The following is a 243,274-nucleotide window of genomic DNA, read 5'->3' on the forward strand; positions in this document are numbered from 1 at the left end:
ACATTTTTTTAGTGTAGCCAATGGTGTTCACTTAATGTTATGTATAGGTTCATTGACAAATAATGTTTTCTCACCAAGGATAATGATTTGGTACTACATATTGTAAATGTGTTTTGCTTTTGTTGTAGAAACTTAGGAACTAGACAGGGACTAGAATGGGAAAATAGACAGTAGTCAATAATGGGGTATGTGGTCATGGTCTTAGGCACCGATGTCAAAACAGCTGGTTAAAGGCTTAAGGTAAGAACTTGGATGGTCCAAAACAGGACCTAAAAACTGGTGCTATGTCTGCAGATATAAAATTGATTTTCTCTGACTTTCGATTAGGTGCTGAGAGCTCATATCACGTTAAATAAATATTTGTGAGATTTACTTTTTAAGTAATTTATTATGTGTGGTGGGATCTACAAAGATGAATAAACCCAAACACTGCCTCTGTAAAGCATAGATCATCATTGAGATATATGCAGGGAAATATGTATATTGGTACAAGTAAGAAAGTAATGTGTCATAAGTGAAAGGTAGGTAAAAATGTCATGGGAATTTAGAAGATTATTACTTCCAGCTGGAAGGGATAGAAATGTGATTTAAAAAAGCAAAACTCCCCTCAATTGTTCTAAACCCAACAAAAGCTATATCTAACAAGGGGTCATTTAGGCACAAACAAGCTCTATGTTCCAATTCAATCAGAGGATACTTGGGTACAAATTGGAACTGCGTCATGAATAGCACTGTAAACCAACATTTTGTTTCTTTTCAGTTTAAGGTAAAAGATCAGTTTGTACTATTTAGTGGAAGTTACAATTTGTAACTAAATGTACTGATGAAATAAGCCAATCAAAATTTGGTTCTAATTTAGTTATCTCATATGATTAGCCTTAGAGACGAATGAGCTATTTGTACAAGAACATCCAAAATATGATGAAAGCTATAAACCAAAGATTAAGCCTTACTAACCATCATGCCAAAGAACTGTTCATCAGGCATCACTATTTGTCTATACTCATCTGTATGTAATGCAAGTTGCCCCAAAGACTTCAAGCCACTTTTCTGAGTAACTTGGCAGGTAGTCTATTGGGGAAAAGAAGTATAACTTTAATCGTAAATGGGCTTACCACTCTCACAGAAAGCATGTTTTTATTTTGAATGGGGATCAGAATAACAGATTTTTCTCTACTTGACAAAGCTAAACAACAAAGGAAGTCATTTTCACATATTCTGTATTGTTTGTGACCTATGGATTCTCTAACAGATTGTTCTTACATATCTGTAATCTCTGTGACTCTTTGAGATTTCAAAACTAAAATGTAGACTACTTGAAGTCTCTATTGTTTAGATTGCCTGTACTTAAACTTTAGTGATAAAAAGAATCATCGTTTTTTACAGATTCCCTTTCCCCATTTCCAGATATTCTGATTCAGTGAGTCAGCATTTAGCACAAGCATCTCCAAGTCGTTTGGATGCAGGTCGTTCATAGCCTGCACTTGAGAAACCCGGGTACAATATAGATTTATGAACTTTGATGTATGGCTCCTTTAATCAAAGGTCTAGTTAAGTATTTTCTTCCTGCAGTTTCTAGAACACATCCTGTTCCCATTTTTCCTCTTTCTTAAAAATGCCATTCATTTGTGGGCCAAATCTAGGCCATGCTGTGAAAGAGAAAAATATCCTCCCTGTGAAGTTCTGTCTAAATGCTCAAAGCTGTGGTCTCCCAACCAGGTGTGTGCACCACTAGAGTTGTACAAGGTAATCCACTGAGTTGTGGGAAAAACATTATAAGTTCTACTTGTATTTGCTTTTATCTCAAAAAGTGAAATGTTGCCAATTGTAAAGGATTGGACAACGGTATAGTGCACTGCTTCTAAATAGATAAAATGTGGAGGCATGCACACTCAAACACGTTTTGCAGTAGGAATGAGTAAGGAAGAGACTGGGAACCAAGTGCTCTAATTGATAAAGCTCCCATTTTCCTAAATCTTTCAGAGTCTATTATTGCCTTATATCATTGTACTTAGATTTAATATACTTATATCATCTTTTCTGAGTTATAATGTAAACTGGAGTACAGGAACTGTTTATTCTCCCCACATCCAGCACTTAGCTCAGTGTTTCCAATTAGTGGGTATTAAATAACTATTTGGAAATGAACTGACTTGTCTTGTGCCTTTCAGTCTATTAATTCTCTAATTTCAACGTGACTGACAGTACCGCTGATGGCCTTTCTCACCGTATTGCTTTCACATGTGCTGTCATCCAGAACGACTCTTCACTCACATTCCTTTCTGATGAACTTATGCATCTTCTCTATGGCTCAGCTCCCATGCTATGTCTTCTATGAAACTTACCGACTTCCCCAGCCTCAGTGAGCTCCACTAGTTTTCCTGACTCCCCTGAGTAACTCATGCATAGCTCTGTTATGATAATTGATAGGCAGTGTGCAAGCTTGAACTCTCCTGGATTCTGAGTTTAAAGGGAAAGATTTATGTCTTATATCCATAACATAAGAGACACTCAATGCATGTTCTTGAATGATTGGTTGAATAATGAAAAAAATATTAATTTAAAAGCTGCCTTTATCCTTTGTCTATGGAGGTAAAAAAAATCATAGAAATGTTTATAAGTCTAAGAGTAAATAGCATCATCTGATCACCTTGAAGAGATTTTTCACATCTTTCACTTCAATGTGAATAAAGAATTGCTGTACTAGAGCTAAAAAAAAATTTAGGCAATGTTTTAGTTCAGTTTTCTTTCAAAGGTAGCAATTTATAAACAATTACAAATGAGAAATGACTAGAGAGTGCACAAGCACCTCAGAGTGTGGATGCGTTTATACAGTGGCTTCAGGAAATAAATGGATCAAGGTAACAGTAAATGAAAGAATACAAAATAATATTCATCAGAGTGTATCTTTTTGGAATGGATATTTTAAATGAATTTCTCTCTAGGTTTTCATTATTTATTTAAATGAACATTTGACGTAGTGTTTGGAAATTTCCTTTCCTTTTACTTATCTATTGATTTTAGAGAGGAAGGGAAACGTTGGTTTGTTGTCCCATTTATTGATGCATTCATTGGTTGATTCTTTGTATTTACTCTTACCAAGGATCAAACCCACAACCTTGGCATACCAGGATGACACTATAACCAACTGAGCTACCCAACCAGGGCTGGAAATTGTCTATAGTTGTGTTATTCCAATATATGTTTAAACCTTACATTTCCTGGCACCTGAGAATGACTCTATCACATTAAGGGTGCATTTCCAGAATGATTCCAACTGAGAAGTTTTGTAATGTTCTCTGGTTGCTATTCAGGTTTGTTGCCAAAAACCCTAAAGAAATTTTCAAGGGTGTTTTGGGCCCACGAAGTGATTAGCAGGCCTTTTTTTAAAAAATGCTTTTATTTATTTTATTTTATTTACTTATTTTTTGAGAAAGAGAGGGAGAGATAGAAACATCCATTGGCTGCTTCTGCACACCCCCTAATGGGGATTGAGCCCACAACCTGGGCATGTTCCCTGACTGGGAATGGAACCAGAGACCTCTCTGGGTGCATGGGACGATGCTCAACTAACTGAGCCACAGTGGCCAGGGCAATAGGCCTCATTTTTATCCTGAAAAAGGGACAAAATGTTCCCCTCTTTAAAGTAAATGGATGTTTACACTTATCATTGGGAAAAATTATTTTTTACAATTAATTTATTATTAATTTATAGCAAATCCAATGATTGAGGTAAGTAATGGGGCTATAAAAAGTAACTGCTATTCAAAACTATTTGTTTGTTGTGGAATTGGCATTGACTAAGAAATTGCTATCTCATTCCCAAGGCCAAGTGTCCATTTGCTATGGCACAGAATAAGGAAAAGTATGCTTAGGCCAATGATCTTATTCAGGAACATTTGGAAGGGCCAAAAGTACATGGAGATACAACTTAGGTCACCTCAACGGCTTTGATGTCTTGCATGGTGTTTTGAACTTTAGGCATCTAAATCTAAATCTCGCTTCAGTAATGTCAAGCCCGTCCTCATTTCACATCTGAAATTAAAATGACCATGAAATGCAGGAGGAGAAACAGGAAGTCACAACCGTTTTCCTCGATTTCAGAAACTGGAAATTCAAAAGTTCATAAAACAGAAGGTTCTTAACTGCCCCCAAACTGCTTGTTGTGTGGGGACACAGTAAATGAAGAAGTAAACACAGGTAAACATAATCATTTCACACCTGAAAAGTTCCATAAAGAAAATACGCAAGAAAGTAACTGTTGGGCGTGGGAGTAGGGGAAGCTGGGTCCTACTTTGATATGTTGGTCCATATATACTGATCTGGGAGAATATTCAAGCAACTTGAAGAGCCAGCCCTAAGAGTTGCCAGATGGAGAGAATCCCAATACCAGAGCTCTGTGGGAGAAAGGAGCTAGAGTAGATGGGACAGAGTGAGCAAGAGGTCAGGTGCATAGGGAGAATAGGCCAGCTAATGTGGGGGCATTAAGTGTAATGCATATTACTGCCAATAATATATAACCTGAATTTAATCGTGAGGAAAAAACACATAAACCCAAAGTCTGCAAAACAATTGATGTGTAATATTTAAAAGTGTCCATGTCATAAAAAACAACGAAAGGCTGAGGAATAGTTTCAGAGTGAAGAGACCAAACCAGACCAAACAAAACCAAACAACCGTGCCCCCCCCTCCTCCCCCCAGCCCTAGCCACTTTGGCTCAGTGGATAAAGTGTCGTCCTGAGAACTGAAGGGTCCCAGATTCAGTTCCAGTCAAGGGCACATGCCTGGATTGCTGGCTTGGTCCAACATGCAGGAGGCAGCCAATCAATAATCCCCTTTCATCATTGATGTTTCTATCTCTCTCTTCCTCTCCCTTCCTCTCTGAAATCAATAAAAATATGTTTTTTTAAAAAACAACCCCCCAAAAAAACAACAACAAAAATAACACCCCAAAACAAAACAAAAACAAACAAACAGCCACACACACTCAAATGTAACATGCAATACTGAGATTGAATACTGGATTGAAGAGGGTGTGGTTGCTTTAAAGAGAATTATTAGGAAACTGTTAAATTTTAACATAGAGATGTATCATGTTAATGGGCTAGAAGACTCGATATTGTTAAGATGCTAGTTCTTTCAAAATTGGGCTACAGATTCCAAACAAACCCACTAAGAATTCCAGAAGACTATTTTGTAAAGATTGACAATCTGAATCTAAAATTCATATGCAAATGTAAAGAACCAAGAATAGAAAAAAGAAAACTGAAAAAGAAGAACAAATTTGGACACCTTGCACTACCTCTTTTAAGATCTACTATAAAGTAATAGTAATCTACACAGTTTACTATTAACATAAAAACAGATATAAATAAAGGGGACAGAATAGAGAACCCAGAAATAGATGGCACATATATGGGTGGTTGATACCTGATAAAGGTGCAAAGGAAATTCAATGAGAAAGAATCGTCTTTTCAACAAATGGTGGTGTAATAATTGGACATCCACATGCCCCTCTCAATATACAAAAATATATATACAAAAATCAGGCCAAAGTGAATCATAGAAGTAGATGAAAATCCTAAAATTATAAAACTTTCTGAAGAAAACAGGTAAAAAGTATTGTGACCTTGGGTTAAGCAAAAATTTCTTCCATTCATTACTAGGAGCACTAAACATTAAAAAAAATGATAGCTGGATTCTATCAAAATTAAAGCCTTCAGTTCTTCAAAATGCTTTTGAGAGGCTGAAAAGAGAGACTAGATAAACTATTTAGAAGACATATATGTTATAGAAATTGTGTTCAGTTTATATAAAATCCTCAAAACTCAATAATAAGAAAAAAAAACAATTTTTAAGAAATGATAAAAATATTTGACCAGACATATCACCAAAGAAGACATAGGGCTGCCAAAATAAGCATACGAAAAGACACTCAACACCATTAGTCATTAGGGCAGTACAAATTGCAAACATAGTTATATACCTGTTAGAATGGATAAAATTCAAAAGATACCATACCAAGCTTTGGCATGGATATGGAAGAATTCACTGTTGGTAGAAAAATAAAATGGTATGACTTACTGTAAAAGTTCTTCAGTTTCTTAAGATAAACATACACCCTCTATATGACCCAGCCATTCCCCTTATATTACCCACAAAAGAAAGAAAGAAAGAAAGAAAGAAAGAAGAAAGAAAGAAAGAAAGAAAGAAAGAAAGAAAGAAAGAAAGAAAGAAAGAAAAGATAAAAGAAAGAAAAAAGGGAAGCATTTGTTGATACAGAGTTATACACAGATGTTCAAGGCAGTCCCATTCATGATAGCCCAAACTCTGGAAAGAACTCAAATGTCCATGTATAGGTGAATGAATGAGCAAATTGTGGTTTTATCCATACAAAAGGAAGCTACTTAGTTATGAAAAAGAATGAACTGTTGACATATGCAGTGACATTTGAATCACAAAGTAATTATGTTGGGGGAAAGATCCCAGACATAAAAATATACATGCTGCAGGATGTCATTTATATAAAATTAGTGGCCTGGTGCATGGACTCGTGCATCCACAGCCGTAGGTGGAATCCTGCGCCCCACGAGGAATCGGGCTCCCTCTCTGGTTCCAGGGTGCTTCACTTGAGAACCGAAGCTGCCAAGTCACCCCAGCTCAGCTCCTGCATTGAGCATCTGCCCCCTGGTGGTCAGTGCAAGTCATATATACTGGCTGGTCAGACGGTTGGACTGTCACTTAGCCTTTTTTATACATAGACTAGAGGCCCGGTGCACGAAATTCGTGCACAGAGGGGGGTTGTCCCTCAGCCCAGACTGTACCCTCTCCAATCTCGGACCCCTCAAAGGATGTCCGACTGCCCGTTTAGGCCCGATCCCTGGGATCGGGCCTAAACGGGCAGTCGGACATCCCTCTCATAATCCAGGACTGCTGGCTCCCAACTGCTTGCCTGCCTGCCTTCCTGATTGCCCCTAACTGCTTCCGCCTGCCAGCCTGATCACCCCCTAATCACTCCCATGCCAGCCTGTTTGCCCCCAACTTCCCTCCTCTGCTGGCCTGGTCACCCCTAACTGCCCTCTCCTACAGGGTTGATCACCTCCAACTGCCCTTCCTTGCAGGCCTGATCCCTCTCAACTGCCCTCCCTTGCAAGCCTGGTCCCTCTCAACTGCCCTCCCTTGCAGGCAGGGTGCCTCCCAACTGTCCTCCCTTGCAGGCCAGGTGCCTCCCAACTGCCCTCTCCTGCTGGCCATCTTGTGGTGGCCATCTTGTGTCCACATGGGGGCAGGATCTTTGGCCACATGGGGGCAGCTATATTGTGTGTTGCAGTGATGATCAATCTGCATAGTTCTCTTTTATTAGATAGGATAGAGGCCTGGTACAGGGGTGGGGGCCAGCTGGTTTGCCCTGAAGGGTGTCCCTGATCAGGGTGGGGTTCCCTTGGGGCATGGGGCGGCCTGAGCGAGGGGCCTGTGGTGGTTTGCAGGTGGGCCACGCCCCCTGGGATGCAAGCAGAGACCCTGGTATCTGGAATTTATTTTCCTTCTACAACTGAAACTTTGTAGCCTGGAGCAGAGCCAAGCCTGGGGCTCCCTCCAAGGCCCGAATCCATTTGTGTTGGGGTTATAATTGAAACTTTGTTGCCTTAAGCGGGTGGGCCCGGCCAGGGTGTGCGGAAAGCTTTGCTACCCCTGTTGCTGGCGGCAACCCTGGCCTGCTTTCTCAAGCTCCATTCTGCTGCCATGTTTGAATTTGTTTACCTTCTATAATTGAAACTTTGTAGCTTGAGTGGAGGCTTAGGCCTGCAACGGCTGGCAGAAAGCTTGGCTTCCTCTGTTACCTAGGGAACGTTGCTCTCTGTGGCTGTAGCCATCTTGGTTTGGGTTAATTTGCATACTTGCTCTGATTGGTTGGTGGGTGTGGCTTGTGGGCATGGCTTCTGGGTGTGTCGGAGGTATGGTCAATTTGCATATTTGTCTATTATTAGATTAGATTCTAAAAACTGCAAACTAATGCAAATAAATCAGTGGTTGCTTGGGGTTAGGGGTAAAACTCGGAATGGGATGAGCTATAAAAGGATGATGGGAGGTTTGGGGGTCAGGAATATGTTCAAGTTCTTCTTGGAGATGATTTCACAGTTTCACACACATGTCAAAAGTTTAAAACTGTACTTATTTTTTGTACAAAATTGTACAAAAATGTAAAATTCTACATTTAAATATGCACAGTTGATTACATGTCAATTATATCTCAAATTATGTGTGTGCCTGTAAGAGTAAATTAAAGACTGTGTTTTGAAAAGCAAAAATGACTATTGAAAAGCTTATTTTGTAATTGCATTTCTTTTACTTTTCTTAAAAAATTACTAGGCAATTGAAAAGAGCTATTTTCTCAAAAGAAAATTCCCAAGAGAGCTGGGCTTCCCACTTGCTCCTGGGCAGGTGTTTTTATCTTCTAAGAGAGCTGGGTGTAGTCATACACCTCCAGTTTCTTCACAATAAATTGTATTGAGGCTAATTTCTCAGATACTCCCACCTATTGCTTAAAAGCTTTATTGCTTCTTCATTTCTGATTCTTGCTAAAATTTTATTGCTTCCTACAACTCTGATCAGAACCAAGTACAGTACATGAAGTCATGTGAGGTGTCAGCCACCATTTCATAAAAGTCCTCACTTCATTGCTAGTGGTTAAAAGCGATTTAAAAGCTATTTATAGTTAAAAGCTATTTAACTATAGCTTTTTAAATGGATGGATCACCTTTAATCATTCATTATGTAGAAAGAAGGGAAGTTAAATTTCTATAGCTTATCAAAATGAAAAATGTCATATAAAATGTATTTAGCAAATTGCCAACCATCATGTAGCCAACAGGTTTTTCTTTTATCATTGTTATCTCTTTACCATTATGTCCCAATGAATGTCCTTCTGTCTGCATATCAATAAGCATCACCATACTAGCTGTCTGTTTCAAGAGAACTATCAAAGGTAAAACAACAACAACAAAAACAAAACAAACAAAACTAGTTAGTGATGAAGCTGGATTGCAGACTCTCTGCCTGATTCCTAAGTCTGTGATCATTCTAGTGCCAGCTTCTCATAGTAGGTGCAATTGAATAGAGTTGAAGTGTGTATTATGGAGAGGGGATGATTGTACTCCAATACGTTTTTGCATGATAACATGACCTTGCACGTGGTTTGCTTAACAAAGAGCAATGCAGCTTAGTTTCTCTGCAGTTCCCTGAATAATTTCCCACTGCATTTACTATGCATCTACAGACTGCCAAAAAGCCAGATGCTCTTTCTTTGATCTATATTTGTTCTGTAGTTGCATGGTGCATGCTATTAATTGGTCGGTTGGGACTCATAATATTTATTCCTTCATGATCCAAGCAATACTAATTCTATTGGGGGCAGAGAGTAGTGGTTGATTATGTATTTTAGCCTGAAGATCTTATTCTATGAAACATCAGCCTGTGCTTACATTTGCCCTTTGAAAACATTAGAAGTAAATATCCTTGTTTCTTCTCATTTGCATTGCATTCTACATCCCACTCCCACCCCAGAGAAACCAGAAAAATTTTTTCTTATATTTTACATAACAATAGCTTTGTGAGTGGTAAATATATGTGCTTATATGTATACAGTTTGTGCTTGCTATAAAATATTTATTAGTTGAAACAGGTATATTAATTTTTATTTTACTTTTTTTTAAATCCTCACCCAAGGATATTTTTTCCATTAATTTTTTATTTTAGAGAGAGTGGGAGGGAAGGAAAGAGGGAGAGAGGGAGGGAGGAAGATAGATATATATATAGAGAATAAATCAATGTGAAGAGACACATTGACAAGTTGTCTCCCATAAATTCCCCAACTGGGGCCTGAGATTGAACCTGCAACCCAGGTGTGTACCCTTGACTGGGAATTGAACTTGTGCATGGGCTGACACTCTAATCATTGAGCCACACCAGGCAGGGTTAAACAGGAATATTAATTTTTAGACATAATTTTTGAAAAATATTTTTGGGAAAGACCCAACATGCCACCAGTGCCTCCTGTCTACCTTAGGATTTTTGCATACTATGAGCACGATCTGGATTATTTGAAACCAGCTGTCCTTCCTTTAATGTTCCTCGCTAGACCTGATAGGGTTAAAATTAATTGCTATCGTGAGAAAGTTGCTGATTTCTAGTGGTCTTAATGTTGTTGGTGGATATTAGGTTCTTCCACAGGATCCCAGGAAAAGCATTTCCCAGACCCAAGGAGATTGTGGGATGGCGAGATGATTTATTTGTGCAAAATCAAAGCAGTTTCCCTCCTGGGTTCCCAGGTGTGATCTCCATCTGTGCCACCACGGAAAAAGTCCATTGTGTCTTCAGCAAGGCCAAAACAAAGGCCAGCTCACTACGGTATCAGAAGCAGTGACAAAAGATGATACTTCATCCACTTACCCTTGTAAGATGGCAAGGCCCAAGGTCTTCAAGGGGGAAATGCTACCACAGTTAGCTAGATATTAATAGGAAGAGAGCAAGGGAACTCAGACATTGTTAAGCATGGTCAGCTGGGAAGCATGAGCCTTCACCCTACTCTCCATTCCCCAGATCATAGGGGAAGGGATAGAACAATGAAGCGGGAGGTAAGCACATGCTCAATAGAAGTCAAAATGGCACAGGGGCAGGTGCTTGACCATAGAGGCCTGCGAGTCTAACTTGGGAAAAGGGGTGGACCTATCAAAAGCCCGACTCTCTCTCTCTCCCTTCCCCAGTAATGCACTTGCCTGTTTATTCACACATTGTCTCTCACCCAGTAGCATTCAACCATGTGGGTTGCAGCAGACTGTGTGGGCTCCAAAGGACTAAGCTTTAATGTGAAATAGAAACTGAACTCTGGCCTTTGTTTTGGCCTTGCAGAAGACACAGTGGGACTTCTGCTATGAAGGAAAGGAACAAGATAGGATATTGGGAACCCAGGAGTGGAGCTCCTTTGATTTTTCATCACAAATAAATCATCTTGCCATACCATAATCCCTCCTTTGTGTGTGTGGTAAATACCCTGCCCGCCCCCCGCCCCGCCCCAATCCTGTGGAAGAGCCTGATTTCCGCCAACAACATTAACACCTTCTTATTTTGAATCCATCTGTTCTACTTATTGAAAACAGAACTGGGTGCAGTGATAAAAAAAAAAAAAGCAACAAGCAGAGAGCATCAGGGTTGAATGTCAGTGGTATGTTTCATTAGCTCCTCTGGGCTTCTAATGGAATATAGATTAGTTTGTCCTGTGAAGGATGGTTACAGCCTAAGTCGGTGGTGATGTTCTCCTTGCAGAATACATTATAAAACTCTCCTGCCATTGCTGATGCATCATCATTTTCTAGTAAGGCAACCGTAAGTGACACAGTAAATGTTTTCATGGAAGAGGCTCGTGGAATGAAACTGATAGAACAACACAAGGGAAGATACGAGACAAGTTTATAAATCTGCTCCTTTATAAAATGTACTTCAACACATTATATGTTCACCTAATTTCAAAAATACGTTTGAGTTGTAGGACACAAGGTTATCATTCCCAGTTTTTGGTTGGGAAATTTCAGACAATATAACCAAGTCATTTAGCCAACACTTTATATGGGTTTATGACAGAAACACAGACCTCCCAGCCCCATGTGCTGTCAGTTACTAGTTGGACTTGGTACATTTCTCTCCTGCCAGAAAAGACCGTGCCCTTCACTGTGGTTTCTGGAACTTGGCTGCCCTGGAAAAAATATATCATCAATGTTTTGAATGATCACCATTACCAAAAATTAAGTAGACCCTAAAATAATGCTGATATACCAAAATGAAAAAATAAGAAAATAGAAAAATTATCTTTATAAAGAAAAATATCCATGAGTGAGACTCAAGCAGTACCACTTCTGATTCTGACATTGATTTTTCTTGCCAACTACAGGGTTCTCTGAATATTTACAAATTAAAGGACTATGAAGGAGGAACTAGAGTCTACCAATGTCTTCCTTACTAGTAAATAATTTTTACACTAAAAGTTTTATGTCTTTATCAAGGTCCCACTGGTAAAAGGGGAAAAAAATATATATATACACTGTTCGAGTCATTCAGATCAGAAATAGTCTTTTAGATTAACCTGCCTGACCCATAATGCCTATTCTAGACACTCAAAAAATATATTGATTAAAGTTGGTTTGAATTTTTAATATATAGAAATTGGTGTGTTCTGGCAAAGTCACATTGCCCAGTGGAAATACTGAAAGAAGACCTGACACCTATAGCAAGAGACTTTTTTTTTTCTCTAAATTCCTCATTTCTTGAATTTTGAAATTACAAAGGAATTATTCCAGTCTTTTCATCCTTCTCTAAGAGAAAATATCTTAATCATTATAGAATTATGGTTCAACAAATCTCTCAAATTCAGATAACTGACTTATTTGCATTCTGAAATTTAGATGAACTTTTTCTATAGTGATTTATTTGTAACCTGACCCAGTTTCCTGGGCTAAAGTAGAACAGAGTTGGTTGGATTCCCTAGAGTGAAGTGGTTTGAATTCAGGAGCTAGAGTCAGACAGACTTGGATGCAACCCTCATGTCTGCCACACACTGGCTTGTGCCTCTGGACAGTTATGTAATCACTCTGGGCTCATTTCCTAATCACTACAACTTGTATTATGATAGGAAGTTGCCCAAATTTATTTTTCCTTAACGTCATCTGGTAGAATGACTGAAAGTATCTAGCCAATGGTATACTCACTATAAATGTTAGCTGTTATTATTACCATTACTCATTCGTGTTGGAAGAATGGGTAAGGTTTCTAAGCCAGATCTCCAAAGATGGAAGGAATCATCTAAATGTAAAAGGTCATCACATGTGTTGACTGACATAGCTGTTACTGGTTGGATGGAGGTGCAGGTGGGATCAAGATAACCACTGGAAGGGATTTGGGAATAAACTGGTCAAAGAGTTGAGTGTGTGAACCGGTGGGTTATTAGGAACTGGTGCCAGGAAATGACTCTGGTTCATGTAGGTCACAGAGATGATGGAAACAGAGGCTTGAGAGCAAGCAGGCACATGGGCAGCCTGGGCAGAAGCTCCAAAATCACTCCCAGAACCCACCTGGTGATGTCACCAGACACAGCTTGGGGGGTCCTCTGTCATTACCCATCCTTCAACATGCCTGGTGCTGCTGCTCCAAGAAGGCATGAATTCTCACTCTGCCCACTTCTTTGCCTCACAGTCTCCAAATTCAGAGCTTTGAATAGGTGGGTCTGATCAGGAAAAGGGTGCAGTAGAGCACACATACCTTTCCACTTCCTAAGTGGGAGTCTGTTCCACCCATCATGACCTAGGGTAGAAGATCCCCACATACAGAAAAGTTAAGGAGATGCTGACTGGCTAGAAGGCTTTGTGTCCTATAAAAGGATAGGCTGGATGTCAAGTGTATTGTCTGAACCAAAGGTACCTGTGTTAGTATGGTCCATGCTTAGAATGTAGGTCGATGGTTAAACTGGCTGAGTCATCTAGTGCCTGAGGCCCCTTACTGGTCATTTTGCACTGGAAGGCATCTGGCCTGTCCCCATGGCAGTCCCTCAGCTATCTCCTTGGGCTCTTGGAATGCTTATGGAAAAAGCTGGTGGTTGACCTGTTCGGGAATTAAAGTAGTTTCCCTGATCTTGATGGTTTTGACAATTCTCCCCAGGCCTAATTGGGAGAAGGTAGCATAGGGTTTTGATTTTAAAAAAAGAGGACACCCCTTAAGGTAGGTCTTACCACCTCCAGCCATAGACCAGACTCTTGAGTTCTCATGTTTGGGGGCAGGGAGGTAGAAGTCTTTGAATCTCTTCCTTAAAAACAAATCAGTTTACTCAATTTTAGTCTAAATTGAGAACATAAATATAATTCTACCAATTGCTTTAAAATATAAGCATATGGTTTTATCTAAAAGTAATATAGTGTTATAAAGGGAAATTTGGGGGGGAAATAGGGAAAATGGAAAAGTTCATTATCATACCATTCTTACAAAATCACTTTAGTCCTTTTAGCCCATATTCTGTCATGGATCCTCTGCTGACCATTCAGCCCATAGGGGCAGTGTATTATCTTCTTCATTACTGCCTAATACAAACACACACTCAGGAACCGCTCTCTCCCAAACCTCATTTCTAGACAAAAGATGCCCTATTTTGCAGATAGGGAAATTGACAGCTTCAGGGGCTATGTCTAAATTTCCAGTGGGAGTAGACCCCAGGTCTCCATAATATCCTAATGGGCTATTCCTTTAATACTTCTCTCTCTCTCTCTCTCTCTCTCTCTCTCTCTCTCTCTCTCTCTCTCTCTCTCTCTCTCCATAATTTCCTTCCAGATATTTTTTTGTCAGTTGAATTAAAGACTTGTTAAAAAAACAACACTTTTTTCTTAGAAATTGTCAAAGAGTAAGCCACAGTCCCACGTAGTAATAATTACAATAGGTGCTGACCTTGTTAAGCACCCTGTGTGTGCCAGACACTTTATATGCACTGTAATCCTAATAAAATATTGTTGTTAATCCTGTTTTATAGACTAGGTGACTGAGACTCTTTGATGTAAGGGACTTGCTCAGGGTCACACAGTGACCTTGGTTTAGAGCTGGGATTGGAAGTGAAGTGCACATGGAGGCAAAATCCATGCTCTTTCTCCATGTAGCCTGGCCTGGAAACTCCGAAGACAGTGAGGTTTAGGGTGGATTCCGTGTTTAAAATGGAGTGATTATAAATAGGACTATTTAACTCAAGACCAAGGGGTTATTTCCCTGAAGCATTTGGCTTAATTGAATCTAAGGAGCTGTAACATGCTGGCTTCTTTGTCTATCTGTGAGCCATGATGGAAAAAATAATTTGTATGACATGTGTGCTCCTGAAGCTATGGCTCCAAATAGCCAATGAATGACTGAGTGACGTGTAGCTTGAAGGAAAGTGGAAACAGAAAGCAACGTAGCCTCACGGGAATGATGTCATGTCTCCCGACCCCCCACATTCTATCAAACATCTCGGGACAGTTGTCTCATAGAAGGTGAGACTTAAAGAGCTCAGCCCTGAATGCATCCAGGCATTTCTCAACCATATATTACGAAGATCCCTTTAGACCTGAGTATTTTGAGTTATTCTCCCCACCAAGTCATTAAACTGTGTGACACCTCTTATCCCGCACTTACTCCCACCCTCACATGTGGCTTTGTTCATAGGAACTTGCGGCACTGTCCTGTGTTTAGGAAGGAGTGCCAGGTGTGGGGTGTAAATTTACAGGAGTGGGAGACAGGCATGGAGGAACTCTTTCAGGGATGAACTGCTCCATGAAAGAAGGAGGAACTTCTTTCATGGAGAAGTCAAAGAGCTACTGGATAAAAGGCTTTATTTCAGCTTGTCATTGGTGCTAGTTAATAAAGAAACTGTCCCTAGAAAAGGAAATTGTGAACTTTGTGGTACTTGGTACTCTTCCAGAGTTTTAACACTGAACAGATATCCACGAAGTAAGTATGTGAGTCATGCCAAGAGCTTGCACAAATGCATTTGTCACGTGTCCAGAATCATGGCAGTACTAATTCTTCACACGTCCTTCATGGTACCATGCTCTAATTGGCAGTGGCATCCCTCTCTGTGTGTGCTGATCTCACTGCGTCATGCCTTTGGAGTAGAGGTTGTTTTTTTAGGGTGGTCTGAGGATAAGAGGAATGGAACTAGAGTTTAGCCACAAGACTAGACCTCAGTGAACCCCAAGGTCTCAAGGCTGGAGAATTCAACAGCTGCATTTTCTGCCAGGCAGCCAGGTAATGATAGGGTTGCAGGTAACAGTTTATAAGCATTAGTTGTCACTATGCAATCTTAGGAACTTTCCTATCTGGGTACATTCAATAACTCCCAAGAACTGGAGATGATAATCACGAGCTCTCTCTCTCTCTCTCTCTCTCTCTCTCTCTCTCTCTCTCTCTCTCTCTCTATTCCATTCCTTTTTTCAACTAAATTTGATTTCTGGGTATAACAGAAAAAGACTCCATAAGATGACCCACTCAGAAGAAAACAACTGTAAAGCTTAGACATAATACAAAAAAGCAACATCCTGAAGGTGCTGGACAATGAGCAGAAGCAGAGAGAAAGGTGGGGAGTGCACACTTGCTTGAAGGAAGGATGTGAAGAATTCTACAAGTGCATTCCTGTCTCCAAGCTTTTAGCCTGGGCTCAGTGAAATTCAAACTAATCGCCATGGTGACTGGGGATCGTGTAAAAAACCCACGGAATACCAGAAATGAGAAACTGGGAAAACTGGAATGCTGAAAAGAGTGAGGAAATTATACAAGGCAAAGAGACAGAGAAGCCATCCCCAAACCCTGTCTACCCACATCTCTAGCCCCCGAAGAACACATGCAGAGACAGACTCCACACCACTCAGCAAAAGCAAAAGATCTGGATTGAAACCAGGGCTGCTGCCCATCAAACGAGTTGGCAATTCAAAACCATCTACGAATTTTACCTTTTCCATAAGATATCAGTTCTCACGATGTCTTATACACTGAGGCAGGACATTGCAACATCACTAAGGATTACACTGCTTTCTCAGTTTTCACTTTCCTTCAAGTTACATTTCACTCATGGATTCCTTGGCCATTGGAGCCATGACTTTAAACACATGTGTGTCATAAAATTTCTTTACCCCCCCCTCATGCCACACAGGTAATCAAAAAAGCAAGTATGCAATCTCTCCTCTTTCTTTTCTCTTGAGAGGGTGTTCCATTTTCTTGGTCCTTTTGGATTATATCCTGGACGTGGTGAATTATGGAGATTCTAGATTCTATTATTTTTCTCCAATAAATATTGTTTCTGCAAACAATATAATTCACAATATCAACAGATTTATAAGTTGTACTAGGCAGTGCCCTGGAGATATAACAGAGAATAAGACAGAAAAGGTCTTGAGCCTCAAGGAGAGAAATAGAGGTGCAGACAATGAACAAGTAAACAGAGAGGGAAACCATTACCCACGTGATTAGTGTAATGAAGGGGGGACTATGATAATACACTAGACCAGGGGTGGGTAAACCTTATGTAAAGGTTCAGTTAGTAAATATTTTAGGCTTTGCAACTACTCAACTTGGCCATGGTAGCCCAATACAGATACAGATAATACATAAATGAACAAGCATGCCTGTGTTGCAACAAAACTTTATATAAAAAAGCAGATGGTGGGCTCATGGGTCAAAATTTTCCAATCCAGGTGCTAGGAAATAAAGCACACTTTATTCTGAATACTTCAGATAAAAAAAGTGGTCAGAGAAGACCTCTGTGAGGAGAAATGTTTTAGCCGAGACTTTAGGAAATGCCAGTGTTTTCTGGGAAGAGACGTAGTAAACACAAGAGTTCTAAGGAACGGGGAAGGCTCGGGCTGTTCCCGGAACTGTCGAAGGCCAGTGTGGCTGCAGTGTGGTCAGCAAGGGGCACATTAAGGTTGGAGAGCAGACAGGAAGATCATGCCAGGCCCATGGGTCAGCCTGAGGGATTTAGATTTTATTTCAAGTGCCAGGGAGAATCACTGAAGGGTTTTAAAAATGGACACGATGTGACCTGACATATAATTTAAAGGTCACACAGTCTCTTGTGTGGAGAACAGCTTGGAAGGTGACAAGAGGGGCAGCGAGGATCCCCGCCTGCAGGCACTTCTGTGAATCCTGCTAGAGACCCTTAAACTTGTACTTGGTATTTACACAGTACTGTCATTTGCCTTCTGAGGTCTTATTCCCATGAAGAAGTAACTTTTATTCTCCACAATTAAAATATAGGAACCAAATGAACTTGGCCAAGGTTATGGAGCTGGGATGTAAACTCAGGAAGACTAAAGTTCAAGTCTGTCTTAACCACTGCCCCATAGCCCCTTGACCTTAAGTTGCCCTTCCCACCACTGCCTACAGCGTTGTGGTTGAGTGGCTTCCAGAACTCTTTGGCCCAGGTCAGCATGAGTCAGCAGTAGGCCATACCCCGTCGGGCTGTTGGCATTCCTCACAGCCAAAGCCTGTGTGTCTGACGCCTGGATGCAGAGGAGCCACCTTGTCGCCTCGGAGAGCGTGTGCCAGAGCACGTTCACAGCTGGCACCTGGCTGCATGCGGTCGAGCGCAGTGTGCAGCAGGAAGATAATGCCGTTACTCAGGAGAAACTGTGTTGAAAATATCAAAAATGCTTTGCATGTCAGTTTCTCTTTGTTCTTAATGACTGATTGCACCAGCTTGGCATATTCTTTAAGATTTAGTGTTCTTTTTTGTTGTCGTTGTGTGTTGTTTTGCTTTGTTTTTTACCAATCAGCAAGAAGTTGTTTTGAGATTATTAGTATTTCACACTTAATTCATTGCATTTAAGGAATATGAGTATTTAGAGATGGACGGTATCTGCAAAATCACTGGTAGTTTCCACATTGTGCTCCGAGGAGGCTGAAGAGTCAAGGGAAGAACGATGGAGACTCAGGAGGAGCAGGTCTCCTTCAACTCAAGCACTTTCCTTCTTTGATGTATCGAACTTTTTGGAGAAGATAAACAAGGAGATTCCACTGGTAAAAACATATCCTTACTAAGTAAGGTAACTAAGTCAAATGCCTTGATTTTTACAGAAAAGTAAGTTCAGACCCAGAGAGATGAAATGATTTGCTAAGAACCCATAAAGAGTCAGTGACAGGACAAGGATTAGAACTCAAAAGTCCCGAAAGTACCTTGAGAATCAATGTGGAAAATGTTAGATCAAATGTTGGGTCAATGACTTGTTTCTAACTATTATTTTCTAGCTATTATTCAGGCAAACCACTTATCTTTCTTAAGTCTCCTCACCTATAAAAGAATTGTCATTGTCATTCGCTTTTCTTCTTTTCACTCAGAAATGTGAATTTCAATGAGGTGAAGAGGGTGGGAGGAAATTTTAAAAGACAAGCTTGGGACAATCTTGTCTTGTTGCATGTTACGTCACTAGGCATACTCTCCATCAGAGTGTGTGTCTGTTTTGTTCAACAGCACAATCCAGAGTCTGAATAAGAACCTTGCACACGGTAGGAGCTTCATAAGCACTTTTTTTTGTATGTAGATTTACCACCCTGGAAAGTATTGAATAACCTACCTTGTTCCAATGGTATGTTCAACTATTATTAATGATATACTGCCATCTGCTGGCAATATGAATAATTACAATTGCATCCATGAAAAGGAAATCTGGACTTTTTTCTTCTTTGTTTTTATATAGCTTTAACAGTGTATAGAGAAAATATCGTGGGAACACTTTATGTGTTTCATAATAAAATCAAAAATATAATCTCTATGGACCAGAAGCCTTTTCATTTTCTTTACAAAATAAAACATGTACCCTTATCTATACTGAGAAACATAAACAAACCTTGGAAAAGAAACTCACCTGGAGGGAAACAAACAAACAAAAAAAACCCAACGAACTATGGTGAGGGGCGCCCCCCTGTGGACTTTGAGAGCCTTGACTGGGATGAAGTAACGAAGGTTGGGCTCTGAAAATGAAGTGAAGACTCTTTCTTAGAGAATTTAAAATTAATCGTGAGTTTTCTGAATCCTTAGAAAAATCCCAAGTGTCATTTTCTATCAGGCCTGGCCCTTTGGAAATAAAATCTTTATCAGCATGTCAGAGTCCTTCCATCAAGCAGAGACAAGAATCAAAATTTGTTTCTTACTAGGTTGCTATCAAAGTGTATGGTCTGATAAAATTCCTGGATATTTCACTCTTCAACTATGTGATTTCTCCGGTCCCCAAATTTGTCCTATGAAATATGGCTTGTTTTAGAGCAGTGGTTCTCAACCTTTCTAATGCCACGAACCTTTAATACAGTTCCTCATCTTGTGGTGACCCCCAACCATAAAATTATTTTCGTTGCTACTTCATAACTGTAATTTTGCTACTGTTATGAATCGTAATGTAAATATCTGTGTTTTCCGATGGTCTTAGGCTCTACAGCAGCAGTTCTCAACCTGTGGGTCGCGACCCACAGGTTGAGAACCGCTAGCAGGGTCGCCTAAGACCATCGGAAAACACAGATATTTACATTACAATTCATTAACAGTAGCAAAATTACAGTTATGAAGTAGCAACGAAAGTAATTTTATGGTTGGGGGTCGCCACAACATGAGGAACTGTATTAAAGGGTTGAGGCATTAGAAAGGTTGAGAACCACTGTTTTAGAGGAACTCTAAGGTCATTATAGCCTTGAAAATCATTAAATCTGATTACCATTTCAGCGTTCCTGTTCACAAACAGTTCCCCCATCTCTCCCCTCTCTAGGATGCAGTCCCAGTGAATGTGAGACCTTACGTGACAAATGGAACTTTGCAAATATAATTAAATGAAGGATCTTCAGATGGGGGGGTTATCCTGGATTATTTAGGTTGGCCCTATGTAATTACAAGGATTCTTATAAGAGGGAGAAGGAAGACCAAAGTCAGAGAAGGCAGTGGGACAGCAGAAACAGATTGGAGTGATACAGCCACCAGCCAAGGATGTCTGTGCCCTTGAGAAGCCGGAAGAGACCAAGAATGGATTCTCCCCTGGAGACTGCAGAAGGAACCAGCCTTGCTGATACCTTGATATTAGCCCTGCAAGACTCGTTTCAAACTAATGACTTCTATCACTTTAAGAAAACAAATTTGTGTCGTTTCAAGTTACTAAATTTGTGGCAATTCATTACAGCAACAATAAAAAATACTGTACACCTTTAATCAATAAGAATTTTTTGCGTAATGATCATGTTAAGACTTCACAAAATGAATAGTTCCCTAATAAGATCAAATTTCATATTCAAATTTTCTTGATTTTGTAGCTCTAATCACCGTGTATTGTCATCTGTTTAACACACCTGCTTTCCCCACTAGACAGGCTTGTTAAGGGGAGGGATTGATTCTATTCTGCAATGTGCTCCCTAGAACACACAGGTTCTAGCATAGAGTAGATGCTTGATAACATCAAGTTAACTTGAAAAGAATCACATCAAAATAGCTTTGATGTAGAATTTATGAAAATGCCACATCACTGTTAGGATTATATATACCAAGTCAGAAAGACATCACATCATAATGACAAAGTCACTGTATGCCATAGTTTAAAATTTAATTGTTATAACAGTTTTGTGAAGTAGGTTGTATTATCATATAGTTGGCCAACTGAAATTTGGAGGTTAGTAACATGATAAATGCCTCCCAACAGGTGATGAGCAGAGAGAAGAGTCAAACCCTAGAAATGGCTACTGTGAACCCCTTACATTGCACATGAACAGCAGCTGCTCAGAGAGCTGACGTGTGCGGCAACCAACAGGGTGGGGAGAAACGACTGCTGAGGCAAAACCCCACGTATTATAACTCAGGTGGCAGAGTTGTAGGTGGCCGGAGTAACAGCCTAGTATCCGAAGTCAGGTGAATTAGAATGTGATGATTAAGAGTTAATGTAAAATGTCATCTAATTCCTGAGATTGAGTAAGAATGAATGTCATCCCACACACAAAATATCAGCTGCAGGGAAAGAAAAATGAAACCCTTCAAAGTTTATGGGATGATATGGTTCCTGGATGGGACTAGGTATTTCACTATTGGACTCACTGGGGGAAGAGAAATGATGCCTCTAGAGACCTCCAGGCCCCTACTCCGGATCCTGTGAACGCTACCTCGTGTGGCAAAATGCAGAGGGGATTCAGTTAAGAATATTCAGATGGGGAGATTATTCTGGATTAATTTTGTGGCCCCAAACATAATCACATGTCCTTATAAGAGGGAGGCAGAGGGAGTTTTGCACAGAGAGGGACACAGTGTGACCAAAGCAGAGATGTGGCTTTAGAGATGAAAGAAGGGCTCACGAGGCAAGAAATGCGAGGAGCACAGCTCCAGATGCTGGGAAAGGCAGGCAAACAGCCTCTCCTCGAGAGCCTCAGGAGGGCATAGCCCGCCCACACCTTGGCGTTAGCCCAGTGAGGCTCACTGGGGACTTCTGGCCTCCAGAGTCCGAAGGGAATAAGCTTGTATTGCTAAGCCACCAGGATCCAGCAGCCCCAAGAAGCAGCACCCTCAGAGAGTGAGGTGATCTCTAATTGCATGCACACTTCAGTGTGCAGCTGTGAGTATGTGCAACACAAAGTTCATTCCTGTACTATTACTGATTAATTTTTGTATTATTTTCCCTATGAACAGCTGTAAGCCTTCTTTTGCTCCACCCTGTAAAGTATAGATGCATCTCAAATCAGTTTTTCCATTGATTTTTTTTTCTTTTCTTTTTTTTTAACTTAAAAAAGTCTTTATTATTTGAGAGCAGTTTTAAGTACAACCAAGTTGAGAGGATGGTAAAGAGATTTCTCATATACTTCCTGTGCCAACACATACAATTGGGATGAACCTATATTGGCACACCATAATTTTCCATTGATTTTCATTGTGAAATCGCAGTTGCTGCTTTACAGAACCCCAAGGAGAGGTGTCTCGGCTGCTTCTCCTGCAACTATCACATTGTTTTATTTTTTTAAATACATAGAAAGAAGCTCACAAATCAAAGCTGCAGCTTGATGAGTCTTGAAAAGGTGAATGTTCCATGTTATCACTGTCCATCAAGAAATAGAGCCTCCCCACCCCCAGAAAGCCCCACTGTGCTCTTCATAGTCATCACCTTCTCCCTAAACTTACCTGTGTCTTGACTTTCCCTGTTTTTAAACCTTATGCAAATGAAATCGACAGGATGTATTCTATGCTTTCTAGTTTCTTTCACTCGACACTGCGTTTTTGAGCGTTGTAGCTGTAGTTTCTTCATTATGAGTTTATTTCACAGTTTATTTATCTAGTGCATTGTTTAGGGACTTTGTTTCCAGTTCGGGGTTATGATCCACAGTGCTGTTATAAACATTCTTGTGCATATTTTTGGCACACCCATATCTGCATTTCTGTTACTTACATATGGAACAATGGGTTGGCTGGGCATAGGGTATGTGTTTGTTCAGCGTTGGGATTACTACCAAACAGATTTCCAAATGGGTATATCCATCTGTAGTCCCACCAAGAATGTATGAGATCTAGGTTCTTTTGATATTGACAGTTTGTTCATTGTAGCCATTATGAAGTATGTGGTATGTATCTCAGTGGGATTTTAATTTTCATTTTGTGATGCTTCCATTAAAGTCTTTTGGCCACCTCTCTGTTAGGTAATTGAATTTTTTTTTTAATGTAGGAATTTAAAACATATTCTGGATGTGAGTTTTTGCAGGATATATGTATTTCAGTTTTTTATTGTGTACATTTTCAATCCCTTAAGTGGTGTTTTTGATGAACAGTTTTTAATTTAAAACAAAATGACAAAAATTAACAATATTTTTGGGTGGTCTGTTGAAGAAATATATACCTTACTCAAGGTCACAAGGATTGTTTTGCATATTATTGTATAGAAGCTCTATTGCTGTACCTTATATATTCATATTTACTGGTCACCTAAATTTGAATTATTTTGTGTGTTCAGTAGGAGTCAAATTCTATTTTTTTCCATATGAGTTTTCAGTTGACTATTTCAGTTTTGTCATAAATAAGACACCATAATAAACGTGTGGGTCTATTTATGGACTCTCTATTTTATATCTGTATTTGTCAAATATCCATGTCAATATCATATTATCTTAATTACTGTAGTTTTATAATAAATCTTGATACACGGCAATGTAAGTCTTCCAACATAGATCTTTAAGGTTGTCTTAATTATACTGGTCCTTTATTTTCCATAAAACTTTAGTATTGTCAATTTCTATACATAAATGAAAGTCCTCTGGGATTTGAAATAGGATTGAATATATATATATATATATATATCAATTAAAGGAGAACTGATATTTTTATATGACTGACTTTTAAAAATCTATGGACATGATATGTGTCTTCATTTTATTTAGGTCATTTTCAAGTTTTCTTAATAATGCTTTATATTTTTCTTAATAATGCTTGCACATTTTTCCTCTACATTTATAATTTTCATACTAATTTCATACTAATGCAAATGGCACTTTTTTGTAGTTTTATTTTCATATAACTTATTGCTTATATATAAAAACACAGAGTACTTACATATATAGAAATACATAAGATATATGGAAATACATTTGATTGTATTGGACATTTTATTTAGTAATCTTATCAATTTTGTTAATTCTAATAACTAATTTATGACTCTGATTTTTTTATGTCCAGAATTATATTCTCTATACATTACACATTATTTTGCCTTTTTACAATTTCTATTTTTTTCTTGGTTATTGTCCTGCTAATAGAGGTGTCTTCTTTTCTTGTTCCCAAATGCAGGGAACACTTTTAATATTTCAATATTACGTAGCCCCGCTGTTGACCCTGCATCATTTCCTTTTATCCTTCCAAAAAAAATTTCCTCATACATATTATAATTAGAGAAGCTTTTTACTATTTGTGATTTAGCCAGAGCTTAAGTTTAGAAGTAATCAGGTTGTGGTATGTGTGAGGTTTGGTGCACGCTGCATGGTATGCTCAATGAAAACTGGTTGAATGAATTTTAGAATAGATGGCTTTACAAACTCAGAGGTAAAAACAAAGAAAAAAGGGAATGTAACATAGTTCTTTGGAAAAGATGGTAAAATAGTAACACTAACTTTCATCAGTTCTTAGCACTTGTTATGCTGTATAATATATATGCTTGTGAGAGGAACTAATAGGAATAGGGGTGAGTTTACAAACTAATAATTTATGTGCAGGAGAAGTAGAATATATTTTCCAGTAATCTAGTTGATAAATATTTTGAGACGTGGTCAGGATAGCCTAGGATAACATATCTCACTGAAGTGTGAAAATGCCACTGATAGATATGGTAAGATTGGAACGTGTTTTATAGACTAGCAATGGTGGAATGGAAACCCTCAAAGGGTTGGAGAATGTTAGCCCAGCTAGAAACCCGTATTCTGACAGAAACACATCATAAACTTTGGAGACACTGTGCACTTAGAGCTTTTCCCACAGACAAGCTGAGAACATGTGCAGAATGTCACAGAGATTATGCTTACACGGCTCTCGATAGCTTGGGCTTTGAAGGCACGGTATGTCACTGGCATCTCAGACAGTAGTTTTCACCAGGAGTGACAACCCCTAAGGATACCTCACCTTTCTGCTTTTGGTTTCATCCAGGCAAGACAGTAAGTGCATCTAATAGCTTTCTGAGAGGGTTGCAACACATGTAAGAGATCACTGGCTGGCTGGGCCGGAAGAGGAAAGCATTCCTAAAGCTGAAGGAGTCACCAGTATGAAATTCAGCATATTCCGAAGTACACCAGTATCTCCAAAAAAGGAGACAGGAGGTTTGCTAGGGCCACAGACTCACTAGGTAGAAGTCTCCCCCACCGAGTTTAAGGTCAAATTCCTGTGTGATAAGTTAGTAACCTCATGTAGACACCAGAGATGCCTTCTTCAGTAATCACAGTTACCACAGTCAGGGTCGCACAGCTGGGGCCATGAATGGGGCCCAGGATTCTCTAACTCAGAGAATTTGACTTAATGAACAGCCAGGTATACTAATCAAAACCAGAATGCTTTATCATTTACAAAACACTGTCACATATTTTATCTCCATTGATCCTCACAAGCAAGCGAATGAGTTAATATCATGAGAATCATCCCCACTTTAGAAATGAGAAAATGGAGGCTTGGCAAGATTAAGCTGTTTCCCAGGAAGTGACAGTAGGGAATGCAAAATTTCTCAATAGCAAATCCTTTGTTGTTTCTACAACATCATGGTCTCCTCTTCTGATGAAAGGAAATCACACTTAGGAAACAGAAAGACCATCAATATTACTAACATTTTTATTTGAAATTAATGACATTTTTATATCATTTTCTTGGACGTTTCCTGGTGAGTACCATGTATGTAGCTCAATTGAAGGAGAAGATGGTATAAAGAAGAAATAGGGTCCAGAGAAGTTCGGAGTTGGTGATAGGGCCATAAGACCTCCTGCCATTCCCATTATGTTAGCCTTTCTAGAGCCATTTTCCAAGGACATGAGCTAGCATTACCCCTTTGAAACTACAGGAAGTCCTAAAATATTTGCCTTCTGAAAATATTCTGATCTTACATGGGGCCAAGAATAGGAACTGATATGTGAGTGGTTAACATGACTTCATCCTGCAAAATGCATGTCCCACATAGTCCCTCTGTATTAACAGAATAGTGATGATTATGCTTATGTGTCAACATGGCTGGGCCACAGATAACTGGTAAAGGCTATTACGGGTGTTTCTGTATATCTGTGAATGTGCTTCCTGGAGGAGATTAATATTGAAATCGATGGACTTTGAGTAAAGCAGATTATCTTCCATAATGGGGATTGGGTCTCATCCAATCAGTCAGTGGCCTTAATAGAACAGACTGACCCCACCCCCACCCTCACCCCAGCAGAAAGAATTCTGCCTGCAGACTGCTTTTGGACTCAAACTGCACTGCTTCCCTGGGCCCCAGCCCTGCTGGCCAATCCCATCAGACTTTGGACTTGCCAATCTCTCACACTTGCATTTGGCCAATTCCTTGAAATATATACCCAAATCCTGTTGGTTTTGTTTCTCTGGAGAATCCCGAATAATCAATAATGTTAGATATAGTATACTGGTATAACATATGTGTACACACACACACACACACACACACACACACACACACACACACACATAGACACATATACATCTATGTATACTCAATGCAGCCATTCAAATGAATGAGCTTTATTGGCCCCCTAAAAAAAATTAAAAGTAGGCTGTCAAATAAGTGACCAGATCATCCTTTTAGTAAGATGCTAACCACACCCTGGTTGTCTCCTGGTTTGAGGTTCAGGTCTTTGTTGAACCCTAGAGTTGCTTTCCTCTTTGTGAAGGAACCATAGGAACTCACTCAGCTCGCCTCCCTGTTCCTCTAGGACCATGGTCGGCAAACTGCGGCTCGAGAGCCACATGCGGCTCTTTGGCTCCTTGAGTGTGGCTCTTCCACAAAATACCACGGCCTGGGTGAGTCTATTTTGAAGAAGTGGCAATAGAAGAAGTTTAAAAAATTTGGCTCTCAAAAGAAATTTCAATCGTTGTACTGTTGATATTTGGCTCTGTTGACTGAGTTTGCCGACCACTGCTCTTAGGAGACCGTTTTCTTTGGCTTGAACAATATGGAGCAATTTTTAAGAGAAAGAATGTTTGATAAAACTTAACAGCTCATTTTCATGAATTTTAGGAAATAACACTATTATCATGCAGGAAACATTAGATTCTGGATTCCTGCCCACCCCACGCTGGACGTAACAGAAGTTTGTGCTAACAGGGATCTAGAAGGGAGGGATTAGGGAACAGTGACTTGCCTGCTGCCTGTTGTGACTACGAAGAAAGCATTGCTTTGCACATCACAATTCATTAGAGAGTTCTCAGGGGCCGGGGTCACTCACACTGGTCATATTGGTGGACATAAAAAAGGGCACGGAAAACAAGGACAGGGTATGAAATACCTGCTTCCTCACTGTGACTCTGGACTTCTCACGGCCACTTTCATCTCCCATACATGCTGAGTGAGATATGGGGGGAAATTAGCTGAAGGATTAGGGAGAGAGTGCTTAAACTTCAAGGGCTTTTACTGAGTAAATACTGACAATGCTAAATAACAGAAGGAATGTTTAGAAAATGATCCTTTGAAGGAAAATGTTTCCAGTGACTTGGGAATTATTTGGAAGAAGGAAAGCCACAACTATGTTAGCAATCCCTGACAGCTTTTGTGGATAAAGGTGGGGGAGGAAGCCAACACTTTGTAACTACAAACTGATTTTTCTGTAACGGTGGCAAAGTCTAGCAAAACATTTTCTAATGCTTATGTTTGGAGTCCTTGCTTGAAATTTTTCCTGAAAAGGAAATGTTCTTTTGACAATTCTGAGTACTTTATTCAGAAAACAGTCCATGTTTATGTGTATACACATTGACATACATAGTTATCTACCAAAAATGTTGAAGAAATAAGTTTTTTTTTATTAGCTTCAAGTTAAAATGTTAACTGGAAGTGCGCTGATCAAGGCAGTGATAATTTCTTTTTTAAATTGTAACTGGAAGTGCGCTGATCAAGGCAGTGATAATTTCTTTTTTAAATTGTTATGTATTGATTGATTTTTAGAGAGGGATATCAATAGAGAGAAACAGTGATTTGTTGTTCCACTTATTTATGCATCCATTGGTTGGTTCTTGTATGTGCTCTGACCAGGGATTGAACCCACATCCTTGGAGTATTGGGACAATGCTCTAACCAATTGAGCTACCCAGCCAGGGCATAGTAGTAATAATTTCTATTTGCAGAAATATATGTTACCTTTTTTTTTTAAATATGAAGGTACTAATCTAGTAGTTGCATTGACTTGCAAGTCCTTCAAGCATCCCCCTGCTCGGCCCACATTATTTGCATGGCCACAGATGGTTTCCCACTGGCATGTCTGTCAACTCATGTTTAATAAAACGTGGGAGACTCTAGGGGCCCTTGAAAGTGAATTGCATGAAATAGTATCTCTTTAAAGTGCTTCTTGGATCCTTGGCAATGAGTTCCAAGCTAAGAACTACCCTCCATCACTTATGTGGACATGGCTTTCTCTAATGGGAATGCAAACCTGGCTTAGGCAGCCGGCGGCAGAGGTAGAGATGCTCCTCTGTGCTCGGAGGCACGCCCATGTGTGTTTGTTAACAGAACCTATCGGTTTTGCCTTTCTCACTCACCCAGCAAGAGGTTCTGTATGGCACATCTGAGGACAACTCTTGGCAACTGTCTAATCTGTTTTGCTTGCTGTCTTCGGATTTTCCGCCCATCTGTGTCCTCCTTTCCCCCGACGGACTGTGCACAGTGGTGTAACACAGCTGGGGAGGAGAAATGAGGTTGTTGTACCCATGTTGGGGGGATCATTAATTTCACAGATTTACTAACAGAAAACTGGAATTTCATCTCTGATATTCACAATGAGAGCTGCCTTACGGCTGGGCCATCTTCTCTTTTGTATTTGTGAGACAATTTTCCTACTAATTTTATTTGCAAAGGAGTTAATAACTGCCCTGAGAATATCTAAGTATGTGTGTAGAAAACGCAATAATTTTGCAAATAAAATGACATAAAACACATGTATTCTCTTGAAAATTTCAGGTTGAACAAGATCGAATGTCTTATAGCACATTTAGTTTTTAGGTCTTTGGATTCTGGGTTTAAATGAGAACTATAGCATTTTTATATTTAAGGAAGGAAAGGGAACTGTAAAATTCTAGGGCTGAAAATATTTTAGCACCTCCTCCTCAGCCTCCTTTATTTGCCAGGTAAATGAACTGAGGCCCACAGGAGGCAGGTGACCCACTGAAGCCCCCAGCAGAGGCCACTAGTAGCAGAGGAAATATTTCCCAGGAATTAAACCAGTGGCCTTCCTTCTACATGAAGCAGTTCCTTCAGTGTGGGGAAGCCTGGGACTTGGTTGGAAGGTCTGTAAGGAGAAATCTCTGAAAGGCCGGGGGCCTCTGGAGGGACCTTGCTGAAGGCGGCAGCCCCTACCTTGACTTTTCCAAACAAGTCCAAACCCTGGCGGGGGGTGGTTTGCTAAAATCTCTGTTTAGTCTTTTAGAATCAGCCTTGTAGAAGCATATACTTTCTCAAGGATAGTTACCCTGCTGATTGTATCTAATAGTTAATTTTAGTGGGACAATAAAAGCCTAAGAAGGCAGGCAAACAGGACTGCTTTTTACTTCTAAAGTAAAAGAGTCCCTTGGCCCTCTCTTTCACAGAAACGTGTGTCCGAGCAATCTGTTCATCTGTTGCTCAGGGTCTGCCGGTCAGCCCTGGCACTTCAGAATGAAGATATAATTGGTTTTAGCAAAATTGGATCAGTTCACCTTTTTTAAACATTAAACAACAGTAGTCCTATGTAACTTCTTTATCTGGTTCTTCTTATCCTTGCTAGTTTAGAGTATCAGTTTACCAGCCTAACTGAAGGGATAGCATAGTTTTCTCATTTACAGAAACTGCAAGATGGATAGTTATGGAATCAGGCTAATGAACTGGCTGGGATTTTATAACTTAAGCAGAACAAAAACATATTTACCAGAATTCATACAAAGCAAGTGTAACAAGTACTGGATTATTGTTAGCCAAATTACTACTGTTCTCTAACAACCTAATAGGCCTTCAAGGAAACAGACATTTGTCGAATAGGGATGAAAATAAATAATTTTCAGCTGCTGGATTTAGCATGGCTTCTAGAACATGTCTTGATTTGACACAGTAAAAGTAGAGAGAGGGAAATATGGGTCATTAAGAGTCACAGCTAATCTCTAAACCCCTTTTTATTATTAAAATCTCTCCTCTGTAAATCTCTGGCTGAAGGTACTGCTCACTGGTGTCCTGGGCTCAGAAGCACAGACAGTGCCTGGGAGCAACCCAGCTGGGTGACTCAGTATCTCTCTGGTTACACAGCCTGCAAGGCAGCTTAGCCATCCTGGAGTTTTGTGACTATGGAGGGATGGCCATGGAATATGCCTCTTGGATCTTTCTAAAGAGAACTTGCTGTGGCTAGTGGAATCAGCTAAGGGCTTTGGAGATCTGTTGCTGGCTCAGAGCTGAGGAGCCTCTCCCTCAGGCATCCCAGCTAATAGCTGAGCACAATGGGAAGAGCAGGGCCTGCCCGTGTCTACCCAACCCAGCCCTTCTCAATGAGAGGCCTTTGTGCGGAGCTCCCGATGGCACTGGCAAGTCTTTCTCAGACTTATACTCAGAGGCTCTTCCTACCAGATCCTCCTCCTTCCTACCCAATCCTCCTCCTTCTGACTCTCCTTTTACAAGTGTGACACCTACATGCTCACCTAGCCTCCTCCTCCGCCCTCTCTCCTTTATCTTTCACAAGTGTTATTCCCAATAAATTGTGTGAGTCTCTAAATCCATTCTGCTTCCTGGGCGACCCAACCTGACACAATGAGCTAACACTCTTTAATAAATCACACTTTAAAAAATAATCCAATTGTTCTAACTGAACATACTTTAAGATCCTGTTTGAATGAGCAATTTTCCCCTCCCCCACCTTCCACAGCTTCTGTTGCTGGGTGAGTCTGTGCAGCCACATCATACCATGTGTTCTTGGACAAGGTGTAGACACTTGAGTAAAGCTGAGTCAATCAGGGGCTTTTTCTTGAGAATTTAACCAAAGATGTTGAAACCAGAGTTATATGGTATTGAGAACTGGAGCTGCAAGGTCATGTTGAACTGGCACCATGGTAACTTCATGTAAAACGAAGCCACAAGGAAACCGAAAATAAAGGCATTGGAGAGGAAGCGAGTCGGCTGCAGATGTGAAGAAACAACAAAGAGGAAACACCACAGCATCACCACTTTGGAATACAGTCCGATGGTTCCTTACAAATCTAAACCTACTCTTACAATACAATCCAGCCTTCATGTTCCTTGGTATTTACCCAAGGAGTTGAAAATTTACATCCACCAAAAACCTACACACAGATGTACTAGTATATGGTGGCATTATTCATAATGTCCCAAACAGAAGTCCTTCAGGAGGTGAATGGGTAAGTAAACTGTGGTGCATCCAGACAATGGGATAGTATTCAGCATTAAAAAGAAATGAGCTATCGAGCCATGAAAAGACATGGAAGAAACAAGAGCATATTGTAAAATGAAAGAAGCCAATCTGAAAAGGCTATATACTACATGATTCCAACTATATGACATTGTGGAAAAGGTCAAAATATGGAGACAGTCATAAATCAATGGTTGCTGGGGGCTGGGTGGAGAGAAGGATAAGTAGGCGAGCACAGAGGCATTTTAGGGCAGTGAAATCTCTGTATGAGACTATGATTATACTTTTGTCCAAACCTATAGAATTTACCACAATCAAAGTGAAACCTAAACTATGGACTTTGGAGATGAGGCTGTTTCAGTGTAGGTTCATGGAAGTAATCAATGTACCACGGTGGTGGGGGATGCTGATAATGGGGGAGACTGTGAATGTGTGGGAGCAGGGAATGGGGTATATGGAAAATCTCTTCTTCTCAATTTTGCTGTGAACATAAAACTGCTCTAAAAAATAAAGTGTTAGTAAAACAAACAACTATAGCATTGCAGACAAAATAAGTGCTTGATGTCTAGGACCACCATTCCCTGGTCCCAGATTCCCCAAAGTCTGGCTGCACATGTGGCTGCCAGGCTCCTTGAGGACACTCTGTGCTCTTATCTTAAATTCCCTAATATTGCAGCCAGTCTGAGCCATGAAACAGTTCCCAAGACAATTGCTCAAGAACAGGTTTATGTACTTACTCATCTCAGGCTTGAGCTGAATTTAGTTCCTTTTCCAATACCAATAAAAAGAATCAGAGTTAATATCAAACTGATGTCTTTTTGCTCTTATCCCATTTGCCTGAGTCACATAAAGTGACAAATAGCACTTGGGTTAAAGCGCCTTGAATAGCATAATCTAATCTAATAATAGACAAATATGCAAATTGACCGCACCTTCGCTACACCTAAGCCACACCCACCAGCCAAGCCACGCCCACCAACCAATCAGGAGGAGAAGGCGGGGCGGGGGACAAGGGCGGGGCGGAGGTGGGGCCGGGGCTGGGGCCGAAGGGAAACGCGGGCAGGCTGGATGGCGGCCCACATAGCACCAAAGATGGCGGCCCACATAGCTCCAGGGTGGGACGCTAGCGTCGTCACCATGGTGACGACGCTAGCGTCCCACTCACAGGCCACCGAGGGAGGAAGAGCTGCAGACAGATCGCTGGGCTGCTGGGCTGGGGGCACGCTCAGAGCCTCCGCCTGTGCAGCTTGGAACATGCCCCCGGCCCAGCAGACAGAAGCCCAGCTGACAGAAAGCAGGCAGTGGGCCGGGGGTGAGCTCTGAGCTGCCGCAGTGTGACTTGGGACACGCCAGACAGACGCTGGGTCGGGGGCTGCTCAGAGCTGGCGCTGAGCGGCTTGGGACACACCCACCGGCCCAGTAGACAGAAGCCCAGCTACAGAACTGGGCCGTTGGGCCAGGGGCTGCTCAGAGCCAGGGCTGCTTGGCGGCCCACCTAGCACCAGGGTGGGACGCTAGCGTCATCACCATGGTGACGACGCTAGCATCCCACTCACAGGCCACAGAGGGAGGAAGAGCTGCAGACAGAACGCTGGGCTGCTGGGCTGGGGGCATGCTCAGAGCCGCCACCTGCACAGCTTGGAACACTCCCTGGCCCAGCAGACAGAAGCCCAGCTGACAGAAAGTGGGCGGTGGGCCGGGGTTGAGTTCTGAGCCACCGCAGCACGACTTGGGACACGCCAAGCGGACAGACGCTGGGCCGGGGGCTACGCTGGGCCGGGGGCTGCTCAGAGCCGGGGCTGCTCAGAGCCACCGCTGCGTGGCTTGGGACACGCCCCCGGCCCAGCAGATAGAAGCCCAGCTGACAGAAAGCGGGCGGTGGGCTGGGGGTGAGCTCTGAGCCACCGCAGCGCAACTTGGGACACGCCAAGCGGACAGACGCTGGGCCGGGGAGCGATGCTGCGCAGCTTGGGACACGCCTCTGGCCCAGCAGACAGAAGCGCAGCTGACAGAAAGCAGGGCCGCTGGGCTGGGGGGGGCGCAGCTTGGGGCATGCCCCCAGCCCAGTGGACGGAAGCCCTGCAGACACAATGAAGGGGGTCCTCTGTGCATGAGCTGCAGAAGAAACACCTTTTCTGAAGGCTCATTGGCTAAGCTCCCTGTAAGCTGCCTCTCACAGTGTTCTTGGTAACTTGAGTAATAAGAACCTAAGAAGGTGTTCTAAGGTTTTTCCACCACACTCCTGGAGGAAAAACAAAGGTCCGCTGCTGGAGGACTAAGAAATGTCATAACCTGCCCTAGCCAGTTTGGCTCAGTGAATAGAGGCTTGGTCTGCCCACCACAGGGTCCAGGTTTGATTCTGATCAAGGGCATGTACCTAGGTTGCAGGCTCCTCCCTAGCCAGGGCCCAGGTCAGGGCTCATGCAGGAGGCAACCAATCAAAGTGTCCCTCTCACATTGATGTTTCTCTCTGTCTTTCCCTCTCTCTTCCAAGCTCTGTAAAAATCAATGGAAACATATCCTCAGGTGAGGATAAAAAAGAAAGAAAGAAAAGAAATGTCATATCCTATGAAAGACACATCTTAAAAGTGCCTAAAGAAAGCTGTCATTTTTTCAAGGTGAAGGGACTGGAGTCCGTGTTGGTGAAAACGGCTGTGACAGTGGCAGCAGCAGCGGGGTGATGGGGCTGGTGCCTTCCCCTGATCAACCCAGTCACCTCCCGCAGGGGAAGGCCAGACTGAGGCTTAGGCCCGCTCCCCATCAGTAGGACATCTCCTGAGGGCTCCCAGTCTGTCAGAGGGGGCAGGCTTGGCTGAAGGACTCCTCCCCCGCCCCCCCCGCCAGTGCACGAATTTTGTGCACTGGGCCTCTAGTCCTATATAATAAAAGGCTAATATGCAAATCAACCAAACGGCAGAATGACCAGTTGCTATGATGTGCACTGACCACCAGGGGGCAGACGCTCAATGCAGGAGCTGGTGGTCAGTGCGCTCCCACAGGGGAACACTGCTCAGCCAGAAGCCCTGAGCCGGGCTCACAGCTAGCAAGCGCAGCAGTGAGGGCACAGGGCAGGCTGAGGAACCCCCCAGTGCACGAATTTTGTGCACCAGCCTCTAGTGTTAATATGTTTTCCCCCACTTTCTGCTCTGTATTTCTAGTGCACGCTCTTGCAAACCTACCAAATCCAAGATACTTTGAGATCTAATTTTCCAAAATGTAAAATGTAAATGAACCAGGAAAACTACATACAAACTTCAATTTAATTTCATAAGCATTACCAAACACCTCTTATGTGCCTGGCAATATGCTATTGCCAATGCAAATGATGAGCATAAACATAATCCAGTGCCCGGGATAGGACCTTAATATTAACATCATTCAGTAGAAAAGCCACACACATATGAAATTAAAAAAAAAAACAGTAACAATATAAATTGTCAAGTTTAAGTGCTCTAGATAGACATTGTAGGTACTTAATACAGTAGGTCCTCAGGTTACGTGGGAGATCCGTTCCTATGGTGCAATGTAACGTGATTTTCGCCGTAAGTCGGAACCCACCTACATAAGCACCTATGTCACGCACATGAAGCACATACACAACAGTAATGAAGTGAAACAGTAAAAAAAAAAAAAAATTAAAGGAAAGATAATTCCTGACCTTTACTTGTGGTAAATAAATAATAAAAAACATAAAGTACATATGTACAATAGTCGAAATGACGGAACTTTTTTTTATAATAAATGGGAGATGGCAATATAACCACAAAACGACATACATCGAGTCTGACTTAACCTGAGGACTGTCTGTATATTGCTGTTAAGTGTTATGGGAGACAATGCATTAGCTCTAATTTGGGAGTAATGATCACATTTCAGATCTCTACAGATAAACCAATTATTCCTTGAGTTAAGGTAGTTCAAATGTATCAGATATGTCAGTTCTTCTGGCCAGTGAAATCCTTGTAGGAAGGTTCTGTGTTTGTTTTGCAACCCCCCATAGCCTAGCACAGGGTTTTAATCACTCAATACACTTGAATGATTGAGTTTTAGGACAATGAAACAGCAAAGTACTATAGCACTCTAGAGGTCATTCTTTGGCTCCTGGAGTATGCAAACTCTTTATTTTATTTTGCTATTTTCTCACACAGTGTAACTACACACTATAAGGATCAATACTGCACTATATTTAATGTGAATATCAAATACTTTGTTCTCACTGACATCTTGAATTTATATAAATTATTTCAGTTAATTCAGCATAAAAATAAGACAACCAGAATATGTAATTTTAAGAATTCAAAAGAGGTCAAAATATGTCTGAAATTACTCATCATCCAATTATTCACAAGTGTTTAAAATAAGTCCCTGATCCATAGGTGGTTTTGAGACTTCAGAATATTAAGCTTTTGATTATGACCTTGAAATAAAGTGGTTTCTAAAAACACACTAAATAAAAATATTTTAATGAGATGCTTTGGGGAATATACCTGTGAAAGCTACACAAAGGGCAAAAACCATTTATTAATTTGTTTAGTTTAGCTAAGTATTTGCACCCCCTGTAAGGTTGTTTCAAATCTTTTTAATTTCGCTCATTTCCCCATCCTGATACCACTTCCCTTATAATACCCAGCAGGTGAAGTGAGCCTCTAATTATTTTAACTTAAAGATCAGGAAACAAGTTTTCCTCACTATCTGTGCCTTTGTCCCTCTTTGTCTCATCTAATAATCTGCTTTTTAGCCTCAGAAGGAAGCTATGTCCCCTCTCTTTGCTGGGACCAACTCTCTGTGTGTGCTCTCTTCATCCTCACCTTCTTACTTTCATGGCCCTGCTCCATATACTACTCTGTCCTGCTGCCTTCCTTTTATATTCACCTTCAAATATTGTATTTTGTTCACTGAACAAACAGAAAATGAAACTCCATAAGACACCTTTCCTTCATGTTTATTCTTCTTTGAACAACTAGCCCACCACTTCTCCCTGCTGGCACCATTTTTCTTATATATCTTGACATAAGCAGCTTCTTCCTTCCTCCTTCTTCCCTCTTTCTTCCTCTTCCTACCATCCCCCTCCCCTCCTTTCTTCCCTATCCCCCTCCTCCTTCCCCTCCCTCCCTCCCTCCCTCCCTCTCCCTTCCTTCCTTCCTTCCTTCCTTCCTTCCTTCCTTCCTTCCTTCCTTCCTTCCTTCCTTCCTTCCTTCCTCCTTTCCTCCCTCCCTCCTCCCTCCCTCCCTAAAGGTTTGCTTTGTTTCTCGAACCCCTGGGCATCTGGAAGCAACAGGCACTCACCACTCAGTATGGAGAGCTAGCCCCTACCAAAAGGTAGGCTTGCTTCCACTGCTTTGAAAGCCTTCTGATAGGCACTGTCCTCACTCCCCTGAGACCTGTGATCCCCGGACACCGTTCCTCAAGTTGCCTTGCCGTTCCATCAACTTTCCCAAAGGCTTCCTCACTCTTCTCCCCGAGTCCAGTTACTCTGCCTTCTAACAACCCATCCACAGACACCTTCCAGCTAGGACTCCCTGCCTAGAGTCTATTTGCCTCCCTGTGCCCGCTGACAGGTTAACCTCACCCAGCTAGACACTCAGCTCACACTGTGGCCTGGTTTTGGCTTCTTCACAGTTCCACAACCTCCTCCCGCACCCCCCACAATCAAGCAAACCTCAACTCTGTTCCACTCACTGCCCTGGATATCCCAACCTCCGTGCCTGGAATGATGTTCCTTACTCCCAGCAGAGACCTAACAGCACCAATCAAGACTTCAGAGACCAAATCTTCACTAATGTTTTGCTAGTTCTGAGCTTTTCTCTGAAGTTCTAGAAGCTTTTAACAAAATCTGATGACATTGATCCTGTCCTTGAATTGCCTTCCTTCACAAGCCTGCATGTCTTCTGAAGGGGGCCACTAGGTTCTGACACAGAAGAGTGAACACAAAGTCCGATGAACTTAGGTTTGATTCCTCCTCGAACATTCTCTGTGGTCGCAGGTAGGTTACTTACCGCCTTTAATCACCACTTTTACCAAATGGAAGACTGGAATAACAGCTGCCCACAGTAAAATTGTGGTGAAAATTACAAGAGATAGAAAAGAAGTAGAGGGCACCCAAACGTGTTTATAGATTTTTGTTCTATCAGGTCCAAATTACTTATTTTAAATTATTGCCAGTGGTAATAAAACATGCCATTTCCCCCACCCCATTTTTTGACAGGCCATAGAATATAAATGCAGACATTTCAATATTTCACATTTATTCTTATTTTTCTCTAGGGAAGCAGAAAAGGAAAACTGTTACTTTATAAGTAAGTATTCTTCCTTGAAATGGAGAGGGAGGGAGAGTGAAGGGAGAAACAGAGGGAAAAAAGTGAGAGAGAAAGGAAAGTTGGAGGAGAGGAGGGAAGGATATTCAACTCTTTTATATGAGAAAAGTGGAATGTTACTCAACTGAAAATACCAATGTGCTTCCAAAACTCAAAAAAGCCCAATTTTTTTCAGATTTCAAAATACACTAAACACGGGTCAGCCTGCAAGTCAAATAAGTAGTTCCCACCTGCTCCAAGCTTTCTGAAGTAACCTGCTCACAGATGAATCTTAAGCAACTACTTGCCTGTTTTCTTAACACGGCTTGGCTAGGAGTTGTGAACTTTGGCTCAGAAGACCTAGTTTAGCAGTGACCAGCGAATGCACCTCACAGCTTAAGCCAAATTGGGCCTTGGCTCTCTGCAGGAAAGTTAGCTAAATAATCACCGCAAAAGGAAGTGCAGGTGTTCTGTTCTAATCATGCAAATGAAGCTGGAGTTGGCGAACTCCTGTCATTTTCTAAGCCTCCCACAATGAAAATAGCACCTATAAATGGTGAGAAAACATCCTAGGACCTAACTTCTACATAATATTACTGACTCAGTTCCCTTTTGGGGATGCTGAAGACTTCCTCAAAAAAGAGACCTACGATTATTTTTAATCTTCCACAGAGCTTGGCGTCACATCAGTCATCTTAAAATCTAAGAACTTCAAAATGCATTCATCCTGAGTAAACTAGATTTTGGTAACATATTCATTCTCAGTGATTTGGCCAAGTAGTCCATGTGACTAGCATAATTAGAGGCTGGTTGTTTTCCAGTTGTCAAATAATCTTTCCCTACTTAAGAGTTAGAAATAAAAACATTCCCTCATAAAGGAATTGAATAATCTGGGACACAAACAACGTAAGTATTTATTTGAAAAACATTTCCATATAAGTACAATGGCAAATCAGCTACAGTAGCTTCTCACTACTAATTCCAATTTGCACTCACAGTCACTTTTAATGCATCATAAGTAAAGATACTGCTACAGAAATCTATTTCACAAGGTACTTAGAAAAATATATATACAGTCTCTCCAACAGAAAGTTAATTAAAATAACAAAGCCAGGCAATATAAAGCTAAGATACAAAACAAGCTGACATTTATAAACATCAATAAATAAACATGTACAAAAGAGTCTATGACAACAGTGAACAAAGAAAAGCATTACAGTGCAAGTAATGGTGACAAGAAGGCAAAATATCTCAGGATGCTAGACTGATTCAATACAATGGAGTTTTTTGTTTGTCTTTTTAAAGGTTAAAGAAGAAAAAAATCCCAGAAAGTCTGAATCGATATTAGTCTCAAAGCTAAGCTGAAACTAAATTTTGGCTCCACAGAATTCCATTCCTGTAGTTGAATTCCTGTAATTCTGTTCTGAGGGGGTTAAATGAAGGGGAGAACTGAATCCTTAGACCTGAGGGTAGAATTAATTTGGCTCACCCTTTAAATCCACTTGCAAATGTTTCTATTCAGCTGTTTCTTCCATTTTTCCTTACCTGGTTACTGGACATTTCTAAAGTGGAGCTGACATTGTTGTCAAATACGAATAAAAAGGTTTCCCAGATCTGGATAAATATGAGTAGAAATCGAAGTCATTTTTGTAGCTACCTCTTAATCACTGTTAACTCAATACGCACGCTGGGTAGAAATCTCACAGTAGGAAGCTAATTAAATTCTATCATGAATCTCTAAGGCTTGGGGACAGTATATGAAGATTCAGTGACTATTTAAGATTAATTTTTATCTACATATAATTCCTGCCAGAATAAGCAGCCTGTTAATATATGCCTACAGGGAAAGATCTGGCTCTACTGTAATGGATCTTCGTGATTTGAAGATTTACTACCCTTCCCTACTATGTACACCCCTCCCCTGTGAAAGCTAAGCTGGGCAGTGCTCACGTGACCTGGGACAGTGTTCCACCCTGCTGCAAAATGGAAGAGTAATAAAATCCACCCCACACTGTCTTATCCTCCATTCAGTCTGGCAAATAGCTTCATGACTGAGGATCAGCTAAAGGTGAGAGGCCCCTTGGTGGCTGCACAGCCTGGATGCTAATTCTCAGGCTGAGAGCTATCTGCTTTCTGCACAGAGGGAAAGGCCCCCAGGTGCTTAGTTCTGCCTGCTGCCTTTAAACAGATTGGCTCCAGAATGGCTCAACTTCCCAACACATAGCCACCTCCCAGAATCTGATACTTCCCAGATAACCCAGAGCAGATGTAAGGGTACAGCACGTACTGAGACCGATCTGTAAGAAACTGGATACAAATCCATCATTTAAGAACAAATAAAATGTGGTCTCCTAAACATTCACTAGCAAGCATGTTACTCAGAACAGTTTGAAAGTTAAGTAAGTTGCTTAATATTATGCATGGCTTGTAGGCAGAAACCTAATCCATAAATAACACCATCTATCTTACCAGACCTCCTCTGGCTCCTATAATCAGAGGACTTATGTACAAATAGTTTTTCGACTCGCAATTGTAGACCCACATGTTTATATATTATTTTGATTATGATAAGTCACCCATTTGTCTCAGTTTATATTCCTTGGAACAAAACTCTTAAAAGGGAAAGTAAGAGGCTTTTCATTTGTGCAATTGCAAATGTCTTAAAGTCTGCGGAGCAAGGGTAGGACCCGAGAGTCTCAATGATTATATTTCCTAAAAGGGAGAAACTATGGCACATAGCATGCCTAATGGAAATTCTCATTCCTTGCATGAGCCTGTGGGCTCAATATTCAGTAGAGGAGCAAGGCAGAGGTATAAAAGACTCATTCTTCAATAACTACTGGGAGGTTCACATTAATGAACCATCAATGTTAAACTTGATTCAAATGTATGGGGTTAAGTGATAATTAATGATGATCCTTAAGCTTTGTGTCTTGAATAGGATAAGTAAAATAGTATAAATTTGCATGGCCTCATATTAACTAGGTCAAAATTTGGTGAATTCTTTCTTTCTTAAGCATGTTATGTTCCTGACGGTTAAACAATTGGTATGAAAAGAAAAAATTCCTATCTGTTCTTCAGGTCAAACATTCTTTTGTATCTATGGTCAAAATTTCACAAAAAAAGAGGAAATATGCTACTGCATTCACAGAAACTAGCATTGAAATAGGATTTGCAGGCATCCACAAAAGTTAGAAATATCATTATGCTTTGATTGTTGAAAAAGATTTCAATGAAGCAAATGGCCAAACCCAAACCTAACTATTGGGTGGGGCGTGAATGAGCTCTAAACTAGGATTTGTCCCTAGCTCAGCCTCTCCCTTCTCCTCTAATTTTAATGTCTCCCCTTGAGTTCTGATTAGTCGAATTCAATTTTATATTTTAAAAATTCCTTTTTTCTGTGGTTACTGAATACTGTTGCTCTCAGTGCTGAAGTTTTAGTGATGATGGAAACTTCCCCATGGAAGAAATACACTGAAAAGAGAAATTTTGAATTTCATAAAAGCCTTTTTAACAAAATACATTCCTCATAGATATGCAGTTACCTAGGTAACGGCACGTTTACATCTGCTAGTCACAGTGTTCACTGCTTGCAGATCACGTTACTCTTTCTTATATTAAAGACATTAAAACTTTGTGCTGTGGCTGAAGGTGTCTGACATGATAATGTTTTTATAGAAGTTATCAGAATGAGGATTGCAATAACCCTTGACCTTATCAATGACCTGATGGACAGGGATGATTGATGTTTGTTCTACATCAGCATGGGTCAGTTTTGATGAGGACTTGTCCATGGAAGCATTGTCTGTAAGAAATGATACAAGAAATTAGGCAAGAAGAGCTGGTGAAATGCCTAAGGGCCACCACACTAGACACTGTATTTTGCACATTAAAAAACATACAGAAAGAAAATAAAACACTGGTTCTCAGGTTAGGTAACAGGCAGCACTGAAAATTCACATTTTTCACCTTCAAAGTGCATTCCTATGGATAAGTCAATGTCAATTTGCCTTCTAGTAATATGTGTTGGAGTTTGTTTTAAGAAACGTTCCTGTAGTGGTATTTTTCAAAGAGCTGATAATCAGAAAATTGCTGCAAAGGAAAAAATGTGGCAAGGCTCAAAAGAAAAAATGACAGATTATATAACAAATGGATAAAAAGATGCTGAAACATTTATGGAAGAAATGTCATGATGGCTAATATATGTTTTCAAAAAATACAGAGAGGGAAAGTGGGTAGGTGAAGGAGATTCATTATTCTATCCTCTCTACTTTTTATATATATGACACTTCTCATAATAAAAAATTTAATTCTCAAACGAAGATGTGTATATTGATTTTTAGAGAGAGAGGGAGAGAGAGACATTGATGTGAGAAAGAACACCAATTGGTTGCTTTCCATACATGCCACACAAGGACTGAACCCATAACCTGGGTATCTTCCCTGACCAGAGTCAAAACAGCAACCTTTCAATATACATGGTGACATCTTCAACCAACTGAGCCACACCAGCCAGGGCAAAATTTTTTATAAATTATAATTTAAAGGAACTTTGAGAATAAAAGTCAATGGAAATAAATATAAAAAGGATATTTTGAACACATTTTCTAATGGTTGCTTTGTAAAGTGATTAGAAAATAGAAAAAATAATGTTTTATTAATTATATTTAAATTAAAGAAATTAAAATTGTCTATCAGAAACATTTAAAGTATATGTTTTTATTAATTGTGCTAATCTCAGAATTATGTTATTGCTGACAATATGAGAGCAATGGATAGAAATAAAGGACTGCTAAATACATTTTTGTTCTAAATCTCCCAATACCATATATTTAAATATTATGTCCTAGACACAAAAGCTTCTAAAATTGGCTCAGATAGTGTTCTGAAACTTAATTAAGCCCTATTATCTACAAATACATATGGCTATCTTCATGAATATCTTATATTTATCTTCCTTGCTCCTTCTCCAAACACACTTTGGAGAAAAATTCTACCCTAAAATCAACCACAGAGATTTCACACTGAGGAAGGAGCAAATATGACCGTCTACAACATACTAGTTCCCTATAGTTGTATCTTCTTTAGTCACTGTGGAAGAGGCAAATCCTCTACCATGAAAAACCACTTCTAGAAATCATGGCTTCAAAATTGAAATGCTCACTTCCTGACATTTTTTGTTTGTTTGTTTTGAGTAAGTTAGACCCAGTATGTGAGAAAATATTACAAATCCTTCAATAATTGGCAAAAGCCATCAGAGTTATATCTATTGTCTTTGGAAATAACTCAAATTGTTTAACTGCTGAAATTGGAAATGGTGTGTTCATCCCACACTAAAGGAAGCAAAATGGATGGTTTATGGGAAGAACGGGCAGATAGAAGCATGATTATGACCCAGGATTGGTGAGAAAAAGGCTCAGGGCATTCATTGTATAAAGGCCCTCCCACTTTTAACTCTGGGCAAGCTGATTGGTTCTGTGTTTTCCTTCAGTTCATACATTCACTAGCCATTGGTTTTCTGTTGGGGATTTTTCTATTGAATTAAATTTCAATAATGAACAATTTTTTTGCTTGATGTTTTCAGAAAACAAAGAATCTTTAAGGGTATATTCTGCTTTGTTGATAGCTTGAATCTAGGGTCATGTAGCTTTTAGAGATTTTGACCAGCTCCATTCCCAATATGTGACCCAATTTTCTGGGTCTTCACATTCTAATAAAAGAAATTCTGAACAAGGTCTGTTATATCAAACAGGGTTGGGCAAAAGTAAGTTTACAGTTGTGAATACACAAAACAGAATTTATTCTTGCTACTATTTATTAACCATTGTGTTATTTACCATTTGAACACCTATAAACCTTCTTCTGTCCCACCCTGTATACGCAGTTACCACTCCTCTGGTTAGATTATTACATATGGGCAATATGGATTTTGATTATAGTTGCAAGTTTGAAAACCAGGGGCTAGGGAAATGAACTACTGTTTGACTTGTGCTGAAGTTTTAAGCAGATAAGAATCCTCAAAAAGCAGGATAGGAATTGATAAATTCTATTTTATGTCTTCTATGAATGTACCATGACAACTCCATTAATTCATCAGAGCAATGAAAAAGTAAAGAATTCCACTTTACACCATTCTAACACAAACCTCTTAAGCACTGCTTTTATTTTGTTGCTATTGTACTTGGTATGAAATTTACTAACTCCAGAGCATGGTACATTTCCTAGAAGGCTTGCAGACAACCCCATGCAGACAAGAACCAGCACAGCAAACAACCACTTGAAATTTCAGAAATTCCAGCTCAGGGCAGGAATATCATTGTGCTAGCTGGGAAATATTGTAAAGAACAAGCAATTTTGCTGGTGCAGCAAGAGTCTTAGTTTAATTCATGCAAATATTCTCTTATTACCTTGCAAAAAAAATCATGCATTCAAAAAATAATAAAGGTTTACCTGAATGGTCCACTTTTGTTGAAGGAATGCTCTTAGAAGACATTATCTACACCATAAACATATGAATTTCTAGATCAATTCCAAGAAATAAACCAACTAGATATCCATGATGATATGCAGTGACTCCTTGCATACTCCAAGTGACCCACGTACACCAGCCGTCCCACTGAGAACTGGCTAGGTAGCAGAAGGCCATTTGTATGTCAGTTGATGGGAGATCAGAATGTGTTATATCATAGAAGTATGTCATATAGCTGACTATATCCTGATGCCAGTAGACAAAAACCCATTTAATGCCAAGAGTTTTATTATGGCAAGCAGAAAAATATTAATACATTATTTAAAAAAACATACACAATGTTTTAAAACAATAAAGTTTTTCTTTGGTACCTATCTCCATTTCTGCATTTCCTTTCATCTCGTAGTGAGTTTTCCCAAGATCCTTAATATTTTCAAGTATTTCATTTATGCTTTCAAAATGTCCTCTGTTCCAAATTATCTACCTTGTTATCTTCTCTCCCATTTTTATAGTGGCAGTTCTTGAGGCTAGCAATTCTCAGCAGTGTTAGGGGTAAGATAATCCAGTCTAATTCCTATTCATTCATAACTGGCTTATCATGTATAAACTATTTGTATTTTTGAGGGGGATGCAAAATGAGTATATAATTTTGAGGTTGAGAATATTAAGTAAAACATTCATTCATTATAAATAAAAGATAATTTGTACCAGAAAACTACCAATTAGGTAGAATAATCTATCTTAGACTATCTCAGATCACCCCTGTTATTAATTTTATTACATAGCAGGGGAGCAAAGACCTCTTATTTTTAGGCAAAGCTGTGTAAAGAACTCAAAGCCTGCACCTTATTCTGGAAGGAAGTTTATAGCTTTTCTTAAACATCCTTACTCTAAGAATCTCCTAAACTGTTCCAAGTTCTCAGGTCTTTTTTTAATGAATTTTGGAATTAACAAACTCTCTATACACTCAAACATGTTTCTACGGTGCTATCTTGAATCCCAGGCAGCGGCTATTCCACTGCTGAGGCACCGACAGAGGTGCAAGCAGGGGCAGGTGGAAGGATTCAAATATACATAATGGTTATTTGAAATTCAAGTGTTTGCAATGTGAACATTTACACATCACACAACACACTCCCTATTTGCAAAAAAGCCGAAGATGAATCTTCTCTGTGCCATTCACCTCTGTTTATGTTCAACAGCTAAACAAATTCAAAATTAAGGTTATTTGCATTATCCTTTTGGACACATCTTTAATTAGGAAAGTGCTGGGTGCTAAATATCAATAGCTATTTGAGGTTTAATTAGTATTTAAAAGTAGCAATTCTGCTATTTTCCTTTGAAATTATTAAAAGATTATACATCCCACTGGTCACTGGCTATCAATATTGCAAAATCATCTTTATTCCATGTTGTCTCCAGGACTGTACATTTCATGCTTAGTGTTAGAATAAGTGATCATTGTAAATATTATGAATATACAGGAGATTAACAAAGATATGGTATTTCTCACCATCTTATATTCCTTCCCAAATATGATGTCCTCTATTCTTTCATAATTGTATTTTGTTTAATCAGTGATTCAAACAGTAATTGCCAATCACATTTTCAATGTTTAAAGATATAAATCCTAAAGGTAACATATATTCTGGATGGTGTTTCTTTCTGTTCCCATGCAAGCTTGCCAAGTAACTCTCATACTACGTTGAAATAATCTCAACTCAATTTTTATATACTATTTTAAAATAAAACAAGTAACTTGTTAAACAAGATACTATAATTTTTAAAAAGAAAACTAAGTTTGCATTGGAGGCAATCACAATAATATTCAGAGCCAATGACACTATGGCTATATAGATTCAATTTAGGTTATAAAATCTAAAAAAAAGACAAAACCTCTACAAAGGTGCTGGATAAGGTCTTCAAGTCAATGTTTGTCTGCATTGCCCAAGTTGTCCGTGAAAACGTGATGAGAACTGTATCAGAGAGCACCTTTGCATGGCAGGACTCACCTGTGTGACTATTCCTTTTGAAGTAGGTGGTAGAGCTGCATTTCGATTTGGATGTAAGGTAGGTTGAGTTGGAACCAATGGAGCTTGAGGACAATGATTTTCCTAGGTTATCAGAACTTTTCTTGATGGTATTGGTAGCTGTCTTACTCCAGTCTGAAAGAAATGACATCTCTCCATGAATTGGCTGTAGGGGAATATGGCCTGAAGACTCATCACTACACTATTTAAGTAACACTTAGAGCATTAGATGTAATAAACAAAAACTGAAGAAGTAGATACGTTTTTCACTTTGACCCTGTGTAAAATATTGTTTGAAATCCTACTTTAATATCCTAAGGGTGAGACGTAACCACTGATGGTAATAAAAAAAAAGGTAATACTTTTTATTAGGTATTTCATTTTACAGTATTGTAAAAAATCTCTTGGCCTAATCATGTAAAATTATAACCTCAAAAATGTGGACAGGTGACAGTGGCATAGTGGAACTTCTGGACATTAGACTTACTAAATTAGACAAGCAGCCCTGAGCAGCCCACTTAACCTGTGTGGATTTCATGCTTCTCCTTTGCCAAATAGAAGAGTCATGCCCAGAGGACTCAGATCTCTTGAATTCCTAATATACTAAGACTCCAAACAAGCATCGTCACATACCCACCTTTATAACTTGCTACCACTGGAACTAGGTTTCTCTGGCAATGGAACACTTCCCACTATTGCTCTTAGACGTGAAAATCAGTTATCAGCTTGCCCCTTACCTGAGTTGTCTGCTAACCGAAATCTACCACAGCAGAGATGCCGCCTCCACTGTTTCTGAACGTTCTCCTTCATAGCACAGTGGAAAATAAATATAAATAAGCCTGTGACAAAAGAAAGTATTAGCATTTAAGCCCATGGACACATTTTAAAGATAAATCTTATGAAGCACATGGATTCATTCTAATTTAAACTTTTTATACATATGAGTCGCTAAGAGGAAAAGATACTTGATTGCAGTATGTGGTAGACGTTTTAAACCTTTCGTAAAGAACATAGAGGCTCAGATAAAACCAGAATTGTTACTTGTATCTGATTTTGTCTTTGCCTGTTCTGTTCAGCATTCCTTATAACCTAAAGTGTAAAGCAATATTCAAGCCCCTTACATTTGTTTTAAGATTATGTGAAAATATTTCACAAAATTTAGGAAAGATTGTGAAAAACAGAAAACATCCTCTCATCACCTATTTCCATTTCTGTATTCAAAGCTATTTTATGTATGCATATTATTGTAAGTTTGGGCCATAGAAAAATGGCATTTTTGCAGGTCAAAAATGGCCACAAATCAGTAAATTTATGTGGCTTCACCTGCTTTAGTTTCTCAACATTTTTTTTTAAATATATTTTATTGATTTTTTACAGAGAGGAAGAGAGAGGGATAGAGAGTCAGAAACATCGATGATAGAGAAACATCGATCAGCTGCCTCTTGCACAACCCCCACTGGGGATGTGCCCGCAACCAAGGCACATGCCCTTGACCGGAATCGAACCTGGGACCTTTGAGTCCGCAGGCCGACGCTCCATCCACTGAGCCAAACCAGTCAGGGCAGTTTCTCAACATTTTAATGCAGAAATATTTCTGTATTGTGAAATGGTCCTCTTATTTATGGTCACTCCTTGTACCTATCAAAAGCTAACTGCATCATTTGTGCTTTGAAAGCCAATACCTTTTAACTTTTTAAGGAATTTGCTTCTGCTTTTTAACCTCTCTTTATTGTTTCACCAATTTCTTCCTCTATACTTGGTTATTCCCATTACTTACAAGAATATTCTAGTAACCCTCTTTTAAAAACAAACAGTAATTTCTCCTTTAACCCCAACTTCAACTTCTCCATTCCCTTTCCCAATACAATTTCTTGAAATGGTTAACTTTTGCTGTTTCTCATGTCTTCTCTTCTTAACCCACATCCACTAGGCCACTACAGCTGCTCTTGGGGAGGTCACACTAACTAAATGACTGCTTTTCAAAGCCTTCCACACCTACAGCCCCCAATTCCCTCAGGGGTTTGCTGACACAGAAAATCCCTTTAATAACTAAACATGCTTTGTATCCCCGAAAGTGTGAATCACCAAAATAAATAATTTGAATTGGTTAACAGATCCTTTTAAGTTTTTAAGAGGTGGTGGCAGATTCAGAGTAAAGAGCACAGCAGTGTGGAGCCTGTGGTAGGGTCAGCACAGGTCACAGATGAAGGAGGCTGTGTGGCGGAGAGGAGGGGGCCCTCTCCATCTCAGGTGCACTCTGTGTTTGTTGGCTGGGGCAGAATTTGCAGGACTTGTTCCTGGAAGTATTTTTGTCACACAGCTGAAAATACAGGTAAGCATGTGTTCTTAAACACTGTTTAACAAAATCACATATTAGAGCTGGAAGGAGATTATAAACACCAGTTGAGGGCATTCTTTCCTAGGCATTAATCCAGGCATTGCTCAGTGTAGGGCCCTGCACTGAGCAAATGATTTCTTTCAGTTGAGGGAAGAAGGTGAACTTTGCTAGAAGTTGCTTCCTTTAACACTCAGTAGTTTTTATAAATGTCGTACATCCTGGAGGAAACCAGTTCTCAGACTTGTTCTTTTGGCCTTGTGGAGATACTAAAAAGTGACTTATTTGGGGACCTCATGCTGACTATATTCACAGAGGAGGAGGTTAAATGTAAGATAAAACGAACTTCATGAAACCACCTTTTAGATTGTGCACTGCTGTCTTAAATCATAATGAATTATATAGCAATTAGATGACATTCCTATTTTTAAGCAACCACATTTGCCTGGAAATACATAGGCATCCAAGAACTTTAAGAGACACTGGTACATAAATTAGATTTAAATCTGATACATCACCTCTAAAATTATGTGACAGAGGAGAGGTCACTTAAATTCATCTCCATCTCCCACTCTGAATTGTGATGCGGTGAGACACAATTCGATAATAGGCATAAGAAATTAGAATTCTTAGAAATGAATATATTCTTAAATTCCAAGGTAGTATGAAAATTCTTTTGTCATGAGACACACTTCCGTTTTAAATCAGAACAGAATTCTCATAATAGGTTGTTTTACCATTTGTGATAACCAGCCCCTTTCACCTGAATTTAGGTTAGTCTGGCAATAAATATAGCCAAATTCTTTCAGGACAAAACATCCTTGTAAAGCTCCACGGTGGGAAATGTAGTAGGTATCCATCCGGAAGAGTACACGTATGCAAATTCTAACTCTTCAGACAGGAAGAGTGGAAATTATAACCAGAGAGCCAAGGCCCTTGGAGGCCAAAGTGAGAAAACAGATGGTTATCCCTCTTCAATTTTGAGGGTTTTTCCTTACAGATGTGGGTGCAGAAGTAGAACTAAAATCATTAAGAGTTGTATGTTGACATCCAAGGGACTATGTCTGATTTCTCACTCCCATCTCCGCTCCCTTTCTGTCAAATATTTTCCCTTTGAGAATCTTCATATCAACCACATGGCACCTCAGAGGCTCTTCATAACACCTGGAAAAATGTGCTTGTCTAGCTTTCTTAGCTGTGACTGGGGACCAGAATACTCAGCCTTTGCTCTTCATCGGCTGTCTTACAGCTATCTAACTGATCAGGGAGAGGGAACATTGCCCATAAAAGTTTGGAAGCTAAAATGGCTCAAAGATTGAATTCAGAGTTAAAGCCCTTATTTCATCTTGACAGGCTAGCACTAGTTTCATGAAACCTTTGTATCTCACAAAACAGAGTTCATGATGGTCCTTTATTGGTGAATGGTAGCCTGAAAAACCACCAGTCTGATGACTCTAAGCCAAAGTTCCTTAGAAATAGTTTCTTAAGCTTGGTAACTGCCTGGATTATTTATTTTACCTATAGGAACCCAGACTTCCTGCTAGAACAAGAAGAAAAACAAAAACTTAAATCTACTTTAAATACCTTTTTTAAAAGAATAGTTATTGATTTTTTTAGAGAGAGGAAGGGAGAAGAAACTTCACTGTGAAAGCACAACCTCGATGGGCTGTCTCCTGCATGCCCCCTATGGGGGATAGAACCCACAATCCAGTCATATGCCTTGATCTAAATGGAACCAGCAACCTCTTGGTGAGGGTGAATGGGATGATACCCAACCAACTTAGCCACACTTGCCAGGTTTAAACCTACTTTAATTGAACAGATTCCTGACCAGTCCTTACCTGCTTATCCCACCCTCACCCCTGCCTTCTCTTCCTTTACCTCCATCTTCCATTAGTCACTCAGAAGTATCTGCTCACTTTAAAAAAATTAGAGCAATATGTGAATTAAAGATGTCTTAATTCTTGGTAAATTTTACAATTTCCTCATTTAAAATAAATATTTTCAATTGTGATGGAGGAAGGGTGTTCAAAGTATGTGAGAAGGTGGGCCTGCCTATGGATCCTGCCTAGGGAGGAAACGTGAGGAACCCACTTCCTCAAAGCCTCCGAGAGAAGCAGACCACAGGCCAAGGCTGGGTCAGCAAATATGGCAACGGGACACCTGAGAGTGCTCTCAACTTGGAGTCACAAACATTCTGGAAAATCTCAAGTAGTGGATTTGCTTTTTTATACTTCCTCCTTTCACCTACCTTAGGACACATTCCAGTATCATATTTGGGGAGAGAAAAAGCTTACTTGTAAGTATTGGCATTATATTCACTGTAGATTGTATGGGCTTGTGTTTCACCTTTGTCTTTATAAGAGCTACTTAACTATTTATTTAGGGGGGAAAATAGCATCTTAGCCTCAATATTTTGGCTGGGAATCTGGCTCCCACATAGAACTCACTCCCTTTGGTTGATTCTGGCAAAGACATGTGGCTTTCTGGGGCAGATGTAAGATGAGTGGCCAACGGGATGTTCTCAGATCTTTAGCCTGATTATCAAAAGTTTTTTTAAAAAAAACTGTTTCCCTTGGATATGAAAAAGAATGCTACACAGCAAAATTTTGGGGCAACACAGATTGTCATTCTTTTACTGCTCTAAAAGGTCACTTTTAAGAAATCTGGTGAAGAATAACAAAACAAAACCTAGAATCCTCATCTCCTAATGAGTTCTTGACCAACTAAAGGCCATTGACACTTTCAGCAAGATTGCCATCAATAAATTCTGACAAATGGCCTAAACTGACTTCTTCTTACCCTGGATAAGAAAGAACCAGAAACACGGTGAAGGGGAAGATTGCAGATACAGGTAATGTCAGGGATGTGGGATAGAATCAGAATGGGTAATAATGATGAGTGATACGTGGTTCTGGAGATTTGAAGGGAAAATCAGTCAAGAATTCATCAAAGCAGGCATTTGGGCAAAAGAGGCCCCATGCTCTACATAACTGACTTTTGACAGAAAAGGTCTAGATAACCTCTGAGCTTCCCAGCAAGCTTGAGTCCAAATCTCTGAACAGCTCATTTGTTCTGTTGTCTCACAGACATAGCCAGCTGGCTGCTGGGCTGGGGATCATTCAGGTTTAGGAACCTCCTGAATCCTCCTTTCATACTACCAAGGTGCCCCTTAGAAAAATGACTTCTCTGTGGCACAAAATTCCATGCCAGAAGATGAGTAATTTGTTTCCTTGCTGTGTGTAATGTCTCAGCCAACACAATGTCATTTCGGATGTTTGGGTATAAAGGTGGTCCATTGCCTTTGGAGCCAATTCACTATGTGCGTTGTATGTGTGGTTATGGTGCAGCTTAACTCTCAGGAGGCTTCTAGCCATGGGTTGGAAAATTTGATTTAATATTCTTAGTTTACCAAAAGTATTAAAATAATAAATATATTTTCCTTAATGATTTTGCTGAATAAGGAAGAGATTAAATTCACATTTATTCATTAAACATATATTTACTAACAGGTTTTTTTTTTTTTAGTGGAGGCAAATACTCACTTCCTAGAAACTTTCCAATAAAAAATTATAAGGGTAGTACTTCATTTTAATTTCCTGTTTATTCTCTGGCCCCTAATAATGTACCTTTTTATTTCCACATAAGCTACATTGTAAATATTACACTATCAGATTCAAACTGATCTTGGGAAAGTCACTGACTCTCATGAGCCTATTTCTCATTCTGTAAAATGGAGAATATACCCTCTACCTTCCAGATTACTGCAAGAATTACATCAGATGACAGATGTTATGGGAAAGTGCTTTGTAAACAACAATGCACTGAACAAATATGTCATTTCTGTTGCTCTGGTATCTTAATGTTATCAAATTAATTAACAGCAAACATTATATCTGAGCAGGCTGATAATGCCCTTCTGTGTTGGCCATCAGTTTCCACTGATAGAACCACATGTTGCATTGTTTTATGTTGTCACATACATGTACAGAATATGGGCTGATGACACCTGAGACTATTAATCAATGTTGTTTCTCATGCCTGGAAAAGAAAAGTTGAAGACTGAGCTCTTAGTATGGGGCTAGATTGTAGATCCTGATGAGCTTGTTAGAAGAGGTAAAGTTCCCTATACATTGAAGAAGCCTAATCAAATTGAAAGTGTCACATACTTTTGTACAGTTAACGGAAAGATGTACAGTCTGAGATATGTTCATCCCTTGCATAAGGAGCAGCTATGTGCATGTGCTGCACCTTAGAGCAATAATTCAATCCTACAAGTGCACTGACATTGCCAAGGGACAGAGATGCCATCAGGATTCTGGCCAAGAGCTCCTCAGCAACCAGAGAGTTGCCTTTTATTTCTTTAGGATGAATTATGTATTTGTTGAAATGAAGGCTAAGTTTCTCAGGCATGTGAGTTATGATATACTTTTATCAAACATCTGTTCTCTTTTGGAGAGCAATTTGTATGCCATACAATTTTTCTCAAGTTGTATTCTTTAGAAAAAAATTAAAGTTTGATAGTTTTATCCTGGGAAAGCAGAAAGGATAGCTAAAGCAGATAGGTATGGAATTCCATCATGTTTAGGGAAGATATATTTATCTTTTCATCATAGAGAAAAAATTAGATGAAACTATTAATATATAACAAGTGAACTAGGCAAAATAAAAAAAAAGAATACACTGTGAAAAATTTGAAAATAATAATGAACTTGGTTTTAGCCTTGATTCAATTCATGATTTCATTTGCTTAATCAAGTAGGTAAATTTTTAGTTTTAGCCACACAGATTATAATAATTTTCTGATATCTATTTCACATGATTTTGCCATTAAATTACAGTTTAAATTATAAGTATACATAAAAATAAAAAATATATAAAATAATAAAAATAGAAAACATTAAAAGCAAAAATAAAACATATAAAAGAAAAATAAAGCATTTATAAAACTGTTATAGGCTATACAGATTTATGTGAGTACCCAAATAATTACACATGTACATATGTATTTGTATACAAACACATACATACATTAAAAATATATACATTTATTTCTAAAAATTTTAGCATATTTTAACCAAATAAAATATATACACTTATTTTTAATAATTTAAATGCTTTAATCAAGTATTTAAAGACATACACAAAAGTTAGAAGAAATCTGCTAGCAAAAGTCACTCCTGTGATATACACACCATGACATCACTGTAGACTCAGCTCAAAGACCTGTCCCTTCTGCAGGTGCCACGTCTATAGTACTACAGCCATTCATTATCAATTGATAACTTGGGGCATTCATGATGAAAACCCTGCTGATTTTCAGATGCTCAACTATGAGCTAAGTCTGAGAAAATTAAAGTATGTTTGGCATACTTTTAGTTTTCAGAATATTGTATTACATTTTCAGTCTTTGGCCATTGCCAGGTCTCATAATAATAGGCTTCAATGAAATAAGATTCCATTAATAAAAAGACCTTTTACCCAAATCATTAGAAACATAAGAGTGTACTCTAATGAACAAACCAATGATGAGTGTTTTGTAGTAGCATACTTCCTAAATTTCTCTTGACTCCTTCTCACATATCTCCAGCTCCCCCATTCCCACCACAATCTAAAATACTGTACTGTGTTATTTTACCCGGACCATTGCAATAGCTTCCTATCTACTCTCCCTATAGACGCTACTGGGCTACTCTAATCCATTCTTTACATTATATCCAGATTCCTTTACAAGATGCACATCTGACCATGTCATTTCACAGGCCTAAAACATTTCAAAGACTTTGCATTGCTCTCATAAAGAAAACACAGGGCCGTCTGATCTAGACCCGGACTCCCTTTTGTGCCACACTGCTCTCACTCTCCTGCTCTTTCTCGGTTTCAGGTTATATGAGCTTCTATTAATTCCTTGAGCAGATGTTATAATTACCGACTACAGCAGATCCTTGAATAATGTCATTTCATTATAATGTTGATGAGATGCCATAGGAACTTAACTCTAGTTTATATCAATTAGCTTATGGTAAAATTGGTTTCCTTATACATCGTTTTGCTTACAGTCATACAACCTATTAACCACATTAAGTGAGGACTTATTATACAACATTTTTTTTTGCACATGAAGTGCCTTCTACCTGAAATATTCTCTTCCCCACTTCTGCTCCCAACTTTCACCTAGTTAATTCCTATTGATCCTTCAAAGTTCAGCTTAGAATTCATGTCTTTTGTCAATTGCTCTTAACACCACCAAGTACTTTTATATGGTGACATAATTGGTTAATGTCAATCTCTTTTACTAGCATATAAGCTCCATGAGGCAAAGGGATCACATAAAGTTTTCCTTGTTGTTGTTGTTGCTTTTTTTTCTGGAATAAAGAATATCAGAAAGAAAAGAAATAGACATAATGCAGTTCTAATACTACCTGAGCTCATTTTTCATTCACTGAATTGTTTCTTTAAATTGTCTAAATTCCATGTTTCTTTTAATAAAGCATATACTTTTAACAACAAACCTCTCTTGAAAGATTCAGAAAATGGCTCAAATCAAAACCATTAAGTGCCTTCCCATGGTGTCTTGAGTAGTGTTTGTACAGGCTTGGCCAGTAAGCAACTGTTGGTAGGCTCGTGCTATGTATCCCTGCCTTTTAATTTTAATTTCCTTTTTAGGAGGTGTTTTAATATCATTAGATGTGAAAAATCTGTTCTGAATTTATATAATTTAAATTTAGTCTTAAAAGTCAGTGATTTATGAAGGATATAACTTGACGATGGTTTATAATATTCTTCCCTCCTGACAGGAGACCTATGCTGGGAAAAAGAAAACATCCCATTTCTCATGAATGGAGACAAAGCTGAACAGACAAGTATGGCTCTTGGAGGTTACAGAAACCGCCAGGAAATTCTACAAGCAAAAACTAGGTTGGGCTGGCAGATTAATGTGCTTTTCATGTACAATCCTGAAACATAAAACCATTGAATCTCTAATGGTAATGGACATTTTTGTCAATATTTATCTAGGCACATTTATGTTGTATATTACAGAACAGATAGAATACAGGAAAAATCACTTTACAAAGCTAGATCCCAATGAAGATGTATGCATAGGCTACCTCTTCAGTTTCCACCTTTTAGAGGTGCACTTGAGGCTTATTATTCTATTTACTGAAGATAATGAGCCCACATATTTCCTCTGTTATGGGAGAGTGACCCTGAATAAAATTTGTTGAACTAATAAATGTGGATTTATGCCAGAGGAGCCTCAAGTTGGATTTAGGCCATACCCAAAGACCCTCCCTTTCTTTATCCAGCAATCCATCTATTCTTTTAATAAAAAAATAGTTCAGCACCAACTATGGGATTTTTTTTTTTTTTTTTTTTTTTTTGGCAGGAGCTCATGAGCTAATGGGAAACCTAAGAGGAAAAGCAAAGCAGATCTGTACAATACAAAGCAGTAAACACTCTCCTGCAGGAAAATACAAACTTCTCTTAGCACACACCTGTAGGGAATACCTGCCTAGGCATCTCATTTGGTGAGTAGCACAAACTTGATTTCCACCACTTTTCACCCCTGCACAGATTTGTCTAGCTTGCTCTAGTCAGCTCTTCTTCCCCCACACACCTACAAGGACATACCAGTAATTTCAGGTAGGCTAGTCGTACTGCCCTGCTCAAAAAGATTCCAAACATTGTCACCTCATTCCTTTTGGATTTGGGACCTCATGGTACTTCAGAACATTAGGAAGTTTTTTTTAAAATAGAGTATATCCAATGTCTTGAAGAATGACATTTAATTAAAAAATATATTCCCTTAAACTTAAAGTTAAATTCATCATATGTACACTAGGGTTTGTATTATGGAATTAGGAATATGACAGGGAGCTCCGTGAAGGAAGCCTTGAATTTTTGTACAAAGCAGGCCATTGGCAAGTGTTTGTTCAACTGGAGCTGTCATATATCATGAAAAAAAATGAGCATTTCTTAACTAAAGTATTGCTATTTATTTTGAAAAACAAGCAGTCAAGGAATCAAGGTGAATTGCTCTGTCCCTGCATAGAGTCTAAAAATTCTGCAGGTCAAGAACAGCTCACCATATGGGAAGAGGTTCGTGAGGAGCAGCACCAACACTCAGCAAAATTGTAAGGGGTGAAAGTGATCTATCCGCGCACTCCTTTACACTTGGCACCTCCTGCCCATGTTCAGCCATGTGACAACACATGTTTACTGAGCACCTACTATCTGCCAGGTACTGTCCTGGGTCCTTGGGATACATCTCTGAAAATAAACAAACAAACTGACATTCTACTTCAATTTTCCATTCAATACCTTTTTCATGAATACCTACCCCATGCCCAAAACTATGCAGTTGGAATAGCAGAAACTTAGTATGGCGTCTGTCCAACAATGAAGCTGTTTGCAAATATGACAAAATTAGCAAGTGGAAATTGTTCAGGTACCATTTATCTTACCTTGTAATGAATTGAAGATGGAGAAGAGGTACGTGAAAGGGATATATAAGGGTTTCCAAGCTAAGAAGGCAAAACCCCACGTCATGCCCAGCAGAAATGTCAGGCTGACCACACTGCGCAGGTTCCGTAAGACCTCTTCCCGCAGGGTCCGGTTGCTCCTTTTGCCGTTCCTCCCGCAGATCTGCACCATTACCACGATGAACATGGCGACATTCAGTAAAAACATGATTCCAAAATACCCAGCACAGGTCACGTAAAATACCACCGGATCCTGAATCCAACAGCTTAAAGGAGGAGAAGAAGCAAGCAAGAAAGAAAGGAATTGATTACCATGCCTGTTGACCCAAGACGTCTCCTGGCTTGGTTCTGGCTTCTGTGGGTTTCACAGCTAGGCCTTTCTCACACACCTTTGGAGAGTAACTTCATTTCTTGGACCTCCATTTCCTTCTTGATGTGTTCATAGTTTTCTTTGTTTGTTTTGGATAACGATCACTTTAATGTCTAGTTATTTAAGTCAAGACTTGAGAAGAAAACCAGGTGGCTACTTGAATTCTGACTTGGCGTGAGGACACTCTTTGTTGGTTTACCCAACACCATGTCTAACCCCTTTTCTTATATGTGTCTGCACTCCAGAGAGTGGGAACTTTAAGTACTTATATTTTCAATCTCTTTTGTATTTAAGGGTTGGTCCTGTGGACGTTGTTCTACAAAACGATATGGAAGCAAAATCTGGAGAGCTATCTAGATAAACTCAACTGGCAAGGCCCTTATTCATTCTTTCTGCTTCAAACCTGAGAGCAAGCTATGGAGCAGCAGCAATCACCGTATACCCATGAGAGAAAGGCCAAGAGAGCTGCAGAGGTTCTGACCCTGACATTTCAGCCATAAATTAATGCCAGTTTATTGCTCATTTCTATGGGTGTCTTTTTTTTTTTTTTTTTTGTCATGCGAGAAGAGTAAATTCCTACTTAAGACACACATAATTGTGGATCCCATACTGCAAAAGAATTCCTATTAATATAGTTGGTCTAGTTGAGGCAAGACCTTATTGTAAAACTGTGACATTCTTATAGTGACACTTCTCATGTACAATTAAAAAGCTTACATTGGTTACAATATCCTTATGAAATGAGGAAAGATGTACTTGATATTCAAAATTATATATAGATTTGAAGACAGATAAAAGCAATTTAGAAACTGTACTATGTATAAATGTTCTATGAGTAAATTTAACAAGTACTAAAATTTGCAGATGCCTCAGGTCCTAAAAATAATACTATGGAAGATCTTAGGTACCTCAAAAGTTGGATATATTATTTAAGGCATTTAAATTTATCTTAAAATTCTAGTATAAATAGTCACCATTCTGGGTTATGTCTTCCACAGTGGAACATGACTGCCACAAAGGCAAAAACTATCTTGAACATCTCTAAATCCCAGAATCTAACATGATTCCTGGCATATAGTAAAAGCTCAGTAAATGACAGTTGCTGTTGGAATAGCAATTTATTAAATGTACTTTAAAGTTATATAAAAGGTGACTAACATATTTTTAAGGTTACCTTATTTAGAACTTATGTACTGACTTTTACTTTTAACATACCTTTTTAAAAAATGTTTTTATTGATTCTTTAGAGAGAGGGAAGGGAGAGGGATAGAGAGATGGAAACATCAATGAGGGAGAAACATTGATCGGCCGCCTCCTGAATGCCCCCTACTGGGGATCCAGCCCACAACTCTGGCATTTGCACTGACCAGGAATGGAACCAGGGACTTCTTGGTTCATGGGTCAAAGCTGAATCACAGAGCCACACCAGCCGGGCACTTTTAATATATCTTATTATAAAGATTCCCCAAAATGATACTGCTTATCCCTGAAGCTAATATTTCTTTACATATGGCAGTTCCCATAGAATCCTGAAATTCCTGACCTAAAAACTTTTATTTTATTCTTGTTATTGCGGGGGTCTTTTGGGTGCTACTATGGAAATATAAACTAAGGAAAGACCACAAGAAAATGGGACAGGATTGGATATTAATTGGATATAAAAGTGTTTACCATTCATGAAATGTGCATGGTAATGTGGCAGCACAGTCAGGAGTAAGCTCCTTTATTCATTCAGTTATTCATTCAATCACATGAGTACCTACTATGTGCTGCATAAAATACATGCTGTCCCCCCAAAATGTATACACACTTTAACAGCTAATAGCTGTTAAATGAAATAAAATGTATTTCAATAAACACTGCCTTTATAATTATTCAAAGTGTGTGTAGACATTTTTCTGGAACATCCTCTATGAGAGAAGTAACCACTGAAAGTGAGCAACAGAACCACCTTAGCCTCAATGATATCACAGTCTGAGGAAAATTATCCAAGAACATGCTGACGTGTCCATTCTCTCCATTTCCATGGAATACTCATATTAGCATTGACTCATTAGCATTATTGTCTGACACTAATATTTAACTCACTTCAAGATGTATGTGGGTTTAAGGAGGTGGGAGTATTAGGAAATCTCAAATAGAAAGGGTCTTCTGAGCCTAGAAAATAGTATCTGAGACTTCTGCATTCCCCAGGAGCTCTAAGAGTTCAGGGCATTCAACTGAGTACCTCATGGTGTAGTAGAGATCCTGGTAAAGGCATGTCGATGCATTCAACCTTCAAATATGAGGCTCACTGTTGGCATGGAAACTTACACTAAACTTTAGGAAACAAAGGACATACACTCATTGCAGATACATTCCCGACAAGTTTTTATTACTTACAATTCATCACCTTGTTCTCTTCCATAACTCTTTTTCCCATAAACTCCACTTTGGTTTCTGCTTGCTAGAACAACTGACACAATAAAGGCAGGTAAACCTGTTATAAAGAGACCATGCCGTGAGCAACTTTTCTAAAGCATCTGGAACTGCTTTTTAAGACTGATAATAGCAAGGAAAAATAAAACACTTCATATCACAGAATCCAATTTCTTAGGGCTGGCAGCTTGGTTAAAATAACATAAATCCAACTCAATTGTCAACGATCAAAACCTACTCTTTAATGACAGATATGTAAATATCTGTTTATTTACTGGTACCCACTGGAGAGCCAGAAGCTGATTTATACTGAATCTAGGACCAGCAAACGTGGTTTCATTAATGATGCCTATTAGACCAACTGTTAGTTCAGGCAGCACAGGAATTACAGCTCATTTTTTCCCTTTTCTATATATAAAAAACGTCTTTACAAAAAATGGGGGAGAAATACTGAGACCATAAAGTCTTTATAGTCTTCCTTTTTCTCTCAAGAGAGTCAATAAGTAAAGCAATTCCATGTATATTTCTTTGAGAAAAGTTACACTGTCCCAATTCCCTTAAAGATGCCTCTTAAAATTGTGAACATCTTGGAAATGGCTCATATTTCTACATTGCAATCTGAAAAAGAGATTTGTGAGAAAGCTCTAAAATGACTGGTTTGATATAAAACCCAGATAAAGAAAGGAGCCCATTTAGAAGGTCCCAAAGAGGCTAATACAACCATCCATGTCTGGCTGGGGAATCACTAGACATTCAAGGAAAGAATTCTGTCAGTATTCTGATTGCACACACAAAACCAACATTCTCTCTCTGGTTTCTGAGACATGGGCATGTGTTTAGGGATGAGTGTAGCTGGGAGTCTGAGCCGGCCTTTATAGTTTGAAACATAATGGAAATGCACCACCGTCTGCCAGCTGCCTCTTCAGACTTGGGTGGGCTGGCTCTGGGCACAGGAAATACGTTTGTGGTGACTCAGGGGCTAGAGGTTTTGCCTTTACTCCTGAATTTAGTGAGGTCTGTTGAACAGTTTTTACAAATGCTATTCTGAGGAAGCCCCTTCCTTAAGGTATCAAATCCACATCCTTTGCTAATTTGAAGTTTCTTTGAGCAACGCTATTCTTTCAAAACAGCATTTCCTGTGAGAACGTGGCAATTCCCAGGACACTGAAAACAAAGCCAAACATGTTGAGGATGCTCACCCCAGCCAATGATGCAGAATTTCAGGATGTATCGGCGAATGTAAGTGTTAAATACTTTCACCAGAGCGATGTACATGTGGATGGCTTCCAGCCCCATCCAGGTGAAGGTTGCGAGCAGGAAGAAGTGCAGCAGCGCCGCGATGGCGGTGCAGAGACCCTCCACGTGAAAGGAGGTGAGCCAGCTGTCCAGGAGGAAGCTGAGGTTCAGCAGCAGCAGCGCTGTGCTCAGGTTCATCAAGATCTTGGAGGGATAATCCCTTCGCAATTTTCTAAAACGGAAAAAAAGGAAGATATGGGAGAACGAATATTGTAAATAAAAATTTTAAGTACAGGCAATACATTTATATCTCACAGAGCAATGCAATGGGTTAGCTGCACCATCTCTAGGACATGGTTCCATGAGGGGAGGGCTAATGATATTTGCACGCATTTGGAAACTTAGAAAGATTTTTATTAACTTTATTTCAAAATGGTCTCTAATTGTTTAAAAAATTGCCAACTGGTTTCAACCGCTTGGTATTTTTTAATCGAGAAAAATTATAGTCATAAAAATGATATTTTTTGTTAAAAATAATTTCCTTAAAATTTTTTTTAAGTTTCTTGATTTTTAATGTGAAGATGAGTTTTAAAACAAAATTTTCTGTTGTAGGTCTAATTTTATAATATTTGTGAAGCAAATGTTTTCATCTTGTACCATGCAATAAACACTGAATACAATGTTTATTTATTTATATGTTAATCATCTCTAACAGGCTTAAATGCATTTTATCAATAGAGATACACTGATTATAAATTAAGACTCTATAGCTGGACTATTCGTGCTGTATGACATATCTTAGAAGAAACCTGAACATTAAAACTGAACTACCCCCCACAGATTTGCAAAGTGCATAAAAGTTTTTAAAAGCTGAGGCAATTTCTTATTCACATTTTAGAATAGTTAGCACTGGGTTTGGCAGATAAAAAATACTTACTCAAAAGCAACATATGTCAGGAGAGTTGCTGCTGAAAAAATAGCAGATATTCCACATCCAATATAGGTGATGAAGGTGAGAATTCTAGTGTTTCTTGCATCTATCTGTGAGGCAGTTCCTTGAAGGTCCTATACCAAACATGCAAAGCAGCTGTAAGAATCTTTCTTTTCTAAGGGTGCTTTTGTTTTATTAAGAAGTCCCTTGCCAGGACTTAGAATCTCAGCTCAACCTTAGGAGTTAAAAACAACAGTGTAAATCAGTAATGAAATTTCCATTTATTATACTCTTGTGGATCACTCCATGAAACAAAATATAGCATTATTGAGGGAGTTACAGATGGTTTATCTATTACCTTGTTACCCAAGCTCTTTTCACAGTAGTATATCTTGAAGAGCAAAACCACTGGGTTCCCCAATAGAAATGGAGAGGAGGTCCTTGCTTTGCACAATAGTTATCAAGCCCATTCTTAACATTTGCAGGGTTGGGGGCACAAGTTCAAATGGAAGCCCTTGTGGCCCTCATGGCCAAGCCCTTGGGTGAGTCCTTTGCCCGGTAGGGAGGAGCTCAGCCAGCGGACGGCCAGAGGCTGATGCTGCACTGTGGTTGTCAGGCTCTGAAAGTGGTACTGAGGCTCCTAACTGTGTTATCCCAAAGCTCGGTAGGTATGGGGTGGGGTGGTCTTTATCTTTTTTCATAAATGAGAATCCATTAAGACATTTGGGGTCATAATTTTTATCTTTATAGACCTGAAAAATAATACATAATTACAAGCTCATAATAAGATTTAAACAATTTTGAAGAAACTACTGATTATTCAAAGTAATGGGAAGCCAAACTTTGTTATATATAAATCATCTATGAATAGTGAAAATGCACCATGTAAAATGTTAGGGGTTGCATGTCGAGTGGAAAGAAGTAAACACTTTCTAGCATACTAATAAGAAGTGTTCACTTCACTGTGTTGAGGCAGACTTGCAAAGTCTGGGCTTGGTAGAAAAACTGTTCTTGTCTTGCTTAACTGGGGAATTGGGATAGGGATAAATCTTGAGACCAACCACTCAATCCCAGTTGGAGGAGAAAGAAACCATTATGCAGATATTCTAAAACAGAGCTTTCTTAAAGAAGGGACATCCTCCAAAAAGAATATCTGATTTAAACTTTTAGGTTTAAATTATGAAAAAATATTTGTGTTGTAAGTTTTTCATTCTATTTTCTATTACTTTTCACCAAAAGGTCAATAAAACCTGCTACTCACACAAAGGCCTCCAGTAAGTGGTGTTTGTTGTATGTACATGTGTGTGAAATGAAGACACAGACCTAGTTCCAGGTTTGGCTGATGCAGTGAGGAGCAGGGTCAGCACCTCTGTGACACCAAGAAAGGCACAAAGTGATAGAACTCAGCAGGTGCATGGGCTCAGGGTTAGTGGTGGTGTGTGTGGGGGGGTCTTCCTCTATCCTCTCTAGGAATCCCTCAAAACACTGGAGGAAGGGGAATCCTGTGTCACATGGGATGGTATTCGAGTCAGTGCTACTTGACTCACAGATAGGTGACCTCAACCTATATTTCAGTGACTCCAAGGTCTCATTAGGTCAGCAAAATGGTCTTGAGCAGGGGTCCTCAAACTATGGCCCGCGGACCACATGCGGCCCGCCGAGGACATTTATGTGGCCCGCTGGGTGTTTTTGCCGCCGCTGCCTGTCCTGCTTAGCAGCCGACTTAGCAGTGTGCATAGGAATTTGTTCATAGTTTTTTTTTTAAACTATAGTCCGACCCTCCAACGGTCTGAGGGACAGTGAACTGGCCCCCTGTTTAAAAAGTTTGAGGACCCCTGGTCTTGAGGAACCTCCAAGTGACTTGCCATTACTGCTTGAAAAACCTATGGCTCCTAGCTAAGCCAGGCAGTTGACCTGCAAACCACAACTAAAGCCACAATTTAAAGTGTGAAGTAAGTAAAATAATGCTATTTACTGATGATACCAATTTACACTCCATTCTCATACTATTTTGTATTTTTAGAGAACGAAAAGTACACAAATATTTATTCCTCTGAACTAGCCAACAATTCCTCTGATTGTTAAAAATATAAAAATCAGTCTTACTACAAAGAAATAGAGCAGAGCCATTAAAGTCTTCATACATTTGTGTATTAGAAGATATAATTATGGGGTCAGAGGTACATTATTTAAACTTCTCATATGGCAAATGTGTTATGGAGCAATGTAGACTGGGGATTTCTTGTATGAGTGAGTAAATAGTTTGTAAATCAAGAAAGACTCTGAAAAAAGTCTTGGTGGTCTGGAAAGCTGAAAGGATGTGGGCACATCGCCAGAAAGGATAAATTCTGGAAAATTTTTCTTCCAGCAGTTTCTAAACTCACAAAAACAGCCAAGGTGGAAAGTGGAAGTACAGCACTAAAAATATGCATAGAGCCATCTGCATATAAAGCTCATTATTTAATCAGTCTACAATAGAAAAAGTCACACATATTACAAACTCATAATAAAATTTAAACAATTTTGAAGAAACTATTGATTATTCAAAGTAATGCGAAGCTAAACTTTGTTACATATAAATCATCTCTGAACAGTGAATTGTGCTACTGTTATCTATTATCTAATATTAGACTTACAACACAATCATGCTCAAACACACACACACACACACACACACACACACACACACACACCTACCTGCACACAAACACAGCTGAAGTAGTTAAATCAATTAAGCTAAAGCTTATATACCTGAATGAGAAATAACACATTTTGTGTATAAGGAGTAATAATGAGTAGTGTTTTCTGAAAGAATGTTCTCATTTTTGGAGAAAAGAGAATGTGGAAGAAAACAGAATTTTTTTAATCACTTAGTGAAAACACACTACAGTTTAATTGTTCATTTTCATGCTCTGGTGGTAAAGGAAAAAAATATATTTTGAGAAAGTTAAGAAGTTATATTCTGTGATGGTCACCCTTTCAAATGACTTGTTCTTATCCTTCAGAGCTTTTATGTACTGGGTTGTCAGGAAAATTACAACTCGCAGGATTACCATAGGACAATCGCCATTTACATTGGCCAAGTGGATACATGAGCCAAATACTATATCACAGGGTCCTCACAGCTTCCTCCCAGTCCCAAAGGAAGTGGGCATAAGATTTAAGGGAGGGGATAAATGTAATCTGATGTCTGTGATTCCAATGCATAGAGCTTTATTGCCTCAGCACACATTTCCCCCATTTTCATTAAACAACAAATGTGCTCTGATCCCTTTATGGAAACTACACAGAAACAATGGCTCTGCTAGGATCTGAAGGGCACACTACAAGAAAAGGGTCCGCTGCCCTAGCTGGTTGGGCTCAGTGTATAGAGCGTCGGCCTGTGGACTGAAGTGTCCCAGGTTTGATTCCGGCCAAGGGCACATGCCCAGGTTGCAGGCTTGGTCCCCAGTGGGGGGCATGCAGGAGGCGGCTGGTCAATGATTATCTCTCATCATTGATGTTTCTATCTCTCTCTCCCTCTCCCTTCCTCTCTGAAATCAATAAAAATATATCCACACTAATAAAAGAGAAATATGAAAATTGACCGGACCTCTGCGATGCACACCAGCCCATCAGGAGTGAGTATGCAAATTAACCCAACAAAGATGGAAGGTTAATCTGCATATGCAGGCACGGAGCAGCCAGGGGCGGGGTGGCCACTTATGCGCATGCTGGCACCAAGCGGCCTGTGGCCTGGAGACAGGCATCCTCGGGAGCCAGGCTGCTCTGAGCCTGTAGGCCTGCGCATGGGCCCGGAGTGGCTGGGGTCCCGGAACAACCCCCCGGCCACTCCGGGCCTATGAGAGCTGGCACAGAGCAGCCGGGGGAGGGTGGGAACATCCCCGGGACCCAGGCGCTCCTAGCTGGCACACATGCAAGTGTGCCAGCCAGTATATATATATATATATATATATATATATTTTTTTTTTTTTTTAAAAGAAAAGTGTCCACAAAAACTCGAGTATATCAGTATATAAGTAAAGGTATAAGTCTGTGGATGAATTCAAAAGTCTCATGGTGATATACTTGTTTCTAGCATCACTTATCAACACTGTTAATGCTATGGAAAAAAAGTAGGTTCCTTTTCTGCAATTACTTTTCTATTTAAAAAAATATTTTTATTGAGTTCAGAGAGAAAGGGATAGGGATAGAGAAATAGTAACATCAATGATGAGAGAGAATTGTTGATTGGCTGCACCCCACACTGGGGATCGAGCCCCACAACCTGGGCATGTGTCCTGACCAGGAATCAAAACTTGATCTCCTGGTTCATAGGTCGATGCTCAACCACTGAGCCATGCTGGCTGGGCACTTTTGTATATTTTTAATATATGATCTCTGTTACTTAGAATCTTCATTAAGAATCAGGATTCAGGGTATAGATGAAAATTATCAGGAAATAATTCCCCAAACACATTAGCTCAAAAGGCTGACACACACAAAAAAGTATGCCTTCCAAAATTATATTATTTCAAAATGAGTTTCAAAATCCTCCCCTACCATCAGAACTCCAAAGTGTGTGAGGTGGTTACACAGGCAGACCGTCTCGCTCGCATCTGAATCTGTGTGAGCGACGCATCCCGACGTGTTCCAAAATCCAGACCCTTCTGCAGGGGGAAGTCAACAAACAATGAAAACAACGGCAGGTCAGTTCCTCCTCTATAATGGATGGGATGTTCTTTAGAGAAAATGCCTCCATATCTCCTGCCTCACAGTTTATCTGTAACAGGCATACTATTTAAAGCTGAATACTTTTCTTAAAAAAAATGTTATTTTATTGTTTAAAGTATTACGAATAGTAATACATATGTCTCCTTTTTTTCCCATTGACCTTCCCCAGCCTCCCCTACTCCCTGGCACATGCCCTCACCACTGCCCCCGCCCCCTGCAAATTGTGTCCATTGGTTATGCTTATATGCATGCATATGCATACAAGTCCTTCTGTTGATCTCTTACCCCACCCCCTCCACCTCCAACCCTCCCCAGCCTTTAGATTCCTGGAATCACTGAGTGTTAGTGCTTGGTGGGCAGCTAGAGATGATCTCGCCAGTGGTTTTCAACTGTGTTCCACTGAAGTGCTTCAGGGGCTCTGCCAAAGTTTGATTCAAGTTTAATGTCTAGTATATTATAAGACAGACTTTCCTAAAAGGGAATATTCCTTTTCAAACATGTTATATACTGATGAAATCTCTAGAAATCAACTTTTTCCCCCCTCGGGTCAGTCTATGTTTTCGTGAAGAGATGAGAACAGGAACGCTTTTCTTGGAACATGCTATCATGGACACAGCAGTGGTGCATAGTGGCAACTTCTGATAAATGCCTTTAATACATCTGTCCTGACTTTTATACTATGCTGTGGAATGTCAGCAGTTCATACATTTGAAGAATGTTTTAAGAATGCAAGGTAATATCATTTTAAATTATGTACTAGTAAATCAGGAACTTTTCATAACTGTGCAACTAAAAATCAAACAAACAAAAAAACTTTCTGCCCTATCTGGTTTGGCTCCATGGATAGAGCGTCGGCCTGCAGACTGAAAGGTCCCAGGTTCGATTCCAGTCAAGGGCATGTACCTTGGATGCGGGCACATCCCCAGTAGGGGGTGTGCAAGAGGCAGCTGATCGATGTTTCTCTCCCATCGATGTTTCTAGCTCTCTATCCCTCACCCTTCCTCTCTGTAAAAAAATCAATAAAATATATATTTTTAAAAAACCAAAAAAACAAAACTTTTCAGCTGTGATAGAGTATCGAGAAAAGAGGTCTGGACATCTGCAGGCTACATCTCTGCCAAAAAGCAGGATAATCCCAATGGGAACCCCAAGGGAAGGGGACCCTTAAGGGGGTAGAAGTGGGAGGTTTCATCACTGGTCCTTCCCTTCAAAGAGATCTCCACACCTCACACTCTGAATTTTGCCTTTGTCTCCTGATTGTCAAACGTCATTCTAGTGGCAGTTCACTTATTCCAAGTGGTATACAGCTATTATAGCCATTCCTCTCTTTCAGCCCTTCCGTGGGCTTTCTCCCATAATCTGAGGTCCGCAAGCTGGATTTCTAATTATATGCCTTATGCACATCGCAAAGCCTCCTCAGAAGTGTCCTAGAAAAGGGAGATCAAGTGCACATCGATGTTCATCTAAAATGGCAATACAAATGTTACTCTATTTTATAAATAACTGAAATTAAAGCGGTTGTTTGAATTTTTAAAGAGCCAAGCCTTTTTATTTCCTCTTGCAATGCATAAAAAGTTTTATAAATTATAATTTAGTTCCCAAGCTACCCAAACTAAAATTTGCAGCTCAGTTGACATCACACTTATATTGTGACTCACTCTGGTTTGGGGTGGAATGAAAGGATACGGGGGTGTCTAACAATGTTTAAAAGTCAGTTGTTATTAAGACAGCCAATATATTTGAAAACTTACCATTTTTGTTCAGATCCCAGAAGGCACAGATGGGATTAGGCACTGCCTATATTAACATAAGAATAAAAATGTGATGTTGTGTTTAAAATAAATGGAAAAATCCTATGGTTTGGATACGGGAAAAGAGTAAAATGCTAAGGTTTTCACAAAGAAATGGGTCAGCATTAGTCATACCAACAGGACCTACGAATGACAGGCAATCCAGGGGTAACCTCCTCTCACACAGACTTCAGGTGGAAATAAACTATAACCACATGAGGAATTGTGTTACTCATTTACCTAAAGGTTACTATATATGCCCCATCATAAAATGCTGTGCACTTAGCAAAACTCTTTACACTGTAATTTTACTTCCTCTTTAAACTTCTCCTTTATGTCTAGTATTTCCCCAAAGAATTGAAAGTAGGGACTGAAATAGGTATTTGCACACCCATGTTCACAGCAACATTATTCACAATAGCCAAAGGTAGAAGAAATCAAAGTGTTCATGGATGGAAAAATGCATAAACAAAATGAGGGAGATATGTATGTGTGTATGTATGTATGTATGTACATATGTATATCTGCAATGGAATATTATTCAGACTTAAAGAGGGAGGAAATTCTGACACATGGGTGAAACTTGAAAACATTATGTTAGGTGAAATAAGCCAGTCACAAAAGGACACATACTGTATGATTCCACTTACACGAGGAATCTAGAGCAGCTGCATTCAGAGACAGAGAGAAGAATGGTGGTTCCTGGGGCTGGGAGGAGCAAGGGGAGTTATTCTATGGGTGCAGTTTCAGTGAGACTATGAAACAGTTTTGGAGATGCACGTGGTGATGGTTTCAGAACAATGTGAATGTACTCAATGTCACCAAAGTGTGCCTTTAAAAGTAGTAAATTTTGTTTTGTATGTTTTACCACAATAAAAAAAAATTGTTATGGAGAAAGGAGCTGGGAGCTGAAACAAAGGAGGCCAGAAGGTAAAACAAGGAGGTCGGAGGGTTTCGTGACAAAGCAGAGCTAGTGAGTAGATGACTTAACTTCCAAGCCTCAGTCCTTATCAGCCAGCTCACTTCCGCCCGCCTTCCTGCCTGCCTAATAAATGGTGGAATCGTGACTGGGACCCTCCATAAAAAGGGGGAATAACCCGTACCTGGACCACCTGGGACAACACGAACCCCCATGTAACTTTATCATATAAACAGATGATAGCCAGGGTAATAAAGCAATTAAGAAAGCATTTGCCAAGATTGTAGACAACTGTTAACCTCTGAAAACTTAAGTCAACCCTGCTCCCACTCTGTGCTCCCTCTAGCAGTGATCTTGACCTTAAAAAACAACCAAATGCCAGGTGGGAAGGGGGGCTGGAGGGCTGGGTGGAAAAGATGGGAGGGATTAAGAAGTACAAATTAGTAGTTACAGAATAGTCATGGGGACATAAAGTACAGTACAGGAAACACAGTCAATAATACTGTAATAACTAGGTATGGTGCCAGGCACGTTCTAAATTTATCAGGGTTATCACTTCATAAGTTATATAAATGTCTAATCACTGGGTTGTACACCTGAAACTAATATAATATTGTATGCCAACTGTAATTGAAAAATAAAAACTATATTAAAAAAAACAAAACCTTTAATGGCAGGATGGTACCACTGCATCTGCATCTAATTTATCTCAAGTTATATACGTCATTTCTTAGCAAGAGGTGGCCTTTTCTTCATTCCCATGCTCCTTCCGATTATTGAGTCCTGGATAAGGCGGATGTCCCCTGGTTGCCACCATTTACTGTGATATTAGATCTCTACGTGATGATCCATTCCGCCCTTTCAGGAAAATCGTTCCCTTCCAAAAAAGTGTCAGTTACTTGTTTTCATGAAAAAGAAACAGCCCCATGTTTCCCTGAAATAGTCTGCTTCGACTCTGTCACTATTTGCAGTGTTTTCTTACCTGGTTTCGTATATGTTTGATTTTAATTCGAACTGGATCCCTCAGGTTCTGGATGGTAATGTTTCCAATACTGCATGCCATCACATAACTCACTAAGGTGCCTTTCTTGGTCTCTACATCCTTTTAAAGAAAAAAAAATGTGTATTAGTCAAAAGTACACACTTTTATTCCGCTGTTCCAAAATAAGCAAGCTGTCAGCACTTTTTACCCTTAAGATCTTGAATTATAGAACATCCTGTTTATACGTTCGAATCGCTGCCTTTCCTGAAAGGGCTTTGCTATTTCCCTTATTATAATGAATACATTTGAGAGAACATTCTGAGCCAGAGCAGCAGGCGATGTTCATAAAACTTCATCTTGATGGCTGTGACAGACGCCAGCCAGTTACCATCTGAAACAATGCACTGCCATAAATAATATAAACTCATAAAAAGCTGTGAAACAATTAGGTCACTTCCCTGCCCTAGAAAACAGATGAAGTCGTTTTCCTTTAGAGAAGCATTAAGAAAATATGTTGTGGAAAATAAAAACCAATTCATCTTGCACACCCAGGCTGAAAGCCGGACGGTGTGATTTGCCCTAAATGTAATGGGATGAAGCTCCATTCAGACTGTCCACCTTCTCTGACTCTATACTTGCTGTAGCTTCCACTTCGGAGACAAGATTGCCAGGAACCCAATTAGTGAATCTGTGCACAAAACGACTGGGACCACAGACTCTCCAGTGAGATCCCTCAACTTTCTTCTCCCCCTTGTGTTTCTTGTCAAACCTCCTGAGATTCCCTATTGCAGTTTATACACTCAGTTGTTTTGGAATAATTACAGGGTTTCCTCTAAGCCAAGTGAATCTCAGCATCTAGAATATAGCTTTTTATTACTTTTGTGTGGTCATTCTCAATATGTCGGCTATTGTTTGGGGATACGCAGCCTTTCCTTTAAAAAAAACAAACCTCGAATTTTGTTCAGTATGTGAAGAGGGAAGCATAGAACCCTTAAGTTTGCTTTACTCTGCTATGCATTCACTTTAAAACACGCACATATATTTCCCAAAGAAAACATTGACAGGCAAACGCCAAAGGAGAAGGAAAAGATGGTGTGGAGAGGATACGTCTCAAAATGAAATAATGACAGATTCTTACACCTCTAACAGGTGTCCTAAACCTTTCTTGCTGGGCTCAACCTGCCCTCTAATCGACACCCGCCCTGGCCGAACCACCATTCACATTTTGTGATACCTACTGCATTTTGTTTTGTTTTAAAGGTGACATTACTGTAAGCCTCAAATAATTTTCACAAATGCAGTATTTTTGCATTCATAGCTATTAAATCCTTCTGAGTAATGACGGGTAATTACATTTTTAATCTACTCAAAAATTTTATATAGCTTGTTCCTAACACATTTACTGATAAATTTTTAAAGTTTGGTGATGAATTACTGTAAATGATTCCATGGTATTCCTTTTACTCACCGGTGGCCTACTTTGCCGTTGCGCCACACATGACGTGCAGGGCAGACCTGTTAGAAACCAGTCAACTCTCCTTGAGACTGGCCACTTTCTCTTACATAGGTCTCTCTGTTCGATAGACACTGGTATCTTCAACATAATAGATAACGTTTATTTTTTTTAAGAGGGCTGAGTAAAATTGCCCTAGATGGGGTTGTACTTTCAAAGGTAATCGCAGGTCACCAGTGTTTGCTGGCAGTGGACTTCCTAGTATCTAGAAATGATGCCAATAAAAATGATAATATGTGCTTAGCACAATGCCACCCCAATCTGGGAATGTGTGAAGGCCAAAGGTCATTTGAAATACTAATGGGAAAACTGATTAAAGCCAAGAATGCTGCTCACTATGTAAACAGTGCTTCCTGTTGAATTAAAACAAAACAAAACAAAACCTTTCCTTTGGCACATGATTTCTTTAACGCTGAAGATCTAAACTGCTGGAGAGTTTTTAAATAAAATATTTAATAAAAGAAATGGTAAATAGTACCTTCTCCATAAATTCCATTTATACTTGTATCATGCAAGTCTTAATCTAATATCTGATTTATTAAAAATATTTAAATGGACACATCTGTTCATAAGCATGCAATTATCTGTTATCAAATACCGAAACCTTAACATGTTTCATTTTTCAAAATATAGTAGGTTAATTTTTCTACGTCATAATACAGTTCCAAGGAAGCTAAACTTTTATTTTCCTTTAGAGCAAAGGAGCGCAATTTGCAATGGAAAAAAATAACAATTTAATGAACACTTACCTGAAAAAGTCCAGTTTTATTGAAGAAAGTAAACTGTGCTCTTTTAACTATTGCAGAATATTCTTCACTTAAGTTCTCAAGTAAGTTTAGAGGCAAAATTACAGAAGCCAATGGATCCATATGTCTGCTCTCAAAATCCATCTGTCACACACAGACATAAATTGGTAGAGTAATCACAATAAAATCGCAATGATAACTTACTCCACATGCCGAGGAAGGCAAAACGACTGCAAGTATCACCTTGGCTAGGCCCAGGGCTGCCCTGTCGCTGCCCTCCTGGTGAATCCCCTATGGACAAAGGCATGCATCTCATTGGGCTTCCCATATGTAGCATTTTAACTAAGGCAACTGAGAAATTTAAAAATCAGTTAACATTCCAAATATGAGTTAGATTTACATTAATATATATTTTGTAAAATATATTTTATAGATTTTAGAGAGAGAGGAAAGGAAAGAGAGAGGTGAGGGGGAGTGGAGGGGGAAGGAAGAGGGGGATGGGGACAGAGAAACATAGATCAGTTGCCTCATGTATGTGACCTGACCAGTATCAATCCCACATCCCAGGGATGTGCCCTACTGGGAAACTAACGGTTGACCTTTTGGTGCAGAGGATGATGCACAACCTACTGAGGCACTCCAGCCAGGGTGACACTTAATAAATTTTGAGCTTTCTCAAAACATGCAGTGAAAAATAACTACCAAAAAAAAAAAAAAGTGAGTTGATGTGTTTGATTGCTGAGAATGAGTATCGCCACATAGAGAAGCAGCTGAAATTTTATGAACACTTGGATGCCATTGTTCCTGAGCCCACAGATCTGGCCAAAGAGTGTTTTCTTGCAAATGGACTTGGAAAGAGACTGAGGCTGACCGAGTTTTCACTCTTAAAATGTCAAATAGGGTTACCCTAAAGAGCCCTGAGTCTAAAGCAAGATAAAATTCTTCCTCACATCCAGATTTGTAAATATTTTTATCTTGGCTTTTCTCCACAGTTAAGAAGTATTCCATGTCACCGTGTGTCTTCCCATATTAAGGGCACTGTTTCAATAATTTTATTTGCCCACGTGTCTAACACTGTCTAGCAGACAGTAGAAACTTAAACATTATTTGCCAAAGTATCACTTGAGCAGGTCGAATAGGGCTTCATTACTCTGGCCCAAGCTTTCCTGTCCAGCCTCACTATCACCTGCCTTCCCAACCTTCCTTCCCCATCACTGGTTCTCAAAGCACGATCCTCAGACCAACGGTATCAGCCATACATGGAAACATATTAAAACTGCAAATTTTTGAGATCCACCTTGCGCCAATTAAATTAGAATCCCTGGGAATGGGATCCCACCCTCAGTTTTGACAAGTTCTCCAGGTTTCTAATTATAACCCTCACCTGGGAAAGCCACTGGCAAAGAGAATACACTATGCTCCTTCCCACTTTTGGGCCCTTAATAAAGTTCTTTCTTCTAGATGAACTTATTCTCAATCCCCACTCACAAAAGGGTGGACCCCACTCGTACTTTCATACTTAGTTCTGCTATCACCTCAAGGTAAACTGCCTACCTCTATCATCTAGGTTCTGAAACTATATTTCCTCTATGTGGCCACAAACCTTAGTTGGCATTTCAACTTGCCTGCCATCCCTCAGATTAACATCTTCTTGAAGAGCAACTTGTAGGTGATCATAAAGTTGCTATCTATCTAATTAAAGTTAAAGAAACTACTAGCTCATACCTGAAAATATGATTCATTATTTCTTGGAAGACTGATGCTAAAATTTAAAACTTCATTAGTCTCTGGAGATAGGGATGATATTCCAAGAGCCAAATTCCGAGTTGCAATATTCACATGTGATGTGCTATTTAGGTCTATCTTGAAAGCCAATTCATCAATGGTTTTTAAAGCTCTAAAGAAATGACAAATAATACCACCATTAAGTGACATGTTTTAGGTACCTGCACACACATGATTTGCTGCAAGACAAAATACAAACCAAAATATAATTGTGTATTTATGGCTGATCTTACAAAATTACCCAAACCATAAAATAGCACTTAATACACAGAAGCAGTGATAAATATATCCTCAAGAGAAAAATATAGGCTTTAAGGAAAATCAACAATTAAATCACCCTAAACAAAGTCTGATTTTTACCTATTTTAGTATTTCTTTTCTCATGTAAAGAATATATGTCCTACTCATAACTGAGTAAGAATCAAAGAAAATAATGCGCAAAAGTATTTTTTGAACTATAAGAAACTGTAAAAAATAGTTTGTAATTATTATGTAGCTAAGGTAAGTTATCTACATAATAATTCACTTTAACAAATATATAATATTGATAAAGAAATTTCATTGAAAGGAAGGAAATAGGTAAAATTAAGTATCTTAATAGCAATATCTTAAGTAAAATAACTAGAAACAAATGAAATTATATAAAAATAGGTACATTTTCTCCCTTTGACTTTTTCATTTCAGAAGTACAATAACATGTCTGTGGTAATTCTATACCACAGTTCATAGGAGAGTGACTTACACTGACCAAGTTATGCCTTAAAGCTGTGAGCTGAGTGTTTCCTAAGTGTCTCCTTTACAAACAAACAAAAAAATAAATAAATAAATAAATAAATAAATAAATAAATAAAATGGGGGTGTTATAAATGAATATTTGTGATAATTTATTAATCTATTGAAGTAAACCCAGTTAACATTTTTCAGATGAAAATGAAATACTGATTATGCTTTTCTGGGATTATTTAATATCTTGCCAGGTGACAATCCTAATCTTTTTGTAAATTATATATCTAGAAAAAAATAAGAAACTTTGAAGTTCATTTTGTGAATGATCTTGGGAAATATCAATGGATCTTCTACAGATTTAAATGATGAGATCTGGGCAAAAAGCATTCAGATATGTGAGAAATTATATAACAACACATGCATCCAATAAATTTACTCTCCAGAAAAAACTTACTCAGAAGATGACTCAATCAAGTTACTGTCTGAACTGGTTAAGATATTAGAAAATATATTCATTATAGTTGAGCCGAGAGTTATATCAATATTTTCTTCTTTATTCACAATTTTTTTGACCTGCTCTACAATTCTGGTAATATTGGCTGAGTTTAAGGTCTGCCCATCACCAGTTAAATTTAAAATCTGATTGGCAACTTCATTTGCTTCCCCTAAAAAAAGACAGAAAAAACAACATATCAAGTTTCGCCTATTTTTTTAAATCATTTCCAGGATAAAATTAAGTGTGATATTTAACTTCATAGTTTAAGCAGCATATCAAATTGTCTGTGTATACCCTCTTCTAACAATCTTCACAAAGCAATAATATTTCTTCACACACAGACTAACTTCTTTCTTTAGTAATACACAAATTGTGCCCTTAAGCAAATATTGGCAAGACCAATCCTACCTAATAATAGACAAATGTGCAAATTGACCGTACCTTCACTATGCCCACGATTGGCCAGGAGGCGCAGGGGTGGGGGGGGCGGGACTCAGGGTGGCCGGAGTGGCTGATTCAGCCGGCGGGATGCTGAGCTCGCGACGTGGCGGCTCGAGCTCAGCATCTGCGCCATGGCTATGCTGCGGCACAGAAGGGGCCTCTGGGGCAGTGAGCTCACGTCCTGCCGTGGACCATCAAAAGCAGGGGAGCTGGGTGCCTGTCCACTCAGGCACCAGGCCTTTCAGAAGCCTCCTTCTGAAAGGCCTGGTGCTCCAGCGATCAAAAGCAAAAGCGTGGGAGCTGGGTGCCTGTCCGCTCAGGCACCAGGCCTTTCAGAAGCCTCCAGCACGGCGGAGGATTCTGAAAGGCCTGGTGCACCAGTGGACAGGCACCCAGCTCCCCCGTGATCAAAAGCGAAAGCGTGTAGGGGACCCTACACGTGCATGATTCAATCATGCACTGGGCCTCTACTATTTACATATAGTTCTAATAGAAATGGACCCAGAATAACTGAATAAGTGATTATTTGCTATTTAAAATAATACAAAACTATAAAACATTGACATAAATATCAATGTGTATATTATTTTTAAGTTTTCTCTAAAAATTTAAACTGCTTTTAGAATGAATACAATGAGAAATCAGAATGAGGAAAAAAACAGTATTTTTTACCTTAAGTTAGTGAAATTTATCATTTGCTTAGCTTTTAATATTACAATAGTATCACGTGGCAGAAGAGCATGTCTGAAGAGGATGAAAACCATGAAGTATGAGGTCATTTCCATTTGTCTTTGAGAACCGAAGAAGATTATTCACTTACTTGAACAATTGGAGATATCAGGATCCAACCAGTAGATTAAAGATGTGTTGGAATGGTCACGATGACTATGAAACAAAAAAAAAGTATTTCAAATATTTGGCATAAATGATATAACTGACAAAATTAGGTAATGAAAAGTTTTAGAATTTGCTTTGATATCTGTTTCATTTGAAAATAGAAGTGTGATATATTGAAATTAAACTCCTATTAAAAATTCTTATTGGAAAAAACATCAAGTGCATGAATGATGGAAACAAAACACCAGCAAGGGCTTGTAGGCTAATCTCGGTGCCTCAGGTTACTAAGGCTAAAGCCATATTTGCTAACATAGGTCAAGTACCGCTTTAAGAACTTTCCAGGTAAAATCTGACATTATTTCACATAACTCTGTAAAGCAGAGTACAGTCCACATTTTATAGATGAGAACATAGACTAAAATAAGTCAAGGGATTTCCAAGGTCTCAACCAGGAAGAGGCAGAGCCATGCTTCACATGCAGGTCAATGTCTACAGACCCCTTGTCCTCCTACCATGTGTAAAACACAGTAGTAGGAGCAAACTTTCTGTTTCCGAAGCCCCCACCAAGAAAACCCTAATTTGCGGTGCAGTTGAGGGTAAAGAACTGGATTTGACTTGTAGTTGACCTGTGGTTTCTGTTAAACATTCAGGGAAAATCTCTACCCTGACAGCCCCCATTAGCAAATTGCCCTGACCCAGATCCTACCTTCATTCCCTCTTTGGCTGCCTCTTCCCCCTCCAACAATAGCTATCCCAGGTAATTAAAAAAGTCTTGGAATTTCACATGCATGGCCAAAGGCTGTCAGCTAGCTTGGTTCATCCATATATAAGGTGCTTTGCTCTAGAGATACCCTCTGGCTTCCAAATTTCTGCATCTTTCTTTGGAGAAGGCTAAATTCAACCGTTTCCTGTAGTGCTGTAAAAACGCTTTTATCGGTAGCCTGCCTCATCCTTACCTCTCATGGAGGTTATCATTTAGGCACACATAGAGATTCCTGCCCTTCTTTCTAAACAATAAACAATGCCTGGGAACTGTGGTGCAACATGTGGAACCCTGCGAAGATAGATGATGTGGAGTTTGCTGGCAAGAGTCAATAAAGACATTACCAGGTCCGTGAAGCATAAAAGCCCGGCTTCCCTGGACAAAACTGCCTATATTCAGAAGGTGGGATGACTGGCCAGTGAAAGCCTTTGGGATTCTCCTCCGCAGGACATGTGCCTATGTGAAAATAAGAACCAACATGAGAAACATTAATCTATTCTTTGAAGTTAGAGGTGCAAGATGACAGCAAGACAGCAATGCTGCTAATTAGGTATTTATTTCATGTACTACCAAATTACTAGATTTTTGTGTTCTGAATTTGTAACAATCTGAAATTAGAAATTTGGAAAAATAACCATTTACTCCATTTCAGATGCAAAAATTATTACAGCTTACACAACCATCAAATAAAAACATATACTTAAGAGAATATATCACTCTAAAGGAAATCATTAGCAGGTAAAATGAGTACAATAAAGGTTTGTTTAAAAAACACTATATAAAATGAAAACGGTCCTGAAAACTTCAAAATGTAAATTCTCCTCTGATTTTTTTTCAAAGGGGAAAGCCTATAAAATAATGTCATCGAGTTGTGGGGATATTTTCCGAAAAAGTCTCCAGCTGCTCGGAAAGCATCTTCTGCCTATTAGTTTGCTGGGAGAATGGCAAGAAGACACCTGTGAGCCACCACCACACATCTTACACACACGCCTCCATCCTCAAATCATCCCACCTGTTGTTTGAAAACTCTCTCAGTAAGTGCCACCCTATAAATGATTCAGATTTTACAACATAAAAATATCAAAAGAGTCCGACTGGTGTTACTCAGTGGTTGAGCATCGACCTGTGAACCAGAAGGTCATGGTTTGCTTCCCAGTCAGGGCACATGCCTGGGTTGCAGGCTCAATGCCCAGTGGAGGGCGTGTAGGAGGCAGCTGATCAATGATTCTCTCTCATCACTGATGTTTCTATCTCTCCCTTTCCCTTCCTCTCTGAAATCAATAACAATGCATTTTTTAAAACACCAAAAGAAAACCAATATATCAATAACAATGACAACAACAAAATCTTGTATTTCAGTACTGAAAGAACGTAGAGAGTTATATCATACTGCTGGGAACCAGTACTGCAGTCACCGATTGAATATTTAAAATGACTTTCCCACCTATGTTGTGAGCCTTAAAATTGCCAAGGGTTAGCCCTATTTTTTTTCAATTAGTAGAAACTTTTCTTCACAGATCCACTTGCAGAGAACAATAAAGTATAGGATCTAAATTAGGTGGTATAAATTACATGTCAAGGTATCCAGAGAGAGTTATTCTGGGGTTCCTCGGTCTTTGAAGACAGAGTAAGGACTGTCCTCACAGGGATCCTTCATCATATATAAACTACCATTAATCAGCTACTTCTTTGTGGAGATACCTATGTGTGAAAGGGCAGCATCTGTATCCACCCTACCCCCAAGAAGCCCTGTTTGTAAATAAGCAAGCATTTTCCCAAAGAGGCTCAGAATCTGTTGATGATGATGACAATGACGATTTGTGTTCTTCCATTTCTGTGAGCTCTCTGTAACTGTGTAAGCTGACGCAATAGAGATGGGAGGTTCATGGTAGAAGGGAAGATGCTTGTTCTTTATTCCACTGTGTCTGGCGTTAGTCATAACCATGGTCCCAAAGACTGAGGAATACTAGCTTCCCCCACTTCAACCTCCTGCGTGCGTATAAGGCCAAGTGTCAACGTTTTTTTTTTATCTCTACTCACGTACCTAATCATAATATAGTTGTAATCATAGAATAACATTAGAACAATAAGCCCTGGCTGGGTGGCTCAATTGGTTAGAGCCTCCTTCTGATATGCCAACATTGCGGGTTCAACCTCAGGTCAGGGTACATACAATGAATGCAACCAATGAATGCATAAGTAAGTGGAACAACAAATCTCCCTCCCTCCCTCCCTCCCTCTCTTTCACTTCTAACTTTACTTTCTACTGTCCACATTTTTGATCATTTGCTTTTCTATAATATTCCCATCAAGCCTCATTTGTTTGTTTATTTAAGTATTTAAGTGCTGGGGAGTTTGCTGGGTGATGGGGGGAGGTGGGAAGATAAAGAAAATAAGGTGTGTACTCAAGCCAGAAGAAATTCCTGTTTAAAGAAAATATATGTAAGTGCAGTTAAATACTATGGTCTTCTAATGTCTCCAGTACTCTAGGTATCTGTACAGCATAGAGTGGTGGCTCAAAAAGGTAACATCTATTTATACATGGATGATGACAGAAAAGGCTTTATAGAAGAGGTGACTCTGGGTTCTCCTTAAAACTAGGTAGGTGATGAGTAGGTGGATAGTGAGAGTAGAGAAGAGCAGCATGAGCAAAGACAAAGGAAGGAGGCACAGCATGCTGGGGAAGTGCAAGCAGTACCACATGTGAGGTTGGAGCTTAGGATGTGAATGTTGTCTAGATAAGAATTGAATCTAAGTCCTGGATAACTCCCAGATTTCTGGCCTATTCCTGCAAAGTAGTGTCATTAACGAAGACATAAAACATAAGAGAAGGAAATGTTTTATGATAAGAAATTACCTTTTCTAAGATTTACCTCATTCGTGTTCCCATATGCATATATACTAGTAGACACTCTCTTTCTTCCTAAAGTTGAAGCCAAATCTGGTCAAGACTCTCCTGGCATTGTGCTCATACCCTTAGTATTTTTATAATGCATCCCTAAAAGGGAGTATAAACTCTCCCCTGCCTCGTTCATTCCTTTAGATTCATAGGTATCGAGTTGATTGCTTTTACGCTAACCATGTCACTCATTTGTTACAATATCACCACTATGATAAGTTTCATCATCAGAAAAAAATAGCTTTAAATAAGGAAACAACACACATAGAAAGAATATTTGTTGTTTCAATTAAACTTGAATATATAGTCACGCAAAATACATATAATAAAAAAATTAAAGGCACTTACCCATTTGCCTCACACTCACTGTATACAGCCTCAAGCCCTCATCCAGGGAATCATTATTTTTTAAGAGCTTCTGCTGAATGACTTTCCCTTCTAAATTGAGATTGTTGGTAGCATTGTAAACCAGAAGGGCCCAAATCGCCAACCTAGGGAAACATTGTAGATAGAACTGTTGTTGGATTGGCTGTTTTTATGTAGAAAAATAGAACATCTGGATATGGCAATAAGAGGGATGACCATAAAGTGCTGACACTAAAAAGATATTCCAAGGCACACATAGACTTCTATTGCTGTACAAATGATAATGTCAACAATATCTCAATGTAAATTGATTTTGTAGGATATTATTTTATAATTCTATCATATCACATCACTCCATTTTTTTAATCATTTGAACTGATTTTTTAAATGTAACTTTATTGTTGAAAGTATTACAGATATACCCCTTTTATTCCCTATTGACCCCCCTACACACAGCACCTGCCACACCATCCCATGCCTTCACTTCACTATTGTCTATGTCCATGGATCATGTATATATGCATATTTCTTTGGTTATTCTCTGATTTTTTAAAAAATATTTTTTAATAACCCATTTCTTTTGCAAAACACTTTTAGTAATACTGGAGGCCCGGTGCATGAAATTCATGCACGGGGGTGTGTGTCCCTCAGGCCAGCCTGCACCCTCTCCAATCTGGGATCCCTTGAGGGATGTCCGACTGCCCGTTTAGGCCTGGGCAGTTGGACATCTCTCTCACAATCCAGGACTGCTGGCTCCCAATCGCTCACCTGCCTGCCTGCCTGATCACTCCCTAACCACTCCCCTGCCAGCCTGTTGGATGTCTAATTGCTCCCCTGCTGGCCCAATTGCCCCTAACTGCCCTCCCCTGCCGGCCTGGTCACCCCTAACTGCCCTTCCCTGCTAGCCTGGTTGCCCCCAACTGCCCTCCCCTGCAGGCCTGGTCCCCCCCAAATGCCCGCCCCTTCAGACCTGATCACCCCCAACTGCCCTCCCCTGCTGGCCATCTTGTGGTGGCCATCTTTTGTCCACATGGGGACGGCCATCTTTGACCACATGGGGCACCCATCTTGTGTGTCTGAGTGATAGTCAATTTGCATATTACCTCTTTATTATATAGGATTTTATAGCACACATGCAAGAAAGGGACATATGGTTAATTCTAGTTTCTTTATAGCTGAAAATAAAGTTTGTTAGAAAAATTGAATTTCAACAATCTGACTACATTGATCATTTAACTTTTGAAATTACTCATGTGTTATAATTTCTCAAGAATTGTGATAACTGATTTTCCATCTCAATGAAATATTTGCAAGTACTTGGTGAAAAGTTATGAAGTATTCAAAATATAGTCAGTGATTGACCAGTATATTAGGAAGTTTATGGACTTTGAATGTTTTAAAAAATATATACTTCTATGGGAAATAGAGATGTATCCTAAAAGTCCTATCCAAACTTTTGGCTCTATAATTTGAAGTAATACAATTTTTGGCTGAACTATAATCACAGCCATAGTCAATAGCAGAAATAAAAACTATTAATTTAACAGTGAGGGAAAGTTAAATGAAATTATTTTGTCAGGTAGAAGAGAAATATTTTCCTTTATATGTGAAAACTCTGGGTTTACAAAGAACTTGCATCTTCATATTCTGAGGAGAAATGAATAATATGGCATAAGTCATTATATTATCAATATCAGTGACTGTCCACATGCCAAAGTCATTGATTTCAAAATAACTATAAAGCACTCAATGGAGCAGCATTGTAGATTGTATTTATGAAATTTGGGATGTACCAATAAAAATGAAAAAGTCAGAGTATTAATATATTTGTGGTGCTAAAAAGAAAGAGTAAGTGAAATATTTGCTATTGAAGGTTAGGGGAAATTAAAGAAGAGTTCTATTTCCCCCATAAATGCCTGTACTAATCTCAAGGACAAAATGCTCTACTGTGTTCATAATACACTTTGAAGGGCTATTTATCTCCAAAATGATGTACTACTTAATGTTCATGTATAAGACATATTTCAAGATGATTCAAACATAGATTTGAGTGAACTGGCATAATAGTTTTTAACATGGCTTATAAAAAAAGTAAACACTGATTAAATTATCATTGAAAAATAAGTTTTGCCACTCCAGTTACTGAGAACTTCCAGTTGGGATTGTGACCTTCTACTTTCCTTGAATATTGAGAACATAATTAGCACAATGTATTGTGGATGATGTTGAATACCCAATTCAGCAATTCAATAATGAGCACACATTGTTACAGGTCTTATCTGGATTGTTTTCCTCTCTCATCCTGAAAACTAAAACTATTTTGTAGCTCTACAAAGTCAGGTTCTATCTGTTGTTAGTATCAATCATTCTTTATTTGAATAAACCAGTCTCTATGGTTTTGGTTTCCTGTCTGTCTAGGAGATGGAGTGTGATGGCGTTATCTGAAGCTTTAGTCTGTGTTAAGTGTTACAATAAAATTGAAAGGAAAGTTTGGGAAAAAAGAGTATGTGTAAAACTAGTAGACTATGGTTTTTAGAAAAACTATGAGGGACTATAAAGGTTTATTAAGAGCATTAGAAAATAGAAAAAAAGAGAGGGCAGGAAAAGCTATGAGAATAAATTTTCAAACGTCAAAAGTTCATACCAAAGAAAAACTAAATGTGTGGATTTTCCTATATATACTGTTATAATTCACTCTCCCTATAATTTTCTGTGAAGTTTCCCAGTGGTTTGACAGACAGGAAACCAAGACTCCATGATTTTAAATTTCTTTCAAGCAAGAGTTTCTGAGGTGTTGCCATATACTATTGTTGGCTGATTGTAGTACTGTCAAATAGTGGAAGAATTACAGTAAATGAACTAAAAAGGGCAAGGCTGACCCCCTAACAGAGTCTACTACCCAAAACTAGGGTAGCCCCAAGTGCTAGACAATATCCAGCAAGGGATCCTGATCACTGCTCGATTCACTATTGAAGGCTCAATATGATCTAGCAATAAGGATTAGAGGAGAAATTAATTGGCTAAATAGAGGAGAAACACCCATCAAGAATATAGTATTAAAACACATTACCCTATGCCTCAGATCATAAAGGAAAATGAATTGTGACAAAATAAAAACTTTCCCTAATCAGATGGCTCGATCCAGTTTGTTGAATATATAGAGAAATGATAAGCTTCAAATATAACTTAAATTTTTTTATTTTATTTTAGTGTTGAACAGAAAAAGAACAAGAAAACTTGCTGGTTAACTCTTGTTTGAAATTTTATTTTTATCTTCTTATAATAATAATATGTGACCTGAAAAGAAAGTGTATTCCATCATTATGGTTGTAAATCCATAATTTAAATTCAGTCAATTGAAACAGAGCAAGACTTATGTAAACTTTTGCTCTTCTAGTAATTTCTTTTTAACTCTATGGAGATGCAAAATAGTACATAAACATAACTAAATTTATTCCATTTAGGAGGTTAGGTATGTCATTCTGAATATCTGGCTTTTTTATATGCCAACTGATTATATACGGTGCCATATCCATTAAATTATCTGCCTGTTTAAGTCATGATCTTGATATAAGTTTAAAATGCAGACTTCAGAAAATTAACTGATGGTTTCAAATGCAGGACATATTTTAGCCCATATTGCCCATGTTATTATATGACTCTATCATACATAAATACCTTGTTTTAAAAAAGTTAAAACAATTTTAATTTTTGTTTAAGGTCTATTTGAAATGAGAGGTAAATAGTTATTGTAAAAAAACTGGAAATACTAAAACTAATAATTCATCCATTTAAAATGTCCTACTTCTGAATTATTTTTCATCAGATGTATACTTGTATCCATTCTGCTATATTACAGTTTCAGCTCTAAGAAAGATACCAGTATGCATTAATGATAAAGAAATAATCTAAATGTGCTATGTGATTAAAATGTTTCTCTCTTATCTCATTGTTTTAATTTCTCTACCAGAGTGTTAAAATGAAGGGCAAGAGGCAGGGTGTTATACTTTCTGTAAGACTTTCTCAGTGTTACCTTTGATCAGTCCCAATGCTTCTCTTGACTTTAATCTTGTCCTCTCCTGAGGTCAGGTGTAAACTATAAATAAAAACACATAGGTTCATTATCATCCGATCTGCCATTACTATCAACAACAAAATTTGAGGAGTTGAAAGAAAGAGGCAGAATATACATTCTAAGGCAGCATTTCCAAATGTGTGTTCTGAGTAGTTCTAGTTTTTTCATATGCACGAGACAAAAACTAGCTGCATGTTCAAATAAGCTAGGCAACTATGTTCCCATGCTCTCTTTTCAAGATTCACTAAAACATCTGAGATAGACAGAGCTGCTTCAGTTTATTTAGTAATAATGTACTTCCTGAACTCATTTGACCAACTGATCTCTTTCTCTGTGTTATTATCCCTCTTGGGTACATAGAATATATGCTTAGGGTTCGCAAAATACATTTTAGAAAGCTATTTTCAGTATGAAACTGTGAAAACAAGGTGCAGAGGAGCATATGTGGGTGCTATTTGCTTGAGCTTTAGTGAAGTATTTAAATAGAAGAGTGAGAGATAATTTTGAAAAGTTAGGTTGCAATCAGACTGTAGATGCCTTATAAAAAAAAATGGTCTCCAAACTAGGGTGCATGCAACCCAGGGGATGCTCTAGATGACCTCCTGGGGTTCTGAGAAGAAACTAATATTTAATTATAATCTTTTCAATTGTGGTACATTATAACATATAATATATTCATTAAATAATACATACACACACACACACACACACACACACACACACACACATATCTGTATATAAAAGCCTACTATGCAAAGTGTCCCCTCGGGAGTTCGCTATGACATGCACTGACCACCAGGGTGGCGTGGAATGAAGAAAGGCCCTGGCCAGCAGCTGGCAGCCTGGGAAGGAAGGTCCTGGCCAGCAGCCAAAAGGCCCTGATTGGTTCTGATCGCCAGCCAGACCTAGGGACCCTACCTGTGCAATGAATTTTGTGCACCAAACTTCTAGTATATACATAATTTCTTTAAAATCACAAATACATTTTGAAAGTACAGGCTAAATTTAAAAATAAAATGATTAGGATCCAAAATCAATATTTTTTTAAAATTACTGCTGCAACACTGAAGCTTTTGTGTAAAGAAACAACATAACATAGAATTTTTGTAGAAAGATTATCAATATGGCACATGTGTGTATGTGTGTGCTAGTGTGTGTGGGTATAATTAGAGAAAGATGGAGTAGTATAAAATTAGATACTACTTTTTATTTCTCAAATAATTTATCCTGTCATTTACCTGATATTAACCACGTAAACAGTATAGTTCCAATTTTGGAAGGTTGAATTAAGCTGAAAAATACAATGGAAAAGGGTGAGTTTTGGTAATACTTAAAAAAAAAATCTGAATCAAGTTTCTTCCCTCCCAAAAGATAAGTTGTTTTTGGAATAAGACCCTGGGAAAATCCCAGAGAGCAAAAGGAGTGAAAGAAAGGTAAAGATAACAGTTACTACATCATTTTATGCCAAGAACTTTACAAATGTTATTTCTTTTGACCCAAAACAACAAATGAGATAGGTATTATCTGCCCCTGCTGCCTTCTAAATGAAGAAACTGAGCTTAACAGAGAGCTAACAGAGATGGAATAGCTTGCCCAAGGTTACCCAACTAAGAATGAGTAGATTCCAGATTGGAACTCGTGTCTGTCTGGAAACACTATGCTTTCCCCTCTAGCTCACATTATAATGGGCTGCCGAGTTAGTCCTAACACTAAGAACTTAGCTGTAAGAGGGAAGATAGAAACAATAAACACTTCCATAGTCTTCATTCAATAAACACCGAGAGGCAATAACATGTTTTCCTAGTAATTATAATCTCATAAAAATATTAGCACTAAGAAAAATTGTAACTCAACAGTATACACCTTTAAATAAACAAGAAGTATATTCAACATATTGGGAGCTATATTAATTACTATTTGGTTATTTAACAGTCTTTTTTAGGCCTCAGCACCAGACTTTTTAATGAAGCAATGATTCTTCTCATTATAAATAACCAATTTTCATTATGCATTGTCCAATACAATAAAAAAACAGGATTTCCTTACGTATGTGAAATTCTCTTATTTGTATATCACTCCCAAAGGGTTTCTTTTTTAGGTCACTTCTCATATAAACATTTAGCACTACTTGCAAGCATTCTAAAATTAAATGTAAATTTTAGAAAATTCTGGCAAAAAAAAAGTTAACTTTTTATATTGTAATAGTAATAATATGAATCAGGGACACCACTCATATTTTCTCTGTTATCAAGTATCTGCTTTGGTATCATGCATCTTAAGCTGATAGTGTCCAGCAAAGCTTAGTTTTAGATGAAAATGATCCTATGTTGAAAAGCATGCATGAAATAAATATAAATGTAAAATGATACCTCTCTAAAGCAGACTCTCCAGTGAAGACTAATTTTTGAGATTCATAACATTAGATGTGGTTTATTTGGGAATGAAAATAAAGAGTTTTATCTTTTGAAAACACTCTGACTTTAAAAAAACAAAAAAAAAAACAAAAAGAACAATGCTAGAAAGAAAATGGGATGCAATAATATTCTCTTTCTGTAAAGATTGCTCTCCGTTTAGAAATGAAATATCTTCTAGTGTTTAAATTAATCACTACAGTTAATGTGCATTCCAAAAAGTCAACAGTAGTGTTTTCTTTGACTTGTTAGAGAATTTCACTGTTACCCCCAATTTTATAGAGTTGTTAATTACATACTATTATTTCCTGTGATCAACTTGTTTTAAAGGGTATAACCTTTAAAAATAAGACTATGTTTTCCTATCATTCAAATATGTTATATGTATATAATATATTGTCACCACTATGTCTCAAAGAATGGTTTAATTCTCTTTTGACACCAAGGACAAATTTATTAGGCACCTATCAAAAACCATTTTTCTTACTTCAGATTGTATATCCAAGTGACTTTATTCACAACAACTGTTTAACTGTAATAGCATTATATATAAAAAGTAGTTCAAAGTCCCATAGTTTACCATAGATAGGAAAAAATAAAAATAAATAATGGAAATCTGTGAAAGAAAATTTTTGAGACTGTTATAAGGAAGAAAAAATAAAATAAATGCATGTGTTGTATTTGTAAGAAAAAAGAAAAGCATATTAAAGTTTTTAAATTGAAAACTACCAAAATTTTCATCAATATAATACAGGTTAAATAAATTATACTGTAAATATGCATCAACTGATGCCTTAAATAAATGACAGCCACGTAATGGAACCCTATGCAGTGTTTGAAAAAATAAAAAGATAAAAGGAGGTCTCCGTGTACTGTTATAAATCTGGTAATAACAAAAATAAGTACAGTGTAGAATGGTGTGTAAAATATGTTACTTTTAGTGTAAAAAGGATAAAATAATCTTACTTTCTTTAATATGCACAAATTCTGAAAAAAACCAAGAAAAAAACAGTGATTCCCAGGTTCATCTCCATGTAAGCTTCAAGGATGGGTAGAAAGACTTTCATGATACAGTAAGTCCTCACTTAAAGTAGGACAATAGCTTCTGTGACTTTAAGCAAAATTATGTATAATGAAACTCATTTTACCATAGGCTAACTGATGTAAATAAGAATTAAGTATCTTGACATGTCATCAATGTTATAACAAAATGACATGAATGAAATGGCATATTCGAGGGCCTACTGCATATCTTTTTATACTTTTGTTTTTGATTTTAAAAATTCTCAAAAAATAATAAAATAAGAAATATACTTTTAAAAACAGTGCTGAAAATGCATGCCTATAATAACAAATAAAGATACCTACCAACACACATTTCCATTTGTGTGGTATTTTCTTATTTGGACATGAATAGTCTATTAGGCTCAGTTTCTTGTCCTTTTGTTCAAATGCACTTCTCTTTCTATGCATATGCACAATACCTCACGTACTTAACAATTTATACATTTATAATGAACAACACCTATGTACCAGTATCATCTGTGGACTGGGTTAGCCAAACAGCAGGGTCTTTTCCAGATTTCCAGAGGTTAATAGGATAAAAACAAAAAAGAAATTTTACAAGTTCACTTACCCATTCTGCCACCTTGTTCTGTACTTTTACCTCAGGGTGATGAAGGATGTTTTGAATCACTATGGAAATTCTATAGATAATTCCATCTGTCCATTAGAAATAGGATTTAACCCATTAATTATATTTTATAGCCATATAATTTTAAGGTAAATTTCCAATCATATAATTTCATACAATTTAAAAGAAACACCTACACAGGTACAGAAAAATTGAGATTTTTTTTTACTTTATGTTCATTGACCTTTGCAACTTCTTGGAGTTACTGATTATACAAATAGATAATTCATTCATTGCTCCTAAATCATCACCTGCACATTTCTTCCTATTTTTAAATTCTATAGATTTCTGGTATTTATGGTCTGTAAAGTAGTGACTTTTCATGTACACTTTGGTCTCTTGTAATAAGAACTTACCCTTTTCTTATACATTATAAAGAGTATGGCATGTGAAAACCAATGGGATGATGGGCAGGCAGTAACTTGAAAAAGAACAGGCTTACAAATATTTACTACCTCAGCCCCTTATTCTCCCTTTCCTTTCTTTCTGCCCCCTCCCCCCCAACAAAGCTTTACTTCTACTAAGTTATTGGGTTGGATTTCACTAGATTTTTTTTTTCATCAAAATTTCATGAATGTAGTCATTTGTACTAAAGTAGAGGGAAAAAATAATAATTGCAGAAAGAATTTCAATTGTACTACCTTGTTTTAAAAATAAAACAATGTCAGAGAAAGTTCTGCTTTTTTTTTCTTTTGGAGGCAATCTTTAAAGTAGTTTGACACACACACACACACACACACACACACACACACACCAAGATCTCCAGCCAGGACTTGCTAAATCTCTCTACATGCTTGTTACAGGGCACCTTACTAAAATATAGTAGATTACTGAGAGAAAAAAAAAATTTGCATCTCCTCTATAGCCAATCATCTTTCTTCATGTTTATGTTTTGGTATGTCTTGAGTAAAATATACATAGAAAATGTAGAAATGTATAATTAAAACAATGATGAGAAATGAATTTAATAAATATTTTTGGGGAGGCAGTACCAAAAAATTACAAAAATATTCCTCCCAAATCTACCAAAATGTGAATTTCTGTCCAATTACTAAAGGAATGTTTTTCCAATATATGGGTCAGAATCTCATGCAAAAAAAAAAAAAAATCACCACTCTAGATGTCATATAAATATATGAAATTGATACAGGTTCAAGTGAGATTAATTTATAAAGATTATGTTATTTTAGCTTCTAAAACTCTTCAAGTATTTGAATGATCTTGAATTTGTATTCTCTTAAAAATATTCTGAATGGAAACATTGAGAAATATATTTAAAATAAATAATAATTCGGTCAAAAATGCCCTTTATCCTCTAGATCTCATTATAGCAAAACATAGACATTCCGAGTGATTGAGAGGAAATTCAAATTGCAGAGGTCCAGGATTCTGTATTTAGTTCAGAGATCTAAGGATCTTCTGTGAATGTTCCCTGATGCCAGTAGAGTAACTGAAAAGCTGCCACTAGATGGAGATCTAAAGCATGTGTTTGTTCAACAGTAGTTAGCAGTCTTTCCCACTTGGTAAAATATTACAAAATACTAAAAATCAGTGTTTCATATCACTGACATTTCTGAAATTTTATGGAATCATCCAAATATTTAACATACTTTTCTTTAAATTTTAAATATTTTCTACTTCACTTTTTTTCAATTCATAGTTTTTATACATGAGAAAGACATCTGAGGCAACCTAAATCAATTTATATAGTACTCTCCTTAACGTTATATTGCTTAAAGCAAATAAAATATGTGAATATGCCAAAAAACCCAGCATCTTGGTTAGATTCTCTTGTGCTGTGGATCATTATCAAGTAGTCTCTCCTCAGAAGCCTCAGAGTGTGATATTTTTATAGTTAGCTGAAAACTACTCAGCACAGGCTACTTGTTATATTTATTTTAAAAATTTGAATAATGTAGTCAATAATTAATCCTGAGAAATGTCCACGAGTGAACTGTCTAAACAAAATAAAATGTCCACTGAGGGGTTGGTGAAAGGGGTTTTGAGTTGCAGCAAAGTAATTGTTAAGCACTGTCAGTGCAGAAAATGCACAGTGAAGGCAGTGATGCAGGCTTTTCCATGTCATCCTCACAGTCTTCCCTAAAAACGCTACAACTCCCACAGTGACTCAATAGAAAAGCTATTCACAAACCTTCATTTGTTCCAGAGACATCAAAAGATGAATGTTTTTTCCTAATAATGGCACCCAGGCCAGAAAAATTCATGAGAGACATTTCTTTGGGGGAAAAAGTGTGTAAGAATATATCCATTTTCCAATTAGATAACACTTCTAGCCATGCAGAATATCAAAGTACAAATTATTATTTGCCATTACACATGATATTAAAAAATCTTATTCCTGTCTGGAGGTCTTTCTCCAATTTAATTTTTCCTTTTTGTCTTCTTAACACACTTTTTGGAGTTTCTTGGAAGATACAGAAATGACATACTTTACTCGATAGTCAAGGTTGTGAAATACAGATTTGAAAAGTAGATTTTTTGAAAAATCCTCACTGAGGATATTTTTTAAAAAATTTATTTTAGAGAGAGAAGAAAGGGGAGAGCGGGAAAAAGAGAGAGAGAGAGAGAGAGAGAGAGAGAGAGAGAGAGAGAGAGAGAGAGAGAGGAGAGAGAGAGAGAGAGAAATGCAAGAGATGAACATCCATCAGTTACCTCCCACAGGCACCCCAACTGGGGATCGAATACATGCAACCTAGGTATGTGATCTGACCAGGAATAAAACCCACCAGGGCTGAAAAGTAGATTTTAAAATATATATTTGAAAAGATAGATGTTCATTTATAAAGCAAATGTTATCTTAGATTCAAGATTATTTCTTTGAACTAGTGATGAGACAATTATGATAGGACAGTGGTGTTTGTAATATGACTTGGAGCCCTGCTCATCCTACACACACAATTTCTTTAAGTACAGCTAGATTGATTGTTGGATCCATACAAATATCATGAGAGGAAATTTTTGATTTGACTACTTAAGTGCATGTGAGAAACTAGAAGCAGTGTTACAATATCACTTGTAAGCTAGGTTTTAAGAATAATAATAAAGACTAACAAAGTTATTTCCTTACTTGGGTTGCCGACCTCTCAAAAGTTTAACACTTTTTTTTAACCCCCCATAGTAGTATTGGAGTTGTGCTGCAAGCATAGAAAATATAATTTTGAATGGAAACAAAAATTAAAGAGCTTTTTTGGGAATGTAAGAGAAAAGGCTAAAAGTTATATGTGAAAATAACTAGGTTATCCAGTAGTTCATGAAATATCTGTGAAAAGTAGCTTAAAAGATAAAATTTTCTTAGTATATAATCTGAGGTATCATATCAAAGTCCTATTGAAAATAACAAAACAAAAAAAATCTTGACACAGAAAAACAGGAACATTTCACAAAAGCTGGAAAAGCACATTTAATTGATATATTGAAGAAATATGTCTGATTGTTAACCAATTTCAACCTCTCTCCACTCTCTGCTGATGAACACAGTAAAACTGATAGTCCAGAGTTTAAGAAAGCAGATAAGGTAGAAAACAGATTTGACAGTTTGCTCATCTTTCTTACAGTGAACAAAATAAATTCTCTAATACAGGGTGGGGCAAAAGTAGGTTTACAGTTTTGAGTACACGAATCACAGAGTTTATTCTTGTATTATTATTTATTAATTACTGTATTGTTTTCCATACGAACAACTTTAAACTACTTTTGCTCCACACTTATATCAGATCATAGGCCTGAGAATGTTTACTATGTCAGATTCCCAAGGAATAAAAAAAGTGCATTGGAAATGGTTGGCAGTATGTGAATGATCTTAGATAGTCCAGGACATGACATCAAATCCCACTTATTCACAAGGTGAACAAGTAATTCTCTTTTCAATTATTTCAAATTTGACTGCATCAAAGAAAAAAACCTTATTTAGATTATCATCTATCTCTAACACTTTGTTCCTCTCCCTTTTAAACAAGACAATAAAGGTTTTGGGGGCTGAGATATGAGAAAGCAATAGGATATAGGGAGAATCCAATGACATGGTTTTCATTATATTTATTTTCACTTCTGTTTTAAAACAAGTGGTTATGCTTTAATTCTACAACAGTGATATCAATTTTTCCATCCAAATAAAAATGTTTAAGCAAAAAAGTGAGTCAATTTAGAAAAACAAACAAACCCACACCTATGAAATGGATAATAGAGATGGTTCAAGGATGTGATTAAAAGATGGTATAAAAATTTGAGTACACAATTTTGAAAATATTTCTACTACGTGATAACCTATGAATATTTTTAAATATTTTAAAATTCTAGGATTATATTTTTATCAAGAATCATCTGAATTAGAATTTTTTTCTTAAATGTGGTCACCAAACCATTTCAATTGATTCTAACATCTGCTTGCTTTGTTGAGACTCCCATAAAGGCTATGACGCAGAGAGAGATGGAGTAAACAAGGCTCTCTTCAAGAATGTCAGAAATGACACAACTGGGTGAATACAGCACTACTCCACCAAGTCAAGGACTCTGAAACATCATATAAACGTTCTTGGGCAGTAGAGGATGTGCCAGTCCTGGAGGGAGAATGCCACAGAGGCTCTTTGTATGTTCATACAAAGAACGAAGTACTTCGTTAGAATTATAATATTCCCATCTACTGGCTGGCGTCCATGTGAAATATGCACTGGAAACTTCAGCTGCTCTTGCTTTCTTGGGGGTTGCTGGAATTTTTGCTCCATCATAAATCTCCTTGGTGTAACTACCCGAATAACCATAAACACTTCCCTGAATCGATGTCTTTATAACCCTTTACATTTCATGTAAAATATTCCATACTTCCAATTTAAATGTCCCTACAGAGGAAGTTGATGTAACCCCAAAGCCAAAAGAAAAAATTAACTATGTGTGTTTCTTTTCTCTGGGTTTCGGTCCCTGGTGATACATTAACAGATGTCTTGGCCTCACAACTTAAATTATTGGAGTTGAGAAAATCTCTTTGTTTCTAATACCTCATGTTTGAGAATATTACTGTATTTGAGGCAATGGTATAGTCACCTGATTGGAATTTCTTTTTTTTTTTTTTCCAGAGGAACTGAAATCATTTACTCTGAATTACCAAAAGGCTATTTATATGATCCATATAAGAAACTGACTGATTTATGATTTAGTTGATAGACAATCACATTCTAATCATCATCAACAAATAAAAACAGAGAGCAAATTATTACCATGTAAAGTGGTTTACATGTCACAAATATTTAAGCATAAAGTTAGCTTTAGTGAAAAGTTAAATTACCAAAATTAGATTTTTAAAATTATAAAATCCTTTAGAAAGTAGTTTCCTGAAGAGAGTAATCTAACAAAAGACCATGAAATTTTTTTCTGCGATCTCTAGCATAATATAAATTCATTCCTTTTCATCAAATACATTTCTCATAAAATTTCCTTTGAAATTCAGAAGTTTTAGCTAAAAGTACAGATGAGTGGTACTGGAAGTGAACTCATTCCACTGGTCACTAGAATGAGGAACTCAAGAGAATCAACTGATTTTATTTATTTTACTAGTCTTGCAAATGTACCAGTTGATTCCAATAACAGAAACTTTGTTGAAACATTAGATATTTCTACCCTTAGGATACAATTTTTATTACATCAGACATATTACAAATATAAAAGGTAGTTTCTTACCATTCCTTTGTTTATCAATTCTGTTAGTAACAGGCATGTTAGTGGTGACAGTAGGTGGTGTAGTACTAGGAGAGCTTACAGTAGCTGCTAACAAAGATGAGAAAAATGTAATTTTGCAAGGAGCACATGGCAGTTAATATGGATGAGCAACATATAATTAATTCATGACACTACATGGAGAAGGAACGGAAACTATTTCTTGCCATTAACTATAACAGGCTCTGAGGTTGTAATGCATAAAATAAAGCAATGCTTTCTATGGCACAGTAAGAATCAGTTCACATGGCCTTTAGTAAGAGTTGGATCTGGCACATTGCAAGAGTCTGGATCTGGCACAAAGGAAATGGAGACAGGGCATTTAGATTCTAAATCTATGTCTGCCATTAACAGGCTGATGACCACACTGTGAATAAGTAAACCTTTACAGAACTCAGTTTCCTAAGTTTGTAAAAGCAAAAGGTTAGAGGACCCATCAGCTTGACAATGATCCAAACTAAGTCAGTCTTCCTGATTCTCTAAGAACAGAGAAATGAAATCTCAGAGAAAAACATATTTGTCCTTGAGAAGATGAAATAAAACAAAATGAAAGAAAAAAACTGTATAGACTGAATCAATCATTTACAGATCCCAATAACTTGACTGAACAGTGATGGACAAAATAGATTTCATAAGGACAAGCCTAAGGGGGAAACATTTTCAAAGCATTGTGTCATAGATATGCTTTTGATATTACTAAAACTCTCAAAGATGAAATCCTTATGTAATGCTTTGAAAATATTTTTCTATGGAATTCTGAAGGAGCTATACAGGGTGGGGCAAAAGTAGGTTTACAGCTGTAAATACATGAAACATAGAGTTAATAAAGCTACTGTAATAATCATTACCTTCATGTCTTTTTCCTTTCACACAATGGTAAACCTACTTTTGCCCTACCCTGTATAAGTAGTAGAAACACTATACATATAATTTTCCTTTAGTTTATCCTAGGAGTGCATTTGTATTAATGTACATTCATATGGACAATAAACATTTATGTGTCTCATTTTTTAAAATTATCTAAATTTAAGTAATTACCTTCTAAGGGATCTTTGGAAAATACCAAATTTCTTGTTTCAAAATATGCTTTCTTAACTAAAAAATTTTCCATTTCCAAGTGATCCTATCTAATAAAGAGGAAATATGCAAATTGACCATCATGCCGTCAAAAAGATGGTGGCGCCCATAGCCACAAGATGGCGGCACCCAGTCCCCTCAGCCCCTCCGGAGACCCACAGTCCTTTCAGCCCAGTTGGGGGGGTGGCAGGCACATGGTGCGGCCGGACCCATCCTCAGCCCCCCAGCTACCCAGGCTTGCCCAAGGTGCAGGCAAGCTTCAGATGGCAGCTGCTCAGCCGCCCAGGGCCACCTGAGGCTCAGGTAACCAGGGCCGGCTGAGGCTTGCGCTGCTGGTAGTGGCAGCAGCAGAGGTGAGATGGGGGCGTTGCCTTCCCCTGATTGCCAGGTCACCTCCCACCCCTGAGGGCTCCCAGACTGTGAGAGGAGGCAGGCCGGGCTGAGGGACGCTCCCCCCCTTCCAGTGCATGAATTTTCATGCACCGGAACTCTAGTATGTAATATTTAAGAATAGGGATTCTTTCTGAATTCTTTTTAAAAAAATGATGAACAGTCAATTATATTTATCTTAATGCAAAATGCATCAATAAACAGGAAAATGTTTTGTTTTTTTGTCATTTAGGACACAGGGGGGTGGATAGCTGGGCATCTAGTCCTGTGACCCAAGGAATCAGTACTATAGGTATCTCAGATTAAAAGAAAAAATAAATAATTTTTAAAAACCTTTAGATCTGGAACTAGGCAAAATTATTTTTTTCTGTGTCATATAATTACTTTTAAACTACACTGAGTTTATGGAAACCATTTAATACTTTTATTTTCATAAGGTACTCATTGATAGTAATATTAGGAATAATGTCTCAGAAAGGACACAAGATAATAATGAATTAAAACCCACTTCCACACTGGACCCACAGAAGACACCTTTAATTTCTATTCATTTAAGTCTCACTTCTAACCCAGGTCACTTTCATCCTATGTTCCTCCTAATAAGAGATCCAGCTTTTACAAAAGGCATGATCATGATTCTTAATGTGGTATATAGAACAAAGGAGCATTTAATAGAATAAATGAATGAAAATGGGTAATGGAAATTAGAAACAGCAATAATAAAATTAAAGCAAAATATATTATTTTAAAACATTCAGGACTTTAATTATGTATTATTTAGCATGCAACTGTTTAGTCCATAATGTATAATTAGAATGCTGGCATAATATAGTCACTATGCATTATAATAATTAATAAAATTATATTACTATTAGCTTAGTATAACTAATTTTATTTCAATATTTAAGTTACATTGCACCTCGTAAATTGCCTCACAGCCTTGTCTTAGGTGTAACTGAATATTCAACTTAATTTTTCCTCTTATTTTTTAGACATGAATATTTTTTCAAAACATTGTATGACTGTATTTATACTGGACCTTTGCAATATTCTTGAGGAGACATAGAGGGGAAAAATGAAATCAACCCTTGGTTAATAGCATATAATCATTCACATTTAAAAAAACTCAGTGCTTTATGGAAATGTGGTCATCCAGTGTGTGAATGCATTCTTCCTCCACACTGTACGTACTGTGCACCCACGCAACTAAAACACATCCAGAAATTCTTCTGTTTTGCTGGTTTCTGACTTCCCGAGAGAAAATTAAGATACAAATCAAAACAATAAAAACAACATTATCCAAAATAGCAAGAAGAAAACAGAGAGACTCCGGAGGATAACGCTGGCTCCCTACCTTGGCAGAGGGTCCCCAAATCGGCACAGTTGGCTAGTTCTGCTGCTGGGAGCGGGATCAGGTAGGAACCTTTGATCAACACAGAGGGTTATACAAGTTTGACTTGTATACAAGATTTAATATTATCCAGAAAAAAAAAATTCATGAGTCATGTGTTTGGTATAACAGGAGCAGCCCTAAAAGTGTCCTCTAATAATACTCCAACATTAAGAGAGTCTCTTAAAGTCTCTGTGTCTTAATTTCTGCAAATGTAAAACCAGGTTATTGAAATATCCCTCAAAATCTTTAACTCAGTTTATTGGCCATCCACACATGAAAGGAAAATTCTGTGTAAAAAAACCAGGGCCTTTTCACATAATAAATTATACCGCTCTGGTGGAAATCTGTACAGATGTAATAATATAAACATCAAAGATAAGTTTCAAAAGTAAACTTGGCTATTAATACTCATAATATGCACATTTTGTTGCTCGCCACTAACATATGATATTGGCAATTCCAGAAATACACTTCAGTGATTTCAAGGTGGTCTCTGTCTTTCTTTTTCAAGCTTTTACTGAGTCATCCTCAGTAAGAAACACGTTTTAGCTGATTTTCTGGTAGGTGTAGTGGGTTTTCTCTGTTGCATTAAATCTCCCTCTGACAATTAACAGACTTTTATAAACCAGCGGAGGTGAGGGAAGCTGGGTTAATCTTTTCATAAAGCATATTGCACTATGAAGACAGAGGATAAATACAAACACACACACACATAAATGCATATATTCAATTTTAAAAGGACATTTCTATACTAGTGATTCCATTCAAATGTTTAAACATTTTCCAGACTTTCCTGTGGGAATAGTACCTGTAGGTAGAGCAGGCACAAAAAGATGAGCTAACAAAAGATGTCTAGGTAAATGGTGTTCATGAACAGAAAGCATCCCTAGTTTAATAGCATCTTTATTCTTGATTGCCTCAGGCACCTGGCCCAAGGAAGGAAATCATGTTACCTCAGAAAGGCCCAACCCTACAGGCAAGTCTGGAATGTCAACTGGTACAAAGCTCTCATTACAGACCTTTACATGTTCATTCAATAAAAATTTACTGACTGTTTATAGTGTATGAGGCTCAGAGGCTAGAGTAATACTTTGAGATAATGTCCCTACTCTCAGAGAGGCATACATGGGAAATGGCTTCATAGTTCTCTGAATGATGTAAGTGTTTAGTAGCCCAAAGCAGGACGTGACCAGCAGTTTGGTGGGAAGGGTGCAATCCATTACAAAGAGCTGCAAAGAAGATGAGGAGTCACTATACTGACCACAAGATAAGAGACTAGAATTACCGAAACATATACCAAGAAGGCTGTGAAAAGATCTGGGTACCCAACTGACAAGGCATCACTGAGTATCTGTAGAAAATTGGTAGGAATGGTCAGATATATTGGCAATGGATTAAGGGCCTTGTAGAATGTAGGCACCACGAGTGTCTTTCCAAGGATGGTTTATCCCATCCACATCTCAGGTGGGTGCTCAAGCTTTGCTGAACAAATTGCTGAATGCATGATGAACTCTTTTTTAAAGGAAACAGGGGAAAAGTGAAAGGGAACTAGGTGAGAAATTTCTATTTATGTTTGAAAACACCTTTGAGGCTCCATAACCAATTAAAAGAGGGGAGGTACAAGAAGCATGAATAACACTACTGATTCAAGTTGGTATCATGACAAAATGACAATGGACAGAAAGAGATAGATACAAGGCACTTGAAAGTAGAATGTCTAGGATTCAGAGACTTTTTGGAAGAGGGATAAAAGAGATAAAGACATTTTCTTCTGGTTTCTAGCTTGAGGAGTTGGTACATAATAATCTCATAAAAGGAGGTAGGAAATACTGGAAGAAGAACAACCTTAGGTGAGGTGGGCTAACCAGTAAATCCAGTAATGAAAACTGAGGTGCCTGTGAGACGCCTGGGTACACGGCAGGTGCATGTGGGTTTGGAAGAGGTCTAGCCAGGCAATCTCAACAGAAGCTATAGCCGGGTCTAGGACCCCTGGAGCTAGAGTGAAGATTTGAGAAGAATGTAACCATAGATATTCCTATGTTTAAGGATCAGGTTTGAGGAGGTAAAAATAGCTTCTGTAGAAGGTGGTTTTTCAGAATTAAAGTGAAGCAAGTTTCATGGAGGGTGTGGCGATACCAAGGGCACAAGAAAGGTCAAGAATGATAAAGACTGAGAAGACCTTTAACTCTGCCCTGGAATTTTGGTAGCAGTTCGACAGAAATTACCGTAGTTTCAGGAGCGTGGGAACGAAGAACTCTAGACTGCCAATGTTTGATTGAGGGGAGAATGCAAAAAGAGGAAGCTTGGCTATGAAAGGAAGCAGAGATAGGAGGGAGAGGTTTTAAAGACTGAAAGCTTGGACAAGTGTACCATGGGAAAAGAGCATTTGAGGAGACAGAAGTTGAGGTCAGCCTCAGGCAGAACTGAGGTAGAATACGATCTTGAAAGTTTTCTGCCCATTATTCTTAACTTATGCCCCCTTCTTGCCAGACCTCATTTCTCCTTTAGGCACTTATATGTTAGTAAGGAACTTCTAAAAACTAAAAACTCAAAATGACTGAGGAAATCTCAGCCACTGTAACAGAATAGAGAGGAGGCCCTTGGATGGAGTTCCTGCGCTTCTCAAATTACACACAATGTTGGCAGTCAAAGGCTCCCTGGCCACTCCTGGCCCTGATACAGTATCTCTGCAGGACAAAGGGAGATAAGGGGACATTGTTGTGGGAAAGAAGTTTTATGGCTAACTGCATTTCCACTGCAGCAAAGAGCTTAGAGGTGGGGATAGGAAAGAAAACCCAAAGAGTTATGATTTACAGTAAGACATTTGACAATTTTATTTAACATTTTATCAGTATCATTGTATAGGAACAAGTATACATTCCAATATGTGACCACCTCTTCGTGGGAAATTGTAACATTGACTTCTTAATATTTAAGTTGTCAGTTGTTTCTTAAAGTCTAGCAAATGGGCATTGCTTTATAAATACTCAATAAACATGACCTTATGGAGACTCAATATAGGAATGATGTTAAGTTTGACAATTTTGGGGGGATAGTATAAATACAAGTGATGCGTATTATTAGAGAGAAATTATATTGATAAATATTGCATTACAAAAACACCCATTTATATAAATATATGAAATATAGAAAGTAGATGCAAAAAAAATTTTTTTTATTTCTAATTAGTTCCATGATCAGCACATTTGCATAAAAAGTCACTATTGCTATTGGTTTTCCTAGGCCAGCAGATTTACAAACCAGGATATCGTTAAGCAAGAGAGACAATTCTCCATCCTGGATGATGATAATATCTTTTTCATCAAGGAATTGTTTTCAGAATGTAACCTATGTATGTTCACTGATTTTTATAGATACCACAAAGGTGTTTAGAGGTATTTACTTAATATTAACTGCAAAATTGAGTCAAATTTCTTCAAAAAAATGTAATCACTGAAAATGGGCAGTTGATGAGAAGCTAAAAATCTTTCTTTTCTATCTGTTGTTCTTGCGAAATTATACTACTGAAAGGAATCATTATTTATTTATAGGAGTTGTGGTAAAAAAGATTGATGTGTAGTCAACAACTCATCTCATAACCTATTTAATCACAATCCAAATAATAGTAGACAGCAATGAACCCTTAGCATGAGTTACAACAGGGGAAAATAATTCCTTTTCAATTCTTTCTTTGCAACTGTACTAAGCTAAATTTTACAATTTTTCCATTAATAAATATATTTCAAATGAAATTATCTCCAAGAATCATTTATGCTCATAAAGACTTTAAACATCTCCAAATAATAAAGTCCTTTGTAAAGATAAAGTGATTTTATCCTCATTATGTGAATACAATGTATGTATATATTATCCTATATAATAAAGAGCTAATATGCTAATTAGACCAGATGGTGGAAAGACCTTCTGGAATGACCAGTGGGAGGGGGGTGAAGCCAGCAATCCTCAGAGGCGGGACAGGGCACGACCACTCAACCTCCCACAGACCCTCCCCAGCCGGCCCAGCCCCTGATTTCCCCCAACCCTCCCCACCACCAGTGGATGGGGGTTGGGACCAGCCCTAAGGAGCAGTGAGCCCAGCTGGCGAGCACAGTGGCAGTGGTGGGAGCCTCTCCTGCCTCTGCAGCAGGCGGGCAGTAAGGGGCAAGAGGTTTTGGACTGGGAGAGCCCAGACTGTGAGAGGGATGTCTGAGTGCGCGCACTGACCACCATGGGGCAGACACTCAATGCAAGAGCTGTCCCCTGGTGGTCAGTGCACTCCCACCGGGGGGGGGGGGGGGGGGGAGCACTGCTCAGCCAGAAGCCGGGCTCACGGCTGGCAAGCAAAGTGGCAGTGGCGGGAGCCTCTCCTGAGTCTGCAGCAGTGCTAAGGGATCCCAGACTGCGAGAGGAATGTCTGCAGGAAATGGGCCTAAATGGGAAGGTGGACAACCCCCGAGGGGTCCTGGACTGTGAGAGGGCGCAGGCCAAGCTGAGGGACCACCCCCCTCCCCAGTGTACAAATTTCATGCACTGGGCCTCTAGTGTATATATAAAAATGCTAGTCAAAAATTTGTTAGGGATGGTAGGAAGAAGTCTATAGTGAATCAGTTTTAGGGCATGTAGAACAGAACTGTAATAATTGAAAATGAAAGGGTAGGGATCCAAGAGTTGATGATGCCTTAGTAATCAAGGGCTAAATTTTACAATGAAAACAAAAGTTGGTACAAATCCAAACATTTCTAGAAAAGAATAACAACAAAGTTGGGTACTTATGAATTGTATCTTATCTCTATAACCACAGTGGCTAATAAATGGAAGTGCTTGTTAATGCTAGTTAAATAAATGTAATTTGTTTGAACTTAGGCTATTCATTGACTTATACTGTATGACACCTCAGGAAAGAGCAGTCAGCGGTAAAATAAATAAAACTGGTAGAGAAGGCACTGTCTGTTCTTTGTAAAAAGTGGTGGACACTAGCCAGTATCTAAACTTGAATCATAACACAGGCAAATACTTGCACCTATAATTAAAGAGCCAGCCAAGAAAACTGTCTATCTATGGAGGTCATAAAACTGAATATATTTAATGAATATTGTTCTAAGAAAAAGAATGATGTTATAAAATAAAAAGAAGTGCTGCTAAATAAAGCATTTCTTTTGGAAAAAGGCTGACAAGATTAGCCATGCTTTTAAGAAACTCTGATGAAAATTTCTTAATTAAGGTATATTCCCCAACTATGCTTAGAATAGTTTAGGAAAACAACAACAAAGAAAGTCCAATTCTGAAACTGTTGAAACACTTTTTTACTTTATTAAGGCTAGAATAATTCATATTTGAAACAAATGACAGGATATTTAAATATAGTTAGGTCTGTTCTACTATCTTATTTTTATATGAAAACTTTACTTAGCAATACACCTTTAGAAAAAAATCTGTTCATTGTCCATCACAAGTTGATTCTGAAATAAAAGTTCATATTTAACAGACATCGTCAGGCCAATGGAATGTTAGGTATGAAATTCTATTTTCCCATTGGTTACTGTACTGATCATTAGTTTGGGGAAATTATTAATACCATAAACATCAAGCCACTACATTCTGGGAGAAAGGAAAGGTTAAAATGTTAATAGAGCATACTTTTTTCCAATTCTTGAAGTTTTGCTGAACTAATAAACTTAGATATCATCTGTGTTACAGGTATTTCCTGTCAGTTAATAAGTGACTTGGTTCTTCAACTCCCAAAGCTGATGATTAAACGGCAGGAAACTCCCTCTCCCTCTCCTGTTATGATTCCTGAAACTCAGTCCAAGAAATCTGAATCTATGAAATGTGGGAGTTTAGTGTCATCTTGGAATGTCAAGAAGACCACTATAAAAACTAAAGTAATTCACATCACTGATTAGGTAAACTAGTGCCACTCCTTTGAATGAAATCATTCTGAAAATTTATAGATGACTATGATACCTGAGCATGAATCTGATGTATTCTGGTAGTCTTAAGACTTGGGAAAGGAGTTTTAACTACGCTGTTAAAAACAAAACAACAAAACAAAACAACTCATGGGCATGGCTGTGTTTCAATAAAACTTTAAGAAAACAGATGACCTGCCATAGCCCCACCTACTTTGTCAATCTCTGGTCTACAGGATTTCTTAGAGAAATTTAGGAATTCTTGTACACTGTATCCCTCACTCACATTTTATTATATTAAGGCACTCAAGAAGCATTGCAGAAAAGTAACCTTATTAATTAAATAACAAACAAACAAACAAAAAAACCCACAAGTACATGTTAACACCCTGGAAAGCTAGCATTTTTCCGCAGAAGGCACTCTGGCCAGAAGAGACAGCTCCTGGATCTTCTAGTTCTCACCTGGGACAGGATAAGCTCACCTGCTCTAGCACTACGTCCTGTTTTCTAGTCCTACTTATTCTGAAGCACAGTCTTATTTATACTAGTTAAGAATGCATTGCTCTAAAACCAATTCCTGAATTGGCCACATTATTGAAGTGACCTTGGTTAAATTCCTTAACCTCTTTGGGTCTCAGATTTCTCTTCTGCAAAATGAGGTTAATAATAAAACCCACATCATGAGATCTATGTTGTAGAAAATGAGTTAATATGTGTACTAGTAAAGAGCTTAAAACAGTACCTAGAAAATAATATATGTATTCGATTTAAGTATAAATTAAGTGTTAGCAATTACTAATATACCTCGCCAATTCTTATCTTTTTTGTTTTGTTTTGGTTGCCAGAGTCCTCAAATTCTGCCCCACAAAAAGACAAAACGCTAAATGGTCTCCATTATGACTTTTAGTAATGACCCAGGACAGGGTGAAAATGGGCCCCTCAACTAAGGATGCAGGAAGTGGCCCACTGCCCGCCCCTCCTGTCCACCATCCCACACCAAACACACACGCTTGACCTTCTCAATTTCCTCACTGAGTAAAAGACTTCTTGGGGATCCCTGAAGGTGCTCTGCAGCTAATCAGACCGAGAGCAGCTGGGGAACACCTTTAGCTCTTACAAAGTCCCACAGTCTCCTTCTGGAACAGGGTCGTGGTTTACCCTCTTTCCAACAACCCACAAGGAAATAACTGGCAAATGACATCACTTACTAGCCTCCCAACATCTGCAGCAGCACCATGACCACACAGAGAGGTGGGTTACCCACAAAGATGGGTAGGTGACAGGAGCTCCCCAGGCCAGCAGGGCAAACACAGGTCAAGGAAACTGGGGAGGTGGCCTCAGGTCTTCACAATGGGGCCTACTTTCTTAAAAATATTGGGAACAAATTTCTGAAAGAATCCCTTCCAAGGTCACATACAAATTACTTTTGAATATTAGGCCACTTCTTGTCTCCTTTAATAAGAATTATTTCTGCGACTACAAATTATATGTATTTATCAATACCTTAGCTTTAGTTATATAACATTCAATATGATAATGAAACTTTCACATTTTGTATTTTATTAGTCCTGTAGTAAAATAGGGACTTCCAAAATTAACTTAGGTACCCAGAGAATATTTGATAGAAGTCTATTCTATATAATAAAAGCATAATATGCAAATTGACAGAATGGCAGTACGACCAGTCGGCGGGGGGAGGGGGGGGCGGCGCCAGGCCAGCCAAGGCGTGTGACAGTGGGCAGGGCACAGCAGCAACCAGTGGCAGCAGAGGGGCAATCAGGGGGGTGAGGCCGGCCAATTGCCAGCTGGCACTATCCCCTGATCGGCCCACCTGGTTGCCACGGGTGGGACGATGGGGGATGGGGACAGCTGTTCGCCACAGGAGATGTCCCCTGATTGGTATGCTGTTCACCTCTTACAGAGGGGGCGGGCCTTAGCTGTCATTTGGACATCCCCTCAGGGCTCCCAGACTGTGAGAGGGTGCAGGCCGGGCTGAGGGACCCACCTGAGTACACAAAATTTTGTGCAGCAGGCCTCTAGTTTTAATATAATTATGTTACACAGAATTATTTTCTCTAAGCATTTTGCATTTAGCTACATCTAATATTATCACATTTAAAGTCTCTCAAAAAGCAATCATAGATAAGAGTATTTGAAACAAATGACAGAGTTCATTTTCAAATAAATAGAATAAAAGTTCAAATAAAACAATGATAATTTCTGATTATCAAAGATTTTCCTTAAATGGACAGTTGTGATATTTAAAACTGAGTAAATACCATGCTTTTAGGTGGTGGTGGTTTATTTAAATAACATAATAAAAATCAGCATTTTGCTATATCATCTATGTAATTAAAAACAATAACTTATTAGTTTCTTTTGTTTCAGGTCTGGAGTTAATATTTCTATTTGATACATGATAATTATAATTATTGTTTGTTAGTGATAAACTGTGTAATATTTTATGACATAAAGAAAACTTAAAAATGGTAGAATCAAAGACTTTGATTGAAAAAATATGGCTTATAATCAAATGTTTACAATGAATAGCTGAGCAGATAACATTTTAAAAATTAAAAGAGTAATTAATGCTAACTATATATATATATATATATATACACACAAATATATATACATACATGTACTTATTCCACATAAATATATGCATAGTGTAATTATATATGTGTACATATATAATTTCATATACATATATGTATATGTAATTTTTTGTTGCCAAACATATTCATAGAGGAATGCTTTAAAAAAAGAGTTAATAGGCCACCGACTTACCACAGCTTAGGTTGCTTTCAGCTTTCAGAGCTAGGGTTGGGATATTCCAAAAGTCGTTTTGCCAGTCGACCACATTCCCTTTCACATTACAGCTGAGGTTGAAGAGGATTTTGGAACTCATGGTAAAATTCCAAAGTCGAAAGTTATAAATGTCCGCTTTTAGAGAGGCAATTCCATTTTGATTGGAGCCCAACAACAATTTCCCATTCCCAGAAATAACTTTATTAATGCTAGCATTGCATGGAACTATTTGGTGCCTTCTTTTGAAATTGACACCAATATAACCCAAAGAATTATTCCAAACAATGCAGAGCAGCTCAAAGCTTTCTGTGAAAATGTCTTCTTTATCCTTTATAGGTAACACGCTGTTCAGTAAACATTTTGAGCCAGCTATAGCTAGAAAGTAGCCACTCTTGTCCTTTCCAAAACTGAGTAATTGTGTGAAGGATGCATTTGAGTAGGAGAAAGCCATCCATTCACTGTCTTCCTTGCCAATTCTGGCTGCTTCAAAACAGAGTGTGAAAGCGCTGAGCTCCGGAATAGAGACACTTTTTGCAACAGATACCTGGTACACATCTAGTATCTGGGGTAAAATGACCTTTTGATTCCTTAAGGACACAGCGACTAGGACAAAACATAAAAACAGATAAAAGATGTTAACTTCAGATACGGACTAATGTCTGATACACCCAACCTCTCCACTTACTGACTTTTTTGCCTACTGCACTCCTCTTTCGCTGTTCATCTACCCTCTATCACTAACCCATTACCTTATACCAATATTAGTAATAGCAATAAAAAATCCCACTCATTTAAACTCTAATTATGGTTGGATATCACACTTAAATCTGTTATTAACCAGCCACGCTAATAACAAATATTTTTCTTTATCCCTGAACTGAAAGAAAAAAAATAATTAAAAAACTACTGGTTTCAGGAAAGCTCTATTCATATGTAAGACTTTAAAAAAATATGCTACTTTCAAATAATGTCTAAATATAATAACTAATAGTTCTATTTTTCATTAACAATTGCCTTTCTCCTCTTCAGACACCCCATATCCTACTCATGTCCCCCATCACGAGGGTATTTCAGGAATGAAGGCAAAGACACTGCCATTGAGGAGCAGGAGTCTAGTAACACAACAAACAAAACTGCAATTTTAAGTACTATTTCCTTTACATTTGAGCTAGTTTGTGAGGAATAGTAAGGGGCAGTGGTTCAAAGGGCAGACGATGGCGCTCCCTGTCCCCGCTCTTCCACTGTGCTGTGTGACTTTGGACAAGTGGTTCACATTGTTCTGCCCTAGTCTTTTTATCTGCAAAATGAAGGACCACAGCACCTGTTACACAGGTGTTAAATAAGTTAATGCCCTTGTGACATAGAAAATATATAGCTAGTACTGATTACTACTATAGATTACTTTTATTATATGCATAATAAATTCAAAATAACATAAATTAGCCTATTCTTTCTGTGACATATGTGAAATGATTAAATAATACAATATATTTAGCCCTATGCTAATATAATAGACACTGTGAAACATCATCAACTGATTTGAGAGAGAAGCAGCCCTCCTCAAAAATATTGCTTAATACTGGTTTCAAATGAACACTACTTTGAATATACTTTAATATACACAAAGAACAGGTTGATGGTAAGAAGCATCATTTTATATAAATATTTTAGTTAAAAATCCATGATGGAATTTAATAGAATTGTAGATTTTAGTCTACTTTTTAAATATGAAACAGTTCACAGGTCTATTTACCCAATGGGATCTTATGCAATATAAACCCAGTATTCTACATATGTTGTTAAAATCAAAAGGCTAGAAGCAAGCATGTCCATCAATATCTTATTAGTGGTTATGGCTGAGGGGGGTATATCAATAGGTAATTGTAATTTGCTCCTTTCTATTTCCAAATTTCCTATAATACTTTATCATTTTAAAAACATGATTTGAAGAATTAAAGCATGTATTTCAATTAACCATTACAAACAGTAAATAACCTTGCCACCAAAAACACAATTGATAATGATGACTCATTTTAATTGTAGTGCCTTTCTTTTTTGTTTCTTTCCTTGATACATGACATCTACTTAAGAAGCTCAAGAGAAAAAATAATATAACTACATCTCACAGTTTTGAAGCTTGCATTTTCCTTAAGCAAAGACGGGTTTTAGAAAGAACAGAATTATTTAAATGTTAAGACATGCCAAAATCCAGGAAATGTATTTGATAAAAATATATTTTCTTTCCTTCAATTGCCATTTTTCAAGAGGCTTTCCTCAGTTTATGTTGTTTATTAGCATAAGTAATAAATAGCTCTTTTAAAAATTTTAATTTCGATGCTAATTTTTATATTTATCCCTTAGCATAGTTCCTTAAAAGGCAACATCTTAAAAGCCTAAAAGAAGATGATTCCTAAATAGGAATGTTTTAAACATTCAGTAGAGAGATGTTAAAATTACAGATTTTAATTATTAGCTGTGGAAAATCTACTGCCTTCCAAGCAGCCTTTATATGTTCTGCATGTAAACAATATAAAGGAATTCAGCTCTACTGCAAGCAGATCTTTTTGGATCTGCTAGCTATCTATTGCTAATGAGAATACTCAGTGAATATTAACAACTTCTTGCCCTTACATTCTAATCCTAATCATTCACATTCACATAAAAGAGCGTACGTCTGGCTCCTGGTCCTGTGTTTATTGTAGAACATGTTAAATGAAAGCAGAAGGTTGGCCCTGTCTTTGGTTTACATACCTCTGATGTAGCTGGCATTGAAACCTTTCTTCTGGATGCTAAAGTCACTTGAAAAGGACACAAGCATCTCATTTGCACTTGAGTTGAATGATAGGCCTTTGGCAGTTGCTCCACAAAATTTCTTCTGGCTCTCTCCATTATCAAGGGATAATGAGTCATAAATGCAATTGGGCGCTTCTTCAATGTCGAAGTCATTAAACGTTATCTGAATGATATAGCCAGCAGGGGCTCGGAGGGTCCACATGCAATACTGGGCGTTAGGGTAGTCGTTAGGGTAGCATGGAGAAGCAAAGGTCCCGGACGGGCTGGAGAGCACAAGCCTGCAGTTGGCACATCCGCACACTGTTGGCCAGACAAAAAAGAGACAAGAGAGAAGGGCTAGGATCAGAGGCCGTACAATAATCCAAGAAAACCACATGCTGGGGACAAACAGTAAACATTTTAAAATACCAAAACATAATCATGAATATTAAAAGGAAAATAAAAGCATCCCAGGGGAAAAGGAGCAACAAAAATAAACCAATAAAGCAACAAAAAGTGAAAAGAAAAATACATATTCTAGAGCAATTATTCTTAAACGGGTGTGTGTGTGGGGGGGGCGGGGGGGGCATGTACTCTGAGAATCTGATGAAAGCTATGGGAAATGTTTCTAGTAAAATGCACAGGGGCCGCTACCTTTGGCCTACATTTTTAGGAGTACATGAGAACTCAGGAGGCAACAACAGACTTCACAAAGCTTCACTGAGCATTGGTAAGAATCTCTGATTCTAGAGGGTAACTGAACTGGGTTTGAAGAGGTTACAGAACCATACAGGTAAAACTCAATATTACAAACCGTGGATATAAAGGAAGAGAAACACTTAGGAAGTACACGTTTAAAAAGAAAGCAACCAGAAGTGGAATTGCTGGGTCATAAGGTAGCTCTACTTTTAATTTTTTGAGGAACCTCCATACTATTTCCCATAGTGGCTGTACCAATTTGCATTTCAACCAAAAGGCAGCTAGGGACTCTGGTTCCCATCAACAGACGGTTGCATAAAGAAGATGCAGTGCACACATGCAGTGGAATATTACTCAGTCATAACAAAGAACATAATCTTTCTTAAAAAACATATTTTATTGATTTTTTACAGAGAGGAAGGGAGAGGAATAGAGAGTTAGAAACATCGATGAGAGAGAAACATCAATCAGCGGCACACCCCCGACTGGGGATGTACCCCCAACCAAGGTACATGCCCTTGACCAGAATCAAACCTGGGACCCTTCAGTCCAGAGGCTGACGCTCTATCCACTGAGCCAAACTGGTTAGAGCAAGAACATAATCTATCCATTTGCAACAACATGAATGTACTTAAAGGGTATTATGCTAAGTGAAATAAGTTAGAGAAATGTAAATACCACATGATTTCACTTATATGTGGAACATAAAGAGAAAAATAAACAATACAGAAGCAGACTCACTGATACAGAGAATGAACTGAGGGTTGCCAGATGGGAGGAGAGAGGGGGCTCAGTGTAAAGGGTGAAGGGATTAAGAAGTACAAATCGGTAGTTACATGGATGTAAAATACAGCATAGGGAACATCCTACCTAATAAAATAGTAATATGTAAATTGACCGCACCTTCGCTATGACCAAGCCACGCCCACCAGCCAATCAGGGTGAGTATGCAAATTACCCAACAAAGATGACAGTTAATTTGCATACGCGGAGGGAGGGAGGAGTGAAGACTGAAGACAACTTAGAAGGAAGAGGGAGGAAAAGCGGAAAGCAAGGTGGCTGCCAGAGGGAAAGCCCAGGCGGGGCGGAGCGGGGCGGAGCGGGTGGAGCGGGGTGGGCGGCAGTGGCACGCGGGTGCAGGCGCGGCAGCTGCAATGGCGGCAGCAGCGGCAGCGCACGCGGCCACAGCAGCCGCTTGCAGGCTTCTTCCTGCAAATGGGCAACTAGTAGTTAATAATATTGTAATAACTATGTATGGTACCAGGTGAGCACTGGAATTACTGGGGGTATCACTTCCTAAATTGTATGTCTACCCACTATGCTGTACATCTAAAACTAATATAAGATAATACTGAATGTCAACTGTTATTGAAAGAGAGAGAGAGAGAGAGAGAGAGAGAGAGAGAGAGAGAGAGAACACCAATACAAAAAATAAACAGGTTATCTTCTTAGACTGTATTTATTCTAAAATTCAAATAAATAGCATCACTTGTATGTGTGAAATATTTATAGTTTTGAAAATAGTTTCATTTACCACAGTTTGTAATTATATACTTGTGTGATTATCTTATTTATGCATTCACTCAGTAAATATTTATTGAGTGCCTACTACATACCAGGCACTATTGTAAATAGTATATACCAATGAACAGGAAAGATGAAGTCTCTGAAGGATTATTACATACTAGAGGCCCGGTGCACGAAATTTAGGCCTAGTGGGATCAGGCCTAAACGGGCAGTCAGACATCCCTCTCACAATCCAGGACTGCTGGCTCCCAACCACTTGCCTGACTGCCTGATTGCCCCTAACCACTTCTGCCTGCCGGCCTGATCACCCCTACCAGCCTGATCGCCCCAAACCACTTCCCTATCAGCCTGATCGCCCCCAACTGCCCTCCCCTACTGGCCCGGTAACCCCCAACTCCCAGCCAGGTCGCCCCTAACTGCCCTCCCCTGCTGGCCCAGTCGCCCCCCAACTGCCCTCCCCTGTAGGCCTGGTCGCCACCAACTGCCCTCCTCTGCTGGCCCAGTCACCCCTAACTGCCCTCCTCTGCAGGCCTGATTGCCCCCAACTACCCTCCCTTGCAGGCCTGGTCCCTTCCAACTGCCCTCCCCTGCTGGACTGATTGCCCACAACTGCCCTCCCCTGCCGGCCATCTTGTGTCCACATGGGGGCGGCCATCTTGTGTATTGGGGTGAAGGTCAATTTGCATATTACCTCTTTATTATATAGGATCATATCCGTTTTGGATCCAAAGACAAACTAATACTATAATGACAAATGGTAGTAAGAGGTAAATGTAAAGCAATCAATTATTTCTCAATTATGATTTATCCAGGCTCTGGCTACCAGGTAGAACCAGAAACCAAGGTCTACTGTTGTCCCAATGCCTTTGCAATTAATATTTATACTAATTTTAAATATTTGCATAAATGTAGGCCATAATTCCATTTATCTAACATTCTGGATAAAGTAATTGCCATAAAACTGACACAGAAATGTTCAAACAATAAAGTACTTTCCACTATGGTAATGGAAATCACTCTAAATCACGACCCTCCCTTTTTCACAGAACTGAGTAGAATGAAGATGCAATAGCTTTTCTGGAAAATGGTAATCAGAACAAATATTATTCTCTATATGGTGAAATATTCAGGGAGGTATATGTTATGCTGCTCGAATTACCTTTGCTTTTCTCTTTTCCCTGTGGCCACCTTGTGTCATGCACTGTTTTTGTATCATGCACTGCCTTGCCAACTCTGCTCCCTATTTATTCTTGCTAACTTACCCTCTCTTAGTTCTGCCTCCCTAAATCTCCAACATCTTGTACAGGCCCAAAGACAGCCAGGAAAAATCCATTTATGATCATCAAGTGATCTCCAAATGCCTTCTCTCATCCATCCCTGGACCACAGAGCTCCTCTCCCTTGTAGCACTATTCAGAGCAGTGTGAGAGTATTTGCCTACTGTCTGTCTTCTCCTGCTAGTCTCTAAATTCAACAATCAGAAAGTATGTACTGCCAAAACTGGTTTGGCTCAGTGGACAGAGTGTCAGCTTGCAGACTGGGGGGTCCCAGGTTTGATTCTGGTCAAGGGCATGTACCTTGGTTGTGGGCACATCCCCCGTAGGGGGTGTGCAGGAAGCAGCTGATAGATGTTTCTCTCTCATCGATGTTTCTAACTCTCTATCCCTCTCCCTTCCTCTTTCTGTAAAAAAATCAATAAAATATATTTTAAAAAAAGAAAGTATGTACTGTCATATTCACCATCTTACTCCTTATAGCATCCCTGACACATGGAAGACCTTTGATGAAACTGATGAAACTTATGAAAAAATAGTTTAAATGAATGAGAAAATGCTTAAATTAAAAATGACTTAGTATATGAACCGAATTCAAACAAAGTCTAAGTCTAAAAAAACGATAAAGGATGTGTGAGCTCTGGAATATCTCTTTAGATGGGGCTCAGGGTCCAATTATTTCACTCCTAGCACAGGACCCAGATGACTGGACCTTTCTGATAAGGCTAGCTTCCTGTTACTGTACCTTAGGCTCAGGAGAAAGAAATAATTTAACACTAATCTATCCAATAATATGCACTGAAGATTAAAAAGAAAAACAGCCCAGCCAGCATGGCTCAGTGGTTGAGTGTCAACCTATGACCCAGGAGATCTCGGTTCAATTCCCAGTCAGGGCACATGCCTAGGTTGCAGGCTTCCCAGTGGGAGGTGTTCAGGAGGCAGCAGTTCAATGGTTCTCTTTCATCATTGATGTCTCTCTCTCTCTCTCTCTCTCTCTCTCTCTCTCTCCCTTCCTTTCTGGAATCAATAAAAATGTATTAAAAAAAAAAAGAAAGGAAAATAAGTTACTCTCTTTGTGTCATCTCAGCATGTGTGCAGGCAGTAGTATAATTTATTCAAAAAGAGATGCCATTTCATGTATTACTTTAAGACCCAAGTAATATTCATGATATCCTTTATCACATTATATGGTTCTTGCCAAATTCTTCCCTAAGAATTGCAGGAAAGATACAGGAAAATTCAATTTGACTGAAAACACTGACTATGTAATTTTGAGCAAGTTCATATTTCTGTGCCTCAGTTTCACCAACTTTATACAGGTGGTAGTAACAGTACCTGTCTCCTAGGGTTATTGGGAGGGCTAGAAGTGTTAGTATTGTGAAGTTCTGGGAGCTGTACAGGTATAGTTTGCACTACTTCAGTGTTGGCTATTATTCATCATTACTATAACACACAATATGTGCATCGATAACTTCAGAGAAGAAAATAGCACCCCACTTCAGTAGCATCTCTCTTTCTCTGAGGCACGCATTGGAATAGAAAAGAGAAAGAAGAGACACTACACTCATAATGTTCATTTAAAAAACAACTGTTAGCCCTAACCGGTTTGGCTCAGTGGATAGAGCATCAGCCTGCTGACTGAAGGGTCCCAGGTTTGATTCTGGTCAAGGGCATGTACCTTGGTTGCAGGCACATCCCCAGTAGAGGGTGTGCAGGAGGCAGCTGATTGATGTTTCTCTCCCGTCGATATTTCTAACTCTCTATCCCTCTCCTTTTCTCTCTGTAAAAAATCAATAAAATATTTTTAAACATAAGAAAATAAAAACAGCAGTTAAAGCATTCTTTCCCGTGGTTCTCATTTCCAGTAGCTAGACAGAATGTAGAGATAGCGCTACTAAAGAGTGATTATCTTAATTGGGTTAAATGTCAATTAAAGTAAACACAATATTGTCATGTTCATTATATTTACAGATCAATTCACTTTAAGGGGCTCTCACTTATATTACCTCATTTGATATCATAATAACCCTGAGAAATTGTTCCACCTCCATCTTCAAATGAAACAAGTAAAGCTAATATAGATTACATAATTTGCCCAAAGTTACATATCGAATTCATAGCAAGACCAAGAGTCAAACCAGCTCTTCTGAAACTAAGTCTATTGTCTTTCTAGGGGGGGAATAAAAGGTGCCACTTTAAAAAAACACACAAAAGACATAGTAAAGTGGTAAGCCCCAGTACCCTTTTAAGAGACAATGTTTTTCAATGGGCAATTTCATAAACATAGTACAATCACCCCCAACTTAATATGTTTTAAGAGGCTAATTTTGAAATATTTTTAGTAAAGAATGTTAGACAATCTAAAACATAGTGCTTGGGATTTTCCCATTTGGAGAAATCAAATGTCACTACTAATTGATTCCTATACTATGAGGTAATTAAGAAATTAATTTGTTCTCTCTTAAAGGCAGGGCTACTACATCTCTTAAAAGATGGCTACTGAAGTACCCATTGAATGAAGCTGTGGGTAACCAGAGTTAATATATTTTCTAAAAACTACCCAACTCAAGTCCTGCTTCATACGGCTCAGTTGGTTGGGCTTGTCCTGTGCACCAAAAGGTTGCTGGTTCAATTCCAGGTCAGGGCACGTGATCCAATTGTAGGCTCTATCCCTAGTGGGGGGTGTGCAGGAGGCAACCCATTGATGTTTCACTGTTACATCCATGCTTCTCTCTCTCTCTCTCTCTCTCTCTCTCTCTCTCTCTCTCTCTCTCTCCCCCTCTCTCTCGCTCTCTTTCCCTCTCTCTGTCTCTCCCTTCTTCTCTAAAAATCAATAAAAAAATATTTTTATACACTACCCAACTCAAAACATCTGGTTCCAGATGTTCTAAAAAACAGATATAGTAACATGTTCACACCTATAATTTATAAAAGCAAAGTTTTCAGGTAATTTAAACAAAACAAATTCCACCATCAGTGCTTGCCTATGCTTGTGAATGTTTGGCAATAATCTACTCATACACACTTTTACAAAATTTTAGTTTTCAAAGGAACTCAAATCTAAAATGGAAAATCTCCCAGTCATGCCAAAGCCTATCTTAATTTATAAACATTTAAAACACCGATTCAATAACCATTATCTTATGGGTTTTTTTTAATCTCAAGAGATTTAAATTTCTACTCCACTATTGATCCAAGTACTTCTCTGTAAATAAAATATGATGTACTTTAAAATTTTACAAAAACAGGAGTTTCAGAACCCAGGAGCTAAATCTAGAGATCAATTTTAGCTACTTTCAACACAGATCTGTAGATGGAATAATTGTTTTTCCCATACTGTGTTAAATGCTGAACAAGATGAATGCATTCAACTTAAATTTTGTTCTTTGGTTGAATTTCTGTGAAATTTTCACTAATGAATTTGTTGGACAAACTAGCCAATGAAAATCATTTTCAGAACATTTAGCTTAAGTTGCAGGCTCAAGCTGGCATCTATTTAAAGTCCTTTTTTGAATGATCTATGTGACTATATTTAATTCTAATGAATGAAAAGTCTGTTAGTTGCTTTAAATGGTTTAAAATATTTAGCAGCCTTGATGGTTTCTGAAGATTAAACCTAATGGCCAGCAGTTGATAATTCTAGGGCCAATTCTAATACCTAAATCATTACAAAACCAGGACAGCCACACACCAACTCTCCAGATCAAGTAAAATGCTGCCAGATATAACTTCATTAAAGTGTAAAATAAAACTTTAGATACTGGAATGTATTAAATGACTGATAACATACAGTACTGAACAACTTCATCAAAGTAAATTTAAACTTAAGTGATTTCTGGCCTCTATGCAGATTATTTCAGGATGGCAAGGAATCTGGAGGCAATTTGGCTGTGAATTTGCAATTCACAACAAATCTGTGATTCTGCTAATGTGATAGACTTGGCAAGTATCCCACCCTCCCTTACCTCTCTTCCTCAAGCTCTGCACTCAAAAGTAGCATCTCCATGTTGGGAGGGTCGCTCCTAGACCAGGGCTACATCGGTCATTCCAATCTCCTGCTACGACTTTCAGCAGCCAAGCAAGGATATCAGTTTATTCCCAAAACTCTGGTTTCCCCAGAGTTAACCAGAAAATTGCTTGATTTCCCTCTGTAATGTTTCCAGCTCAAAATATTCTTTGGAAGCACCATGAATATGAGGCTACCACTTACTTCAATCACTTCAATAAAGGTTGATATAGCTAGAAAATTAACAAGAAGCTGAATTACAGTTTCCTTGATGAGGCACCTTTAAGATTGACACTTTTTTGAATCTTCAAAGAAATTCACATGCACCACACCCTCAAACACTTTTCTATCTTCATAAGATTGTTAATGTTTAAACTTTGAGTCCTGTCTTTCCATAATCAGCTTAGCATGAGAACATTCCATACGTAAGGGCAAAGGTAATACTTTTGGAAGATCCAAGCAAGTGAACTGTTGTAAATCCATCTAGAGTCAGCTTGTTACATTGATATATATCCTTTGCAAGGGGATTAAAAACACAAGCACATGTGCGTGCATATGCACCCACACCCACACACATTTTCATGGGAAACTTCCTTCTTAAGCAGTAAGTAGTTGAGTCTTTCTCCAGTATTTATAGAAAAGCAAATCTAAAGGTGATGCATAATTTAAAACTACCTCATCTGCCTGGTCTATCACTTACTCTACCTTCTGGTTAATATATTCAAGTCTCTTATCCCCTTCCATATTCCTATACCGTAACCACCCCTACCCCCTCAAAAAAACAACACTCTGTGTTAATCCAGCCATGGATCTTCTTGCTGTTTCACGCATAGGCTTTTGAGCACTACTGAAAAGAATTCACAAAATATTGGACGTTATTTATACTAAAGAATTCACAAAGTATTGGATATTACTATACTTAAAAGGCTTCCAATTTTATCTCACTCACCCTGGGCACATTCAATGCTTCTGAACACTCCGTGATTCTTTACTCTCTACCCCATAGTTCCTACCTTCTCCTTTTTCTCCTCCGGCCCTCTTTGAGAATCCCCACTACTCCACTTGTCCTTAAATTCTTGCTATTCCAAGTCTGGCCCTTAGACCAACAGCATCAGCAGCAGCATCACCTGTTAGGAGCATGGTCAGTATGCAAAAATCACCCAGACCTACTATTTAAAATCTGTATTTTAACAAGATTCTCTGGTGATTCGTAAGCACATTAAAATTTGAAAAGTGCTCCTTTAAATAACAACATATAACAGAAGCTATTCACAGTCTCCATGCATACACCTTTTCCCAAGAAGATGTGCTCTTCCCACATCTCCTGCAGTCATATTTCTACCACGACCTCTGGCTACCCAGTCAGATTCTTTGAGAATTTGTTGCTCTTGTGTGTGTGTTTAATCCTCACCCGAGGATATTTTTCCATTGATTTTTAGAGAGAGTGGGAGAGAGAAGGAAAGACAGAGAGAAATATTGATGTGAGAGAAACACATCCATTGGTTGCCTCCTGCATGCACCCTGACCAGGGCCCAGGCCGGGAAGGAGCCTGCAACAGAGGTACATGGCCTTTACCGGAATCGAACCCGAGACCCTTAGGTCTGCAGGCTGATGCTCTATCCACTGAGCCAAACTAACTAGGGTTCTCTTTGAGAATTTGAAGTCGGAAACACTAGATAATTTATTCAGATAATTTATTCAGAGAATGGTGAACAATGGGATGGTGAAATTATATAAATTCAGAGGTGACAGATGCCTTGGCTACCTGCAGAGGACATGGATGGGCAGACAACAAAAGGGGAAAGAGCAAGAGAAAAATGTACAGGACAGAGAGATGAGAAGAAACAGACTTTGGGAAACACAGACTTTAACTGTAGACATTTCACGTCTAGTCATCAATAGGGGGAGCTGTTCTTTGTAGCTTGTCTTTGGAATCTATGACAAGAACTCTTATACATACCATGCCACTTCTTGACTTGATCCAGCTTTAGTGGGTTTCTGTTCCTTACAACCAGGTATGCTTCAAGCTCATAATTTTGGGGGCTCTACTCTCTCTTTAGTTCTCTCTCTACATTCATTCTCTCTGGGCGATTTCACACAAACACAGGCCTTCATTATGTCCAAATACTGATGACATTCATGTTCTACTGAGCACCACACCCACACTTGTGAGTGTCAACTTGACATCTCCACTTGGATATCCCATAGGTCCCTCAATTCAAATACCAGTCCTCAAGTAATTTGTTTTTATACACTTCACAGTTGTTAGCAGTATGAGAATCATCCAAGCTAGAACTCTGAATAGCCTTTCTCTCTTCCTTCTCCGACACCATTTCAAATAGTTGTCTCAAGGGTTATGATACTTACATTATTCATGGTTATGTAATTTATTTCCTTATCTCATTCCCATGGCCACTTAGTTTAAGGTTCTCATCTTTTCTCTCTTGAACAAAAAGCTCAGTAACTAGTCTCCCTGTCAGTAGTCTTGTTACTTCCAACCCATCCTCCACATCACTACAAGAAACATCTATGAAAATGAAAATCTACAGGTATGTTTTCTGTAACTCAAAATCTGCTTTGAGATCCAACAAGACAAGCTCCTTTGAATAACACATACAGTACTCCCTATTTGCCTCTTCATACTTTCTAACTCATCTCTTACCATCCCCCACACCCATTCACTCAGTAACTACTTATTAAGCATCTTTGTGCCTGACACTGTAATGGGTGTTGGGAATATAGTCATGGACTAGATATAATCTCTGACTTGAAGGAATGTATAGGTTAGTCCAAATACAGATACATAAGTAGTGATAATACAATGTGAAAATGGCTGGATAGAATAGATAGATGAGTGTGATAATACAGGTTTAGATTCCATAGAAATGATACATTTCTAACAAATGAGAAAAAAACTGGGAACTAAGCATGCAGCATAAAAGTGAGCCAATAAAAAGGGAAGGCAGAGGAGAAAAATATAAGTGTTCTGGGCAGGTGAGAGAGATCACGGATTGTTTAAACAACTTAAGAGTTCAGTTTAGCTGAAGCATAGTGTGCAAAGTGGGGAAAAATAAGAGATAAAAATGAGGTCCTTGCAGGATTTTGCAAACTATGCTAAAGAAAATGAAAACATAATAAGAGCAACAGTGAAAGTAAAAAGGTTTTAGTTATGGAAAAGCAAAATAATCAAATTTGTGTTTAGCACAAATATTTTTATAAATCTCACCCTTTTATACATAAACAACACAAAACTACCAGTGAACAAAGGCCCTTGTAGGAATCACTTCGGCCTAACTGAAAGGACTTCAAAGATGACAAGAAGAAAGACAAAAGACAGCAAGGCACCAGGATAGCTTGTTTGTGGAAAGCAAATAGCTGTCACAGGGGTGGGAAGATTAATCTACAAGGACTCACTGAAGCAAAGCCTAACTGTTGATGGTAAAACATAAAAGCAGCAAAGTGACCAACCTAGAGTTGATCGAAGATCTATCTTACTTTGATCGTACATGTTTTATTACCTTAAAAAATAAACTCGAGGAAACCATAAAAAACACTCACCTAGTGTTCATGCCACTTGAGGATCTCACAGAAAATCTTTCTATATGGATCATCTAGGCAACATTGTAGAATAAAACTTGTTTTTGTTGGCATTAACCAGGAAAATATTGTTAAATATTACCAATGTAAGAGAAGAATGTCTTAGCCTAGTAAAAGCTAATTATAGTTCTAATACCCATGAAGGTAATGATGTAATTACTGGCTAAATTGTGCATTACTAACTTTTTGAGAACATGTGCTATCCATATAAAGTACTAGGCTGTACTTGGCTTATGGTAAGATGCTCAAAAAATATTAATTTTTAAGTGAAAAATCGAAGATATCTATAATACTATCAACAATAAAAATATATTTAAAAATATTGGTTTTTAGTGTTGTGATTATGAATGTTATTTAAAAGCAGAGCATGTTAGTCATATTTCAGTTTGTTCATTCACTCATTCATTCATTCACTCATTCAATTTTCTGGGCCCCTACTTCCATTCACTTTCAGTTTTCTTTTAGTTGTCTTTACCTATAGTTACCAGAGGGTGAGGAGGGGAGGTATGAGTAAAACAAATTTGAAAAGTCAGTCAAGGTTATTGCTTCCAATTTATTCCATGTTATGTGGTACAGGTGAAGAACCTGAAATTAATAGCTAGAACAAGTTTTGGTTTTAAAAAGTTTCCCTCTCAGTAGGTTGGGGATATAGTGGAAAGATGGCAGAAGCAGGATAAGTGTGCATCTTAGCTCAAATTTTCCAAATAAGCCTTTAATTTGAGGGTAATAAAAACCCACTCAGGTTTGTACACAGAAATGGAAGCAGTTTAAATAGTCAAGGTTTGGAGTACAGAAAATTATAGATGCAACTGGCATAATTTTGTCCCTTTAAGGAATGCTTTTTTTATGTTAACATCTTAGTAATAAGAAAGGACTGATGTAAAATTGCCATAATACAGGTTTTAAAAAATAAAAATATTTTCTCAGTAAAACTTTCCATAATATACATAAACAGCTTATTAAAATATGTTGTCCAGTTGCCTTAAGTTAATTCATTGCTAGAATTACTTTACTTTTCAAAATATTTACATAATGTTAAAATCATAAAATGTTAAAATATGTACATGTTTGCACATAGATCTTGAGTATAATATATTACTGTATGAAAGAGAGAGATTGTCTTAAGTTTTTTCAGCAAACTCAAATTGAACTTTAAAAAGATTTCTTCTATACTAACTCCTTTCTATCTAAGTCACATAATCCAGCTTGTAAAGAATATATTTGTTATTATTGCAAAAAGAGTCATTGTGGCAAGGACAGTGTGCTTATAAAGCTGAACCAGACACCCACTCAAGATCTTTTCCAGATCTAAAAGTATGCCTTTCTGGTGTTTCCTTTAAATTTTTAATATAAGCCATATAAACATATAAAATACATTGTTCACAACATGAAGAGAGGGAGTGAAATAAAAATAATAACAGAAATTCTGAGTTGCATTTAGTGAGTAATTACTTTGTGCCAGATGAGAGCAGAGTCAATTGCCTTCCTCTTGGAAGAGCCGTGTTTTTGTGACTATCTGGCTGCATTACAAGTGGATCCCAGTGGGTTCTGGTCTTGGCTCTTCCATCAACCAACCATATGTCTCTGAGCTTGTCCCAAGGCATTGAGGTCTTGGTTTCCGCATCTAAAAGAAAAGTCTGTTTTGGTTCTAAAACCCTAGTGTGGGTGATAGATTCAGGTCCTTACACACAGGAGCTTCAATTGTTCCCTTTTCTAGGAAGAAGCTTCCAGGAGAGTCATAAAGATATCTGACGCTTCCCGAAGGAAAAGAGTGTGCCGATGTATGGCTCGCAAGATCACGAGACAAGAGGGTCTTTCTGAGTAGTCATGAATCTCAGCCTGTTTGTGTTCATTTGTCCACTTTGGGGCCACCAGTCAGCCAATCCAGATTGCATGAAATTAGAGCTAATGGTCAGCAAACATCCTGGCTTCTGGGATATATTCCGACTCCTCAAGAAAATTTCCACATCTTGCTAACAGTCTTGATTGTGCTATTTTGAATACTGCTGGCTTAGAATTATAGAACAGGCTGTGACAGATTGTGAAGATTTAGTGTGTGGTTACATCAGGAAAAAAAAATCGCCTCCTTTCCACCTAATGGAGCTGCTTTAGTGTTCTTGATGCCTACCAGCTTACTTTACAAAAAAAAAAAAAAAAAAAAAGTTGGCTTTTATAAAGTTAACACACCTATTGAGAAGCAAGGTTGAATTCTGGCTTGGCTCAACGTGGCCAAATGTTTATCTAATTTCAAATTGCACTGGGTTGGGGAGTGAGGTGATGTAGGTGCTAACCCTGTAGGGCCCCTGGCAGGCTGTGTACATCCGGGCAGCTCAATCGGCATCTCCACATTTAACCTGCTTCACCTCTGCCCCAGGATCCTCCACATCAATCACAAGTCTGCAGCAAAAACACATTTTAAAAAGTTCACAAAGTTCACCAAACTTTATAATTATAAGTTTCCGGGATAGTATAAAAATTGCCTGGCTTACTGTCTTCTTTCAGCCAGTTCTATTTTTAAAGTTCACAAAAATGGGAGAGTGACTTGTTATAGGTGGGTGCAGAAGGTCACACCTGCAGGAAATCCTGCAAGAAGGCCAAGCCCCCGAAAGGAGGTGGGCTGGGTGGTCTACGGAACAAACGGTGCAGCTTGTGTCCGGCTGAAAGTGCAGACCTGGGAACAGAAGTTTGTCAGTGTCCCAGAGGTCTGGGCTGGGTCAAGCCTCACTGTCGCTGGAGGCTGCCTCCATCTGCTTCCTCACTGTTGGGAGCTGAATGATCATTAGAAATTTCTATAAACTAGTTTCTATGCTCTGGGAGAAAGGGAAATGTTATTTTAACATACAGATTCCTTTCATGATCCCGGTGAGAACATAAAGTAGGAAAGTTTTGTAGGGTACTACCTAAGAAGTTATTTTGAAATAATAATAGGTGTTAATCTATTCTGGCCCAATACAAGCTATATAACGCATAGTTTAGTCACCCCAATCTTCATCAAAATAACACTAATGAATAGGCATACTGAAATCACACAAGGAGACCCATCTTACAGGAAAACTGAAAGAGAACTTTCAAACAATGGCAATATGAATACAGAGCTTTAGACATACACACATCATTTTCCCAGGGAAGGGTTTATGATGAGAAGACTACATAATATTTTGGCATCAAATCTCAACTAAGAAAAGATGAGAAACTTTAAGTTTTGGGGTTCTTTGAAAGCTACTTGCTAAGATAATTTGAATTGAAACTCTACTCAGGGAAATCAAAATGATTTTCTTCTCCCTCCACTATAACCAGCCGCCTTTCAGTTTTTAGGATGAGAAAGACCTTAGGCATTGTTCTGAAGGACCCAGCCCATGCTGCAAGGACTGCTGCTAGCCTCCCTATGCAAAATAGGCAAAAAGGTTAGTCAAATTGTAATAGAAGTTAGTATTGGCTTATAAAATGATGTTAATAGTTAATGTATGTGTATAATTTTGCCTGAAAGGAATAGGGTTTTTTTTTAAGTCACCAAAATATTTTTTTCTCTAATACATCATCTTATGAATATTAGTTCATGATGTTTTACAAATTTCTATGAAACAAAGTCATGATTCAAATGCAGGCAATGCAGATGACATTCCTTGCTCTCTGTCTTACAACAAACATACTAAGAAATATATTTATGACAAAAAAACAACAACACAGAAATATATGTATAACACTGAACTTAAAACACAGTCCAAAGCTCTTGGCCAAAACATAAAAGAGAATGTTCTAAGTGACTGTGAGACTTGATGTATAGCTGACAAAGTGAGGATCGTGTCTGGTCATTACCAACTCGGACACAGCGAAGGCCCCCTGCCACAAAAGTCGAGAAAAGCAGAACCTTAAAGGAGACCCTCTCTTGTTATTTCTGTTTACTACACTTAAACGTTGGTTTACAGGAGAGCTGAAAATTAAACACCTATAGTTCACAGCAGCTCTTTTGTACACAAATCTAAGTTTCCATTTGAACTGGCTTCGGAGCTGCTCCAATGCCAACATCTTTACAGCTGCTCTCAGCATGTAAACCCCCCATACACTTGACTGGAAATAGCACATTGCCTGGCTGGAACTTTCTGCACAGCACTTCAGTGAAAGACACTACTGTCCTCTCAAGCACATTATTCAACAATTAGATTGGGGCTGCTGGAGCAGGAGACAAAGGCCGCACTATACCCTCTCTCGTTCTATCAATTTGCTTCATGACATCATTTTTAGGTACAGCCTTTCAATTCACAGTTTGATTTTTTATTTTTTTTTACATGACTTCAAGTGATGTAGAAGCCATGCACAATGATGCGCATCTACCTCCGGGGGTACACTCTTTTCAGAAATATGAAAAAAGGGCTTTCCTTGGAAAATCTCATATGTTAGTGTATCAAAACCAGTAATAAAGGCAAATTTTAAAGTTAGTGAAATTTTAATGAAAAAAGCATATCAAATTATTCTCCAACATGGTATAAATCCAAGTAATACTAATGTGCTGATCTTTTCGCTGCCTTTAGTGAATTAAATTTTTTTTTAAAAAAAAAAAAACGAAAAGATGACGCCAATGTTCGGTTGATTTGACCCAGGATTTTAGGGGAAGGCTGGAAGGAAACATTCCACACTAAGAATCTTTGATATGAGTTGTGATTAAATCACTGTTAGATATAATTGCAATAGCATGATGGCAGATCAAACTATCTCATTCTCCTCTCGGCCTCCTTTGATAACTGACGATAAGAAACTCAGAAGAGTAAAATAAAACACATTTTAGATATAGCTTGGGTGGGAGCCCTTTGCTGTCTGCTTCCTCTTTGATTCTTTGGGTTATATCCAATAAAAATGGAAGTAGAGAGGAAAAAAATACAGATATCTCTAAGATGACCCACTTATCTTGAGTTCATATTTTGACATTGTGTAATGTCAGTACACAAAGTTACAGACTTCCTTCTTCCCACATAGAAAAAGGTTTGGGTGGTGTTTTGTTCCTTTTTTTCTTTATTTTGGTGGTGTTGGGGGTGGAGACCTGAAAATCTTGGGTACACCCTCTGAAATTTAAGACTATTTTCCTTGGCACTCTTCACCTAATTTTATTTCCTTGCTTTCCTTGCCAGATACTTTTTCTCAATTAAAACCAAAAACTCATATGATGGGCCAGGCTAAAAAAAAAGTAAAGAATAAAAAAAGGGTGGAGTTCCACATGTATGTACATAACATGTGTGCCTTCTGGATGCATATGATGTATATGCAGGCAATGTCCCTGAGGTTAGGCAGCATTGGAAAATTGATTCACTTCTAAATGTCCAGTGTCCAGTGTTACACATGGCAAAGATTTACCACTCAAATACCCAGAAGCCCAGGAAAAAGGACAAACATATATACACATGCATGAACTTCAAAATATATATAACATTGACATATAATTTTACATATATTTTAAATATATATATATATATATAGATATATATATATTTCAAGATAATCTTTTTAAGTAATCAGGATTTTTACATGGTAGAAGAACATCAAGTGGTTTGTTTCTTCCTAGTCATGATAAAAGTTGAACTGAATTCCATTCTAAGCTGAGATTACTAGGTGTACTGGTTAATAATGCGGATATTTTTCAATAAATGGAGCTACACATATGTTGATACATATGCGATTTGATACGTATGCTATTTTGTTGTACTGACAACAAGCTTCAAAACTTCATATGTCAAATTAGCTGAAGGTGTTAACATCATAGGTATTTTTATACTTGAAAATGTCAAAATTTGTGCCAAAAAACATTTGCGGGAAGTTATAATTCATTACTTTATTGTGAAGAAAAGTGCTGCTGAATACTTTAGGAAGCTTATGGTGAACATGCTCCATCTCAAGATACTTATGAACACTGGTTTAAACGCTTTAAAAGTGATTATTTCGATGTGAAAGACAAAGAATGTCCAGGTCAACTGAAAAAGTTTGAAGACCAACAATTACAAGCATTATTGGATGGAGATGCATGTCAAACTCAAAAACAACTTGCAGAAAGATTAAACGTTGCTCAGCAAACAATTTCCAATCATTTACAAGCAATGGGAATAATTTTAAAGGAAGGAAAATGGGTGCCACATCAACTGAACAAAAGACAAATGGAAAACCGAAAAGTCATCAGTAAAATGTTGCTTCAATGGCACGAAAGAAAGTCTTTTTTGCATCGAATTGTGACTGGCAAAATAAAGTGGATTTATTTTGAGAATCCCAAATGCACAAAATCATGGGTTGATCCAGGTCAACCATCAACATTGACTGCAAGGCCAAATTGCTTTGGAAAGAAGACAATGCTCTGCGTTTGGTGGGATCAGGAAGGTGTGGTGTATTATGAGCTTCTAAAACCAGGTGAAACCATTAATACTGATTGCTACTGACAACAAATATTCAATTTGAACCATGCTTTGATAGTAAAACGACCAGAATATTCCAGAAGACACGGCAAAGTAATTTTACTTCTGATGACGCACCATCACACACTTCAAAACCAGTTAAAGAAACATTAAAAGATCTTGCCTGGGAAGTATTAACCCACCCACTGTATTCACCAAACCTTGCTCCTTCATATTACCACCTCTTCCAATTGATGGCACACGTACTTTCTGAGCAGCACTTCAAAACATACGAAGAAGTGGAAAATTGGGTCTCTGAATGGTTTGCCTCAAAACAGGAAAAGTTCTAGGGGACGGTATCCACAAATAACCTGAAAGATGGGGAAATGTGTAGCTAGCGATAGACATTACTTTGAATAAAGCACTTTTGATGTTTCTCTTGAAATTACCGTGTTTTCTTTTATTATAAAATCCACATTATTAACTGGTACACCTAATTTGTTTGATTTCATATAATATGTTAGCGTCACTCTAATCAATCTCTATTCACTCAGCACATACTATGTATAAGGCATGCATTATAAGTACTAAAGAGAAAATGATTTAGTTTCAGGAAAACAAGAAGCCACAGCAGAGGTGCCATAAACTTCCTGACATAGAAGGGTCCTTATACTTAAGGCCAGTCTTTGACTTTATGCATTGTTTCATCTTGAAGCACCTGGATCTCTGTCATAAATAACATTAAATAGGATATTACTGCTTATAGAAACTTTCTAGTTCACCCACTTCATGCCCCTCATCTTTACAGATGTTGGAGCTAAGGCCCAGGGATACCAACTAATATGCCTGAGATACCAAATGATGTGTCCCAGAGAACACCGTGAATTAAAATAAAAATGAGAATCATTTGTGTTTCCCAACTATGGTAAATGCAAATATTCTCAATGTGCATGCTTATACTAAATTTAAGCATAGCAAATAAATTTTAGAGAGTCTAAGGTGTCTCAAGTCATATATAATTAAATTAAATTCTTATAACAACCTCACAAAAATATAGTGCTACTACTACTTTATTGATGAGAAAACTAAGATTTCCATATATAATTTTAATGCATTACTTTGCTTGTGTAATCTAGTCTATATACTTCTGATAGTCAGGGATTACATATAACTTGGTTTATTCAACAATTACAAGCTAAATCTATTTCTAATGGTGGTAGTAGTACATATAGATGGTCACAGTATTAATTATGACAATTAATTTAATCTTCACATTTTCTCTGGAATCAAAATATTTTAAGGAATCTTAGAGTTTATATAGTCCACTCCACCATCTTTCTTATTGTAAGAAGAAGCAACATGAAAAAATCATGAGCTTTAGAGGCAGGGATACTTGCCATTTGTGTGTGATCTTGGGCAAGTATTCAATTTATTTAAACCTATGTTCCTTCTTAGAAAAGGAATGACATCACCTCCTTTTTTTGTGTGGTTACTACATGGAGTAAGGTAACACTCTATGAAGTGCCTTATACAATGCTGACAAGAGTATAGTCATTTGATTACTGGTGGTCTAATTTGGGTCAGTCATCAATTCAAACAAAGACTGCAGCCATGAAACCAAGAGAAGGCTGAGACTCGAAAGGAGAGCAATGGAAGAACTAGGAAAGATCACCAAGAGCAAAATTGTTATTACAGACCAAGGATAAGATGATCTACACTCTAGTATTCCAAATTACTATGTATGGATATGAAAGTTATATAGAGAAGAAGACTGATAAGAAAAAATTGATTCATTTGAAATATGGTGTTAGAGGAGAGCTGCGTGGATAGCCTGGACCACCAGAAAGATGATCAAGTGGGCCCTAGACAAATATAGCCTGAAACATCACTGGAGGCCAAAATAATAAAACTGATGTTGTCCTACGATGGGCACATTATGAGAAGGCAGGGTTCTTTGTAAAACACTATAATGCTGGAAAAAAGAGAAGGCTGCAGTAAAAGAGGAAGACCAAGTATGAGATGGGTTGACTCCATAAAAGAAGCCATAGGCATGAGTCTATAGGAGCTGAGCAGGGCTGCTGAGACAGGACACGGTGGACCTCACTGGCCAGATGCCCTTCGGCACTGTACTCATTCTCTCAGCTGAGGTTAGGCACTGACAGCTCACAGCTGAGTCTCCCTCAGGAGACGGCTGTAAAGCTGATTTGGAGACACCTCACTCAAAGTCATGCTCCCTTCCTGGGGTAGCCCCCATTTAGTGGCTGACCAAAATAGGGGTATAGTTCCCAACTCTCTCCCTAACCTAGAACTCTGAAAAGCATCCCAGCTCCACAGCTGACTGTGGTATCTGCTAAGGTGATTACAGCGACTGTCGAAGTCCAACTTCTCCCTCTACTCTATTCTTCCTTCACTTTCCCACAGGTGTTGACTAAGGATAACTCCCTGATAAACCTCCTACATGCTAATCTCAGTCTTAGAATTTGAGTCACAGGAACTCTACCTGCAACATATGGTCATTTCATTGTATTATACTTGATGAAACAATAGGCATTGGAGATGTTCAGTAAAGAATACTCCATTCAAACTGAAGTGATAGAGTAGAAAAAACTTACGTCACAAGCTAGGTATGTTGAGTCACTATTTAATATCTCAGCTTTAAGTTCCCTATTTTAGTTCTCTCTTTAGGCCAAGAAAAAAATTACCTGTATTGAAAAAGATCAATAATTTTATTTCATCAACTCACAATCAATTCACAGACACAAGATGACTATTTTAAAGATTACGATGTTTTTCTTAACAAATGTGGAATGCAGAACTTTCCAGACTAATCTAACCAAGTGGAAATTAATTAAATAATTCATTGTAGAGTACTAATCAAAGTATATTTTTGATAAGTAAAATTACCTATATTACTAATAAGACTGAAAGTAAATTTTAGGTAACTAGTTATTTTGTGTCTATGAACTCTAAATATCTCACAAGAAAACTTCAGGATTAAGTATTTTTTTGCTCAGGTCTTATGAATTTATTGAAGCATAGAAAGAAAGACAGTTACTAAAGTGTATTTTGTATTCACACTCAAGTAGCAGATGCTTTCAAATGATGTTAGGAATAAACAGAGGAGGGGTACTTTTAAATAAGGAATTAGAAATACTATCCTATTTTTACCAAGTCAAAGATACACATTGTTCCTGCTGGAAAAAATAACCTATCTCATGCCTATATCTAAATTTGCCTCTTCCATTTGATCTTATAACATTTGATGTAGAGTCTAATTATAAAAAGGCTTGGCTGATGAAAGCTGAAGTTTCATAATCCCTTTGATGTATCCTCTAGAGGGTTTAACAAACACCATTTTAAAAATATACTGTACTAGAACATAAACCTATCAGTCATCTTTGTTTTTTATTGAATTTCTGGTAAGCGGGTGGTGTGATGGTTCTCAAAACCTTAATTCCACCACTCCATTACCATGTAGCTAATGGGCTCAGAAAAATCCAACCACAAAAACATAATCACAGTAGTTCTCTGTAAAGAGGTACCTGAAACCTTGTTGATTACGACACTTAAAATGTTCCCTGTGAAGGTCAAATTCAAAACATATTTATGAAAAATAAACCTTTATGTTTAGATTTTAAACCTGTTGGCCAGAAAAAACATGGTAGTTTGGTCCAGAATATAAAAACAAAAAACTAACATAAGATTCCAGGAGAATATTTAGCTACTTTATTTAAATACAAACTCTTGTCAGTACTTGGGACTTAGGAGGAATGTTTCCTGGGAATTTAGAAATCAGTTTGTTCCATAAAGTGTTAAATTTTAACTATTTTGCCTTGATACCAACAGACATAGTCATCTTAGAAAAAGACACTATTTCTGAGTGAGACTTGACTGTTACTCAGAAATACATTGAATATAATAAAATAAAAATCTAAGAGCTCAATGGTAGTACCTATCTAAGGACTGTACTGGGGGAAAAAATTCTAGAAAATACCCCAGTGTCCTCCTGCCACCAATAAGATCAAGCAACTCATGAAACCGATACACAAAGCTCATTTGGATTGATAGGGTTAAAACTGGATTCATCCCAATCTTCTAATTCATGCTCAGATCATTGTTTAGTTTCCTGAGTAAGTGGACCATCTACTCTTCTAGTTCCTCTGATATATATTACTCACTATATATCAACAAACTGGCTCATTAAAAGTGGGTTTCTTAAGTAAAGCGATATTGCCATAACAATGATGGAAACAGGGGTAATATTTAAAATATTTAATAATCCATAACAATTAAGACCTGGACCCTGACCAATCAGAGTAGATGCTGGCCATTAAAAAGAGCTAAATGTGAGTTCTAACTGTGAGATTTCTGTACTTCCCTTTACCTGGAAGTAAACTTTCAATTCCTTATTTAACACTTTTCTTCCCTCTTATACCGTGAAGTCTATGAGCACGGGGACTGTCTTATTTACCACTGTATCTCCAAAACCTAGTATAATTCCTGGCCTTGGCCCTGAGAATGAATGAATGAGCGAGGGAATGAACAAGTGAATAAACAAACTAAAAATATTAGCTTGGATAAATCTATCTTTAAAAGATGGCTACATTTTTACAGTGGGTTCAAATCAAACTTCTGAGCCTTCAAGGTGGAGGGTTACACCAATTCACAAAGGCAAGGAGTAGCCTTCATTGAGGTCTCATGGGAAACAGTTTTAGCAGCCTTCGTACAGGCAGCCCGCTATCCTGACCCAGCCCTGGAGACACCACGATACTTTCCCCACAGAACCTACAAGGAGGTTAGCAATATTAGGAAACAACTTTACATTCTTCGTCATCTCAACATAAATCTAAGACAAACAACAAACTAATTTAATGGATTAAGATAATAAGCCAATTTTGCCACAATTTTTAGTCTGACTAGTAGTTACAAGTTTGATTTTTTAAACAGTCACTTGAATCATGTAATAACATAACTTCCCTTTTCGATTCATTATACTTTAGCCTCAAACTATTAGCCATGTTGCCACTGGGAAAATGCATTTCTAGTTGATGGAATTATTTGATCATAAATTCACATGAAACATGAAATACATCATCTTAGAGGGTTATAGTCAGATCATGCTGGGGGTGGATATTATTTGTGATATTCTCTTTCCTTCCCTTTTTCATGTCAAAAACACCCACTAAAAATCCATGTATTTAACTGACATGTAAACCAGAAAGACTATTTTTGAATTTGGACACAGTTGATCATGATGTGAAAAAGATTTCTCACCATAAGAGCAGAGGTTTAATATCGTGTTTAATTTTATATTTACAAACAAAACTTTTGCTCAGATTTTCCTTATGTATATGATGTTTATAGTGATCAGCCAACAAGTATAAGCAAACAGCCTTCACTGTGGCTGCCAACGATGCTAAGGTATTTTTTCAAGTTATGTACATTTCCCCCTAGTCTAGCTCTTAATTGAAAACTAAAGCAAAATTAGGGACAATTTCATTTTTCCAACAAAAACTGTAGCACATATTTTTTCCTCCTTTGCTATTCTGTAGAAAAATTTTCAGTCATGAAAAGCTTTTAAAATGAAAAATGAATATTTCTCAAATCTCTTCTGACTTCATAACTGATAATATTTTACAATCCAATTACCGAATGCCCCATAATTCTAACATTTATTTGAGCTGGTTTGACTCTTAGTTCTCCTATGCTCTGGACTCATGTACCAGGAATGACTGAAATTGGAATAGAATCAGTTCATTTCCTAGTATCCCCATCATCTAAAGGGAGTTTCAAATATCCTGTAGTCATCAATCTATTTTATTACAAGACAACTTGATAATTATAATTCTAGACTCATACTGAATATATTAGATTTGTTAAAAGTACCATGTGTGCCTGTGTGTGAAGCTCCTCTATGCATCCTTTCCATTAAATCTTACCTACCAGTTATTGCCTAACATAGAATGTAAACAAAAGCTTTTTTAAAAAACATAGTTTTAAAGCACTCAGCTACTTTAACAAAAGGTTTTAGAGGAGGCAATACCTCCTAATATATCTCAGAGTATCAAATGTTTAAAGAAAACATCAGTTAACTAGTTAATTGTAAAAGTTATTAGACTGTTGAGCCTCAGAAATGTCCTTCCTGTGAGAACTTTTTAAATATCCTTCTTCACTATTTTCTTTAAAATATATTTGTAAATGCCAAGTTAATTTTGAACACATCTAAAAGATAACGGTCATACCTTTTAAGATTAGATTTTTTTAATGTACTGTAGACATGACCTAGGATAGCTGTGTGTTGTGCTAAAGCTCATGTAAAATATTCAGAATGTATTAACAAAGCATTTCAAATACCCTTTTACTATAAAGTTATATTATAAAGAAAAACTTGTTAGATAGTTTCTTTTCAAGTGTGTTTTTCTTTTAGAAATTTGAGTTAATGTAATCTTTTTCTTATCACTAATACTTTGGAAACAAAACAATCAGTGACACCATCTAGAGAAGTCTCCCCCCACACACACACATTTCACAGAGTAATAAATCCAGAATAATAAATCATGTGTTAGCATGTAAGCTAGATCTTTCTGACTTCTCTCTGAACTTCAGTCTTCCAATGAAAAGAAAAATCCAGTGGGAACTGTAGCTATTGTTCAACAGAGGTATCTTTCATACATTTCAGTTAGCATTTAGATAAACTTTAGAAACAGGAATTCAGTGTCATAAATTTCAAGTAGTAATGAAGTTTACCAAATACAACACTGTGCTTAGGACTAGGGATTCAATTCATGCGAACACACATTGAGAACTTCCGGTTTTTGAATTTTGTTTCCTTTTGCCAGATAATTCACATAAAATGTCTTGAAGTTTTGTACTATATTAAAATGAAAACATAAGTGAACTGTAAACTTTCATGTCTTTGGATTTGGTCTCTAAAAGTTACAAATGATTAATTATCATGCTTGAAAACTAAATGTATTTCACAAATTGGTTGACTCTTGCCCTCTTCTTCAATGGTACTTAAAATATTAAAACTATATTGTTCAAACATAAAAATTCATAATTTAAAATCTATAATTTCACAATCTCAGATAAAACTTTAACTTGTATATAATAAAAATATGTACCTCTAAAAACATTACCTTTGTCTCTTTCATAGAAAAATTTCACTAGTGAGATTATGAGGGGGAAAAAAACAATTGAAAATAAACAGTAAATAAATATCATTAGTCAAAGATGCTGATACCCCTCATTTGTATTAAAAGTAACAAATATAATTTGTTTTTATGAAAGTTATTAAAAGTAGAATTTAGATTTGCTTAAAGATATTTCACTATCTCTGCCATTAAAATTTTAAAAGTATGTTATTTTTTTAGTTCCAAGTGTACTCTTTACTCCAAATAACCAGGTTTTAGTTAAGTTCATGAATATGGTATTTATTTAGGTATTATTAAAATTGTTAAATAACAATATAGTAAATATATTTTATATAATTGTCAAAAACATATCTCACTTTGTAAAAAATATAAGAAACAAATATCACAAACAGATATTTAAATTTTTACCTAGTTTAATATAATAAATCCACTCATGTGTATATAGGAGTCATGTTGTGGTGCATATAAAAGTAACAATACATGAGTAAATCAGAGGTCACAATTTCACCTTTAATCTCAGCAGAAATTTTACTTATCTAAATATATTTTTAAATCAATAAAATTGGATCTTATCTATTATTTTTCTTCTTCTATATAGCTAAGTGTGCATTTACTGTAGAGAGATGATAATTTGTGCCAGATGTGTATGAATAAACCTAATTTCATTCATTTTTCTACTGTTTAATTAGTTTTAAGTAATTTTAATAATTTTTAAAAATTACTTATAAGATTAGTAAACTTTAAAAAAACTCAAGAGGATGATGGAAAAAACACTATCAGTTTTGTAGCTTACTAATTTTGATCCTACTTTAAAAAAAAACAATCAAAATGTCTAGTTAATTATGAATTTTCTATATGTTTTATTTACTAGTAGATGATAAAACTTCAATAAGAATGCTCAAGAAATTAGAAGTTTCATAATAAATATTTTCAAGTTAATGAGAGGGATCATTTCTCCTAAAATTCCTTTTAAAAAAATATAATGTGCGTCATGGAACAATAAATTCATGCTATTTTCCCCTGATTATCAAGGATATTTATAATTTCTCATTTTGAGTAGTAATGATCACCACACTACAACATAAATATGGACTGAAAAAGCATTGTGGAATGGATCTCCTCTGGAATTTGATTTTTGGAATAAATCCCTGAGATAAACTTAGTTTCCTAATGTTTTTCCTTCAACAATTTTCTCTGGCCTCTGGAGAATTTTTTCCACTCAGTTTTACATTACCACTTGCTACATCTCTCCAAAACTCCCACTGCCCTGCTTGCCTTCCCCTCTATTTGATCCTCTCTTTGCACACAGTTTCTTAGAGCAGCAGGCTCTTTTAATTACTTGAGTCACCAAACACTGGAACTAGGAGCATCTTAAGAGATGAACTTCAGTCAAAATTGTTTTCTAGATTGACCCTAAATGGCAAGCCTTCTAAGCACTGGGTCTGACAAAGGAGTCCACTTTTGACATTCACAGAACAGTTTTGGAGGCATTTCAATTAGTCAAGTTCCAGTGATCAAGTTTTGTGTTTTGTTTTGTTTTAATTTGGTATTCATTTGTAAAATACTCATACAATTATAGACTTCTAAGTGGAGTAGAATTAGAAAACATATAGTCTACTGTTTCATTTTATAATTTAGAAGGAGGAGGAGGAAAAAGGCGGGAGAGGAGTGAGAGCAGGACAAGGAGGAGGAGAGAAGGAGGAGAGTACAACCTATTCAAGGTCACATAGCGGTATAACTATGATTAGAATCTTGCTTTCAAATGAGTTTTCCATTCATATTTCCAAGCAAACAATAAACCAAGGTCTTGCTTTTCCATTTAAAAATGTTAAGTTCTTATATTACAATATGTTAGGCAGCCCACTGAGATAAATACTACTGATAACCCTACTGAATAGTTAATAAAACTAAGGCTTAAAGAGAATTAAGTAACTGCTGAATCACAAAGCTTGGAAGTGGCAGAATCAGGATTCAAACTAAAGGATTTGGCTCCAGTCACCCTAGGAGCAGTCCTATTAATTACCTTCAAATAGAGAAGTCAGTCCTAGGTTGTCATTTTCTTTCTTAAAGACCTTTCATTCTAAAATCTCTCTGACTCTCTGATAACATTCCTTTTAATTTTATTTAAGACATCTTTTCATAATGACTTCCTAAACCAATTCCTACTGATCCATTTTATGCAACTATTATTTCCTGTAAATATTAAAAATGTTACAACCTAAGTTACCCTGCAATTCTTCCAAGTCCAAGATGACCAGAAAAAATAATGTAAAGGGATAGGACTCTACTCATCTAAACCCCTTAATTTCAAACGAGAGTATCCTTAGAGACCTATGGTAACAAAAAGATACAGTGTATGTTTAGACTTCAAATAAATGTTCTTAGCCTTTAAAGGCTGGACACTTTTAACTCAGAAACTTCACTGATTAAGATTTAAAGATTTCTCTGATTCTACTTGGATTCAGTGAGGCAACAAGGATGTTTCTCTCTCTAGAAAAGTTTACAATTCTAAGGGCCTAAGAAATGGAAATATCTTTATCTCTTTACTTTACTCTTAACTCAGAGTAAGGATATATTCTTCTGAATATTTTTCTTAGCACATCCAATTTTTGTTTTACATGATGTACATAAGAGCACTTATGACTATACTAGTGGCCCTGTGCACGGATTTGTGCACATTGAAAGGAAATTAATTAGAAGAAATATTTTAATATCACTATTCACCCTTTCTCTATAGTAGAAGTGTCAACCAAATTCACGATCAACAATGACAGTCCAAACACACTCATGCAATAGGCGCCAGGGAGAGTTTATATGTATGGCACATGCACGAATCAACTTAGCCTTTTATATATATATATATAATAAACTTGCTTAATTAGACCTGCTTTCTGATGTAGCTAAATTTTTTCCAGCCCAATGAAGCACCCCAACTTCTCTTTCAGGTAATTGTCAGCAACACAGCAGTAAATATCAACACCAAGCAAGTTATTATTGTAGACAACACAGGGAGAACAAAGGGTAAAGTATTTAACTGCATCCGTGTTTGACTATATTCTGCACAGTGAGAAAACCTGAAGTCATTTTCAAGGTCCACCATTTCTTACTTCTTTTCAGTTGGGTCAAGTTTCCAAACTTTCTAAATCTCTTTTTTCCAGCTGATGAAAAGAAAATAGGATTCTACCGAGTCTCCTATCTACCTACTCCAGGCCTTCTGTGAGGATCAAATGAGATGAGGCACGGGAAAACGCTTTAAAGACATTTGGTTAAAGTGTAAAATGTTTGCACCTGGGTATAAAGCAAGTCATGTTCCTGGGCTAAAAAACTCCAAGGAAGCTAGTCTCTAGTGAAGGAAGCCAGGCATTGCTACGTGACATCATTACCTGGAGCCCACAGCAACCGTTTCTGGGCTGGGATGGGCTGTATTTTGTGCCATGGGGTCTCGGCAGCATTGGCTGCGATTTGGTGGGCTGTCGCTCCAGGGTGGTGGCGGGGCCTGTGTCCCAGTTGGGGGGAGCGGAGTGTTGCTATGTTGGTGCCAGGTCCACGGTGCCGTTTCTTTATAAATGGCCTGTGCACATCAGAGCAGCTCCTGCGTTGAGCGTCCCAGCAACCAGTTGGAATGTTGGAGGGACACTTAGCATATTAGTCTTTTATATATATAGATATTCTGTAACCATGTACTTCTAAATTCTTACAAGTGACCTTCCTATCATAAAGCCTATAGTGAGCTGGACACATACACACACTGTGAATTGAATAAATACAGGGTTATTTATGAATAGGGAGACTTGTACATAGTAGATAATCAATAAATACTTGGTATGTATAAATAGCCATAGACAGACATTTATTCTTAGGAATACACCTGCCTTACACATTGTCTTCCTTGAAAAATAACATGCAGCAATAGTTAGTACATCAGCATAACAGCACTTGTTGATCTGACACCCACTTCTAATGTTCCTCTTTCCACAGCTGTGCAGTTGCACACAGGAAAGGCAGCCTGGCCATACCGTGCATATAAACTACCTTAATGCAACACTTATTATTAACAAGACAAAATAAGAGGTTAACTTTATTAAACAAGAGGCTTAGCACCACCTAATTTTGCATCTAAATTTGTCTGCAGATAAAAAGTCAGAATTTCTGATGCCAACCACACCTGCAAAACACATGCATAAATAATAATGCAACAAGATGGGAATGCTTAGCTTACTGCATTAGGTTGAAGAGTATTACTCTGGAATAAAAGGGGGGGAAATCACCTGGTTTCTAAAGTTTCAGTGATGTAAGCCAATCCAGAAACAATTATTTGGCATTAAATACAGAGAGTTGTAATGAGAAGATGAAAGAGGTAATTTCATAGTGGTTTTTATTCTTCTAGTGAGGTACATAATTATCCCTAAGGTCAAAACATTCAAGGAGCATGGATAGTCTTAAGGAAGGCCTGCTTACCATTGCTGAGTAGCCCTTGATATCACAAAAGGATTCGGTTTTAAAACTTAAGACAGCATCAGTAACAACAAGGAATGACAAATCTGGGCTAGCAAAGCAGAAATAGAGAAAAGGAAAGGGCCAAAGTTTGTATCAGAACTCATTCTTGGCACTGGAGAGGAAAAGGAGGGGTTCTCATTTTAGTGTGGTTTCTAGAAAGCTCTGAATCAGCTCTGATATAATCATGCTCCATGGTTCCTGAATCAAATCCCTAGTTTCAGTGCCTCATAATAATTTCTACTGTCGGCTGGTCTGCAGCTTCTCTGGAGGCATTCGCACTGTTGTCACACCTTCAATGCCAGTGGGTAGCTTCCAATATAAAAGAAAGTCTCTACCTGGCTGGTCCAAGTTCTAAATAGTCTATTAGCCTCCTGTAAGTGATCATGAAAGCTTATGCACAGCTAGTATCAGATTCTCAACAGCGTTCCTGTCTCAAAAGTGTGAAGAACACTATTAACGAATATAAATATTTAAATTAATATCTGAGATTCACACAATAGCTGGTTAAAACAGTTACAGATTAATAACTGTCCTGGATGTGAAGATTTCAGATTATAGAGATAAAATTCTTACATCAGTTTAGGAGTTAATACGTTAGTCTTATCCAATGGGGGTGTGGATGTGTTTGTGTCTGCTGGGGGAAAATTTGACAAATTTTTGGAACAATTACTTAGCCATTGAGAGAATGGGTTGCTTTATATTTGGGTTGCTTCCAAGTTTGTAAGTCTGTGCATGTGGTTGTGTGAGTGGATGGTTGGATGAAAGGATGGATGATAGATGTTGCTATTTGAATTAGAAAAAAACACAAAATGATTTAATTACATGTCAGATGAAATTAAAAATTTTACTTAACTTCTTTTAGATTATTTATAGGATCATATATATAAATCTAATAATGTTAACTATATTATACCTATTTATAAAATGGTAATTACCTTAGAAATATTTTTGCTGAGGACACTGAATTAAAATAATATCAAAGAAAATTAATTTGGATATTTCAAAGTTTTACGGCTAAGATGACTTTGATGACATATCAATGTCAAGTTATTAGCCATTATTTAAACACCAAGTATTTGTTTTAAATTTTTAAACTTATGGAATATAATAAATTTACTTAGAACCTACATTAAGAATTATTGAGCTACACCCAAAGAAAACTGTACATTCTCAACACAGTTTCAGAAACAACTTTAATATATTAAAATCAAAGATTTATTTCCATAACTTCAATATAGTATCCAAGACACAAGGCATTCAAAATTTATTGTCAGAATATTTGTTCATCTTCAACATAAGACATATACATGGTTGGGCAAAAGTAAGTTCACAGCTGTGAGTATGGGAAACAGTATTTATTCTTGTATTACTATTTATTAGTTACTAGAGGCCCCGTGCACAAAATTCGTGCATGGAGGGGGGTTGTCCCTCAGCCCAACCTGTACCCTCTCCAATATGGGACCCCTTGAGGGATGTCCAACTGCCTGTTTAGGCGGGATCGGGCCTAAACGGGCAGTCGGACATCCCTCTGTGGGATCTGGCCTAAACGGACAGTCAGACATCCCTCTCACAATCCAGGACTGCTGGCTCCCAACTGCTTGCCTGCCTGCCTTCCTGATTGCCCCTAACCACTTCTGCCTGCCAGCCTGATCACCCCCTAACCACTCTGCTGCCAGCCTGTTTGCCCCCAACTTCCCTCCTCTGCCAGCCTGGTCACCCCTAACTGCCCTCTCCTGCTGGGTTGATCACCTCTAACTGCCCTCCCTTGCAGGCATGGTCCTTCTCAACTGCCCTCCCTTGCAGGCTGGGTGCCTCCCAACTGCCCTCTCCTGCTGGCCATCTTGTGGTGGCCATCTTGTGTTCACATGGGGGCAGGATCTTTACCACATAGGGGCAGTTATATTGTGTGTTGCAGTGATGATCAATCTGCATATTACTCTTTTATTAGATAGGATAGAGGCCTGGTAGAGGGGTGGGGGCCAGCTGGTTTGCCCTGAAGGGTGTCCCTGATCAGGGTGGGATTCCCTTGGGGCGTGGGGCAGCCTGAGCGAGGGGCCTGTGGTGGTTTGCAGGCCAGCCACGCCCCCTGGCAACCCAAGCGGAGGCCCAGCCCTGGTATCTGGAATTTATTTTCCTTCTACAATTGAAACTTTGTAGCCTGGAGCGGAGCCAAGCCTGGGGCTCCCTCTGAGGCCGGCAGCCATTTCTGTTGGGGTTATAATTGAAACTTTGTTGCCTTAAGCGGGTGGGCCCGGCCAGGGTGTGCGGAAAGCTTTGCTTCCCCAGTTGCTGGCAGCAACCCTGGCCTGCTCTCTCAAGCTCCATCCTGCCGCCATTTGTTTGAATTTGTTTACTTTCTATAATTGAAACTTTGTAGCTTGAGTGGAGGCTTAGGCCTGGCAAGGGCAGGCAGAAAGCTTGGCTTCCTCTGTTACCTAGGAAACCTTGCTCTCTGTGGCTGTAGCCATCTTGGTTTGGGTTAATTTGCATACTCGCTCTGATTGGATGGTGGGCGTGGCTTTGTGGGCGTGGCTTGTGGATGTGTCGGAGGTATGGTCAATTTGCATATTTGTCTATTATTTGGTAGGACTAGAGGCCTGGCACATGAAATTCGTGCGTGGGTATGGTCCCTAGGCCTGGCCTGTGATCAGGGCCATGTTCCCCAGCTGCCGGCAGCCACTGCCACCCACCCCCAGTTCCCCATTCGCCATCGAGGAATCGGAGCCTGTCGGCCAGGGTGAGGGACCAAGAGGTGCACCTCATAGCAACTGGTAGAGCGCCCGTTCCGTTGATTTGCATATTACTCTTTTATATATATTGATTGTATTAGTTTCCATATGAACTATAAACCTACTTTGCCCCACCCTGTATTTGAATTATGTCATACATGTAAATAAATGATTAGATATTAACTATTAACTAGTAATATTGATTTCAGCTATATCCACAGGGGCCCCTGTGGAGATACTCTAGAATGCCACCTCCCTCAGGTAGGAAGCTAACTCCATATATGAGGGTGGATTCAGGCTGAGCATGCCTAGTGATGCCTTCTACAAATTCCCAATCATTTATATTCCTCCAGGAATAGTCAACCTGGAGCTCCCTTTATAGGGAGAAACCATCAAAAGAATGGATATGTTTCTCTCTAAAATGCAATGTTGCCATTTTTCTGGTTTGTTTTGGTTTATTGCTTGAGTCATATTGCAGCATTCACTAAAACAGTCCATGTAAGATTAAAACAGTAACACAATCTATTTTAATTAAACTGTTAAAAGACAAAGTACAAAATTCTTCTTAAATTCTGATGCCATTTGAATACTTCTGGTAGGTAGAAATTTTGTTCACCCCAAGAGTGCTGGGCTCTTTTTGGTAACATGTAGTCCCAAAATCACAAAGAATACCAGATCAGGTAAAAGTCTCAAAGGTACATAATATTATAATAAAATACAAGCATATTATCTTAAAGAATGCTAAGTGGGAAGACATTTTGAATATAAAAACTGGATAGAATGCTGTCTCAAATTTACTCAAAAAGAGAAAAAACACGCCCCTAAGAGGTACCCTGTAGTGACAGGGACACTGGGCTGGTAGACACTACCCTCCAGCTGGTCCCTCACTCGTACATCTGGAAGGTGAAATTTTGGGGTGGTCTCCAATCCTAGGAAATGCAGTGTGACACAGGGATTGAGAATCTGAGATTAGAAAATAGACTGACCCAGAGCCATTTCTCAGCTCAATTCTTACTTCTACCTGAGGTCGGGCAGTTCAAAACCTCTCACAAACTCAGTTTGCTCATCTGCATAATGACAATAATATCATCCCTCTAAGGTGGTTGTCATAAAATAAGATAATATAGACACATATGTGTATTTATATTCATAGAATTAGTATATTTTATTACAGTAGCATATACTATAATTGATACAATGTAACAGGTGAGCTATTTGAACCAAGGATTGCCCAGCCAGTATAGCTTAGTGGTTGAGTGTGAACCTAGGAACCAGGAGGTCACGGTTCGGTTTGATTCCCGGTCAGGACATATACCCAGATTACAGGCTTGGTCCCCAGTGTGGGGCGTGCAAGGGGATTCCCTCTCATCATTGATATCTCTCTCTCTCTCTCTCTCTCTCTCTCTCCCCTCCCTTCTTCTCTGAAATCAATAAAAATATATTCTATTTTTTTTTTTTTAAAAAAAAAAGGGACTGAAGTTTCAACTAAAGCAGTTATTTATATTTACCACATCAGATAGGAAACCAAACCAAAAAAAAAAAGCAAACCTTTAAGTACTCCCCAATGACAGTCTTATCTGTATTGATATGGAAATCAGTTGAGAGGAGAGACTGGCCCTTTCCAAAGTACTATTTAGACCAAAGTCAGTCTTACACTGAGGCTCTCACATGCAGGACAGCATTTCAGACATGACTGGAAATCCCACACACGTATGCTCCAACTGTCCACTTCCCCCCAAGGGGAAAAAACAAAAAGGCAGGAGCAACATCATCCTCCAATGGAACTTGGCCCAAAATTACAAATTAAGTTTGACTTGAGAGAAATCCGAGCTAAAGTCTGGGAAAAGAGAAAACTGCTCACGTGGGCATAGAGGGCCATTGCTATAACCTACCAGGTTGGGGTGGGGGGTAAGAGGATGGGAGGGTTGGGGGGACACCATGAAAAGCAGCTTGAAGTAACAAACCAAACTTTCACTAATTCATAATTTGGCTGCTTTTCATTCTTTAACATTTACAAAATTATATGGTTAACCCAGTTCCCAAGCTTTCATGAAGGGTGGTTAGAATCCTTCAGACTCAGGTTTATCCTTACTTTCCCCTCCTCCCCCGCCCCTGTTACATTCTCTCAGAGGGCCCCTAACCACATTTTCTTGAAATTCTCTTCTTTCTCGGGTTCCAAAAAAATTACTCTAGGTTTTTCTCCTTGTTCATGAAGTATTCTTTTAGTTTTTTATTCTTTAAGATCAGATGATTTTCCTTCTCATTGTCTATATTTTGCTAGTCCCCAAAGTCCAGGTCAGAGGTCACTCATCTTTTCCCCTGATAGTTTCTCCCTTTGGAGTTTCATCAAATTTGATCATTTCAGTTCCATCCTCTATGTAAATAACTCCTAAATCTGTGTCTCAATTCCTGACCTCTGCCCCATGTACCAATTGTGCAACTGTGGCCATCCGTTGGACAAGACAGCCTGTCTTCACACCGATATCCTGTAAAACTATTCTCCCCATGGGTCCCCCTTTTCAATGAAAGGCCACTCTGTCCTCCCAGGAGCTGAACTCTAGCCTACTTCTGTTCTAGCCTGAAATTTGTCTCAACTAGATGGCCTATCCCTCCCTTCCAATTCTTCTCCTTTCTAAACCTTCTTTCCTACCACTACCAAAATTAGTATCTATGAAACAAAACTCATCATGTTCACCTCTATTAAAAAGAAGAAAAAAAAAACTTCAATAGAAATCAGGTGCCCATGAAAGGTCAAACATCTGAGCCTGAAATACCTGATACTATTTCTGACTGTTTTTTACTTAATACTGCCCTCAAGCATGTCAAACTCCTGGCCAGAAAGTGTTGGCCTGGAGCTCCTTATCCATGTTTTATGCTTATTCTGTGCAAGCTCTTTCCTCTGTCAGAATAATACTCAATGCAACTGGTAGGCCCTTTCCTCAGTGTGTCTGTCCATGGTAAATCTCCTTTATTCATTCTGTGGAGGTTTATCATATTTCCCATGGGCTTTATCCAACATGACTTTCAAAAGATTCTCATACTAGTATTCTGGTTATTTTCCTCTAGCATACATTATTTTGCACTTCATTTGATTACTTATTTTTAAAGGATCATCACAGCTAATCTCATTTCATAAGCCCAAATCTCTCCCAGTGTATATTACAGGATATTTGTGAAAAACAGTAAAACTCTGAGTATGAAAAAGAAATAAGGTGTAACCAAAACAGTCATAGAATAACAGAATCTTGGCAAGGGAACCTTTGGGTTCTTCTGATGCAAACTGCAACCCAATGCTGGTACCCCCGAGGCAACCCTGCCTGACAATGTTCTGGCTGCTGCCTCCTCTCCAGTGAAAGGAAGCTCATTCCTGTGGGGAATAGGACATTCCATTGTTGGCAGTTCTTATTGATAGAAAGTTCTTCCTTGCTCTTGGCCAAGACACACTTCCTGGTCACTTTTCCTCATTACTCCCAGCTCTAGTGCTACAAACACTTGGGTTTCTGTTATTTCTGGAGACTTAGGTAATAGGACTCCCACAATCTGTGAATGTTTGCAAATGTACCGTATTATTTTAAGGGGCACAGAATGGCACAGACAAGCTGGATCCCCTAGCTGCTAATCATTATACTAAATGTCTACTATATCTGGTAATACTGACTAGTTTTCTTTCCTTTTTTATCACTTTCTTCCTTTGGCCAAATTCACTGCTTTGATTCCCTGTTTCTTATAGGAAATGTTCTTTCTAACTTCCTCATTGGTTTAGTTCTTCCATTTTTCTGTCTAGGAAGTTTGTATTTCCTCTAATGACCATATTTTATTTCTAGAATTTCAAGTTGGAGTGTCATTATTTGGGGTCATCGTAGAAACGGCCTGAAACAACCACAGAACAGACTGCCATACCCAATTCATTGGGAGTTATCGAAAAACCTACTTTCCTCCCCTAGTCAACAATCTGATATCATTAATTGGTGATAACTGATACCAGCTCTTCTTCAGCAAACACCACTAACTTGCGTATATCCTATTCATTGAAAAACTTCACTGTAGAATAACATAGGTATTTTTAACCCCATCCTCAAAGAATCAGAACATTAAGTACTATTTCTAAGTTCCAGAACCTGAGTTTTAAAGGTGATGAAGGTTAATTAATCATTCCAGTTGGTTTGACTCTAACACCCACTCTTGAGTACACCACACACTAATATGAGGAAGAATTCACTGAGAGTCAAGGTCTGACATATTGTATGATTCTCATGACATGTGCAAACAATTAGGAAATAGTAAAAATAGTTCAGAAAGGATACAACCCGGAAAAAACATTAAATATGTTTAATGATGAATTAAATGAGTCAACATACACAGCTCCTTTTCTAACCATCTGAGCCTCCCATTCTGTCCAAAAATTGTTTCCTGGGTGGAATTGATCCCTGAGACACTGATTAATTGACAAAATCAAGCAGGAAAATCATTGAATGTTATCTCAAATCATGTATCGTATTATCTTTGCTGTAAAATTCGAAGTAAATGACAGGATCATTCTTTTTCACTATTATCAACATTTGGATAATGGAAGCTGTAACCATCTCCTCTCCAGCTTTTGAAACAGGTCAAACACTTCTGAGTCAGTAAGGTGCCAGGCTATTTTTATGCCAGGAGACTTCTGAAAGCAGCTAGGCTAGGATGATAACTAGACAGCACACTGGTGCTGCCATATGCTCAACTTTCCAGGCATCTGGGCAGAAGCCCTTTTCTAAGAGGTTCAAAATCTCCTAGTGGCCTATTCCCTCATGATCCTTCATCTCATATTATGGTTCTTTACTTGTTTCTCTGTTGTGGGTGAGAAAGGGACTCAAGGGGTTTCTCACTAATTTACATAGAGTGATTTACCGAGGAGGTAGATCTTGATAAAACCCCAAAGATAAATAAAACAGATGTATGTTATAGTCTATCTTTATCTCTCTTGCAAAAGCTATCATTTCTTGGCTTGGTAAATAATAATGTTTTCTGTCCACACAATCTCTAAGCCTCCCTGCAAGATTTATAAGGAAAGGAAATCATTTCCTAGAGAAACTGCCTTGGAATGAGGTGGCTCATTATCTAAGCCAGCAGACTGTCAACTCTGCTTAACTCAGACTTCCTTCACAAATGAGGCAAAAAAACATCCTGGTTAAAAACATTCTAGTTTAGTAAAGAACAGAGAAAGGTCACCAAGCCAATATTTACACAATTTACTTTTATTAAAAAAAAAAAACAACTTTCCATTTCTATGAATGTCACTTAATACAGATGTTTAAAAAGCTTTATGAATCGAATTAGAAGAAATTTTCATTAATATTCCAGGACATGCTACCTAACCATCACTATGCTAGCAAGAACAACCTCTCTGCTGCAATAGTTCTGTATCCAAATCTTCTGCAAGGAAGGTTGGGAACCTACTAGGTATCATGGATATTTAGCCATCTTAAAGCAATCAATAAGGGGTAACCTACACATTTTTATATTAAACTCTGTTACATCTATTTTAAGAATAATTCTGTGCCATACCTGGGTTTTTATATGCTTTCTTTTGTTCTGAATGCCAAAAATATGTATTTTAGATTCTAAAAATCTAAAGATCTTTCATTTTCCCATCATAAAGCACTTATTAACACAAGATATTGATACAGTCCTGAATTGTAAAAATGCCGTTACCTTTTTTGAGATAACTATATTTCTTCACATCTCTTTGGCTCAGTGGTTGAGCGTCAAGCTGTGAACCAGGAGGACACAGTTTGATTCTAGTCAGGGGCACATGCCTGGGTTGTGGACTGGATCCCCAGTGTGGGGTATGCAGGAGGCAGCCAAGCAATGATTCCCTCTCATCATTGATGTTTCTATCTCTCCTCTCTCCCTTCCTCTCCAAAATCAATAAAAATATATATATTTTTAAAAGATGACCTAACATACTAGACACACAAAAAAGAAACCTAACATTGAAAACATGCCAAATTCCACAAGCTGTGAATTAAGTTGATTAGTTAATGGGGAGGTGCGGGGGGGGGGGGGAGTAATGACACATATTTTCCTACTTAGTCATAAGTACACTAAAAAAGAGAGCAACTTCAAAAAAAATAGAGCAGAGGTCAATAGTTTTCACCAACTATTTAATCTGTTCCATTAACCCTACTAATAGTGATCAATAAATATTGCTTTAAAATTTTTTTTAATATACCAACTTACATCTGTAGTCTGTGAATACCAGTGCATCTCAGGATTATTTTTATCAAAGAAACTAAAACAAGGTCACGTTAAGGGCATTTCTAACAAGTTTTCTTTTAGTACCCTTTTCAGAGGGTCATGTCATTGTTGGGTCCCCACTGCATGTTCGTCATACAGCTTGATGGTTCTACCATCAAACACAGAACAGAAGAATCCCTTTTCATGTCTGACCCTGCAAGATGAGATCACAGAAAACCTCACACAAAGCCCATGGGCTGCAGGACATGTTTCAGTGGCCCCAAAAAGACACAGCCCTTTTCACTGAGGCTTTGCTTTGAACTACACACACTTAAAGAAACCATAGGATTCAAGGGGGGGGGGGGGGCGGCGAGGGAAGAAAAACAAGAGGCAGTGTATCTTCTCAGAACTAGAGGCACAGGGAAACACACAAAAATCCAGGACAACTGGAAAACACTAGTTCAATAGTTATTTCTTTCATTCTCTTTCTGCTCGAATCTCTAGAATATCCACGTCATTCAGAAGCATTTCTGCCCTTAACTCCAAAGGCAGCTGTGCCTCCCCAGACCCCACCAGAGACTTCCAGGTAAAGGCAGGTTTTGTTTCTGAGCTCCCACAAACAAAACTATTGACAAAACCCAGCTATAGAAATGAAGCTTAAAAACCCATTTTCAAAACAATTCTGAACTGTTTTACATGGGCAGGAATTCTATGCTCTAAAAGTACTGTGCTGCAGTTCCTCTGATGTATAATACATTGAAGATTGATTTCTCAAGATAGCAAGAGCATGTTTTTATGCTCTAGTAATGAAAATGGAAAGGGTAAGTTGTAAATTCCTCCTCCTCAAAACCCCAAATTCATGACCATTAGGGAAAAAGGCATACAAACTATTTCCAACTTTCTGCCCACTGAAGGCATTCAATAGTACAAGGTTATAGTAAATCAGATCTGTCTTGTACTGGGTGTATTTTCTTTCTTTTCCTGAGGGGAAGGCAAGGTGTCAAACATCATCTGTTCCTTGATTCTGAACAGAGTACAGAAAACTCCAAGTCCCTGAAGGGATCTGGTGACTCTAGGGGTTAGGGAAGCCCTTTTCTTGATTAATGAATGGCATTACCATATTTACTCCCACATCTTTCCGGGTTGCATTAAGCCCCTTCTGGCTTGAGAATACCAGGAAGAAAAAGAATGTTTCACCATTTAATTCCTAACCTCTTCCCTGCCCTGTTTTTCTGCTTTTAAAAACCTTGCAGTGGCAAATAAAAAAATTTCTTCCAACAGAACATGCTTTTTTTTTTTTTTTTTTTTTTACCTCCTGGCCAGAGTCTATTAAAGACAAAAATAAAGGAGCAAAAAGATGCTGGCTATGGGCCGCAGTGAAGAGTGAAGTTCAAGAGTAGCACTCACATATCTAACCTCTACACAGCAGCCTTTCTTCTTCCAACTCCCCTGCCCTCTTCTTGTTATAGGTGGCAGATCCTTGGCAGATGCATGATTATGGCCAACTTATGGGAAGAACAAGAAATCTTAAGGAGTAAACTTGGAATGCTTTAGCCACCTAAGTGTTGAAGCCCCAGTGTTTAATGAAAAGAAACCTTCGGTGTAAGAACGCCTTTCCATCACTCACAGGTCCTTTCATTCACCCTGTCATTGAAAGAAGGAGGGAATGCTGAAAGTTGTAGATTACATTCACTTTGTTACAAGTTTCTTTTAGTAAGGATCATGAAAATCTCATGGATTAACAAAAGTAAATACGAAAGGTTGCAGCAGAGGCTGATGCCCAGAAGCCGGATGCTTACGTAATTCTTTATTTCCCTTTCAAAAGTTAAAATATTAGAGGAAAAAAGTGAGTAATATTACCTTCAAATGATTTTTTGGCATAAACATTTTCCTTATACCTATTTTTAGTTATTAATAAATTGTTTAAGATGAAACCAAAACAACTTTTAGAAAGAATAAGAACAGCTAATGATACATGCAAATAATTGTGCTACCCCTGGAAAGTCTTCTAAATTGTTCTTTTCTTCAAAACCTCATTTTTAAGATCTGTGGTTGAAACAAAATATTACTTTCAAAATAATATTTACTTGGTGAATGATTCTTCACTGTGCAAATTACTTGGCTGGATAATAATAACATTATAGCTAACATTTATTTCATTGGTGCTTCCCAATGGGTCACATGGTGCTAAATACATTGCATGGACCCTCTTATTTAATTGTCACAACAACCCTAGGAAGTAGGAAGCATTATGACCTCATTTCACAGGGAAGTACCTTCTCCTGGGGCCACCTCACCTGTAAGCAATAGTTCCTGTATTTCCACTCATAGTTTGTCTTCAGAGCCCATGTGCTGAACTACTATACTTTCTAACCTCAAATAGACAATGTAGGGGATGCAGACAAAATTTTAAAAGTATTATAAATGTTGGATAAGATCCTTAGATATCTCAGGAGATAAAAATTAAACTTAACCTGAATTCCAACTGCAGTGAATAGAATTTAACACAGTGGTTCTCAAAATTTAGCTTATATCAAAATCAATAGAGGTCTTATTAAAATACAAACTATTGTTCCCCATCCCCAGAGTTTTTGAGTCAGTAGAGTTATGATGTGCCCAAGAATTTGCATTTCTACCAAGTTCCCAGGCAACACTGAAACTATTGGTCCCAGGATCAGAGCAAACTTTGAGAATCACGCATACAAACCATCACTCCGATGATACTTAATACTAAAACAGTGGGAAAATTTTTGTTGAGTACTAAAATAAATCAGGCATAAAATACATACCCTGACTCCTGGTTATAGTTAATTGGAGAAGAGTAAGCATGTGAACATGTGTGAACCTTCAGAGTCTTTGCTTGCTCATTATTTGTAAGCCCTTAGGCGATTTTCCTCTAACAAAATGAAAAGAACTTGGACTAAGAGCCAGAACTACTTTTTGGTTCTTACTCTACATAGTTGCACTGAACTATTCTTAAAATCAGTTTCCTCTTCTGGTATACAGGAATAATAATTCCCTTGCTTTTTTCTTGGAACACTGTAAGACTCTGATGAAATAATTGAATAAAAATACTTTATACACCAAGGAACAATACACATAATGAAGTAGCATTACTGTAATTCTGATTAAATTTGATTTCATCTCAAAATCTAGGACTTTTGTTTTCTTTAGAGATAATTAAATTTTATACCAGTTTATGACTGTTGATCATTATAATGAGTCATGATTAGAGCATATTTTAACTCAAAAATTTTCTAAAGAATTAGGCAATGAAAGAGAATACAGTGGGAAAATAGAGAAAGAGTTTATCCTTTATAAAAATAACTGACTTCTGAACAATAAAATGAACAGAGATTGGTTACCCATTCCTCTTGAGGAGAAAGAACAGAAACAGAGGGAATGGTGATGGGTAAGAAGTCTTTACCACCAGGCTCATGTCAGAGTTCTGGTATTAAGCAATCACCAAGAAAATGTAATATATATATTTCCTACAAATATCTAATAGTTTACTTTTAAACTCAGTTGAGTCACAGTGTTCAGCCACAGACGTTTATTCTATGCCTCTACTGATAATATGTTTCTTACTAGCACTGATTTTCATACAGTGTTCAGAAACAACACTTCCTGATATAAAAGGTGGATTTGAACTTTAAATTTGAATTAGGGAATTTTTCAGTTTATACAAAAAGTTGCTGTTAGGGTACTTCCAGTTCCTCCTAGTCCTTAAAAGATTTATTTTTTAAAAAGCACACTAAATTCCCCTTTTTTTCTTCTTGACTATCACTATTTTAAGTGAAGCTGTAGTTCATTTGCCTCATCCTTTATTTTGAGGCTTTAAAAATTAAAATATTCAAAAAATAATATCCCATTGATGATTGCATTACATCTGAAAACAACTTAATTAGTAAAGGATAAATACTGGAACAAAGTATTAGAACAAGATGGGATGCTAGTCTTTCATAACCAGACCAAGATGAGAAATTATACTTTCACAATACTCATGATTTGGTACTGAATCATTACATAACATACTAAGAGTTTTCTGTATGCTATCAGTTTCTGAAAGAATGACCTGTCAAGTTATCTAAAAAGGATTCTTGAAGTGAAATGATTTTTCATTTAAAAAATGCACGCAAATACAAATTCCATAAGTCTACAAAAGAGGTTCACAGCCAAGTAACCGTGGACGCCCCACCACACACACACTCCCTTAACCCTCACACAACCTGACTGTATGGGCCTTTCTACAGATGCTTCTGCAATCACTTCAGCCATGAGGTCTCTGTCTCCACCTAATAACTGAGTTTCAATAACAGATGATCTCAGCCTCATAGAATGAGCTTGTCCCTGCATCATTCATTTAAAAGAACTGTGAAGAGTCAAGGGGTACAGAAGAACAAAACATCTCTGTTTTGGATAACGAGTTAGCATTCAGAGTGACACTCTTCTTGAAACACAATTCAAGACAAAAAGAAGAAAAGAAAAGAAGCTGAGAGTATGAAAAATCATCATACTGCATATAAGAAACAATTTGGCCTAATAAGATATGCCAATTATCTATCTAAATGTCTAGTTAATTTTTCATTCCCATTTATTTTTGTGTGGGAGTTCTGAAAATTCACAAATTTTGTAGCAATGCAGGGAAATGATATCACAAGTGAGAATCACTTATTAACAGTAACTTTCTTATTAGGAGGGAGTGTGCAGAGAAACAAAAATCATAGCTAGAAATTTGTCTTGATGCATTCTGATTTAAATCAGCCTGAATTACTGTCCCCAGAAGTAACTTGTTTAAAAACAAATAGAATTACTTTAAAGACACATTTTGAAAGAAAACTAATATTCTTAACTCTTTCTCCTATTTTAATACTTGCATGTCACCTCTCAGTCATCTACTTGCATGCATATTTTGCAAATATAGCATAAATAATATTTAATATTGATATTTTATTGTTCTAAATCCTATATGTATTTCTACATTGCAATTATAGTCATTTTGAAGTGATTCATAAAGTCACTTTGTATTAATAGAAGTTTAGGTGGTTCTTTGTGTGTGTGTGTGTGTGTGTGTGTGTGTGTGTGTGTGTGTGTTTGTATTTTTCCTACAGATAATATTAAATGAGCATCTTCATGTGTGAAGCTTTTATTTCTATTAAATTATTCTGTTTGGTAAATCTCCTAGTAATTAATCAGAAGGTACAATATCATCTCTGACATCAATCCAGTATGGATTATTTTTAAAAATCAAACATCTAGCCCTGGCTTGTATGGCTCAGTTGGTTAGAGCATCATCCTATACACCAAAAGGTTGCAGGTTCCATTGCTTGTCAGGGCACATACCCAGGTAGTAGGTTCAATCCCCAGTTGGGATGTGTTCAGAAGCAGGCCAATGGATGTTTCTCTCTCCCTCTCCCTTCCACTCTCTCTAAAATCAATAAAAACATCTCCTCAGGTGAGGATTAGGAGGGAAAATAATCTACATTTAATTTCAGCATAATAAATCCAATTATAAGAAAGATAAATCCTTTGTAAAATCTATAAATCAAATGAGAAGCATATTAGATATATTGATAAACGTTTAAAGCAATGATTATATGTTTCTAAATAATTCATAATAAGGATATATCCATTTGATTTACAAGAATATGCCAAAAATATAATAAGTTTTGAAATATTTGGCCTTAAGAAGTCAAAAATACCAAGTCCAGACTATATTAACTCCTTATATTGCAAAAACTAAGTTTCCAGTTGGTTATTTCGATTTTAGAATTCTTTTTCCCATGGAAATAACATTATAAAATTCAGTTAAAATTCCAGGCCAATTCATAACAGAGCTAAAACAAAATTAAGAGCAGCTCAGAGTGCCAAATCCACTTAATACCCTAGAGCTTCAATCCAAGATTCTTCTAAACTCTGCCCCTCGGGGGAGATGTAAAGAATAAGAAGGTAGAGCTGCTAGAAGCATAGTCCCTCTCCTCTTCTCCTTATGGAAGAGGGGAGGGAGGCAGTTTACAGTGGAGGATGTGCTGGGAGCATCCACCTACCACAGGGATACTTCAGTCATGCAAAAACAGGAAAAGGTCAACTTCATGACACTACCCTTTAAGCCATGTTGTTCTGTTAAGTCCAGTGTTCCTATGTTCCCAACTTCTTTTTAGGTAGTATGTAATTTTGTGCATATATCAACAGAGTCCAAATGAATGAAATGCAGAATGAACCATCAGGGTTTGCAGCACTCTGAATAATTCAAGTAAGTCTGCTTCATTATGATAAACAAAAAGCATGGATGTACCTTCTCTATTCTGTCACACCATAGCTTTTATGCCTTTCACATCAAAACTGAAGAATGGATGGGTAACCCTAATCTCAGATGTTTCTCTTAAAATAATGTGCTTTAGTTCATTTCTATTGCAGTATCTACACTCTCTCAGTTTTGGACAGAATACAAAAATAAAGAAGACATGCTCCCTACCTTTCATACATAATACAGAAGACAATACAAACATTAACAATCATAAAATACAATTATGGCAACAAAATACTGAATAAGTACAAATTTTTATAGAATCCTAAATAAGAGATGAAGAAAAACTAAAGACTTAGAAAATACTTTCTGACTCCATTTCTACCTATAAAATGCTATCCAACAGGTGGTTATGTGAGTATATACATGCATTAAAGTTAAGGAAAAAAACTACCCATCTTACAACCCACATTTGAAATGCTTCCCACATGAAGAGGCATAGATCTTGAGATGGAGAGCACATTAGTAGGTAGCAAAAAAAGAGAAAAGAGATTTCAGTTGAGGAAATGGTGTAAAGAAAGATTTAGAGGCAGGGAAGCACATCAAATATCAGAAAAAAAATGTTTCCAATTTGTTTATTTTTTTAGATCCTATGTAAGAAAACTTAGATATAGCTTAGAAAATATTGGTTGAGGAGACACAGGGAAAGACCTTGACTGTCAATCCATGTAGGCAGCACTTAAATCAGTAACTGAAAGCTCTTCAAGGTTCCAGAGCAAATGACACTTTAAGAAATATTTATCTGAAAGTGGTTGATTAGTAGATTACAAAGAAAGACAGGAGACAACAGCATCAGGTTACAAAGGTTGAGACAAGAAGCAATAAGGGTCTGCGTTAGAATCAAGAGCATTCAAAAAAACAAAACAAACCAAAAAAAAACCAGCCCTAACCGGTTTGGCTCAGTGGATAGAGCCTCGGCCTGTGGACTGAAAGGTCCCAGGTTCGATTCCGGTCAAGGGCATGTACATTGGTTGCGGGCACATCCCCAGTAGGAGGTGTGCAGGAGGCAGCTGATAGATGTTTCTCTCTCATCGATGTTTCTAACTCTCTATCCCCCTCCCTTCTTCTCTGTTAAAAATCAATAAAATATATTTAAAAAAAACAAAAACAAAAAAACAGAAAGATGCAAGAGATGCTCCAAGATTTAGCAATGGATTAGATCTCAGAGAAGTGTTGCTAAAGAAGAGCCAAAGATACCTCTGGAATGTTTATTCTGAAAGGAAGAAATTAATAATATCAGCGACACACTGAAACCAGAAAAAAGAGCTTAAACTGATACACAGAGGTTCCTGAGAAGCTCCCCTAATCAACCTGCACTTAATTGATTCCCCAGTTGACCTATTCACATGAGCCTCTCCTTAAAACATACTGAATGATACAACAAGCCAAATATTCTAAACTAATAGTCCTGTGAACAGATGCTCCCACGAGTTGAGTTGTTCTTATTAGATTGTTTGTTCCCAGACGATATTTTGCTAGTTGTACTTCTTATTCCATTACAAACGTGATTGCATATTACATAAACCAATAAAATAATGAACATAAAAGAATATATGGGCTTAGGAAACCTTGGTTGAATGGTTAGGAAACTTTTTATAAAGGTAAGGAAAAAATAGCTGATTGATGGTAAAAGTCCGAAAAATAGGATTCTATGTTCATATCACTTCATAATCAATCTCCTTCCATGTAAAAAAAAAAATCAAAACTAAAAATCACTGATGACACATTCTGGGCATAATTGATGCAAGAGAGACAACACTGAGCTCCAATGAGCAGATCTATCCTCAAAGAAAAGAACGTAACTCTATGTCAAAAGGTTGGTATATAAATGTAAGCCTACTTCAAGTTCAAATAAAATGGTCGAGTCTCTTGGCTCCAGCCTGGAGAAAGTAACAATTATTGTATCATTGCACTGGCAGCATAAACAAAAATATGAGTGGATAAAATATATGAAGCAACTGTTTTCTGCTCCTTGAGAGAACAGAAACACATGAGGTGACCCCATTTCGGTCTGATGGAACTTTCTAAGCCATTGCGCAGGTAACTGGAACCCAACAGAAGTAGGGGCTTCACAAGGTAGAACATCCGTAAATGTTCCCCATTCCATGACCAGATAGGCTTTTGGCTTCAAAGTGTCTCTATAGTATGTGGAGACTTTTGAGAAAATAGAATGCTGCCCTATTCAGTGGCTAGAGCCAATGATACCATAACTAGTAGCAGAGGTCCTGCAGCAGAACATCTGCTAAATCAGCCTGTCCAAAACTCAGAAATCAGGTCAGACTTTAAGGTAAAAGTTGGATCCCACCCTTCTGTAATATTTATTAAAGTCTGAACTTATACCATTTTTTTTACTAAATTTACTGAATTATACATACTACTTCCTCAAACTATCCATCCAATAAGAATACCTTCTCACTCCCACGAGATGTTTTTGTATAATTTGTGCATCATCTGGGACCTTAATATTAACAGCTGATGATTATGGCTCCCATTACTCTGCTCCCATCAATGGCCACATTCTCATTATAACCTTGTTAGGCAAACAGTGACCTTTAGCCAGGGATGCAGTCAGAGCAGGTGCTTCTTCAGAAATGAGACTGTCTTGACGGATGCTTTCAACCCACCATTTATCCAAGTAAACCTCTCAAGTCCGTGACCAGGGCAGAACAAATAACCCCTCAGAAACCACTCACCAGGTGCTGAGTCTACTCTTAGGTCAGAATTTTCAAGTGTTTGATTGAAATGTACTTTTTGGTTCATGCTTTATATTTGCTGCGCATCAAATTTACCAAAAAGATTTGTGGCGTTTTTCACAGATAGAATGTGTTTGTGAAAAGAGCACAAATCGCTTTATAATAAATGATAAACAGCTCTGTGAAGATAAAACACAATGAACAGATCGAAAATGCTTACAGCAAATCGAGTAAGTTTTCCTGGACCACTCTTTTTTATCTTTCAATTTTATTAATGGTAACAAGCCAAAAATATCAATAAGTCTCCAAAAAGATCTTAATTAAAAAGCAAAATCCAATATATGTATGAAAAACATGACTAATAGGAAAAAATGATACAATGATCATTGCATGCATTTTTATTAAATGGAGGAAATGAGCTCTCAAGGAAACAAAGCTGCCAGGCAAAGGTTTAATAACTTGAACTTTTGAATGTGTGTAGAGGCTAAAGAAGGGTGAAATGGAAGCTTACACTTAAGCTAGGAGAAACATATCATTTGCAGATATCTCTTCTACACCCCCTCCCCCACACATAAAAGAATATTCTTAAGTATTGAAAATATTTCAATAAGCATAACTAAACCATTTAGAGTAAAACAAAATATTCTTTTCCTGCTGGCCAAAACAAAAGAAAAACCTAGAAAATACAACAAAGAAGGTGTTTTAAAAGCTCTTATTTAATACTTTATATCGCTGGTAAAGTCCTGATTGTTCCGGGGACATTGTAATTTCATTTACTGTATTCTAGAACTAATAACAAATACTTTTCCAATTAGCGGATACTTTTTGGAGGTATAATTGGCATACAATAAAATGTACATATTTTAAGTGTGCTGTTCAATGGGTTTTGACAGACATATACTCCTATGTAACTATATCCCAACCAAATTTTGGAACATTTCCATCAATCCTGTGTATCTCACTGCGCCTCCTTCCATTCAGTTGCTCCCTGAAGGCGACAACTGTTCTGATCCCTATCAATATAGCTTAGTTTTGCCTATTCTAGAATTCCATCTGAATAAAATCACCGACTATGCACTCTCTCTCTTTTCTTTGTTCAACATGTCTGAGAGATCCCCATTCACATTGCTACATGTATCAGAAGTTTCCTCCTTTTATTGTTGTTGCAGAGTAGTGGTCTATTTTATCACTATACCGACGTCTGTTTATCCAGTCGTCTGCTGACAAACATTTGGATTTTCCCAAGTTTGGGACTATTATGAGTAATATTATGGAATTTTTATAGAAGTCTTTTTGTGGACAATTGTTTTCATTTCCTCCTAATAAATAACCACTGATATAATTATTAAATCATGAACTTTTAAGAAATATCTACTTTTAAGAAACTACTGAACTATTTTCCAAGGTGGTTGTATAATTTTTCACTTGTTCCAGCAATGTCTGAAAGTTCCAGTTGTTCAAATCTTCACCAAAAGTAGTATTTTTCAGCCTTTTTAATTCTAGACAACGTAACAGAGATGAAGTGGTAATTTTCTGTTTTCAGGGTGAGATTACCACTATTGAAACCAGTTTTCTTATGCAAAAAATCTTTACTAGAATTAAGAATTGGGAATTTTGTAAACATATATAACCAATGTGCATTGTATGTTTATATTATATTTGCACACATACACACATATATATGTAACCAAGGAGTATTATAATCATATCCTTATATAGAACTGCAAAAAATGAGTATGCATTAATCTTACATTACTATGAAATCAATGAATATTTATTGTTGGAAAAAATATGCTAAAAAAGAGGGATATCTGAATCTTATGAACACAGAGATTGCTATCTCACTGTATTTCTTTCTATTCTGTTGTGTGTTTTTTAAACTCAAACGTTTAAAAAAACCATACAGCTCATAGTGTGATGTCCTGCTCTTTTCAATTACATTTTAATCTTTATCCCATTTCACTAAACATTTGAAAAAAATAAAGTTAGGAAAACATGTACCATTTCACTTTGTAAACATACCATTATCAAATCTCCTGCTGTTGTAGATTTAGGTTGTCTTTAATATTTAAATATTGTAACCATTTCTGCAATGAAATTCCTTTGTGCTGCTACCCACAGGCTCCTCCTGGCCAAAGAACTTTAAAAAGCTTGATAGATATTACAAAATTTATTAGCTTTTGAAAATCTACTACTCTAATATATGTTAAATTTACAGAAAGAGAATTCAGCATAACAAACCAAATTCATAGGATCCTTTCTCAACTTATGAAGAATTTCCAGGCGTGCCACATTCATCTACTGAATTAATGAGAACTGAAGTTAATGTTTGATCAAATGACATTGGGGATATGCAGTCAGAAAAACAGAAATCATCTCTCCAGTCTGACCACTTCTAACCATCCTCGGCCCTACTTTGCCAGAAATAGAATCTAAAAGATCCTGCAGACGGTTCAAACCAGGTGTGTTAACGGTCTCCTCCTACTGGAGCCCACAAGGAACAAAGCCCCAGCACCCACTGAGTAGGTATTTCTGACTGTACCAGTAAAAGAATATCTTTGTGAAATTTTACTTCAGAGTCAGCATTAAACTCATGTTACTGATGGATCAAGTTACTCAGAGTCAAGTTAGCAGCGGCATTGATATCGAACCAACTTTTTCATCATTAGTTCAGATGGATCAAAAAATTCCTTGATGCCCTGGTATGTGCAGTTCAAGTTTAAATAAAATCCAACATAGATTTTAATTATTTTAAATATTTTTCAAACGCCACATTTTCCTCTCAAACAATACAGGATCCATTTGTATTTTTAATCTGAAATAGCCCATAACATATTTGCTGATTTCATTTTTAACTAGGGTTACTAAAATTTAAAATACTTTGAAGTAACTATGGTCTTACTTTTGAAAAAAATAGAAAGTTCTTTCATAGCAGGGGAAACAAAATTCCACATGATCAATTTTATTAGATTTCAAATCTAACCATATGAATAACAAAATCGATTTAGTGTATATATTCTGCCCTAAGAGCTAAAAGACATCTATTTTAACAAAGCATGTTAAACTGTATGTTCTGATCCAAACAATTATAATTTGTGCTTACAGCACTAAATTTTTATCTTATATATCTCTGCTTCCCACAAATGGGAGTTTTAAATGTGAATCTGCAAAAATTCACCAGTGCAAGGCGATTTCAAACATAATTATAACAGATATAAAGTACAGTAAAGCCAGGCACACACATGAACAGACAATAAAGATAAATCTTTCAGTTTCACTTCAACCATTTTGAATTATATATCCTAACAACTGTCATATAGAAGTTTTTAAGATATGATAGGAATATTGAAAAGTCTTCCATAGGATAGAAATGGGAAACAGATCCCACCAAGGCAAACCAGGATGCAAATCTGATTTAAATGAGGAATAAAAAGCAAAGAAGTGATAGAAGCTGCTAAGAAGTCAGAGACAGCCAAAAAGTCATTTTGAAGAATATGAAAACCTTGCTGCAAAAAGGGATAGTCTAAAAGTGGACTTAAAAAAGTAAACAGACTAAATTCTAAATCATTAGTCATCTTATTTTGTGACCCAATTTTATCCTAAAACTGTCTATGAAGAACATGTTTTCTTGTCCCCTTAATAACAAATATTATTGCAGCAAATATGTTCCATCTATTAAATTTTTAAAATAAAAACCTTTGGAGAAGCACAGACCACTCAAGAGATCTTTAGAAAACCATAACATAATTGTTTATACACACAAGATGATACACCTAATGCATCCCCAAAATAGAATAATCTATTTTTTTAAGCATGGTGAAGTAATAAATTCAAATGTAGACTACTCTTTCAAGACATTCAGAAATGAAGGGAAAGACAAATGAAATTTTTCCTAGAAGAGGAAAAGCAATTAATAGGGGGGTGGAAATTTTTGGTTAGTTTTGAAAAGAAATGTCTGTTTGTTCTGAACATGTTTGTAGACTTAGCTGGAGAAGGTATAAACCAAGATAAAAAGTTTAAGATACTGGTGATAATGGGGATAAATGTGGGGAAGATCTCCCAAGAGAAAAGGGGGAGGATAGCTGAAAAAAAATTCACAAGGTAATCACGTTTTTATATTTTCAACAAAATACTTATTTTTTTAACTGTACATATTAATAGTGATGAGATTAGTTTGGCACTTAGAAAAACTGTGTTTCCATGAGAAGCTCAGCCCCTGGAATGGAGTAAAAATAAATATACTATTCTGGTTATTTACTCATTTAGAGTGACCACTTTCTTCTTTTGGCACAAATAGTTATTGTAAAATTTTATGAAGTGTCCTCTCAAATAGCTGGTCTTTCACAAAGATAGAAGGATTGACTCACTGGTTTTGAAAACATTAAAAACCAGTTTAGACATTACCTCCTCCATGAAAACTTTTCTGAGAGCTCTTATTACCCCTTGATAAACTTTGCAATTCTATCTGACCATGTATCACCTTGCTTCCTATTTGTCTCATTTTTGTCTCCTGGACACTAAGATCCATGACTTCGCTCTGTATAGGCAGGACTTTGAAAAGAGGCTGATATACATGAAAAAAAACCTGATACACACACAATAATGCTCAAATATTATTACGATATTAATGACGTAGCCTTAGCTTTTAAATGTGTCTAAGAGTAGCAATAACAACTGTATGTTCTCTATGTAAGTCCTTTAGGTACTATAATGCTCTCACAAATGTTTAAGTTGCTTTAATAATATTGGGGGGGAGGCTTTGATTAAGAATACCTAACCCTCAGATCTGCTGGACTTATCCTCCTAAAGAATCCCAAAGTCACAGAAGGAAAGCTGGGAAAGCAAGTTGATTTAGACACTGATCATTTACTGAAAACCTCTTCTGTGTCAGCACAATCCTAGATAGCATCGTATTTGTAAATAGACACCACTTTGAATATAAGAAATGGTTGAATACTATAATGTTATATGTCAAGTATATCTGAATTTTTAAAAAGAAATGGATGCACATTTAGAGATAACTTTATTCTGAAACTAGAGGCCTGGTGCACGGATTCGTGCACCGATGGGGTCCCTCAGCCTGGCCTGCACCCTCTTGCAACCCGGGAACCCTCGGGGGATGTTGGAGAGCTGGTTTCAGCCCAATCCCCCCACAGGCCAGGCCAAGAGACCCCACTGGTGCACGAATCAATGCCATATTTCTGTGCATATATTTAAGGAAAATAATAAGTAAAGGAAGGAACTGTGCATGGGTTTTAAAATCAGTGATTATTATTGTGTTTAAAATCAGTGATTAATATTCTCATTCAGAGTATGCTCTTTTTTTCTCATTTTTACTTTAACAATATTCTTGAAATCTTTGAGCAGGTAAAGAACCTTCTAAAAAGATCCTTCTGTTTGGGGATTTGCAAAAATTGTGAGCATTAGCTCATTCTTGTAGCTTTGCCCAGATCAATAATAGTGATTAGTGTAATTTTTTTTTAATAAAGAGAAAAAAATCTGAATTTTAAGTGCGTTGGCACAATCCATTCCCTGGGCTCTAGTGCAAACACTTTATCTGAACTAGGAACACCAAGCTTGGAGCAGAATATATTAGTAGGAGGCCTCTTTTCTGACTCATAACAGTTGATTTATTAAATAAAATTTTGTAATTTTTTAAAAAGTGTATCATTTCTACACCACAAGTTTAGGATGAAGCTGATTTAGAAATGGCTGTACCCCATTATTTTTTTTTAAGATTTTTAATTGGTATTTAGAGAGAGAAAAAGAGAGAATGGGAGAGAGTGAGAACTATCTCTGTGAGAGCAGCACATTCAATCAGCTGCCTCCTGCACGCTGCCGGGGATGGAGCCTACAACCCATGGGTGCACGGGATGATGCCCAACCAACTGAGCCACACCAGCCAGGTGTGTACCCCAAGATATTTTGACATACAATGTATCATAATTCAAACTATTTTTATGAAAAAGAAGCTTATCTAAAAGTATTAATTGGCTATAAATATTTAATGACTTTTTTTTTTACCATAAAAATATAGTGGCAACGTAATCCATAAAAATATGGTGGCAATGTAGTCCCTGTTGGACTACTTTATTCCTTTTCTAAAAATGTTTTGTTTTCAGAAAATGGTTAAAAAGGTTAATCTGAACTGATGATAGCCACCATCCATATGGTGACAAATGACCTTATATTCTTTTCAGGTGTGTCATCATCTTAGTTCAGTAGAGGGAAAAGGATGGTTTTAATATTGTGGCTTCATGCTCATTGTGAGATTAATATATTTTCTCACCTAACCTCCATACTTTCCTCCCCTGCTGCCCCACCCTGTAAAATATACTTATTCATTAAAACTGAAATAAATTAGCTTTTCCTTCTTTGGGGGGTTCTTTTCCACATTCTTTACTTACTGAATACTATGCTTTTGCAATCTTAGTAAGAATGGTGCCAAAGAGCACATGTTCTACTTGCTGAAAAGAAAAGGAAAATTCCTTAAAGAATTATTTGGAATTGGCAGAAAATTTTGTACCTTCCACAGTCTAGAATCCTCAGGTTTATCTTTTCTAAGAAAGTTACCTGCCTAATCTCTAATTCAGCATAAAAGTTACCTGCTAAAAGTGAAAGGAAATGCACAAAGAAGAAACTTTTAAGGTAAAACTTTTGAGGTAAAATATACACACTATAGCATTCTGTGTATATACAAAACAGACTCTGTAACGCACACACTCACTCTCTGGTTTAACTGTAGGCTGAGGAAGCCTTCAAGAATTTTAGTACAAATTCCTCTTCATTATTAAGATTCCTTTTCTATGTCCTGATTCCAGTGATGAGGAGGAATTTGAAGGACAGCTGGTTTTATTTTGGGGCAACCAATTACTAAGAGAGTCATCTGGAACGTGAAGCACTGACTCAATCGCCCTCTCTCTGCTCTCTGAGGTACTCAGAATAAGTCTGTTACTTCCAAATGACCACTGTTCAAATATCTATAGCTTATTCCTACTGACTTCGCTACTCCGACGTAAATATGCCATTTCTCTCATTTTTTTATTAGGCAGTATTTACTCTGAAAAATCAATATTTTTACGCGAAAGCAACAAGGTGTGGCTGACACAAAGGACATGCGTCCACAGCTGCGGTCCACCCACCCCCAGTGGCTTCACGTAACACAGTGTAGACTGAGAAGCCCTGGAACATTCCTCAGATTGCTCGAGGCCTGTATCACCATGCAGATCCACCTGCCCAGATCAGCTGTTATGAACTCTACCGCTTGACAATCACGCTGGAGATATGTGTGACCTGACCGGTGGAGAGCAGGCCTCTTGGCTGACACCCTCTCTTCCCAACCCCTCCTGGGTATCAGCTTCACCTGTAACCCCCACCATACTGCTTAGTCATTTGAAATTGTCACTGTGGTGTTGTCATCCCTAACCCACTTTTATGTAATTGAGTTGATGACCCTAGTGTAAGATTTCATTTTTATCTACATCAAATTCAGGTCATCTCAAAGGTATATGAATAAAATTATCAGTGAAGATCCCCCAAAGAACCTTTTGTATACAGCTTTCTAGGATTTCTTTATTCAATCGCATTGGCTCATCTAATCTGATGTGCAGAATGGGACAACAGCCTTCAGCTGACAGATTCAGACAAGATAATTTGGAGCACTTGGACCCTGACTGAAAAAAAATTATTATTATTACAATTTTCTGTTAGTCAATCATTATTCTGGCTCTTTTCTCACTTGATAAGAATAGTTTGTATAAGTATATCTTATTTTAACCTTTCAGATACATTTGTTTAGTAATTTTGAGCACACAGTAAGTCTAAAATGGCTAAAACACTTGCAGATTTATGAAAGTACTAGAGACCTGGTGCACAAAATTCGTGCATGGGGGGGGGGGGTTGGGGGGAGTGTACCTCAGCCCAGCCTGCACCCTTTCCAATCTTGGACCCCTCAAGGGATGTCCAACTGCCCGTTTAAACCCGATCCCGGTGGGATCGGGCCTCAACGGGCAGTCAGACATCCCTCTCACAATCCAGGACTGCTGGCTCCCAACTGCTCACCTGCCTGCCTTCCTGATTGCCCCTAACCGCTTCTGCCTGCCAGCCTGATCACCTCCTAACCACTCCCATGCCAGCCTTATTGATGTCTTACTGCTCCCCTGTTAGCCCGTTTGCCCCTAACTCCCCTCCACTGCAGGCCTGGTCACCCCTAACTGCCCTCCCCTGCAGGGTTGATCATCCCCAACTGCCCTCCCTTGCAGGCCTGGTCCCTCCCTACTGCCCTCCCCTGCTGGCCATCTTGTGGTGGCCATCTTGTGTACACATGGGTGCAGGATCTTTGACCACATGGGGGCAGCCATCTTGTGTGTTGGAGTGATGGTCAATCTGCATATTATTCTTTTATTAGATAGGATAATTTTTCTATGTATGCATTTGAAAGCCTTTCAGTCAAATATAAACATATGTACAAAATTATGTCTGACACTTAAGTGCCAATTGTAATGTAATCGATACTACAGAATAACTGCTCATTCTACAAGAGAAAAATGAAGACACAAACAAAAAGAAATACAAGGTTCCTCTTGCCCAATCACTCACCTTCCAGAACTGTGCTGTGCTCTGGGCTAGAAAGCTCAAAGTTCAAGCCACATTGTACTTCCAGAAACATTTCCCCGTTTAGTTATGTATCATAGATATCAGAACAACACTAGGCTTTGAAATAATCTGCTGATATCATCACTTTTCATGAGAGGAGGGAGGGTCCTCCCCGCAGTGCTCATGACTGAGGTTATCTGTGTGGAAACAGGCCCCTGGTTGCCTAGGAATTTGTTGGCTCTTGGCTGGTTGTTTCCCACTCTACTTGAAGTCATAACCTCTGTCTGCTTGAGATATCATCATTCATCTTCAGAGTCATGAAGTGTCATGCTACATAAAAAGAAGTTATTATTTGAAACACCTTTCAGACATTCTTATCAAATGAAGAAAGCCAGAGTAACATTTCGGTGACTAACAGAAAAGTATAATATTCATACACTTTCACAGTCTCTCTGGCCATTCTTTTTAATGTAGCTTCTTTTTTTCAACCAAAGAACTGGATAAAATTTTTTGGGTTTTCCAAAGTATTAAAGTAATACATGCTCATTGTAACAAGGCAAATAATTCAGTTGTATAAAGTTCCACTGCCTTCCTCTTTCTCACTCCAACCTTGAGATAACCCATCTTATGCCCCTGAGATTTTATTTTAACCCATGAGATAACCCACTTTAAAGCCTATTGTGTATCATTCCATGTTTAATTAATATGTTTACACAGTCTTATTCATACATATATTTGCATAACATATCCCAGTTTTGTAATACAACCTATTACAAATCTGGGATAATCTCATGTTGTTCTGCAATTTGTTTTTTAACATTATCATAAACATTTTTGCAGCCAATATACACAATTTGACTGCACTGTTTTGAATGGCTGCACAATATGTCACGCTATTAATGTAAAAAAAAATTATATAACCATTTCCTTGTTGACGAACAATTAGAGTATTTACCAACAGCTTGCTATTACAATGTTACAGTTAAATTACTGGCACATATTTGTCTACAAATGTATTATGTTTTTTAGATGTCTACATGTGGGAGTGATGTCAAAGAGAGTACACATTCTTACTTTTTAAAAAAAAATTCTGCCGCCAAAACCGGTTTGGCTCAGTGGATAGAGCGTCGGCCTGCGGATTCAAGGGTCCCAGGTTCGATTCCGGTCAAGGGCATGTACCTTAGTTGCGAGCACATCCCCAGTAGGGGGTGTGCAAGAGGCAGCTGATCGATGTTTCTAACTCTCTATCCCTCTCTCTTCCTCTCTGTAAAAAATCAATAAAATATATTTAAAAAAAAAAAAAAGAAGAATAAAAAAAATTCTGCCAATTACTTTCCCAAAAGACAGAACCAACAGTGTTAGTGTGTGCCCTTTTCCCAGCAACTTTGATACTATATGTTATCAACCTTTCTAAACATTGTCAAGCTAGGGGGTAAAAAACAATCAGGTTTTGTAATTTGCACTTTCACAAGATCAGCTGAAATATTCATCTGTTATTTTATTGTAGCTCGTATTAAAAGTTATATTCATCACCTGTCAAGAGACACCACATTCTTTTTCTACATTTCTTTTTAAAACCCCAAAGGACATAACCCTTATATACTATTTGCTTTGTAAATGCCCTGTGAAAATAAAAATCTTAAATTACCTACCAGGAGAGTTAACGCCGCAATTCTGTTATATGGATTCAACTATGGATATTATCCGAATTACGCAACAAGATTCTAATTTTTAATCATCTGAACTAAATGTCAATCTTAACCATCAAAAAGGTTTTGCCAACCCTCCAACCTGGCTGTCAAAGTCAAATTAACAACACATTAACAACCAAGAAGGCAAACAAAATCTGCAGACTGTCACAAAGCTTAGTATGGTAGTGATAATGGAGCTCCTTTGAATTGAGGGACAGGAAGGTTTATCTGAGGTGATAGTAATATAGACCTAGGTATCAAAAAGAACCAAGTGTGTGCAGATAAGGAAGAAGAGGGTCCAGAAGGCATGGTCAAGGAATAGAAAGGCCAATGGGTCTAGAAAATAGTGAGGGCAGCCAAAACCGGTTTGGCTCAGTGGATAGAGCATCGGTCTGCGGACTGGGGTGTCCCGGGTTCGATTCCGGTCAAGGGCATGTGCATTGGTTGCGGGCACATCCCCGGTGGGGGGTGTGCAGGAGGCAGCTGGTCGATGTTTCTCTCTCATCGATGTTTCTAGCTCTCTGTCCCTCTCCTTTCCTCTCTGTAAAAAATCAATAAAATACATATATTAAAAAAAAAAAAAAAAAAAAAAAAAAAAAATAATGAGGGCAGGATCGTAGACTGGACTGTGATGATTGAGAGTGGAGCAGATAAGAGATAGAAATCAGGAATCTTGTTTGCACATGTGAAGTTTGAAGACTATTATATATTCAAGTGCACATGAGGTTAAGCAACCCAAGAGGTGACTCCAAGGTCCAGGAAGAGGCCAGGGTTAAAGATACGGGTTTAGCAGACATTGACGTCAAGATGCCATTTAAAGCTACTAGACTCAATAAACTCGCCTAAGGGTCATCCAGAGAAATGAAAAAAGTCAAAGGGTGGATATATAGAGAAATACCATCACAGTTAAGCACTACATGTTCTTGAAAATATAGTGGTGTTACACTATGATTTAAAGATAGGGCTTTGAAAATTAGATCTACCTAAAGCTTTAATATGCAATATTTTAACTATACTGAATTATGAGTAAACACATTAACTGTCACAAAGTATTATTACCTGGTGCATATAAAGTGTTGGCTACTTAAAGAAATTGTTAAAGGAGGTTTACTGTGTGAAACAGTAACTTAAAAACATATTTAAGTACTTTGATTCCTATGACATTGAGAATGAATGCCTCTTTAAATTTTGTACCCTTGGTGCTTTCTTTTCCCTCTCTCCTATTTCCAGCATAGTTGATTCCTTGGAATTAGTCTAAAATACGTTTTATTTCATTTATTCAAGTGACTCAAATAATGAATGTGCATATATCAATTAAAAAGTTGACATCTAAAATAAATATCCCAATATAAAGTTTAAAGACGGCTTGGAAATGTACAAATGCCATGACCTAACAAAAATGAAACTAATTCGGCCCTCCGCTTCTCCTAGTCTACTGTTGAAATGTCCTATCGAGTTTTGATTGTAGCTATTAAGACTGGAAACCATAAAAATCTTAGAAGAATCCATAGACAGCAAAATAGGAGACATTTGTCGTAGCAATATCTTTACCGATACAGCTCCTCGGGCAATGGAAACTAAGGAGAAAATAAATAAATGGGACTACATCAAAATAAAAAGCTTCTGCACAGCAAAAGAAACCATCAACAAAACAAAAAGAAAGCCCACTGCATGGGAGAACATATTTGCCAATGTTATCTCCCATAAGGGTTTAATCTCCAAAATTTACAGGGAACTCATATAACTTAACAAAAGGAAGATAAACAATCCAATCAAAGAATGGGCAAAGGACCTAAATAGATACTTTTCGAAAGAGGACATACAGAAGGCCAAGAGACATATGAAAACATGCTCAAAGTCACTAGTCATCTGAGAGATGCAAATCAAAACGACAATGCAATACCATCTCACACCTGTCAGAATGGCTCTCATCAACAAATCAACAAACGACAAGTGCTGGCGAGGATGCAGAGAATAGGGAACCCTCTTGCACTGCTGGTGGGAATGCAGACTGTGGAGAACAGTATGGCATTTCCTCAAAAAATTAAAAATGGAACTGCCATTTGGCCCAGTAATACCACTTCTAGGAATATATATATATATATAAATAAAAAAAAAAAACAGAAACACCAATCAGAAAGGATATATGCACCCCTATGTTCATAGCAGCACAATTTACAATAGCTAAGATTTGGAAACAGCCTAAGTGCCCATCAGCAGATGAGTGGATTAGAAAACTGTGGTACATCTACACAATGGAATACTAATCTGCTGTAAAAAAAGAAGGAATTCTTACCATTTACAACAGCATGGATAGACCTGGATAGATCTTATTATGCTAAGCGAAATAAGCCAGTCAGAAAAAGATAAATATAACATGGCCTCATTCGTTTGTGGAATATAAAGAACATCATAAACTAATGAACAAAAATAGATACAGAGACAAAGAAGCATTGAACAGACTGTCAAACTTCAGCGGGAAGGCAGGGGAAGGTTGGGGGGGGAGGCGGGTAAGAGATCAACCAAAGGACCTGAATGCATGCATATAAGCATAACCAATGGACACAGACACTGCGGGGGTGGGGGGGGGGGAGAGGTTTGAGGGCATGTGCCAGGGGGTGGGGAGGCCAGGGGGAGGGCAATGGGAGGAAAATGAGACATATGTACTACTATTATACTTTAAACAATAAAAAAAATAAATGAAACTAAACAGACTACAACTAATTTTAAGCTCATAATTTTATATCATGGAATTGGTTCTTGGAGTATCACTTTTGAAAGTTAAAAAATTGCTCAACACTGTGTACATCAGAAAAGTCCAATATACATGTAATTTTCAGATTCCTTTACAAGTTCGTTTCCGCTTTCTGGCAATAAACATAATAGAAAGAACGACTTTGTAATGAAATTGAAACAAAAAAAGCAAAAAAAAAATCACTCAAAGATAAGTTTTGTTTTGAAACCATTAAACAAGTGCCAGGTATTTTCCAAGCAAGCAGCTGAGACTCTTAAAATACCTGATGACTATAAAACAGTACTTATATATTCAATGCAAGTTAAATTTCTTGATCTATAAGTAAGCAATTTTAACAGATAATCTATTTATGTGCTTTACTAGATGTATTATTTATAATAACATACAGATATATTATAATTATAGAATGTATAAAAATCTTGGTTAAATCCAAGCAATAAGTATATAAACTTCATTAATAATGATTTTATTCAAAAGAAAAATATAAACTGAATAAAGCAGTAAAATATGAATAAAATAAAATGAATTAAGAGAAGTGTAGTTTGCTCAGTAACAAAACCAGATAATGAAGAAGCAGTTTACTTTTAAAAACATCATTCACATTCCTCGAGTTCTGACTGGCTCATTTATATAATTAGATGTTTATGGAAAATTTAGCTTTCAACAACAGCTAAAAGAATCTTGCTTCAAATTTCAGAAAAAAAAAGGTAATTGGAAAAATTAGATATTTTAATTCCAAAAATACTGCAAATAACCTTTTAATATAATTTTAACTCAACTAAATAAACTTCCTGGTCTAAAAACTTAATTTCAAATCCCTGTCTCATCCATGGCAATAAAATCAGGACAAATAAAAATAGCAAAGTCTATACTTTCTATAAATAAGTATCTAAAAACTTGAAAAGAGAAAAACTAAGTACTGTATATTTATTCAATAGTAGAAGAACAGCTAGTACATTTTTAATGTCAGACATGTAGCTATCTCATCTCTCAACATGAGCTAGATAAATAAATAAAGCTAAAAGAAATGCAATGATAATTAAAGAAATATACTCATTAAAAAATAAAACAATGATCAAAGTCATATTATCCACACAAAATTCAGAGAGGAATGAGAGAGAATGGGCAAAAAAAAAGCCTTAAGGATAGAAACGGGGTGGGGGGGGAATGACAACAAATAAAGTTGAGGTTACTTAAACAGAGAGTACTCTGAAACTGAAGACAATTCTTAAATCGGGGGCTTCAAAAAGAAAAAGTCTTACTTACCTGAGTGAGGAACACAGACCATAGATAAAGCAAGTAAGAACAAAAGGGAACTTGGCTTCCACTTCCAGTGACAGCTCCACATTCGACCTGAGCGAAACATCCTGCGATGGAAGAAAGCAACAGTCAGGACACTCAGAATTCAATGAAACATTAGGATAATCACAGCAAAAGTAGTAAAAGTATAGGTTTCCCGCAGGAATCACCAAAGAGAAACCTTTTCCAGTCTTGCTTCTAAATAACGGTGATGAACTAATCACCTCCTTTATGCTAATTAGGCAAAAGAAAAAGAAAACCCATTTATTTTACTGGCTACCTGGTGACACCTTCTTTTTTTAGAGAGTATATAATAGGTGATCTCTGCATGAACATGGGGAAATATTCATATAATTAAAAAATAACATTAAAAAATAAAGCAATTTCAGATTCGGAGTTTAGCATCACATGACCATCTAGGTGGCAAGAGGACAATTATATCAACATTCCCCTATAATCTTCCAGAAGTTCAGACTTTAAGAAAATATTTTCATGGTATAACGTCTGCTCCCTCACAAATGGAAACAATGAAAATTAAATTAAATTGCCCCTTAAAAAAAAGCATTGAATCATTACCATCCAAAATGATTAATGTCTTTATCTAGTTATCAATGTATTACAGAAACTAGTAAATGACATTACAGGGAGGGGTGGTGCTTTGAAAACTCTCAAATAATTCTCTGTCTAATGGTCTTGTCTTTAAACTCAAAATTATATTTAATAATGATTTAGACAAGAACAACCATATTATCTTTGCTCAAAATAGTGGTTTGATAGTTTTCATTGATTCAACCCCATCAAAAGAGGCAAATCAGTGAAGGAGCAGCAAGTTTAAAAGTCAGTCATCAAAGGGGACCCTAATGGACTAGTGACAAGAGAGTCACAAAGCAGGAGGATACATAAGTAGTAATAAGAAATCTCCAAATCTTAATTCCCCAAAAAGAGTTAGTTACTTTGGTTGTAAGTGGTAATTGAGAGTCATTTTACTTCTAAAAAGAGGGGCAACTAATAAGATACCTAGGGTCACAGTACAGTTGAGCCTTGAACAACCCAGGAGGGTAGGGGTGCTGCTGACTGTGTAGTCAAAAATACATGCATAACTTATGACTCCCAAAAATCTTAACCACAGTTGTCTCTTAGTAAACTCAAGGGATTCGTTCTAGGACCCTGGAATGATACCAAAATCCACAGATGCTCAAGTTCCTTATATAAACTCGTGTGGAACAATGCATCCAGTCGACCTTATGCACCCTCAGATTCCCAACCTCAGATGAAAAATACTATTTTCTATCTAAGTTGGTTGAATCCTCAGATACCAGAGATACGAAGGACCGATTGTATATATTTATTTTAAAATTGGCATATAAGTGGACCCAAGCAGTTCCAACCCATATTGTTCAAAGGTCAACTGTGATACTTTCTTTACCTGAAGGTGGCTCATCTGTAGAAAATATATATAATACTAAACAGGATACCAGAAAAGTGGAAAGAGAAATAAATACTCAAGCAAAAACAGACATCAAATGATTCTTGCACTTGTCTCAAGCACGCATTTTCAATCTGTATTTTTCAGTTAGAGACCATCTAAGTATCAAAAAGAATATACCCTAGACTCAGATGGACCTGGGTTTGCTACTTATAAACTATGTAGCCCTTGGGAAATTTACCTGACCACCTTGTATCTCCTCTTTTTCATCAGCAAGTTAGGAATAGCAATGGAATTTAATCCATAGAGTTGTTGGATGATTAAGTCAGACCATGTCTTTTAAGGACAGTGACTGACGATCAGTAAGCAGTCAATAAGTATTAGTTATTATTAATACCATCAGCCCAGGCATACTAATATAAATGTGGTTATTCTGTCAATGGTGAAATCAAAAGAAAATACTAAAAATAAGAATGGACAACGGGATTAATACCATAAGCCAACACCAATGAACTGACTTCATGGCCACCTCTGGGATCAGAAATAAAATAAATGATTCATTGGGCCTTGAATACAAAAATTTTAAGTAGTGTCTCATATTCATGCCATGATTTTATATTCACCAAACTAGAATTACCAGCATCATACAGCTCCTAATGGAAATTCTAAACTAAGGAAAAGTTAAGGTCTAAAGATTTTTTTTTGTATGAAAGGTATGTTTTCAAATACATCCACCCAAAATAATTGAAATTAAGAGCAGTGCTACTGCTTATGAGAAGCAAACTAGTAGAGAAAGTCATCATCATAATAATGGATGTGATGGATGTGAACTGTGGACTATCACAGAGTTACATTTCGGAGCTTCTATTTATTGTGTGGTTTGCAAGGCAAAACTCTGAGCCTATTTTGTCTTCCAATTATCCACCAAAAAGAACTAACGTTAGCACGACTTGGCACTTAGTAAGGACTTTAAAAAGGGTAAATGATAAACTTCTGTCACATGGAAAATTCACTCATTTGGATGAATGTGTCCATTTCCCATTGATGCTGGATGAATGAGGTATTTCCCATTCATGCTGAAGATGAATGAATGTGCTTCTAAGACAAAAGCACAATTCTATATCCAAAGAAGTTTAGATCTGAGAGGACCAAAGATGAAGTATAACCTCCTCATTTGAAACTGAAGCCCAGAGCAGACCACTCAAACTTGGCTTGTCAGCCGTACAGATATTAATAGAAGGGAGAATGCCCAAGTGAATACCCGGGAGAACACCCAGCTTCTTAATCTCTGTCACTTGTGACAATTCCCTATCAATATGTGACGTATGGCCCCTTTTCAGTTCAAATGCTCTCTGAACAGGAGTCAGTGAATTACGTGTATTAGCTTGGCAACACTCAAGCTTGTTTATTTCACGTGCTCACACAACTTTCTTCAACTATAAAAGGTTGTGACATTTATGGATTCCATATCCAAACCTGAAGTTGTTTTACAAAAGCTGCCTGCAGCCCTGTCAGACAACCCAGGGCTTGATGCATTCCAGTTCTGAAGACTCCACCACGCTGCACAGAAAACCAACGCAGGACAGGGCAAGTACTTGTAACCAAACATAAACCATATGACACGCCAACTTTCGTCCACTTTACTGTTTACTGAAGAACAGAAACAAATAAATTAAGAATAGAACAGAGGAAGGAAAGCACTGTGAGTCTTCTCAGGGGATCATTTAGCAAAGACACATCCCTGAGATTTAAACAATTTTCTCACAAGAATGGAAAATCCCAAACAGGGTTACTAGGGTTCTAAGTAAAAACTACAAAAAAACATAGTACCATCTGTGTCACTTGGGTTGTGACCTCCAAGTTCTATTGAAGAAAGCAAGGATATTTTTCAGTAGAAGAGAGTCACAGACTTTATAATCTGAAAAGAATCTAAAAATTACACAATAAAACCTATCATTTCACAGGTGAAAGAACAATATAATGATAAACCACTTGACCAAGAAAAAAATCGGTGGTTACAGAGCCAAAAGACCTCTCCTGCCCCCATGTCACCTGACTTCCAACTCACCTGTCATTTTGAAAACCAAACTACCTCGATTGCAAACTCGCTTCTCCTTTTCTATCAGTAAAGGCTACTAAATACAAAATGCTTGAGTCCTATCTCAGGAAGCTTGAAAACTTAACTCTTTCATACGAATTGTTTTAAAGGTGGGTATAACCCTTTGTGGACATGATTTAATCCAAATTCATCACTGAAATAATCTAAAAAAACAACCATCCTTCATCTATTTGCTCCTACTGGCTCCTTTAAACATCACAGTTTAAAGAGAAATTAGTGAATATATATTGAAATTAGTGGAGAAATTGATATGCTACTAGGTCTATTAATATCAGCAATAATTAGAATTAACTTCATTCTCCATGTCCCAAATGAATCTCCATGGCAAACCCTTTCATAAAGGGGTATGAGGAGTAGCATAGAGCATGCCTTAACTTTTCCAGAGTGAAAACAATGGAAATTTGGTTTATTCAAGTCTGCTTCTAATTGTATTTCTTCTTCTGGTTAAAGATCATGTTCCTGAGTCTAAGCAATGAATGAAAAGAAAGGTGCTATTCTATTACTCAAGATTTTTTATTAGTTGGGATCATCATGCTTCAAAAAGGGGGGGAGGATTTATTCTTCAAATCTGTACAAATCTTGACTCTTACTTGAGCTGTAACATGCATAACTGGCTTGTATCATAGGTGAAATTAAAAGGCACCCTTGAGAAATACACACACACACACACACACACACACACACACACACATGAGTACATGCAGTTGTGATATTATGCTAGAGCAAAATGTTACCACTGGGAAAAACTGGGTAAAGGATCTATAGGTATTATTTCTTATAGCTGCATGTGAATCTACAAATATAAAATTTTCAATTAAGAAGTAACCCTAAATCCCTGATGTATGTAACTTACTCTCAGATGTTTTGGAAAGAAAATTATGTGTGTATGTATGTGTGTGTATGTATGTGTGTGTGTGTTTGTGTGTAGAAGGTGGAGGGAAGAAGAGTGAAAGGAAAATGATAAAATAAATGATGTGAATATTTATAATAAGTGATTCTGTGTAAAAAGCATACAGGTGTTCTCTGTACTATTCTTGCAACTTTTCTGTAGATTTTAAATTATTTCTAAATACAGTTAAATACACACCTATGCATTTACACTGAAGTGTATCAATGTTTATCTTATGACACATTCATCGCTATTGAGTAAATCATTGCCAGTTTGATAGAATAAGTGTCTCATTTGAATTTCCTTTATTTGGATTGGCATGTTGAAGTTATTTGTATAGTGTTCTGTTACAATATAAATGGTTTTCTTACTGATTTGTAATTTTTTTTTTTACCAATTCTATACTAAACATATTAAACCTTTGTCATGCTTGCTACAAATACAGTAAACTTGAAGAAAAACGGAATACTTCCATCCTGAGTAATGCCTATAAAGTAAAGTAGGCTAATACTCAGGTGGCCACACTTAAGTTTTATTGGCATTTTTAGTTACAATTGAAATGTCCCTTAAATGCCATCTCCTCAGTATGCATCCAATGTAGATAATGTAATAGTCATCCAATTGGAAATGAACATGGAAAGATACATTTTTTGCCCAAGCATGCCACACACATTGAACAAAGTCTTTTTCTATTTAGTCTAAAATCTAAATTGTATTTAGAAACTTTTAATCAACCCATCATAAATATAAACTCTGGACGAAATGGGCAGTTAAAAAATGGTCAGGTTTAAGGAAGCATTTGTAAGTTTATTTTTAATATATAAACTGATTCTCTTTCAAATCATTATTTCCAGAAATCAGAGTGACGTGTCCAGTTAGGCAGTAAAACTACAAGCTTCTAATATTTCCCATAAGCCAAGAGACAATAGCCTCATTCACCATTCACATTGGAAAAGCACAATGTCATGTAATTTATATAAGCCATAAATGGAACAGTAGCTTCATGCAGCTTGAGACCAATTAATGCAAGTCTTGTTAAACCTACTAAATTCCTTAGGGTATGAGAAACATGCAGTTCCTACAACTCCAAAATATATTTATAAAAGTCCACAATTTCAGGATTTTAGTGTAATGACATATAAATACTCTTTCTCCACAAGTAGTAGGCAGAAAATATAATTAGTTTGTATACTTGAATCTATTAAAATTTAAAAGGGAATATAGTTTGTTTCTCATTTTAACTTTTTTCAAGAAGACAGTAGAATTATTTACATTGGAAAGGGTGGTGTTATTGCCATATGTTTTAACATACTAATATCTAAAAAGAATCAGAGCATCTTAAACCATTCCATGTGAATTATAGACAGCAAAATGGAAAAAAGAAACAGTTATCTGTCAAGAAATGGAAAAACTTTCAGCCAAAACAGCTCAATAAAGAACTCAATCAACATACTAAATTCTATATTTTACGTGATTAAATATTCATGCTTTCACTCTATAATGACATAAGATTTTTTAATCATGTGCAAATTCAAATGGACTACATAACTTCATTTCATAATCAGGACATTTGTCCATTACCTGTTGATCATTTTCACATCTTTTTATTTCAAAATATTGGTACTCATATTTTATTTTTATGTATAACAAGCTTTTCTCCCCCCATAAGATGTACATAACCTAGGAAAGCTAAAAGTAAGCTAGACAAATATCTGCTGTTAAAAAACCTACTATACTTTCAGGAAAAACTGAGGTTTGGAACAAACTCACATTTATTAAAAGTGTGTCACCTTTGTATGAGAACAACTCTTATATGAGACTGTTGGCTGTACCCCAAAATAAATTCAGTGTATACCTTAACGATTCCACTGGCATAAATGAAACCTTAAAGCTCACAGGTGAAGAATGACTTCACATGCAATTTTAATAAAAATAAGTAGTTTCCTTCTAACTGTACTGGCCACTACCAGGAACAGAGCTACAGACTACTAGGCTTGCGGGCATAGCTCTTGCTCCTATTTTAAAAATGTGTACTAGGGGGACTGGGAGGTGAAGGTGCAAAGAAGGGAAAGACTGGGCCTGAGGGGTGTGCTTTTTTGCAGGTAGTAAATGAAAGAGGACATTTAAATGGAAATAAACGAGGATCCAGTAGTCGGGGGAGGCAAGGTGACTATCAATGTCTAGAAACTCTTGTATCTTAGTCCGTGGGAGGGAGAAAAAAAAAGTCTATCAGGGTGTCTGCCCAAGGTTAAATAAAACACCAGGGGTAAAATTACATATTACAAGAAAAAGTAACTTCTGAGTTGGCCACAAAAATAAGCCTGGCTCTTCTGAGAACAACCTTCCTTTTTTTTCCCCTCTCTGGAAGGCCAGGCGGTGCGCGGTGGCCCTTCTGCACGGTGGCTCTGAGGCAGCTCACCACTTAGATGATAATTCCATAGAAACAAACCCTATTATTATAACCTTCTCTTTGCCCTATACCCTCCCCCACACTTCTAAGTCTATACAAGCCCCCCCCCACCACCACCACCACCAGATCCCATCACATAAATGACACATTCCTTAATGACTTTTTAAATCTACAAAGTACAACCAAGAACCTTTTCTGCCCGCTTTTTAAAAACCATTTGAATAACCCAAAGATCCAAGAATAACTCCTCCAGTCCAGGGTGACAATGTGTAAAGTCAACATTTTCTCAGCAGACCAGTACCTTCCAAGCCCCAGGTGTTGATCCAGGAGAGCGCTTTCTTGGCAGAGCAAGGCCCCTGGACGCCCGGAGCCCGGCCTGTTATTCCTTGTTCAGTTTGAATCGAAAACACGCTTTCCCCATTCTTGAAGCCCTGCCCTTTTTTATTATGCTTCACGCCGCCCAAATATGAGGTTTACCTCTCCCTGAAAAAAAAAAAAAAAAAAAGCCACACACACACACACACACACACACACATGTCACAGCTCCGTCTGGCCACACCAGCTCCTTCCTCCAGGGCCTGGGGGCAAACTGAAGACAAACCGGTTTATTTGGTCAATACAGGGGCAGTCCTGACCGAGTCATTTAGCGGAGGGGGGCGGGGTGGGGTGGGGGGTGCCCAGGTAAAGGTATGACGGCATCTGAGACGATGGGTGAGACTTACATGTTGGCATTACTGCGCTGATGTCCCCAAGGGCCGCGCGGTCATCCTCCGGGTCTCCCCCCGGCTCTGCTGCTCCCCAAAGGAGACCCCCGGCGCCGGGGCGCAGCGCGGCGGGCGGACCCTCGCTCACGCTCCTTCGGGAGGGACCATGGGGTGTCCCGCAGCCTCCTCGCCGCGCTCGGGGGCGGCGCCAGGTGGGAGGCAGCGCCGCGGAGTTCAAGTGCGGCTCGCGGCGTCCAGGGGGCGGGCGGAGCGGCAGGTTCCTCTTTGCAGAGAAGTTGAAGGAAAGTTCGGGCGAGGAGGTGGGGGCCGCGGGTGCTGCGCGTCCGGGGCCGGGCCGGGCCGGGTAGGCGGGAGGGAGTGCGTGGGTGGAGGGTCCGACTCGGCCGTCCTCGCCCCCGCGGCGAGGGCAGCACGTGGTCACCCTTGGCGGCTCGCGTTCCCCCCCCCCCTCCTGCGGGCTCGGGGCCGGGCACTCCGCCCGCGCTTCCGGGCGCCCGGGCTGGGCCGCGCCGGGGTCTCAGGTGCGGCTGCCCCGGCGGCGCGCGGCGTCTGGCGGCCCCAGGCTGGGCGCTGGGAGGCCGGGCCGTCCCGCAGGGCAGCTGCCCCACCCAGGATCTCCCGAAAGCGAGACGCCGCGCTCCTGGGCCGGAGAGGCGCTGCCCAGATGGGCGGTGGGGAGAGCGCTGCGGGGGCCGAGTCGGGGTGGGAGAGTGGCTCCGGGCCAGGCTCGGCAGCCTGGCGCGGGAGGGGACGGACCGGTGGTCACCAGAAAGCAGGGAGCCCTGAATCCAGGAGACCCTCCTGGCAAGAAATGAGAAGCTCGGAGCGCAGGCGGCAATGTGGGCATCTCCTCCCTGCCTCTGGGGTGCTGCGCCCAGCCCACGCAAGTCAGCCCTGGGGACCTCTCCGCCAAGCCCCAGGCCACGGCCCAGCTTCTCTTTTACTTTTTTGACCCTTCCTTTTCTGCTCTTTCCTTCCTTTTTCTCCCCTCCCCTCCCCTTCTCTCCCCTCCTCTCCCCACCTCTCCTCACCTCTCTCCTCTCCTCTCCTCTCTCCTCTGGCCTTTCCTCTCTCTCCCCTCTCTTTCAGAAGTGGAGAGTCCATCTGCCTTCAGAGCACACTCAGCCACACTAGACCATCATCACATCTCTTGGTCTCTGCGGGAATAGGGGGATAGAGGGGTTGAGTACCCCAACACACCCCTCTCCACCCAAGAATGAAGACCAGCTTTAAGTGGCTTAGCAGGCAGCATTTCAGTATACCTATGCCCACCACCACTGCACACACCACAGAAATTTGTTGACGCCTGTATGTAGTTGCACAAACAGAGGTTTCATACTTTTAGCTTAGAATTTTGTCTTCTGTTTAAATGCATCTAAATACCCCTGGGGACTGGTAAAGCTTTACATCTTTGCCATTGCCCTTGATTTGAATTATTCAAATCCCTTCTAGAAAGAACTGGTGCGGTGCGGGGAGGCGGAGTGGGGTCGGGGGTTGCTGTCATGTGGAAACACCCTCAAGGGTCTGAGAGTGGGAAAGGCAAACTTGGCAGGACTAGTGACAAACTGCCTGGTCCACAATGTGGCCTGGAACCCTGCTGCCTGAGTGCACACACACTGCTGTTTTACTGGGGGTTGGGGATAAGGCTGAATAAGTCATGCTTTCTTTCAAAATCTGGAAGGGGAAGAAGAAGGAGGAGAAGGGATATTAATAAGGGGCTGGGAAGATGTTTAGATAACATTTTTTCCAGCACCATTGATTTGCAAATGCAAATCTACTCATTGGGGAAAGTCCACTGCCTGGACTTTAGTGTTCCCCTAAAGGGCTCTGCTTGGTAAAGGGATCTGGACCTTCCTGGAGATGAGAAGAGAGAAAAAGGATTCACACTTGTCACACTTGGAAAGACATTCCCTTCCCCTTGTGTACTGGGAGAGTTAATCCACAAAATACTAGAGACATAACTATGAACCAGAAATGTATATGTGTTCAGAGCCAGAGCAGCCCAGCTTGAACAGTGAACATGCACACAGGCACACACATACATGCACAGGCCACACACAAAAGTGCCCAAAATTACGTAACGTTGATAGGCTAGGAATAGAGAACTGTTGGGTGGAACAAAAGAGGTAAAGCGGCACTTGAGCACAGCTATGTGCAGAAAGGAAGCTGGCGCACTGCCACCACATCCAAAGGCTTGAAAATCCAGGGTGTGTTCTTCTTGTGACTTTTATCAGTATTTATTTTGATAAATAAACAGTATGATTAATAGAGACATTGAATTGTAGCACTTAAGGGAAACTGAAGGTCCTCTCATATTACAGATAGGGAAATGAGACTCAGAGATGTGAGATCTGCACAAACCACCTACAAACTTGCACTTCACACCAGTGTCTATTACACCAGATTGTCTCAAGGAAACTTAAGTTCCACGCATAGACTTTTTTTTTTTTAAGCAAAAACATTTATTATTTCACAGTTCTTAGGTTTAGGGATCTGAGCACAGCTTAGTGCACTGTCTCTCACAAGACTGTGAAGAAGGTGTTAGCTAATGCTGAGGTCTTATCTGAAAGCTTGACTGGGGAGTCATCTGCTTCCAAGTTCATTCATGTAGTTGTTCCACACAGAATTTTAAGGTTAGAAGAAACCAGGGCACATAAGGACAAGCAAAGAAATATAAATACTGTAGTACTCGGGGTTTGCCAAAGAAATAGAGCCAACAGGATGTGTATATGTATGTAGAGAGAAACCTTTGAGGAATCAGTTCACATGATTGCGGAGGTACAAATCCAAAATCTGCAGAGGAGGCCAGCAGGCTGGAGACAGGGAAGAGTTGAAGTCCAAGTCCAAAGGCAGTCTGCTGGCAGAATTCCTTCTTTGCTTGCAGGCAGTCAGTCTTTGCTCTATTTAGGCCTTCAATTGATTGAATGAGGCTCAGCCACATAATGGGAAGCAATCTGCTTCATTCAAAGTCCACAAATTTAAATGATAATCTCGTTCAGAAACACTTTTATGGGGACATCCAAAATAATGTTTGATCAGATATCTGAACACTGGCCCAGCCAAGTAGACACATAAAATTAGCCATCACCATAACCGAAACAAATATATGTCTATCTAAAAGATAAATAATATACTTACCTGTGCTATTTTATGCTAAAAGTTAATGAATTTATGTACTGATATTTCTATACAATTCCATGAATCATAGCTAAAATGGTCCAAAGGGTCATTGCTGTCATTGGTCAGTACATTAGTAATCTCTATGTATTTTGATACTTTCATTTTTTTCTTTGACTTAGTTAGGGAAGTGGAACATGTAAAGAAAACTACATGGTCCTTTAATGCAACATCCTGTGTTCAAAAATTAACCAGCACTGTGAACTCTGGCATTTTACTATGTCAACTATGTAGTCTAATTTATAAAAATACTTACAAGGTTCAACTCCTAGGCCCATCAGGCAGATTCAGTGAGCTAATGGTACAGAGCACCCAGCATGTTTCCTGGAACTTGGCAATATTGTTTGCCTTCTCCTGCCCCGCATATCATTCTAAAACTGAAAGAGCCAGGACCACATTCCTCTGCATACAGGAATCCCCTGACAACATTCCGGACAAAGTGAATATTGAACATCATCTGTTTGAATCCTTAACATTGATGAACACTCAACTATGAGAAACTTCCTTTCTGTTTATTGAATCAGACATTCATGTCCTCAACTTCCATTCAGAACAAGGACATTCTATCTTCCACAAAAAGCCTTTCAAATATCTGAAGACAGCAATCATCTCTCTTCTCAGCCTTTCCTTTTTCAGTTTTCACAGCCCTAGTTATTTTAACTCTTCAGTGCCTGGCTCCTCCCCACACATGTGATTCACCCTTCCTTATGCACACATGACCCATTACCAGCCCTCTTGTCAACATCCTCAAAGTGGATTCCACACCTCGGTAACAATGGGATCCTTACCTTTCCTAAACTGGATATTACTCTTGTGTAAATAAAAGTTAATATTGACCTTTCAAATAGCCACATAAAATATTTACAGTAGGAATAGAAGTAGCTTTTGTTACATTGATCTTCTACTACGTGCCAAGGAGTGTATAAATTTTATTCTGCAAATCAAGTTGTTCAAGACATACATCTTAATTTGTAAATAATTCAACCCAATCTCTGTTTCAACCTCTCATTCTGTCTTAACCAATTCCTATACTCTCACCAGGCTTGTTGCTTTCTTCAGCAGGAGGGTAGAAGAAGTGTGGTTCTTGCCCTAAACGTAAGCAGCTACCAAGCCATCTGGTCTCTAGTCATAGGTCCACACAGGAGTTATCAGTCTTGTTGTAAGTCTCCTCCTGGTTCACGGCTCTCTCTTGACTTCCAAATGGGCCAACACTGTCTATCAGCCTAGTGCCAAGCAACCCTTCTCTTCCCAGGACCTTGACTCCTCTCTGGATTCCTGTTTGAGAGGCAGGATGCAGAAAACCATTCAGCTCTTGCTCTCTATATGCCCCAGCCCACCCTCTGCCTTCCTCCCCATCTATCTTGATAAAGGAGATACAGTTTCTTTTTCTCTGCTGTGTCTCAACATTTTATCTATACCCCAACTCCCCTTAGTTCTTTTAGTGCTAAGGTTAGAAAAAAACAAATCCAAACATTCTGAAGCCTTTTGCTTTTTTTCCTCTGTCCCATCATTTCCAGAAGCTGTGAGTATACACCAGCTAGAAGCTTGAATAGGGAGGAGAAGGGGAACTAAATAGAGGAGAAAAGGAATATCTAAAGAACAAAATAAACTGATGAACAAAATAGATCCAGAGATATAGAAGCATGGAACAGACTAACAAATCTCAGAGGGAAGGTGGGGGTGGGGTGGGGAGATTAACCAAAGAAATTGTATGCATATACTCATAATCCATGGATACAGACAATAGTGTGGTGAAGGCCAGATGGGGGAGGGGCGAGGGGGATGGGGAGTCAATGTGGGAAAAGGGGGACATCTGTAATATTTTCAACAATAAAGACAAACTTTTTAAAAAATTAATATCACAAAACTACCATGCTTCCCTAAATTCAGTTTGCTTGCTATTGATTAATATTCACATTTAAAGAGAGGAAATTGCAGTTCAAAATGTTAAGCAACTTACTCGACGTCATGCAACAAGTAAGAGGAAGCTGAGCCCACACCAAAGTCTGAGTGACTTCTGATATTGTGCTTTGCCCACAGGTGTTCTTCTCACTGTTGGCCCCAAGTCTTTTCCCATGAGCTGTCACCAAGTTAGACAGCCATCCTGCCCATCCTGAATTCATGGTCAGGGAGCCCATTTTCTTCTGATGCATTCAGTACAGTATATAACTTTGTAGAATTTGAAAATGGATACCTTCGTTAATCTTGTTGACAATGTTTTTCAAGAGTTTGTCACATGCAAATTTAATTATTCTGTTTCCTATATTTGGAATATATATATGATAAGATATTGACCCAAACAAAATCCCTGTGGAAATTCATGTGGGGCTGCTTCCCAGCGATGCTGACCTTCAGATAATCACTATGGGAAGCGCACCCTTTGAACCAGTTGTTAGTCTATGTTGCCTGACTTTCATCAAGTACACTTTCTCCAGCTGGAGCCCCCGAATGGTCACAGAAGAAAATATATCAGGAAACTCACATAGCTTTTATATTCTCCTGATCTACTAATCCAGACATCCTAGTTATCAATCCTGAGCCTGAGTTTGATGATAGAACTTCTTCTTGGTGAGCTCTTACTGGTTCTTAGTAATATCTCATTCTTTTCTTTTTGTTTTTCGTTTAGCTTTATGGTTGAAAGTATTACAGATGTCCCCTTTTTTCCCCATTGACCCCCCCCTCTACTCCGCCTCCCGCCCCAGGCCCTTACTGCATTATTGTCTGTGTCCATGGGGTATGCATATAACTTCTTTTGTTAATCTCTTCCAGTGCCCCCTTCCCTCTTCCCTCTGAGATCGGTCAGTATGTTCCATGAATTAATGTCTCTGGATCTATTTTGTTCATCAGTTTGTTTTGTTCATTAGACTCTACATATGAGTGAGATTATGTGATACTTGTCTTTCTTTGACTGGCTTATTTCACTTAGCATAATACTCTCCAGGTCCTTCCATGCTGTCTCACAGGGTAAGAGAGCCTTCTTTTTACAGCTGCATAGTATTCCATTGTGTAAATGTACCACTTCTCGATGAGTGGATAAAAACAGCACTTGGGCTGTTTTCAGATCTTAGCTCAAAAGCCATCTTTTGCATAACTCATTCATTACATTATCTGGGAGAAACATTAAGATCATTAGATTTTGATTCCCACAAATCCTCCTTTTGTAAAAAAAAAAATCAAAACGAATTATGTATTGTTTTAAAGCTGACATAACATACATGTGAGCCTGATTCTTATAGTTTGGTGATAAACAGACTGTTATGAATTTTGTGTACTGAAAGCTCTTTAGTCTTCCACAAATAATAAAAATATTAATATTTTTATTAATGAATGAATAGGGAAATTAATATATATAAAGCAGTTTAGTGCTATATATATAAAAATATATAACAATTTTTAAGGTAGTTACATATAATATCTCTTTTAATCTTCATAACAACCCTACAGATACAAGAGACTTGGCCTACAAGAAGTTGGGAATAGATGATTTTTTTCTTATTGCAACATCTGTATTCTTGACCAACCAATGAAGATCCAGCTATAATTGCCTGAAACATTGATGTAAAGGTTCCAGTGTACAGTCTGGTCAGAAGAAATGCAAGGAAAAAATACATGTACATAGGAAATACCAGCATACAGGTTTTTCTGGTATTGCATTATGCTGTTTTCAAAAGGACTCCAAAAATGGCTTTTGCTAACTGGGTGGATGTCAATTAATGTTTATGAGAGTATAATGTATATATATATGTGTGTGTGTGTGTGTGTGTGTGTGTGTGTGTGTGTGTATTGCTTTTGTAAACCTTTGAGTTTCAAAAACTGGAAAACACTCCTGAATTATGTAAAAAAATCAAATATAGACAAAAATGCAATAATGGGAGCTACATTCATTTAAGTAATTAATTTACCTATTCATTCATCCATTAAAACTATTTATCACTTATTGTTCTAAACACTGTCATTATAACAATGGGCAACAATAAACGAAGTCCCTACTTGCATCAAGCTTGAATTCCACTTGGAGTGGAAGGAGAGATAGGTAGTAAAGTAATAAAAATTGGATATGGCTCCAGCAGGTTTGGCTCAGTGGAGAGAGACAGCCTGTGGAATGAAGGGTTCCAGGTTCAATTCTGGTCAGGGACACATGCCTGGGTTGCGAGCTTGATCCCCAGTGTGGGACGTGAAGGAGGCTGCCAACCAATGAGTCTCTCTGTTCATTGATGTGTCTATCTCTCTCTCCCTCTCTCTTTCTCTCTGAAATCAATAAAAATATTTAAAAAAAATAAAATAAAAAGCGGAGCATAAAGAATATTTATCAGGCTGCACAAAGCCAGTGATAATGATGGTTTGAACTAGGGTGATAGAAATGGAAGTGGTGAGAAGTTATTGGTCTTGGGATATTTTCAAGGTGACTTTCTAATAACTGGATATGGGATATGAGAAAAAGCAGACACAAGAAGTACTCTGGGATTTTCATCTATGGAATGGGGTAAATGGAGTTACTAATAACTGAATTGGAGAACAGTGAGGGAGAAGCAGGTTTGGAAGGGAAAATCAAGAGTTCAGTTTTAGACATGGTAAATCTGAGATGTCTATTAGGAAATCTAACACATGCAACTACCACACTTGCCTGAAATACATTAGGGGCTCAATAAAATGAATTAAGCAAGCAAACATTAACCTAGTCTTCAAGATGTAACTGAACTTCTAATTCTTTTATGAAAGTTTATTCTGTAAACAATTGCTAAGTAAGTTTAGTTACATCTTGAAGAATAAATTCGCAGCAAGAGTGAGAATTTGAAGCCTTGGAACTATTTAGCAACAATGTAGGAAAATATTAGAAATATTTGAGAGCACACAAGCAAATGCTCTGGCTGCAATTACAGATCGAGAGGTGACAAGGAGTAAAAGGCTAATTGATGGTAGATTGTGGAAGGCTTGTAGGGTCAGGGTAAGGCGTTTGACTTATTTTTAACTGCCTTCTGTTTTTGTTCATCTTGTTGGCAAGGGAGTCACATGATGAAAGCAATGTTTGTAGAGAACTAGTCAGGATGGAACATAGTAGAGAAGATTTATGCAAACAGAAGACCGCAATAGCCCTGGGTGAGAAAATAAGTACTGTGGGAACAATAAAAATGGAAAGGAAATAACAGGTTCAGAAGACTCATAAGTCAAAGAGACATGATTCTCCTCTAGTCCAAACCTACATATGACAGATATCTAAGCTCTTTGATGCTTGACATCATGCAGGCAAGGTAAGATTGGCTGGATTCTTATTAATTTATACAATTAACTTTACATGACCCTTGGCTAATTTTACATGCGTTTGCTGTGGGTGTCATTAGGGCTGTTTACCATGGTGGTGGCTCTCCTCAGCACATGGTAGATGTGCTCTTTCCTTTCCTTTGGATGTTAGGCAACATAATGATACTTGCTTTGGGAAATGGGATGTGAGTATAAATGTGTGTCCCTTTGGGACAGAAGTTTTTAAAGAGTGCAATTCATCCCTGTCTCTTCCTCCTGACAAAACAACTGAATCCTACATAATAAAAGGCTAATATGCAAATCGACCCAAAGGCGGAACAATTGGTCGCTATGACATGCACTGACCACCAGGGGCAGATGCTCAATGCAGGAGCTGCCCCCTGGTGGTCAGTGCACTCCCATAGGAGGAGCGCTGCTCAGCCAGAAGCCTGGCTCATGGCTGGTGAGCGCAGTGGCGGTGGTGGCAGGAGCCTCTTCTGACTCCATGGCAGTGCTAAGGATGTCCGACTGACGGTTCCCAGACTGCGAGAGGGCACAGGCCAGGCTGAGGGATGCCCCCCCCCCCCCAGTGCACAAATTTCGTGCACTGGGCCTCTAGTATTATCAGAAGATGGAGATTCCACAAGCCTGGGTTCCAGAGTGAGGGTGATGTGGAGCAGCCACACTACCTTCCCTGCAGGATTGAGTGGGAGGGACAAATAAGCTTTGCTCTTATATGTCACCAAACTTTGAGGTTATTTGCTACTAGGGTATAATCTAGCTGTTTCTGGCTGATACAAACACTGTTATCTAAAGAATTGATAAAGCAATATATATAGTCAAATGCTAGAGATACTTAAATAATTAAAAGGGACCAATTTTATATGGGAAATCTTATTTTTCCACTTGCGAAGTATTTAACAAGAGATACATCACTTGAAGTATAATGATATTCATAAGTCTGGCCAAAGAAGAAATAAGCATAAACAGGAAGTAATTAGTTTTTATGTGCTTGCTTTTCTGAGTTGACTCTATACAAGTTTTCTGTGATCTGCTTTTAAAAAAGCAACGTAGTTTTCCAGGATTTTGGTACAAAGTGGAAGGTGTGTGTGTGTGTGTGTGTGTGTGTGTGTGTGTGTGTGTGTTGTGTGTGTGAAAATAAAAAATATTAAATTCCTCATGAGAGAAGGACAAAAAAGGACTAGAAGTAAACACTTTGTGAAACAAATACTAACATCCTTTTTTATTGGTCAAGACTTAATATCTGAAATGTTGTTCTACAATTAAAGAAAAAGCTAATTAATTAAAAAGAATGAACATACTCCTTAACACAAAGGACATCGTGCAATTTTATTTACAACTATGCAGCCAAAAAAATTATGGAGGTAAACAAACAAACAACTTTCCATTCTAGATATACAACTGACCATTGGACAACATGGGCTTGAACTGCGCAGGCCCACTTATAGGCAGCTTTTTTTTCAATAAATATACCATGAGCCCTCCATTTCTCTGCATCTCACATCAAATAGTCTCTTCAATCTGTGTTTGGGAATCTGCATGCAGAGGGCTGACTGTATGCATTGTTCTATGCCATTTTATATAAGGGACATGAACATCTATAGATTTTGGTATTTGCAAAGATCGTGGAACCAATCTCCCATGGGTACTGAGGAATGATTATAGTTAGCTTTTTGGGGAGTTAGGTGCAGATTTTTAACTGAGCTGTGAGGGATATGGTCAATGCTCATAACTCCCACATTGTTCAAGGGTCAACTGTATTGTGATGAACAAAGACTCTCTCCTTGGCTAAACTCTATACAGGCTCCTCTGAGCCAGGCTAAGCCCCATCCTCACATCAGCAAGATCCCAGCTTTAGCAAGAATCCTGCTAAGTCAGTTTAGCCAGAATCCCTACCCTTGATAGATGAACACTTTTCTTATCCCCACCCCCACCCCCAGGGGATATCTCACCATCCTGGCATACCTTCAGCAAGAATCCTGTCAAGTTGGTTTAATCAGAAATCCCTCTTTAACTTCTTAGTGATTTGACATGTACCTCTCCCCTGCCAACCCTGACTATTGCTTATAAATGCCCACATTTTCTTGCTGCAATAGGAATTGAGCCCAGATCTATACTGAGGTCTCTTTCTCCCAATTGTACTAATCCTAATTAAAATCTCCTTTTACCACTTTACCACCCAGCTCTGTTTTTGTTTTGTTTTTGATAGAACATATTTCAATTATTTTCTTTAAAAAGAAAGGCAATGGAAACTCATAGAGGTATAATCTAAGCAGCTCCTACTTTTAAAAAGATGTGAAAATAATTCTGGGAACAAGATGTTCCAATCTAGACGAGGTACCTGTAGAAAGCACATTAGAGACGGTGATATTAGAATGAGAACCAATTGACAAAAAGGAGCCAGCTATGCTAAAATTGGGGGATGGGTGTTCACAGCAGAGGGGTATAGCTACTACAAAAATCTAAGGAAGGAACACATTTAACGTGTTTAAAGGAGAAAAATAAAGGTGAAGATGGTGAGGTGGAGAAAATAGGACAGAGATATAAGCATGAGCCAAATAGTATAGTCGTGTAACTCAGGGTACAGAGTGGGAATTTTCTTTAAGTACTATGGTATGCTATTAAGGGGTTTGACAATTGGGTGCTGGTTTGAGAAGAAATTAAAGAGGACAATAATAGAAGCTTAGTAACCACGTTAAATGAGTATTGCTGTAATCTGTAGTGAGAGGTAATGGCAGTTTAGATTGGAATGTTGGTAGTAAATATAGGTAGAGAAATAGGGAGCTTTAAAACAAATTTTGGAGGTAGAGGTCCCGTGATTTATCATAGTTTAAATACAAGAAGCTAAGGATGAAGAGGGACACCTGGGGTTTAGGCTTGAACAGATTTATAGATGGTAGTGGGTGAAGGTTAACTCTGTAGTAGTTTTGGAGGAAAGAGGACAGGTTAAGTTTGAGATGCCTGTAGACATCTAGTAGAGATATCAAATAGGCATTGACATATATATATATATATATATATATATATATATATATATAGAGGCCCGGTGCACGAAATTCGTGCACGGAGGGGGTTGTCCCTCAGCCCAGCCTGTACCCTCTCCAATATGGGACCCCTTGAGGGATGTCCGACTGCCCGTTTAGGGCAGTCGGACATCCCTCTCAAATCCAGGACTGCTGGCTCCCACTGCTTGCCTGCCTGCCTTCCTGATTGCCCCTAACCGCTTCTGCCTGCCAGTCTGATCACCCCCTAACCACTCTGCTGCCAGCCTGTTTGCCCCCAACTTCCCTCCTCTGCCGGCCTAGTCACCTCTAACTGTCCTCTCCTGCAGGGTTGATCACCTCCAACTGCCCTCCCTTGCAGGCCTGGTCCCTAACTGCCCTCCCTTGCAGGCCGGGTGCCTCCCAACTGCCCTCTCCTGCTGGCCATCTTGTGGTGGCCATCTTGTGTCCACATGGGGGCAGGATCTTTGACTACATGGGGTCAGCTGTATTGGGTGTTGCAGTGATGATCAATCTGCATAGTACTTTTTTATTAGATAGGATAGAGGCTTGGTACAGGGGTGGAGGCCAGCTGGTTTGCCCTGAAGGCGTCCTGGATCAGGTGGGGTTTCCCTTGGGGTGTGGGGCTGCCTGAGCGAGGAGCCTGTGGTGGTTTGCAGGCCGGCCACACCCCCTGGCGACCCAAGCAGAAGCGGCAGATTTGATAGTCATTAACAAACCAGTGCCATGCTCATAGAATGAGTCAGAGTACTATCTAGGGAGACATACAGAGATGAAAAGGGACCAGTGACCATGTGAGGCACACCACAGTTTAAAGAGGAAGAGGGGTCAACAAAGAAGGCAAAGAGGGAGTCACTAGTAAGTTAGAACAAAGGCAGGAAAATGTGTTGTCAAAGAAACCAAAAGAAGAACATGTTCCAAGAAGGAAGAAGGGCTCAGGTACATGAACATTGTTGATTTAAGATGAGAAGCTTGAATGTGGCGATATAGAACTCCCCAGTCACTCACAGGAGTAGTATCAGAGAAGTGGTAACACCAGAAACCAAAATGGAAGAACCTGAGAGAAGAATAGAAGGTGAGCCATTGACACTATTTAATTTTTCAAGAAATTTAGCTCTGAAGTGGAGCAGAACAATGGAACACGATGTTCTTGAAAAGGAATATAGCAGAGATGTTTTCTCCTCTAAATAGAGATGCAAAAGTGTCTTTGTAGGTTATATAAATGATTCAAGAAAGAATAAACTGATGACAGTAAGGGTGGAGGGTAATTGCAGGAGTGATATCCTTGAGAAGCAGGAGGGAAGGGTGGAGAAATCCAGAATACATATGGAGGATTTGGCCTTTAATAGGTCCTACCACACTATTCAAGAATTGAACTGGCAAGATAGCTATTATATTGATGGATCACCAACACCAATCATCCCAGGATGATTAATATCTTCACAAAAATTCTTCACTGATGACGCATTAGAACTTTCATTCAGGTTAGACTTTCTCGGGTTCTTTTTATGTTGAGCACCAAACAGGAACTCCACCAAGTGTTCACTTACTTTGCTATGAATATCAAATACACTAATTGCCTAAATAATTATTTTTCTCCTAAAGTTTTTAGTAATTCTAGATTGGGCTTCAAGGAACGAGGAGGTGGAGGAAGTGGCCTAAACCATAATGCAGACTTTCTGATATTCTATTGTTTCCATCACCCTGCCCTCCTCTGGCCTTGGAGGCTGGTATCCAGAGTTGGAATCATAAAGTATATGGCCTTTTCATCTTGCCTTCTTTCACTTAGTAATATGCATTGAAGTTCATCCATATTTTTTCGTGATTTGGTAGGTCCTTTCTTTTTAGCATTGAGTAATGAATGGTGCTGAAACAATTGGACATCCATATTTAAAAAAAGAATCTAGACACAGATGTTACATCCTTCTCAAAAATTAACTCAAAATGGATTATAAATCTAAATGTAAAGTAAGACATTAAACTCCTAGAAGATAACAGAGGAGAACCTAGGTGACCTTGAGTATGGTGATGCAAAAGGAATATAGCAGAGATGTTTTCTCCTCTAAATAGAGATGCAAAAGTGTCTTTGTAGGTTATATAAATGATTCAAGAAAGAATAAACTGATGACAGTAAGGGTGGAGGGTAATTGCAGGATGCACCACCATTTATTTACTCATTCACCTACTGAAAGGCATCCTGGTTGCTTCCAGGTTTTGGCAAATTATAAGTAAAATGACTATAAACATCTGTGTGCAGGTTTTGGGTAGACATACATTTTCAACTTCTTTTGGAAAATACAAAAGAACACAATTACTGAATTGTAGAGTAAGAGTTTCTTTGTAAGAAACCAGCCAACTGTCTTCCAAAGTGGCTGTGCCATTTTGCACTCGCACCAGCAATGAGGGAGAGTTCCTGTTGTTCTACATCCTTGCCAGCATTTTGGTGTTACCAGTGTTCCATGTTTTGGTCATTCTAGTAGGTGTGTAGTGGTATCTCATCATCTTGATTTGCATTTCCCTAATGACATATGATATGAAGCGCCTCTTCATGTGCTTATTTGCCATCTGTATATCTTCTTTGGTGAGGTGACTTTGGCCGATTTTTAAATTTGGTTGTTTTCTTATTGCTGAGTTTTAAGATTTCTTGGCATATTTTGCATAACAGTCCTTTATCGATGTATCTTTGGAAAATATTTTCTTGCAGTCTGTGGCTTTTCTCCTCATTAGCTTGGTATTATCTTTTGTAGAGTAAAATTTTTAATTTTAGTAAACTCCATCTTATCAATTAGCTATTCCAAGGATTATGCCTTTGGTGTTGTTTCTAAAATGTCATCACCATACTCAAGGTCACCTAGGTTCTCCTCTGTTATCTTCTAGGAGTTTAATGTCTTACTTTACACTTAGATTTATAATCCATTTTGAGTTGATTTTTGAGAAGGATGTAACATCTGTGTCTAGATTCTTTTTTTTTAATATGATGTCCAATTGTTTCAGCACCATTCATTGAAAAGAGTATCCTTTCCATTGTATTGCTTTTGCTACTTTATTAAAGTTCAGTTAATATATTTATGTAAATTTATTTTGGGGCCCTCTATACTGTTCCAATGATTTTTTTCATATATATATATTTATATATATATATATATATATATTTCAGAGAGGAAGGGAAAAGGAGAAAGATAGAAACATCAATGGTAAGAGAGAATCATTGACTGGCTGCCTTCTGCATGCCCCCTACTGGGGATCAAGCCTGAAACCCAAGCATGTGCCCTTGACCGGAATTGAACCCGAGACCTTTCACTCTGCAAGCTAATGCTCTATCTACTAAGGCAGGGGTCGGCAATCTGCAGCTCGCGAGCCACATGCGGCTCTTTGGCCCCTTGAGTGTGGCTCTTCCACAAAATACCACGTGATTGAGTCTTGGTGGCCCATGTGCAGAAGTCGGTTTTTGGCCTGGCCGAGTCTATTTTGAAGAAGTGGCTTTAGAACACTCAAGGGGCCAAAGAGCCACATGTGGCTCCTGAGCCGCGGTTTGCCGACCACTGCACTAAGGCAAACCAGCTACAGCCCAATGATCTTTTGTCTCTTCTTTTACTAATACCACACTGTCTTCATTACACATCCTCTGGGTAGGAGCTTTAAAGTCTTGAAATTGAATAGTGTCAAACCTCTGACATCTTCAATGGTGTGTTGACTAGATTGGGACTTCTGCCTCTCCATATATAATTTTAGAATGGGTTTGTCAATATCCACAAAATAACTTGCTGGGATTTTAATTGGGACTTACATATATTTATTTAAAGTTTAATTCTCAAAGTTTGGAGGATGTCCTTCTGAAATTACACACAAGGTTAAAAAGTGACCAGTGAACGCAAGGATTTTGAATTGGAGTGAAAGTGGATGATCAGAAATAGGGCAGGCATGATGAAAGTCATGCTCATTTCCCATATAGGTCTTCATGCTATTCTAGTTCTAGCTCTGGTAACAGGTCAGGGAATGGTGGATGTGGATAATAATTCCACAACTTATTTTATATCATTGAAATTTTGTTACCTCTCTCCTCCCCCCCCCCCTCTCTCTTTCTCTCTCTCTCAAAACCAAAATAATTGTACAACCAGGGGAGAAATAGAACAAATTCAACTCTCCTCTTTTACCCCCTTTCCAAGTCTTCATTAACCAGCATTACATATTTAAGCAAAACCAAAAAGAAATTACTGAAATTATTACAATGCTACCTAGTAAATGAGAGAAAGAGAGCAGTATACTTCTGCAGATTTAGCAGTAAGCAAAATCTTGTTTCCAACAAAAACTTTTGCTTTGTAGACTAGTTTGATATGCCACAGAATGAATAATTATGTTGAAAAAGTGTCAATAAAATTAAAGGAGACAAGAAGGAGGTGCCTGTCATAAAGCCAGAATTTAAAACTTCTTTTGAAGCTGTAAAATATCATTAATCTTTGAGTGAAGTGAAAACAATCCTCCCTCTATTCTCACATAGACAGCTGCTAATAGTTAGGTAGTTTCAGGAAAAAAAATATTTTGACATGGAAAATGCTAGTGCATTTGGGCATGGGCAACTATGTCTAGAATCCAAATGGATTCAACCAATGAAATATTTTAAAAAGTGAATTTCATTAAAAATATTTTAATGACTATATTCAGCAGTACCTATAATGTTTTTTCTTACTCATTTATCTACTATATTAATAAATTTGTAATCCATTTCTCCTTATCCCATTTAAAAATTTTGGCTGCTATCAAAGAAATTATCATTCATATCATAAGGTTTTTTCTTCTTTTACTTTATTAGCATCCTCATATGTTAAATTTAATATAGATACTTTTTAAATGCCAAATACCACTATGATCTATGGAGTTGCACTGTTAGCTTATATATTTCTATTTTTATACATGGGCATTGATTTAAGTGGAAATTTGCCAAAATTAATGAGTCATGTCCGTGAGCACATGCTCATTTTTATGATTTCCCCAAGTGAACCTAAATCATGGATCTTGCTTTCCCAGTTCAGCTAGACTCAACAAACTTTTACTCTTATAATTAAGGCATAGGTCATTGCTCTGGGTAGGAACTGATTCCAATGGCGCTCAAGAGAACTATTAATCTATTCCTGTTGGACATTGTTTGTTCTTCAGTCTTTTTCATCATTTTAACACAGATGAACACATTACAGACTCTTGTTCTAAGATGGCTAGATTTGCTCTTCAAACATACTTGAAGTGGCACTGTTTCTTAAAGAATTTACCTATTTCAGTGAATCATTATAAATGTAAGTAATACAAAATTATTTGCTGTAAGTCTTTGTTTTTAACTCTCAGAGAAAGACTAATGAAGACATTTGGGAATTTCTCACCAAATCAACATTTGCCAAGTGCCTAATGTATTCAGAACTCAATGAGAAATAGAAAGTGGAATAATAATTCCAGACTAGAAGATTAGTTTTTAGGTATGTACTCATGTTTATAGCTAATTTTCAAATGAACTATTCACATTTTGATCAGTTATAAAGTTTCTTTCTTAACTTAACTGAATGTGGTAATAAACATAAAACATCTACTAATAATGCAGCCTGTTACAGAGTATATATTCAATAAATTACAGTATTACTATTAACAAAAGCGTTGTTTTATTTTTTGTAGTACTCATTTGTCATCAAAACAGTTTCTAGTGTCTGTCGTTAAAATAATTGGCCTTCATAAATTTCTTCAGTTTTTGTTTCTTTTTCTTTGCTTAAATCCTTCACCTTTTTCACCCAGTCCCCCAAACTCTTCCCCTCTAATAACTGTCAGCCTGTTCTCTGTATCTGTGTGTCTGTTTCTGTTTTGTTTGTTCATTTTTATTTTGTTCTTTAGATTGACATATAAGTGAAATCATAGGGTACTTGTTTTTCTCTGATTGGCTTATTTGACTTATCAAAATTTGTTCAATGAATGTTAAGCAGTGTTTAAAGTGAAACTTATAGCATTTGGTGCTTACCTAGAAAAGAAGAAAGATCTCAAATCAATGCTACAAGCTTTCAACTTAATAAACTAAAAAAAAACAAAAAAAAAACTTACAGAGTGGAAATCAATGAAACAACAAGGAGTAAAGCAGCAGAGCAAATAAGTACAACAAGAAGATGGCTTTTTAAAAAGTTCAATAAAATTGATAAAAGAAAACATGCAAATTATCCATACTAGAAATAACAAAATGAGAGAGTTCTACAGATATTGAAAGGATATCATGAAAACCTTTATGCTAGTAAATTTAATACTTGTATTAAATCGAAAAGTTCCTTAAAAGAACCCATAAAATTATGACTCAAGAAGAAACAAAATCTAAATTGAATTTATAATTAAAGTGCTTTCTACAAAGAAAATTCCAGGCCGTGGCTTGATCAGTAAATCCTATCAAACTTTAAAGAAAAAAATGTCAATTCTATCATAAAATAGAAGAAAAGGGATCATTTTCTGATTCATTTTATGAGGCCATTATTTCTCTGATACAAAAATTTGAAAGAAAAACATTACAAGGCCAAACACTTTATTTCTTTTATTAATTTTTAAAAATTTTATTGATTTTAGAGAGAGAGGGAGATAGAAAGAGAGAAACACTGGTTTGCTGTTCCATTTATTTATGTATCTATTGGTTGATTCTTATATGTGCCCTAATGGGATGAACCCACAACCTTAGAGTATGGGGCAATGCTCTAACCAACTGAGCTACTCCACCAGGGCACAAGGCCAAAAACTATAGACAAATATTCCTCATAAGCTCAGTTGCAAAAATTCTTGATGACATTAGTAAATTTTAATACAATATGACAAAAAGAACATAAGAAAAGGAACAAAATATTTGCATTGGAAAGGGAAGTCTGTTAAAGAGGAAAGGAGGAGAGTGCCCCTTTGAAGTCAGATGTGGATTCACATTCTGCTTTCACTTGCTTTCTAACTCTGAAAGGTTTTAAAATCTGAGTGCCAACTATAAAATGGGGGAAAAAGAAAACTCATCTTATGGGGTTATTCTGAGGAATGAGTGAAATAAAGTATTCACGTTGCTTAAAACATAACCCAGAGCATGGAAAAAAAGATCAATAAATTTTTAGATATAGATATCATGCTGAGAAAAGAATAAGAAAAAGCACAGGATTAGAAAAGCACAGACATGTTTTGGGCAAAACAAGATGTTTACTTTCCTGAGTAATTAAATGTGAAATAAGGGAATCAACTATCCAGATGCACATTTGAAGGTCATGCTGAATAAATGGTAGCTTTCTTGGCACACCCATCAATGGATAGTTGAACCAGATAGTAAAATATTCAAAACTTTAAGAAGAGTATTGGGGCAATGTAGAAAATGGGTTTGATATTTATTTAAAATATTTATGTCTTTGTTGCAATAGTCTAGGCAGTGAAACTGGCATTAAGGTATTTTCAAAGAAAATGAATGTTTTGAAGATTGCCAAAGAAGAATGGAGGAATCTTGGAATCTGGGAATAAAGGAGAAGATGAAAAGGTTCTGAGGCTTGTATCTAGGTAAACAGAAGGATGATAATCCCAAAATAAGATAGAAAAAAAAGTGTAGGCATTCTTCTCTAGATAAGGATCAGCAGGCATTTATGTTGTTGAAATGATCCAACTCTCCCTTCTGGATGTAGGGTGCTCAGCACCCTCTGGAACTTTCTGCCCTTAGGGCAAGTCATTTAACTTCTGCTAGTTTCAGATGACTCATCTCTATTTGGAACAGAAAAGGGGAAGTTAACAAATGCCTGATATAGTGAAATAAAAACCTATGCAAAAAATGAATTTATTATTGTTATCCACACAGCCTGTAATCTAACCACATTGAGTATTTGCTTAAGCTAGCTTTCTCTGACTTAGAGCATGCTTTTCCTAGAGTCAAAGTCAACCTCCCTATGTCCACAGGGTGCTTTGAGGTCAGACAGTTCAGGGGACCATCATTTGTTCTCATGAAAGAAGACAGTCTTTGTTCTTCCTCATCTCCTCACTCCAGAATTAATATATCTAAAATGACTTGCTCCAGACTTAGGCAAACCCACTTATGAATTTTAAATTTAAGAAAGAGGATCAGAAATTTATAAAATATATCTGTACACAAAACAGGAGAGTATACATTTGTGAAAACGACCACAGTGCAAGGCGATATGAGGGAATGTCATGACATGCTGTGGAATCCTCTCAGATTTGACAGGAGAGAGGCAGCATCTCTTGCTTCTGACTGGGACACGTGGGGAAGACTTCAGGAACAAAGTGACTTATACTGGTTTTTGAAAATGTGAACCTTCAGGCCTTAAACTCCCCATAAAGCACCCTCCTTTTTTCTTTTTTTTTTTTTTTATCTCTCTCTTCCTTCTCTTATAGCTAATCTCCCTCCTCCCTCGGGTACAGGCTCCCTCATGGTCTTTCCGTTTGTTCTCTACCCCATAAAAACCTGCTGCCAACTAAAACGTTGAGAAATCTGCAAATAAGTTGCTAGAACGAGAAGTATTACAATGTTTAATGAACTCAAATAGAGCCTGGAGACTTTGGCTAGTAATAAATGATAACGGTTTATTCAAGGGTCTTAGAGTTTACAACCTGGAAACATAGCTAGGCAAAAACCCATGTGTTCCAAAGAAGAAAGAAAAGTTAAGAGTCCTTATAGTAAAAAGTACATTTTAGAATGATCAGTCCTGTATTCTTAGCCCTGGAGTTGGTCTAGGATTATCAGTCACATGTCAGGTATCTGGGTGATGGGTGCCAGGTGGCTTGAAAGGTGGACACCTGTAGGTCTGGTGACGTCCAGTGGTCTGATAATGGATGTCAGGTGGTCTGCATATGTGAACCATCCAGGGAATAATCAGAGGGTTATCTAGAGGTCTGGTGTATGTCCAGGTATTGAGACACAACGAACTGATATACATCTAGGCATTGACGCAAGACTGGAAAGTTCAAAAGATTAAGTTCCTAGGCTAGTCAGAACAAGAATAGAATCAGTTCCTTATGCCTCAACCTTCATAATATTCATTTTAGCAGCTTATTTAAATTGACTCCATTTGATATATTCTCTCTATTCCTCAACAGCTACCTTTCCCCTGGGTATTTTTAGTTTAATATGTAGAGAAAAATTTAATAACGATCTGATGGTAGAATTTCAGGCATTTACAATATTAGCAAAGGTAATTTATAGGAGAGGGCCTTTGCCAGCAACCGGGAAATCAGCTCTGCCACCAATCTTAACAGGCCATTTTCTGCAGCTACATTTAAGTAGGGTGACTCAGAAAAAATCAGAATGGCCATTAGAATGTTACTTTTTGGAGGTCATCTTTAAAAAGATCAAAAGAGAGCAGCACCTTATTACTGTGCAAGTTGCCAATGTCAACACAGAACCCAATACTTTGTAAGAGGATGTGAAATAACTACTCAAGATGGTTTCCTTTGGGTTGTGCCTGGAGGGAACACTTGATCAAAGTAAAATATCATTTATCTACCCCTCAGGTGTATAGAAATGTAAATCATGGATACTTGATACTTGAACTGTTGAGAAAGCTGAATATTAAAATAGCAGCTGTTCAGCACAGTTGTCATTGCCAAGTCACTATTAAATTCCTCTTACAATATCCCATTGTTTAGGTGAGGAGAATATTTGTGTTTTTAAAGGCATGGATGGATTTTTATTTATTGTCTTATATCTATATTTTAATTTGAGGTAAAATATAGGTAACACACAAAAATGCCTACTTCTGCTACCACATAATATACTTCTCCATTGTGCTAAAACTAGTAAACACTCTATGCCATCACATACTCTAGCTTTTCGTATAGCTGGTATTTTACAACTCTTATTGTCTGTAAAATTTCAACGCAAAGTGGCACAGAATACCTGTGGATGCATAAGTAGCTTATGACAAGTGAGGAGAATATTTTGATAAACTCCCAGAAGTTCATGAGAAATTTGCATACCATCTCTGTACTTGAGGCTAATGAAGAGATACCCTAAATATAGTTACAGTGGGCATCTTTTTGTTCCATTTTATTTTGTTTACGGAAAACTTTATTCTTTAGCCACCTGGACTTTATCGCAGCCCTTGTTTCTCTGCATGTATTTCAATGCCTATGCTTAATGGTCAATTAATAAATCAAAACAGTACCTAATTTTCCTCCCTAGAGGTGGGAGTTTCTACCAGAACTGTTGGCTGAAATGGGGTTTTAAAATTTACTGTGCATGAAAAACAAGGAAGTGGTGGGTGGTGAGTACAATGCAGTGGCCACAAGGGAACCAGAGCAACCTGAAAAGCTCCTTGTGGCAAACACTAGTATGTATATGTTTAGAGATAAAACTAGGTAACGACCCCTGAGGAGCAGTGAGCTTCCACAGCAAAAATAAAGTTAATATAATGTCCTCTTAGAACACAGGTGTTAGTGATTTGGCTTAAAATATAAACCACAACAACACAAGGTGATAGAAGGAAGCATAAAATGTTATCGAGCAAATTTGTAAGTCAGTAAAATGAATTAATTACCGATAAAAAGAAAATCATCTACTTACTTTTAAAAATAAGAATGATGGTCCTGGCCGGTTTGCTTAGTGGTTAGAGGGTTGGCCCTTGGATCCAAGGGTCATGGGTTCGATTCCTGGTCAAGTGCATGTACCTCTGTTGCAGGTTCCCCAGTCCCAATGGGGGCGCGTGTGGGAGGCAGCCTGTAGATGGGTTCCTCTCACCCACCCCCTCCTTCCCTTCCAATTTCTCTAGAAAAATCAATAGGAAAAATATCCTCAGGTGGGGATTTAAAAAAAGAATCATGATCTGGGGATAGACCATCATCTAAAAATAGTTTCTACCTGGATACAAAGACATGAAACCAATGACCTCCACTGACATTTGGTGCTGCTGTGATTATCTTGTGTTCACTGCTGGGTTAAAGTTGTGTCAGAGCTCTGACTTGCCCTACCTTGCAAACTCCTCACCAAAAGAAATAAAGGCCCATGCCTTCCTCTTCTCTTTCTAGGTGGCCTCCCAAACACCTAACAGGCTGCTGGGAACACAAGGACAAACCATAAAATGTCTGTGTACATTATGGACTTCTTTTCTGCCACCGAAAGAGCTGGAGAAGGATATGCTCATTAGAATTCAACACACATGACCCAAACTTCTTAAAGGGGACTCCTCTAGCTCTTCAGAGCAAAAGAGGAGCAGGCAGCCCTGTGATCTATTTTCCTCCCACACTGGGCAGGATTTCTAAACATCTGGCAGCCACCTTCTTACTTCCCCAGATGTCTGCATATCACATGGAAATACTGATGTCTGGGGCTCCGTTCCCACCCCAGAGAGGCATGTTTAGAACTGAACTTTGCAATTTATACGTGAAAAATCTATTAATTAGGTGAAATTGCATACAAATCCACTCATGCTTACCAAAGTGTTTAGAGAAGAATGTGGCTGGTTAAAAACACTTTCCTGATTAAAAATTAAGTTCTTCCCCTGCCTCGGCATTCAGAAGGGGGACGTGATTTTTAGACAAGTATACGTTATAGGGGTGTCTGACACAAGTTTGATCCACACATATAGCTGAGAACTTTTATGTTTTGGTGGCCTGGCTGAAGAAGAAAAGGAACAAAACTTTACAATGGAAAACTGAGATGGAGACTTATTATCACTGTTTGCAAATAGGCTGTGTGTGCACGCATATGTGTGTGTGTGTGTGTGCGTGTGTGTATAACAAGTAAATTATGAATCTTTAAACAGAGGGAGGAATAGAAGAGTTTTTGTTTTGTGTTTTTTTTAACAAATCAGAATGATTGCCCTTGGCGATGAAATTTAAAGAATTCTTCCACCTACACATATGCAGTTCCAACAAAACTTACCCAGCTATCTTGATTACTATGTACCACACAGTGCCATAATTTTAGACACATTATTCCATTGATCTTCACTTATTCCATGTGTAAATATTGTTATCATCCCCATTGTACAGATGAGAAAATTAAGGCTAAACTCACATCGCTGAAATGTGGTGAAACCGCTTTTGAACCAGATCTTATCTGACTCCAAAGGGCATAGTTTGGTCCATACACTTCACTACTATACCCAAAGAAATAACAGCAGGTTCTGGAAAAGAAGATATCCAAAAAATACATTTCTGAGCAACAATGTTCAGAACCTCACAGGAAGTGAGTCCTGACAATGCCCCAGCTCAGCAGGTTCAATGCCTGCTCTGAGTGGAATGCACATGGCTAACCTGTGAGCCCACAGGTCAGAGCTGTTCACCAAGCACACAAAACAGTGACTCATTTGTGTCCCTCACAGCACTCAGTGCAGCTCTGGACACACAGGATATTCACAGAGCCGCTTAAAGTAACAGGACAAAGATAGTGCAAAATATATAGTCTGTGGCATTGGATAGATATAGCACTAGATTCTGTTTTTACCACTTATTAACTTTTCTGAGCCTTCACTTGTTCACCTGTAAAATAATGGTAAATAAAAATAATATACAAGATTATTGTTAGGATTCAATGAAAAAAAGTAAAATTTCTGGCATGGAGTACTTTTTCAATGTCTGTTTTTCTCCCTTAGGTAGTTCTTATTTTCTACAGTTTCATTCTAATCTGAAAGTGGGACTAAAGCAAAGGGGCGGGCTGAGAATCCAATGGGGACGAGGAAGACAAGGGTTGGACCCTTGGACATGCACACCTTTGCTGTGTCCCCCTCAGTCCGTGGCTGGGCATGATGCCGTGGGCATGGACTGCTGCTGGGTGATGTCCAGTCTGACCTCTACTATCTGAATTTGGGGGGTGGGCACTGATAGTATGAGAGATTTGAGAGTGAGGCATGTTTACAGTCTGTCTCCATAGCAGCAACAACAACTATTATTATTATTATTATTATTATTATTATGCATTTGTGAAATTCCTTAACTGTGTCCTTTTTGGCTGAAAGGAAGAAAATCTTAGTTTTGGAATCCAGTGCTTGGTGCAAATTGGTAAATTTGTGTGGGTATCAGAGTGCCCTCATCTTTCTCTGGCTGCACTCTCTCTTTTAAAAAAAAATATTTATTGATTGATTTTGAGAGAGAAAGAGAGATTTGTTGTTCCACTTATTTATACATTCATTGGTTGTTTCTTGTATATGCTCTGAATGGGTATCAAACCCACAACCTTGTCTTTTATGGGGTCAATGCTCTAACCAGCTGAGCTAGCTGGCCAGGGCTGGCTGCACTTTCTTTTCTTTCTCCTCCCCAGTAAACTTCTTTTTCCTCTACATTTGAGCTAACCATTGTGCAGTCCCATCTGGTTTTCTCTTTGATGGAGTTGTAGGAGTGTGCCATAGATGTTTCCAAGTCTTGTGTGTATCTGAAAAGAGAGATAGAAATGGATCCTTTCTGAAATACTCAGCTTCACACAAACTTCTGTCTTGACCCATACAGCTTCTCTGGTATTTCACTCAGCCTACATGCCCTCTGGCTCTAATGCTCCACTTCCCATTGTGTGATAAGACAGACAGCTCTCTTTACTTAACTTGGTGTGAGTCAGGGCCCCAGGAGGAGAGTAGGAAGCACCTTGAACTATGACTAGTGGGGAATAAAATTTGTCCTGCCCCCTTTGCATACAACATTATAATTTATGAAGGATTTCATATACTGGAATCAATGAGCAATCTAGAAAGGAATTCCATGAAAACTCAGACTTCACAAAACTCTTGCTAAAATATAGAAAGGGGATACATAGTAATAATGAATTGTACAACTTTGCTTTTATAACTTTCCACCAAACATTTGTTGTTTTTTTAAACACTTAATAAATCACCATATTTCCCGAAATGAAGACAGGTGCATAATACTTTATCTTCTATTATGTTTCTCAAGATTAGAAATCAAATTGAATGTAGGTCTTTCCCTCAAGCAACCCTATTAGTAGGAACTTTTCCTGAATGTATTACAAAATGATTGTCCACTTAGGTTTGGCAATGGCACAGAATCTGCTAGAATGTAAACTATGAATGGCAGGGGTTTTATCTGGTTTTGTCGACTGTTATATCCCAGTTCCCAGTACCACTGGCATTTAATAAATGTTTGTGGAATTAACTAATAATGACATAATATGGGTACTTCCGTGCCTATAATAACAATCTCTATCTCTAATCACATAGCTTTCTCGATTCCTCTATCATTGTGATCTAATCTTTTTCCTTTCCACCCTTCCCTCTCTGCCTTTACTTCCCTTCTCCTCCCATCACACCTCATTTTATTACCTACTGTCCATCTAGTGCATGCATGCATACAAAACATACACACACACACACATACACACACACACACACACACCACAATTATTATTGTATTATTCCACATTAGTCTTTAGATCTGCCTAGAGAAGCAAAAAATAAATGTCATTCAATCCTTAACCAATTGATAGAATTTGGATGACTATACATGTAATTGATGATTTTATAGGATATCTTCCTCAAAAATTATAACATTGTAGGTAATGTTCTTCCTCTATCATTTTTATATTTCATTGATTTAGGTATAGTGAATGGAATGTTAGGCAAAGCCAAATGAGTTTTACAATCTGAGGGTGACAACTGGGATGGCCATTACCCCTTAGGTACAGTTGGTTAATGATATGAGAAATAATCCAAGAAATACAATTCTTACACGTGTTTGTTTTTTTTTCTACTTAAAAACTTTCTTTTCCACCAAAATGAGTAGGATAAAATCTACAGTGGGATTGCCTTTCAATTTTTAAAATTTTTCACTAACATTCCATTTAAAAACAGCTATTTGAACCTATGTTTATCTTATGTTACCCACCATGGAGGTGTAAGGAAAGGTTTTAGAAAGAGCATTTCAGATGTGTTTTACTCATAGTGCATGATAGTAGCTCTTCTCAACGGTGTGGATTACCTGTGTCTCAGGGGATATTGATCCTTTCAGCCCTCAAAAGCAGGCTTGTCTGGAGCTTGGGATCATAACCAGTGGCACAGGGTTCAATGGTGCTTCTTGCTAACCCTGCAGGTGACAAGCTTCATGAGCCACATGTAGCATTCACCTTTCCTCACGGATTTGACTGGTGAGCCAAGATCATCAAGGAGGTGATCTACGACCTGGACAACTTCTTTAGCACCTGGACTCAGAGAATGTCACTGCCCATTGTGTTCTTCCACTAGGAAGCCATCAAAGGAGCTCATATTCCAGATGCCCCGGGAAATGGCCTATAGACCAAGGTTGGCTTGTTCAAGAAAGCTTGGCTATGTCCATGGGCAAGAAGAGCACCGGTTGTCACCTCCAAACCTCTGTGTTCACTAAACATAACAAATTTATATTACATTTATCAATGAATGAAGAAAAAGAGGAATAGTTTCTCTAATAAAATTCTACTTCTGGCCCAGCCAATGCGGGTCAGTGATTGAGCATCCACCTCTGAACTAGGAGATCATGGTTCATTTCAGGTCAGAGCGCATACCCAGCTTGTGGGCTCAATCCTCAGTAGGGGGTGTGCAGGATGCAACCGATCATTGATTAGTGATTCTCATCATTGATGTTTCAATCTCTCTGTCCCTCTTCCTTCCTCTCTGAAATCAATAAAAATTTATTTTTAAAAAATTCTACTTCTGTACATTTTTTGCTGAGTAGAACAAGAGGCCATGATATTTTTATCACTTAAACTCAACAGTTAATATCATCTCTAATAATTTGGCTTTTATAATAATTAAGTAATACAAAGATAATTTTAGCACGCTCCATATAGACATTTCTGTACACTGTAGCTTACCTCAATATGCTATGTAAATGTTATAATTGTCTATTTGAGCAATGATTAGAAAAGGTTTGGAAGCAATGCCTCGTGGAATATCGAAAACTACAAGAATAAAATGTTAAGTACTTTATATCTTGGCTCACGTGAGTAAGCATCAATGACCTCACTAGGACTGAGAAAATACACATGGTAAGAATTCAGTATTTATTTATTGGTTCCCAATAAATAATGAGAGAGAAAGAATAGGATAGAAGAGATAGGAACTCGATTTTTCACAATATGTCTTTTCTTTGTAGATTTGTATTTTGAAGCATATATGTATTTAACATAATTATAAAACAAAATTTAAATTTAAAAAGTAATTTCAAAATATCCAAAATAATAAAAAACAACAATGAATCTACTTTGTACACATTACTAGGTTGGAAAGTGTTCTGATGGAAGGCCGCAGCCAAATTGAAATTTTGTTCTGAGCTTTATTCATCGTTCACAGCCAAATTATAATTGGGTTCATATTTCTTCATATCTGTCAATCCCATTCTTGCTCTACTCATATAACAGAGAAAGGTTTACCAATATGTAAAGAGTTTCTAAAAGTAGAGAAATAAACACTGGTGTTATAGAAAAATGGGATCATAAAATGAACTGTTTACACAAAAAGAAATGGAGATGGTTCTTAACTATATAAACAGACACATGATCTGATTCATAATAAGAGATAACCAATGGGAGATATCTGTAATACTATCAACAATAAAAAATAAATTTTAAAAAGAGACAAACAAATTAAAATCACTGAAATATAAGTTATCATCTATTACGCTAAAAAGAAATTCCGAAGGTTTGGCAATATAGATTGAAGGGTCTGTGAGGAAACAGGAAATCTCCTAACTTCTAGTAGGAGTGCAAAATGGCACAATTACAATGCAGGAGAATTTAGCAATGTCTAACAAGCTTATATATACAGAGATCATTTTTATCAGTCTCCACTTCTAAGCACTTACACAACACCTACACTGTCAAAAATGTAAAAAGACTTTATGTTCAAGGCAATTTTTTCCAGGCTGTTGTTATAGAAAAAGCCTAGAAACACTTCAAATTTCCACCAAAAGAGAATGGATGGTAAAGCATCGAACACAATGGAATATTATCCATATGTAAAAAAGGAATGAAGAATATGTATACATACTTTTATGGAATAATCGCTAAGATTTAAGTAGAAAAAGCAAAGTTAAGTGTGTATAGGATGTTATTAAATTTGGAAAAAAATTTCTAAATATTCCAAATAATTAAAAAAAAATCAGTGAATCTACTTTGTACTCATTGTACCACAACTACACCAAGTACAATTATTTCAAATTACTTTAAATCACAGGAATTCATGTAGTTTTAGTGGGTATCAAAGGATAGAAGAACTTCTAAGATGTTTAGTTCTTTCAGTAATTATAGTGTTAGTGGTAATAATGCTATGATTCTGGGAGTGTTCTGCGAGTTATATGTATTAAATCAAAAAAGAAATTATACAATTTTAGTATCCCTAGAATTCTTAAGAAAACAGAATTCTTGGCATTGGAGAAAAGAGACAGAAATTTAAGATAGTTGAGGAGATATAAGTAAAAACCATAATGTTCTAAATTTGTATTGGAAATATAAGAATTAATTTATATATTTGTAGATCTGTCCACTGAAAAGGCCTAGAAATGGCTAGTAGTAGCAATAGTACTCCTAGAGCCTGGATTGAGGTCCCTGAATGTTATTTCCTACAAAAAGGAATATATTTTAGAGAAATGTATGATTCCTGGAAATGTATAAGATGAGTTTAGGACATGTTATCATATCAGATGGAAATAAACCTATCAGAGTACTCAGGTTCCAATCTAAACTGATCCCACCAATCAAACATGGGACATCTATAAAGATAATAACTACAATGAATTAAAACACATTACATATGCTCATATCCACAAGTCTTACTAATACTGAAGAAAACAAACAAACTCCAACCTAATAATTACCAATAGAGGAAGCTGGGGGAACTGATTGATTATTTTGAGAACTCGGAAATAAAAGCAAAAAATCAAACATGTATCCTGCCTTTCCTATAAAATCGATGTCACTGTGCAGCCATATTGTAGGTAATGGGAGTTTCTCTTTATAGATTTGTTCCAGTCTTCAAAACTAAACCTGAATCTGGTCATACTGCTTATTTATAGAAAACACATGTAAAATCACATCAGTGTGCTATAATCAGCAAAAATAAAGTGCTATCTGCAACAAATAAATTGAACAATGACAACAAGTGAGAACTAGAATAGGAACGAGAAATCTAAAAATTAAAAGATACTTAAAAATAGCGGTGTGCTGTTAAATCGACACTGGAAAAAAGAATAATCATGATTTGTCATGTTTGCCAATTTCTGCGGTGTGAAAAATTTAAAACTACATAACATCTTCAGTATCATGTTGACTTTACTGGGGCGTTGCCTTTCCATCTAAACTCAGTATCAAAACACTAGGTGATGGATAGGCTATGATGGCACGGTTATGAAACTCAGTGCATGCCTCCTAATTCCTAGAAAACCAAGAGGAATAGGAAAAAAAAAGTGTGGTGAAAACAGTGACTATCCTAATCTTAATTATTATTATTCTGCTCAGAGCCACTTCTATTTAGAGTCAAGAATGTGTGCTTTAAGGACCTGACGTCCAAAAATCTCTTTTCCATTGTCCTGTCACTGTAGGAGGCACCAGAAGAGTGGTTCTCAATAAAAGTCAATGTGCCAGTGTCTGTGATCCACCCCAGAGATTTTGATAGGTCTCGGGGGTGGGGTCAGGTCATCCATTATTTTTGAAAAGCTCTTCGGGTGATTCTAATGCCTGGCTTGAGAATCACAATAGAGAAATACCTTCTGTTAAACACCTAATGGGTGAGATCACAACTCCCCTGCAGTGCGCTTCAAATGTGATAAGAAAGTTTGAGATATCGATTTCATCAGTCCTCTGGATTTCTGGAGCCCCTCTGCCTCTATTTGTCACAATGAGCTATTAACATATCAGCATTTTCATAGTTTGCTGAGACAAGGCAAAGCCTGAAAAGCATGAAGGCAAACAAGAACAGAGCCTTGTTTCCAGAGAACTAGAAAATGCCCATTTGTTACCAGAGCAGAGAGAGAAAATTTAAAGGAATACTTCTAATTTCTTTCCCTGTGGAAATCATAAGAAGTACACGACTCAGATTCTCTGCAGGGAGCATATTGGACAAATGGCTCCAGCTGCTGCCCTACCCCCGCCCCCTTTATGCACCCCATGGTTCCCCCAAGACTTCACTGCCCCCGCCCAGCCAATGACTGAGCACTATAGCACGTTAGCCAGGAATAGTCACCTTTGAACGGTTGTAGGAATGAGAATTCAGCTTCTGTGTTAATCCAATGACATTTGGAGGTTTATTGTTAGAGACGCTATCAGCATTGTCTTAACTAATACAAATCTTTTACTTATTTTTCTGTTGAGTTGTCTTTTTGTGTTAATATTTATTAGTTTTCTTATACATGACGAATATATAAAGTTTTTTTTTACTTTTCTTTTTATTGACTATATATTTCTTAATATTGTATATGTTTTTATTTTATTTAACTTTAAAAAAAGTATTAGGCAGAATGTAGTCTTCTGCTACTTACATTTTTCATTTAATATTATATCACTAAGATTCATCCACATAGCTGTGTATTATGTTAGTTCATTTGTTTTGCCTGCTGTGTAATATTTTATCATGTAATAGATCACATTTTATTCACCCACTCTTCCACTGATGGGCACTAAGGTTACCAGATTTTTTTTTAATTTTATTGTTTAAGGTATTACAAATAGTAGTACATATGTCTCTCTCTTTTTATTTCCCCCACTGACCTCCCCCCGGCCTCCCCTACTCCCTGGCACTTTTCCTCATCCCCTAAATATCCTCTCCCAATCTGTGGCCAGCTTTCCCCATTCTTAATTATATCTTGATGTAGAGAAATTTCTAATTAAAAATAGACATTTTTAATGGGGCGGGGGGTGGGGTGGGCTAGAAGAGGTCAGTGGGAGAAAAGGGGACATATGTAATTCTTTCAACAATAGAGATTAAAAAAACAAAAATAAATAGCCATTTATGTTATTTTCTGTATAAACTGCATTTTTGTGCTTTTAAAGAAGAAATATTTCACTCAATATCATAACAATTTTTCCATGTTCATGCAAGAAAAAATTTATTTGAAAAATTTTGGTTTTATAAAAACTTCTACACAGCCCCCAAAAAAAAAAAAAAATCAACAAAATGAAAAGGGAGCCCACTGTATGGGAGAACATATTTGCCAATGATACATCTGATAAGGGGTTAATATCCAAAATATATAAGGAACTCATACAACTTAACAAAAGGAAGACAAACAATTCAATTAAAAAATGTGCAAAGGACCTAAATAGATACTTCCCCAAAGTGGACATATAGGTGGCTAAGAGACATATGAAAAAATGCTCAAAGTCACTAATCATCAGAAAGATGCAAATTAAAATGACAATAAAGTATCACCTCACATCTATCAGAATGGCTACCATGAACAAATCAACAAACGACAAGTGCTGGCGAGGATGTGGAGAAAAAGGAACCCTTGTGCACTGCTGGTGGGAATGCAGACTGGTGCGGCTACTGTGGAAAACAGTATGGAGTTTCCTCAAAAATTTAAAAATGGAACTGCCATTTGACCACTTCTAGGAATATATCCTAAGAATTCCAAAACCCCAATCAGAAAGAATATATGCACCCCTATGTTCAGAACAGCGCCATTTTCAATAGCTAAGATCTAGAAACAGCCCAGGTGCCCCTCAGTAGATGAATGGATAAAAAGATATGGAATATATATCCCATATATATATTATATGGACACAGGCAATAGTGTAGTGAAGGCCTGGAGGGGTGGCAAGGTGGAGGGGGTCAATGGGGAAAAAAAGGTGTCAGGAAATCTTATTTTCCTCCATTTACAGTCCATATATAAAACCCATGGACACAGGCAATAGTGTAGTGAAGGCCTGGAGGGGTGGCAAGGTGGAGGGGGTCAATGGGGAAAAAAAGGAGGACATCTGTAATACTTTCAACAGTAAAGATACATTTTTGCCTTGATTTTCCCCAGGATTTTTATTAGTATTTAATTTGCACTGCAGGTCTAATTTTATCTTTTTTCCCATAGTTAATTGTTCCAGAACCATCTATTAAATATTTATTGTTTCTCCATAGATCTGTGAAGCCTACTGAAATGCCCTTCTGATCTGTACTATGTCAAGTTCCCATTTATATTAGACTATTGAACTAGAAGAATGAACTGAGAAACTGAACTTTCCTCTCTCTATCTATAATAATAAAAGTGTAATATACTAATTAGGCCAGACAGCTGAAAGACCTTCCAGGCATCATTTCGAACTTTCTTCTGGACGAAGCTGCTGCAGTGGTGGCCGAGGCAGAGGCAGTTAGGGGCGATCAGGCAGGCAGGTGAGCAGTTAGGGGTGATAAGGCAGGCAGGTGAGCAGTTAGGGGTGATCAGGCAGGCAGGCAGGAGAGTGGTTAGGAGCCAGCAGTCCCAGATTGCAAGAGGGATGTCTGACTGCTGGATCAGGCCTAAACCAGCAGCTGGACATCCCCCAAGAAGTCCTGGATTGTGAGAGGATGCAGGCTGGGCTGAGGGACCCCCACCCCATGCACAAATTTTGTGCACCAGGCCTCTAGTCTATATATATAAAAGCCTAATATGCTAATTGTTCCTCTGACCAGTCAACTGACCATTCAACCAGTCGCTATGACGTGCACTGAACACCAGGGGGCAAATGCTCTGTCTGGTAGCTTAACTTGCTGCTGGGTCTGGCCAATCAGGACTAGGCGAGATGAGCCGGACATGCCCTGGAGCCCTCCCACAGTCCCTCCCCAGCCCCGATCGTGCACCGGGTCTCTCAGCCTGGCCTGCGCCCTCTTGCAATCTGGTACCCCTCGGGGGATGTCAGAGAGCTGGTTTCAGCCTGATCCCTGCAGGCCAGGCCAAGGGATCCCACTATTGCACAAATCTGTGCACTGGGCCTCTAGTATAATATAAACGCACATATGCAGAGGGTTTTAAAAAATCATTGTTTTACACAAATAAGACCATATTATATATGTTTATATATTTTTTTCCTGTTCAATATTATCTCATGGGAATATCTCCAGTAAGCTCGTTTAACAATAATTTTTAATGGCTGAATAATATTTTATGAATAAGTGTTCATGAACAAGAAAAAGTGTTCCATAATTTATTCATCTACTCCTCTATTGCCACTTCAACATGATTGAAACAAATAGCTTTACACATCTGTTCCTACATGTTGATACTTCTATTTCATTGGGAGAGAGTCCCAGAAGAGGGATGGCTAGGTCAAAGGATGTATTTATTTTTAATTTTAGTGTATCTTGCCAGATTGCCTTCCAAAAGTGTTTAACACAACATATTTCCACTGAAAATATATGAAAGTAGTCTTTCCTATCATTCTGCCAACAATAGGTTTTATAGCTCTTGTTAAATCTTACTAATCTGATGGGTACAAAGTGTTATCCTCCCCTTTTTTTAAGCACTGTTTTTTCAAATAAGCATTTCTTTCAAGTATATCTTTCCCATTTGGATTAACTCAGTGATTTATTTACTCCTAGGCTATGCTATTGGGTTGTCTGTCATCTCATAAATGTTGAATAACTCTTTGTATAGCATACATATTGATTCTTTAATATCTGCGTTACAAATATTTTCCCACCTTTGTGGGAGCGAAGAGTGGAGAGTGGCGCGAAGCCCCCCAGGTTCCCTCTCCTGATTTTATTTGTAATATTTTGCTACAGTTTATAGCTTTTTAAAATTATAATTTTAAAATTATTAGACAATACTGAATTATTAATATTTTTCTCCCCTATGTTTTATAAAATTATTCTCATTTTATATATCATCTCTAAGTCTCAATCTGTAAAAAGCACAATAGGCACATGATTTTTCTTGTGTTTCCAGACTTTTTGAAAGTTCAAAGTGAATCCTAAATTGAAGTCATTGCTTTAAAATTTAGAGGTACCTCACTTGAAAACATGTGTGGAGGGATTTTTGTTAAGGATATTGAATATAATTTTGAAATTATAACTAAACTAGAGGCCCAGTGCATGAAATTCATGCACTGGGGGGTTGGCCCTCAGCCTGGCCTGCACCCTCTTGCAGTCCAGGAGCCCTCGGGGGATGTCCGACTGATGGCTTAGGCTCGCTCTCCATTGAAATGTTGTTAAAAATCCCATAAAACAGAGTTGGCTTTTACTTCCACTCATTAAAAAAATAAAAGTAAAAAATTGGACAAAATATATGAGGCAAGGGGTAGTCCAAGCATGTGATCACTAAGAAAAGGGAATCACAAAGTAAGCCCTATTTCATCTTGGCTCTGTGCCTGAGAAAACTTCCTGACCAAGGCATGAGGAGGTGGAAGGTAAACAAGAGGAATACTCTGTCTGGCCCCACTGAGCTGAGGATGCAGAGATGGAAATTCTGGGCTGCCGAAAAGGCTGGAGTCAGAAGGAACAATTGGGAAAGGTGCTGCCCACAAGGAAGATTCTAGAAATTTCTATGGGGAATTCCATACACACTTGGTCTGGGTCGAGAGCTTACACATGCAAGGTGAGTCTGGTGAGAGTAAGCAGAGAAGGACTGCTATGCAGACATGATCAGAAGGAATATATTAGAAGTCAAGCCACAGTTCAAGATGTGTTAACAATGATTTATGATGCATTGTCTAGGCAGCCTGATATACCCTGGTGTTGCAGATGGTCACACTGTCACTTCTATTCAAGCCTTATTGCTACCTTCACCTTTCTCTCTGTTTTTCTTTTTCTTTTTTCCTGAACCTCTTTCACTCTTCTATCAAAATGTATGCCAAGTAAAACATACAGATATTCTACTTGCCTATTCTTTAATGGTATGATTAAACACATAAAATTGATTTAAGGATAGATATAAGATCTAAATATTCCTACCTAGTTATTTAACTCAAAATTATCTAACTAGATGAACTCATTTTCAATGCACACTGTCAACTGAAAAAAACATTTTTGTTTCGAGACCGATGGGGTCAACTCCCCAGTTCTGGACTGAAGGCAAAGAACAATTCTCAAGAATTAATAAAAGGGGGGCAGCTAACCCTATCTTCCTCAAACACCCCTCCAAGGGCAGCCTCATCTTCAGCCCCCAGTAGGCTCACCCATGGAGAGAGATGGCTTTCTCTTGCCCTTCTCTGGGGCATGGAGAGTGGAGCGAAGCCCCCCAGGTTCCCTCTAACTCCTTGTATATCTGTTTAAATATATGGGATTTTAATGGAGTCCTCTTCCTAATGACATGATCATTGAGTGATAGCCCATCAGTTTCCTCTCCTGAACCTGCACTCTCTTCCTCTATTTATTTCACTCTCTTTTTCGGGTTCTACCCTGTGTCCTCTTCTAGATTCCCATTTACAAGCCCCATCCCTTCTGCCCTGGACTTGTATATGAAACTTGTCTCAATAAACTGATTGGAGTAAGACAGAAAAAAAGAGTTAATAGAGTAAGTAACCATCTATGGGGTATGGTTGACTGGCCTGCTGTAGGCCCTAACTTTATGCTTTGAATATTTCTTTTGGTCTTGATGTCATTAGCATCATGCCCTTTGTGTCTTTGGAAGTTCTTTATGAAATACCTTTGGAAGGATTGGTATTTAAGTGGGATTATATCATCACACTGAAGTGGTTCTTTTAGGTCCAAGAGGCCTCCATTTACAGTTGCTGATTTAATTTGACAACATCAGATACATTAAATGATGTCAAGTAGATCCTTGTGCATTATCACTCATGCTTTATAAATGAAAACACACACACAACAACAACAACAACAACACACACAAACAAACAAACAAAAAAACAATGACTCAGAGACTCCTTTTTTAGCTTGTAAGTGCAGAGCTGAGATGCAGAGCCAAGTTACCTGGTTCCGGGGGCTTTATTTTTTTTCACTACCCTTTGCAGCCTTCCTAGTAACAGACACATGCAAGGGCTTCTGGGAGCTTTCCTATTCGCATGGGTGCTGTCTGTAAAAGAGAGGTAGGACATCTGGTAGCCAGTCACCTCCTGAAAAATCTCTCTTCAGCATTATTTGAATGTGGCATAGAGAGTGACACATTTTGTCATAGAACCTCCTCCAGCTCTTCCTAGGGAATGAGTTTTCACAGTGAGCCCTAACTACATTCTCTCCCATCTTTCCATCCTCAGGGTTTCCTCACATTCCTTTCATCATGTATCCAGTACCCTATCTGCTATCCTTTTCCTCATTAGCTATTCACACCAGAACTGCGCTGACCTATATATAATATAGAAGACACTAGCCTCATGTAGCTATTTAAATTCAAATTAGTTAAAATAAGATAAAATCAAAAATTCAGTGGTTCAGTTTTCCTAGACCCATTTCAAGTGCTTAAAAGCCACATGTGGCTAATGGGCTACCAAATCAGATACCACACTATATGCAGAATAGTTGCATCATCGCAGGAAATTCCATTTGTTGGATAAGGCTGCACTAAAGTGTAAGTGACTACCACTCAAAATATTTTTCCTTCAGGGAGATCTATATTTAACGGAATTCTTGGACTAAATGAATCCAGCTCTAGTATTAGACTTTGTTTAAAAGGGAGCTATAAGCATCTAGTCTCTGGGCTCCCCAGAAAGCACAGCACCCAGACCAGTGGTTCTCAGACCTAATGGCACCTTAGAATCACCCGGGAAACTTAAATAACAACATGGGGGTGTGTGGGGTGGAACAGGGCACTGTTAGTTTTGACAGTGATTCTAACATTCAGCTGACATTGAGCACCACAGACTTAAGTGGTTGCTTGGCATGGCCTAGTCTGTGATCTTGCTGATTTTGTCTGTCTCCTCCCCACCTTCATTCAAACATAATCATTGCTGGAAAGGCCAAGGTATTGTTTGACTCCCAATCCCCAGCGCCTGACTCTCAGTGGACCATTGGCACATGTGCTCTTTATATGCCTACATTTCTTAAAGGACTAGTACTTAGAGCCGCCATCTGGCTCATCTGTAAACTCTATGGATGGTTCTTCAAGATATAGAAAGATGAACCTCTCTGGACAAGGTCATGGTTAGAATTGTTTGTAATTCCCATTCTTTTCTTTAAGAACTAGGCCCCTGTTTACATTATGTGAATCTTCTGACTATCCTAAAGCATGGGAACTACTCAATAAAGGGGAGAATTAAAAAAAAAACACAAAAATAACTTCTTAAAAATTGAAGCTAGTGGAGAGACAAAGCCTGTACTCTAGAACTCAGGCCATCTCTACCTCTTCTGCTGGCCCTTTTCTAATAACTGGAATTTCCTTTGGAAATCATTTATTCTAGGTAGCTTCCCTCCCCCGGTCTACTATTCTTAGAACACGCCTATTAGTTGTAATTTCTTTCCAGCTTTTGATTTCTTTGTAATGTTTTCCACCATCAGGGATGCCTGTTGTGTTTTATTTTTAATAAACTTATTGCCTATTCCCACTGGGAAACTTTTATGATGGAACTCATAGTTACTCAATTACTTATTTCACGTGTATTATATTTGTAAGCCTCCTGGGGAATGGTGGACAGAAGACACATGGATTTGGCTTGGTCTCCGATTTTCCCTCTTCCCCTGCAGGAGTCTTTCAGCCTGCACCGTGACCAACCTCACCTCCTCCCCCTTTCAGGTTGTGCCACAGCCTCATCCATCAGGAATTTGAGTAAAAGTAAAACTGGAAAATTCTCCTTTACAATCAACACCATTCTCAGTTCACTTCAATCTTATTCCCCCTGCAACTCTGAAGCGCCTCAGCTGCCTGGGAAAAAGCAAATTGAACTGGGACTCTTTTAAGACCTGAGTAGATTAGAATTTTTTAAGATTTTCCGTGTCTTTAAAAAACAACAACACTTTCATCCTGAGAAAACTCTTGCAGGTTTTCAAACTGAGTAATAAAATTGATGCAGCTGCTTTTCAAACTGAGAAAACTTGTGACAACATGGATGGACCTTGAGAGTTTTATACTAAGTTAAATAAATCTGACACAGATAGACAACATATGATCTCATGTATATGTGGAAGCTAAAAAACAAAAATCACACACACACACACCCTCAAAACACCAAAAAACACCACACAAACACAAACAAAAAAAACCACCACCAACAAAAAATGCCCAAACTCATAGACAAAGAAAACAGATCTGTGGTTGCCAGAGGTGGAGGGCAGTGAGCAGGCGAATCAGTAAAGGTGTCCCAAAGGTACAAACTTCCAGTGATAAAATAAAAAAGTTATGGCAATATAATGTGCAGCATCGTGACTGTTGTATATTTGAAAGTTGCTAAGAGAGAGGATCTTAAAAGGTCTCATCACAAGGAAAAGAAAAAAGAAAAAAATGGTAAGATCTAGGTAATCAGAGTTGTTCTGGGACACAGATGTCCAAACATCTGTTTGATAACTCTCCAAGGAGCATATTTCCCCAATCCCTCCCTCCCTTTTCTACTTTATTTCTGTTTTCATCAAAATTTAGGGGGACATTTTGTTATTTATCTGATACTTAAGAAGCAAATATTGATAAAAATTTTAAAGCAGGATAAAACTACTAAATGGAAAGATAACAGTTAAAATGGAAGTTAGCAGAGTAATAGCAATAACAAAATGTCATTAATAATAGTATCTGCCTTTTTTACACCTTCAGATTTTCTGAGTCCTTAACTGATCTTTATATAACATCCTAGAGAGGCCTAGCAGTAAAGACTAGGACTCTAGTCACCCTCCTTTCACCCCGATAATAGGAAGGAGAAAAGAAAAGGAAAGGAAAAAATATACTCGATAATTCATAACAAATGAATTGACCTTTTTTAGGGTAGATGTATTTCAAGGCCCCATATCCTAGAAATTTTAAAATAAGGCAACTTTCTTCATTTTTAATGGAAAGTACAGCCACTTAAGGGACCTAAAATTTTTGAATATATCATTTGGGAGAACTTTAATGAGTAGGAATGTCTTACTCATTCTTCCATGATCTCATTATTAATAGCTGTAATTCAAGGGCACCATAAAGGTTCAAAGAATGCCTATCTCCCAGGAGTTAAGGTCCTATTTTTCTTGTACACTGAAGAGGGTAATTCAGAGCCTAGAGGCTATGAGGTAAAGGATACAATACATTATTTCAAATGTTTGCTTCTTTATTAATCCCACTCACCTAGCATTCTTAACCTTTCTCCTTTTCCTCAGTTATCATTAGTAATTCTGAACTCCTTGGAGAACATGTCATGGCCTTTTAGGAAGGAGAATAGATTTAATAAGGATTGTACTTTGAATATCCTCTTTCTGGACAATGCAGTGGTCCAAATACCGGCCCATTCCGTGCAGCTTCTGGGATCCTAGGTGTAGAAGGAAACAATTGTATCCTTGAGTTTAGTTAAAGTCATGATAAATAAATTCTTTTTACACGGATGGGTAATAAGGGGGGAAAAACCCATAAAACTTTCCTTGGGCAGAATGTAAAATTAAACAAGACTTGACTCAACCAATTCAGCAGGCCAGGTCATATGTAGCTGAGGGGCAATAATACAGAGCTCCTTGTGAAGGATGGAAAAAGTCAGCCCATTCCATGGCCAGACTTCGCTTTCTCCAACCCTCAGGTATTCAGTTTAGTTCAGTTCAATAAATTTACTGAAGGCCAGTGATGTGCTAGCAACAGGAGCCGATGAAATAAATAAGGCATGGTTTCTTGCTGTAAAGAGCTTGGCAATTGGTCACCTGATGAGTTGAATCATGAATTCTTCCCAACACAACTATCGATGCAGCCGGGTTCACTTGGAGCCTTTTATTTATGAAGAAAAATGGATTCTGTCACTTATCTGCCTAATTGTATGTTGTATTCCTCTATTTGAGTTATTTGTTGGTAGGGTTATTGAATATTTCTCTCTAGGTATGGGAGTTTATTTGTTGTCATTTTGCTCCAGTAACTCTGCTTCCCATGAAACTTATCTTTAAGATTTTATCCTTGGGTTTGTTTGTTTTTACAAATCTTATTACACTGGCAATTTTCTTCTCTCTTTATCTCGGTTCCTGTAATGTTTCTCTCTCTCTTTCTTCTATTAATTTTTACCATCTTTTGAACATTGCTTTTACTTTTATTTTTAGAATTCACACACCTCTGTGCTCCCACACAACTTCGCTGTTTCTACAAAGGAAGAACTCCTTAAAATGCCTATGAAATAAAATACAAACTCTTAACCTTAGAAATGAATATCATTCCTAAGGTTTCTGTCATTAACCTCCCTGACATTTCTCTTCCTACCCCCGACACAGCCTGCTCCATCTCGCTGCTTCCTGCCTTCATACTTGTGCTCCTGATCTTCCCACTGAGAGCTTCCTGAAGCCTAGCCTGCCTTCGATGTCTATCTCACCGTGAACCTCATGAAATATTTTATAACTGTGAGCAGAATAACAACGACAAACGTTTGCACCTGCTCGGCCTCAGTCAGACGCTATGCTAATCACTCTGCATATATTATCTTATCTCATCCTCAGGATAGCTTCCTAAGATGGAGGAAACACCTTAGGTTTAAAAACTTGCTCAAATTCACAAACAAGCAAATGCAGAAGTAGAATTGGATCTCAAAGCTTCCTCCCCAACCTAAGGTGCAAATATCTCAGACACTGAAGAAGAAACTTTAGGCAGTGAAACAAATGAGAAGTGTACAGGAATAATCTAGGCGAGAAGGACAAGCTGAATTAATGGGAATTGGAAAGAGAGGAAAATGATAGAAATATTGACAGAATGGACAATGCTTGACATTTTATTGAGTCTGAGGGCAAAGAAAGAAGTCAAGAAAAAGCCACTGTGAAAAGTCTTGGTGATTAGGGGAAGTGGGGATTCTGTCCAGAGCCCTCGCCTGCATCATTGGAATCAAAGCCACACAGAGAATAAACCATTTGGGGATAATACCTTAAGTATAACCTGTGGTAATATTTTCTGTGAGTAACTAAAATTTGCTCCTGGCAGCTCTTCTGCCATGAAGGTGAAGACCTGAGCCTAATCTTATTGCCCAAGGGCAGCCGAGGGCAGATACTGCAGAGACTACACAAAGAACTCAAAAGAAATTAATGCGCTGCTCTCAATTTCAAAGTCAACAATGAGATGACAGTTTGAAAAGTAAAAGACTGTTGCTTAGCAAGAGCCTTGCTTTATGGGAGATAAAGGGTTTCCTTAGAATTTCTAAATCCAAGCTTTGAATATTAAGAACCATACACAGAGGATAGCAGCATTAAGTGTTTTTTTTAAAATATATTTTAATTTTTTTTACAGAGAGGAAGGGAGAGGGATAGAGAGTTAGAAACATTGATAAGAGAGAAACATAGATCAGCTGCCTCCTGCACACTGGGGATGTGTCCACAACCAAGGTACATGCCCTTGACTGGAATTGAACCCTGGGACCCTTCAGTCCGCAGGCTGACAGCTCTATCCACTGAGCCAAACCGGTTAGGGCTAAGTTTTAATATAAACTATAGAATAGGGATGGACGGGGACCTGACATAAAGACACTTCCAATTAGGCAGGAAAATAAAATAAAAATTCTTTCTATGTCAAGGGGAGGAGCTGGTAGGATAGTAGGTGGGAGAGAGAATGACAGCAAGGAAGAGAAAGAGAGCATAGAAACACAATTAACACAACACAGATATGCAGAGGAAAAGAGCAGGAGATAAGCTAGGTGTGGTATCTGGTCTATGCTCCATTGCCCCCTCACTAAGGAAAAGCGAGAACAGGATCACTAAGGAAAAGGGAGAACAGGATCCGGTGTTGGGCACAGGATAGGAAAAAAAACAATGAGTTTGGAATAATCCCAAAGCCAGAGCATTTGCTCCTTCTTTCCTATGGCATGGCCCCTTCAAGAAGGCTTGCATTTAGCATTGTGCCAGAGCAACGTGGTACCCCGAGAATACAGCAGTGAGCGAACAGCAATTACCAATGATTAAGAAGGGATTTAGGTGGATGGCCTATAGACATCATTCCTGGATGTCTTGGGTCCTGTATGTGGAGTGCAAGGGAAAGAGAACATTCCCTATGTCCTGGAAAGGAATGTGGAAATAGTAAAGAGAGTTGGAAGAGGTCAGAGGTCAGGAAGCAGAAGCTGAAGAGTGAGGACAACAGCAGCACCTGAGGCCACTGCAGAGAAGTCAGCAAGGGAGAAGTATGGATCCTGAGAGAAAAGATGGGCCTCGCTGTGCTCCTGGTGTGAATAGCAGCTCAGGAGGTTAGTGACCAATGGGGTCCCTACAGACCACTGAAGAGGCCACTGGGACAGGGGATGGTGGCTGAGTAGGAGCTACTTCTCTTCTCATGCAACGGGTACATTGGCTACTTGAAACATCAAATTACCTCTGGCCAGACAAGTCGAAAGGGGAAGAAGAACTTGAAGCCTGAGTATTTATTGCAAAGTCACCGATTTAATCAGGAAGGAAGATCTAGAATTTAAACTGGAATGACTTTAATAAATTTAAATATATATTTTTATTAATTTCAGAGAGGAAGGGAGAGGGAGAAAGAGATAGAAACATCAATGATGAGAGAGAATCACTGATCTGCTGCCTCCTGCATGCCCCACACTGGGGATCGAGCCCGCAACCTGGGCATGTGCTCTGACCAGGAATCGAACTGTCTGACCTCCACGTTCCTAGGTCGAAGCTCAACCACTGAGCCATGCAGGTCCAGCTAAATTTAAATTGGCAAGTAGAAAAGGCAGAAAGTCCTTGGAGTGGTCTTTACATAAAACAGTTTAGTTAAGTTATAGAAAAATAATTACATAGTTTTCTGAATCTGCATCATAGTGGGTCCATTTTGACTTCTCCACTATGGATGGCCTCAAATCAACTTTGTATTTCATGGTGTGGTGCCCAGATTTGTGTCATTGACAAATAAGGGCTCTCTGAAAAACTTATTTTAACTTTTTCCCCCTTACTATGCAGATGCTAAATGCAGATATTAAATTTTAAAAATAATAAAATATCATTCACTAAAATCTATGTGCCTAGTAAATGTGAATAACCAAGGGCTAAGTCCTACTTGCCCACTGTAATTACACTGACAAAAACAGGGAACATAGAAAAAAGTTTGGTGAAAGAAAATGTTAAATTCATTTTCTGAATAATATTTTTATTTTACAATAGTTTAAAATTTGCAGAAAAATTATAAAGATAGTACAGAGAGTTTCCATATACCCACACCCAGTTTCTCCATTATTAACTTCTTATGTGAGTATGGTTCATTTGTACAATAAATATTTATACATTATTATTAACTAAAGTCCGTACTTTATTCATATATTTTTAGTTTTTATCTAATGCCTCTTTTGTTCTCGGATCCTTTCAGGAATCCACAATACATTTAGTTGTAATATCTCCTTAAAATCCTTGGCTATGACAGTTTCTTGGAATTTTCTTGCTTGGGTGACCTTGATAGTTTTGAAGAGTACTGGCCAGGTATTTGGTAGAATTTCCTTCCACTGAGATTTTTCTGATGTTTTCCTCAAGATTAGACTAAGATTACCACATCATATTAAGGACATATACAATCAACATGACATTTCACTGTGGATGTTGATCTTGATGATCTGGCTGAGGTCTTCTTTGTCAGGTTTCTTCCCTGTAAAGTTCCTCTTTCCCCCTCCTTTCATGATGTACTTTTTGGAAAGAAGTCCTGCAAAACTCAAACATAAAAGAAGGGAAAATTGTGTTCCACTTCTTTGAAGGGGAAAGTTTGTTCATAAAATGTATTCATTGTTGACACACAAAGTTTGAGATGCTTCAGAGAATTGTAGTAGGAATTCTGTGAGTGTTAAAATATGAAAACTTTTAGATCCATAGAAAATCAGGGCAAAAGAAAGAGAGTGTGAGAGTGAGAGCTATATAGGGAGAAGAAAGATTAAAAAGAGTGTCATAGAGGGGTGATATTCAGCAGGTATCTAGAAGATGAGGAACCAAAAGACGGAGTTAGAGGAGAAATCAGTGGGGTAGAGGGAGAATGGGTATAGAACAGAGTGCTAGAAGCCAATGGAAAACAATTCAATAAGGAAAGGACAATCAATGATGCAAAATGGTACCATAAGGACAAGAAAGCCAAAAAAGCTTTTTTTGGGTTTGGTAACTAGAAAGCTACTGATTACTTATTATTCATTAATTTTGTGCCCCTATCTATTAACAGAAACTGCAATGTACCTGTTTGCACTTCTGCTATTATCAACTCAGCCATTCCCAGAGTTGAAAGTCCTGTCCCCTTCCAACTAATATCTGATCATGTCTTATCTTGGTTTTTCAATGAATTATTTATTACTGTTACTACAAATTTGCATTTCACCACATCCAAAGGGATTAGGGAATTCCTGACTTAGAAAATTGTTAGCATGCTTTGATATTACAGTTGGGTATTGTCTTATGAAAGACTATTTCCTTGAGTGACCTTTATTTAAGTTTAGAGGGCTTTAAGAAAAACAATGGGATGCATAGAGTGCAGACATATAATGAGCATGATACATTGATAGAGATCTTCTTGGGAACTTTGTACGCAAATACCTCATATGCCAGCAATAGGAGAAGGAGAGGTACAGTGGGAAAGGCAGGGAAATGGAGTGAGGAGAGCTGCATTCGAGCACAGCTTGCATTTCTCTTCAAGCTGCATGATGTCAATGGAGACTCTTCATCTCTTGGGTTGGCCTCTTCCTCTATAAAGTGAGCAGGCTGAGCCCATTGCACCCTATGTGTCACTTTATACATTCTATGATCTGAAGTGCACATGATTTGGTGTTGAATAAACTTGAGATACAAAGAAATGTTTTATTCAATATATCATAAAGCATTTTTCTCCTGAACTAACTACTCTTTAGACAAAAAAAGAAGAGCACATTTATATTTAGGTGAAATTCATTTGTTTTATAAGGTCAATATTATACTGACAGCCTCAAGCCTTTGGCAAATATTTCAGTCAGACCCACATCAGAATGTGGCTCTTTTAAGGTGCCATGGAAGCTATCAGTTCTAAACCAAATATTTGAGATCCCACATAGACCAAAATCACAGGAAATTGAGCTTTTGAGGGCCTTGCTTTTCAAACTCTGCCCTTGAAGTGATATTTGATAGGTAAGGCTATTCCTCCAAGTCAAAATTATTGTTGGGAAGAGTAATTCAGGGTTTTGAGATACAAATTTGAATAAACTATTCTGAGAAATTCTGTTAGAGATAATATATGTAAATCACCCAGCTATATCTGTGACTCATGGCAGTCACTCAGTATTTTCATCTTTTTATAAAACAGCTGTTTTCATTGGGCACTAAATAACTGAATTAGCAATGATCAGAGTACCTTTCTTTCTCTCCCAATGCAATGGTCAGGCACTAGTGATTTTTCTTTTCCATTGTGGGTTCCTCGGGAGAGTTATATGCAAATCTTTGTATTTTGAGCCATTTAAAATATGCACTAATGAAGATAATATGTGTAGGAAACATGTATTTTGGAAAGAAACATTATATTTTATAGGAATAGTGTTCCTCCCAAGCAGATGGTCTCTGAGCCCCAACTACATAGCAATTTTGGAGCTGAGTTTTATTTGGGTGCTTCTATTTATGTTAAAATTTTATTCATAAGCTTTGAGAAAATATATTCTCAGAGCCCAGGTTTATTGTACTTTGTTAAAGAACAAATGCACTAGGGTTAATGCATGCACATCATTTTATTCTCATTCAGAGCTGAGCTCCTTAGAAGTTAGGAACAGCAATGTTTGCTCTCTTTGTAATTTATACTTCCATTTTAGGCCAGCCCTTTGCATTTTATGGCTAGTACAATGCTTTTTTTGATAGCAAAAGCTCAATAACCATTTTCAGAAGGACCTATGTGTACACTCACCCTACTGGAACTGGAACCTTGTTACTTTGTAGATAAGTTGTTTAAACTGCTCTGGTCTATTTAGTGGGCAGTGCACACTGTGTTCTATACTTCTATCTGGAGACACCTCTGCAGTGGACATCAATAAAATGTGTGTCAAGAATAGTATCCAGCTTATTACTCTTTTCCTTGTCTCAGTGACACACCAGTCCATCAAAGGAATAAGTGAATATATAAGTGAATGAATAAAACCTTATAAAGTATAACGTGTAAAATAAAGCCTTATAAAGTACTACCATTTCTATTATACTGAATAGCTACTTCATGTAGTAACCGAGCTAGGCATTTTAAACATAATTTCTGGTGGTTTAAATAATGGCTCATTGTTATTCTCCTTTGCAGATGACGAATTCAAGACTCAGACTTCAGACAGTACATGGCAGACTCAGCCTTCAAATATACCAACTGCAGCCCTATCTGGTTTGGTTCAGTGGATAGAGATTTGGCCTGCAGACTGAAGGGTCCCGGGTTCGATTCTGGCAAAGGGCACATACCCGGGTTGTGGGCTTTATCCCCTATAGGGGGCATGTAGGAGGCAGACAATCAATGATCCCCTCTCATCATTGATGTTTCTATCTCTCCTTCTCCCTTCTTCTCTGAAATCAATAAAAATACACACTAGAATTACACCAACAGCAAAATCCTCATTTTTCCCATTATACAAATAGTTTCTCAAGATCGAGTTTGCTTATGGTTTACTCCAATAAAAAAAATCTAACAATATTCCCAAAGGATTCTTTTTTCTTTTTTCCCAGCTTTTCTGAGATATAACTGACATATAACATTGTGTGAGTTTACAATGTGCACAGTATTGATTGAATATATATACTAGAGGCCTGGTGCACTAAGCGGGGGTGGGGGCGGCAGGTCCCTCAGCCCAGCCTGCACCCTCTCCAATCCGGGACATCCCTCTTGCAACCCGGGACCACTGGCTCCTAACAGCTCACCTGCCTGATCTCCCCTAACCCCTCTACCTGCCTGCCTGATCACCCCTAACTGCCTCTGCCTGCCAGCCTGATTGCCCCTAACCACCTCTGCCTTGGCCCCCGTCCTAAGCTGCAGTCTGGCCTCCCTCTGTGGGAGGCGACCTGGTGGGTCAGGGGAAGGCACTGCCTCCATTACCCCGTTGCTGCTGCTACTGCCAGACTGAGCCTGGGCCCTTTCACCGCTGTCTGAGGCTGCCTGAGACTCAACCCTCACAGCCTCTGTGGCTTTGTCCGGAAGGATGTCCGGAAGGTCATCCGGAAGACGTCCACCCTAATTAGCAATTACCCTTTTATTAGTATAGATACTGTGCTTTCCAGCGTATAAGACTACTGGGCGTATAAGATTTTCCTGGGTTAAAAAGTCATTTTTACGCCAGAAAATACAGTATATTGGACTGTATTGATGGGATTAGATATAATGGATTAGATATATTGGACTACCGTATTTTCCAGTGTATAAGATGACTTTTTAACCCAGGAAAATCTTATACGCCCCGTCGTCTTATACGCTGGAAAAATACGGTATATTGCAAAATGATTACCACTCAAAGGATTATTGAAATAGTGTTCCTCCAATATCATTTTAACTTCGTAAGACTTGAGGGAAAAATGTCATGATAACTGTTTGGATACGGTTCAAGATGATAAGTTCTTTTCCCTCATAAATTAATTTATTCCTTAGAGATAATTTCCTCAACAAGTATACAGACCATAGACAAATCCCTGTGCAATTTGTGCTTCTTAACTGATAGTACTAGTGTGGCAGGAAGCCCTCAAATGTACAGCATGCATCTCTTCATTGAGATTTTAAGGACATTTTATTTTTATTATTAATTTATTTTTAAAAAATATGTTCTTATTTTAGAGAGACAGGGAGAAGGAGAGGGAGAGAGAGAGAGAAACAGCAATGAGAAACATCAATTGGCTGCCTCGTTCATGTTCCATACTGTGGATTGAGCCTGCAACCTGGGCATGTGCTCTGACTGGGAATCGAACCAGTGACCTTATGGTGCATGGGTCGACACTCAATCCACTGATCCACACTGGCCGGGCAGGATATTTTTAAATAACAAATATAAAAAATAAGATATAGAATATAACGTTTTAATGAATCATCAGTTACACCTCATGACTTCAGAAATAGTCCTGTGTTTCTGTCTACTCCAGAGCACGCGGCAGGCATCCTTCCGGAGAGGAAAAGCTGGGAAGCATCAATCTACTCTATTTTCAAACACATAATTCTCTGTCTTTTACACTTTACTTAGACATTCCCTCACATTTTAACATCTCTTTCTTAAGGTGCTGCAGTTTGGGATGTCAATTCAATACCGTGAATAGAGAGGAGCAGATTTCAGGTGTAGCTCTTCCACTGCTGCATTTTTCTCCTCACTGAGAAGCAGATTCAAAAGACGCAATACCCTCTTCACCACTCACTGATTAGGACTCTGTACTGTTAGTTGATCTAGCATCTACTTTAATGTCCAGAGATGGAAAGGTTTATAGGCCCACCCGCACAATTCATCGCAAGCTTAGACTCAAACACTTGAACTTACATTTTACTCCACACTACACACCATGTAAGTGCTTCACAATATTCTGCTTTTATTTAAGCCAAACTTCTGTGGTTTGAACTATTATTTCCCTGATTTTATAAATAAGGAAATGGAAGTTTTGTTGTTTTAAGTAACTTGTCCATGGCTGCATGGCCAGTAAGTTGCCGAGCCTTATTTTATTCTGATGATTGGACTTCAGGGCCTGTATTTTTATTTTTCTCAACAAGGAGATATAAATATTTATAACACATTTAAAGACACAGAAGTAGAGGTTAGTCTATGCACATAAGCATTATACTTAGCTTGAAAGACTGGAAGAAGGCATTCTTTTAACAGCTATGTTTCACAGGCAATATGGAAATAAAGCAGTTAGCGATTAAATAAATAGTCTCTTGGCAGATCAGAATTCAATGCTGACTGCTGGAAAAAAGGGAGGCACCTGCCTGCTCTGGTTAACATCTAAATTACTTGGTTTTTAGATAAGCTGGACACTGACAACTTGTCAATACAATAAAAAAAAACTTTCTCTTCTTCAATGATAATGCCCTTTTCCTGTCATACTCCAAGATGTTCTTAAGAATAGGGCCTGATGATAAATTACTCCCTGATAGAACATTCCAACATTTTAACATTCTTACACACACACACACACACACTCACACACACACACACACACACACACACACAGAAATTTGGCAGATATTTTCTAATGTTCAGTTAATGTACAATTGCAAGTCACTCTTCAGACAAATCAATTGGTTCTGTTACTTTGTTCTGTTACTTTGGTACAATCTGCAAATAACTCTTCCAGGCAGGTCCATCAGAATAGAGTGCAATTTAGACCAGCTGGTCTGGAGAATTCATACTGAACGTCTTGCTGGATTACTGGTACCACCTGGCCCTAAGTTAAAGTCCTTGTCATGATATTTTCTGACAGGGATCAGGAAATTCTTTTTGTAAAAGGCCAGAAAGAAAATATTTTAGGCTTTCTGACCATATGGTTCGTCACAACTACTCAACTCACATTTCACCATGAAAGCAGCCACAGGCTAATACATAAAATAATGAGGGTAGCTGTGTTCCAATAAAACTTTATTGATAAAAACTAGTGGTGGGCTGCATTTGACTTGTGGGACATATTTTTCTGACCTCTGTTCTATGATATAAAATCCTGAGGCCTCTTCCTAAGGGTAGCATTGTCTGGGATCTTGATATATCAGTGCTTGTTTGTACCAGTGAAGGGATACATTTTCCCTAGGCAAATATATTCTCAATGTCCTTAATTCTCATAATGAAAGGTCAACTTTACTTACATACGTAGTAAAGTATGAGAAACATGTAGACTACTAATAAAATATACATGCTCTGTAGAAATTGTCCAAATAACTACAAAATCTGAAACTTGGGGATCTCTTCTTGCAAAAATGTGTTAAAACAAACATGTTTCAATATGCAATAGATCTGAGATTTAAAAAATGAGTAAGGTTGAACTAGGTAAAGTATAAAATGAGGTTGAGAAAAAGAGTATTTCTCAGCAGAGCTTCAGTATGTGCAGAAGTCCCGGAGCAGGAGAAAGCACAACTTTGTGGGATCTGTAAGAAGCTGAGGGTGGCTTAAACATAAAGAGCAAGGAAGAGAGTGACATAAGGACAGATGGGTCACCTTAAAGTCAATGTGAAGGATTGTGGTCTATGTCCAGAGGGCAATGGGATCATACCAAGATTTCAACAGTGATACAGAAGAACGAGATTAAGATTTTAAAAGGTGACTCTTGAAGTATGCAACAGACTGACATATTTCAGAGGGAAGCGGGTGCGGGCGGGGGGGGGGGGGAAGAAGGCGGGGAAAGAGAGTAACCAAAGAACTTAAATGCATATATGCATAGCCCATGGACAGACAATAGTGCAGTGAAGGCCTGGGGAGGGGGCAGGAGCCGTGTAGAGGGGGTCAATGGGGGGGGGGAGGGGACATCTGTAATACTTTCAAATTATAAAGATAATTTCTTTTGAAAGGTGACTCTAATTGTGGTGAAGAGTAGACTGAGAAGGAAGCAGAGGGTGCAGGGAGAAGAATTTGATGCTATTGAACAGAGCAGATGAGAGAGACTGGTAATTTGGATTAGAGTCATGGCCATGGGGGTCAAAGAACATGCCATACACACATTAGATATTTGGAGTTCAAAGCTACAGGCTTTAAGGTATTGGATGTGGGGAATAAGGGAAAGTAAGAGTCAGATATGACTTCTAGATTACATAATTGAATAAGCTCAGTGGGTGGTGGGGGCATTTCCTGAGACATTGGTGGAGGGTCAGGTGGTGGAGGGTGCGAGAGAATGTTTAATTTTGGACATGTTTAATGTGTGCACCTTTAGAGTCATCCCAATAGAAATAGCAAGTTAAGTCTGGAGTACAAAGAAAAGAAAGGAGCTTAAGTAATGGAATTAGAAGACATCAGCAAAGAGATGGCTAAGTGAAGCGTGGCTGCCAGATGAGACCGAGTAGGGAGAGTGTTAGAAGAGCCCAGAGCACCGTGGTGAGGGACCCCTGTTTGAATGGCCATAGAGGAGGGCCTTGGGATACAGCAGTGGAGGACACGAAGTCCTTGCCTTCGTGGAGTGAGAAGGCACCTATCTAATAGTAAATGATGAACAAAAGTCTGAACACTTTGTTCAGCAGGTATTGCTTCTGGAGGCCAGCAGAGTGCTAGCCTCCGTATCACAGGTCTTCTCCTCGTAGGTCCTGTCAGAGATATTAATGCCCCATTTGCATTGCAGAAAGTAGCTGCCAGACTGGACTGGGCGTTTCATTCTCAAAGGTCAATCAGCGGGCAGGCGAGGAAAGTTCATGGGGAGGAGTCAGGTTAGCAGTGCACAGTGAGGTTACGGTTTTCCTGATTCTCATCTATTCACAGTGTCAGGGGGCCAGAGAGTGGAGGTACCCGCACAGAGGAAAGGACTTTGACTAAGCCAGGCAGGCTAGTCCAGGAGTTTTGACATCTTGTTTCTACTCACATATAACTTTTAAAAGTGCAGCAGATATTAACATCTCTCCTGACACACAAAGATGCTAAACGAGGTGCATGAGTGGGGTGGGAGAAGAGCTCTCAGAACTTCCTGGGGAGCTGGGCTTTTCTTCTTTTTTAAATCCTCACCTGGGGATATTTTCCCATTGATTTTTAGGGAGAGTGAAGGAGAGAGGGAAAGACAGAGAGAAACATCAATGTGAGAGAAACATATCTATTAGTTGCCTCCTTCACAAGCCCTGACCAGGGCCCAGGCTGGGGAGCAGACTGCAACCAAGGTACATGCCCTTGACTGGAATCAAACCCAGGACCCTTTGATCCACAGGCCGATGCTCTATCCACTGAGCCAAACCAGCTGGGACTGGGCTTTTCTTTTTCAAACCACACAGGCCCCACTGAAGCTGTGAACTATGTCCCCAGGGAGCTCCCCCTACTGTCCCTTGGGCAGCCTGACAGCCTAGCACCGAAATCTGCCCTTCTTCATCTAGGTCTGAGAGGGGTGGGCACTGAATTTCTTTAGATACAACTGATATTTTAAAAATTCTTTATGTTCGACTCATCTAAATTTAATTTTTTTCTACTGTGTACATGTAAAGACATAGATAGGTTGCAATACAAATTGGAAACGTATTTGAAAATACGTATGAAAAACAAAGAATTAACATCCCTATGCAAAGAGCATGTGCAAATTAATGTAATATAATGTAATAAAACTAAATTTCCACAGAATGATTGACAATGAACAGTAACATGGAATTCATAAGACATGAAAGCAAACAGCCCTCAAGAACTGAAAATAGTTAGCTTCACTAATAATAAAAGAATGTCAATTATAAATAAAATATACTTCATTAGTATATTGCAAATGTAAAATATAAATAATACTGGGAAATGGGCTTTATCACATGACCTTGTTGGGACTATGACTTGTTATATATAGTGGGAGCAGAGAGGCAATGTATTTAAAAATGTCGTGTCAGGTACAAACAGTTGTGTTAAATGACACCTATTTTAACATGGAATATTTTCAGAATGTCTTGCAGAGTGTTTTCTAAAATGTTAAAAAAAGTAAACTGATGCAATAATTCAGCTGAAAAACCATAAAAATTAAGATGTGCTTTATAGAGTTTTAAATTACTTTTTCACTAAAGCAAATGCATAATCTCTTACCTAAAAGTCAATCTCATACCTATGCATCTTTAGTAACAAGAACTATTAGCTTTAAATGTCTGAAAATGCATTGAGTTTTATGAAGTATGGAAAGCAGGTGTATCGACAAAATTAGACTTTATATAGTGGAAATCTGGCAACATTCTAGTTTTGGCATTGCACTTGGCATTGCATATGATAAGGTCTAAATATCATACTTAGTTACACACCGTTACACACCAAATGTTCTTGACCTAGCATGTCTGTCTTGCATTGCTTAAAGGAGCTAGCCCTGGGAAAGACTATTAGATTGTTTTATGCATTTTTTAAAAGCACATTGATCTATAATTTATACTTTTATAATGTTTTCCTTGGTAGTTTTAATTTTTTGATTTGCACATATTTTTAAAAATATATTTTTATTGATTTCAGAGAGGAAAGGAGAGAGAGAGATAGAAACATCAATGATGTGAGAGAACCATTGATTGGCTGCCTACTGCATCCCCTACTGGCTCAACCACTGAGCCATTCCAGCTATTTGAACATATTTAACAAGACTGCTTGAGACAAGAGGATGTGGACGTATTGATGAGTGTGTTGTAAGCTGTGCCTTACAGCAGACAGGTAACTCTGCTATTGACAAAGGCAGACTTGCATTGTTTACTGAACCTTGTCCAGCACGGCCAATCGTGAACCTGAGGGGGTGAAGGATTAAAGAAAATAGACAAGAGAATATAGCTGGGGCTAGGTAGGACACTGTTCTTGGATGGAGAGACAATGCCACAGCCTGCAAGCTGAGTCTTTATTTTATAGTCAGATCCCACAAGGCAAAGCAAGAGCATGGTCAAGATGTTTACAATTTTCTCGCGAGTTTCGAATCTACTTGATTGCATGCACCTGAGAACTCTATCAAGCTTGGCCGCACTTGCTGCACCTCCCACAGCCCACATACCTCAGCCACCTGGGACCACAGGTTCGGACCATATGATCAAGCTTACAACCATAGACTTTGGCTATAATTGTGCTGGGAGCTGCACGTGGCTTTGCCACGAGAGGACCATGCCCTCTCATTAGTCTGAGACTTGAACCTGATCAACCAAACCCTGTAGCCGCTCTCCACAGGTTACTTCATGCATGCAGTTTCCATTGTGAAGAAACATCTATTTTAGATTACAAGGAAGAATTTTTTTCTGATAGGTTCCAAACGAAGAGAAAAGGATGCACTGGTAAAGTTCTATAAGGCATTTCCCTAGAACCGTGGTTGGCAAACTGCGGCTCGCGAGCCACATGCGGCTCTTTGGCCCCTTGAGTGTGGCTCTTCCACAAAATACCACGGCCTGGGTGAGTCTATTTTGAAGAAGTGGCGTTAGAAGAAGTTTAAGTTTAAAAATTTGGCTCTCAAAGAAATTTCAATCGTTGTACTGTTGATATTTGGCTCTGTTGACTAATGAGTTTGCGGCCCACTGCCCTAGGACTGTACAGACATGACCCATTTTAATTAACCAGGTACTTCAAAATGTGCTACTTACGTTTAACAGGTAGGAAAATTGAAACTTTAAAAAATCGTTTTTTGCATTAACATGTTTTAACAAATTAGGAATTGATCCCAAGAATTTCAATAAAGGAATCACCAGAGACTCTCACCGTTGGTAACGGGAAACACGTCTCCTTTGGCATAGGTCCCCTTTCCTGGGTTTCCTTTTCCTACAATTCCCTAGCATGACATTTTAGTAGCTGCTGGTTCCATTTGGAAGCTAATAAAGTAATACTGCCGATTAAGAGGATTAAAGTCACTCTTCCCTTGGCTCCCATTCCTGCATGAATGAGTTGCATATATGAATGTAATCCAGATACGGAAAAGGTGGAAGCCAGAAAAAATAAGAACCACTGAGAAAGAAAGTGAGGAGAAAAAGCCAAGCTCGAATGAGAACTGTATTTGTGATTTTGCTACAAAATTTGTTACTGGAACATTTGGACAATTGTCCAAAAAATATGTCAGATTAACCGTTGGGGCACCAATAGACATTGCCTGGTGTCTATGTCAAACTGCCTAAGGTTTTTCCTTTTATCTATAGCACCAGACACTACTAGGCCAGAGTTTTCAACCTACATTTGTGTGCATGAACACCTTTGGTGAAGTTTCCTAAAGTTGTACTTTTAAATGCATACAATAAATAGGGTCCTAGTTTCCTATTTATTGCTGCGTAACAAATTACCACAAACTTAGTGGCTTAAACCACACAAATTATTAGCTTACAGTTTGAAGGTCAGAAGTCTGACAGAGGTCTTACTGGGCTCAGATGAAGGTGTTGACAGGGCTCATTCCTTTCTGGAGTATGTAAGGGAGAATCTGTTTCCTTGTCTTTTTCCAGTAGAGGCCACCCTTATATTCCTTGGCGCATGGCTCCCTTTTTCCAACTTCAAAGTTTGCAAAGGCTGATCAAGTCCTTTGCACATCCCTCTCGCTGCCCACCCTGGGAAAGGTTCTGTGCTTTTAAGAATGCATGTGATTAGATTGAACCCACCTGGATATCCAGGGTCATTTCCCACCCCATGGTCCTTAACCTGAATCAAATGTGCCAACCCCCTTTCGCCATGCAAGATAATATATCCACAGGTTCTGGAGAAGAGGGCATGGGCATCTTTGGGGGCCATTATTCTAACTAATTAGGATAATGGTTAAAAATAATTATGTGGAAAAAATATGTGATTAAGAATATGTTTGTCTTTATTAACACAGTAATAACATCTAAAGCATATTTAATAATGTCCATACATTCAAAATAGTATTGGGCATAAATGATTTTTTCAATATATCAGTAATGACTGCAACAACTATAATGAGGTATGAAAATATCTGTAATTTTTATTGGTGACAGAGTCACAGGACTTGCTATACAAATTGTTTTGTTGTTTCATTCAAAATAGTAGGACATGCTAAATTTTAGCAGATTAAAAGAGTCAAGATGTGTGTTTCTTTTCTTAGTCAAAAGCACAGATCCTTCCCTGGCTTAAGAACCTCTCTTCTAAGGAGACAGAACCAAATGAAAAACTCCAGCAGTGGCAAGAAGAGTACAGATCCTTTCTTACTAGCAATCGGACAGCAAGCCTGAAGGACGATAGCAGGTAAGCCGAGTTTCAGCAAAACCAGAAAAATCCTATTATCTTCAAGCTCTGCTTTTTCACAAAACCTTCTTGAATATTTCTAGCTCCTCTTGGCCTCTTTCCCAACTCTTTCATTCTTTCCATACCCACCACAGCTTAAACCCTTATTCTTTTCCTTAATACATTTTTATTGATTTCAGAGAAGAAGAGAGAGGGAGAGCTAGAAACATCAGAAAAAGAATCATTGATCGGCTGCCTCCTGCATGCCCCCTACTGGGGACCAAGTCTGAAACCCAGGCATGTGCCCTGACCTGGAGTTCAATCAAACTGTGACCTCCTGGTTCATGGGTTGATGTTCAACCACTGAACCACACTGGCCAGGCAAAACCCATGTTCTTTTCTCTCAATCATTTGACATTTTATCAGACATTGTCTTGGGATGCTACATATCTTTTCATGTGAATTTTTCTTACCACTCTGAAAAGCTTGGAATCTTTGTAAGTAGAAATGATACACATCTTTGTGTGTTTTTGAGTGGGGCTTTAAGGGCTTTTAGGGTAATAATGAGTGAATGTTATGATGCGATTGACCAATTAACTAATCAATGATCCCCTTGGAATTATACATATATTTTGGTAAAATGGTAAATTTCAAGAATGTGCTTGTTTAGCTGAGTGTCTTTTTGAACTAGGTCTCATAATAAGGTGTATTCTAAGAAAAGATTCTTGGTCTGAGAGTTGGAATTTTTTCCCTCCTTTTCTCTCCCAACAACCAGCTTTGAGATCCTGAGCAAGTAACTGCATCTCTCCTGGGTTTCATTCTGTCCTTTGTAGAATGGAACGATTGGATTAGATCATCTCTAAGGGTCCTTCCATCTTTAAGAGTTCATGAACCAACGAGTTTATGTCACCTTCATCAGCATTAATAAAATTTTTAACACTTCATTAGGACTAAATTCAAGTTTCCAGGATTATTCAGCTTCACCAAATAGTTAAGAAATTTAAATGTTCAAACACTGAGACTTTCCTGAGGAGGTAAATAGTGACCAAATCAAACACACGCCTCATAAAATTCATTCCTTCTTGTCAAAAGACCCATTATATATTTTCCTTTTATGCTTTCTTTTGATCTTACGTATCCACCTCAGTCTACTGGAATAAGGGGCAACTCAAATGCCACCCTCTCAGTGAAATATCCCGCCCCAGCTTCCCTAATTTGGAGAAAATAAATTACTAACTTTCAGCAGCAAGTCATGAGTGTTTTCTTTTTGGCACTTAAAGCTATGCCTCCAATTATGTTTATTTGTGCATGTCTAATCCCTAATTAGATTTGTGCAAATCTAATCCCTAATTAGATTTTAAGCTTCTGAGCCGTAGAGAATTCTAATGAAACTTTGTGCCCTCAGGTTACTAGAATAGAAACTTACCTTCTGATTTTCTTTGCTTTTTGCTCCACATAATTCTAAAATTGTTTTCAAGAGGATTACTATCAGATACATATATGGAGTGGGCAAAAGTAGGTTTATAGTTGTATGTGAAACAGTCTATTCTGTATTGTTATTAATTATTGTATTATTTATTTGTACTATTTCTCTTGTTATTATTTCATATTCTTAATTATAATTTATATTTTAGGTAATGATGTCTGATAATTTAACCTACTTTTGCCCACCCCTGTATATATAAAAAAATCATCAAATTGTGTACTCTAAATACATAAAATTTCTGGTTTGTCAATTATACTTCAATAAAATTTTTAAAAGTTTTAAGTAAAAAAAAAAAAAAAAAAAGGTGAGGGTAGACAGAGGAGTCAGATGGGAAAGTTTCTATCATTCCACCAGCCAAAGTGTGAAAATTTGAGGATTAAAAAAAGATAGATAGCCTGGGTGATGTGGCTCAGTGTTTGAACATTGACCCAGGAACCAAGAGGTCACCGGTTCAATTCCCGGTCAGGGCACATGCCCAGGTTATGGGCTTGACCCCCAGTGGGGGCAGTGCAGGAGGCAGCCGATCAATGACTTCCTCTCTCATGGATGATTCTATCCCCCTAACTCTCTCCCTTCTTCTCTCTCTAAAAATCAATAAAATATTTTTAAAAAAAGAGATAATAGCTGTGATGGACCAAACCAGTGAAAATATACCTCTACATAATGATATACAAAAAAGAGAAAAAAATTATCACCATTTGAGGTGGTACTAGAACTTCAACTTTGAAAATTGATAACTAAAGAGAAAGAATTAAGCATTTATTCTGCCTTGCCAATATTTCAGAGTAACCAAATATTCCCACTTAATTAAAAAACAAAAACTCTTCTTTACAGAATAATGCTACTTAATAAATACAGAATACAGAACTAAAAATATAAATTTTACAAATCCAATTAAGTATTATCTCAGACAGAACATATCAATTGGTGTTTTTGTTTTTTAAAAATCAAACATTAGTTTAATGGTTGACAGGAAGTTGGATTTTTAATAATGCCAAAGTAAAGCTTTAGCAGCAGGAGGAAAACATAACTGAACAAACGAGGAAGTAGAATGTGTTTATGCTGTTTCAGTGGTCACCATTAGCACCATTAAAGGTGGGTCAACCAGATTTTAAATTACTGACATGACGCAACATAACAGCACATAACGGCAATCAACATGACCTGTGCTATATGATAATTCTAACATGTTAAATACCAGCAAGCCTTTTCATGTAACTTATTCACAAGAAATACTGGGGATAAAAAAGAGCCCCAAATCCAAAGAAACAACCAGATAGCTAGGTTGCATATCTATACTAATAAAAGGGTAATATGCTAATTAGACCAGGAGACCTTGTAGACCTTTCAGACGTTTCCAGACAAAGCCATGGTGGGGGGGCCAAGGCAGAGGCAGTTAGGGGCTATCAGGCTAGGAGGGGAAGGCAGTTGAAGGCAATCAGGCCGGCAGGGGGGACAGTTGGGGGTGAGCAGGCTGATGAGGGGGGGAAGAGGGTGATCAGACTGGCAAGGGGACAGTTGGGGGCAAGCAGGCTGGCGGGGACAGTTGGGGGCAAGCAGGTTGGCAGTGGGGGGCAGTTGGGGATATTCAGGCTGGCAGGAGGGGGCAGTTGGGGGAGATCAGGCCAGCAGGGGGGGCAGTTGGGGGTGAGCAGGCCAGCAGGCAGAGTGGTTAGGGGCGATCAGGCAGGCAGGCAGGTAAGCAGTTAGGAGCCAGTGGTCCCGGATTGCGAAAGGGATGTCCGACTGCCCCGAGGGATCGGGCCTAAACCGGCAGTTGGACATCCCCCGAGGGGTCCCAGATTGGAGAGGGTGCAGGCCAGGCTGAGGGACGCCCCCTCCCCCATGCACGAATTTCATGCACCGGGCCACTAGTCTAGATATACAAAACTGGTCTAGTCTCTTAAACAGTGGGTGTCAGTTAAAAAAAAAAAAAAAAGGACTGGGCTTGATTATAAAATAGACTTAACAGACATAACCAGATGAAATGTGAGGATGAATCAGTTATAATGGTTATTTGAGCATCAATTCAGGAAATCTGAATATGTTCTGGGTATTAGATAAGATGAAGATTTACTAAAAAGGAAAGGGGAGATTCATTGCCTCAAAAAACAACAACACAGGTTATAAAACAGTATATAAAGTCTGATCTCATTCAGGTTAAACTGCACATAAACACACAGAAAGCATATGTATAATAGTGTTACTGCTGATTTTGCTATGGTTTTTATCTGTCTAAATTTTCTTATTTTCCACAATGCAGATAATTGTTTTTGCAATAATAAAAGGTTATTTTTTTAAATAAGAATCACAATACAGTTGTGGGCAAAAGTAGATTTACAGTTGCATTGTGACATTCTTCTGAGCTAATAAAGTTATTGTAATAATCGGAACATGCATCTCTTTTTCTTTTTCTTTCTTTTTTTTTTAATTTATTTTATTGATTTTTTTTACAGAGAGGAAGGGAGAGAGATAGAGAGCTAGAAACATCGATGAGAGAGAAACATCGACCAGCTGCCTCCTGCACACCCCCTACAGGGGATGTGCCTGCAACCAATGTACATGCCCTTGACTGGAATCGAACCTGGGACCCTTGAGTCCACAGGCTGACGCTCTATCCACTGAGCCAAACCAGTTTCGGCGCATCTCTTTTTCAATACAAACAACTGCAAACCTACTTTTGCCCACCACTGTTTATCATATGTATACACAAATACATATTTAACAAGATTCTCTATGTTATTCTACTCCAATACTGGGATTTTTAAAATAAATGGTACCAATAAATAATGAACTAATCTGCTAATCAAGCAGCTTGGGGAAAAAAAAGTTAGTCCAAGTCACTATAGCAAAACCTCTCAGGCTAATTAATTTTGAAAATATTTAAAATAACAGGGAATATTTATAAACAGTATCTCAAATGTATTGAAAAGAGAATCAATAAGTATATCTACTCATTAAATGTATCTACTCATCTATACTAATAATTCTATAGTAATAATAGAGGAATATGCAAATTGTCCAGGATGCCGTCACAGTAACAATAGGCCACATGGTCATGTAGTAACGACCGAACAGCAGGCTGGCAGGCTGCATGGGGTGAAAAGGCCAGCAGGAGGGTTAATGAGGGATGGACAAATGACTGAACAGCAGGCTGCATGGGGAGACCAGTCTGGCAGGGGGTTAGTAAGGGACGACCAAATGACTGAACAGCAGGCTGTGTGGGGAGACCAGTCTGGCAGGGGGTTAGTGAGGGACAACCAAATGACTTAACAGGAGGCTGCGTGGGGTGACCAGGCTGGCAGGGGGGTCAGTTGGGGTTGACCAAGCTGGCAGGGGGGCAGTTGGTGTCGACCAGGCCGGCAGGGGGGACAGTTGGGGGTGACCAGGCTGGCAGGGGAATCAGTAAGGGGCGACCAGGCCAGCAGCAGGGCGGGGGAGAAGCAGTTGGCGGTGACCAGGCCAGCAGGGGGGTCAGTTAGGGGCAATCAGGCAGGCAGGCAGGTGAGCAGTTAAGAGCCAGCGGTCCTGGATTGTGAGAGGGATGTCCAACTGCCGGTTTAGGCCCGATCCCTGGGTAGTCCCTGATTGGAGAGGGTGCAGGCTGGGCTGAGGGGACCCCCCCTCCATGCACAAATTTCGTGCACCAGGCCTCTAGTTTATAAATAACTAAAGGCATGCATGGGCTTTTTATAAATCCCCAGTATTTATCCCCTTTAAATTTAGCATCACAAAAGGCAGATGTGTTGTTTTCAATCCCCACACCTATAATAAAATCTCCATTTATGACAAAAACAGTCCGTAGATTATTTTCATATCATCCAATATAGAAGTCATTCCAAAAAAGAAAGAAGCGAAGCAAAAGAAAGGTAGGAAGGAAAGAAGGAAGGAAGGAAAAAAGAAAGGGAGGAGAAAAAGGAAACCACTGCACAAAGAAAAAATAGATTGGTTTTATTCAGGAATCATTTTAAAGGGTCCAGTACACTAGTTACATTTTAATTGAGGAAATTCATAATAAATATTATTATTATATTTATGTTGAAGTCCACATCCTAATCTGTTTCCTGAAAGATGAAGGCTGTCTAATGTCTTAAAAGAAAATGTTTAAAATAAACTTTGTATGTTTAAAATAAAAATAGTAATGTTACTTAAAATAAAAATAAAAAACCCAGGCTTGTCTGGGAAACTCAGGACTCCCCAGTGATGTGTTTCACCCTCCCCAAGATGATATTAATCCATTGCACCAGCTATTCAAGTCCTGCTTTCTCCCTGGACTTGCAGTCCATTTGCTGTCAGGCCATAGGCTCCAGTGTATGTGCTCATGCCCTGTGTTCACTGCCTACCACCCAGTTATTGGAACACAGAGCCCAGATAATAGAAAAATCCAGCTGTTACACCTGTTAATGATAGGAATTGTGACATTGATTGTGACTAGTGACCTTGATAATGTGAAGTTAACTTAAAACATCTCACTGTACTCATAACAATTTAACTGATGATTTACCTACATAGATGTATAAATAGGTAATGTGGGCTTAGAAACTCCCAGTATTATCTGTGCAACCTCAGGCAAATTTATTACTCTGTGGTTGCCTCCTCATTTGTAAAACAGAACGTGGAATTTTGCAGGCTTCAAGATTACACCAAGAAAAAGACCCCAGTTACAGTTCTTGAACATTAACATTAACATCCTCAGGTGATCATAGAATTGATCTATACCAGTATATGACTTGTACTTCTAGAAATTGGAGGTCACTCCAATGAGGCAAACAAAACCCACCTCTCAGGAATATTGGCAGGATTTTATGAATGTGCATAAAATACTTAGACTAGTTCATAAGTCTTCCCCACTTATACCCTCTGACCCCATCTCTTGTCTACCTCTCTCTGTCAAGAACATCTTTGTCCTTCTTTCCTTCAAATGCCCTATCATTTAGTAAGCACTCAATGATAGCTATTATATTACTACTAAAGGCCCGTTGCATGAAATTCATGCAAGGGGCTCAGCCCTCGCAACTGCGGCGGCTTGCCTCGGCCCTCGCACGTCGTTTGGCTGTCCGGTTAATTAGCATATTACACTTTTATTATTATAGATTATTAAAGTATTGCTTACTTGGAATTAGTCTTACTTAAGTATACTACAACTAGAAGCCCGATGCACGAAGATTCGTGCTAGAATGGGCTTTCCATTCCCTGGCTGCCAGCACCGCCTTTCCACTCTGGCCCAGCCCCTTTCCGCTCCGGCCCCGCCTTCCCACGCTGCCCAGAGGCCCTGAGAGACCGGGGGTGGGGCAGAATGCAAGTGTCCCACCCGGTCACTCAGAGCCTGTGTATGCAAATTAACCGCCATCTTTGTTGGGTTAATTTACATATCACTCCTGATTGGCTGGTGGCATGGCGGAGGTATGGTCAATTTACATGTTTGTCTATTATTAGGTAAGATGAATGAGCTTTCCATCTCAAAATTCCACGTAGACATCAGATTACAACCAACCAGATAAGCATATCTCCATGAGGAGTGTCTTTGTATTTTGTGATCTCTTTTAAGAACATAACTTTTGCCGAAACCGGTTTGGCTCAGTGGATAGAGCGTCGGCCTGCGGACTGAAAGGTCCCAGGTTTGGTTCCGGTCAAGGGCATGCACCTTGGTTGCGGGCACATCCCCAGTAGGGGGTGTGCAAAAGGCAGCTGGTCGATGTTTCTCTCTCATCGATGTTTCTAACTCTCTATCCATCTCTCTTCTTCACTGTAATAAATCAATAAAATGTATTAAAAAAAAAACATAACTTTTCTTCTGGTAGTTTATTTATGGTCCAAACTAGATGATCTGATCCAGTTGTATTGGTTCATAATATGAGTAAAGTTTTTTAAAAAAGGGGACATGGGTAGAGAAAGGAAGCTGTGCAGATAAACAAAACCCTCATTCCTACTGTTATTGTTCAGAGTTCAAGATATTTGTGACAAAGCTGCTGAGTGTTAATTTCTTTAGAAAGAACAGCATATAACCTACCACATATGTAGTGACCTCCAATTTCTAGAAGTACAAGTCATATACTGGTATAGATCAATTCTATGATCACCTGAGGATGTTAATGTTCAAGAACTGTAACTGGGGTCTTTTTCTTGGTGTAATCTTGAAGCCCGCAAACTTCCTTGGCCATGCTAACCATGGGAACTGTGGTTGGCTCTAGGTCCAGTTCAGCAGTGATTTAGTGAGATGTCTGTGACAATCATTGTAGATGGAACTTATCTTATTTTTTCTTCCCCCTCTGTGTGCATTGACAAAACAATGTTATCAAATAGTTTCACTTGGGATGGTCACAAGAACTTGGGAACATTGTACTTCAGCCTAAACGTCAGAATTTAGCAACTTTTCCCAGTTCAACTAATGACTGCTCATTGCTGCCAGGTGTTCAGGTTAAAACTTGGTCCTCAACCTTCTCTCCTCCTAAGCTCATTTCTCAGATCCAAGTTTATCAGAAATACTGTGGTTCTACTTAAAAAAAAAAAAAAAAAATCCAGAAACCAATTACATCTTATTACCTCCACTGCTATTCGTGACCTAAGCCATCAGAATATCTCAGCTGTAATTATTGCAATATTCTTAATTGGGCTCCCACAGTAGTCAATACGATCCTTTTAAAAGTTGTCATATCAGATACTCTTCTGTTCAAAACCTCTTAGTAGCTCCCCATCTTGCTTAAAGCATATGGTCATAAGCCTTCTAGCAAGTTCACAAGTCTTCCCCACTTATACCCTCTGACCTCTTCTCTTGTCTACCTCTCTCTGCCAAGAACATCTTTGTACTTCTTTCCTTCAAATGCCCTTCAGAGGGAAGGCTGGAGAGTGGAGGTGGAGAGATTAACCAAATAATCTATATGCATAACCCATGGACACAGACAACAGTGTGGTGAAGGCCTGGGGAGTGGATAAGAAACTGGGCTTATAAGAAACTCTAACCAGGGTGGGGTAGAGGGGGTTAGTGTGATAAAAAAAAGGTGGGGGGGACATCTGTAATACTTTCAACAATAAAGATAAATTTTAAAAGAAAAACAAAAATGTCCTTCAGTGAGCCTATCCTATGTAAATATGTACATCTATACACACCTGAGCATTTCCTATCCTATATTCTAGTTTTCTCCATAGCATTTATCACCAACACAGTTCCTAGATGATGCTGATGCTGATGCTGGGGGTCCAGGGCCCACACTTTGAGAATCAGTTTCAGGGGAATCGCTCTTCTCTCTCTCAGACTCTCAATGTTTCTGATTTGGGTAGTGCTCAATTTTAGGGACTGCCAGACTACCTAAAGTGTTTATTTAAAAACAAAAATTTT

The 243,274-nt window shown here is 38.2% G+C and overlaps 1 protein-coding gene across 1 annotated transcript; it reads right to left on the reverse strand.

Annotated features, from left to right (window-relative positions):
• Positions 1 to 38,807: 38,807 nt before the first annotated feature.
• On the reverse strand, positions 38,808 to 178,418 carry ADGRG6 (adhesion G protein-coupled receptor G6). The gene is made up of 24 exons (XM_028141205.2): positions 178,398 to 178,418; positions 170,799 to 170,899; positions 109,402 to 109,743; positions 106,630 to 107,253; positions 97,892 to 97,960; positions 89,287 to 89,372; positions 86,478 to 86,530; positions 85,198 to 85,260; positions 81,147 to 81,289; positions 78,244 to 78,355; positions 77,120 to 77,184; positions 75,817 to 76,027; positions 74,577 to 74,748; positions 72,855 to 72,995; positions 70,593 to 70,712; positions 68,653 to 68,698; positions 66,731 to 66,837; positions 62,195 to 62,322; positions 61,221 to 61,489; positions 59,986 to 60,082; positions 57,216 to 57,499; positions 47,153 to 47,254; positions 46,398 to 46,550; positions 38,808 to 41,721 (listed from the first exon to the last, which is right to left on the reverse strand). Coding segments are annotated over exons 1-24 (3,669 nt in total). The 5' UTR covers positions 178,400 to 178,418; the 3' UTR covers positions 38,808 to 41,542.
• Positions 178,419 to 243,274: the final 64,856 nt, after the last annotated feature.

This window comes from Eptesicus fuscus, chromosome 10 (assembly GCF_027574615.1).
Source record: "Eptesicus fuscus isolate TK198812 chromosome 10, DD_ASM_mEF_20220401, whole genome shotgun sequence".
NCBI lineage: Eukaryota > Metazoa > Chordata > Mammalia > Chiroptera > Vespertilionidae > Eptesicus > Eptesicus fuscus.

Bases quoted from the DNA above. Each gene is read 5' to 3' on its own strand.
- ADGRG6 (XM_028141205.2), bottom strand. The intron at 107,254-109,401 runs GTATGTAAACCA...GTTTTGTCCTAG, and splicing joins CAATGCCAGCTACATCAGAG to TCGCTGTGTCCTTAAGGAAT. The intron at 41,722-46,397 runs GTGAGTCCTGCC...CATTTCTTACAG, and splicing joins CAAAAGGAATAGTCACACAG to ACAATGCTTCCATGGACAAG.